Raw genomic sequence first — 243,793 nt, forward strand, 5'->3', positions numbered from 1 at the left:
TAGAATCAGTAGACTTTAATGACTGATTCGTTTTTCAAGGGTGGGGACTGTTGGGGTAACACCCAGATTTCCAGCTTAAGCTAGTGCTTGGTAGTGTTACTTCCTAAACAGGGAAACCCAGGTTTAGGTGTAGGTGATGAAGTTCTAAGGGGCACAGGTTGAGTTTCGGGAGAGCACAGGGCGCTCAAGTCAGCATTTGGATTATTCTGTGAGTTTCTCAAGGGCAAAAGCCCTTATTTATCTGCGTGTTCCCAAACCCAGTAGGCTCTGGCCCACAGAACACCAAAGTGTACACAGAACCACAGAAAACAGACAGCAGAACAGCTTTGATCACTGTCTGGAAAACAGGTTTCAGGTAGACCCCACAGGACAGAGAAAAATTTAGGAGCCTCAGCGTCTCACTCAAGATGGGCGAAGTTACGCTGTTATGATAAACCACACCCAAACTCAGATTTCTCACCCACTCTACCTGCCCATCTTGAGTCAATGGAAGCTTTTCTCCAGGTGGGGACCCAGACCGATGGAGCCTCCACCACCCGGAATGTCACTCGTCACCTTGAAGGAAAGGAACTTGGCAGATAGTGCTTGGGTCCTTGAAGGCTTCCGCCTGAGGGGGCTACTTCCACTCACATTTCATCAGCCCAAGCATGTCAACATGCCATGCTTCGCTTCAAGAGGACAGGGAAGTACAAACCTACCACATGCCAGGAAGGGGAAGAACTGGACATGTTGGTGCCCAGTAATGGGCATCAAGGATCTTAACTTATGGGACCTCCCAGGTGGTCCAGGTGTTAAGACTCTGTATTCCAGTGCAGGAGGCATGGGTTCTATCCCTGGTCAGGGAGCTAAAAATCCCACGTGCCTCACAGCCCCAAACACATAAAACAGAAGCGATATTGTAACAATTAAAAAAAAAAAAAACGAATCTTAACTTCTGATCCTGGGTCTCCTCTGCAAACTTGTACAAGTTATTTCCCCACTCTGAGCCTCAGTTGTCCCAGTCTGTAAAAAGGGATGTTAATACCTCCCTTTAGTTGAGCATCGATGAAAGCACTTTGTTTAGATGGGGAAGGGGAGTCCGGGGGTGGGAAGCCTTGACACCTCTCAAGACAATGGAGAGGCACACTCGAGTGTGGGTGTGGCTGGCGTGGCAATGACCACAGGCTAAGCAGAATCTGAGTGTGCTGCACTGAGGTCTAGGGGCTGAGAGCAGCTACAGCATCCCTGTCCCTCAGCCCCGACTCCCTGAATACTGAAGCATTTTCATTCCTTTCACTCCTCCAGCCCTCATCCCTCTGATGACACAGTGGGCCACAGAATGCTCCCTGACAAATGGAGACAAAACCAATACTGCCAAGAGCTGATGGAGTTTGGAGCTTAAGTGTCTGCCTCACTCTTTGGCTGGCAGCCAGGACTTGGGTTTGGAGCCTGTGGGAGGCAGAATAATTCCTGCCCCCCCCACCGCCAAGAGGTCCAAGTCCTAATCCCTGGAGCTGGTGAAACTGCTCCTTTACGTAGCTAAAAAGATTTTGCAGACACGGTTAAATTAAGGACCCTGAGACGGGGAGATTATCCTGGATTATCCAGGTGGGGCTAATATAATAACAAAGGGCCTTCGAGGATGGAAGAGGGAGGCGGAAGAATCAGAAAAAGAGATGAGATGATGGACTCTGGGGTCAGAGTGATGCAATGCTGGCTGGAAGGAGGTTGTGAGCAGGCGTGGAATGCAGGCAGCCTCTAGAAGCTGGAAAAGGTAAGGAAAAGGATTCCCCACTGGATCCTCTAGAAAAAATATTGCCCTGCCAACGCCTTGAATTGAGCCCAGGGAAACCCATTTCAGACTTTTGACCTCGTGAACTGTAAGGTAATAAAGTTGTTTTAAGCCACTAAATTTATCGTAATTTGTTACAGCAGGCATAGGAAACTCATACAGAGCCTGCAGGCTGATGTGGAGGATGGGGGTTTGGCGTCTGACAGTTGCTACTGGCAAGTCAGCCACCGTGGGGCTGAGAGAGGCTCTGGCAGGATCTCTCACTTCTCTCTGGCCCTGGGGCGCCAGGTGAGGTACCTCAAGAGCAGCCCCTGGGGAAGCCCCAATGCTGCTTTACTCTCCTCCATCATCCTTTCTGCCTCCTCTCAATTTTTTCTCTTCTAGTGACTCTTGTTATGTGCCTTTGAGCAGACCCATTCCTTTAGGAAAATGGGGATGGGCTAGGGGACCCTCTAGGGGCCTTCCTGGCCTGACACTGTGAGTCAGCATTTCCAGGATGTGATGGTCCTGCTGAAAGCTGAGGATGCTCTTGAACTGCCCTCCACCCCCAGGCAGGTTTCCTCCAGAGAGTCCTAACCAGAGTCTTCCCTGCTGCCACAAACAACGCACTTATGCCCAAACACTGACCTCGGTTAAAAGACACAGGGGACAATGCTTTATTGACTTGGCACCTATGAACGGGTGGCTACAGGCCCCCAGGGTTCTTTGCTTCTGCAAAGTGGAGGCTCTGTGGTGGGAGCAGCATAAATCGAGTTGCTGGTTCCAGCTGCAGGGAGGGGCCACTGTCCCTGCTTTGGCCCCTCCAGTCCCCTTGTCCAGCCAAGCACCATCTGAGTCCAGGCCCTCACAGAGCACGCCAGGGCAACGACCCAGGTTCTTCTGCAGCCCCAGGCCAGTCTAAGGTAAGAGCTGTAGGCCTCTCCTGCCTTCCCCTCTTCTTGAGGATTCCAAGATGGGTGGGGGGAAAGGAGATACCCCATTTACAGAGAGCACCTGAACCTCCTGGACCAGGGTTAAGAAAGGCTAGGTTAAGGGTATTGTAACAGGAGTCTCACCAAAGAGGAAAGTTAGGAGTCCACCATTTTCTGTTTTAGCTGAGCAGAAAGTAGTTTTCATTGAACTGGGCCCCCAGTCGGTGATGACAGGTGAGGTCACACACTAAGTTCATGGGATAGAGCCAGGCTCCCTCAGGCAGGACTACACCATCTGTGCAGGCTCTCTCCCAGGCAAGGGGAGGGAAGGGCAGAGTGAACTGCGGTTGTCACAGGAGGAGGACTTCCTGGAGGAGGCGGACTTCCTGGAGGAGGAGGGGCAGGCCACAGTAGGCTCCCAGAAGAGGTGGTCTGCAGAGTGGGTTGGGTCACGACGGCTGGCACAGGACACTGGCATCCTCACTGTGGTCACAGTTGTGGGCATCCCAGCGGATGTGAGAGCAGAGCAGCAGGGCACTCTCGTCCCCACGGCACTTGACATTGTCCAGGAGGATAGGGCCTCGGCCTGGGCCAAAGTGGGCCTCACCAGGCGCTGCCACGGCCTGGCCACAGCCCAGCTGGCCACACAGGACGCCGGCTGCCCGCATGTCCCAAGCATCATCGCAAACAGTGCCCCACTGCTGCCCTAGGAAGAGCTCTACACGGCCCTCGCATCGGTGGGCTCCGTTGGCTAGACGTAAGTGCCCTGTGGGGAGACAAGGTCTCGGGCTGGAAGGGGCTGGCCCAGGCCGGGCCACTCCCAAGCTAGGCCAGGTAAGGGGTAGTTAGAGGAGGCAAAGGGTGGTGGTTTGGGACACAGCACCGCCCTGGGAACGACTGGACGAAGGCAGACAAATGAGATTAAAATAAGATGGGCATCGGTCCAGACTGCATCTCAAGATCAGAAGAATGTGTACAAGCCTTTGTGGGGCGCTCTTTGCATGCTGGGAGCTTCATGTCTGCTCTCTCCTTAGTTCTCTGTTCACAATCCCAATACCTCAGACCCAGGGCTGCCCTCTATCAACATCATCTCCCCTCCTCCCTGGACTCCCCAGACTAAAGCCTGAATTCTTTCACTGATCTCCTGAGGACAGGAGCCCATCCCTTTATTTTGGTCCCAACTCTAGAAATCTCTAGATAACTCTAGCTTAAAACCCACCTCCCTCTTTCTGGACATTATGCCTCTATTAATGAGGCCTGAGACTCTCGCAGAAGGACAAAGGCTCCAGGACCTCTGCTGTGTAACCCCGGGCTGTGACCTCCTTCCAAATCTGGTCCTTCGTATCCTGATGCCTCCACTTCATTCTTAGGGACGGTGGACACCTACCGTCCCTGGGCCGAGGAGTGGGCACCTGGGTGGTCTCAGCACCATCCTGCTGGACTAGCTCCTCTGGGCCTGGCTCAGCAAGGACAAAGAAACAGGTGGCTGTCACATTGGGGAACAAGCCCCTTGAGGCCAGGTCACCTCTAACCCTCCAGGGGAGGACTGATTTAGGGTCAGAAAGGACTTCATAGGTCCCCGCTCCTTGGTACAGAAACGTGGGTTGTGCTTCTTTCATCCTGGGGCCGAAAGCAGAACCCTCTGTGGCCAAGGCTACCAGGACACCAAACAAGGGCGAAAACATCAATTCCCAAAGCAATCAATAGAGATGCATTTTTAAATGTGTCAGACTCTGCAAACACCCCTTTTCCATTGACTCCCACCAAGGGTCAAACGCTTGCTCCCCGAAAGCTGATCAACTCTCCCTGCTATCTAGAGTTTTTCGGGTCCTTGACGCAGCAGAACAAAACCTCCCCGGCCACGTCTGCTCCAGGTTCCTCCACACTTTACCACTGGACTTCGGCCTCTCAGCTCGGGCCCCCCCTCACTGCCGCAGAGGGCGCTCCCTTCCCGGCCCTGCTCATGCCGCGCAGCCGCAGAGCGCGCCGATGGTGGGCTCCGCCTCTGTCTGCGGAGCGTGAGTCCTCTCCCGCTGCGCTCACGCCGCAGTGCCTCGGCAAGCTCTGACGCGCGGCCCCGCCCATTTCCCAACAGACCCCGCCCCTCCCGCGCCGCAGAGCGTGCCTGAGCGAGGCCCCGCCCGTGTCGCAGCAAGCGCCTGCGCGCGGCACCCCCCACCCCACCCCATCCCTCAGATGCCGCTCTTCCCCGCCTGTGCCGCCGTGCATACGTGGTCCTGCAGCGGCCTCACCTGAGCAGAGCGCGCCTGCATCCTCGTGGTGGCCGCAGTTGTGCTGCCCCCAGCCCAGGTGGAAGCAGTCGCTCAGGCGGGCTTCCGTTCCGGCGCAACCCACGTTGTCCAGCAGCACGGGGCCGCGGCCGTAGCCGAAGTGGCCGAGGCCCGTGGCACCCAGCGCCGGCCCGCAACCCGCCTCGCGGCAGGCCACGCGCGCGTCCGCGAAGTCCCAGTCATCGTCGCACACGGTGCCCCAGCCCCCGGCGTACAGCACCTCCACGCGGCCGCGGCACGGGCTCGGGCCGCCCACCAGCCGCAGCCGCCCGCCTGCGGGGCGCACAGGCCCGCGGCCAGAGGGGCTGGGCTGGGGCCACCGGCTCCCGGGCAGACCCCCGGCCCCACCCTCTTCCACCCACAACGCAACCCCGGCCCTGCCACTTACTTTTCTTCCCCGCCGCCCAGGCCGCTGTGGTGAACAGTGCCGTCTCCCTGGAAGGCAGGGCACCAACTCCTGTAGCTGCAGAGACAGGGTATCTAGAGCATTTGAAGGGGACAAAGAGGGCTTCTGGCCTGCAGCAGGGCACAAGGCGCGTCTATTGAGATGCCCCAACTCTTACCACACCTGCACCCCACTCAGCCTCAATCCTAGAGTCACCATGTTGTATGCTGTGGTGGGGTCCTCAGGAAGCTTGAAGGGAATGAACCAAATCCTACTTCCAGGCATTATCCTAATTTCAATCCCAATGATAGGTCCAGCCCTAATTGCAAATGTACCTCTACCCTTCATTCAAGTTATATCTCACTTCTCACAAGGCCTCTCAATTTCCAACCTCAGCCCCAAGCCGAATTTTACTTCAGAGCTTTGAAGCAGTGCCTCCTGCCACCTTGCTGAACTTCTCAGAGCTCTGGATTTCACCCTGGCTCCACCTGCTCATCTGTTCCCTCACCCACCTCTTTACGTCTGCCCCACAGCCCTGGCCTGCTAGCTCGGGCCCCTCCCTCCCCCTGGGTCCAGAGCAGTCTTCCCAATTCCCAGCCCTAGCCACCTACCATTGCCCCTACCATTCCAGCCTGGTGGGCTGGGCTCCTTACCCTCTGGCTCTGTGTGCCAGGCCCAGTCCGCTCTTGTGCCCGACGGTGGCAGTGCTGTGAGAGTCAGGTGCCCCAGGACTAGAGTAGGAGTCAGAGAAGAGAGTAGGGTCAGAGGCCAAGGTTCTGGTTCCTGGTAAGCCCTGGGCTCTCGGACAGGATGGGAGGGTCTCCCTGGAGAAGACAACAGATTTTACTTTCAGAGCTGGGGGCTCAGTCCCAACTGGGTTGCTGTGAGGCATGGGCAAGCACTTTATATCTGGTAGAATGGAGTCCATTTGTGAAATGCCATTAACAGCCCTATTATTCCTAGTTCAGAAAACCTCTTACCATGGGAGAGGGACCAGGTGAAAGGAACTACTATTATAAGAGAATCAGGATTACAGATGGCTAGGGAATTCTGGGGACATACCTGGGTTTCAATGAGAGAATTCTGGAGTATCTGGAGCGATCCTAGAGGACTATTACTTTACTCTGAAGTATTCCATAAAGAGTACTTAGTGGTGGAAAATTCCGAAGGCATTTTTGGAGTACTGTTAGACTATTTTGGAGTATTGGTGGGGTAATACTGCAGTATTACATACCTGTGGAGTCTGCTAGGATTTTCTGAGGCACTTCTAGGGCAGTACTGAGAAATTAAAACTAATTCGGGGGCCTTCTTGAAAGAGCTCAGGTTAACACCAAGACAGTCAACATCCCGGTCCCCTCCCAGGCCCCACTCCACCTCCTCCAGCTCCAGGACTCGGCCCCGCCCCGCCCACCGGCCCGGCCCCGCCCCGCCTCCGAAGTACGCACCTGCGCAGAGCGCGCCGGCGTCCTCGTGGTGGCCGCAGTTGTGCACCCCCCAGCCTAGGCTCAGGCAGGCTGCCAGACGGGGCTCGCCTCCTTCACAGTGCACGTTGTCCAGCAAGATGTGCCCCGTGCCGTAGCCGAAGAAGGCGTTGGTGGTGGCTGCCAGGGCCGCCCCGCAGCCTAGCTGGCGGCAGACCACGGTGGCGTCCGGCAGCCCCCAGTCATCGTCACACACGGTGCCCCACAGGCCACCGTGCAGGATCTCCACTCGGCCCTGACACGGGCCCGCGCCCCCCACCAGGCGCACGCTGCCCTCACCTGGTAATGGGGGTGGGGGGACAAGGAGCATCTCCCACATGGCTTTGCTGCCCATCCCAACCCAAAGTTCTTCCTTATTGCCCCAGGCCCTCCGCATACCCACACTGCATGGTGTCCCAGGACCTAAAACCTAGGAGGAGCTGCTCACCCACTTACCCCCAAGGCACTGCTTCCTCAGAGTCTAGATTGGGGGTGCTTTGTGGGATCTGAGGACAGAACCCTAAGCCTGTGTCATTTCCTGCCTAAAAGCAACCCTCCCTGCCCTTGTCCATCCATGCTCTGCTAACCATCTAGGATGTGCTGATTCCTCATTTATAACACTACTGCCATGAAAGCCTTCTCATCTTTCCAGGTACAGCACCAGCAACTCTTCCTCCGGGAAACCCTCCCTGATTTCTGATGAATGGGATCCTCTTCCTCCCCTGGATTTTCTTGCCTTTTTATCTGTCTTTCTTTAAGGGAACTTTTCATTTTGTTGTTCTACATCATTATCAGCATTTCTGTGAATATCGGACTCTCCCATTAGATTAAGCTTCAGCCCCCACCTCTCTTATTTTCTCCAACCTTGTGCTGACTATTTTTTGTTTTTGTTTTTGTTTTTTTGTTTTTTTTTTTTTTGCTTTTTTGCGGTATGCGGGCCTCTCACTGTTGTGGCCTCTCCCGTTGCAGAGCACAGGCTCCGGACGCGCAGGCCTAGCGGCCATGGCTCACGGGCTTAGTTGCTCCGCGGCATGTGGGATCTTCCCGGACCAGGGCACGAACCCGTGTCTCCTGCATCGGCAGGCGGATTCTCAACCACTGCGCCACCAGGGAAGCCCCCTGTGCTGACTATTTTTATCATCCCACTAGAATGAATCTTCTTTCCCTGTCCAGATGGTGAGTGGCCTGGGGGGGTGCAGGGGCAGGGCAGGATGAAGGAATAACTAAACTCACCCATCAGTAATCCCTCACTTCCCACTGCCTGGGGTAGGGTTTGGGATATTCCTCCCTGGATCCCTCTCCTAAGACCCAGGTGGTCCCCCACATTGCCTTTACTTACCTTTTCCATTCTGGGGAGTTGTAAGGGGTGCCCTACTGGTTAACACTTTCCTTGTTGGGGGCTGCGTGGGCAAGAATTCTGGGAAAGAAGCAGGGTGGAAAGGAGGAGGATATGGAGTTTTCCGTTCTCCATCCTCACAAACACAGGTATGCGAGGGGCAGGGCATGGACCCCTAAGGTACCTGCCCTCAGTGCCTCTGGCCACACGAAGGGTCAAAACTAGGAAATCTGGGCTATGAGAGGAGAAAGGGCCACCTGAGTCCTGAAAGCAGTAGCTTTAGAAGATTTCGGTTTAGTTCTCAGTTCTTTTTTTTTTTTTTTTTTTTTTTTTTTTTTTTTTGTGGTATGCGGGCCTCTCACTGCTGTGGCCTCTCCCGTTGCGGAGCACAGGCTCCGGACGCGCAGGCCCAGCGGCCATGGCTCACGGGCCTAGTCGCTCCGCGGCACGTGGGATCTTCCCGGACCAGGGCACGAACCCGTGACCCCTGCATCGGCAGGCGGATTCTCAACCACTGCGCCACCAGGGAAGCCCTAGTTCTCAGTTCTTTTAGTTCTTAAAGCAGCATCACATCACTTGAGAACTTGTTAGAAATGCAGATTCTAAGGCTCCACCCCAGACCTGCAGGATCAGAAACTCTGGCATGGGGCCAGCATCTGTGTTTTAATGAGCCCTCCAGCTGGTTTTCTTGAAAACCAGAACTACTGCTCTCAAGGTCAAAGCCTCTCAGAGATTTGTTGCAGCTCTACACCGAGCGGGCCTTACCACCAGCGTTGACCCCAATTGTCTGGTTTTAAAAATGGGAGGAGGGCTCTGCTGGGATACTCAAGGCCCTCCATGGAAGCAGTAATGCTGGTTTTCAGCAGAGGTCATACAATGAGCCAGAGCACTGCTGGGGCCCAGGCTCCTGACAGCCAGGCTGGGGCCCTTCCCCAGCACCATGCACTGCAGCTGCTGGCTTGGTCTTCTTCATTGGAACATTCTTACCGCCAGGAAGCCCTGCTGCCTGCCAGCCCGTCTCCCCTTCCGGATCACAGACTGTCCTGCTCACCGTCACACAGGACCGCCACGTCCTCGTAGTGAAAGCAGTTGTGGACGCCCCAGCCTCGGCTGCCACACTCGCTCAGCGCAGCTTCCTGCCCGCGGCACTCCACGTTGTCCAGCAGGATGGGGCCGCGGCCGTGGCCGAAGGCGAGGGGCCGCGGCACGGGTAGAGCCAGGCCGCAGCCCAGCTGACGACACACCACACTGGCGTCCACCACGTCCCAGTCGTCGTCGCAGACGCTGCCCCAGGAGCCGCCATGCAGGACCTCCAGGCGTCCCCGGCAGCGGCTCGGGCCCCCCACCAGCCTCAGCTCTGTGGACAGGGTTAAGCTGGCACGGGGGGATCAGCGGGCCCAACCTAGAGGATGCCTCCGCCTTGCCCTGAAGCTGTGGGGGCCTTGGGAATCAGGCCCTCCTGGGACTTATTTCTCCCTTTCTGTAAAATGGGGAGACTAGAGCAATCCCTTTGGGGGCCTCTAGAATAATGGAGGGCTGGTTAGTCATTATTCCCTGGGTGTTCTGTCTGAGCATCTGAGTACCTCGGGAGCAGGGGGGAGGGCGGGGGGCAGGGGCAGGGGCACCTACCTGGAAAGGGCAGTGAGGTGGGCTGTAGGGCGCTGGCTGGAACAAAGTGAGGAAGAGCATTGGCCCCCTCAGCCCCCTCCCTTGGCTGCCTGGCCCTGGGAACACAGCCTCCCCTCCTCCCCCCATGGTCCTCACTATCACCCCCCTCCTCTTCACTACCCCTGCTTTTCCAAAGCTCCTGACTGCCCCAGTTGGTCTCCTTGCTTTATCCCTTGCCCATTGGTCCACGGGCCGCCCCAGAGAGGTCTGCCTGAGACACAGATCAGCTCAGCTTATCCCACTCCCCTGCTGAATTCCTCAAGGACGCCCCTTTTCCTGCAGGAGTCCCAGAACCTAAGCTTTCTCTACGAAGTCTTCTAAGATCTTCTGATCAGCTTCTCCTTACTTCTTAATCTGCCATCAGTCTTGTCTCCAGGTCTTTAACCCTGCAGTCTCCTCTGCTAGCCCTGCTCATTACAGCCCTGCAGATCGAGCCCCCTCCTACAGGAAGCCTTCCTGGAGCTCTCAGCTAGAAGTGCTCTCCTTTTCCTCTGAATACCTGGGCGCCGTATACATACCCTTTTCCAGGCCTTCTGCCCGGTGATGTGGCCATGTCTGTCTCATCTCGGTCTCCCCCAGAGCCCCCTGCCCAGCGCCTGTTACTCCCCAGGTGCTCAGTAGCTCTGCCTTAAGTGTGTAAATTACCTTTGGGATTCATTCTGATTTTCCCCCAAAGGTTTACCTGTCTAAGTCCTCCTGCTTCGGCTCTCACATATGTGTATGTCAGGCACTGTGCTCATTGCTTTATGTGGCCTGACTCACTCACTCATTAGGACAACTTATGAGGCAGCTTGGATTTTGCAGAAGGGGAGACTTCAAGTTTCGTGACGTTAGGTAACTTGCTCAAGGCCATTCGCAAATAAAAGGTAGAGCTGGAATTCTAACCCGGACAGCCACACTCTTCTTCACCATACAGTTCTGAGCACGTGGACTGACAGGGAAACTGGCCTAGCATGGGAAACTGAATACCCATAATAGCCCCTCATTTGTGCACAGAGTTCTCAGACATATCCACATACCTTAGCTCAGAGAAAGAATCCTTACAACCTCTGGGGCATGTACTAGTGTACCCATTTCACAGATGAAGCAACTAAGCGTCAGTTTCTTCTTTCCTAAGTTAGGATAGTCCCTAGGCTGTTTGATTGCATCTGTTCCACCAGTTGGCTTTCCAACAGCCATTGGTGAGCCCATGCCCTTTCCCTCCTTGCCTGTTTCCAATATCCTAACTGCCCATACTCTGTGTACATTGAGCCCTCACCTTTAGTACTGAGCCTTCCACGCCCCCAACTCAGACCTCAGCTCTCGTCAAACCTGGGCAAATGTCAGAGCTGGAGGGAATGTTGGAAACCACCTCCTTTACAGGCCACCTCCCACCGTAATTTCACAACTGGGAAAACTCAGAGCCAGAAAGGGGAAATGGGGGGAGGGGAGCACTCACCCAGTGGCAAGAAGAGGAGGAAGGACAGGACAGGGGTGAGGGGGGAAGGGGCAGCGTTCCTGTCTCCAGGCCTCCATCCCCTGCTCTTCTCATCAGGCTGGGGACCAACTTGCATCTCTGTGTCCTTATGCGTCCAGCCAGTGGATGGCCTTTCCAAGGGTCCCATTAAGGGGTGGTGGAGAAGTCACAGCTGGAACTTCTGGAATTAAAGGTTCCCCTTCACTTCTTCCAGCTGGAAGGGCCCAGGTAGAGCTTCGGTGAGGGGTGGGGACGTGACATTTCCACTTGGGTTTCGTATTCTGAGTGGAGGCAGCAGCTGGAGGAGGAGGACAGAAACACAGATGGAAACGCCTCATGAGGAGTTAGGTCTGGCTGGAGCAGAGGGTGTATGAAAGCAAGTGGTGGGAGGTGAGGCTGGAGGGTTGTCTGATCCCAAACCGAGACAGGTCTGCCTGGCTGTGCCAAAGGCTCAGAGTTTTTCCTCCAGGGCAGCACATCCCAAAGCAGAGTGTTTGTGCCACTGGGGGCAACCCACATCATTTTGGGGGGAGATGGATGACATTTACTGTTTCATTTTCATTTATTTTTTTCTTTTACACTGCCTTCTATTTATGGCAAAGGATTTTGGCTTTTCATCTATCTGGAACAACATAAAGTTTCCCTTTAAAGTTTATTTAATTTATTTAATTTTATTTTTTGGCTGCACCGCAGCTTGTGGGATCTTAGTTCCCCGACCACGGATTGAACCCAGGCCCATGGCAGTGAAAGCGCTGAGTCCTAACCACCGCACTGCCAGGGAATTCCCTGAAGTTAATTGAAATCAGAAGAAAAAAAAAAAAAAAGTTAATTTAAAGAAAAAACATCAGGGACTTTCCTGGTGGTCCAGTGGGTAAGACCCTGCGCTCCCAATGCAGGGAACCCGGGTTCGATCCCTGGTCAAGGAACTAGATCCCGCATGCATGCCACAATGAAGATCCCGTGTGCCGCAACTAAGACCCCGCACAGCTAAAATAAATAAAAAATTTTAAAAAAGAAAAAACATCAAGGAAATATGGTTCCCACGAGTCACAAATATGCAAACATGGTATAGGGCTGGGAGAGTAAATGCAATTTGGGATTTTTTAAAAAATTTTGGATTGAGGTTTACAAACCAAAAAGTGCATAAATCATAAGTGCAGAGCTCTTAGGATAAACATCTTATGGTAAACATTCATACCATGTAACCAGCATCCCAGTGTGTGCACTATGGTTGGATGGTTGGCGGCTGGTTTAGAAGATAATGTTGTTTGGGATATAATGCGACCCAGGTTCCCGGGGGACGTGGGTGGCGCTCTCAGCAGGAAGGCACCCGCCCCCCCCCCCAATCTTTCCCTGGCTTTGCTTCCATCCTGGCATACAGTCTGGTTGGGAAGAGGATGAAAACCTATCTGGATGCGGACACAAGGTTTTCAATACTCCATTCATGGGGCCCCGTACAGCCCCCAGTGGAATAATCAGCTTTTGTCCTCTTGGGGACAGCTGGGAGATGGGAGTCGAGAGCTGTGAGGAGGGGGGAACCATGGTCCAATCTTTGCTGAGGGGAATCCACTGTGACCTGGCCTTCCCCTGCCTCCCAGGCCTTGGGGCCACCCACCTCTCAGGCTGTTGGAACACTGGCCCCCGCAGGTCAGGGAAGGCCCTGCTCTGTGAGTATGGGGACGCACAGCTCCCAGGGAACCCGGCTGGGAATCCTGAAGACCCCCGGCTCTATCCCCTGCCACCCTGGCCCAGGAGTGAGGGAGGAGGACCCCTGGTCCTGACCGCCACTGATCTCAAGTCCTGGCTGACCCAAGAGCTCTCAGTGGGCCTTGTGGAGCCTGCCTTATCTCTAGCCCCTAGCTTGGTCCCCAGAACCGCTCCTGCCTTACACCCTGGGAACCTTGGTCAAAACGAGGCTTAACCGTTTGCTGCCCTCGTGGATTGTGGCTCCCTCCCCACCCTGTAGCAGTGCACCTGTCGCCCTGAACTGTTTCTTCCCTGTTCAGGGCAGGCAACATACACAGTGGTTACAGGCATCGGCTCCACCATCCACTTACTGGCTGTGTGAGCTCATCTGGCCACGCCTCGCTGTCCTCATCTGTAAAATGGGCCTAGTAATACACTTACCTCTTACCGTTCTTGCTAGGATACATGAGATAAAGTTTGTAAAAAGTTTAGCCCAGAGCCTGGCCCACCGTAAGTGCGGTAGCTGTTATTATGATTACTGTCTCCCCATTTAGACGGGGGACCCTCGAGAGCAGGGACCAGGTCTTACCCAACGGTGGCACCTGGCACAGGGTGGGTACTAAGGAGACTGAATGAAGGTTAGGGCTGCAGAATCACAGCACTGAAGCAGTCAGAAGGGGCCCCGGAGATCATTAAGGACAACTCCACATCTGTCCAGTGGAAAACCAGTCACACATACTCACACTCACACACGCCAGCAAAAGGGAAGAATTCATACCTGGGGGAAAGTTCTAGGCTCTTTCTGTTCCTCCTTCTATAGTCAGTCCGAGGTCAAATCACTTCTTCTGACTCCAGAAGTTTAGGACTGGGAAGGATCCCCCAGATGCAAAGCAACACAGACCTTTCTTCTTTTCTTTCCAAAGCTGGGAGGTGAGCAGAGGCAAAGTTCCCCGTCCATGGAGCTGGCTGGTGGTCCCAGCCTGTCCCCACCCGGCCTCAGGGGCAGAGGAAGGCAAAGGGAGAGCGAAGGTGGCCTGCAGTGTCTGCAGCAGCCCCCAGAAGGGGCACCGGGCAGAGGAGGAACTCTGGGGTTGGGGGGCAGGCGTGGACTCTCAGGGCCAGGCAGCCCCTCCTCCCCCTTCCCCCACCCCAGGGTTCAGGTTTCAGAAAGGCCTGGATAGGTCTCCACCCCTTGGCAGGGCAGCCAAAAGCATCCCTGTCTCTCCTGCGACAGCCCTGATTCAACCCTTAGTTCCGTTGCCTGGGACTCCCCTTGACCATGTCCAAACCCATCCCACCTGGGGGTTTGGAAACCTGGTAGCAGCAGCCAGAGTGCGTGAGGTAGGCTTCCCATGTAGGCAGGACCTCTGATTTTGCTGCTGATTTTTTGCCTTATTGTGGTTCCTCTTAAGTTCCGGTACCTTTGGGACTTAGGCGCTTTTGTAGTTATAGGTGACAGGTAGCGGCGTGTGGTTTACTCTGTAGTTTATAGCTTCAGTCAAATGCTGTGCTGGAATTCTGCACCTTCTGGCTGGAACCACAAACTCTCAGAGCTGAAGGCGTCCTTAGAGCCTCCACAAGGTGGTTCCCAAACCTAGGTGTGCATTCACATCACCCCTGGGTGCACTTAAAAATATAAACAGATTCCTGCCCCTACCACTTTCGCCCCAGAGATTCCGATCCAGCAGTTGAGGGATGGGATTCCCCCCCAAAAGTGTGTTTTTGAAAATCTACTGAGGCTTAAACAAGTTTGGGGATCAGGGGTCTAACCCAAGCTGCTTATCGTGCAGATGGGAAAACTGAGGCCAAGAGAGGAAAATGGAGACACAGCCTGTACAACCTCAAAGGACTTAGTTCGCTGACTCTGGAGCCTGACCTTGCCTCCTACTTCTCAGAAAAAGAAAATTCTCTGACGGGAGGTCTGCCATCACCTCTCTCCCAAACCTACACCCCCTCACATGTCGGCACTCAGCCCTCCTCTCCTCCCCGGGCCTGAGGAGCTGCTCGCCCGCAGTCCAGACCCCATCTCCTTCTGCCTTCTCGGGGACCTCCCTCTCTCCATCCGTGGGTCTTCTCTCTCCCGTGTTCAGCTACTCTTTCCCACCTGGATTCTTCCCATGGGGCTTCTAAGCAAACTGGTTTCTGTCATTTAAAGCAAACAACAGAAAACCCTTTCAACCTATGTTGGTTGGGTCTTCAGGGTAGAAATGGCCCAGCCCTAGTATCCCCACCATGCTTTTTTTTTGTTTTTTTTTTTTTGGCCACGCTGCACGGCATGTGGGATCTTAGTTTCCTGACCAGGGATCGAACCCACACCTGCTGCAGTGGAAGTGGGGAGTCTTAACCGCTGGGCCATCAGGGAAGTCCCTCCCTACTATGCTTTGTCACTGGCTGGGGATGCCCTGGAAGAGTGTGCCCTTGGCTCAAAGGCTGCAGTAGATCCCGAAGCTGCTACAAATGGAGGCTGTCAGCTGACTACATTCCTCACAACTCATCAGCTCCTTTCTCGGAGGGAGATCTGAGCAGACCATCTGCATGGCTGCCACTGGCCTCCACGCCCCACTCCGGCTGCTGCCCTACCCCTCTCTTCCCTATCACAGCCAAACTTCCCCAAAGAGCTGTCTGCTCACCCACCTTTATTTCCTTTCCTCTCACTCACTACTCAAATGGCTCCAATCTGCTTTTGGTCCTTAGCACGTCACTGAGAAAACTCTTCCTCAGGTCCTGCACATCATGAGATTCAAGGGACAAGTTTTTCATTCCTTGTTTTAGTTATAATATGAGCTCTGAAACTGTATTCGTCAGTTTTTGCTGGGATAGAGTGCATAACAAACAACCCCCCCAATTGCAATGGCTTACAACAAACATTTGCTTTTCTCCCATGGTTCTGCACGTTGGCTCTGAAGGCTCTATTTCAGGCTGTGGGTTGGGTTCAGTTCAGCACTGTGTGTGCCTCATCCCAGGACCCAAGCTAAAGGAGCAGTGGTTACCTGGGGCATGTTCCTCGTGGAGATGAAGGCAGAAACCCCAAAGACCAAGCGAACACATTTAAAGCTTGTGCCGGGTCACGACACACATCCCATCTGCTCATGCATGTTCCATTGTCTACAGCAAGTCATATGGCCAAGCCTGTTATCTATCAATGAGGCAGGGGAAGTATGCCTCTCCCAAAAATGGGGAGGAGGAGAGAGTGAACATATGCTGAACAGTAGTATAACCTACCAGAAAATAACAGAGGCTTAAACAATATCCAAATTTATTTTTATCTCTCACCTGTAAGTGCTGGCAGGAGATCTAGAGCTCACGATTCTGAAGGATCCAGATTTCTTCTTTCTTCTTCCTCTGCCACCCTCAACAGGGCTTCCTTCTCAGGGTCCAAATGGCTTCTCCTTCTTCCGCCATCATGATTTTATTTCAGCCAATGTATCAGTCAGCTTGGATGCCGTAACAAAATACCACAGACTGTGTGGCTCAAACAATAGAAATTTATTTTCTCACAGTTCTGGAGGCTGGAAAGTCCAAGATCAAGGTTCGGTTCCTGGTGAGAGCCCTCCTTCTGGCTTGCAGACAGTTGCCTTCTCACTGTGTCCTCACATGGATCTCAGAGAGCTCTCTGGTATCTCTTCTTATAAGAACACTAATTCTATCAGATCAGGGCCCCACTCTTATGACCTCATTTAATCTTTACTCCTAAAGGCCCTATTTTCATATATACTCACATTGGGGGTTAGGGCTCTAACAAGAATTTTGGAGGGACACATTCAGTCCATAACAGCCAAGGAAAAGTGAAAGAAAAGACACACGGAAGGCATGTTCCTTCCCTTAAGGGGCACAACCACATCCCTTCTGCTCTCTTATGGCTGGAACATCTTCTCACAGCCATAGCCCAGCTAAGAATTCTATTACTATGTAAGAAGGGACAGAAAGTACCAGGGAACAATTACAGTTTCTGCCATAGTCCTTGTGTTACTTGATATCTCAGAAAAGTTGGGTTTTTATTTTTAATTGAAGTATAGTTGATTTACAATGTTATGTTAGTTTCAGGTGTACAGAAAAGTGATTCAGATATATATATGAATATATATATAAATATATATATAATTTTTTTTCACATTCTTTTCCCATATAGGTTATTACAAAATATTGAGTAGAGTTCCCTCAAAAGTGTTTGATACTCTATCAGTTACAGTGTTTTTGGCTGCAAGTAACAGAAAATGCAAATCAAAGTCACTCATAAAGAGGAGTTTTTATCTCACTTAATAAGAAGTCCAGGGACTTCCCTGGTGGTCCAGTGGCTAGGACTCTGCTTTCCCGATGCAGCGGGCCCAGGTTCGATCCCTGGTCAGGGAACTGTATCCCACATGTTGTGGGATACAACACTAAGAGTTCGCATGCCACAACTAAAACATCCTGCACACCGCAGTGAAGATCCTGCGTGCCACAACTGAGACCCAGTGCAGCCAAATAAATAAATATTTAAAAAAAAAAGAAGTCCAGAGGTAAGGCCATTTCAGGATTGGTTAATTCAGTGGAGTGACATCATCAGGGACCCAGGTCTACTCTGCTATCTTCAGCAAGTTGGCTCCTTCTTTTGGCTGGTTTCCCTCATGACTCAACATGGTGGCCTCAATTCTGAGTAGCTCATGCATATGACAATGTTCAGAGCCAGAAAAGAGGAAACACCCCCACCTTGTGTCCTATTTTAAAAGCTAAGAAGACTTTCCCAGAAAACCCAGAAGAGAAATCCCCCTCAAGTCTCAGTGGCCAGATCCAGTGACTTGCCCATTGCAAAGCATGACTGGCAAGTGGACCGGAGCCCTAGGCTCAGTCTTAGCCTTTATCTCCATCCATTCTACCTCTCTAGGAGACTTTGAACAAGCTCTGGGTATACAATTTTTTGGTTTTGAGTATATTCACCGAGTTATACATCCATCACCATTACTTAATTCCAGAACATATTCACTATCCCCAACAAAACCTTCACCCATTAGCAGTCAGTTCCTTCTCCCCCTCTCTCCAGCCCTTGGCAACCACTAATCTACTTTCTGTCCCTATGGATTTGCCCATTCTGGACATTTCCTATAAGTGGAATCCTACAATATGTGGCCTTTTGTGTCCTGCTCCTTTCACTTAGAATAGTTTTCAGAGTTCATCCATATTGTAGCATGTATCTGTACTTTATTCCTTTTTATAGCTCAGTAATATTCCACTGTATGGATATACCACCTATATGAGTAGATATTGATATATTCCTATCTAGAATATATAAAGAACTCTCAAAAACCAAACACTCCAACTGGACAGTGGGCAAGCCACGAAGAGACATTTCACCAGAGAGGATATACGGATGGCAATGAGGATGTGAAAAAATGCTCAACATCACTAGCCATTAGGGAGATGAAAACTAAGCCCAGGATAAGCTACCACCACACAACGATCAGAATGGCTAAAATAAAAATAGTGACAGTACCAAATGCTAACAAGGATGTGGAGAAACTGGATCCCTCATACATTGCTGGTGGGAATATAAAATGATCCGGCCACTCTGGAAAATAGTTTAACAGTTTCTTTAAAAACTCAACAGGTGGACTTCCCTGGTGGCACAATGGTTAAGAATCCGCCTGCCAAGGCATGAGACACGGGTTTGAGCCCTGGTCCAGGAAGATTCCACGTGCCATGGAACAACTAAGCCCGTGCGCCGCGACTACTGAGCCCTCGCGCCCCAACTACTGAAGCCTGCATGCCTAGAGCCCGCAGACCACACGAAGAGTAGCCCCCACTGGCCGCAACTAGAGAAAGCCCACGTGCAGCAATGAACACCCAATGCAGCCAAAACAAACAGACAACCAAACAAAACTAAACAGGGAATTCCTTGGAGGTTCCGGGGTTAGGACTCCACACTTTCACTGCTGAGGGCGCGGGTTCAATCCCTGCTCTGGGAACTAAGATCCTGCAAGCTGTGTGGTGCAGCATAAAAACAACAACAAAAAGACAACAAACAAACACACAAAACCCCCCCTAAACATCCACTTACCATACAACTCAGCAATTATATTCCTGGGCATTTATTCCAGAGAAATGAAAACCTATGTCTGCACAAAAACCTACACAAGAATGTTCACAGCAGCTTTATTTGTAATAGCCTGAAATTGGAGACAATCAGAATGTCCTGCATTAGGTAAAGGGTTAAACAAACCATAGTACAGTCACTGCATGGAAACTTCTCAGCAATAAAAAGGAACAAACTATTGATACATGCAAGAACTTCAGTGAATTTCAAAGGCATTATGCTGTGTGAAAAAAAAAGACGATCTGAAAAGGTCACGCACCCTATGATTCCATTTATATAATATCCTTGAAATGACAAAATTATAGAGGTGGAAAACAGATTAGTGATGCCCAGAGTTTAGGGATTGTGTAGGGGAGAGGAGTGGGTGTGAAGGAATAGCTCGAGAGAGATCTTTGTGATGACAGAATTGTTCTGTATCTTGATGGCCACCATGGTAACAGACGTCTACACATATGATAAAACGACAGAACTATACACACACATGGTATAAATGTCACATTCATGGCTTTGATATTGTACTACAGTTATGTAAGATGTAATCATCAGGGGAAACTGAGCTAAGGGTACAAGGGACCTCCTTATACATTTCTTTGCAACTTCCTGTGAATCTATAATTAGTATTTCAAAATAAAATATTTTTAAAAAGTCTTAGCTGACTTAAAAAGCAAAACAGACTAACATTGCAAAATAAAAGCAAAAAAATGTTAGTACTTCTTGAAATCATCAGCTTGGGGTATGACAATGGATTCTGACAAGTGGTTTTCCCTGGTGTGAGAAACTGCAGGTGTCCAGGGGGTTGATTCACTGTTTTATCTTCTCAAAGATCCTTCGGAAGCAGCCGAGCTTGGCTGGATAGTAGGAAAATCGGGTGTGCGGGTGTGAGTGTAATCCCACTGGGTCTCCACATTCTGGAATGTCTTTCCCGAGTGGAGGACTTTTCTTCTCTTCAGGGCCCTGGGAGGATGGTGACACCCCAAAGTTTTGATGACTCCATTTAGGTTACTTATGAAAAGATATCCTAGTGTACTTTTTTTTTTTTTTTTTTGGCTGTGCAGCTTGTGGGATCTTAGTTTCTTGACCAGGGATTGAACCCAAAGCCCTCTGCAGTGAAAGCAGAGTCTTAACCACTGGACTGTCAGGGAATTCCCCTAATGCATTTCTAACAGTGCCCACTATTCGCAGGAAATCTGTTACACTAAGTCTGACTAGTGCCCACATCACTATTCTTTCTTGGTGTGTGTGTTTTGTTTTGGGGTTTTTTTTTCTTTCTTTTCTTTTTTAAAAGTTTTTATTGGAGTATAGTTGATTTACAATGTTGTATTAGTTTCAGGTGTACAGCAAAGTGATTCAGTTATACATATACATGTATCCACTCTTTTTTTAGATTCTTTTCCCATATAGGCCATGACAGAGTATTCAGTAGAGTTCCCTGTGCTATACAGTAGGTCCTTATTAGTTATCTATTTTATATATGGTAATGTATATATCCCACTCTCCCAATCCCAATCTCCCAGTTTATCCCTTCCCCCTCTTACCCCTTGGTAAGCATAAATTTGTTTTCTACATCTGTGACTCTATTTCTGTTTTGTAAATAGGTTCATTTGTACCCTTTTTTTTAGATTCCACATATAAGCAATATCATATGATATTTGTCTCTCTCTGTCTGACTTACTTCACTCAGTATGCCATTCTCTAAGTCCATCCATGTTGCTGCAAATGGCATTATTTTGTTCTTTTTTATGGCTGAGTAATATTCCATTATATATGTACCACAACTTCTTTATCCATTCCTCTGCTGATGGACAGTTAGGTTGCTTTTGGTGTGTTTATCTAGGCAAGACGGCTGAAGTGGGAATCCATTGCAACCCATTGTTGGGAAATGAAAGTCTCATTGTGAGATACATTTGCGCTATGACAAAATGCAGTTCCCACAGAACATGCAAAAGTGAAATTAGAGCATAGAAGAGAAGTGCCCGATATTTCCCCCTAGAGTCACTGAAACGTCATTCTTTGATCTTCCCGTAGACAACGGCAGGGAGCATGTTTGGGGAAGCACTGGTGTTGAGGGACCGTTTGACCAGAACTGGGGACCATTATGTTCGTCCAGCACTTTCTTTCAGAAGCAGCCTAAGGCCTAAGGGCTGCCAAGGCAGACGTCTCCCAAGGTATGTGCCTTGTATTGGGAAACCAATGGCCCAGAGGAAACTTCTGGCAGCAGCTGCCACATTCTGAAAATCAAGCGGACCCTCTTGGACAAAAACTGCATTCTTTTTTTTTTTTTTTTTTTTTTGTGGTATGCGGGCCTCACTGTTGTGGCCTCTCCCGTTGCAGAGCACAGGCTCCGGACGCGCAGGCTCAGCGGCCATGGCTCACGGGCCCAGCCGCTCCGCGGCATGTGGGATCTTCCCGGACCAGGGCACGAACCCGTGACCCCTGCATCGGCAGGCGGATTCTCAACCACTGCGCCACCAGGGAAGCCCCTTGCATTCTTTTTTTTATGCAGTATTTAAAATTATTTTATTGTGACTTCCCTGGTGGTCCAGTAGCACGTTCCCAATGCAGGAGGCCCGGTTTCGATACCTGGTCAGGGAACTAGATCCCACATGTCGCAACTAAGACCTGGCACAGCCAAATACATAAATAAATATTTTTAAAAATTATCTTATTTTATATTTAAGTGGCAAAATACATTTAACAGAAAATTGACCATCTTAACTAGTTCTTAAGTATACTGTTCAGCCGTGTTAAGTATATTAACATTACTGTGAAACAGATCTCCAGAACTTTTTATCTCCCCAAAGTAAAACTCTGTCCCCATTAAATAATAACTCCCCATTCCCCCTCCTCCAGCCCCTGGTACCCACCATTTAACTTTTTTAGGGCCTGTGAATGTGACTACTCTAGGTGCCTCGTATAAGTGGAATCATACAGTAGTTGTCTTTCTGTGACTGGCTTATTTCACTCAGCATCATGTCCTCAAGGTTCCTCCATGTTGTAGCCTGTGTCAGAACTGCCTTTCTTTTTCATGCTTTTTTTTTTTGGCCACACCACGTGGCATATGGGATCTTAGTTCCCTGACCAGGGATCAAACCCCCTGCATTGGAAACAAGGAGTCTTAACCACTGGACCGCCAGGGAAGTCCCAACACAGATACTTTTTGATCCACAAATCCACTTCTAAGAATTGATCCTACAGAAATATCGAAGCAGGCATGGAAAGATAGATGGACAAGGAAGTTCTAGTTTGTAGCAGTGAAAATAAAATGGCAGTCATCTACATGTTCAGCACGAGGACTGTAGCTGGATAAATTGTGGTACCTCCATATATGGTTCTAGTCAGCCACCAGAAAGAATGCAGTGATTTTCAGCATTAAAGATGTCCTCTGCTTCTTATGAGAAAAAGCAGGTTGCAGAACATTGTAGAATATGATCCCCATTTTAAGCACTTTTTTTTTTTTTTTTTTTTTTTTTGCGGTACGCGGGCCTCTCACTGTTGCGGCCTCTCCCCTTGCGGAGCACAGGCTCCGGACGCGCAGGCTCAGCGGCCATGGCTCACGGGCCCAGCCGCTCCGCGGCATGTGAGATCCTCCCGGACCGGGGCAGGAAGCCGTGTCCCCCGCATTGGCAGGCGGACTCTTAACCACTGCACCACCAGGGAAGCCCAAGCGCATTTTTAAAATAACCTTTTTCTTTTGGAATAATTTTAGGTTTACAGAAAAATTGCCCAAATAGTACACAGAGTTCCTATGAATTCTTCACCTAGTTTTCCCCCAACAGCCACAAGAATCTCATATAACCACAATACATTTGTCAAAACTGAGAAATTAACACTGATACCTTAATATTAACCAAACTCCAGACTTTATTTGGATACTACCAGTTTTCCCACTAATGTCTTTTTTTCTGTTCCAGGATCCAATCCAGGATACCACATTGCATTTAGTAAGTGTATTTTTAAGTGATTTTATATGCATATAAAAATTGTCTGGAAGGCTTCACCACAAACTGTTAACAATAGTTGGGGCTGGCAGGGAGTGGATTTCATTTTCCCTTTAGACACCTTTTTTTTTTTTTTTTTTTTTGGCTGTGCCACACAGCTTGTGGGGTCTTAGTTCCCCGACCAGGGATCGAGCCTGGGCCCTGGCAGTGAGAGCGCGGAGTCCTAACCACTGGACGGCCAGGGAATTCCCGACACTTTATTTTTTAAGGTAATTTTTAACACTCTGTAAGTGAAAGCCAGAAACATTGTACAAAATATTCATTTTCCTCAGCTGTAATCAAAGTCACGTACTAAATCAAGTGGGCTGTAAATTTTGTATACCATTTGACATTTAATAATGAAATAGTGAAAAGTTTCCCAGAGCTGCTTTCCTTTTATACCCCTAAATCTCTTTTCATCTCTTTCACTGCACAAAAAACGTGCCAAATCTCACTCCATCGCGGTCCCTCCAGCTAAAGTCTGGCTACAGAATTAATGCCATGGCTGTAGTGTCAGTGGCTTGTTTGTGGGTGTGTCTTGGCAAATTCCATCTGTCCCTCAATTTTGGTTTCTTATTCTTAATCACACACCATCTATTTTGTCTTCCCAGAGTGATAGGAAGAAAGTCCTATTTTTTAAGCATCTATTGAATATCTGATATGAATAGCTGGGGGAGAGGCATGTAAATCCTAACACTTGTTCGTGTTAGAGTTATATAGATGGGTCTATCTCGTCGCCAACACACCCAACTGGTATTATTAACTTACTATAACGTGTCAGAGCGACAGTGAGGGTTAGAGACAAAAGACCAGGAGCTAAAGTGTGATAGATCTGGGATTGAACTTGGTTTGGGTGTTCACTGGTACATCGTGACCTTGGGTACATCTTCTCTGAGTTTGCACATCTGTAAAATGCGGTCAATGACACTTCCCTAGGGGGTTATAAAGATTAGGGTACTCAACCTAGTCCCTGTGTATTGTGAGTAAATGATGAAAGGTAATTATTATTATTATAGCTATTTTATCATTATTTATGAAAGTGCCCTAAAAAGTCAACTTTCTTTTACGATTTGTGCTTTTTTTGTGGGGGGAGGGCATGGGGGTCAGATTTAGCAAATACCCTTCACCTCGCTCTGCCCTGGGAGGTTGTATTTCCTTGTAAAAGTTTTAAAGTTTTGTTCTTTCACATTCAGCTCTTTAATCTCTCAAAAATTCATTTTTATGTATGAAGTAGAAATCCAGGTTTTTTTCCCATATGGATAATACTTGTCACAGCTTCTCTTACTGAATTGTCCATCTGTTCTTTCTGTCATGTATCATATTTCCCCTTATGCAAGCGGCTGTTTTGGGGCTCTCTCGTCTATTCCACTGTATTTTTTTTTTGTCCTACCAGCACCCTGCTTTCACTACCATGGCTCTGTAATATGTCTTAGTATCTGTTAGGGTGTGTCTCTCACATTGTTCTTTTTCTTCAAAAGTCTTGGTTTCCTTGGCCCTTAGCCCCTCCATATAAATTTTAGAATCATTTTGTCACGTTCCACACACACACACACACACACACACACACACACACATAACCTGTTGAGATTTTGATAGAACTTATAAATTAATTTTGGGAGAATTGATATCTTTGAGGTTGCATTTCCCATCCATGAATATGGAATCTCTCTCTGTTTAGGTATTCTCTGATGACTTTCAGTAAAGTTTCATAAATTATTTCTCAAAGATCTTACACATCTTTTTGTTTTCTACCTAGTAACCTCATACTTTGTTTCAGCCATTGCTTTTGGAAAGTGGTTAATAGCCTTCTTCTGAAAACGAATCTCTTTGTCCTCTCTTTCACTTGAATCTGACCTAGAAAGGGTTTATTTTTAACCTTTTATTTTGAAATCCTCTTTACCCTTTACCCAGTTATAGCAAATATGAACATTTTGCTACATATGCTTTTTCTATCTCTGTATGTATGTAATATGTATATACAAGTAATTTTGTGTATATGTACATATATACCCATACATATACATATATGTATGTGCCACCAGGAAAGCCCTCCTGTGTTCTTTTGACACGTTCTCATCATTTTGCGAGCATTTAAAAATTTTTATTTATTTATTTATTTTATTTTTGGCTGCGTTGGGTCTTCGTTGCTCCACGCGGGCTTTCTCTAAGTTACAGCAAGCGAGGGTTACCCTTCGTTGCGGTGCGAGGGCTTCTCATTGCGGTGGCTTCTCTTGTTGCGGAGCACGGGCTCTAGGCATGCGGGCTTCAGTAGCTGTGGCGCACAGGCTCAGTAGCTGTGGCTCGCGGCGGGGGCTTAGTTGCTCCGAGACATGTGGGATCTTCCCAGGCCAGGAATCGAACAGGTGTCCCCTGCATTGGCAGGCAGATCCTTAACCACTTTGTGGGCATTTTCTGGCATGACAAGATGTTCCAGATTCACCCTGTCTTTCCTGGACCTAGCCCTGGAATTAGCCATTTCTCCCAGGAAAGGTGGGTCCTGCTTTTAAAGAGGAATAGTATTTAGAAACCACTATCTGGGCTTTCAAGAATTTTAAGGAAAATGCTCTGAGCTGGTGGCCCTGCTTTGGTGCATTCTGGCCACCAGGGGGCAGCACTTCTCAGAAAAATGTAAAAGACCCAGAATCCGGTCTGGGTTGGGTTCCTGGGGGCTGGACTGGCCGTGCTCGCTGATGGAGGTGTCTCTAGTCCTCCTACTGGACAAGGGGAACACACATGCTCACCACCATCCGTGTGCGTCCAGACTCCCCCCAGCAGTACATGACTCACCCCCGCCCCCCCCCCCCCACAAATTTCTTCCTGTCTTGTTTTTCTTGAAGCCCTCTAAGGGGGGTTAACGCCAAGGCAGAGGGGCTGACGGATGTGAGGCTTCAGGGAGGCTCACCCCCAGCCCACCACAACCAACCCGCGGCTGTGGGTAACAAGTTCGGAGGGGCCCCTTCCCCTCTCTCTGGCTGGCTGTCCCTCGGGGGCCTCAGGCCACAGCTGGCTCCCTCCCTCTGGGCTTGCTGGGCAGGAAACTCAGTGCCGTGAATTTTTTTGTATTCTTTCTCCCCTCCTGAAGGAGTCTCACCCAGGCCTGGCACAGAGTAGGCCATGAGTACGGGCTGACCCTGTCTGTCAGTCCTTCTCTACGTCCTCCACCAGGACTGGTGCAGTAGCCCCCGGACCCTTGTCTCCAGTCCTACCCCTCCCCAGCCAGAGCTCGCCAGATGGCGCATCTGCTTCAGTGGCCTTCCCCGCCCCCCCCACCCCCCCAGCAAAGTCCAGAATCTCAGCCCAGCACCTTCGCGATCCTGCCCCACCCACCTCCCCAGGCCCCTAAGCTACCACTCTTGCCCCCTGGGGACCTGAGGCTCCAGCATCTCTGAGTTCCTGGGGTTTTCCCCCAAGCCCACCCAGTGCCCCGTCTACACCTTTGTTCACACAGCTGCCTCTGCCTGAACCGCCCTTCCCTCCTACCTCCCAAAGTTAAGCAGTGGCTCACAACATACCCTGGTCTCCTAATGATGCCTCCGGTTCTCTCCTCTGAAAGAGCTCCCATCTCTGATAAAACTCTCCTCATCCTTCAATCAGGGCCTTTCTCCTGGTCCCCCCCAGCAATCCAGGATGGCTCTGAGCTCCCCCCCTAGGCAATGAAGGCAAGGCCTTTCTCCTGGTTCCCCCCAGCAATCCAGGGTGGCTCTGAGCTCCCTCTCTAGGCAATGAAGGCAAGGCCTTTCTCCTGGTCCCCCCAGCAATCCAGGATGGCTCTGAGCTCCCTCTCTAGGCAATGAGGGCAAGGCCTTTCTCCTGGTCCCCCCAGCAATCCAGGATGGCTCTGAGCTCCCTCTCTAGGCAGTGAGGGCAAGGCCTTTCTCCTGGTTCCCCCCAGCAATCCAGGATGGCTCTGAGCTCCCTCTCTAGGCAGTGAAGGCAAGGCCTTTCTCCTGGTCCCCCCAGCAATCCAGGATGGCTCTGAGCTCCCTCTCTAGGCAATGAGGGCAAGGCCTTTCTCCTGGTCCCCCCAGCAATCCAGGATGGCTCTTAGCTCCCTCTCTAGGCAGTGAGGGCAAGGCCTTTCTCCTGGTCCCCTCCAGCAATCCAGGGTGGCTCTGAGCTCCCTCCCTAGGCAATGAGGGGTAGGAGTAGGGAGGGGTGAGACGTTATGACTGACCAGGCTGCCAAACCTTAATGTGAACGCAGATCACCTGGGGAGATAGCAAACAATCAGATCCTGACTCAGTCAACCCGGGCTGTGGCTGAGAGTCTGCATCTCTTTTTTGGGGGAGGGGCCGTGCCACGCGACTTGCCGCATCTTTGTTCCCCAGGTAGGGATCGAACCTGGTCCCCCTGCAGTGGAAGCGTGGGGTCCTAACCACTGGACAGCCGGGGAAGTCCCAGAGTCTGCATTTCTAACAAACTCCCAGGTGCAGCCAATGCCGCAGGACTGGGAGCCACTTTGAGCAGCAGAGGCCTGGCCCGCTGGATTGGCTGGGGGAAGGGAGGCAACTGGGAACCCAGGTGTGAGTAACCATCATCCGGGGTATAAGATGGCGGGGTGGTGCCTGCCCAGGAGTCACCAGTGGGAGTGGCTTCGTGGGCACCATGGGGCTGAGCTATAGGCTCTTTGTCTGCTTTCTGCTCTGGGGGGGTCCGGAGCTGTGTGCCCCCCAGCACGTCGGGCATGATGAACCCCAACGTCTCACGCCGTCGAAGCCGCCCGCCGTGACGGTGGAGTGTCAGGAGGACCAGCTGGTGGTTACTGTCAGCAAAGATCTTTTTGGCACCGGGAAGCTCATCAGGCCTGCAGACCTTACCCTGGGCCCTGACGACTGTGAGCCGCTGTCCTCTGTGGACTCGGATACCGTGGTCAGGTTTGAGGTTGGGCTGCACGCCTGTGGCAACAGTGTGCAGGTGAGGCTTGGGCCCCCTCGCAGCCCCGGCCTCGGAGGGGCGACGTGGGAGGGGGCCGGTGACGGGGAGTGTGGATGCAGAGCCGGTGGCAGGTGGGGCTGGGGTGAATTCCTTTCGTTTGTGGGGTAGGGTGGGTGGAGCCGTTGAGGCCTGAAGCTGGGCCTCAGTGGCATGGGGATGTGGGGGGGTTCCCGCCTCTAGTTGCCTGAGCTGGGGAGGTGGGGTGCAGTCCAGAGGTGGCAGTGCATTTGGGGCCAGGCTGGGCACCCCCTGCTCCGATTCCTGAGGATTTATGAACCCCTGGGGGGCATCCAGGAGAGACGGAGCGGATATGTAGGGGAGGAGGGTGTGATAGGATCCCCTGCGTGTAGCCCAGCACTTGTGAGGGGCCCTAGAAATTTGTATGGAAGAGATGAACTTTGACACCTCAGAAAGCTCAGAACTCATCACAGAAAAAAAAAAAACACAGCAGAATTTTGGCATCCCTCATTCATGTTTAATGGCTTTGCAGCCTTGAACTAAAAGTGATGTTGAGGGAGGGGGCAAAGGGCATCGCGTTCATGTGTGTTGAAGAGGCTCAAAGCGGGTCCCATAGGAGCGGTCTCAAGTAGGGGGTGTGTACAGGAAGAGAGCTGAGGCCGGACGCCTCCCAAGGAGAGGGGGGAGGGGCAGAGCCTCAGACCAGAGGAGGGGCCTTTCAGCACGGCAGGGCCGGAGAGAGCCTGTCCTCCCCTCTGTCATGCCCCCCTGCCCACCTGGCCTTGGAGCACCGTCAGCCCGCGGAGGCCTCCTCTGGGGCTCTGGTCTCGGTGTGGTGCCCCTGGCTGTCCTTAAAGCCTCCTGGGCCTTGTTTCCCTGGGGAGAGCTGTGGGGAGGCCGGAGCTGCAGGAGTTAAGGAATGATCCTAATTTAGTAACTCCCAGCCTTGGGGCATTAGAATCACCTGGGGAGTGGTTAAAACTCCCGATTCCCACAGCCCACGTTAAATCGGAATGGAGGTGGGGACAGACATCATCGGTAGCTTTAAGATCCCCAGCTGCCTCCACCGGCAGAGCGCAGCCTGATGACACCTCTCCCCAGGACAGCGTTGCCCGGTCTCGCCAGATGAGAATCCCGCGGGGCCCGGGCGGCTTCCTGGGAACGTCACCTGTGCCGGTTCTCCGGGCCCACGCGCGGTTTAGTGATGCTCTGCTGTCCTGAAATTCTTTCCTTGGGAACAAGGCGCCCCGAGTTTTCCCTTTGCACTGGGCCCCAGGTATACGCAGCCGCTCCAGCTGGGGCCCTCGCGGATGGATGGTTAAGATTCCCCCCTGAAGTTTGAGCGGGCCGAGGGCAGGGCCAGGCAGCCGTTCACTGGGGGGGCTGGGGTTCGGGGCGGGGGGGCAGGTGCTGCAAACGGCCCCAGCAGCACCTGCCGTGCTCTTCCGGCCTCAGGCAACCACGACAACCCAGCTTCCCCTTCTGTGAAATGGGCTTGAGAATAAGTCAGAAGAGGGAGGGCGAGTTAGGTAGTAACTGCTGTGGCGGTGAGTTAAAATGCCTGGAAGTTTCTCGCCTCTTCCTGGAGGCTTTCTTGGCCTCAGGCCTCTCCTGGAAAAGGAAGTGGGGTGTGTGTGTGTGGGGGGGGGTGGTTAGGGTGGGGTGAGGGCAGCCGACGCGGAGCTGATCCAGACTCCCCTGCGGCGGTGTCACCACTTTGGGGTGAAAAGAGGTGTGAATGGGGTGCCTGTCCAGGCTCTCCCACGGGTCAGCGGCGGAGCAGGCTTTGAGCCCCAGGGCCTGTGTTCTCTGCACCTCCAGCGGCCGGGCCTCCTGCCCCTGGCCGGGCACATCAGGGCAGGTGAAACTGGGAGGGTTAACCCCTCCCCTTTCCCTCAGGTGACCGACGACGCCCTGGTGTACAGCACCTTCCTGTTGCATAACCCCCGCCCTGTGGGAAACCTGTCCATCGTGAGGACTAACCGCGCGGAGGTTCCCATCGAGTGCCGCTACCCCAGGTCCGTGTGGGATGGGCCTGTCGCTGCCCCTGGAGCAGAGGTCCCTCGGCAAGTGCGTCAGCCTCCTGGCAGCATCTAGCTGTGAGGAGGGGGAGGTGCTCGGGCTGTGGTCGCTGCCCTCAGTCCTGGTGGGAATGGAGGGCCTGCAGCCTCTGCTCTGAGCCTCTGCGTTTGGTCCGGGCCACAGCTGCCTCCTGGTGGAAGCTGCGAGGCTGCCCGGCCCCTGGCCCCCTCAGAGTTCAGAAGCGGTCTTTCCACAGCGCAGGGGTGGGTTGGGTTCCAGGCTCTGACCTCGGCCATCACAACCTGCTGTCTCCCTCTGGCTTTCCCGCAGTGGCTGAGCGAGGGTGGGGAGGCCCCGGCAGGAAGCACGTGCCTGTGAACTGGGGCATCGAGGTGGGAGGACAGGGCGACTGGTTTATAACTAGGACACCTGGCCCTGTGCTGGGCGGAGTGCGATAGGCCTTGAACCCTGCCCTCCCATCTTGGGGGGTGGGGAGATGGTATTGACACCCCGAGGAAACAAGGGATGAGGCATGTGTGGAAGGGCTTCCCAGAACAAGATCCTGGAGAGGGGGGCCTCGGACAGTGGGCGGGCACACCTGGGCAGAGCCGTATGTACCCCAGAGGAGGGCAGTGTGTCACTAGTAGGGGCTGCGGCCCAGGGACCTGGCGCCCCGGGCCAGGTGTGGACAGCTGCTGTTCTCTTCCCAGGCAGGGCAACGTGAGCAGCTGGGCCATCCTGCCCACCTGGGTGCCCTTCAGGACCACGATGTTCTCGGAGGAGAAGTTGGTTTTCTCTCTGCGCCTGATGGAGGGTGAGCAAGGAGAGCTGGGAGGGGGGCAGCCGGCAGGGGGCGCTCTGGCAGGCCCTCACCCTGGCCGTGCGTTGCAGAGAACTGGAGCGCCGAGAAGACGACGCCCACCTTCCAGCTGGGAGACAGAGCCCACCTCCAGGCCCAAGTCCACACCGGCAGCCACGTGCCCCTGCGAGTGTTCGTGGACCACTGTGTGGCCACGCTGACACCGGACTGGAACACCTCCCCTTATCACACCATCGTGGACTTCCACGGGTAAGGCTGGGCTACCTCTCTAGGGAACCCTTGTGCAACTCGACCTGTGTCCCCCTCCTCGATCTATAACTGTGTTTCACTTGTTCTCTTTAAAGTTGTCTCGTAGACGGTCTCACCGATGCCTCATCTGCTTTCAAAGCACCCAGACCCAGACCAGAGACCCTCCAGTTCACAGTGGATGTGTTCCATTTTGCTAATGACTCCAGAAACACGGTAATGGCTTAAGAGCCTGGAATGAGGCTGAACTCGTAGGGTCAGGCTGACCAGGCTTACTAGCCAGTGTGGTCACTCACTAGCTGCCCCCTTAAGCAGTGATTTGATAGTTCTGCCCCATTCTAGTAACTTATCAAGTAGCTAAAGCCATGAGCTCTAGTGAGATCTTTGGGAAGGCACAAGGCCCTAAGAGACGGGTAGAAAATCCACGAAGGGTGGAGAAATGCAGGGGTCCTGGAAACAGAACAAGCTAGGAGAATAGGAACGCAGGAGACCTAGCTGACAGCTCACATCGGTTGAGCACCAGCAATGCAGTGTCTGATGACCAAGTCACTGACCTCGTCCTCACCAAGGTCAGCGGGGCCAGAACCCAGATGGGTTGAGTAAAGGACTTAGTAAGAGCACGTGTCAGCCTTCCTGGAGGCTTTCTAGAAGGGCAAGGGAAGCAGGTATGAACTTTTCATGCTAGGTAGCCTCTTGAACTTGATCATAGGCTAGACCTGTGCCTTTTTGAAACCTGAGTGCATCAGCAGCACCTGGAGGGCTTGTTGAAAGAGACCACTGGGTCCCCCACCCAGGGTTTGGTTCAGAAGGTTTGGAGTGGGGCCTGAAATCTGCATTCCTAACAAGTTTCCAGGTTCTGGTGATGCTGCTCTGGGGTCCACCCCTTGAGAACCACTAAGCTAGGAAGCTCACCTTGACCCCTAAGGGCAGCGGAAGGGGGAGGGAGCTAAAATGTGGACCACTGGTGATGGCCGGGCAGGAAGCACAGGTAGGACTGGCCTCCAGCCAGAGAGTGCTGGTAGAATCTTACAAACCAAGATCAAGAAGTTTTAAGGCAAGTTTCCTGAGATAGGATTGGGAGGATGTGAAATTTGGAATAGCTGGTCAGGAAGGATTAGTGACTAAAGCAAGGGTTTTTCAGCTCTGGCTCTGTACTAACCACCTCAGGATCATCAAAATACTGATACATCCCACATATTTTCATTTAACTGAGGTGGGGCCTGGCATCCACTTTTCCAGTTTCTTAAAATCTTCAAAAGTGAAGCCCAAAAGAATTTCACAGCAAACAGCTATGTACCTACCATCTAGGTTCTACCATTAGTATCTCACCATACCTAGCCACTAGTCTCTTTAGAAATGCATCAAAAGCCATTTAAGCTCCCTGGCGCATCTAATAAGCAGCTAGGTTTACACACCGCCAAACCAGAGAGGCTCACGTGGCTGGCTGGCATTGAGGGACGAGCGGTGTGAATTTTTAGACTTCGCGGACGCTACCCCACCTCACCCAGAAGTTCTGGTCGGAGAACAGAAGTCATCTGCTACAGGTGGTAGACAGATAGAAGGAAGGGCAAAACTGAAGCTCCTGGGAGATGTCCTGGAGCTTTCTGATGGCAGGTCTCGGTTGAATGGAGCTGGGGATAAAAGAAAGTAGACTCGGGAAGGGTGCCGGTGCCCGGATCGGTGACCCTGGGGGTCCTGGGGTAGAAGATCCTGGTTGGGGTAGGGAGCCGACATCAGAGGTGGTCCAGGGGTGAGGAAGGAGGCGACGAGGCTTCACAAAGGTGGTGGCCATCAGCACGGGTGACTCTTGAGCTGGCATCTGCCTCTCCAGGGATGGGGTGGGGGTGACTAAGATCAGAGGGTTATCCTGATCAGTGGAAGGCAGCCTTGAGCTCTCGGAGGGCTCTCCCTCAAAGGTGGGCGGGTGGCTTGGCTGATGGCGGCTATGGAACAAGGGAGGAAAGCTAACGAGGAACCACCCTGGGATCTGAGGCCCCAGTTAGCATCAGCAATAGCTTCTGGGAAGAAGCTGAGGGTCAAAGCAGTTCCCTTCCTGGTATAAGAACACTAAGGGACCCGGAAGCCCTTCTTTGGGGGGGGGGGTGTGCCAACGGAAGGCAGGCAGCCAGAAGTGCAAGCCGGCCGGTTCAAGTTTCCGAAACGGTTACCCTGCAGGCACACTTGGCCACTAGGTGGCGGCCGAGGTTTGTGGTTCTGCAGAAGGCTTTAGGAAAGGTGGTGGCGCCTCGGTTTCTTTGCAGGATTTGGTGGGGGGTGTGCATATGTGCGTTGAGACCCTGAAGTATGAAGGGGGACCTCTTCCAAGAGGGCGCAGGCTGACCTGAGCTCTGGTTTTGTCAAAACTCCCCCCCACTCCAGCTGATCAGGTGGGATTTTGGCCCGTTTGGATTTGCTTTCCTGTCCCTGAGGTTCTGACTTAATGGGCCCCGGGGCTTAGGCATGCTAAGTGATTGGGAAAATATGGGAAAGACTAGAGGAATAGAGATGATGGTTCCGATTTAGAATCCAATTTGTGACTTGCTCTGAAGTTTGAGGCAAGTTAACCTCTGAGCCTGCACTCTCCCATCTCTAAAGTGGGCCTCCCCTCCCCCTCAAGGGCTAAGGGTTCTAGAACTGGCTTACTAGTCACTGCACTGCCTAGAACGCCACCTCGTAACACCTGCTCTTCTTTCCAGATATATATCACTTGCCACCTGAAGGTCACTCCGGTTGACCGAGTCCCGGACCAAATAAGCAAGGCCTGTTCCTTCAGCAAGTCCTCCAACAGGTGAGGAGACCAGATTGGACATAACCGGGGTAGCAAACTGGCCACGCTCCTGTTGACTCCCCCAAGGTGCCTCCTATCAGCAAACCGCTTCCTGCAGACCGCACAGCCGTCTGACCCTTGTGTCTTTCCCTCTCAGATGGTCCCCGGTAGAAGGCCCTGTTGATATCTGTCAATGCTGTAACAAGGGGCGCTGTGGTGTATCGGGCCGTTCCAGGAGGCTGTCCCACCCGGAGGGACAGTCTGTTCCCCGCAGCCGCAGGCACGGTAGGTCTCCAGAGAGGCCCAGGTCTATTGCCCTCCCCTCGGTCTAGGGCACCGGATGTCGCTCTAGGGTGACACTTGTTCCCCATTTAAGGCTGCTTACCCCTAGGGGGGTGCCATTTTGGGGCTAAGTGTGAGAGGCCCCAAGCCCTCACCCTGCTGTCGGCTGGGGGGCCATTCTGCAGTCATCCTGGAGTCATGACGCATAATCAGGGGTGTGGGAGAATAATGCAACTGTTAGAACTAAACCTACTGGTCTAGAACCCACTGAGCAACCCCAAACCCCCTAACCGGACTCCTGTGTAGGGACTAGGGTGACCCTCGGATGTCTTGCTTTTCAGTGACAGAAGAAGCAGATGTCACAGTGGGGCCACTGATCTTCCTGGGGAAGACTAGAGACCACGGTGTGGAAGGGTCCACCTCCTCTCCCCCCTCGGTGATGCTGGGCTTAGGCCTGGCCACTGTGGTGTCCCTGACTCTGGCCGCCGTCATCCTGGGTTTCACGGGGAGGCGCCGGGCTGCTTCCCACCCTGTGTGCCCTGCGTCCCCTGCGTCCGCTTCCCAATAAAAGACGAAAGTGACCTCTGGGGTGTGGCCCAGTAACTAGATGGGGGTGAATTGGGAGGGGCTGTGTAGGGGCGGAGGGTGGACTGGAACAGGGTCGTGGGTTCAAGCAGCAAAATCGAAGTACCGTTGTGTCTTGAGCAAGTCTGTATATCAGAGAGGGTAGGGCTTTCTCAGACCAGGGCTTGTCTACCCAGGGCAAGTGTAACCCCACATCTCCAAGGAGGCCAAGATGAGAGGTGTTGGGGGCTAAGGTAGGGTGGGCCCTGCCAGCCCCGCTTCTAGGGGGGCAGAGGGTCCTGGCTCTTGGGCCCTATGGATCTGATGCCAGGGCTGGGGGCAGGGAGGACAGGACTTCTAGTCACCTTCCCTAATGGCAGCAGGCACGAAGCTACATGTCCACGTGCTGGAAGCCCAAAGGCCAGAGGTGATGGTCTAGGGCAGTGGTCACCTGGGACCTGAAGTTGCTGTAGGGGAGCCCTTCTGGGGGGTGAGTATCATGGCCAAGTCACCAGCTGTGGGTGCTTCGGGGCTTCCTGTGACCGAGGGGAGCTGCCTCTCGGCCTCCCCCACTTTCATCACTGCCCCCCAGAAGCTGCCGTGCTCCCCCAGGCCCTGGCCACAGCCGCTAGGAGTGCTCAGCAAGGGAATGGTGCCCCGGTGGTGCCCGGGAAGCCTGTGGCCCCTCTCCGGGGGAGGTGGCCGTGCTGCCGCTGTTGAGGGCTGTGACGTCCCCCACCATCGGCTGGCCCTTAGCTGCCCACCTCGCCACCAGCCGTGACTCACTCTCCCTGGGTGAAGATCTCCTTCACCGTGGAATCCCAGATTTGCCAGTCACCTGCTGTGAGCCTGGGCAGCCCTGGGGGCAAAAGGGGGCAGGTACCTGCTGGGCAGGGCTGTTAGGCATAAGCTGATTGGAGTCAAATGGCACTTAAATACATTCAGAGCAAGATCTGTGTGATTCTGGGCCTCAGAAGTACAGGAAGGCCTAGGTCCTTCTTCCCCTCCAAGCATGGTTTTGTGAACACCGTTGGGCATCACCTGGGGACTTGTGGGATAGGCAAAGTTTGGGGCCCCACCCCAGACCTAAGAATCTGCATCTCAGCAAAATCCCCAAATGATTCAGGTGTGTGAAGTACTCTGGGCCGGGTGAGTTCCATCAAGAAGGAATCCTGTCCCCCGCCCCCATCAGGTGTGCTGTACTGGAGTAAAAGACTTGAGGGTAGAAGGGGTGGGCTTCCTGGAGGTGGTGATCCTGGAGCAAATCCTCAAAGAATGAGCAGGTCCTAGCTGGGCAAAATGGGGGATGTGGGTGTGGAGGGAGGAGAGGATGGTGAGAACCTGTGGCTGTAGGAATGGAGGGCCTGGATGTCCAGTAAGGGGGAGAGTGGAGAGGCTGGCCACATAGAACTGATAACATGAAAAAGAGCCACTGGAGGGCTGAGTGCCATGGATGGGCCGTCCCTGTCAGGGAGATCGACCGAGCAGCAGAGTAAATCCTAGAGGCTGACGGAAAGCCAGCCTGGCTCCCTGCCATGGCTGGGCTGGCAGGTCACTTCATCTGTAAGATGGGACTGTCTGAAGACAGTAACAGAGCATTTGGTGGAATTCTGGGTCATGCAGCAGGACCCCTGGGCCAGATGGCCTGTCTCATATCCCACCCAGCTCCACCCCTGCCTGAGCCCGTTTCCTCCTGCTAAGAATCATTCTGTTTCAGATGGGGGAGTTCTCGACTTCAGGATTATGGTGAGGATTTATGTGACACTTGGAATGCAGCATGTGTTCAGAGCTGATCTCCAAGAAAAGGCTACTCCCAGGACCCCCTGGGAGACGGTCCTCGCTACGACCCACCCACCCGTTACTTGCCCTCATGGTCCTGGGTGTTGCAACATCTTGGGAACTCATTTCACATTCAACTTCTGCTGTCCTCAGAGGAAGTGGCTGCGTCTGGTGTGGGGAGGAGGTGTGGGGAGGATGTGTGCCGAGGACGTAACCTCAAGTGTCAGCCCCAGCTAGTTCCGGGAGGTGGGTGCCCTCAGCTCGGGCGGAGAGGCCACCTCCAGCAGTAATGTCAGAGGGCCCTGCCTTCCCACCTAAAGGTGGAGCTTCCGTGGGAAAGGGAGGAAGATGGCAGGTCCATTGTCAGGCCACCTCTTTCCCGGGCAAATGCCCGGGAAAATAGGGGAAAGTCCCTATTATATCCTGGGAAACTCGGGTGAATCAACACTTTGAGTGTTTAAAACTGCACCCAGAGTCACATAGCACATCCTGTGGGCTCCAAGTGCACCTGTTTACTCCCTTGGGAGACCCCACACTCCACCCACCTGGACCAGGTTGCAGCTCCAGCCTATGGGTGTGCCCCCATGGTAAAAAGTTTAAAAAATAAGACAATCAAAATTTGGCCTTCCTGATAGCCAGGGGTAAAAAGGGAGAGATGAGGTATGTTAAAGAACAATGAAAAAAAAAAAAATCATGATCCTACAAATATAAAATTAAAACATGTCAGAGATCTTGTTTGAACTCATTCATTGAGGGAAACCGCAAGATGGAAAAAACTGGTTCAAAGGAGAATCCAAAACACAGATTTACAAAGGTGATCAGGAATGCAGACATGAATTTGCTGATAGAGGCCAAAATGGCTTTCACAGACAGAAATCAATTGCATCTCTATGGGTAAGAGTTATTTGCATTACTATTGGTTTTGTAAAATACCTTAGTCAAAGACTAGGAAAGGCACAGACTCATAGAATCAGATACCTAGGTGTTCTCTAACACCCTTCCAGATTAACTTTTTGCCCATTTCAAGGTCTTTTACAATTTTTCCTGACAAGTGTGAGACTTATCAGGGTTTTTTTTTTTTTTTTTTTTTTTTTTTTTTTTTTTTTTTGCGGTATGCGGGCCTCTCACTGTTGTGGCCTCTCCCGTTGTGGAGCACAGGCTCCGGACGCACAGGCTCAGCAGCCATGGCTCACGGGCTTAGATGCTCCACGGCATGTGGGATCTTCCCGGACCAGGGCACGAACCCATGTCTCCTGCATCGGCAGGCGGATTCTCAACCACTGCGCCACCAGGGAAGCCCTTATCAGGTATTTTTATCAATGGATTCTGAGCAGTTCCTAGGGGCTAATGGAAGTTTCCAGGAGGAGGTTGGATATCACCAGAAAGATAACACTGTGTCTCCCAAGGGACCACCTGCCCTCAGCCTTCAGGTTAGGACACCTTGCTTGTCCACCCACTACAACTGATCCCTTCTCTTGAGCAGCTCAAGATTCCAAATGAATGTTAAAAATAAAGTTCAACTGAGTAAATTTAAAGATCTTATTGGCTTCATTCCACGATTCATGAGTTCGGCAGCATTCCATCTAGCAAATATAAAGGGGCTCCAACGAGCTGTACAAAGTGAAAGCCTTTTATAGGCAGAAGGGGGCAGGAAAAGGAAGTTTCTAGCTAAGAGTGGATTGTTTCAGGCAAAGTCACCTATGGGGGACAGAAAGGGTCTATGGGGAGAATTACTTCACTAGTGCTGGCCAGGTAATTCCAGATTGACTGGTTAAAGGTTACTTTCCTGGGAGAGGCGGAAACTGCAATTAGGTGATAAGTCTTGGTTTGCTGACATGCGGCTTAGCACAACTGACTCCATTTTGGGCCTGATCTCCGGTGGCCTCGGCCTTGCAGCGGCTTGAAGCAGGGTTTCAGTTCCTGGCCAGTGATTGAGGTCGGGTCACGGCAGTGAGAGCACCAAATCCTAGCCACTAGACCAGTGGTCAGTGACAAGGCCCTGGCTCGTCAGCTGTGTAGAAATGAACTTCCACACAGAGATGGAAAGTAGTGAAGCAAGTAAAGTGTTTATTAGGAGAAAAACGTGTACACGTGGATAGACACACGGGTGGGCTCAAAGAGAGAGTCACACGCTCCTGGCAGTTTGAATCACTCTTATGGGGCATTTCTTCCGGGTTTCCTTTGACCAATCATGTTGCTTTACCTGGTTCTGAGTCCGTATTTGGTATATCTCAGGGTCCTCCCCTGTGTGCGTGCGTATCTCTTAGCCAAGACGGATTCCAGCGAAGAGGCCTATGGGTAGTTGACATCACTTACTATGAGGTGGCGCCCCCTCCCTTTTTGACCTCCAAGGAACCTTTCTGTGCGTGTGTAGTCGGGGAGGTCTCCTTGACTTCAAGAATAAGGAATTTGTGGTCCATTATCTCTTATCTGGGCAGGGCCCAGCCTCCTCCATCATCCTGCTTTTATGGAGTTTCTGTCCACAGGGGAGAAACTGTTCAGCTTGGGGCCCATCTATCTCCCACCTCAGGCTTGTTGTCTTTTTTTTTTTTTTTTTAAACAGCAGGGCGCCAGAGCATTCATTTACAATAAGAACAATAACTGTGGGGTGGAGGCTAGAGGTCAAGTGGGATTGCTTAGATTTAAAACAAACTTCTCCAATGAATTAACTGTGAGTTCACATTAGTTATTTCAGACTGGCAGCAAGGGAACTAGCAAGAAGGACAAACCAGTTCATCAAATTGTGCTCCCAGGGACTGGGAATTACATAAGATGGTGCTCTCAGGTGAGACTGCTTCCCTCCTCAGGGCTGCAAAACCACTGCTCTCTTGTTGGCTGTGTAGGTCACACCTGGGTCCTGAGCGAGGCCATGCCCAGAGATGCCAGGTGCTGTCAATTAATCAGAAATAATGAGCAAGGCAGCTGTGGCTTCTAATCAGACAAGCCCTCCAGGGTGTCAGATGGAGGCCCATTAGCTGAGGTACCAAGCAGTAAAATTCTGCCTTTCCAAGCAAAACATCAGAAAGTGCTCGAGCCCCTCAGTGGTAAGGCTGGGCTCCAATGTCTCGCGTTTTCCCAAGTTTTAAGTTGATCTTTTCTTGCTCCAGCGTGAGCCAGGGGCTGGTTCCAAGATTGGAACCTTTGCAAGCAGTAAACCCTGACACCTAGAGTGGAGTTGAAGAACTTTGTTTTTTAATCTAAGTTCCTTTGGCCACCACCACTCCACCTTCTATGGCCACTTCTTTCCTGGGCCACATCATTCATTCTCAGTTGCTTGGGAGCCCTCAAGGCCCGTGGGTGGCACAAATGCTAGCCTGTGAGACCTTAAAAAATAAAAGTCTTCCTGGGACTTTCCTGGTGGCACAGTGGCTAGGACTCTGTGCTCCCAATACAGGGGGCCTGGGTTCAATCCCTGGTCAGGGAACTAGATCCCACATGCATGCCGCAACTAAGAGTTCACATGCCACAACTAAGGAAACTGCCTGCTGCAACTAGGACCCAGTGCAACCAAATAAATAATTTTTTTTTTTTTTAAAAAAGAGTTCTCAGCACAAGAAAAAAAAAAAAAAAAAGTCTTCCCTTCTGGGCAGACGGCTTAGGACAGAGCCTCCGCCTGGAATGTTTCAGCTCCCACAAGGCATACCTAACCTACTCTACTGTGTGTATGTGTTGGGGGGCATTCTCATATTTTTGTGATAGAAAAAATTAGCATGAACGCATACTAAATAAAATAAAAATCCTCAGCTCATCCCTTACCTTCTTGGAGCATCTTAGGTTTCCTCTCAGAAAATATCTATGCCTCCAAGCCTGTGTGTGCATTTAAAACACACACGTACCCCAGTGTTCACTGTAGCACTATTTACAATAGCCAGGACATGGACGCAACCTAAATGTCCATTGATTGAGGAATGAATAAAGAAGATGTGGTACATATACACAATGGAATATTACTGAGCCATAACAAAGGATGAATTAATGCCATTTGCAGCAACATGGATGGACCTAGAGATTGTCATACTGAGTGAAGTAAGTCAGACAGAGAAAGACAAATATCATATGATATCTCTTATATGTGGAATCTAAAAAAAATGGTACAAATGGACTTATTTACAAAACGCAGAGTCACAGATGTAGAAAACAAACTTACGGTTACCAAGGGGGAAGTGGGGGGAGGGATAAACTGGGAGATTGGGATTGGGAGAGTGGGATATATACACTACCATATATAAAATAGGTAACTAATAAGGACCTACTGTATAGCACAGGGAACTCTACTCAATAATCGGTAATGATCTACATGGGAAAAGAATCTAAAAAAAGTGGATATATGTATATATATAACTGATTCACTTTGCTGTACACCTGAAACTAACACAACATTGTAAATCAACTATAGTCCAATAAAAATTAAAATGAACACACGCACACGCGCACACACACGCACACAAGTGCCCATTTTACTCTAACCTTCTGCTCTGAAAGTTCCTTTTGTACTTAACAATAGATCTTGGCTACCAGTTCCATCAGCACCTGTGAGTCTTCCTCATTCTTTCCACCTAGCATTCCAGGGTTATTTAACCAGCCCCGTTCTGCTATGTGTATTGGCTTAAAGTTCAGTTTGTAAGTGGCCAATCCAGTTTCCCTCATTTGCAGCTTCCTCAGGGATATCCTGCTGCAGCCTCAGAACACAGCACGCTCACTCTCTCCTGCCTAAAACTTCAAAGTCCCTGTCCCCCGTTCTCCTTCTTGCTGTTGTCCTATTTCGCTTCTTTTCACGACCGGAACTCTTTACTTTTCCCCAAATAAAAATAGTCTTTCTTTTCAGGTTATAAAAAATGGAAAGTATTCATTGGGACACAGTGAAATGCTACAGGAAAAGTACAAAGAAAGCGAGTATCACCTGTTACTCCCGCCCTTTGGGTGTCACCGTGTTGGCTAGCGTCTTCTCAAGCGCACACGGCCACGGGCATCCGTACGCAAGTGGCATCATTCCACACGTGTGGATCTATCCTCTGCCCCCCCCCCTTCAATCTCCTCCTCCCATGTGTGGAACACAAAGATTGCTCTTGGAACAGCTGCCTATGCTTCCAGACTGCATTCCTAACCTCCATGACCTCAGCTCCTGCCTCTCAATGGAAGCCACTGTGTGATCACCAACGGCCTTCCTGTCCCTAGGTCAGAAGTTTGGGACCTTTCTGGATGTCAGCCGGTTGACTGAAAGATGAGGGAGCCCAAGACTGGGAGGCAGGAGTCCTGGGTTCTGGGATGGGCTCCCCACCAGGGGACCAGCTGGTTGGGCCTCTCAGAGTGTCCGTCACCACTGAGCTCCCCTTTCGTGGAACCCTCCCTTTGGTTCTCTGCCATCATGCTCACCTGGTGTCCCCCAGTCCAACCTGTTCCCCAGACACTTCTGCTTCTCATCTGTCCTTCAAAAGTCAGCATTCCTCAGCCCTGGACTGACCTTTGCCCCTCTTCTGCGGTCTTCCCAGGTGATCTCCGTTTCCTCGCCTGTGACTCCAAAATCCCCATCTCTAGCCCAGATCTCTCCAGAGCCTCCTACCCGGCTGTTCGACGCCTCCCCCTACCGCACACTCAATGCGTGAGGTTGACTGACTGACCTCCCCACTTTTCTAGCATGCTCTACCTCATGGGAGGACACTCCCATGCACCCAATCTTCCAGACCGTGTCCTACTTCCTGCCCCTGTGGAACTTCTCCGCCTCAGCCCTCCCCCTGGCCTACCACACTGGTTCTCAACCTTGAGCCCCTGAGACTTCACCAGAGCTCCAACAGTCTGGGTTTAGAGGTCCTCCCCTCTCTAGAGTCTAGGTTCCAGAACCTTCCCAGCCAGCCTCTCACCATCGTTCTATCCATCTGAGTGTCTACATGTGTGTGCAGTGGGGTTTTGGACAAACACTCCAGTGTTTCACTGAGGAAAAAGGAAACACTTAAGAACATATCTTTTGGGTGTTGAAAGGCTTTTCTAATGCTTCAGACCATTTCATCTGCATCCCCACCTTTCCTGCAGTGAGGCCAGCCATATGGGGGTGCTCAAGTCTGGAGTCAGACACTACCTCGATAGTAGTGGGGACATGGGTTCAAGCCCTGGTCCAGGAAGATTCCACGTGCTGCAGAGCAACTAAGCCTGTGCGCCACAACTACTGAGCCTGTGCTCTAGAGTCCATGAGCCACAACTACTGAGCCCTCGTGCCACAACTACTGAAGCCTGAGCGCCTAGAGCCCGTGCTCTGCCACAAGAGAAGCCACCGCAATGAGAAGCCTGCGCACCGCAATGAAGAGTAGCCCCCGCTCGCCGCAACTAGAGAAAGCCCGTGTGCAGCAATGAAGACCCAACGCAGCCAAAAATAAATAAATAAATAAATTTATTTCAAAAAGAAAAGACCAGCTGTCAGCTGTCAACTATGTGACCTTGGACACATTGCTTAAGCTCTGTGCCTCAGTGTCCTCACCTTTTTATTTTTATTTTATTTATTTATTTTTTTTGGCTGTGCTGCATGGCACGTGGGATCTTGGTTCCCAGACCAGGACTCAAACCCGGGCCCCCTGCAGTGAAAGCTCGGAGTCTTAACTACTGGACTTCCAGGGAAGTCCTCTTTAAAATGGGAGTAATGAGGGAAGCACCTACTAGGTGATTTCGACATGTTGTTAATGATTATGGCTGAGAAAACTGAGGCTCTGAGAGGGGAAGGGAAGTGGTCCCATCCTAATCTGTAGCCATGGCAGGCATCTAGTATAAATCACAGGTAAAACGCTACTCTTCATTTCTCAATGGAGAGGTGGCTCTGGGCATAATAAAAGAACCTGACTTTGATGCCTCCCCAGACTCAAAGCCTATGTCCACTAAGTCAGCTCTGGGTGGTAAGGGGTCCCAGCCTAGGGTACAAGAAACTGGGCCTGCTACAGTTGTTCCTTCTCTTCCTTCACTAGCTTTTGGTGGGTTACTCCCCCTCTCTCCTCCTCTATAAAATGAAGTGTTTGGGGCTTCCCTGGTGGCGCAGTGGTTGAGAGTCTGCCCGCCGATGCAGGGGACATGGGTTCATGCCCCAGTCCGGGAGGATCCCACATGCTGCAGAGCGGCTGGGTCCTTGAGCCACGGCTGCTGAGCCTGCGCGTCCGGAGCCTGTGCTCCGCAACGGGAGAGACCAGCAGTGAGAGGCCCGCGTACAGACAAAAAAAAAAAAATGAAGTGTTTGAACTGAATGTTGGGGGAGGGCTCTTTCCCCATCTCCAGCAATCTGAATCTTCCTCAAATCCCTGATAAAGTATAAGTGACATTAGATTATGTAAGGATATTCAACTAGAGTGTGTGTATACACATGTGTGAACACATCTGAGCATTTTTCTGGGAATAGCTTTCTTTAGCTTTCTACAGGAGGTCTATGATCCCAAAAGATTAGTCACCAGTCTGGTTTAGGCCTCATCACCTTCGACCTGCACAACAACCTCCAGACTGGCCTCCCCACTCCTTTCTCTATCCTCCAGCCGCCGCCACAAGGGTATCCTTCGAAAATGCAATGCCTACTCTCATTCCCCTGCTTAATCTTCAATTGACTCCAGTGGCCTAAATTTCTTGCATGACATATAGAGTCCATCATAATCTTACCCAGACATTTCCCCATATCCTGCCACACCCTAATCCATTTTCTCTGTCCTCACCCCATCCATGTACCCTCTGCCTTGGCCACACAGAACATTTCCCTGCTTCCTGAATGCGTCAGGCACTTTCACATCTCTCATCCTTTGCAAGGGATTCCCTGTATTCCATCTGGCAAACCCCTATACAGGCTTCAAAATCCAATTCAGATGTCACCTCCTTTGCGATGTCTTCCTGACCTCCACCCCACGCATTAGGCACCCCCTTCTATGCTCTCACTCCTTTATCACATTTATCCTACTAGGTTGTAGGTGTGTGTTTTTTTAAATTTAATTTTTTTATTATCTACCTATCTATGGCTGCGTTGGGTCTTCGTTGCTGCACGCGGGCTTTCTCTAGTTGCGGTGAGCGGGGGCTACTCTTCATTGTGGTGCACGGGCTTCTCATTGTGGTGGCTTCTCTTGCTGTGGAGCATGGGCTCTAGGCATGCGGGCTTCAGTAGTTGTGGCACGCAGGCTCAGTAGCTGTGGCTCCCGGCCTCTGGAGCACAGGCTTAGTAGTTGTAGCGACAGCTTAGTTGCTCAGTGGCATGTGGGATCTTCCTGCACCAGGGCTCGTACCCGTGTCCCCTGCATTGGCAGGCGAATTCTTAACAACTGCGCCATCAGGGGAGTCCTGTCGTTGTGTGTTTAAGTGTCTGTCTCCCCAACGAGACACGAAGCTCTCTTGGGATATATACCCCTAAACAGGTGCACGTCGAGTTCGGCCCCGCCCCACGCTGTTCCGCTGGAACTACGTTTCCCAGAAGGCCCAGCGCCCTGGGCATGCGCACTGGGACGCAAGGAAGCGACGCTGTTTCACTCTGGCTGCCTCTTCGTTAGACTGGGAGGCAGAGCCGGAGTCGTGCCCAGGCCCAGCGGGGGCTGTACCCTGAGCCCGGTGGTGTCCTCCGCCTGCCCCCTCGCTCTCCTCAGCCTCGGTGAGAGGGGCGGACAGGCCACCTGCTCGCGTCGCCAGGGCTGGGGTCCCGGGGACGCGGGGGAGACCGAGCCGATCTGGGACCGGAAGGGGGCGGGCGTGGGCGTGAGGGAAGGTTGGGCCGGGCCTGAGAAGAGCCCTGGAGTGACGGGGGAGGGGGGGAATTGTGGGGACCGGCCTTCGGATAGATGTCCCGGAGGAGGGAGTTGGGGGAATTGGGAGGCGCTGGGAGCTTAGGACTGGACCTGGTGGGAGGGTGAACGCCGGGCTGGAAGCCGAAGGGCTAGCAGGGGGAGGGCCGCAGGCACAGAGTTTGGTCCGTATGTGGGAGTGTAGCTTTTCCCACAGGACTTGGAGGAGGCAGTGGTGATAATGCCACCGGCTGCCCTAGTTAGCGTTTGGGTTCTGCTGGGGTCTGCCTCCCGCTGGACAGCTCACTGGAGCCAGGGGCTGTACTTTAGGGGAGTTTGCCTCCTTAGTCTAACTCCTAACTCGCCTCATGTAGGGTCTGCCTTCCAGGAAGTGCCTATTTCCTGGGACCCTGGGTCACTTTCGTGGGGAGGGCATAATGTATATGCTGTGAAGAGGATTTAGGAGACGTTTTTTCCCCCCTGAAACTACCCTTTCTCAGCCAGCTGCTGTCCCCCACACTGGTTCCTCTTCCCTAAGTGCCAGTAGCAGTGGAAATAGTTTGTGCAGAGACGCGTGGACCCTTAAGAAACTCAAAATATTTCTGCATGCTCTCCTAGCTCCTCTAGAGTTGTGGTCTTTCGGGTGGCCCAAATCAGGCTTTACTTAAACCATCAGTATGACTATAACTAGGCTTCTTGTTCATTTGCCATGTGACCTTGGCCAAACTTTTTCCCTCTCTGGTGTGTTGATTTCCTGGATACCTACACTGCAGACTGGCTTACGAAGTCCTTTCAGGCCTTTCTGTGGAAGGGCTTAGTGTGTGTTTGTTTGTTTTGTGGGGTTTTTTTGTTGTTGTTTTTAGCCATCCCCTTGGTTATTGAGTAAGCAGAGGGAAACTACTGTACCTTCTGCTATGCCCAGGCTGTTGGAAAATAAATCTGGTGGTTTCCAGTCCCCAGCCACAGCACACAGACCCGACATCTGTGTATTCGTTTTCACTAACTGCTGTTTCTCAATTTAAAACCTGATCATCTTCTTCCTTGTTGGCAAAGGTGCCTTGGAATTTGTGTTGCTGAGTCAGCAAGCCTTTCAGATTTGCCCGGTTTTTGTTGTTTGCATTTTATATCAAGATGGGAACTCAAACAAGTCATTCCTCCTAAGGATCTGGTATCTCCATCAAGAAGGCACAGTTTGTGCCAGCTCTCCAGAGAGAAAAGGTGAGAGCTATGGGGACTTTACCTTGCTGCCTTCCCGATCTGGTTTTCAGTAGAGAAAGTGGGCACTGGGGAGGGTGGAATTTGAGGTCCCCAGGATGAACGTGAGCCCTGGGAGTTGATTGTTAATTGCCAACTGTCTCAGGTAAATTCAGGTGGCTTCCTGCCAGCAGCTTCTCCTGTTTAACTAGTCTTAGAAGATGCTTTCCGCCTTCAGACGTGCTTTATGGGATGAAGGACACGAGTCACGGTTTCTGCATTTGAACTGGAAATTTTAGTTCTTTTGTTACTTGAACCTTTACTGGGTGCCTCCTTTTTGTCAAGCCCCATGCTCAGTGCTGGGGGTACAGTGACCAGGCACGAAAGCTCTGTCTTCCAGGAGTTCATTGTTTGGTGGAAAAGATAAACCATAGACAGTGACAAGGTGTTGTCAGTGTGATACATATAGTGGAGTGATAATCACAGGGCGGAGCCCACCCCACCCTTGCCCAGGAGGCAAGGTCGGTCCGGAAGCCTCCAGAAGATGATAGCTAAGGTTGTGAAGGAGTAGGACCAAGGAAGTAGGGGGCGGAGCCTGACAACCGAGTCAGTATATGCAAAGTCGTGAAGAAACCTGGCCTGTCTGGGTCACTGTAAGCAGCTCAGTGTGGCAGAAGCGACAGCGTGTGAATTCGGGGGGGGCCGAGAAGCCTGGAAAGGTAGGCAGGGGTCTGAGCGGGGGCTTTTGTGGGTCATGCCAAGGCTCAGGGGAACAGAAGGATTTTAGTAGAATTCCAGGTAGGGCTTTTTTTGTTTGTTTGTTTGTTTGCTGTGCCACGCGGCATGTGGGATCTTAGTTCCCCGAACAGGGATCGAACCTGAGCCCCCTGCATTGGAAGCTCGGAGTCTTAACCACTGGATCACCAGGGAAGTCCTAGGATGGGCTTTTTTTTTTTTTTTTTTTTCTTTTTAAAACCCCACATTTGTTTATTTATTTATTTTTGGCTGTGTTGGGTCTTCGTTTCTGTGCGAGGGCTTTCTCTAGTTGTGGCACGCGGGGGCCACTCTTCATCACGGTGCGCGGGCCTCTCTCTATCGCGGCTTCCCTTGTTGCGGAGCACAGGCTCCAGACGCGCAGGCTCAGTAGTTGTGGCTCACGGGCCTAGCTGCTCTGCGGCATGTGGCATCTTCCCAGAGCAGGGCTCGAACCCGCGTCCCCTGCATTAGCAGGCAGATTCTCAACCACTGCGCCGCCAGCGAAGCCCTAGGATGGGCATTTTATGAGCCGTGACTAGAAATGAGCCAAATGAGCACCCTGGGTAGAAAGCGTGGAATGGATTATATTATTCTCTTTGTGACTGTTTCCGTACACCACTGCCAGCTTCTGAGTTTGCCCTCCTCTCAGGGGAGTTTGCCCTCTGGCTGCTCCTGGCCTTGTGAAAGAGAGAGAACTATAGAGGACAGACAGAATGCCGTGGAAGTTGGTAAGAGGGGATTTTTCTGTCAAGTGGGCACATCCCAGCATCCTGGAGGTGTTTAAATGGGGCCTTGAAAGTGTGGGTCAGCTGAAGATGGGTGGCCAAGTGGGTGAGATTCTGGGTAAAGGCGAGGCACGGAGTTGGGGAAACTGGCGGTATGCGGGGTAGCAGCTCATCACTTACACTCTTTAGGAGGGATCGGGGAGGGGAAGGTGTAGATGGAAGAAGGTACTGAAGAGAGATGCGCTGGCAGCTACTGTTGATAGGAAGGGACCAGACTGTGATGGGCTTTCAGCGTCAGCCCAGGGAACGTGCACATTATTCCTAGAGCTCTAGGCGAGGCGCGAAAGAGAGAGGGTCAGAGCTGTATCGGGAAGCTCAACCTCGCACCTGTCTCCGGGGTGGACGAGGAGAGACAGGAGCTGGAGAAGCCAGTCAGCAGAGAGTGCTTGTCAAGGTGAGAGACAGAAAGGTCCCAACCAGATGCTAGCAGTGGGGTCTGAGGAGGGGCGAGGAGAGGGCAAGCCAGGGCAGCTGCTGGGCTGTGGGGGAGAAGGCGCAGGAGGGCCAGCGCAGAGCCAGGGAATCCAGGAGGAGAGGGGCATTAGCAGGGAAGGTGAGTTTGGCTTCAGACCCGTTGAAGGTCCTGAAGAGGCCGGTGGGAATGGGGCCACAGGCGAGGGAGGAGCGTCCCTCATTCATTGCACACATGCTTAGGAAGTCGTGTGCCCTGGCTTGTGCTTGGCACTTGGAGTACAGAAAATTAAGCAGTTCCTTCTGTGTGTTTGTTTTAATTTTCAGCTCAGGTAAACAGAGAAGTAGATTAATACACACTAATTACCGTTCACGCCCGGCTTGCTTTCACTTGTTTCCAAGTTTTGTTTTGTTTGCTGTACGCGGGCATCTCACTGTTGTGGCCTCTCCCGTTGCGGAGCCTCTGGACGGACGTGCAGGCTCAGCGGCCATAGCTCACAGGCGCAGCCGCTCCGCGGCATGTGGGATCTTCCTGGACCGGGGCATGAACCCACGTCGCCTGCATTGGCAGGCGGACTCTCAACCACTGCGCCACCAGGGAACCCCCGAAGTTATTTTTAATGTGTCGTAAGTTCCTGCATTTCAACCATCCACAACAAAAGCCAGGATCTTGAAACAAAATACACATCCAATCATTTGATCTTTCTTCACATTCCCATCCTGAGATAACCATTATCCCCTCACTTTCATTTTTATGTAGTTTTATGGTACCTGTGTATTCCTAAGGCACTTAAAAAATATCGCTACAGTTTGTCCATAGTATTGCATGTCATCTGGTTCATTTGTCTTGAATATTGAATAATATTCCATGGTGTGGACAAATCTCAGTTTATGTGTCTGATCTTCCATTGATGGGTACCTGCTCGTTTCTAGTTTTGCTGTCACGAGTGGACTGCTCTGAACATTTCCGTACATGTTTCCTGTTGCACATATGCAAGAGGTTTTCTTGGGTGTGAGCTGAGGGGTGGTATTTTGCTGAGTCATAGGGTGAATAAATGTCCAACTCTTGTAGTTGTTACTAGACTTTTTTTGAGGTGGTTGTACAAGTTTTCACTCCACCAGCAGCAGAATGTAGGCCTTCCACTTGCTCCACACTCTTGTCAACACTTGATATAGGCTGGCTTTTTAAAATTTCTGCCAATGGAGTGGGTATAAAATGGGATCTTTGGGATCTTGATTTCTGTGTCCCTGAGCCCTGATGTCGAACATCTCTTCATAAGTTTATTGGCATGTGTGTTTCCTGTAAATTATATGTTCACTCTTTTGCAATTTTTCTGTGGGCTTCTTGGTGCTTTAAAAAGAAAATTGACTTGTAGGAGTTCTTTATATATCCTTGATTTTAATCCTTCTTGCTTATTGTGAATATCGTTTTCCAGCTTTTAACTTTCTGCTTTCTTTGAGGCGTGTTTTGCTGAACAACCATTCTTAATTTTAACACAGTGAAATGTATCTTTTCATGTATAGCCAGTGTTCTGTGCCTCGTTTGGAAAATCTTTTCCTGACCATAATCCTTGCCTTTTAGGAGTCCGTGCCCTAGTGGAGGGGACAAGTAGATAATTGCACTCAGATGTCACATGGACATTGGTGGTTAGAAGAGGCCACTTCTCCGTGCAAGGCAGGAGTGGATGTAGGAAAGATTTCACTGGGCAGAGAGTCTCAGGCTGGGAATTAAGGATTGAGTAAGTGGACAGGTGGGATGCGTACTCTTGGTGGGGGGCGAGGGGCAGGAAACAGCCTGGCCGGTTCTGGGCTCTCACTGGAGTTACTGATGGCTGGAGCAGAGGGCTTAGGGACTCAGGCAGGTCATCTGAAGAAAGATCTGGATGCTCTGCATGCATGGGATTATTAAAGCCATGGGAGCAGATGAGAGGGTCACGGGGGAGGGTGGAGAGAAGAGAGGTAGGCCAGGGCCCAGTTGCCTGATGCAAGGAAAGGTGTGGCTCTGGGAAGCAGGTTGGGCTTCCCTGGGGGTGCCCCTCACCACATGCCGCCTGCCGTGCTGTTGGATGCTGCATTTCACCCTCAGGTGCTGGGCAAAGACTGACATGTCTACAGAGGGCAGGCATGTCATAGGGGAGGCTGGCCAGAGGCATAAGCACTCTCCCACTTTTCAATAGAGAAATGGGTTCAAAGACGTATTTCTCAACTATGGGTCAGTGGGACCACAGTGAGGTCAGCAAACTGTGGGTCGTGGGCCAAATCCAGCTCATGGGCCAAATCCAGCCCACAGCCTCTTTTTGTTAATAAACTTTTATTGGGACACAACCACTCCAGTTAGTTTATGTGTGGCCTATGGCTCTTTTCACACTACAGTGGTGGAGTTGTGTAGTTGCAGGAGACACCCAGTGTCCTACAAAGCCTAAAATATATACCTTCCAGCCCTTTATAGGAAAAGTTTGCCGGCTCTGCCCTGGGGAGTTGTGGTAACCGTGGTAACCTTTAGAGTAGTACCAGCTGCCACAGTGGTGCAGCTCCGTGCTGCTGGCTACATAATGAATCTGGGTCAGGCCTGCAAATGTTGCCAGGTTTTCTGGTTTTCAAGAGAAGCTAGAAATCTGGATTTTTTTTAAAAAATGGTGGATAGTCCAGTTTTTAAACATTGGCTCAGTTTGTAAAATCTAAAAACTGTGTAGTAGGTCAAGCAGACACATCTGGCAGGCCGATTTGTCCTCATCAGTTTATCCCTCTGCAAACTGATTTGGGTTTGCTTATACCTGTGGCTTCTCAGGCAAGTTGTTTATCTTTTGCCTCACTTTTCTCGTCTATAAAATGGAGATGATACCCTTTGCTCAGGAATGTGAGGATTAAATGAGAACACTTATAAGATACTTAGCACGGTGCCTGGTATATAGTAAGCTCTTTGGTTGGTGGTCACTGGTGTGCTTATGGCCAGTGGTGTGCTTGGTGGCCACTGGTGTGCTTATGGCCTCTGGTGTGCTTGGTGGCCACTGGTGTGCTTATGGCCACTGGTGTGATTGGTGGCCACTGGTGTGATTATGGCCACTGGTGTGATTGGTGGCCACTGGTGTACTTATGGCCATGGTGCTTGCTGCTGCCTCCGCTGCTCCCCCGTTCTGGCCGCAGGGTAGGCTCTGATGACCTGTGGGTGGTCAGGTTGCTCCTGGCAAAGCAGGAGCAGCAGGTTCTTGGTGCTGGCGGAGGAGGTTGCCCACTGGGGAATTGTTAGTCGCTGGGGCCTGCCCCCTGGCTACTGTGTGGCTTTCTGAACCCTATTTGGAGCATTCTGCTCTGACCTGCCCCTGGAGGGCCCTAGTCAGGCACCAGCCAGGACAGGTGTTGTCACTTCCCTTCTAGCAGCCCCACGTGCAAGGGACAAGTCATGTGTAGTTCCGTCCGTCTCTCAGAAGCCTAGTCAGGTCTGGGTGGCACCAACTTAAGCCATCTCTTTTCTAGACAAAAGCCCTACCTTGCAGCGCTCCCCTGCTGTAATAGTTTGGGCACCTGGATGGTGTGTTATTTGCACTTTCTTAGAACTCAGGGGTGGGACATGTGTCTCTTGGCAAGGAGGTGCCATGGTGCTTTGACAGGCCTGTTAGTGAAACTCCACTGGGACGGGAGCAGCTGTCTGAAGTAATGATGGTAAGTAACAGTGGTGGGGTTTGTTTCATATTTACGATCTTTTGAAAGTGGTGGGCATTGTAGAGGTTTGTTTCTGAAAACAAAAGTAATAGTTTACCCTTTAGAAAATGTGAAAAGTTCAGATATATAAGGAAGTTGAACAAAAGGTCTCCAATAGTTTCTGCACTCAAAGGCAGCCGTTGTTAGCGTTTTGGTACATTTCTGCTGAGTTTTGTCTCTGCTTCTCTTTTACCGAGTTAAAATAGTGCTGTGGGGAATATCTTTATGTTGAAGTTTTTCGTTCATCTCCTTTGATAGATTTTTTTAATGATTGTGTCAAAGCAAGTGAACATTTTTTTTAAATTTATTTTTATTTTATTTATTTTATTTTTGGCTGCATTGGGTCTTCATTGCTGCACACGGGCTTTCTCTAGTTGCGGCGACTGGGGGCTACTCTTCGTTGCGGTGCACGGGCTTCTCATTGTGGTGGCTTCTCTTGTTGCGGAGCACAGGCTCTAGGCGCGCAGGCTTCAGTATTTGTGGCACGTGGGCTCAGTAGTTGTGGCTCGCGGGCTCTAGAGCGCAGGCTCAGTAGTTGTGGCGCACGGGCTTAGTTGCTCCGTGGCATGTGGGATCTTCCCGGACCAGGGCTTGAACCCATGTCCCCTGCATTGGCAGGCGGATTCTTAACCACTGCGCCACCAGGGAAGCCCAGGTGAACATTTTTAAACCTCTTGATACGTATTACCAAACTGTTTTCTGGAAAGGGTTTATCTGTCCCAGAGGTATGACATCTCAGTGTACTCTCGCCAGCACTGAGTATTGAAATTATGTTTACTGCTTTGACAGGCAAAAAAATAATAGGCCATTGTTTTAAATTTGTATTAAAAACAACATGTCTAGCAAAATAGAACATTTCTTTGGTGTGTTTGTGTGCAGTATTCGACTTTCCCATCTCCGTGAGAAGGCTTTCTGACAGTGCCCCGGTGGCCGGCTGCCCCGTAACAAGTCTTTGAAGGTTATGCTCTGCTTACAGGTCATGCGCACTGTGTCAGCTGGTGGGGTGTGGAGTTGCAGGCCCATGCTTCTTAGGAAGCACCTGAAAGAGACGGAAATAGGGTTTGAAGTCCACCCGGTCTCACTGGTCTCCAATCCGTGCCCCTCAGAATGCCTCTGTCCCACACAACAGCTTCCTGGACCTCTCAGGAAGTAGGAATGGAGGGCAGCGCCTGTGTCAATAAGAGCACCCCTCTTTTCTGCGTTTTACATATCGATGGGCAGCGTACGGTCACATTTGGAAAAGGGTTCTGCTGCTTATAAGAGGCTGGAAAACCCATCCAACTGCCTGAGCAGTGGAGCCGACTGTCCCAAGGTCACCGAGCATGGAGCCAAGGGTGAACTGTCCAGCTCAGGCTTGGGCCAGGCCACTCTGTATTTCGGTGGGCTCTGGGGGGAGGAAACGGGTCCTCACATATTGGCAAATTGACAGTCTCCCAGTCTGGGCACCAGTTTAAAAACCACGCTCGGGGCCTTCTTTCTGGAGGCCGCAACTGTAAGGGGATCCATTTGTGTGGTTTCCCCTACCCGGAGGCCCACAATCGGGCAGGATGAGTTTCACTCAGATTCCTGCATCAGCTTAGGTCTTGTTCTAAAGCTTTTGTAAATCCTCTGGGAATAGAAAGACTCTTGGACACATGCAACTTTTCTCCTTTGTGTGAAACCCCTCTCTGGTAGGACAGCAGTGTCCCTCTGTGCCTCGGAGCCATGGGGCTGTGCACAGGCGTTTGTGGCTAAATCTGACAAGAGAATGCAAGAGAAGGCAGGATGGTTTTTCTCGTGGTCGAAGTTGTTGATACATTTAAAAAATTTTTATTTATTTATTTATTTTGGCTGTGTTGGGTCTTCGTTGCTGTGCGCGGGCTTCTCATTGCGGTGGCTTCTCTTGTTGCAGAGCACGGGCCCTAGGCGCACGGGCTTTAGTAGTGGCATGCGGGCTCAGTAATTGTGGCTCACAGGCTCTAGAGCGCAGGCTCAGTAGTTGTGGTGCACAGGCTTAGTTGCTCTGTGGCATGTGGGATCTTCCCGGGCCAGGGCTTGAACCCATGTCCCCTGCATTCACAGGCAGATTCTTAATCACTGTGCCACCAGGGAAGCCCCTGATACATTTTTTTTAGAGATAACTTCGGTCCGATCATAATAAGTAATATGATCATTGTAGAACATTTGCCAGTACAGAAAGAGGTAAAGAATACATATCCCATAACTCCATCACTCCTAGTAAAATGTCAGAGTTGTTCCTTCCCACCTTTTAAAAATTAGCTTATATAAGAACCTGGTGTCAGACTGGCCATCTGACGTTGAGTAAATTCTTAATTGCTTTTGGCCTCGGTTCTCAGGTCTGTAAAATGGGGATAATCTTTACCTTCAAGGGCAGTTGAGGGTTGAGAGAGCTGGATGGCAAGAGCACTGGACAGAGTGCGTGCCACATAGTAGGTGCTCAGTAAATGGCACACCCGCCCGCTTGAGAGCCTATAGTGTATATGGTTACATATCCGGTATTTTTAACTTGTCAACAACATCATCCTAGGTCTGAAAGCGCGCGTGTGTGTGTGTGTGTGTGTGTGTGTGTGTGTGTGTGTGTGTGTGTGTGGTATGCGGGCCTCTCACTGTTGTGGCCTCTCCCGCTGTGGAGCACAGGCTCCGGACGCGCAGGCTCAGCGGCCATGGCTCACGGGCCCAGCCGCTCCGCGGCATGTGGGATCTTCCCGGACCGGGGCACGAACCCGTGTCCCCTGCATCGGCAGGCGGACTCTCAACCACTGCGCCCCCAGGGAAGCCCTGAAAGCCTTTTAAAAACATTTTTCAAGGCTCATATTCCATCATTGGGGTGTACCCATAATTTATTTAAGAATTCCCTTATTCCATTATCATAAAGTATTTAGGTTGCCCCCAGACTAAGGCTGTTTCCCCATGGCCAATTAGAATAATAACAGTTTTCATAATTAAGAACACCCTAAATAGCCCCATCATTAGGAGCCGAAACAAATTAGGTTTTTGAACTGCAGCTTGGGGAGGGCTGAGGCTATAACAGAGACTGGATGCATTGGCGCGGCCGCTCGGCGTGCGTGATTGCTGCGCTCGAGCGGAACATCAGTGGGTGTTCTGGGCATCGTGCCAAATGTGCCCCAGGCCCCTGGAGCAGAAGGTGCTCCTCCCTTTCGGCGTGTGTGTTTTAGAGCCTCTGGGATATTGGGCATTTGAAGAGCTGCAGCCCCAGCTTTGGGTCAGCCCCAGCTCTGCCCTCAGGGAGTTCCTGTTCTGGGGGGTGGTGAGAGGGGGGACAGATACTGACACCAATAAATGCAGTGTGTTTGGATAAATGGAGAATGCAGTGAGGACGCACAGGAAGACGGGGTCGGCACTTTCTGTTAAAGGTGTGGCTCAGAGCGGGGTGTGTGGCTGAGTCTGGAAAGATGGGCGTGTTCGCTGGGGGCTTAGGCGCAGAGAGGATGGAAGTCTGGACATGGGACCAGCAGGATCAATGTCTGGGAGGTGGGAAGTGGCTCCGAATGTCCGGCACTTGCTAGAATTTGATGCAGGTGGGCAAAAGGTGGAGGACTTTGTATCAGTGGGGACAGTGGCCGGTCATGGAGGGGCCGTGTGCTGTGTCTTTCTCATCTCTGGGTCTCTAGTGCCCTGACAGAGCCTGGACTGTCATGTGCCTGCGGTCTGTAGGCCGAACACGTTCATGAAGAGCTTAGCTGAAGTTCTCGAGTGTAGTTCTCAGGCTGTTTGGCAGAGTTCTCCTAGTTGGTTCATCTGGGGGTGTGTGGACATGCTGGAACATACCACGTGTGCTGGTACGTGGGAGGCCCCTGCTGCCCCAGAGATGAGTGATGCCTGCCAGGAGGTACCAGGGGGAAAGTCTGGGCTCAGGAGTAATTGGCCCTGCAACCAGTCCTGTGATCTGTAGCTGGATGTGGGTCCAGAGACCTCTAATTGCAGGCGCTGAGCTAATAAGATCGCCAGCCATCTCGAGGGCGTCCAGGTCTAATCCTCCAGGGCGGGATGCGTGCTTCTGTTGGAGTGGTTGGCAGCTCAGGGGCGGCCCTGGCCCCCCGTATGTGCTCAGAGTTATTGCAGGCGTGACTCATCGCCCGTGTTCTCAGGCCGGGTAGCTCAGTGCCGCCCTGGGCCGCCACTCCTCACCCAGACGTGAGGGGTGGGAGGTGCTGTGTTGGAGGGGGGCAGGGAAAGGGAGGGAGGCCAAGATTTGCTGATGTGGGCTGTGTGCCTGACGCTGTTCTGGGTGCTTTATACGCACCTATCCATCCGATTCCCCTAGAAAAGCAGTTAGAATAGAGGTTGATATGCCCACTTCCAAGTGAAATCGGGCTTGGAGGGCTTAGGTCCCTTCACCAGGTGACACAGTGAGTAGAGTGCGGCGAGTACGCGGTGTGTGGATGCCAGGACCCGTGCCTCTTCCCCGTCACGTGCTGCTCCAGCTCTGCCTTCCTTGTTGGGCAGGTGGTCTCAGCCTTCTCACTGAAACCCCGCTGGAGTGCAGTCTCAGGGGCAGCAGCACAAGCCCAGGGTCGCAGCCTCATTAGTGGCCATGGAAGTGAGTCACCAAAACCACCGGGGCCTCGGTTTTCTCGTCTGCAAAATGGAGAAAATTCGATGTCTGTACTTAAGGGTACTGTGTGGGGATCGTAGCAGATGATGTGACTGGGAACGCTGTTGGCACCAGGGCCCTTTGTGGACGTAACAGCTGAGGGTGCTCACAGCTTGAGACGCAGGCTCCTCTCTCCCTTCCTCCCCTCCCCGCCACTTTCCCTTTTCTCCCTCCCCCCTCTCTAAGCAAGTGGGGCGCAGAGAGGCTGAGAGGCTAGAGAGGGCTTAAGCATCTATAGGATTTTAATGTTTATCTAGGGCGGAGCCCAAGGTAGAGCTCATGCTGAGCTTTCCTCGCTAAGAAAATGGGCATTAGAGCCAGTTGATCTGGGTTTGCACTCTGTGCTACCACTTACCAGTGTATGTGTGACCTTCAGTAAGACCTTGACTTCTTTGTTTTCCTGTCCATAAAGTGGGAGAAATACCGCCTTGTCAGTCTGTTTGGCCCCGTTCTTCTCTCACCCTAGGAGCTTCCACAGACCCCCTTTCTTCTTCAAACAGCTACAAGCACATAGACTCTTCATCTGCCTCCATTCAGTCGTGCTTTGAGCTAATCCGTGTATAACACGTGTTACATGACACGGCCTGTGCTGGGGCTGGCGAGGTGGCTGTGGACAAGGCCGGCTTGCTGGGTGTCTGCCTTCTGAGGGCGTAGAAAGACAGGGCCTGCCGTATGTGCACGTGGGCGCTAGCGTTCTGGTCGGGGCCGTGGAGGAGAAGTTCATGTGATGGATGGCCTGGGAAAACCCTGAGTGATGCAACTGGGCGGGAGTGACTGGGAGAAGAATGTCTTGGGAGAGGGGTGTAAAGTCTTTGGACCTGACCGCTGGTCAGCAAGGCCCAGGCCCAGGGAGTGGGGTGCAGAGAGGCCAGAGAGGGAGGGCTTCAGCATCCATAGGATTTTAATGTCTATCTAGGGTCTGCCCTCTGTGGTTAATGGTGCAGGAAACCAGGGCAGCCTGGAGACCTGGACAGAGCTAGGACTCACCTATGCTTAGAGTCGCAGCTCTGGCTGTCCTTGAGCCCCTGGTCCTTTCTGAGACATAGTGTTTTTTTTCATCTGTAGTACAGCAGGTGTTAATATGTGTCTTACAAACAAACCTGCTTTGGAAACCTGTGTGGCGTCCTCACAAAGGTATAAGGGGTCACGATGGCCTCAGTCCACAAAGGATTGGGGTGCCTCATGAAAATACATATAGTATAAAAGGATACACTTAGTAGTTGGGCCAGAGGGAAATTGTTGGTGAAAGGACAGAAGCAGGGCTGATGATTAGCACCAGAATTCACCCACTGTGTCTTCTGTACATTTGCAGAGGTAAGGAGGCTGCTTGATTGACTCCGAATTCTTCCTGGCTGCCTGAGCAGAGACAGAATTAGGTACTTGGTTCACGATGCCCTTAAGGTATTAGGGAAAAAAGTGACTGCGGAAAAGCATGATCTTTTTTCCCACACTGAGACTGACTCTGGCAGGGCCACCATGTGTGTCGGTAACTGTGTGTCTGTCTTGTTTCAGGTGTCCTGTAAGCGCTGGGCAATGAACCTGAGACTGCAGCCCAGAGTGGTCTGAAGCCGCTGGGGAGAACAGAGGGAGTCCTGGAGAAGATGGCCATGGCCCCAAGCCCTTCCCTGGCTCAGGTGTACACCAGCCCCGTGGCAGTGGCCGTGTGGGAATGGCAGGACGGGCTGGGCACCTGGCACCCCTACAGTGCCACTGTTTGCAACTACATCGAGCAGCAGTTTGTGCAGCAGAAGGGCCAGCGCTTCGGGCTGGGGAGCCTGGCCCACAGCATCCCCTTAGGCCAGGCTGACCCCTCACTGGCTCCTTATATCATCGACCTCCCCAGCTGGACGCAGTTCCGCCAGGACACTGGTAAGGCACTTCCTGCCTCGAGTATGTGTCCAAGTGCCTGTTTCGGGCTGGGCGTCGTGCTAGGTGTTGGGGATCACAGAATTGACCCTCAGCGTTATCCTGCCCCTGAAATGCACACGGTCAGAAGGCGGGTGCTGGGAGTGATAGCAGTGTGAGATGTTCCTTAGTGGTCCAGGGTGCCTCGGGAACACAGTGCAGAGGCCGTTTCAGCCCCTTTCCCCCTTGTCTCCCAAACGAGAAATGCCTGCTTCCGCCCACAGAGATTCAAGGGTCTCGCTGGCAGTAGGCAGGCAAGCAGGCTGGCCGGCATGGGGGTGGCCACACCATGCTAGTTAAGAGGGCCTGGTGATGGGTTCCAGCTCCTATATGATAGCTGTGTCACATGGGCAAGTTACTTCACTCTCCTGTGCACTCATGTTTCTCTGTGTGTGTGTGTGTGGTGTGTCTGTTGCTCAGTATTACTGAGAATGGGGCCACCAGCTTCTTCCCAGAGCTGTGCACTATCCCTATAAATCAGTGGTTCTCAGCTGGGGGCAATGTTTGGAGACTTTTTTTTTTTTTTTTCTTCTTTGCGGTACGCGGGCCTCTCACTGTAGTGGCCTCTCCCGTTGCGGAGCACAGGCTCCGGACGCGCAGGCTCAGCGGCCATGGCTCACGGGCCTAGCTGCTGCGCGGCATGTGGGATCTTCTCGGACCGGGGCACGAACCCGTGTCCCCTGCATCGGCAAGCGGATTCTCAACCACTGCGCCACCAGGGAAGCCCCGGAGACATTTTTGATGGTCAGGACTGGGGCGGGGTGCTGCCAGCATCTAGTGGGTAGAGGCCAGGGATGCTGCTAAACATCCTACAATGTACAGGACAGCCCACAACAAAGAATGATTAGCCCAGAATGTCACTAGTGCCGAACCTGAAGACTCCTGCTCTAATCCCTGTAGCAGCCTCCTCGAGGGTGTGAGGACTCAGGCTTCCGGGCAGTGGATGCAGATAAAAGTCCCTGCCTTCATGATGTTTGCAGTCACTGAGAAAGGCAGCGCACAAGATAAATGATTCGTGAACTGTGTATGAGTTAGGTAGCAATGAGTGTTTATCAGGGAATGGATGTGTAAAGCGCCAGGAGAGGTTGTTTTGAGGTTTGAGCTTGGGTGGCCTGGTCACCAGGAAGGGCTGGGGACAGATCAGGAGGGAGGGGCAGGTCGTGCAGGGCTTTTCCATCCCTTGAGGGACTTCGACTTTTCTTCTGAAAGGAGGAACCCTGGGAAGATTTGGGCAGAGGAGTGACGTAATCTGATTTGGGGGTTAAGAGTATCCCACTGGCTGCTGAGGTCGGGAGACCAGCTAGAAGGCAATCGCAGTGATCACCTTTTGACAAATACTGTTGGAAGCATGGCCCAAATTGATTTTTTTCTTTCTCTCCTGAATCCTCAGGTTTGGTTTATTAATTTAAGCTAACCACAGGCGTTTCCTAATAGTTGCAACCTGGGAAGTCCAAGGGAGTCTAAGTACATCCATGTGAGAGAACTGTGTAACAGTTAATAAAGAGTTTTACAAAGTTTTAGAGACATAAGAAATACTTACGGCATAATACATGGAAACAGGACAATTTTTCAGTATGATTGTCAGCTACACCTAAACATACATGCCTAGGAGACTAGACGGGAAGGAATATGTTACGATATACAATATACATCATGTGCTTTCTTTTCCTCTTGGTGGTTGGATTATGGATGATTTAATTTTCTTCAGACATTTTGTTTTCAGTTTTTTTTTAAGTCAGGCTACATAGGTTTCATTTTAGGAATATTTTGAGCCACAGCTGGTCTTTGACCTAAGTGTCCAGCATCCCTCACTCCTGCTGAGAAGCACTGGTCCCTCTCTGCCACTTGATCCCTTTGGTCCACAGTTTCTTTGCATAGAGAGAGCTCTCTACCCTTCACCCCAAATGTAGAGAGAATAATCAATGCCAGCCTTTAGGTCAGACGGCAACATAACCGTATGTACACCGTGATCATGTTGTTTTATTTTGGTTGTAGAAAAAAAAAGAATTTTTTTTTTTTTTTTTTTTTTTGCGTTATGCGGGCCTCTCACTGTTGTGGCCTCTCCCGTTGCGGAGCACAGGCTCCGGACGCGCAGGCCCAGCGGCCATGGCTCACGGGCTTAGTTGCTCCGCGGCATGTGGGATCCTCCCGGACCAGGGCATGAACCCGTGTCTCCTGCATCGGCAGGCGGACTCTCAACCACTGCGCCACCAGGGAAGCCCGAAAAAAAAAAAGAATTTTTAAACTCCCTTTTTTGGGGAGGTGGTGAGTGGCTAGCAGATGAGCTTTATATGTGCAACGCTCCTTTTACAACAGGCACCATGCGGGCTGTGCGGAGGCACCTGTTTCCCCAGCACTCGGCCCCGGGCCGGGGCGTCGTCTGGGAGTGGCTGAGTGACGACGGCTCCTGGACAGCGTACGAAGCCAGCGTCTGCGACTACCTGGAGCAGCAGGTGGCCAGGGGCACCCAGCTCGTGGACTTGGCTCCCCTGGGGTACAACTACACTGTCAACTACGCCGCCCACACGCAGACCAACAAGACTTCCAGCTTCTGCCGGAGCGTGCGGCGCCGGGCAGGGCCCCCGTACCCAGTGACCACTGTCATCGCTCCACCGGGCCACATGGGAGTGGCCTGCTCTTGCCATCAGTGCCTCGGCGGCGGCACAGCCGGCCCCATGTCAGGCCGCTACCGCCACTCCATGACCAACCTCCCCGCCTACCCAGTCCCCCAGCCACCCCACAGGACCACCGTTGTTTTGGGGGCCCACCAGGCCTTTTCTCCGTACAACAAGCCCTCACTCTCTGGGGCCAGGTCTGCACCCAGGCTGAGCACCGCCAACCTCTGGGCTGGGGCGCTGCCCTCCCTGGGGAACCAGCCCCTCTACCGCTCCAGCCTCTCCCACCTGGGACCTCAGCACCAGCCCCCAGGACTGTCCGCTGCCGGCGCAGCCAGGTATCTTGTGTTACACGGACGGTCGTTTTGTCCGCCCGCATGCCTTGTCAGCGGGCTTGGGTTTCTGCTCTTCTTTAGCTGGGAAGACTCCCCCCAAATGCCTGCAGACTCGGCACCTGCCTCCTCGGCTGTCCCTGCTACGTCATCCCCTTTGCATGTGTCACGTGGTGCCGAGGTGCCACGCTGTCCACAGCCTTGTGTCCCGGGGAGCCTACCTGACTTCTGGCACTTGAGTGCTGGTAGTTGCCACATGGGTTAAAACCGGTGATCCTTTCATTGACTCAGGAGAATCGGGCTCTCTGAGCAGTTAAAGATTTTTTTTGGCTGTGCCTGTGTGCCACGTAGCTGGGGCCGGGTACCTGAGGACATTTCTCTGACTCAGTCTATGTGCCCGGCCCTGAAGTCACAGACATGGAAGGTTCAGCCCTCTCCCTAAGCCCACGGTCTCATCCAGGGAAGGCTGTGACCCCAGTTTTGGTGCTTAAAAGTTGGCTGAGGAGAGAGCAAAGTGCTGAGCGTGTTGGGGGTGGCAGCAGGTGACATAGGGCAGCTGCTGTGCTGGTACAGTCCATGTCTCATAGGGCACCCTGAGAAAGATGATGAAATGGGCCCCATCCAGACCAGGTGGCACTTTAAAGTGGGGAAACCCCTGAGTGGCCAGTGGTTGGGTGCATCTGGGATGCTCAGAGACCTATCACTGACCAGGGGCCTCATCATTGATGATTATTGAGGGTCTGGGGCCTGGAGAACATTTTGAGAACTCAGAGTGTTAGCCGGGATGGGGCTGATTTCTGGGAGGGGGTGACCTGGGCGGGTGGTGACTGGATGTGTAGGCCTGTGGCCGCCCTGTTTCCCAGGGAGTCAGCCTCTTGGTGCCACGTCACTCACCCAAGCCCACCCACCGGCCTGCCTGACCACGGGGAGGGCTGAAGCTTCCCAATGTGGCCAAGAAGTCCTTGGCAGCTTCTCAGGCCTTTAGTATTTCTTCTAGTTAGGTTTCAGAGGACCCTTCCAGCTTCGATAAGACAGTGACAGCTGTCACTCACCAAGCACATGTTATAGCCGGGCCCTGTTCAGCAGGCTGTGTGGGTGATTTCATGAATCCTCCCAATGGCCGGATGGTAGGGGGTGTCCCCAGCTTACAGGGGAGAACATTGAGGCTGACGAGGTTGGCAGCACAGCAGGGAAGGGGCAGAGCTGGGATCAAACCCAGGCCCCTTGTGGGGCATGTGGAGTATTTTTTTTTTTTGAAAAAAAATTTTTTTAAATAATTATTCTTTTGTATTTTGGCCACGCTGCGTGGCATGTGGGATGGTTCCCCAACCGGGGATCAAACCCGGGCTTCCACGAGGAAAGCTCTAAATCCTGACCGTTAGGCCACCAGGGAACTCCCCATACGGAGTGCTTGAAGCTGTCTAAAAGGCAGAGTGAGAGGAAGGCAGAGGGCGTCCTGAGGGGTGCGTGCAGAAGCCGCCAGTACACAGAGGAGGGGATGGGCCCCCTGGGTCCGGGTGTCTTCCTGCGTGTCCTCCAGGAGTTGGGGCACGTGGATGTGAGATCTCTCTGGGAATTGGGAGCACAGGGAGGTATGGCCGGGACCCTCTCTGTGGGCTTGCACAGAGACAAGCAAGCTGGGCTCCGTGCCGACCCAGTCCCTCCCAGTGCTCTGTGAGGCCCTTTCCAGTATGTGAGTCAGTCTCTCTTAGAGAGAAACATGTCACGTTTGCCAGCCCAGAAGGGTTATCAGCAAGGCTGGAGCTGCTTTTATGACTAGGTCGGCTTTGCCTAGCCTCCTGGGGCTTATGTTCTTACAAATTAACTGCGGCAAGTTTCTAGATGGTTCTAGAGCTGGGATTCTGGGATTGAGCCAGGCAACTTCATGGGCTTTGTTGCCTTCTTCTGGTATGGGGCGCCCATCAGTCTCCCCTGATATTTCTCTGGGGTCTCCCCTTCCCAGCCTGAGGGCCCAAGAGGCTAATGAGGTGGGTCCCACCAGTACCGTCCAGGCCAATTACAGAATGGAAGGCTGCCGGGCCAGATGGCCTTACCTTTGCTGCTGAGTTGTGCATGTTGCTGCTTACCCTGCTGCCCTGCGTTGTAAACCAGAAGGGAGCGGGGCTGGCAGGTGAAACAGCCTCAGAGGGGCCTGCTGCCTGAAGGGGGTGTTCACCTTGATCTCCTGCAGCTCTTCAGGAGCTGGGAGGGGTGACATTCACTCGCAGGGGCCGGTGTTTTCCTGTCTCGTTTGTAGTGTGGTTCTCTGCAGTTAACCCTTCTCTAATGGCTGTTGTAGAGCCAGAGGGGGTTTAATAAATCCCTGACCTCTTAACCCAGCAGAGCCAGAAGGATTTGAAAACACCTGGCACCTTAGTCTTCTAGCGGCTGTGGTGCAGATCTCAAAGCCAGGTGAATGTCAGCAGCATCAGGTGAAGGTTACCGCGTGGGTGGAGGAGAAAGTGTTTACTGGTAGCTGCTGGGAAGGACATGTGAGTCAGTGAAATCAAAATTTGTGGAACCCATGTGTTTTTTTTTTGTTGTTGTTGTTTTTTTTTTTTTTTTTTTTTTTTGTAACCCACATAGTTTCAAATCACTTCTTGCTCAATCTGGGTAAAACCTTGGCTGACTGATTTGCCTGGTGCCCCAAGGGCCTTTCTGAGTAGGCAGTAATCCATCGAAAAGATACATGATTTGTCACTGAGCCGCTGGGTTTAAGTAAATTTCCTAATAGCTGAAGTTTATCCCTTTAAGCACCAAAACTTGTGTTTCAGTGATGTTGGATGGAAAACTTTCCAAAATGTGTCATGCACACATTCTTTAATAGAGGGTGTGCCAGCTGGTTTAGCATTCTGATGACTTGGGGTGGTGATTAGGACCAGCTCTCTATTGCAGCTTTGGTGTGGCTAGGCCTTGGGGTGCTTTGTCCCTGCACTAACGCGGCCTAGGAAAACGGCTCTCAGTTTGCTTTCATCAGCTGTGTTCTTGCTGCTGCTGTTCTCCCAGCCTCTGAAAGCACCCTGCTCCCTCCCAGTATCGGCCAGGCTCTTCAGACTTGTGGGATTGGGGTCCTGGGTTCCAGTGGGTCCTTGCCCCTGACTCGCTGTAGGCCCTCGGCTCCACTCCATTTTCTTTCTGCGACTCTTTTCCTCTCTGAAGGTTACGGAATTGGGCGGGTCAGTTTCTAAAGTTTCCTCTTGCTCTGATAGGGCTGTGGTTTTCAGGATTTGGTGAGGGCCCTGCAGCTCTCCCGGAGCCACCTGGCTCCGCTGAGACCTGGGAAACAGTGGGCATTTGGATCGTGCTGCAGATTGAGCCTGGCAGACACCCTGGAGGCCTTTGGGAATTATTCGCATTTTACAGAGAGAAAATAAAGCTCAGAAAGGGGACTCGCCATGTACCAAGGCACCCAGCTTTTAAGCGCTGCGGGGGCTGGAAGGGGGTCGCCAGGCTCCACGTCATATGCTTCCTGTACTGCGCATGCTCCCATGAGGTTCCCCGGTGGGTGGCAGCCCGCGGGGAGCTGGAGGAAGGCTTGTGTGCCTCACTGTCCAGCCTTCTAGCTCTGCCCGCTGTTTGGGACTGTCCGATCCTGTGTGCGGAGAAGACTAGAAATCTTCCTGTCTTGTGTTCCCAGCTCCACTTGGAAGCTCCTGGAGATGGTCCCAGACAGGCAAGGCAGGGAGGGCCTAGTAGGTAGAGCCAGGAACCCCGCAGGCGGGAGGGGTGCATGAGGCAGGTGGGAGGGAACTCTCGGAAGGGCACTTCATGGGCATATGGTGCCCCTACATCGGGGAACATTCTGCCAGTCTGAGCCCTTTAGGGGACGGTGCAGGGAGATCAGCGACCTCTGAGGTTCTGACCCCAGAGAGTCCCCATCTTGAGACCCACTGGATCCTTTTACTGCTCTGTTCCTTCTGATCAAAGCAGAGAAATGTATGGGAGAGGAGCTGCAGGAAGTCACAGGGGAAGTGACAACATCCTGAGACCCCTAAACAGATTGAACTTAGTCGTGGTTCCTGGTCCCAGTTCCAGGGTGAGCTGCTCATTGGAAGCCTTACTGCCTATCTGCTTTCTGCTCTAGAACCTAGGCCTTCTCCCTCAGATACGTGCCTCTCAGCAGCAAGGGAGGATCCGCTTCTCAGACCCCTGCTGGGCCAGTGATGCCCAGCCCACTGAGTAGCCCAGTGCAGTGGCAAAGCCAGGCTTTGGCTTTCCAGCTTCCTGGTTATGGGCTCAAGCTTAGTGCTCCCGGTCGGGTTGGCTTGGGAGACGAAGGATGCCTGCAAGGGCTGTATCTTCGCAAATTCTTTACTTCTAGAACCTGAGAATTGAAGAAACAGGCTCAGGAAGGGGGTGGGGCGTGGCTTCAAATTAAACAGAGTTTAGCGGGGCCAAAACCTTAGCCCTAGTGTCCTGCACACCTAACACCTCCCCCGCCCCCCGCATTATCAGAGCGCCCTGATCCAGTTCCATCGTCCTCTTGGGGCTGAGGGTAGATAAGCGTGGCAGGAAGCGTGGCCACACAAGTTATTCTGTTTGGGGAGAATAGTCCAGAAATGAAAACCAGTACCAGCCAGTGTGAAATTTTCTGCTTTGGATCAGAACCAGCAGCTCCTTATCGTGTCCACCAGTGGGCAGTGGGACCCGTGACCCCAGGCCGGCAGTAGGGAAGGATCTGGGCAGCTTCCAGAAGCATTTGCCGTAACCAGGTGGTTGCTGGTTTGCCGACTGTTGTAAGGGTGGCACAGCAGACTGGAGGTGTCCATCGTTTCCTGAGCACCTTCCCAGCCCCTGGATCCAGGCTGGGCCCAGTGGAACACAGAGGAACATGCCAGGACCTGTCCTTGGGGAGCTCCAGTGGAGGGACTGCGTGGAAGGGTTTCAAAACCCTTCCCATTGCGTCACCTTGAACATGGGCAGTGCTGGATTGGAGGACGGAGTCACGGGGAGGGGGAGGAGGTAGCAGGCATGTCGGGCCATCTGCGCCAACTGTCCCCAGGGCAGAGCTCCCTGAAACCATAATGGCATGGATTTATTACCATTTAAAAATATATAATGGCTTAAAACCAAGTGAGAGACCTGTAATTAGTCACTGTGGGAAGCAAGACCTTCATTGAAAAAAAAATTCCCTGTATTTTGAACTAATTTGGGATTTATAGAAAAGTCACAGAAAGAGTACAGTTTCCCCACGCCCCTTACTTGACTTCTCGCCTTAACGTCTTTTGTAAACATGGTGCGGTTCTCAGAACCAGAGAGAGGCTCACCACTGGTGCAGGACTGTTAGCTAAAGGCTTTTCCCACTTGCATTGGTTTTTCCTCTGCTGTTCTCTTTCTGTCCCACGATCCCACTTTGCATCCAGTTGTCATTTCTCCTCCTCCTCTTGTGGGTAAAACAGTTCCCCAGTCTTTCTTCATCTTCCATAACCTTGACCCATTGGAAGAGTTACTTTTGTCGAATGGCCCTTAATTTGGGTTTGTCAGACGTTTTCTCATGATTGGACTGAGGTTATGCCGTTTTGGCAGGAACCACAAAAGGGGTGTTATTTTCTTCTCGGAGCGTCTTCTCTTGGGGTTCCTGATGTTGGTTGGTCCTATTACTGGTGGTATTGGTCTGGACCACTCTGAGTGGTTTCTGCTGGACTTCCACTCTGGGGGGAACCACAGAGCCCTCCTTTTGATGAAGCTGGTGAGTTCATAATTCTTTCACGTTTGTCTTCAGAGTCTCTGATTGTCCAGGAGAACGTTTTTTGACAGCCAAAGCTTCGTTCTCGATACCGTGTAAAAAGATGAGGCTCATCCCCAGCACTGTTCTTTCGTGTCGCTGCCCCGTGCCTGCCTACCGTTCCTTCCCCTTCCCAAGGCCCAACTTGGAGTTTGACTTTTGTCGCTTGATTTTCACAGGGGAAGTGATGGCGGGCCAGCCTCTGGCTTAATATCTTTTGTGTGTGTGTGTGTGTGTGTGTGGTATGCGGGCCTCACCGTTGTGGCCTCTCCCGTTGCGGAGCACAGGCTCCGGACGCTCAGGCTCAGCGGCCATGGCTCACGGGCCCAGCCGCTCTGCAGCATGTGGGATCCTCCCAGACCGGGGCACGAACCCGCGTCCCCTGCATCGACAGGCGGACTCCCAACCACTGCACCACCAGGGAAGCCCATGGCTTAATATCTTAAGTATTCAGATTCTCTTTCTTGGTTAGTTTGGGTCTGAGAGTAGTGAACATCAGATCTCTTTGCTCCTCCTTCCAGATACTCTTCATCGGGATCTTTTCTTTAAAAAAAGAAAAAACCAGAAGCCCTCACTGCACAGAGGCAGCTGCGGGAAGTGAAACCACAAAGGGGCCTCGGCAGCACCCGTGTCTTCCTCACTCGGTGTTTCTCCGGCTCCTGTTTCTGCTAAGTCGGCTGCGCACATTAAGCTCTGCCCTCTCTTCTCCCCAAGTGCCTCCCTGCCCAGCGGTCCAGTGAGCAGCCCCAGGAGCGCCCCCACCACGGTGCCCATACAGATGCCGAAGCCCAGCAGGGTCCAGCAAGCTCTCGCAGGTAGGCAGCCTGCTCCCCGCTCCAGGTTCCAGAGCAGACTGTGTCTGGCAGGGCCAGGACTTGGGGGAGGGGAGAATGCGTGGGGTAGGGGGAGGAGATTGTGGGGCAGGGGTCTTGTTACCCTGTGTGTTCTCATGGAAACCCAGAGAGGCTCCTTGGGGGGCAGTGCCTTTTTTCAGTGATGGTGTATCCCCCAGCGGGTTAGCCTGGGTGCCTGTTCGTTTGTGTCAGTGTTGGGGCGGGGGGGGTCGGGTCATGCTTGATGATGGTGGGTGCCCTGGTGTGGCCTTTCCCCATCTTTTACGTTTTCACATCACCTGGAATTATGGTTCAGGAGTCACTTTTCTGTCCCAAAATGCTTTAGGCATTTCCCTAAAGGGGCCCCCAGGGGAACTCATAGAACTATTTTGTCTGGAGTTAACATTTTGAGTAAGTGCTTTTGTGTCTCACTAGATCTTTTGTTAACCTTACACCTTTGAACTGCTTTTTAAAAGAAATTGATTAATTAATTAATTAATTTTGGCTGCGTTGGGTCTTCGTTGCCGCGCGCGGGCTTTCTCTAGATGTGGTGAGCAGGGGCTACTCTTCGTTGCAGTGCGCGGGCTTCTCACTGCAGTGGCTTCTCTTGTTGCAGAGCATGGGCTCTAGGTGCAGGTTTCAGTAGTTCTGGCTCATGGGTTCTAGAGCACAGGCTCAGTAGTTGTGGCACACGGGCTTAGTTGCTCCGTGGCATGTGGGATCTTCCCGGACCAGAGCTCGAACCCGTGTCCCCTGCATCGGCAGGCAGACTCTCAACCACTGCACCACCCAGGAAGCCCCAAACTATTTTTAAAATTTCTCTTGCTGGTATTAGGAAGCCACTGAAAGTTATTTTTTAACTTACGGGAAATGTAAAATCGTACATGAAGATACACTGAGGAGTCTGGTGAACCTCCATCATTTAAAGATGGAGGCAGAGGAGTGAGCTAACTAGACTGTGTGGCACAGGGGGACTGGAGGGGACCAGGCCTAGAGGCAGGGAGACACTGCGGACCTGGACTTCATGCCTCAGGTGGGCCAGCCACTGACGAGGGCCGTGGCAGTAGATGGAGGTAAGGGCTTCTGACTTGGTGGTTGGATTGGTTGTGAGAGGGAAGGAAGAGAATGAGGCCTGGTGTACAGCTGCCGACAGAGATAATAAATCATCATAATTAAGGAGGAAGGACTAGGGGTTTTGCATGTGTGGTAACTCATTTCATCCCAGTAGCAGCTCTGTGGGGAAGGAACTTTGATTCCCATTTTATGTTTAAGGAAACTGAGGCTCAGAGAACTCCGAAAACCTCCCAGGGCCAGCCAGCCGGCCCTTGGCAGAGCTGGGATTCAGCCCCAGGCATTCTTGGCCTCCGAGTCTGGGCTCTTCGCTGTGAGGCGACGGGGCGGTGGGTGGGGTGATGGCTGTGGCTGTAGACAGGCAGAACTGTCCCAGAGGCAGGGAGGTTTGGACGAGCAGTTCAGAAGAGCAGCATGGGGTGGAGTGGGGCGGCCTGTGCCCCCCCGGGAGTGAGCTTACGGAGACCCGGTTGGATGCCGGGAAGAAGAGCCCTTGAAGGACGTGGAAGGACCAGTCAGAGAGGCGGTGAGGACAGGAGAGTGGGGCCAGGAAAGCCCCAGGAGGGGAGGCTTTCAGTCTCTCAGCTGCTCAGCCATCAGCCCTTTGCTGGGGCAGAGAGAACAGTAAGCAAGAATGTGACTGGAAAGCCCCTGCCCAGTTCAGGTCTTCTCGTGGCATCCAGTGCCACAGGTGATTCAGGCCTGTGTGTGTGTGCGTGTGTGTGTGTGTGCGTGTGGTGCTGGTCTTGTTGGAGAGAGGTTGTGGGGGAATGGGCCCCACCTGCATGCGCCCAGCTCCGTTCAGCTCTGCGGTCACTGAGGCTTTAATACCAATGCCGTGATCACCTCTGCACACAGCTCAGAAGTGGTCTGGGTGCTGAGGAGCTCTCGAGGCTGGACCCTCCGCAGGCCACATCCTCTGTGTCCCCTGCAGCCTGGGCTCTCACAGTGATCCTGGAGGCAGGCAGGTATTTTAATCGCCATTTACTTGTCAGGGAAACAGACCCCAAAGGTTCAGGAACTGGGACCCAGTGAGCAAAGAGTAGATGAGCCGGTGGCCAGACGCCACCCCGCCTGAACACGTGGCTCTGGCTCATACCTGAAGCTGGGGCCGCTGTGTAGGGCACCAGGGAACCAGGGATCCTGCGCCCATCCCCAAGAAGCAGGGTCTGGAGAGACCTCTCAGCTAGGCTGCAGTTATGGATTTGATTATGGGTTTGGGAACACGCTGGCCGCATCGCGGTGAGCACCTGGGCACAGGGTCTGCAGGTAGGTCTCCAGCCACGAATGTACTGCAGAAGGGCTGCGCGCCCCTCTCGCTGGTGGAGGATATACCTCCGTGTCAGGCAGGCGCCTCAGGTGATGGCTTTGCTGCCTGCGGCCTGGCCAGGGCCTCTCCTTCAGGGGGGTGGGGAGGAGTGGGCCTCCGAGGCTGGGGCCAGGCTCCCACCCTGCAAGGGAGGAGGAGTATCTGCATTTTATGCTACCAAGACCTGCCCAAGACCGGTCAGCCAGTGGAGAGTGGTACTGGCCTTGAGCCCAGCTTGGTACGGCCAGGGCCAGCGGAGGGTAGGCTTGGACCTGAGCCCTGGTCACTAGACGAAAGGCCAACGCTGGACATCAGAAAGGGGGTGTCTGCACATCTGCCCATGTGCAGGACCTGCCAGGGGCTCTGGCAGATCAAGACGAGAGCGGGAAAAGCCGTGGCTATCCGAGCTGTTACGGCGATTTGGGGAATTTGGAGGGGCTGTCCCTGAGCCCTTGCTATTGGGGAAGATGTGATGGCCCCTCTTGGTCCGTCCCCCCCACCCCACCCAATCATGTCCACTGGACGCCGCTTTTGTGAAGTGTTAGCTCTGGGGTGATTTTCACACTTTTTCACAAGAAGGCAGACCTGCAGGGCATGGGCTGCTTGTCTGTGGGCGTCTAAGTTAAGACTTCGCTGTCTGTGGCTTGAATTCGGAGGAGCAGGTCCTGCATTGAAAAGGGCGGGAGCGTTGTTCACGCTGGCCTCTTGCGGGGCTGAAGTGGTGGCCTCAGGGATGTCTGCTCCCCAGCAGGCAGGGACCGGGCACCTCTTGGAGCAGAGTGAAGGAGACGGAGTAGGAGGGGGACGTGGCTGTTTCACATGGGCAGCCAGGGAGGGGCTGCCAGTCAGGGAGGGGTCTGCTTGATGGGTGGGAGCTGGTGCATGTTGGGGCAAGTACAAAGCTCCAGGGTTCTCCTAAGGAATTGCTCTCTTTTTTTCTATCTGTCTGCCCCCTGTGCCTGCTTGTCATTTGGCCCACCCGATGTTTAGTTCCAAGGGAACCCACAATTTGAGCCCAGGAACAACCTTGGGATGCTGGTGATATCGAATTACCTGATGAGCGGGCACCCAGGGTCCAGCCTCGGTCTTCTGATGTGCACTTCGGTGTCCCCTGCGGAGTGACCACCACAACGCACCCTGTGCTGCTCAGGCTGCCGGCCTCGGCTTCTGCCCCTAACTGGGCGCATTTGCCCCACTGAGAGCCTTAGTTCTCTGGTGGAGGCCACGGTGGGGCCCAGTGGATCCCGAGGCCAGGTCTCTCCTCACCGCTCTGGATCGCCTCTCGAGTGGGCAGCAGGTCCACCTGGCTTGTCCGCTGTGCCCAGACTCCTTGCCAGATTCTGAGCACCTAGAAAGCCCCGCTAAGGGAAGTGCCCGAGGGGAAGCCCAGAGCTCCCTTCCCTGGGGGAGGATTAGGTAGAGGGTGCTGTGGACGGCAGGGTGGCTGAGGGTGTGGCAGCAACGGGGACTCCAGCGGGAGGACGTGCTGTGTTCCAGGTCCTTGGGGAGCGCGGGTGAGGGTCCGGCTAGGATGCGTGCGGAGTGCCAGGCTGAGGAGTGAGGCATTCCTCCTGTAGGCATCAGGAAGGAGTGACAAGGTAGGACAGTCCACTCGGCACGGCTGCCCGCTGCGGCTCCCTCCCGCCGTGGGCTGCCCCTGTGCTCCCACCCAGGACAAAGGGGACCAGAGAAGGAAGCCACGGCTTGGGACCTTAACTGCTCCAGAGGAGCGGTCACAGGGGCCATGGGGACGCCTCGGTGGTGGGGGGCAGGCCCGGGGCAGCATTCCCGATTGCCTCCCCAGCGATGGCGATGGCGCTGAAGGCACCTAGGCGGGCCAGGTGCAAACCAGGCAGCGCCCCACTGGGGGCGAGGTGAGCAGGAGCCGAGGGGGTGTGGCCGAGGGGGCACAGAGGGAGGACCGTGAGCTCCCGCCCATCTGCGTTTCCATAGCTTGGCTGCGCCCTTCTGTGTCGCCCTTCTGCTCTCCTTCCTCATGCCTGGCACGGAGAGGCGCCCACCAGAAATGCTCAGGAGGCTTCCTGGGGTGGCGTTCTGTTCTGTGCCCTCCCGAAGCAACAGACTCGCCCCCTGCATGCTACAGGCACGGGCTGATGGGTTGCTTGTACAGACCCTTTTGGAGCTTGGGGCCAGGGCTCCCGCCAGCCAGGCATTTCACTGGTTCCCGACCCAGAGCTGTGAGGGGGCGGGTAGGCCCGGGTAGGCCCTGGCAGCCTCGAGCAGCCGGATTCCCCGGGGACATCGGCAGCCCCTGATGGCCGTTGACAGTGCTAGCTGGACACAGCCGGGGTGTGTGGAGGTCACGTGCTGAACGACTCCTTCTAACGTTTCTCCCCTCTCTGCATGTCTGATCTCGCACCCCGTGTAGGCATGACGAGTATTCTGATGTCAGCCATTGGACTCCCTGTGTGTCTTAGCTGCGCACCCCAGCCCGCCAGCCCTCCCGCCTCCTGTCTGGCCTCTAAAAGTCACAGCTCAGTTAAGAGATTGAGGAAAATGTCCATGAAAGGTAGTTCCTGCTCACGAATACTCTCTGGCCTCTGCTAAGCCTCCTCCGAGTCTTGCTGCCTCTGACTCTCCTGCACCGATCGCTCTTCTCTGACCACCACGGCCCTCCGCCGCTTCCTTCGAAGGGCCAGCCCGTGTGGGGCTACTTCAGAGGGGTCCCCCGATGACCACTGCCCTGGCCGTCACACGGCCAGGGAGGAAGGGGTTTCAGAACCGTTGGAAGGTGCTATGAGTTTTAACAAAACTCAAGTGGAGGGGCCTGTGGGTAGTAAGTTCTAAACCTGCCATTTCTAAAGCTGATGGTGGCTCTGCTTCCATCGTTGGGCCAGAGAGGTGTGACCGCTCCGGTGACCTTCAGAATGGTGTGAGAGGGGGCACGGCTCTGCCTCCGCCGGTCCTGGGTTTCCGGTCCTGGGTTTCCAGCGCTCACGGGCTTTGTGAGCTCACACAAGCGTCCTGTTCATGAGCGGAGCGCCTCCGACACGGCAGGTTGGTTGTGGGAGGAATAGGAGTAAACACGCGCTCTCGGGAAGCGCCTGGCACGTAGTACTAGTAACTACGGTGGCTGGTGGTTGCTCTGATCCTGTTCACTGCCTGCCTGACCCCGTCCACCGGGGGAGGAGGGAGGCCGGGGGGGCGGGGCTCACCCTGTCCAGCCCCACCGCACCCCTAGCAGCCGCTCCTTCCCTGCTGCCCCTTCTTACTCTGCCTCAGAGGCCGGCAGCTTCCTGAGGCCCTCGGGTTTGCCCCGGGAAAACAAGGCTCTCAGCAGACGCTCTGGCCTTCCTGGGCTCGGATGTCCCTTTCGTTGGGTAGGCGGTCACCTGACTGGCCCCCTTTGAGAAAAGTGGCTCCTGGAGAGTCACCTCCAGTTCTGAAAGGCTGCCTGGGCACGGGAAGGCAGGAGAGGAAGGGGTGCTGAGCCAGACCTCACCGGAGGGATCCCAGGGTCCAGCTGGAGGCTGGCCTGTCCCTAGTCGACGTGGCCTTCTAGACCAGGCTTTTCTAGAAGACCTCCCCCCTCAATCTGAATAGAGTCCCAGCCAGCAGGATGGCCAGCCGGTGCCGGTGGGGACTGTGCTTTTGCCTGGCTTTCTCCCCAGTGACCAGAGTCAGGGTCCTAGAAGTCTGTGTGTATGGGGGTGCGTGTGCGTGTGTATGGGGTGCGTGGTCTTCCTCTGCCTCTAGCTGTTTTTCAGGTCATAGCAGCTAATGCCTTTACAGTGATCACGGCTTTGGTTGGTATTAGGTCCACTTTTTAGATGAGAGAACTGAGACTCAGAGGTGACTTGATTTGGTCCCAGCCCAAGAGCCAGAATCCAACCTGACATCACCAGGTCCCCGCCCCTCTGTTCCCCTCATAACTATCACCTGGCCCTCTCTGGTCTAGAGGGAGCTCAGGCTTGTAAGTCTTTGCAGCCCCAGGCTGATGGCCGTGAGCTTAGGTTCACACCCAAGCCCCTCTGGTCTCGGGGTCTAGGACCAGGAGCTCCCCCTGACCTGAGACAGGATGACAAGCCCTGCCGGGGTCACTCCTCCCAGGCCGTGCTGGTCTCCCTGGTCCCTCCCCTCACCTCTGCTTTGCCAACCCTCTGATTCTGCGGCTGCCTCTGCCTGCAGAGCCCCTGCCATGCCGATTCTTTCTCTAGCTGGGGGCGTTTCTTCTCCTTGGGTGGGGCCTCTTTGGTGCAGAGCCTCCCCTCCAGGCTTCCTGCACAGGTGCACAGAGAGAAATGGGAGGTTTCGAGAGGAGGGGGCGGGGACAGAACTGTGGGCAGCTTAGGAATCGAGGAGGCGTGTCACTGTGCGGTGTCACTGTGACACCTCACAGTCCAGGGACAAGCCCAAGAAGACTGTGGTTTGCTGTGGCCGTGTGGCCGTCATCTGCAGTTGGTGTGCACACAGGTGCCCCCATGGGGTAGGCATGCACTACACACTTGACTCAGAAAACTTACTTCTCTTACCGAGACCTTCTTACAAGAATGATGAAAGCTGAGTAAAATAACATGGCCAGAATATGCTCCAGAGTATCTGTTTTAGAAGCTGCTGTTTGACTCTTCCGCGTGTCCTCTGAAGCCTGGGACAGGTTTCCTGAGTGAAGGTGTGAAGGGCCGTGGCCGAGGCCCCGTCGTGGCTCCTGAGGGCTGTGGCCAGCTACTGTCTCTGCCCCTCTTCCGTCTCCTCCAGGGCTCCTGGGGCCGGGCCCCCAGTGGGTGGGCCGGGAAGGGCTCAGCCAGCAGAGCTCTGGAGCGTTCTGCGCCTGGCCCAAGTCTCTCCTCTCCTGCACGCTAACCTTCCCACCTGAGCCGCCCTAACATCCCTCCCAGCAACTTGGACCGCTCCCTGTCGTCCTTTCTCTCTCATTCCAGCATCTCCAGTTCATTCTCCTCGGGACACCACTTATGTTCTTCTCTCTTCTAGGAGGGCCTCCAAAGCCAGAGCCAGAGCAGGTGATAAAAAACTACACAGAAGAGCTGAAGACGGCCCTGGATGAGGTGTGTGTCATGGGAACCCCGCTGCTTTTGGTTTTGTTTGGAAACGAGGGGTGGCTTAGACGAGGACGCCAGCCTGTCTCCTGCTGGAAGGTGCTTCCTGAGGAGCCTCTGGCCTTGTCCGGAGAGCCATCCTGCCCCCCTGGCTGTTGGGAGGGCCGGTCGGGGTTCCTGTGGTTAACCCAGCCTGCCAAACCCCCATAACAGCTGCACCTGGACCTCCCTCTGCTGAGCCTCGCTTCGGGGCTATGGCACCGCTTTTCTCCGATTTGAATGGAGAGTCCTGGAGAATCTGGAGGGGTGGGGTCAAAGTCATTCGTGCCAGTCCAGAGCCGAGGACTCTCTTGCCTCTTTCTCCTACAAACTGAGTGCACAGGAAGCATCTGGTTGCTAAAGGTTTGGACAGAAACCTGAAAGTCATCCTCACGTCGGCCCCTCCCTCCATCCTGCTCTGCCCTCCCCCTTCACAGCTGTCTGTCTGTCTCTGCCCTTGTGCTCACCCAGCACAGCTGGGCTGCTTTGCCCCCCGCCGCACCCCCTCCAAGCTGCCGCCTACACAGTCGACACGTGGCCATGATGATTTAGTACCCGCTGCTCACAGCCCTCAGCTGGGCCCCCGACGTGTAAGACGAAGCCCCAACCCCGAACGTGGCCGTCAGGGCCTCCCGGGATCTGGTCCTCGCCCCACCTCGTCTTGTGCGTCTGACAAGTTCCCTTTCCCTTGTAAAGCCCAGCGCTGAGGGCCCCTCCCGTACTTACCTCTCTGCCTGGCTGTCCGGCCGCCGTCTCCACCTGTGCTTCAGTTGTTACACCGGCCCCCATGCTTGGTGCTGCCTGCCGTCCCCCTGCTGTGGTGACGGTGAGCCTCTGTGCTCCCAGCCTCCGGAACAAACAGCTGTCAGATTGAGTTAGGCTGGGGTCAGGCACTTCAGCAGATGAAGGCCGGTCCTACGGGACTTGTCCCCTGTGGGACAGGGGCCGTGGGTGAGCGTTCCCCGGGTTGGGTCTCCCTCCAGGACTGCATCATCTGTATGGAGAAGCTGTCCATGGCGTCCGGCTACAGCGACGCGACCGACAGCAAGACCTTCGGGCCGGTGGCTGTGGGCCGCTTGGCCAAGTGCAGCCACGCCTTCCACCTGCTCTGCCTGCTGGCCATGTACTGCAACGGGAACAAGGTACCCATGGCCCACCGGGACCAGGGGTGGGGGTCGGGGTCCCCTTCCCGCAGCCCGTCCCTGTCGTGTTGCTGCACTTAAGCAGGTGACTGGGGCTGCCGTGTGAGGGGCCCAGGGCCCGCTCGGAGGCAGCCTTGAGATGTCTGCAGCCCTGACCCTGCAGCAGGATGGGACTGGGGTTGGCAGGTGATGCCTGGCTGCCCTTCCTTTGTTGTAGTTTAGCCGGAGTGGACAGGTCGGGGGGACGGAGAGAACGAAGGCCCGTGGCCGGCCTTGGGGCCTGGCCTTTGCGCAGTGTCCCCGTGCCATCGTGTACCAGCCAAGGTGCCAGCTCATCAGTCCATCGTTCACAGGGTTTTCCTTTTCATCTTAAACATGACTCGGCTGTGCAAGCTTTTGCTCATAAACCTCATTTTCTTTTTTCAAAATAATTTAATTAATTTATTTATTTATTTATTTGGCTGTGTTGGGTCCTCGTTTCTGTGCGAGGGCTTTCTCTAGTTGCAGCAAACTGGGGCCACTCTTCATCGCGGTGCGCGGGCCTCTCGCTGTCGTGGCCTCTTGTTGCGGAGCACAGGCTCCAGGTGCGCAGGCTCAGTAGTTGTGGCTCACGGGCCCAGTTGCTCCACGGCATGTAGGATCTTCCCAGACCAGGGCTCGAACCCGTGTCCCCTGCATTGTCAGGCAGATTCTCAACCACTGCGCCACCAGGGAAGCCCCAAACCTCATTTTCTTACTTGATGCCAGTCTCTGGGTACCTTGTCCCTTTAATGAAAATGGCATGAGTTTCTGGGGTAAAACTTATCTTTCCAAGGAAGCTTCTGGAATCAAGTTTCTTTGCGAGGAGGCTGCCTGGGAGTTGGGCAATGCACCTGGGACCCACTGTGTGACTCGGGGCCAAACCCGTGTCTCTGTGGGCCTCTTTCCCATCTAGCCAGCGGGGTGGCTGGCCTGGGTGCCCCTCTCAGGGGCCCGGCTCAGTCCACGGCATTCTGCCTTGTCCCAGGATGGAAGCTTGCAGTGTCCTTCCTGCAAAACCATCTATGGGGAGAAAACTGGAACCCAGCCCCGGGGGAAGATGGAGGTGTTCACGTTCCAGGTGTCCCTCCCCGGCCACGAGGACTGTGGGACAATCCTCATAGTCTACAACATTCCTCATGGCATTCAGGTAAGGGGCCCCGGCACAAGAGGAGCCTCCTCGGATCTTTCTGGAATCAGCCCTTCTCGGGTGCTGTCCTTCCTCTCCTGCCCCCTTCTAGCAGTCTGTGCACCCCGGGTCACTGTGAAGGTGCCTAGGCTGCCAAGTCAGGTTACCAGCAACCAGGAGGCACAGGTGCTAGGGGCTAGAGCCAGCTTCTAGGGTTGTGGAAGCAAAGAGGTGGCCCTAGCCCTTTCCTGAGCCAGGGAGGGCTTCCTGGAGGCAGAAGCATCTTCGCTGGACTTGTACTGGGTGGAAGGCCAGCAAGCGTCTAAGCAGGAGGAGCGCTTTTATTGGGTGGGCTGGCTGGCCTGACTGCTCTTGAGGAAGCCGCTTGCATGGGGCGTGTGGGGACAGGAACCCAAGCTCAGTGGGGACCCAGACGGGAGCCCTGGCCCCTGAGGTCTCTCCCTTGGACCAGGGGGTGGATCTCAGAGCCTGGGCAGGTTGGGAAGATACTGGGTAGTGGGGGCCAGGAGTCTGACGGGATGTCACTTGGTTTTGTCTAATTATGTGCTTCCCCTGGTTTCCCTCCAGTTCTCCGTGGCTCAAAGTGAAATTTAGAAACACTCCAGACAGCAGTAGAGCCACAGAGCAGGAGGGGACTTTGGAGTTGTACACGGCGTGTCACCGTGTGGCTGAGGGCAGAGCAAGGGCTGTGTGCGGTTCCAGCCGCCAGCCTCTGTCCAGCTGGCCGCCACTGTCTTGGGCCCCACTCCGGCCACTTCTAGAGCGAGAGTGGAGGGGCTGTGTGCCTGAGTGAGGGTGTCAGGCGGTGGGCCCTGCCATCCGGTGCAGAGAGCCCCGTGCCCAGAGGGCCGCCAGCGAAGCACGCGCTTCTGTCCCAGCCTCTAAGGGCTCTTCGGGGAAGTGGAGGGAGTTAGCCGGAGTGTCTGACGCCAGGCTGAGCGGCCCAGGTTCAGGGAGGGTAGTCGTGGGTGGGTGCCGTGTTCACGGTGGGTCTTCAGAGCGAGATGTGAGATGGCAGTTCATTTGGTCACTTGAGCGCAGCAGTAGCCCCACCTGGAAGGCGAAGGGGTGAGGCTGGGCACCCGTGTCCGAGCACCTCTGCAGCCAGAGGGCCCCTCGGCTCCCACTCCTGGCGTCTGTGTGCCTCCTGCAGGGCCCAGAACACCCCAACCCTGGAAAGCCGTTCACCGCCAGAGGGTTTCCCCGCCAGTGCTACCTTCCGGACAACGCCCAGGGCCGCAAGGTGAAGGCCCGGCCCACGCCCCTGGGAGTGGCCCCCCCTTCCTGCCGGCTGGCAGCTCTGGGCCCAGCTGTCTGTGTGCAGTGGGAGGCGGTGGGCTGGGGAGGGCCCAGCTCGGCGGCCACACCAGATCTGCCTCCGCTCACCTTCTTACTGCGACAGGCGGAGGGGCACGAAGCCTGGGGGCCGGCTGGGGTGTGGACCACCCCTTCCCGGGGACCTGCTGTGCATTAAGCGTCCCAGGTGCCCGGGGTCCAGGGAGAGACGAGCTGACCTCACAGGTGGACCCGTGGAGGACGGGATGGGGAGCCGCTGGGGCCCCTCTACCTGGGTGTCGGGGGGGCGGCCTGCAGAGCCACCTCTGCACTGAGACCTGAGTTGGGACTTCCCAGCTCTCCGAAGGCCGAAGGCCGGGGAAGAGTGTGCCAGGCAGACAGAAGAGCCAGTGTGGTGGCTTTGGGGTGGGGACAACTCCGAGGGTGTGAAGAGGCTTAGGGAGGTGAGGGAGTGTCGGGGTGGGTGTCTGCTCTCCAGGCCAGCCCCGGGAGCTGGGGTTTGTTCTAAGTGCTTGTTCACGGCCACCTTTCTTCCCCGCTCCCCGCCATGCCCTCCCCCTTGGGCAGGTCCTGGAGCTGCTGAAGGTGGCCTGGAAGAGGCGACTTATCTTCACAGTAGGGACGTCCAGCACCACGGGGGAGACCGACACGGTGGTGTGGAACGAGATTCACCACAAGACAGAGATGGACCGCAACGTGACAGGCCACGGCTACCCCGACCCCAACTACCTGCAGAACGTGCTGGCCGAGCTGGCCGCCCAGGGGGTGACCGAGGACTGCCTGGAGCTGCAGTGACCTGGGGGCACAGGCGTGCTCCGCCCAGAGCCCAGGCTCCTCCTGCCTGCCTGCCCCCGTCCCCATCCCCACCAGGCCCGGGTCTGCGTGGGAACTGGGCGAGCCTGGGAGTCATGCTTGTGAGGGCTTCGGATGCAGCTACCTCAGTGCGTGGGCCCCTCCGTCCTCGGTGGGCCGCGTTGGGCCCTCGGTGCTGGGGGCCCTGCGGGGGGTAAGGAGAGACTGCCTGCTGCGTCCCCAGCCAGGGGCAGGGCTGGGTCTAGGTCAGCTTCTCATACCTCAGATGTTCTATTTGCAATAAATGCCCTATAGCCAAAGTCAGCGGGCCTGGTGGGTTTGTCAGTGGAGAGGCTGCGTGTGTGTGTGTGTAAAATCTGATGCGTGAGGCCAGCACACACATGTCCTGCTGTGTCAGAACAGGAAGGGGCCTTATAGGCTGCCCATCCAACCCCCTAAATGAAGAAACCAAGGCTGCAGTGAGGCCAGGAGCTGGGCACTGACCTGAGCTGCTCCCCGGGCCCCGCCCCAGTTCTTGCAGTGCGCAGTCCAGCAGCTCTGCCAGGGCCCCTCCCGTTTCCTTCCCCAGGGTTCCGGCTTTCTAAGCACTGCTTGCATGGGGCAGGTGCTGCTGTCTTCATTCTACAGGTGAGGAAACAGGTTCAAGGGTACAGTGACAGCGGTAGAGCCAGGACTGGAATCCCGGACAGGATTGATCTGACCCCATCCTCAAAGTTCTCATCCTTCCCAACCTTCTTAGAAGGAGGATCCAATACTCGCAGGCTTGCCGTCTGCCTGGCGGGGGTGAGTGTGGCCTGGGGCTGAAGAGACACACACCCCGAGTAAACGTAACTTAACGGATGTGGTGGGGGAGGGGGTTTGCTTCCACAAGCCCTTCTCATCAGAAGAAAAGGACTGAAATTCTATGTTAGGACGCGCTGGTACAAAGATGAATATATGTTAGAGCATTTTCTTTCATCTAGAAGTTCCTTTTCTTTTTTCTTTCTGATTTTAAAAGAAATTAAAGCATTTTTGTGGACCCATAGCAGTATCGTGGGCCCTGGGCACTGTGCCCACTGCCTCGTGGAGAAGTTGGCTGGAGAGGGCAGGGAGGCCTCCATAGAGAAGCTGGACCCCAGTCCTGTTTGGTTCCACGGTGAGACTCGCGCCACTGCTCACAGGGCACAGGAGTTGGGGGGGCACCCAAGTGCCGCCACCATGCCCGGCTCCCACCATTACAGCCCCGTGAGAGTCAGAATCGGAGAAAATGCTCGCAGATCTTATGCCTGATAGGGGTCTCGTATCCAAAAAATACCAAGAACTCCTACGACTCAACAATAAAAAGACAGATCCCCAATTTTTAAAAAATGGGCAAAGGACTTGAAAACATTTCTCTGAAAAAGATACACAGGTGGCTGACAAGCACGTGGAAACTGCTCAACGTCATTAGGGAAACACAAGTCAAAACCACAAAGTGGGGCTTCCCTGGTGGCGCAGTGGTTGAGAGTCCGCCTGCCGATGCAGGAGACGCGGGTTCGTGCCCCGGTCCGGGAAGATCCCACAGGCCGCGGGGAGGCTGGGCCCGTGAGCCGTGGCCGCTGAGCCTGCGCGTCCGGAGCCTGTGCTCCACAGTGGGAGAGGCCACAACAGTGAGAGGCCCGCGTACTGCAAAAAAACAAAACAAAACAAAACAAAAACCCATAAAGTGATACCACTTCATACCCGTTAGGGTGGTTATTATAAAAAAAAGGGAATAAATATTGGTGAGGATGTGGAGCAATTGGAACCCTCATCCACAGCCGGTGGGAATGTAAAATGTAGCCACTTTGGAAAACAGCTGGGCAGTGCCTCAAAAAGCGGTTACCATATGACTCTGCAATTAAAACTACCAAGTAAACATCCAAGAACTGAAAACATGTCCACGGTAACACTCATAATAGCCAAAAAGTGGGGGCAACCCAAATGTCCATCAGCTGATGCACGGATAAACAAAATGTGATGTATCCATGCAACGGAATGCTATTCGGGCAGAAAAAAAGAATGAACTATTAACACATACAACATGGATGAGCCTTGAAAATATTATGCCAAGTGAAAGAAGCCAGACAGAAAAGGATGCACTGTGTGATTCACTTTCTATGAAATATCCAGAAGAGACAAATCCAGAGAGACAGAAAGTAACTTAGTGGTTGTCAGGGGGAGGGGGAATTGGGAATGACTGTTTTAATGGGTACAGTGTTTCCCTTTTGGGGTGGTGAAAAGGTTCTGGAATCTGGTGATTTATGGCCAGTGAAATTTAAGAGGAAGTCTACAGGGGCTTCTAGGAAAGCTTATGTTTTTCTGATAAAAGAGATAGATTGGATAACACCTCCCTGCTCCTCCCTCCTTCCTACTTTGAGGATATGATGGCTGGAGCTACAGCAGCCATCTTGCTACACTGAGAAAAAGGCCCAGAGAATCTCAGAGACATTGACCCTGTCATCATTTGACCAAGCCCATGCCAGCAGCTGTCCTCCAGGATTCTTGTAAATAAAAATAAATCCCTCCTTGTTTAAGCAAAACAAAAACAAACAACCCCCCCCCAAAAAAACCAAAACCCCCAGAAAACAAAAACCACTGAACTGTACATTTTAAAGTGACATCTTATGGTGTGTGAATTATATCTCAATTCTTAAAACACATATAGGGAATTCCCTGGCAGTCCAGTGGTTAGGACTCCACACTTTCACTGCTGAGGGCCTGGGTTCAGTACCTGGTCCATCAGGGAACTAAGATCCCACAGGCTGTGTGGCACAGCCAAAAAAAATAAAAATTTAAATATTTTAAAAATAATTAAAATTTTAAAAATACATATATAGTGAAAACCCATGGGAGTAATGTAAGTAGGGGAGGGGTCCCCAACCCCGAGGCCGAAGACGGTACCCGTCTGTGGAAAAATCGTCTTCCACGCAACCGGTCCCTGGTGCCAAAAAGGTTGGGGACTGCTGAAGTAGGGGACTTGCCAGCTGTCAAGGGCTCTACAATCCTTTCTCTGTGTCCATGTGATTCCTTTGGACGAAGGAACTGGGGAGTGAGGGAGGATGTGGCCTCATGGAGGAAGGGCAGGGTGCAGAGATGGGGGCAGGGTGCAGAGATGGCGGCAGGGCCAGGGGCGGTGATGGGGCTGGAGCCAGACAGGTTGGGGCTGCCCACTTCCTTCCCTGGGTGGGGATGGAAGGCCAGAGGGAGACTCCTGGCACCTGGGGTGCAGGAATCTCTGGCATGTGGCCCTGAGCCCATGTTTCCAGAGATCAGCCCTCCTCCCCAGGGCTGGGAGGCTGGATGGGACCCAAATTCAGACATGGGCCTCTGGGGTGACCTGGCCTGCATCTTGGGGGTCCAACGACCTCTCGCTCAGCTCCAAGGGCTCTGCTCTTGCCCTCCTAACTGGCCCTGGCCTGCCCCACACCGGAGCGCTGCCCAGCTCCCTCCCCATAGTGGGCTGGGCTGGGAGGAGGAGTGAGGGTGCACTTACATTTTCAGGTCTTTCAAGCCCTCGGCCAGCCTGACTAACCAGCTCCTCCAGGCCCACGGTGTTGGGGGAGGGGTGAGGCCGGAGCCCCAGGCTGTGGATGCGTGGGTGCTCTGCAGGCCATCATGGGGCTCCCCTGGAGGCAGCTGTGCCCTTGGCTGCTGTTCCTCGTACTGGTGTGGCCCCAGCCCTGCATGAGCCTGGGTGAGTGGGGGTCCCGGGGTGGGTGCTCCTGGCCAGATCCAAGGGGCTGGGGCACCTGCTGGGACCCTGGGAGCCTGCCCCCTCCGATTGGGAGAGGCAGCCCCAGGGGCAGTGGGCCCTGGACCCTCAACCCCATCTCCACGGCTGCAGAGCTCATCCCCTATACGCCGCGGATAACAGCATGGGACCTGGAGGGGAAGGTCACAGCCACCACGTTTTCCCTGGAGCAGCCGCGCTGTGTCCTGGAAGGGCATGCCAGTGCTGCCAGCACCGTCTGGCTGGTGGTGGCCTTCAGCAACGGTATGTCCTGGTGCAGGTCTGGGGCTGAGGAGAGCTGCAGGGGCCCTGGGAGCCCCTCACAACTGGGTGTGGATTGGGAGTTTGGGTTTTATCCAGAGGGCGCTCTGAGACGTGACAAAGTCTCATGTGAGGCATGGAGGGCCAGGGCTGGAGGCCTTGGACCCAGCCAGGGGCTATGGCGAGGTCCCGTGTGCTCCTCCCCTCCAGCCGCAGTCTGTCTGTCCCTCACTCCTGCAGCCTCCAGGGACTTCCAGAACCCCCAGACACTGGCTGAGATCCCAGCCTCCCCGAGGCTGCTGACAGATGGCCACTACATGACGCTGCCCCTGACCCTGGACCAGCTGCCCTGTGAGGACCCAGTGGGTGGCAGGGGGCGCGCCCCGGTGCTTAGGGTGGGCAATGACGCCGGCTGCCTTGCTGACCTCCAGCAGCCACGCTACTGCAACGCCCCCCTCCCCGGCTCTGGACCTTACAGGTGGGTCACCCAACCTGGACCTTGGAAGAGGGCTGTGCTGGGAGAGGAGAGGTTTTGGGGACCAGGGCTGCCCCCCCACCGCAGCCTCTCCCCAGGCCTCTGTCCTGGCCCGGCCCCTTCCTGGCTGCAGGCGGGGCAAGCCCCTCCCCTTCACAAGCCTGGGTTTCTTCCTCTGTGGGGTCCGACCAGCTGGGGGGGCAGACAGAACGTGGCCCTTCCAGGAGGCCCACTAGGAGGAGGTGGGCATCGCAGAGCCGGTGGGGTGGGGGGGGGCGGGGAGGAGTCTTCTGGCCCCACATCGGGGGAGGGGAATGCTGCAGGGCCCACCGTCCCACAGGTAGATCTGGCAGGAAACTAAGCCTGGGGCTGAGGGTAGAGCCGGGGTGGGAGAGCAGGTGTCAGACGAGGGGACACGGCCAGAGGTCCTCAGGGAGACCGAGTACGGCTGGGAGAACCGGCAGGGGGCCCAGGCAAGGCGGGGCGGGGCGTAGGCTCCACCCACGCCTCCCTCGCCCTCTCACCCAGCGCGGCCAGGTCCCCTCCCCCTCCCCGCGGCCACTCCCTGGCGCGGCCTCCAGTTATACCTGCCGCCGCATCCCTAGCGGCCCCCGGAGCCGTCACGTCAGTGCCAGCCTGCCTGCGTTCCTCGCGGCTCGGAAACCTTCCAGAGCTCTGCTCCCACCCGCGGACAAAGATACAACCGAGGCTTCGCACGGCTCCCGGTGCCCCCGAGCTCAGCCTGCCCCCTCCCGTGACCCTGGGCTCCGAGTGCGCCCTGATCCCAGCCCTCCCTCCCTGGCCTCTGCTTGGGGTGCCCGCTCTGACAGGGGGGCCTTCCAAGGCCTCACAGACTCCTCACAGGCAGAGTTCTCTGGGAGGCCGGGCCCCCCGGCCCCATGCGCCCCGCTGAGCCACCCTGAGGCACCCTGCATGTGACACTTAGTAATCGGGGCCACCCAAACCAGATAGGGTGTCTGGAGAGCGACGGTTCAGATGGTTTGGGGCTGCTGGCAGAGGTCACTGTGGCCAGAGAGGTCTCCGGGGTCCTTAGAGCAGGGCCAGGCTTCAGCCGGTGCTGATGGGCCCCACCTTCCCCTATACATGGAAAGGCCCACAGCCTGGCCAGCCAGCAACGGCTGCCTGGGGCCTGGCCGAGGTGGGTGCCTCGCCCAGGGCAGTCGAGGCTCGGAGCGTCACCCTTCCTCCTCTCCCCAGGGTGAAGTTCCTCCTGATGGACTCCAAGGGCTCACCCCAGGCCCAGACGAGGTGGTCCGACCCCATCACTCTCCGCCAAGGTAGCGCTGGGGGAGGGACGCTCCGGCTCCAGTCTGCCCCTTGTGGACTGGCCGCCCTCTCCACCATGGTCGTGCTCAGCCGGCCCCTCCCCCTGCTGCTGTGGGACTGGGGGCTCAGAGGCAGCCCCCCCCCCATACAGAACCTCGTGCTGGAGGCTGGGGCACCGGGTCGACCCCATCAACGGAGACACCGGCTCTGTCCACCCCGAGGTGTTTGCCAACCCTCGGGTGCCCCGGGCCCCCAGCCCCGTCATAGACAGAAGCAGTCTTCCCCTCCTTCAGGGAGCCAACCCTGTGCCCAGCACTGCCAGGTGGAGGAGAAGGGCCAGGGCAAGAAGGCGGCTGGAGTCGGTCAGGGCTGTGGGTCCCAGGGTAAGGAAACTGCACGTGAAAGGCTGGAGTGTCCCACGTGTGGGCGCCTGGGAGATGGGCTGAGAGGCCCCAGGGCAGAGTCCTGAGCTCTGCTGCCACTCTTCCTGCCACAGGCGGGGCAGTGGGCAGGCACATTGGTGGGAAGAGCCCAGAAGGTGAGACCAAGGCAGAGGCTAGAGCGATGGCTGGTGGCCCAGGCTGGCAGAGCACAGATGCCCAGCTGAGAGGGACAGATGGATGGGCTCAGGAGGATGGCTGGGGACGTAAGGCAGTCAGCCTTGGGTGTGAGCATGGTGGGGAGGTGACCGCCCTGGGGTCCAGGGGCAGCCTCTGAGAACCACTGTGTGTGCAGGGAAGTCCCCAGGCTCCATCGACACGTGGCCAGGCCGGCGAAGCGGTGACATGATTGTCATCACCTCCATCCTCTCTTCTCTGGCCGGTCTCCTGCTCCTGGCCTTCCTGGCAGCCTCCAGCATGCGCTTGTGAGTGGTGACACCCCCGAGGGCCCCTCTCTCACCCCGAACCTCTTCCCTCTCACTGGTCCCAGCACCCGGAAGCCCTCCATGAGCCCTGTGGTTCTGAGGTGGGCGGTGCCCCTTCCAGGGATGTGCAGGGAATTCCCTGCCGCCCCAATATCTCTCACCTGGGAGGTCAGGGAGGTGGTCCAGCAGCTCCTCTGACGACAGGTTCAGAGCAGGGGCCACCTTGTTCTGCCCGTGCCTTTCTCCTCCCTGACCTTGTTTTCTCTCCAATGAGCCCTCTTATCATTTCAGCGAACTGACACCCAGGTAGTCAGGGTGGCCACGTGGAGGAGGCAGACCTCCAGCTGGTTCTACAAGGGAGGAAAGGGAGCTCAGAGGCTGCAGGGGGAGGGCTCTGGGAGTGGGGAGCTCGGCAGCCCACTCCACCCCACAGGGAGACAGCTGCGCCTCTTCCTCTCCCCATCCAGCTCCAGTCTGTGGTGGCCGGAGGAGGCCCCAGAGCAGCTGCGAATCGGCTCCTTCATGGGGACGTGCTATATGACCCACCGCATCCCACCCAGAGAGGCAGCCACACTGCCCATGGGCTGCGAGCCTGGCCTGGAACCCCTCCCCAGCCTCAGCCCCTAGCCTGGCCCATACGGCTAACGGCTACGGCTGGGGCTGGGGCTGTGGGGGACCTGCATCCACGTGCCCCTCCCCCATCGCACCTCCCCACCCTGCCTGAAATCCATCCCACCGCTAGCAGCCCTGCCTTGGGCTTTCCCAGTTGCCCCGCTCCAGGCAGTGAAGTTGCACTCGGGGGAGGGCTGTGGTCAGGCTGAGCATCCGGCCCCCGCCGCCATCTGCCTCTGTTCTGCCTCCAACGAGGCTGGAAGGTGATGTGGAGAGACTGCCCTGACAGGAAGCTTCCAGGCCCCAGGAGGAGGCCTGCAGGGGGCCTTGTCTGCCCTGTGCAGGGGGCTGGGCTGGGCCCATCCTGGGGTATATGAGGCCTCCCTCTGTCCCTCTGTCCCTCTGTCCCATCCACCAGCGGCTGGGGCTGCCGTGGAGCCTTTAGAGGTTCTTCCATTGTCCCTGGACGGGGGGCCCTTTCTGAGGGTGGCACTCAACCAGCTGTGAGGTCTGACAGTGTAGACACTCGTTATGACTTTCCGGCCACCACTCCTAACCCCCTTGCACACAGTGGGTTACACACTTATCCACAGCCATCTGTGAGCAGATGGCTCACACACTTATCCACTCACTCTCACGCCACAAACATTTATTGAGCTCCTGCTGCATGCCCTGCACAGTGTCAGACACGGGCGCTCACGCAGAGCCCGGTGCTGTTCTTGGGAGCTCACTCACTGCCTCTGAGCCTCAGATGACCGCGTGTCCTGATGTGACCTGTTACTATTGGGAGGCTATCACTCCCTCACATTGTCACATACCCTTGGGCTCACACACCGCAGACGATCACCCCAATGGACTCTCTGGGGTCCGCGAGCCCCCATCACCCAGGAGGATACGCTTAACTCAGCAGCGTGAAGTCCTCCCGCCCGCAAGGCCGGGGGTTCCCACTGTGGCCACAAGGGGGCGCCAGTTCACCGCAGCCGCAGGGTCCCGCGCGTGCGCACTCCTATGAACTGCTGCCAGTCCCGCCGGGTGACCCGATGTCGTAGAGCTACCGCCGCTCAGGGGGGTCTCTGGAGGTCAGGGCTCCAGGTCCCACCTCGGCCAAGCCAGAGGAATGAGCAGTCACGCTCTCGCTTGAGGATCTACGATGTGTCGTCCAATCCGCACAGCCGCCACCGTTTTCTGGTCGGAAAAACTGAGGCTCAGTACCCTCCCCGCCGCGCACTGTCCACTGTCACCTCCCCCGCCCCCCGTGTACCTGGACCCAATCCCGGCCCCTCTAGTCTGACCGCGGCTCCCAGCAGGCAGGCCCCCCGAGGAGGGTGCCCAGTGGTGGCCAGCGGGAAGCCCCTGCTTTTTGGAGATGAATAAATGCAGTCTGGCTCCTCCATCCTAGCAGTGCCTGTGCTGGTTCTGGAAGAGGAGAATTTACACGCAGGGCCCAGCCTGGCCCTGACACCAGACCCGGGGCTGCCCTGAGCCTATGCCCTTGATTGCCAGCCCTAACTATACATTGAGGGTGCCCCATCTCCTGACGGGCCCAGGGAAACCCACCCACAGTGGGGCAGGGCCAGGAAGCCTCCCACTAACGCAGGTGGATTTAGCAGTGCTCCCTCCCAGGCAAACACTTTAGGGGGGTCTACTTTGAAAACCCGTGCACCCCTGGTCCCTTGTGGTCTCTCTCCCACCCTGCCTGCATCCCCACCGGCCACAAGACCTGCTCTGGGTGCAGACAGAGGCAGATTCAGATGCAGTCAGGAGCTCAGGCCCTGGTGTCCTCAGTGGCACCTGGCCATGGGAACCAGCCCCCTCAGGCAGCCACTTTTGAAATTCTGCTACTGTAGAGCCCAGGACCCTCTTGGATTCTTGGAATGGGAGGACGGTTAAAAAGTGCCGTCCCCTGCACCAGCTACCCCCAGAGGAGCCAGTCACACTGTCCTGCCCAGGCCTGGCTCCAACACCAGACAGGGGGGCCCTTGAGGCCCGGGATGCCCAGCTTGGGGCCTGCCCAGGAGGGATGTGGTGGGGAGGAAGAGGGGTCCACTGGTGTTTGCTGAGTAAAAAAAGTGAACAAAAATGCCCAAAGCTGGAGGATGAGCCAGGGGCAGGAATTGCCCCAGGCTCTTTCATGTCCCAGGGTCCTTTTGTGGCTTGTTCTTGGTGCCAGAATCTGTGCGGGTCCCAGGAGCTGCGACATCCTGTGCATGCCTGGGGCTGCCCCTCACTTCTGAACAGCATCTTCGAACCCTCTGAGGAGCTGCTGTCACCCCATCGGGGCCACTGGGGCTTAACCGTGGAGACAGGCTCTGAAGAGACATTGCAACATGGTGAGTGAAGACTGGGAAGGGGAGCCCAGGGGAGGCAACTGACCCCACCTGATGGTCCAGGGGACTTTCTAGGGCTGAGATGAGTCTCAGGAGGCAAATGCAAGTCAGTCAAGTCAGAGGAAAGGAGGAGAGAGGAAGAGAGGGTGCGGCTCAGGGAGATCAGGTGTAAATGGTCTTGCCCTGCGGTGGCACGGTTGGTGCCCGGGGCCGTGGCAGCAGGGACTGGGGGCCAGGAGGCCAGTAAGAGGGAGGGTGACCTCCAGGCAGATGGAATCAGCCCTGACCCAGGGCAGACGAAGCAGGTTGGAGGGGAAGAGTTGGATTCTAGAAATATTCAGGAGGTGGCTGGAGGAATCAGGCACTTCTTAGACTTGGGGGATAAGCCAAAAGGAGGGGCTGCGCTCAGGTTTTTGTTTTTGTTTTTTTTTTAAATAAATTTATTATGTATTTATTTTTGGCTGAGTTGAGTCTTCGTTGCTGTGCCTAGGCTTTCTCTAGTCGTGACAAGCAGGGGCTACTCTTCGTTGCGGTGCGCGGGCTTCTCATTGCGGTGTCTTCTCTGGCTGCAGAGCACGGGCTTTAGGTGCGCAGGCTTCAGTAGTTGTGGCACTCGGGCTCAGTAGTTGTGGCGCACGGGCTTAGTTGCTCCGCGGCATGTGGGATCTTCCCGGACCAGGGCTCGAACCTGTGTCCCTGGTGTTGGCAGGTGGATTCTTAACCACTGTGCCACCAAGGAAGTCCCTGTGCTTGGATTTCTGATGTGGGGATGGGTATGAATGCAAAATGGGGCCCTTTATGTTCTGAAAGTGGTTCTATCACCCCAGCTTTAGAGCGGATCCCCAGAAAAGGGGGTTCTGGGAACCTCATCTTAGGTCGGTGAATCCACAAATACACTAACAAATTGGCTTTTTGTTTGTTTTTAAATTAATTTATTTTATTTGTTTATTTGTGTGTTGTTCTGCGGCATGTGGGACCATTCCCAGACCCATTCCCAGACCAGGGCTCGAACCCGGGTCCCTGCGTTGGCAGGAGGATTCTTAACCACTGCGCCACCAGGGAAGTCCACAGATGGTTAATATTTTACAAAGATGGAAGCCAGCCCTGGTCAGCGGGAGGCCACCCTGTGAGCGTGCCCATGCCGCCCCCGGGCTGTGCTGACAGGCGTGCCCGGGAGCCACAGAGTCCACACGGAGAAGGGGTGGCCGGCGGGACTGGTCATCGCCAGCACAGGCACCGTCACGCTGGAGCCCGGGGAGCCGGGCCAGGCAGCGCCCCTGCCTCAGAGAGGGTCATGAGCCAGACGCCAGCCTGGCAAGGGTCACCTCGTGACAGCCTTGAGCAGGGCGCGTGGTGAGAACTACATTGTGGAGAATTTTTCATTAAATCATGTTTTAAATTTTCTCCAGGGCTGTATTTGGGGAAGTGCCTCCAAACCCATTGGCCAGTCACACAATGGCTCAGTGGTTAAAAACAAGTTCATTGTTAAAAAGGAAAAAACAGCAATGGTGGTAGGGGCGATGACTCGCAAATGACCCATCAGGCCAGAAGTCGAAGGAATCAGGATGACAGCAGGTAGGAAACCAGGCAACCAGGCAGCATCCCTCCCTCCCTCTCACCCTCTGGGTTCACTTTATTCCTCTGTTTCTCTGAACCACCAGTTTCACTCCGTCATCGCTGCAGGCCCCAGGCCGGCCGCCCAGGTCTCTTGCCGGGGTGTCAGCAGCTGCCCCTTTGCTGGTCTCCTGGTACCGGCATTCCTGATCCCCACCCTCATTTTCCTCCCAGCATCCAGAGGGACCGGATTATACACCTAGTGGTGTCACACCCTTGCTCACAACTCTCGGGGAGATTTGCTGCTGCAAGAACAGAATCCAGATCCATCACCTCAGTCCTGAGGCCCCTGATCCATCCCTAGCCGCCCGAATTCATGCCACTCACACCCTCCCTTAGCCCCCATGCCACAGGGCCTTTTCACTTGCTTTTCCCTCAACGTAGACCATTCCTCCACTTCGCTCCCCTTCCTCTAGATCATTCCTCAGCTTCACTGTCGCTTCTTCAACGAAGCCCTTCCTGACTCTCTCAGCTCCCTAGACCTGTGTTCTTTCCTTTCTCAGCACATTTTCTTTCCACTTTGTAATTAGACATTTAAAACGGTGAGCTTTTGCATCTCCTCCACATCACATATGTGATCCCAGGAGGGCAGGGATCACGTCTGCTTTGCTCACCAGGGTCCTCCTACAGCTAGCACGGTGCCCGGCTCCCAGCAGTTGCTTAATAAATATTTGTTGCCTGAATGCTTTATAAAAGGCGTCTTCACACCGACCGCAATCGGCTGGCCAGGTCACCTGCTTCTTTGTCTGGTGCGGGTGCATGACCGGTGGGTACCCTGGCTGCCCAGGAGCCTGGCACGTCCCACCCTCTGGCCGCTACAGTGGGAGGTGCAGACTCAGGCTTCGCCACAGGTGGGGTTCCTGGGTGGGGTGAGGGGGCCGAGTCCGTGCAGATAAGAGACACCTTTCTGTGATTCTTACAAAGACATCATATGGCTAGCGCTGGCCGGGGGGCATGGCAGCAAGAAAGCCATGTCCCCGACATCGTACGGGTGTTGCAGGAGCTGGGCAGTCAGAATGGCAATCATCTATCATGCCCAGGAAGGTGGCCAGGCCCCGGGCACTGGGGAAGCACGAGGAGCACGATTTCATTTCGTGCTGGGAGTTTTTCAGAGTCTTGCTGGGGTTTGTGATGATCTGCCTTCTAGGAAGGGCCCCAGGGCCGGTGCCACAGCCTTAGGGACTGTTCATTGCTGCCTCTTCAGGATGGCGACTCAAGAACCCTCTGCAGAGCTCGGCCTCTCCCTACTGTCCGCAGGAGGAAGCTGGAGGGCGTAGAGGGCACGTCCAGCTCCTGGCCAGCCAGCCCAGGAAGCCGCCAGGCCAGTGGTAGAGCGCAGGACGGGCACCACCTTCTCGGGAGGGACCAGCGTGAAGACAGGAGCATAGGGACACAGCCACACCTCACCGCTCACGCTGCAGCCTGGCCGCCCCACCGTGTCCCCACGGAGGTGGGGAGGGGAGGGGAAGAGAGGTGTCAGAGTGGAAGAGGGGAGGGGGCGGCTGCTGGGCAGGACAACAGACCCAGGGACCCAGCCCAGAGACCCTCCGGGCCCCACAGAGGGCTCCAATCCAGTCCCTGTCCTTAGAGAGTGTCCCACTCACGGAGGGGCCGGGGCTGCTGGGAGGGGGGAGGCACACACGCTGTTATAGACAGACCCATGTTCCTCACAATTCCTGTGTTGAAGCCCTAACCCCCGGTGCCTCAGAATGTGACTGTATTTGGAGAGAGGGTCTTTAAAGAGGTAACGAAGTTAAGAGGTAATTAAGTAAGTTCTTGAGGGTGGGGTGTAATCCAGTCTGACTGGTGTCCTTATAAGAAGAGATTGGGACACAGAGACACCAGAGATGCTGCAGAGGACAGCCCGTGTGAAGAGGCAGCAAGAGGGCGGCCTTCTGCCAGCCAAGGAGAGAGGCCCCGGAAGAAAGCAACACCGCTGATGTGATCTTGGCCTTCCAGCCTCCAGAACTGTGAGGAAGTGTTGCTTGAGCAGCCCTGGTCTGGGGCACTTTGCCCTGGCGGCTGGAGCAGGCCAACCGACCCACCCACCATCGGGATGGGGTGGACGTGAGCGGTGACGGAGGCGGAGAGTGCAGGGCAGGGGTCAGTGATGAGAGCTGACAGGCAGCAGGAACAGCGAGTGCAGAGGCTTGGAGGCAGGAAGGGCCATCTCGCTGACTCCTTGACCCAGCTTTACGGGCCTCCTCCTTCCCTCCCTGTGGAGAAGCCGGAGGCCACTGCAGCGGCGCCCCGGCCCTCCCTTTTCGGCCTCCACCACTGGTCCCAGCCTGGACACCCCTGACTCCTAGGGACAGAGCCGGGGAGTGAGACAGGAGCCCAGGGCTACCCCCACCCTTTATGCCTCATCTGCTGGATGAGCCTCGCAGGCAGCCCTGCCCCCCTCCGCTGGCCTCAGTTTCCCCTCCCCTGTAAGATGAGTGACAGCTCTCTAAGCAGTTTGGGCTCAGACACTCCAGTCCCCACCTCCCTGAAACCCCACTCCCTGTGGGTGACGAAAGCTGGAGTAATACGCGGGAAGAATGTGTTGCCCTTGACAACCGTTCTTCCTCCCCTGAGGGACAGAGAGGAATGTCCCATTAATCATCCTGGCCTCTCCGTCCCTGTCTTCAGCCCTCCACCCCTGCTCCCCAGTAGAGGTGGCCCAAAGTCTCCTCGAGTGTTTCATGGAAGCTCCAGGCTCAGCTTTGCCCTCAGATCCCTGTGCCTGGAGCCCTGTCCTTGTCTGAGCCCCGACTCCATGGGGCCAGGGCAATGGGAGAGCCCCCAGGACAGGGGTGGGATGGGGCTGGGGTAGGGGGATGGGCAGGAGGGTTGGGGCGCTGAGTGTGGGCTCAGGTCATCAGACATCTCTGAGTGCCTCTTCTGCATAGGGTCCTCTGCAGGGCGGAGTTGGGGGCGCAGACAAAACCAGGCACAGAAAGTACAGGGTAGGGAACAGGATCTGTGATGGGGAAAAAGGCAGTGGTGGGACCCAAGGGCAGCATCCGGCCCAGCCTGGGGAGGTGTGGAGGCACCAGGGGGACTTCCTGGAGGAGGTGGCATCTGAGCTGGCGACTTCATTGAGGATGGAAGGGAGGAAGGCAGGCAATCGGGGAGGGGAGGAGGAGGCCTGGAAAGCTGGGTCAAGGCATCACAGTGGGGCTCAGCTGGCTGGAATGAGGTGGGTGTGGAGCCAGGGGGTTGAGAGGGAGGAGGGGAGGCCTGGGTATGCGTGGAGGGCCCTAAACACCACCTGAGGAGCTGGTCCAAGGGAGGGGGAGCAGACGGGGTTTGGGGGAGGCCTTCAGTGGTAGGAATGGAGTGAACGACAGGAAGAGGTGAGCCCTGGAGGACAGTGTCTCCATGAACAGCCCCTCACTGCTCCCAAGCTCAGGTGGGGGCACACTGGGGGCGCCTGCTAGGACTTGGCTCCCACCCTCTGTCCCCCAGTAGTACGCTGCGGGCAGCATGCAGCCCTGGCTGGCCTCAGCCACCTGGGCTCCAGGGCAGAGGGCTTCCAAGCTTCAGAGAAACTAAAGCGTGGAGGCTTCTTCTTGAGGGAGGCTTCTGTGCACCCGGGGTTGGGGGCAGGGGTAATGAATTTAGAGAGGGGCCTCCTGCCACCACTCTTGTCTCTCCCCTGCGCGACTGCAGCAGCTTCCTCGCTGGGCGCTCCACAGCCCTTGCCCCCATGTATTGGGTTGAATAGAGTCCCCCCAAACTCATATCTATCCGGAACCCATGAATGTACCTTTTTGGAAATAGAGTCTTTGCAGTTAAGGTGAGATCATCCCGGGGTAGGGTGAGCCCTCAACCCAATACGACCGGGGCCCCTCTAAGAAGAGGGAGATCTGGCCACGGAGACAGACACACAGAGAGGAGAACAGTGTGTGAAAGTGGAGGCAGAGACTGGAGTCAATGCCAGGGGCATCAAGGAAGGCCACGGCTGTGAGAAACTAGAAGATGAAAGGGAGGGTTCTTCCCCAGAGACGTCAGAGGGAGCGTGGCCCTGTGACACCTTGATTTCAGACTTCTGGCCTCCAGAACCATGCGAGAATAATGTTGTTCTAAGTTACCAGTTTGTGGCCCCTTATTACAGCAGCCCCAGGAGACAAGTACACCCCTTCCCCCCTCCCCCACCTCAGTCTGTTCTCCCCACAGCAGCCCGAGGCCTCCTAGCAACACCCTTCCTCTGTGCTAACCCTGCAGAGACTCGCATCTCTCTGAAGGTCAAAGCCAGAGTCTGGACAGCGACCTGCACAGCCCCACACCATCCGTGCTGCCCCCGGACCTTGAGGACCTCACCTCCTACCCCTTCCCTCTCTCCCTAGTTAATCCCCCAACCACACTGACCCCAGCTAACCCACCGCCATCGAGATGCTCCCTCCTCGGGGCCTACGTGGATTGTTCCAAGGATGGGCACTGGCATTTGCACCCTTCCCTGTACGGACGCTGCACCTCCCATCAGGTGGCATCCCCTCCCGTCCCCTTGAACCTGGGCTGTCCTGGGGCTTGCTCTGGTCATAGACTGCGGCTGCGGTAACGCTGTGTGATGTTCGGGCCTTGCCCTCGAGAGGCCTGCCAGCTTCCATGTTTGCCTTCTTGGGATTCTTGCTGCCGTGTAAAGAAACTTAGGGTGGACCACTGAATGATGAGGGGCCTCATGGAGAGGAAAAGGGTGGGGGCAGAGGATGAGAGGAGGGGGAGGCCCAGCCAGCTCTCAGCTGCTCCAGCCGCCCCAGACACGTGAGTGAAGCTAAGCTCCCAGCTGGATGTAGCCACGTGAGCGACTCCGTCCATACCGTATGGAGCAGAAGAGCCACACAGCAGAGCCCGGTCTCCACCTACGGGATTCTGAGAGATGCTCAAGTGGTCACTGTTTTCATCCCCAGAGCTCTGGGGACAGTTGTTACAGAGCGTAGACAACTGTCCTGCTAGTCCCTCTGCCAGGAGAGCGCTTGCTCAGGCTCTCCCATGGTTCTCCCTCTCCCGGTTCATTCAGGCTCTGTTCATATGTCACCTCGTCAGGGTTCTGTGCTCTCCCTCCCTAAAATAGCCCCCACCTTCCATAATTCTCACCTCCCAGCTTTTGCTTCCTTGAAGCCTGTATCACTACCAAACCCTCCCTTATACTTTTTTTTTTTTTTTTTTTTTTTTTGCTGTAACACGGGCCTCTCACTGCTGTGGCCTCTCCCGTTGCGGAGCACAGGCTCCGGACGCGCAGGCTCAGCGGCCACGGCTCACGGGCCCGGCCGCTCCGCGGCATGTGGGATCCTCCCGGAGCGGGGCACGAACCCGCGTCCCCTGCATCGGCAGGCGGACTCTCAACCACTGCGCCTCCAGGGAAGCCCCCTCCCTTATACTTGAATGTGTATATTTACTCTCTGTCCCTCCCAACCAGGATGTCAGATTGGTTTTTGTTCCCTGAGGTCCCCCAGAGCCTGGCACAGAGCAGGGGATCTATCGTGGCCTGTTGGAGGAGTGCACAGATAAAGTGCCTACCCTTTACCCAGCCCTCGCTTCTCCTCCGGAGCTTCTGCCCGCAGCCCGTGTCCACAGTGGTCCTGGCACATAGCAGACCCTCAATAAACAGTGTGTCAGTCGCACTGAACGCAACAACCAAAAAGGACTCGGCGATCTGATCTTCGGCCACCCAGCATCCAGAGCAGGAAGGAACTGGTCCCAGGCTTGCCGGAATCAAGGAAGAGCCACGGTGGCTGCCTCTTGGCCCTAAATTGTGAGATTTCACTGCAAGGAGGCATTCTACCAAAAGAGCTTTCTGGTTTATGATTCTGGGTTTACGATGCTTTAACTAAACAGGAGAGGTGGTGAGCTGCCTGTCACGAGGGGTATATAAGCAGACCTGGAAGGGGCTGGACCACTGTGCAGTAGAAAGATTCGGGGCAGGGTGGGGTCAGTGAACTGTAGGGTCTTTCCCCCTTGAAATTAGCACAGATGGGTGTCTGTTAGGGTCTGGTGAGTGGTCCTGAGGTCAAGCTGGTGGCAGGGGAAGGGACTAGGTCACCTGCACTCTCCCTCTCTGCCTGAAACCCCAGGCTGCAGATCTGGTGTCTCGCTGCCGGGGAGGGGGAGCCCAGAGCTTCTCCCTGTGTGCCTCCTCGGGACAAGGTGTGATGGTTGCCATGGAGCTGGGGCCCTGTTTGGTAACACAGTGCTGGGTGGGCCTTTGGGAGCATTACCTGGCTGCCCTGTGTGTGTGGGGGGGAGGGGGGGTTGTTTGGAGCCCCACCCTGTCCCATGAGTCACCCCAAAGGTACACAGCCAGGTAGGTCCTTGGGAATAGACTATTCCCCAGGGCTTGGTATGTCCCACTCACCACCACCCCCAGCCCTCCTGGCCCCTCTGGGCATCCCGGTCCCACTCTCTTCACACTAGGCCACCTGCAGCAGCCCTGGTTGAATGCAGGACCAGGAGGGACTCCTCAAGCCCTGTGGGTCTGGGAAGGAGCCCTCATACCTGGGCCTGGGGGGACAAACGGAGCCAGCTGGGGCCCCAAGTGGGCTGTGGGTATGGACACCCCTGGTACCCGTGGGAACTTGTCCCAGATTGAGCTGAGAGGGGCCACTGAGGATTGCCTACATCTGTGGTGTGTGATTAAAAGTAGCATTTCACATCAGTAGGGAAAGGACTGATTTTTCAGTATTTTAGGTTTTTTTCAGTATTGGGGTTTGTTTTGGAGGCTTCCTTATGTAGGCATTATTGATTAACCCATTGGCCGTTGATGATTAATCTAACCTCCAGCCTCTCTCCCCTTCCCGGAGGTGGGGGGGTGCGGCTGAAAGTTCTAACCCTCTAATCACGTGCAGGTTCCCCTGGCAACCAGCCGCCCCCTTTCCTGTGGTTATCTAGGGGAGTTCCAAAATCACCACATCAACATAAACTCAGGTGTGGTTGAAAGGGGCTTGTTATAAAAAACAAAAAAACAGGCATTTCACCTTTATCACTCTGGGGCTATTTCAGGGAACAAAGGATGCTCCTTTAGGAGCTGTGGGCTGTGTACCACAGACAAAGACTATAATATATATCAGAGTAGCCGTAGGTAACTGATATAAGGACGCATACCAAACTAAGGAGACTGGATGCCTGGATGGGGAGGGCAGGAGTGGGACAGAGACCGGCACGAAGAGAAAAAATTGAGAAATAAAAGCAGGACCTTGTGCAGAGTAGTAACGAAGGGTTCCACAAAAGCTGAGAAGGAAACGTAATCCTTCGCTCCTGCAGGGCCTCCCAATTAAATGCAGATGGAAAGGGGAAAGAGAGAGAGTCCTGCCTGGGTATTAGAAGACTGAGGGTTGATGTCCAGCCCTGCCACTGACCATCCACGGGGCTGAGAAAGTTCCTCTCCCTGTGGGGGCCTGGTTTTCGCATCTGTATTAATGAGATTAATAATTGTGCCTGTCCTGCCCGCTTCTGGGGGTCTGAGATGAGTCGATGGGCAAGAATGTACTTTCAAAAGGATGAAGCTCTTCCCATGTTATGATGTCTGCTTTCAACTGCCTTTCAAAAGACAAAAAGAGGGGAAAAAAGTGAATCTATATATTATCAATATACATTATATTTAAAAATATATGTGTATTACAAGTATATATTATATATACACATGTTTTGTAAGTATACATATATTTACAAATAAGTATATGTATTATATATGTATATATTATATATACATATAAGTATATAGTGATATATAGAGAGTAACATAGTATGTGTGTGAGTATATATAGTAAATATATATATATATGGGAGGGAGAGGCTTGAGAGCAAATATAGCAAAATGTTTATAGTTGTTGAATCTGGGTGGAGGCTATATGTATGGGTATTCTTTGTACTATATATTTTCAACTTTCCTAGGTGTGACCATTTCTGTAATACCAGGCTGGCGAGATAAAGAAGCCTTTTCAGGGCTGGGTCTGACTGGGATTTGCCGCCTGGGCCCCAGCTGGACCTGCTCGTGTCCCCCTCTCTTCCACAGCTGGGTCCAGGAGCAGTGGTCCCGCTCTCTCAGAGGCCCACACACCTGCTTGAAGTTCTACCTGTGCGACCTCCGTGTCCCATGACTAAACGTTGATCACAGGATGGCCTGCATCTCAAGCCCATCCACGTAGCCGCCAGCACGCTGAAGGGGCTGCTTTGTGGCGGCCCTGTGCCAGCCCCGGTGAGCCCACCCCGTCCTCCCTGCCACCCCGTGAGGAAGGAGGGGCTGTTCCTGCCTTGAGGAGCTTCCAGTGGGAGGAGGGCCAGGTATGCACAAGGATGCACTTGATATAACAATACATTTTATTGCAATGATTGTAAGATGGAGGCACATGCCAGCTGCTGGGAGGCACCAAAGCCAACCGGGGGACAGTTTCTAGTGGCGCCAGACCCTGGGGTAGGTAGGACTGAAGGACAAGAGTTCGCGGGGTACTTACTGCAAGGCAGCGAGGGCCCTCCGGGAAGAGCCTGGCCTGAGCCACCTGAGAGGTGAGAAGCCTTAGAAGAGGGGTCCCAGCGGCCTTTGGTTTTATTGTTTTTTTGTTTGTTTGTGTTTAAATAGTTATTTATTTTGTGGTTGCATTGGGCACGTAGGATCTTTTTTTGTTGCGGTGTGCGGGCTCTTCGATGCGGTGCACGTGGGATCTTAGTTCCCCTGCATTGCAAGGCGGATTCTTAACCACTGGACCACCAGGGAAGTCCCTCGGTGGCCTTTTGGTTGAGGCTCTCCAGGCACACACCCGAACTCCCCCGACCTCGTCTGCCTTCCCGAGTTTTTCACTCTGCTTTTGGCCCCCAGTTCCTCTGGGGCTGAGTCAGTCACTGGTGAAATACAGTCATGTTCAATCTTGAAAAGTCTGGAACTAGCTCCTCCGAGTAAAGAGTAGGTCACAAAAAACCTACTAGGGGCTTCCCTGGTGGCACAGTGATTGGGAGTCTGCCTGCTAATGCAGGAGACACGGGTTCGATCCCTGGTCCGGGAGGATCCCGCGTGCCGCAGAGCGACTAAGCCTGTGTGCGACAACTGCTGATCCTGTGCTCTAGAGCCTGCGAGCCACAACTACTGAAGCCTGCACACCTAGAGCTGGTGCTCTGCCACGAGGGAAGCCACCACAGTGAGAAGCCCGCACACAGCAACGAAGACAAATGCAGCCAAAAATAAATAAATTAATTAAAAAAAAAAAAAAAAACCTACTAGGTGATAACATAGTGTGGGTAGGAATATTTTCCTTTTTCAAAGTTCACTGCAATAAACAATTTGCACAGTTTAAGTATATTGAGAAAGGAAGATAATGTAGGTGGGCTGGTAATCAAATAGATTATATATTTGATTATTTAGAGAGATAAATTAAATGCATTTTAATAACTAAAGAATATTTATTATTAATTGTTTAAAAAACATTTTAAGTGCTCCCCAAAGGAGTTTGAGTTTTAGGAGGGTGGCTCCAGTCAGGTATGGAGCTGGGCTGGCGGGGGTGGGGGCTGGTGCCTGGCGCAGGGGACCCCCCTGAGGGGCTGCTGTTCCGGTCCAGGTGAGAGGTGGTCGGTACACGCTCTGCCCGCCGGCCCTGGGCCCCATCCGGGCACCTTCTGTCTCGAGGAGGGATTGCCCTGCCCTGGCAGTGGCCAGAGATGGAGGAAGGAGAGAGGGCAGGTCACCTGGATAAGGAGAGGAGGGAGGGTGATGTTGGGGAGCCCCCTTCTGGGGCCAGGTGGTAGGGGGACAGCAGGGAGGGAGTGCCCCTAGGCTTGCCTTGGGGCGGTGATCCTCCAATTCTGGGTCTGGCCCGGCTGGCTGGGTGATCTTGGACAAGCTCCCTTCCCCACTCTATGCCTCTGAGAAATGAGGATAACTCCCTTCTGCAGAGGGGGCCCGTGGGGAGCCGTGGTTGCCAGGTTGGGGGACTGTTTGCACGAGGAGATTCCACAAGGCAGGACTGTCCCTGGGGCTGCCTGGGCCCCAGAGCTGGCTCCTCTTTCCGGGGCCCCTCCCTAGCCAGGCCCTCCCGGAGCGGGGGTGGGGTGCAGTTTTCCTCTTCAGACCCCTCCCGTGCAATGCCAAAGCCTCGGGGGCCAGCAGATTCAGCTCCTAAGCCTGTCCAACCAGTTGTTTGGGAGAAAGGGGGCGCGTGGGAGGGGCAGCAGGAGGTGCCAGAAGCAGCCTCCCCCGGCCCAGCACACACAACGGAGCCTCTGGGGCTCTGGATGCTGCAGACAGATCCTCGGACAGACAGACAGTTGGACGCTTGGCCTGGCCATGAGGCTCAGCGGGGGACAGGCTTCTCTTCTGATGGCACTGTTGCTGCTGCTGAACTGCCTCCATCCGGGACGAGTCTGGGTGAGTGAGGGTCGGGCAGGGCAGGCTTCAGGCTTCAGGCTTCAGGAAGACAGACCCCACCTCCCCTGGCCGCCTCCTGAGCCCCGAGTCTGGGGACTGGGTCCCAGGTGGATCAGGTGAGACAGCCCACCAGAAGCGGTCACAGGACAGACACCTGTCCCCCTACCACCCGCCCCAAGATTGGGAGCAAGGAATGCTCCCTCTCTTGGGGCTTCTCATCTCCGTGCCTCCTGATCCTGATTCTCACCAAATGGCTCCCTCCTTCCCCTCTTTCCCCTCCTTCCCCGCCTCGCCGTCCCGAGGAGAGGTTTAAAGAAGTCTTCAAGGGTAACACTTACCCCAAAAGAAGCTCTCCAAGGGGATCTTCAGGTATTGTTCACTGTCAGGCTCTCAAACTGGAGGGACTTAGAGATGCAGCCCCCATGACCCCATCTCTGCTTCTCCACGTCTTTCCTCTCTTTTAAGCAAATATTAAGTACCTGCTGTATGCCACGTGCCCTGGGCCTCAGCGTTAGAGCCAGGAGCTCTGAGAGAGGAGGGTTCTAGCCCTGAACCCTTGGGGTTGAGCTGAATTAAGTGGAAATGAATTGCATTGAACTGAACTGAAAGAGGGAGAGGGTTCTGGAGACTTCCATAAAGCCCACCTCATCTTTCTTCTGCTTTCCAGTATCTGGGGCTGAGGGACACCTCAGGGGGCCTGGAGAGGAGTTAAGGGTTCTGAGCCCTCCAAGCAGAGAAGCGAGACTAGACAGGGCTGTGAGGGGCTGAGAGGGGGACAAGTTCTCTAAGGGGAGGGAGCCTTGTGGGGGGGGTGGGAGGTGCAGAGCACTGGGTGGGGAGGAGAGGCCGCCCTAGGATCTGAGCCAGGACACTTCCTCGAGGCCCACCTCTGGGCCTAGGGTCTTCCTGTGTCACCCCCGCACCCCCCCAAGCCATTCATTCCTCTCATCAAGCAAACCAACCTGGACCGTGTGGATGGAGCTGGGGGGGGGGGGGACTTGAGAGGTGGGTAAACTGAGGCCTGGAGAGTGTCAGAGCTCAAGGTCACTGGGCTCTGTCAAGAGCCCAGCCTAGGGTTTGGGCTTGGGCTCAGGCTCCCCCAAATCTGAGTGTCACCCCAGCAGGACCTAAGACGCCTCCCCCAGAAGAACTGTGCACACAGCTGGGGAAGGGTCTCCTGTGCCTCCACCTGTCCTCCTTCCCCAGGCCCTGCCCAGCACTGAGACCCCGGTGACGCAGGGGGCCAAGGCCTCCCCCCGACCTCCCACGGTGCCCGCCCCTAATAGGCTCCCAAGGCAGGGGCCAGGGGCTGGACACGGAAGTGCCAGGGAGAACTCCTGATTAACGCCTGACCAGAGCTCCCAGGAAAAGCCCTAACTCCTCCCACTGACCGGGGCTTTCGGGGGCCATGAGCCCATCCCCCCCAGACTAGGCTCTGGGGACCCGATCATCCCGTTGAGCCTCTTCTCTCTGCCCGCACTGGCCCCAGGGCGCATCAGCTACGCCCCCAGCTCTCAAGTGCCACCCTGGCAGGGAGACTTACCCAGTCCACCTTCACACCGCAGCAGCCGCGGGGCCAGTTCAGTCACCCTAACATCGCCGACTTGGACGCCATCTGGCTGCTGTTGGCCCACAGCGATGGTGGGTGCTGCCAGGGCAGGCCTCGCTTTCCCCTCTGTGAAATGGGCAGGCGGGCCTGAAGGGAGCAGGGCTAGGTGCTGCCGGGGAGGTGGCCAGAGGCTGTCTGGCCTGGCGGGATGGGGTAGAGCCCGTGCATCCACCACCTTCTGACCCTCGGTGCCACCCTCAGCCACCCAGAGCTTCACTGCCCCACAGAGGATGGAGGACACCCCGGTCCCTGCCAACTTGCCCCAGAGGGGCTGCTACGTCACGCTGAGGGCCAACAGAGCGCTCTACGATGGCCGCTACTCCCCGATGACAAGGGGCTGCCACCACCCCCTGCCGGGCCCGGGCCCCTACCGGTGAGCGGCCAGCCCCGCGCTGGGGTGGGAGGGCACCTCCCTGTGTCCAGACCTGAGCCTGGGTGGCTCCCAGCTGAGTGCCTGGGTTCCTGGCTCCAGTTCTGCCATTAGGAGGAGGGGGCGGGGGCCCAGGAGTCCGCGGTGAATTCTACCGTCTTCTTGAGCAGAGGGCCCCCAACTTGAGCCCCCGGCCCCATGGGCCGTGTGGACCATGTGGGTGGAATCTCCCCATCCAGGCAGAGTGGTGGGCCCTGGCCCCATCTCTCCTCATTCAGGGCTCGATTCACTGACGTTCTGTGCTGAGGCATCTAGTCCGCTCCACGCACATTTCCCAAGAGAGAGGACCCTAGGGGTCCCAGAGAAGGCAAGGGATGCACCCGAGGCCACACGGCTGAGACATGTCACAGCTGGGATGGAGCCCCTTCCGGTGGACTCTAAGACTGTGCCTTTGGCTCTAGGCTGTTCCCCCCAGGCCCTGGGAGTCAGGGGGACAGACTGACAGGCGCCAGGGTTGGAGGGTTTCAGGTCCTGGGGACCCCCCGCCCCCAGTGCTGCGTCTCCTGTTCAGAGTGAAGTTTCTGGTGGTGAGAGACAGGGGACCCGCGGCTGAGACTGAGTGGTCCAATGAGACCCGCCTGCAGCAAGGTACGGGGCCAGGCGTGCAGGTCAAACTCTAGGGCTGGAGGCCCAGGGACCTGGGGGCTCCTGAGGACTGGGGGTGGGTGGGGAGGAGTGGGCCAGCCCCCAGTCAGTCAGAGCCACCACGCCGCCTGCATGCCCCGCCCCCCTTGGGCTGCGGTGAGAGGTGGTTGGTCTGGAGGCTGTTCCAGGTCGCCCTTCTCAGGTCAGATCTCTTTCCTCCCTTCTCACCCCACCTGCCTGTGGGCCCCCTCACACCCTCAGCCGAGGCGCTCCAGGCTGCCCCAGGGCCCCAGAGCGCGGGCCCCGTGGTCATCGCTGCCATCCTGTCCGTCCTGCTGGCTGCCCTCCTCACCGCCCTCCTGACCCTGCTCAGCTACGCCTGGCAAGTGGACAGGGTCGGGGCTGCCCGGGGAGGGGTGCAGTGCCTCTCCTGGGCCACCTCTATCCCTTCCCCACGCCCCAGCCCAGGCCCCCAGCCCAGCTTATTCTGCCGGAAGGGTTTTCCCTGAAGGCCGAGCAGGGCTAACAATGATTGATCAAGGGATCCCCAAGGTTCTAGAACCTCTAGGTGGGGTGTGTGTGTGCATTAACCCCTCCCTCTCTTGTCCCTCTGCCTGACACCTGCTGAGGGGTTGGGGGGCCACATTTTCTGAGTGCGCACCATCTGCCCTCTGGTGGCAAGAGCTGGAATTGCGAGTGGGAGCGCAGAGCAGATGCTCCAGGTGGAACACGTCCAGGTGGAGATGAATTGCTTTTTTTTTTGCGGTATGCGGGCCTCTCACTGTTGTGGCCTCTCCCGTTGCGGAGCACAGGCTCCGGACGCACAGGCTCAGCGGCCATGGCTCACGGGCTTAGTTGCTCCGCGGCATGTGGGATCTTCCCGGACCAGGGCACGAACCCGTGTTTCCTGCATTGGCAGGCGGATTCTCAACCACTGCGCCACCAGGGAAGCCCTGAATTGCTTTTAATCTAAGCGCTGATCTTTGACTTGAGCGCTCAAGGCCTCATCTGGGGCCTGGTGGGGAGGGGGTGTCCCCCAGGCTTCCTGGAGGAAAGGGGCATCTGGTCCCCGACGAGGATTTGGAGAGGAGGGAGAGGGAAGCAGGCTGGGAGGGTCCGGGGGCGGAAGAGTTGCCAGGAAGGCCCGGGCCTTGTTTCCCAGCTGAGGAAATGGTCTGTATGCTGAAGGCAAGAGAGAGCCAGTGGCCAGCTGTGATCAGGGGAAAGAGGCAGATGATGTTTTCGAGGCATCGTGGGTGTGGGGAGCGGAGGAGGGGGGCGCCACGGTGGGGTGATGACAGAGGGCAGGGAGACAGAGCTGGATTTGTGAGGTTTAGAGGAACAGCGCTCCAACCTCTAGGCAACAGCCATCGGGTTGCCACGAGGCCCTGTATTCTTCATTCTCCCGTCTCTCCTCTCCTCCCCCCTCCCCCCCCAGCTACGACACCTGTGGGAGCACGGCCATCTCTGGCCCAGGGGAGCTGGCATGCATGAGAAGATATAACACCCACCACATGTTCAGCCCTTCAGCCGAGGGGGGCTCCTGAGAGGCTCCAGGGGGCCCCCATCTGCCCCTCTGCCTCGCCCCTGGTCCAGGCTGCAGAGCATGGGCTGGGGGCGCGCCCTGCTGCTTCAGAGCCCTGGGAGAGAGTGTTTCCAAAGAAGGAAGCGGGGGAGGGTGTCCTTAGTCCAAAGCTTGGGCCTGTCCCTGTCAGAAATAAATGTCCCCATTATTGGGGACAGCCCCCTGAATGGCTGTGTCATGGTGCACCTGGGCAGTCTCCCTGCATCCCTTTCCCCAGCTCCTCCTGGGAGGATACAGCAACCGGGGGTGAAGCCCAGGGTGCTAGGCCAGTTGAGCCATCGGGGCAGGGCAAGCCTCTCTTCTGGCCTCAATGGCCTTGTCTGTAAAGTGAGGATGATTCCAGTGGTCCCACTGGGCCCGCTGAGGCTAAACCAAGGAGGTGATCGTGCTCACCTGCCCTACGTGTCTGGCACTTGCTGCCATCCCCCCCCCACCTCCTCTTCTTCTTTTTTAAAATATTTATTTGGCTGCACCAGGTCTCAGTTGCGGCACACGGGATCTTCGTTGCCGCCTGCAGGCTTAGTTGCTGCATGCGGGATCTAGTTCCCTGACCCAGGATCGAACCAGGGCTCCCTGCATTGGGAGCATGGAGTCTTAACCACCAGACCACCAGGAAGTCCCCCCGCCTCCCCTTTGTGGTCTCCCTCCATCTGGCCTCTCCTCCTGGCTGGAGGACTTAGAGCTTCTAGGCTTCACCCTGACCTCTGTGCTCACTCCGGGGTGGGGGCGTAGAAAGGCGTGAGAAGCTGCAGCTCCTGGAGATGTCTGGGCTCAGACTCGGGCCCCAAACCTAATGCAGGGCACCAAGCACCTGTCATCATCCACTCGGCTCCAGGCCAGGCTCCCCAGGGGCCAAGATGACCCGGCAAGGTTCTGTCCTCCAGTCACCCACCGCTGCGTGGGAGAGGAGGGGAAACCAGCCAGCACATGGGATGGAGGGAGTGCAGAGGTTTGAGAGCCGGAGGAGGCTTCCTGAGCAGGCGTGGCCTTGAAGGAGGGGCCGCACTGTGACAGGTGGACCCCGGGAAGGGGACCCAGGCAGAAGCAGCAGCGTGTACCGAGGCCTGGAAACCGCGGTGACTGCTGGGTGGGCAGGCTGGGGACAGCTAGAGGGTGGGGTGAGGGACCGCGAGGAGGCCAGGGGATACCCCTTGCTAGGTGAAGGGACTCACCCTCTGGGGCATGGGGCAGGGAAGGAGGGCTCTGGCTGCGTGCCCAGGTGCCTGTGTCTGGGTGGTGCAAATGGCCCTAATGGGTTTATTAAGCCGGTGCACACACATCTGGCTCTTGCTGTGGAGGAAATGGTCACATGACCAGCTTGGGAGGGGCAGGGAGGGGAGGGGGACACACAGAATTCCAGCCTCTGCCCAGCCAAACCTTGATCTCTCCACAGCCTTTCCAGAGCAGCCATGAGCCCCGACCCTGGGGCTGGGTGACCTTGGACAGATCACTTACCCTCTCTGGGCCTGTTTTCCCCTTAATGTAAAAACGAAGGTTGAACTGGGTAACTCTAAGGCCCTGCACTCTACCAGCACCCAGTATGGGTCGGACACCGGCAGGAAACAGATGGCACGCTGTCTAATGGGGCAATTGAAAGCATTGACAAAGGTGTGGGCAGCATACGAAGGGGACCCAGGGCACCGATGGGGCCATAAGCACTCCTCTCCCTGAAGGGCTGGTGGTGTTTCCAGAGCCAGTCTGCCTGGCAGGAGCAGGGGGCTGTAGGTAGAAGGAGCCGGGGGACTAAATACCCCGGCCTTTCTCCTCTGGCCTTCTGATCGCGTGCTGACCACACCTAACCAGAAGCAAGAGGGCAGGGGGTCTGGACGGTGTGGTCCATGTGCCAGTTGGACCTGGGTCCAGAGCAGGACAGAGAGGGGCCAAGAATGGCCTTAGAGGGTACTATGATCTGTTTTTTACTCACAGCACTTCTGACACCAAATGTGTGGGGTTTTTCTGTTTTTTATTTTTATTTTGGCCATGCCAAGTGGCTTTCAGGGTCTCAGTTCCCTGACCAGGGATTGAACCCGGGCCACAGCAGTGACAGCGCCGAATCCTAACCACTAGGCCGCCAGGGAACTCCTCGAATGGGTGGGTTTTTCCTCACACCAACCAATTCTCCAACTCTCTGGACACCAGCTGGATGTTCTACAATTGAATTCAATTCTGACACTACGTCCCTGGAGTTAGTGCACACCCCACAGATAAAGGGCTCAGTCCCACAAGATCGCCCCCACCTAGATGCCAGGAATAAGTATGGGGTGCCCACACATCTATTCAACTTGGTTACAAATAGCTTATTCCCATGACCCCCTCCTCAGATTCCATAATTTACTAGAACGGCTCACAAAACTCAGGAAAACAGTTCACTTACTATTACTAGATTATTATAAAGGATACAACTCAGGAACAGCCAACTAGAAGAGATGTATAGGGCGAGGTATGGGGGGAGGGGTGCTGAGCTTCCATGCCTTCTCTGGGTGCACCACCTCTGTGTGTTCATCCACCCGGAAGTTCTCCAAACCCCATTGTCTAGGGTCTTTATGGAGGTTCCATGACATAGGCACAATTGATTAAATCATTGGCCATTGATGACTGAACCAGCCCCAGTGCCCTCCCCGGAGGTTGCTTAGGAGGAGTCGGGGGGATAGGGCTGAAAGTTCCAGCCCTTTAGTCACATGGTTGGTTCCATCCTAAAGCTATCTAGGGAGAATTCCCTGGTGGTCCAGTGGTGAGGACGCCACGCTTTCACTGCCGAGGGCTCGGGTTCGATCCCTAGTCAGGGAACTAAGATCCTGCAAGCTGCGTGGTGCGACCAAAATAATTAAAAAAAAAAAAAAAAAAGCTATCTAGGGGCCCACCCAGAGTCACCTTATTAGCATAAACTCAGGCATGGTTGAAAGGGGCTCCTTATGGATAACAAAAGATGCTCCTCTCACACCAGCACTCAGAAAATTCCAAGGGTTTTAAGAGCTCTGTGCCAGAAAACGGGACAAAGACTGAATGTGTATTACTTATTATATCACAACATCACAGAGGGGGCACAGGCCGCCTTTGTGCTGATCCTGTGGAATCAGTTCTTTCCCCACCTTTGTGGGCTCCAGACTGGAGAAAGGGGCCACAGAGTCCTGTCCCAGACGGAGGGCTGCCTGAGGCCAGGGTTGGGCGTGCAGAGGGGACTCTGCAGGAGCTGACCCCTGAGTCGTGGAGGACAGCGATCCTGGCTGCCTCTGACCGGATATCCCAGAGGGCCTTCAGGCCACCACGTTACCCCACGGCCAAACCTAGAGCTGCCCCCAGCCCCAAACCCCCTCCTGGTTCCCTGGTCCTTCAGCCCCCAAGTTGAGTTCTGGAGAAGACCCAGATCAACCCCTGTCCCGGACCACAGGCCCCCACAGGGGACATGCGCCACTTTCTGTGACAGGCACAGCCTGGCCACGAAGTTTAAGCCAGCCCCCTGAGACATGCCCAGTGCTGATCTCAGAGCCCAGCCCGGGGCTGGTGGGACGCCCCACCCCCAACCAACCCAGGCTCCCCGTGGAACCTCAGCTGTGCCCGGGCTTGCTTCTCTGGGCTCTTCTGGGGCCCGGGAGTCCAGGACTGGCTGGAAGGGAAGGCCCGAGCCAGGGTGGCTGGCCCCATAGAGCCGCTGTGGTGATCCCTATGGAGCAGAGAGGGAGCCTCGGCTCCGGAGCCGTGTCGTGGGACCCGCTCTCAGGAAGAGCTGTGCGGGGCAGCGCCCCGGAGCTGCCAGGGCACTAGGAGGGTCCATATCCGGGCCCCAGGCCTGGCATCCTGTCTGACCCTCCTCGATTTTCTCATCCATGAAAAGGATGGAAGAGATGAGCTGTAGGGTCCTCAGGTCACTCAGTCCCTCCGTGTTCATTCATTCATTCACTCATTCGTTCATTCCCACACTCAGGGGACAGTCACTGACTTCAGTGCTGGCCCTCAAGGGCTGCATCAGTGAGAGGCAGACTTGCACAGAGATAACAAGGGGGCCGTGGTGGGACGGAGAGCGCTGGCGCTGCTGCCGGGAGAAGGGGCTGGTGGGGTGACACTGACCACAGGATGCGGCAAACCAACCCACTCAGCCCTCCAGCTCTCAGGCGCACAAACCTCAGGAAAACAGACTCGGGGGCAAAGGCCTTGAGACATGAAGTGGCACCACGTGTCACCTGATGTCAACCTGATAAATGGACAAACAGGTCAGGGCAGAGGACCTGCCGTATCCCGCCGCCTTTCTGCCCGTTTTTCTGGCTCTCTCTCTCTCTCTCTCTCTCTCTCTGTATCCTCGCCTGAGCCATGAAGTGGCACCACGTGTCACCTGATGTCAACCTGATAAATGGACAAACAGGTCAGGGCAGAGGACCCGCCGTATCCCGCCGCCTTTCTGCCCGTTTTTCTGGCTCTCTCTCTCTCTCTCTCTCTCTCTCTCTCTCTCTCTCTCTCTCTCTCTCTCTCTCTCTGTATCCTCGCCTCTTATGTTTCTCTGTCTCTGACTACATCTTTTGTCTCTATTTTTAACTCTGACAAGCCATGGGAACCCCCTCACTCCCTGGGGGGAAGCCGTCTGAGCTGAGCGGTGAACACAGCCATTTCCCAGTAAACACAAGATAAAATCAGAACACTGGCTCCTGTTCCAGGTTTGGGCTCAGTAGGGGAAAAGGGCAAAAGTGAAGCAGAAGGACGAGGGAGACCATGTGTGTCAGGGCTGGGGACCGTTCACAGCTCATCGCCCACACCGGCAGGTACAGAGGGGCCACCCCGGGCCCCTCCCCCAGTGCCCTTTGCAGCCTCCCGGCTCCCCATCTCCATGCTCCGGCTCCTCTCCAGACACCCGGTCGTCCCCTGCGGCAGGAGCCCAGGTGGCCCCAGTGGAACTGGCCTGAACAATTCACATACGTGAACCCCCAAATCTTTGGGGCAATCCCATGGTCAGCCTCATTTTACAGACGAAGAAATGGGGGTTGTGGTAGGTGCCACCAGGGTAGAAGACACAGGATGGGAATCCAGCTGGGGTGGACAGGGAGGGGTCTCAGAGCTCTGCTGGAGGGGAGGAGAGGGGGCTGCAGGGCCCCTGCGGGGAAGGCAGGGCTGGGCAGCTCCCCAGGCCTGCCTCTGATCTGGGCAGCAGCCAGGGTGGTCCCCCGTCCTCCTCCCCGCGCCACCCCCAGCTTCCTCGGTGGGAGGATGAGGCCGGGCATTTCCACTTCTTTCTGGAAGGTTCCGGAGGTTAATGAGGGCAAAGCACGTAACACCACTCGGGATGAAGTTCTGGGAAGAGAGGAACCTGGATCTGGGCTGAGGGCCAGGGGCAGGGCGGGAGACAGCACCTCTGCTCACGGAGCCTGACCGCCCGCTGTCCCAGGGCCACAGCTTGGCCCCTCTGCCCAGCCACCAGGCCCCTGAGGGGTCTCTGAGAACGGCAGAGACATTGACCGGAGGACTCCTCTGCCTTGACAGGGCAGGAGACCCCTTCTCTCCCCACCGTGGACCTGCTCCGGCCTGGGCTCTTTGGGAGCTGGACTCCTGGGGCCTGGGGAGTGTGGCCGGTATGGCTGTGGTTGTCCCCAGCTGGGCTGCGTTACGTCTAAGGTGCAGTTGGCTGGGTGAAGGGAAGAGCGGGTTCTCAATGCCACCTGCACCCCGGAGGGACGCCAAGCCCACAGCAAAGCCCCAAGGAGTTAAGAGCTGCAGGCAGACTGGACCTCGAGCCTATATCTCCAGGCTCAGTCCCCAAGGTGGGGACGTTTATCTCGGGCTGACCTCTCCCATTCCACCTTTCCGTGCGTCCCCGGCTGCCTGTCCTCCTGCCCGGGCTGCGTGCTGGGTACCAGCGACAGGGACAGCCTGACCACAGCCCCCTGTCCTACGGGAACAAGGGGGCCAAAACAGAGGGACAGACCCCAAGTAGGCAGTCCTGAAGTGCCATGGGAAGCATTCCCAGCCTGCAGGAAGGAAGTTCTGCGCCCTCTTAGGGGAGAGTTTCTTCTGTTGGGCGGTGCAACACGGTGGGTCCACTGCAGAGAGGGTGGGGACGCATGTGACATGCCCACAGAGGGACAGCAAGAACTTACCTGCTTAGGACTCAGTGTTCTCGTATCCCCCTAGGACCCAGCACTTCTGCTCATGGTATTTCCTCTCTAGAGAGAAACGTGTGCTCTTGTCCAGCAGAAGCCATATCCAAGAATGCTCATGGCAGCCATATTCATAACAGGCCCAAACTGGACACAGTACAGAGGTCGTCCATGGGTGAAGGGCATTGTGGGGGCTCCATCCGCACTGTGGAATGCTATTCAGCAACGATGAAGTGTGGAGAGTTGACCCAGGCAACCACGTGAGTGACTGTCCTGGACTTGATTGCACTGAGAGAAGCCTGACGCAGAGGAATCTGCACTGTGTGATCCCATCCGTAGGGAGATCAGAACCAGGCAAGACTAACCAGGGGTGGTCAAGCTGGGGTAGAGGTTGTCCCTGGACTGGGGCACGAGAAAGTCTGCTGGAGGCTGCAAATGTTCTAAATCTCCATCTGGGTGATGGTTACCCAGGTGTATACCTGTGTAAAAATCCATCAAGCTGTTCACTTAAGACGTGTGCGTTTGGGCTTCCCTGGTGGCACAGTGGTTAAGAATCCTCCTGCCAATGCAGGGGACACGGGTTCAAGCCCTGGTCCGGGAAGATCCCACACGCCTTGGAGAAACTAAGCCCGTGCGCCACAACTACTGAGCCTGCGCTCTGGAGCCCGCGAACCACAACTACTGAAGCCCGTGCGCCTAGAGCCCATGCTCCGCAACAAGAGAAGCCACTGCAATGAGAAGCCTGTGCACTGCGACAAAGAGTAGCCCCTGCTCGCCGCAACCGGAGAAAGCCCTCACGCGCAGCAACGAAGACCCAACGCAGCCAAAAATAATTTTTTTTAAAAAATATGCGTTTTACTGTAAGAAAAGAAGTCCATGTTTATTCAGTAAGTATCTGTCACTGTGTGCCACTGTGGCCACAGCAGGGAACAGACAGGCCTCTGGCCCTGGGGAGCTTGGGGGGTGGGGAGCCGTCTGCTGCCCTGGGAGGCCTGGGCCTTCTGTACTGAGCACACCATCAGGCGGGCTGCCCCTCACTCAGGCACAGGCCAGAAAGACATGGGTGGGAACCAGCAGGGGAGGGAGGGGACAGAAGTCACACAGAAGGTCCCAGGGATGCTAGGAGGGACAGTGGAGGTCCTGCTGAGGGCGGGTAGGGCAGGGGGACCCCGGTGAGCTGAGGGCTAAAGGGCGCCCGGAGGCCAGGGTCCCAAGTGCCCAGGTAATAGGAAAGGACCTTTGTATTCTATTACAAGTTAATCAAGAGGTGTTGCCTAGGGCTTCCCTGGTGGCGCAGTGGTTGAGAGTCCGCCTGCCGATGCAGGGAACACGGGTTTGTGCCCCGGTCCGGGAAGATCCCACATGCCGCGGAGCAGCTGGGCCCGTGGGCCATGGCCGCTGAGCCTGTGCGTCCGGAGCCTGTGCTCCGCAATGGGAGAGGCCACAGCAGTGAGAGGCCCGTATACGACAAAAAAAAAAAAAAAAAAAAAGAAGTGTTGCCTATATGCTTATATTAAACATAATGGCCCATCTCTGGGAACCCTGCCTCCCAGGTAATGACTGTTAAGCTAAAATACCTTTGATTAGCTCACGGGGCACATCCTGAGCAGGCCCACCTGTGGATGACTGCGGGAAGGAAGAAATTAACACCTCCCCTCCGGAGTCTGGCAGGAACCAGGACTTCACCTCCTTCCCTTTTAGTATAAAAGAAGCCTGGGGCTTCCCTGGTGGCGCAGTGGTTGAGAGTCCGCCTGCCGATGCAGGGGACACGGGTTCGTGGCCCGGTCCGGGAGGATCCCACGTGCCGTGGAGCGGCTGGACCCGTGAGCCGTGGCCGCTGAGCCTGCGCGTCCGGAGCCTGCGTGTCCGGAGCCTGTGCTCCGCAACGGGAGAGGCCACAATGGTGAGAGGCCCGCGTACCGCAAAAAAAAAAAAAAAAAAAAAGCCTGATTTCTAACTTGGGACAGATGGTTCTTTGGGATTCGCGTCTACCATCTTCTCAGTCTGCTGGCTTTTGGAATAAAGTCGCTATTCCTTTGCCCCAGCAGCTCATCTGCTGATTTAGTGGCCTGCCGGGCAGCGAACAGTACAAGCTCGGACTCAGTAACACCCACAGAGCACCGAAAGCTGTGGAAGTGGAGAGCCCTTTGAGCAGGGGTGAAGGGTGCGCTGGAGCCCTCCCGGGAGCGCCTCCCCATCCTGTCCCACCCCCCTCCGCCAGCAGTCCGCCCCCCCACCTCACCGTGGCTCCAAGGCTCCTGGTGTCTGTCGGCCCAGCCAGGGCCTGTCCAGAGCTGGAGCGGGGAGGCTGTGGCGCCAGAAGCCACGACAAGTTTATGTTCTGGCTCCTGCCGTGCTGGCCCCACGCCGAGTCCCCTGTCCTGCCTACAGCCATGCTTCTCGCCTGGGAGCTGGCAGAGGCTCAGCCAGGGTTCTGGAGTTCAGGGTCTCCTCAGAATCACGCCGTGCCCCCCAGCCCTGGGCCATCTCTGCTCAGGGGTTGACTTGAGAGCTGTGCCTGGCTCCTTTGCCCTCACCTCCCAGCCCCAGCCCTGCTCCTTCAAGTCCAGCCTGGTGCCACCTCTTCCAGGAAGTCCACTCGGAACATGTCTACCCTCCATGGAAAGGGGGTGCCCTTGGTTGCTCCGAGAGGCTGGGGCAGAGATCTGGGCCCAAGACTCTGGATTCCCAACCTTTATCTTTCAAAACCCAAGACTCTTGGTTTTCCACTTGCCTTGCCTCATTTTTCCGCTTTGGGAAGGGGCAGTTTTCACCCACAGGGGCTGGGGCTGAGGGACTTCAGTGACCGCAGTTCTGGGGAGGCCTCAGAGAAAGGGGACCTCTGAGCTCCTCCTGGCAGCCCTGCTCGGCCACTGTTGGGACCCCCATGCCCACAGGGCACCTCAGGGACACCGGTCAGCAGCCGTGTGCCTGCCCCCGCCCACCTAGGCTTCGGCCCAAGACCACTCTGGGCCACCTTGGGTTGCCCCGAGAGACCTGCAGTCTCTCCCCGTCCCCGCACAACGGGTCCCTGGGGAGAACTGGCAGGGAGCAACATTCCACTTCACACTGCCCCCAGCTCAGTCAGGGTCTAGAACGTTCCCTCTGTCTCTGTATTTTCTCTTTCTGACTTCCTGTCTGTCTGTCTCTCTGCTTCTGTTTTTCTCCACTTGTTTCTCTGTCTTTTTCTCTGTCCTCCCAGGGAGATTGGGGGCCATGCTAGGAGTGGGTGACTTTGTCAAAATGCCTTTGCAGCAGCTTGTCTGCAAAGCAGACATAAGACCAGCCCTTTGTCCCGGAGTTGCGGTGAGGATCAAGGAGGATGAGGCATGGCCTGCACATAGTAGGGGCTCGGTCTGTGGCTTCCTCGTCCATAAAAGGAGGGTGATGGGAACGGCCCCTGGCTCCTGTGAGGACGAGTGAGAGGGTGCTCCCGAAGTTCTCAGCACTGAAAAGTGCCTCCTGAGCTCTGCTGACATCAGCGAGCTCTACTCATAGCCATTCTCTGAGGTGCCCCACTACCATTGCCCCACTTTACAGATTAGGCAAATGAGGCTCAGGAAGGCCGAGTGACTTGCCCGCAGTCACACAGCAGGTCTTATTGTAGTAGTGTAGCCAGGATTTGAACTCGGTGGTCTGGCTCCAGGGCCCACGTGCTTTGCTTTAGGCCTCGGTTTTAAACTTGGCTTTAATGCTCTCTGACTAAATGGGGCAGGCGGGGGGTGTCGAGATTGGCCTGGCAGGGGGAAGCTGGGAACAGAACCTGACCCCGCCTGTGAATGACTCTCAGCCGGCCCCCTCCAGGCATCTCACAACTGGCCGGTCCAGACCTCTTGGCACACCGCTGTCAACTCGGCCTGGAGCCTGCCAGGCAGGGCTCCCCGTGGCCCCGGGCTCAGTCTAGAGCTCTGCACTCAGCCTCTGTGGGTCCATAGCTGGGCCTCTCTGACCCCTGTGGGGGGGGGTGTGCCCTTGCCCCCCCTCAGCACCTGCACCCAGCTCCCTCCCCCGGCCTGCTCCTCCCTCTAATCCACTTTCTCTGGCTTCCTCTGTTCTCCTAGGTCCTGTCTCCTCCCAGAAGTCCTCTCTTGGGTCCCGGCCGAGACCTGGCATTGGGAGGGGGGAGGACAGAAGGGTGGCATGAGAAGGCCTTTCCTCTGGGCAGGGACAGCTTCCCCGGGAGACCCTGTGGGCAAGGGGCCTCCAGCTCATTACAATCCTTGAAGTCTGGGGAAGGGGAAGGGCCTGGCTCCAAAATACAAAAAAAAAAACCCCAAATTTTAAAATAGTAAATGTTTACTTAAATTTCTTCTAAATGTCAGTTTCATCCATTGTTAAATTTAGCATTTTAAGACATGTCCCTGTGCTTGAAAACAATTTGTAGGTCACATTACATTCTCTCACTTTGGAAGAATCCCCAAGATTCCTAAGAATGCACGATGTTTGTAGAGAAATCAAGGCCAGCAGCAAATCAAATGAGTGCCTGGAATCCAAAGAGCTTCCAAAGCTAAACTATAAAATTATTTTCAAATATTTTTACAGCCACAGAAATGCATATAAAGTTGGGGCATATGTGCATTTTTTGGATTGTGGTGCAAAAGCAAACAAAAAACTTGTAACATAAAATGTATCACCTTAACCATTTCGAGGGGCACAGCTCAGTACTGCTAAATACGTTCATACTGCTGTGCAACCAGTCTTCTGAAGTTTATCATCTTGCAAAACAGAAACTCCATACCCATTAAACGACAAGCCCCCATTCTCCCTCCCTGAGGCTCGAACCCTGGCAACCACCGTTCTACTTTCTATTTCTGAGTCTGACTGCACTAGACATCACATATCAGTAAAATTGTATAGCATTTGTCTTTTTGTGACTGGTTTATTTCACTTAGCATAATGTCCCCAAGGTTCATCCCTGTTGTAGCAGGTGTGCGGATTTCTTCCTTTTTAAAGGCTGAATCATATTCTGCTGTATGTGTATAGACCACATTATCTTTATCCATTTATCCATCAGTGGACACTTAGATGGTTTCTACCTCTTGACTACTGTGAAAAAAAGCTGCAGTGAACAAGGGTGTGAAAACCCCTGTTTTCATTTCTTTGGGAAATATACCCAGAAGTAGGATTGCTGGATTATACGATAATCCTATTTTTAATCTTTTGAGGAACATGGTATGGGTGCCTTTTTAAAAATTTATTTTCCAGTTTTACTGAGATATCATTGACACTCAACATTTGTTGTAGGTTAATGATTTGACATAGGTATGGACTGGGAAATGATCGCCACAATAGCTTACATCGTCACCACATATAGTTGCAAGTTTTTTCTTGTGAGGAGAACTTTTAAGATCTACTCTCTTTGCAACTTTCAAACATACAATACAGCATAGTCACTGTACATGACCTCCCCAGGACTTATTTATCTTATAACTGGAAGTTTGTACCTTTGGACCACCCCTCATTTCCCCCCCCGCCCCGCACACCCCACTGGGTGCATTTTTAAATGTTTATTGGGGTGGAGTGGAGCCCTGGCTGATGCAGCTCCAAAAATAGTCCTGTGTGATAGGCAAGGCACGCGGTACACAAGCTCAGGAGATCCAGAAATAAAATTTTAATTTCCTATCACTCAATGTAATCTTGATCAGACCCTCACTTCTCATCTCAGCCAATTCGGATGCGACCCCCTCCCTGGGGTGGCACCCAGGGGGCTCACCTTTGTCTAAACCTCTTTCCCCATCCCTGGCAGAGGCTGGAGGGGTAGCTGGTCCTCCTGGCCCTTCCAAGTCTCCTCTGATGCTCAAAGACCCAGACTCTGCAATTCAAGCACTTTTTTCTTTCTACGCTACTGATTTGCCGTGAATTTCATAGACATGCTTTGAAACTCAAGAGCGGCCTCCTGTCCTGTGCCAGGAGTCCTGAGACTTCCCACGAGGCTTAGGCGCTTTTGCTAGTGTGGGTCCAGATCTTAAAACTTATATTTCACGACCACTTTGCTATAGAGGTGGATGCAATCCAGGCTGGATTCATTGTTACATATTCATTCCTATTCGTTCTTCCTTCTGATTCTAAAAGAAATCGAAACATTTTGTAGGTCCCTAAAAATATGTGGGCAGGGATATTCGATTCCAAGGACACGGGTTAGGGGCACAGGAAGTTCAGGGTGGGAAGGAGACCCACACGCTAACATTTCAAAATGTCAACCCACTGAATCTCCAGCACCCAAGTCCATCCACGTCCCTCTTTTGCTCCAGACCCTGCCCAGGAGAACATCCGAGCTCCCTCCCAGCGGTCAAGACCCTTCGTTGGCTGGTTCTCATCTGCCCTTGCAGGCTCAGGTACCAGAGGCCTCTGACACCTCCCTCTTGGATGTTTCCAGAACACCCCAGCCTTCATCACTCCCCATACCTTTGCCCAGGCTGCCCCCTCCCCTGGGAGCATCCCCTTCGCACCTGGACCACACCGTGCACACCTGTGCATCCTTTGAAAGCCAGCTCAAATGTCACTTCCTCTTTGAAGATCCTGGGCCCCCTCCCTCCTCTCTATTCCTCATTCGTTTCTCTGCCGTAGCACTTACCTGCCCTTCGACATCCATCTCTTCCCTTTGACTGTGAACCTCTTGAGGGCAGTTGGTTTTCCCATGGATCCCCAGCACCCAGCACCAGTCCTTGAATGCTGACTACATAAGCAGATGACTGACTCTCGCTGAATGAATGAATGAGGGAAATAGGAAATGAGAGCAGTGGTCTGCTTAGGAAAGGGATCCCCTCTGTAGCCCCCCCCCATAGATGGAGGGTCTGGACTGATGGTGGAGCCAGGCTGAGCTCCCCTCCCCGTCCCGGTCTCTGACTCACCCCCTCCCCAGAGACTGGTTTCTGGGCAAGTGCTGGAAGCTCGGCTTGCCTCCCTGGCTGAATCCTCTGGGTAGACCCCATTCTGCCCCAGGATTCCCTGTGCTCTGAGGGTACTGGGCCAGGGGCCGGGCGGCGCAGAGGAAAGGGCCTCGCATGTCAGTGGGGGTGGGGTCAGGGCGAGCAGCAGCCTGAGGCCCTCCCGGCAGCCCCCACGGAGCCCCCTCCCTTTCTTCTGAAGCGGAGTGATGCAGGGTGCCGGGCACCCCGGGAACCACCGGGAAAAAGGGATGATGGCACCTACTCATAGGCTGTCATGAGAACCGAATGAGAAAACCAGAGTCCAGGTGGCATCTAGTGGGTGCTAAAGGGATGTCATCTGGGGTGCAGCACGGAGAAGTTCAAGACCCTGCAGCGACTACTGTCTCCCTTTGGGATGCCCAGCACCTGAACTCCCTTCCTCTGTCCAGGGCCTTCCTACCTCCCCCCACCCCATCTTCGGAGGCAGGCCCCTCCCTGCACAGAGGCTGACAATGCTGCCTCAGCTTTCCCAGCTTCGTGGGGATGCAGGGGGTGCGGCTGGGTAACAGTTGTGGTGGCAGCACCTGGTGTCCAGAGTCGGCATGAGATGAGGGGTCTGGCCAGGGCGTCAGTGGGGGTGTCCGCACCAAGCCGCTTCTGGCGTGTGATTTGGGGCGTTGTCCCTGGCTGGGTGTGGCCTTTGGGCCTGGTTCTCTGGCTCTCCGGGAGAATCCATGGCACACTCGATAGCCTCTAATGATCCCCTTTCTATTTAAATTAGTCAGAACTGGTTTCTGTTGTTTCGAACCAGAAATCTGGGAAGTGTGGCCTCCAAAAGCTAAGGGGATTGTGGGTAGCATCATTAACGATCTAGTGCCCAGAAGAAGGGAGGGTTTGATCTGTTCATGTCCGCTCTGTGGAGCAAGAACACAGAAGGGAGGCCCAGCTCCACTCTGGAAGCTGTACTCCAGAAGGGCTCGTGACAAAGTGGAGGTTTCTGGGGGACCATGACCAGGTCAGCGTGGGTCTAGAATTCATAGTGGGATAGGGGAGCCTGGCTTGGAGCTGACTAGGCTGAAGGCTCTGGGGAGAACAGCCCACGGTGGTGGGGAGTGAGCCCCAAATTTACCAAGAAGCCAACAAACGTCTTCTCACTCCCCAGGGGGCTTCGCCCAAACCCAGGGATGGGGGTACATGCCTGAAGGATGAACAGGCAGAGGGGGCAAATCTCAGTAGCTAAGGATGACTGATAAGGGCCTTGATAAACAACCTGAAAAAAATAACCCTAAGTACGCTGAGAAACCATTGTTTTCCTACCGATCACTTAGCCAAAGATCACAGATTGATAATTAGCGTGCTAGCGAGGACACAGGGGAGCTGGCACTCTCCTGCATGTTGATGTCTGTGTACACTGAAACCACTGCAGCAGGAAATTTGGCACATCCTACGGAAGTCCTGCCCACACATCTTCTGACCTAGGGATTCCATTTCTAGGAATTTATCTTTGGTTACATTTGCTCACGTGCAAAATGACGTGTGAGCCATGCTATTGTTCGGTGAAAGCAAATGATGGCGGCCACCTGCTCATCCACTAACAGGGGACATCAAAGAGATGACGGATGGTACCTCCACACCACAGAAAACTGAGTAAGCGGCAAAGAGAACAAGGGTGTTTTTTGCATACATATGTGCACGGCTCTCCAAGATAAAATAAGTGAAACTCTCAGTGTAACCACTAAGCTACTATTTGTGTATGAAAGAAAAAAAAAAAACAACAACCCCACATGTCTGCTGATGCACTGTAGGCAGAGCCTGTGTCCAGAAGGGTGCACAGGGATCAGGAATAGTGGCTGCCTCAGGGCAGCAGAAGTGGCTGGGAGAGAAGAGAGACTGACTTTTCACTGAAGGCATTGTAAACCTTCAATACCTTCTGAATTTGGCAAAGCATGCATGTAGTGTATAAATAACAAAACAGTAAAAGAAAACAAAATGTGACAGGAAATAGAACCTGCTAGGCACCCCGACATGAAGTGTGTCCTGGGTGTTTGGGGCAGGTGTCACTGCTCCCTCTTTGCAGGTGATGAAATGGAACCAGCTCGGAGAGGTTCAGGGAGCCACCCAGCGTCACCCAGCAAGGGAGTAGTGGGGCTGGGGCTGGGACCCAAGTCTGCAGTCATGCTTGGGGCAATACCTTCACCAGGATCCGGCTGTCCAGGGCCAGTTGCTGCTGTGTCAGCCCCGGACTGTGACCGCTAGATCTGGGAAGAGGGACATTTCTAGAAACTCGGCTCTAGACACCCAGTCTGGGAGAAAGCTCGTGCCCCCTGTGGAAAGGCCCTCAGTCACGGAGTTCTGGGGAAGCCAGGCCTAGCCCTGCCAGGGGACAGCTGTGTGACCTCCAGCAAGTAATTTCCCCTCTGTGAACCTGAGCGCCTCATCCAGGTTCCCACTGAGGGGATGTAAAAGCCGTAAATGAGGTGACGACTGCGAAAGCTCCCTCCTCGCAAACAGGTTCACCCAAATCATCCAGGTCTTTCAGACTGGCCCCCGCACCTCTGGATCCCCCAAATCTGAGCTGTCCTGCTTCACCTCCTTCTGGGTCCACGCAACTCTAACACAAACACTCCTATTGTTTACTACGTTCATCCGATTATTCATCCATTCAGTTTACACCTTTGCAGGGCCTCCAAGCGTCGGCCTCGGGTGGCCAGGGCTATCCTCCTCTCACGACCCCACCCGCGCATCCCCGCACTTGCTCACGCCTCCCAGAGCACACTCGGGCCCACAGCCCTTGAGCGCCTGGGTACAGGCACTCGGACCACGCCCGCCGCCCACAAGGACCCGTGGCGCAAGTCACCGGGGGCCCTACGGCTCCACTAGACTAGACGGGAGCCCATCGCCCCTCAGCTCCAGCCTGCGCTCCCCAACCCCTCAGCGCAGGCCCCTCCCCTAAACCGCCCCAGGTGCCCAATGAGCGCCTTGGCTCGGGCAGGCCCCGCCCACCCCGGGGAGATCCGGCTTCCGATTGGTCCGCCTGGGCGCTGTGTCCCTCCTCACATAGGGCGGTGGCGGGGTGAATGAAGTGGGAACGAGTCCTCCGCCCCCGCGCTTACCTACCAGGCCCAGCAGGGCCCGCCCCGCCTGCGCCCAGTCCAGCGCCCGCCCGACAGCCGGCGCTGCCCAGGACCCTGGCGTCCGGCTCCTCCACTCGGGCCAGGACCCCGCGTCGCGCACCCACGATGGCCAAGCGCAGCTCGCTGTTCATCCGCATCGTGGAGGGGAAGAACCTGCCCGCCAAGGACATGTGAGCACGGCCGGAGGAGGGAACCCCAACTTTCCGGGGAGGGGCGCTGCCCCTTATGCCTGCCTGACCTTTCTGGGGTCCACACGGCCCGCCCACAAGTAGAGCAGTGGTGAGGGTGTGGCGAGTGTGGCTGCAGTGGGAGACTGGCAGGGAAATGGGGACAGTGCACCGGACAGGGGGTGACAGGGAAGGGCCGGGGTCTGGGGAGGGGGCGGGGATCTGTAAGGGACCTTAGTGAATAGGGAGGGAGAGAACGGCCGCTCGAGAGAAGGGGCTTTGATAGGACAGGAGCTGGGCGTGGGGGAGACATCGAAAAGGAGTTGTCTCCATGCACTGCCGGCGCGGGGGGGGGGGCGGGGTGTGGCTGGAGGGTGTGAGGTGCCCCCCTAGAAACGAGGGTTCTTCCTCAGTAGTTCTGGAACCCTTAGTACCTGGGAGTGCACGGGAAACACCATGTGGCCCAGGGGCTGTCCTGGGGCTTCCTGCTGTGCATTTGGGAAGGGAGAGGCTGGCCTGAGGAGTGGACCTTAGGTCAGGAGGCTGGGACCGGTGCAGGATGGGGTGGCTGTGTAGTAGCTGCTCTTGTACCCTCGGCTTTACCTGAGCCATTGCCTTTAATCCTCACAACCACCCAGCAAGGTCGTTCTCACCATTCCATTTTACAGATGTGGAAACCGAGGCTCAGAGACGTGAAACGCTGGCTCCAAGTGGCGGAGCAAGGTCTTGAGTCTAGGGCTCCTAACAAGCACTGACACCTAGGACCTTCCCTGGCCCCTGGCCAGATTTGAGGAGGTTTCCGAAGCCCCTGTCCCACCCTCCTCAATAGGTGCCAGAGCTGAGCAGTCCGATGCCATCACTGGCTCCCTTGTATGAGCCTTAGGCAGCTCACTGTCCCCAAAGCCTCACTTTCCCTGCTGTAAACTGGAGGTGGGAATCCCTGTCAGATAAGAGTGGGCCTGGCTGCCTAGAGGAGGGGGCGGGGGCGGGGGAGCCCGGAGGCAGCATATGGTCCAAAGTCTGGCAGCCTCCCCACCCCCGGGCTCCTCAGAGGGCTCCCAGATGCAGAGAGGTGGTGGACTGGGGATGGGGTGCAGGAGGACAGGGCAAGGGCATCTCCCTCACGCGCACAGTGGCCCCCGTGAGTTTCCCAGCACGCTCAGCGCCATGAGCAGTTCCAGTTCAAGGCCCCCTGGGCCTGGCGAGGCCAGGCTCAGCGGTTGCCATGGCAATGGATGAGGGAGGGTGCTGGGCGGGCCGGGTCAAGGTGGGTTTCTCTGCGTGGGGGGGAGCTGGGGTGGGAGCTGGGAATGTGGTCTCTCAGGTGGGAAGGCAGATGAGCTCTGAGAAGGGTCTCAGCCTCCAGGCCCAGCCTCTAAGCACGCCCCATGCGGGCACTGGTATCTAGGTCAGCTTGGCCTCCTCTGGCTGGTGGCGGCTGGGAGGAGCAGCCCCTCCATCTGTTGTCTCCCTCCCCATCCCTGCAGCGCTGGCCCTAGTGCCTGACTCTAGGCTTTCACCAGCCTAGGGCGGTGAAACTGTGGACTCAGCCTACCTGGGAGCCATGGTGCCCGGTTCCCTGCCCAGCCCTGCCTCTGCACAGCTGAGGGACTCCACCAGGCGCCTCCATCCCCAGGGGAGGGGCCACCAAGTTCTGAGGGTTCTGCCTCCAGAATCTTTCCTTGCCCTGCCCTCCGGCCTCCTCACCTCCCCCAACCTCCTTCCCGCTGCCTTCCGCATAGAGGCTGGTGTGCGCAGCTCTGACCCGTCAACCATCTCTTAAATCCAGCTGCGAACCTCCGCCACCTCGGCCCCTCACATTTAGGCTACTGGCTTTCACAGCCCTGCTTTTGCACATGCGTGAGTCTTCTGCCTTGCCCCTGTTCCACGCCTTCCGGCACTTTGGGTCAGCTGGAGTTAAGACGAAGCCCTTGGTAGCAATTGCTCCTTCGTGGGCTGCCTGCACCACGTGACCCTGGGGGCAGGAACCGTGACTCATTCGTCTTGGCAGGCCGGGTCCCTTAAGAGATGCCTGGTCCACGGTAGGGGAGATTCAGATGTGTCCAGGACCCCCCCATTTAATTCTCTTATTAACCCTATAATGTAGATATGCTCCATTTGTAGATGGGGAAACCGAGGCTCAGGATGGGGAAGTCCTTTTCCAAGGCCACACAGCCAGTAGAGGGAGAAGTCAGGGTTCAAACCCAGTCTGCTGCTGACAGGCCAACCTAGCTGGACCCAGGTTGCAAGCTTGCCGGGGGGGGCGGTGCTCAGCGGGGACCGAGCCTCGCAAATGCCACGCAGAGCGTTTGGCTCAGGCATGGTGGGGGTTTGGAGATCACAGGAGACCCTCCCCAAGTGCTGGAGGCACGGGGGGTGGTGAGCCTGCCCCACTGGGCCTCATCGGCCCCAGCTTGGCTCTCGAGCAGCATCCCTTCCAGCTGGGACTTGCATGCTTCTGAGGACGGGGAGTTCACTTTCATTCATGGTGACCCATCTTGACTGAGACAGTTCTGAAGAAGGACGTCATCACACAGTGACCACCTGCCTCCTGGCCACTTCCACCCATGGGATTTTAGTCCCCTTAAGGGCACAGAGCACAGCTGTGCACCCTATCACCAACAGCTTCCAGAGCCCACCTGTTTCTGCCCACCCATCCTTGGGTGCCTGCGTCAGCCATACAGGAGCTGAGTCTCATGGTGACCAGTGACCCACTGGCTCCCACGCCCAGTGGCCCTGGGGACGGGCCCCGGACTATTTCAGGGTTTGCCCTGATCCTCCCCGTTCCACAGCCTGGAAACTGCCAAGGCCCTAAATATAGAGGCCCCACAAGGATCCAGCCTGGGCCAGCAGTGGCGGTGAGTGGCTTGGAGAAAGAGAAGTGGGAGAGGGGCCCAGCCCAAGGGCAGAAGGCCCAAGTCCCAACAGCTGGCCAGGGGCCACAGCTGGGCTCAGGTCCTTAAATCTGGCCTCAGCCCACTCTTGACACTGCTCCCTTCCGGCCCTCTGATCCAGCCACCCAGCTCATGGCCGCCCTGCACACTAGGTCTGTTCCTGCCCGCAGGCCTTTACCCACCCCAGTGACCTCGCCTGCAACAGGAGCCCCAAACCTCACTGTTCAGTAGGGATTCATTCGTTGAGCTGAGCAGTGAGCGGTGCTGGGCCTACAGGGAAAAGCAAGAGATTCCTCGGCCCCGGGGCTGCCAGGAGGCCCCAGACCAGGAGGCAGAGGAGGCCTTGTGGTGGGGGACAGCCACTGAGGTCTCAGCCCACCCTGACCTCTCCCTCCTTGCTCCAGGTTACACATGCAGCTCCTGGGCCTGGCCACCCAGCCCAGCTCCCGCGGTGCATGGGGCCCTGATTGCTTGAGGCCCGGAGTCCCCTGGCTTGGAGGCGTTGGGATGCAAGCTGGGATGTTCCCAAGGGGCTCTCTGGAGGACAGGGCTCTTGAATGATGGAGGACAGGGTTACAGACGGAAGGAGGAGGAGTCCAGGGCAGTGCTAACATTTACTAAACACCTCCCACGGGCTGGGCCTCACATCATGCCAGGGACCCAGGGAACCTACCCTGTGAGCTGGCATTACAGGTCCCACTCTACGGGGAGGCGGGGACCAAGTCTTAGGAAACATTTCCCATCAGTGTCAGGAGAACCTTTGGAGATGTTTGTCTCCAGTAGCTTCCTCTGCTGGAAGATCCCCTTTTGAGAAGGGAAGCTAGGCTTGGAATTCCCCCATCTCCAACATGCAAATACACTTCCTTTTTAAGGATGCCAGGCCTGAAGGGCACTTCTGAAGACAGGCCGCCCCCGCTTCTTGCCCGGTAGTGGCCCTGGGCCTGGCCGGGGCTGCCCTCAACCCCGGGAATCAATTCCCCACCAACAGTGACAGGAGGAACCAAGCCGTCCTGGGTTGCCTGGCCCATTCGGTCTTTTCCAGATGGCTGGGAGCTTGAGGCCGATGGTTTTATTCATTCGTTCATTCATTCATCCATTCATCCAACAAACACTCACGGGACCCCAACTTGTGCCCTGTCAACACAGAAGCGGTCCCCACTCTCAGGTAGCTCATAGACAGGTAGGGGAGGCAGCTGATGACAGTACGTCCCTAGCAGTGCTGGGTTGGAGGGAAATGTGCCAGGGAGGGGGCTGGCGGTGGGATGGCAGGGGAGCCCTTACTCCGGGCCTCTGGGACAGGAGAGGGCTCTTAGTGAAGGGGACCGAGGAGGGGTCTTAGGAGGAGTGGGAAGGCAGTCCAGGCGGGAGGCACAGGAGGAACCGAGTCGGAGTGGAGAGAGTGAGGGGCTGACTTGTTTGAGGGTAGGCCTTTGTGACTGTTGTTTCTGTCTTCCCTGGCTGGGGTGGGGCAGGGGTGGGGGGCCTGTGGGAGGCGGCAGGAAGGAGAAGCACCCTTTCCGGAGCTGGAGAAGCAGCGGGCAGGGGCGCCTTGGTGCACGATCCTGCCTTTGCGCCACCAGCCCCCTCCCAGACCGAGGGTGGAGGCATACTTTCCTGCCTGAGGAATCTTTGGGTCCCAGCCCGGGACCTGGTGCCTCAGCCTTGACTGTCCTTTTCCTGGGGTCACTGGGAGCCCCTGGAGGAGGGAGGAGGGGTGCCCACGGCCGGCCACCCCATCAGTCAGCCCCTCCCGCCCGTCTCTTGCAGCACGGGCAGCAGTGACCCCTACTGCATCGTGAAGGTGGACAACCAGCCCATCATAAGGTACCTCCCTCACCCCGCCCCCACCCGAGGGTGAGTGAGATGGGCTGCCCCCCCCCGCCCCGCCCGTTCTGACTCACACATCTGGCGGGTGTGTGTGTGTGTGTGTGTGTGTGTGTGTGTGTGTGTGTGTGAAATTTGTGTGGCGAGGGCTTGGAGCATCTGATTCCCTGGAGCCCATCAGGCCCTAACAGCCTGCTAGGAGGTGAGAAAGACCCACTAGTCTTGCTAATTACTGCCCTTAACGCCCATGGAGGGATTATTAACCGTGGGCTGAGTGCTCAGCCAAGGGCCTCTCACCGACTCTGTTGCTCTTTACAACCCACAGAAGGGACAGCTGATGATGACTAGTAACAACAGCTGTCACTTAGGGAATGTGGTCTGTGCCAGGCCCCGTGAGAAACCTTTTCCAGCCCGTTTAGTACTTCCAGTGAGCTCCGTACAATAGCGTCACATCCCGTTTACAGAAGAACTAACTTGCCCAGAAGGGCCACTTCCCCTGGGCATCCCTTTCTCCATGGGCTCCATGATTCTGGGCAGGGTCTTTGCTGTTTGGTCCCCTCTCTCACCCGGGCCTTTGCCTCAAAGTTCATGGCCAAAGCCGCTCAGCTCTTCTGCCCATCTGGGTGTCCACTGCTGACTGACAGCCAAGGCTGCCAGGCTCAGTTCTTCTCAGTGCAAACGCCTTTTTTCCAGATTCTCTGCTGAGCATGGACACCGTGACGGGGGGAGACATGCATGCTCTGATTGTCTCAGTAGCAGACAGGGAAACCACGGCCCCAGAGGTCAAGTGACCTGTCCAGGAACTGGCTGGGCTGAAGGTGGTCCCCTGAGCCTCATCTGGGTCTTTGGGGGAGTTTCAGCTTCCCCACATGCACATACCCTGCCTAACCCTATGTGTTGAAGGTTCTGTCCTGGGTGGTTCGGCCAGAACTGGGTGAGGCTTTGCCCATACAGGACCTCTGTGGGTCAGGACCCAGAGCTTGGCTCTCAGGGCCCCCAGGAGGACTCTCTGTCTCCAGAGTCGGCTTGGCCATCCCCCTGCCCCTACCCTCAGTAAGTCTGTTCAGCATCAGGAGCCAGGGGGAGGCTTTGGTCCTGGCTCTGCCACTGTCCTGCTGTGTGACCTGAGGCCAGCTACTGCCAACTCGGGTCTCAGTTTCCCCAAATGGAAAATGGCCTGATAGACGCAGCCTGTGCCCCAGCCGGGGCAGAGAGGAAGGTCAGGAGGGGATGATTGGTGATGGACGGTGGGTCCGGGACAGGAAGAATCATCACCTAGCAGAGCAGTTTTTCCCGGGAATGGAGGCAGATGTGGGGAAAGGTGGGCTCAAGCCACACAGCCCCGCCTCGTCCCAGCCCGGGGCCTGCGGGCTGCCCAGGCAAGCGCTGAGGGTCCTCTCTTGCAGGACAGCCACTGTGTGGAAGAGCCTGTGCCCCTTCTGGGGCGAGGAGTATCAGGTGCACCTGCTGCCCACCTTCCACTCGGTGGCCTTCTACGTCATGGACGAGGATGCCCTCAGGTGGGTGGGACCCCGGTCCTCAGCTGGGGCCCAGACCCCACCACTCGTCCCCCTCTGGCCCGTTGCCCTGCTGGGACTGCTGCTCACGGCATCCTCTTTACAGCCTGGAGGGCGGGGGAGCCCGGGGGGATCTGGAAGGGGCAGGGTTTGGATGTGCGGTGTCTGTGTATGTGGGTGTGGGTTCACTGTGCTCCCGCCACATCACGCGTGTGCACGTGCACTGGGCTGTGTGTGCACGGGGATGCAAGCTAGGAAACAGGCCCCCGGAGAGAAGAGCCTGGCGTGTTTCTGGGCACGCGTGTCAGTCCACGGGCGGAAACATATCCCGTGCCCGTGAGAGGGCCTACAGAAGGGTCATGGGTCCGGCTCCGTGGGCTCCCGTAAGTGACTGGAGTGTTAGTCTCCCTTGCTCCCGCCAGGGGCCCTGAACTGCCTGGGAGGGGGTCCTGGGCTCCGCACCGAGCCCCGCCCAGCTCTGGCTCCCTCTCCACCCTCCAGCCGGGACGACGTCATCGGGAAGGTCTGCCTGACCAGGGACACCCTGGCTACTCACCCTAAGGGTAAGATCCCGGGAGGGAGCCCACTCCTGCTTCTCCTCCCCTGGCCTCCCTCCCCTGTCCCCCCACTGGCCTGCCCAGTCCCCGGCCCATCCTCCATTCTGAGACCCTTCTTCTGGGCTCCTTCAGGCCCCCCTGCTCAGGAAAAGCCATTCCTACCCTCCCCAGAAGGGCCTGTGGCCCTCTCCAACTCCTGCACCCCCGCCTCTGCGCTCCCTTCTGCCCCCGCCCTCAGCTGGGACCACATCCCCCCAGGGCAAAGAGGGGCTGCTAGTGGTGCGATCTGAGGCCTCTGCAGGCAGAGGAAGGGGCCTCTTTATGCTGCATGGGCAAGGTGTGGGAACCCCTCCTCCCAATCTGGCTGGCTCTGTACCCCACGGGGTCCCCTCAGCCTGGGTCCTAGTGTCCTAAGTCTGAGGGGTCGGCCTGGATCGGGGCTAGGCTGGGGAGCGCCTTGGAGGATTCTGGGGATGCTGACATTGTTTGGAGGGGTCAGCCCTGCCCTAGCCTCACCGTGTGACCTGGTGCTGCCTCCTCTGGACTGACTCCCTACCTGCCAATGAAGGTTCAGACCAGGAGCTCTGAGATGCTTCAGGCTCTGCTGGCCGGAGCCCCTGTGACTCTCAAGGGGCCTTCCTGGCACACACCTGCTCCTGTCTGTGAGGCTGGGGCAGGCCTGGGGGCAGGGGCGTCTGCTGACTCCCGGAGCCTCTTGGCCCCTGCCGGGCCTGAGGCCTGTCCTGCCTGTGGCCCCAGCCAGACCGTTGGGGGCCAGTGGCCCTAATGATGCCATCCCCTCGTCGCACCCCCATCTGGGCTTAGGCCTTCCTCCCAGCACTCCTGGGCGAGAGCCACTCTCCCCCTGTTTTAAGATGAGGAAACGGAGGCAGAGAGGCCGGTCCCAGGATGGGTCAGGGTCAGGGCCACCGAATGCAGCATGGCCCAGTAGTGAGGACTTGCCCTTTGACCTCTTTTAACCACGGCTGTTCAGCTTCTGAACCTCAGTTTCCCCATCTGTCACTGGGGACAGCAGCCCCTGCCTCGCGGGAGCTTGAGAGGCTTCCGAGGGGACTGTGCAGAGGCCCGTGGTGCCTGGAGGGGCTGAGAGAGAAGGGCCAGGGCCCTGGCTGAGCCGTGGCCCCTCAGGTTTCAGTGGATGGGCCCATCTGACGGAGGTCGACCCTGATGAGGAGGTGCAGGGCGAGATCCACCTGCGGCTGGAAGTGGTGCAGGGGACCCGGGCCTGCCGGCTGCGCTGCTCTGTGCTGGAGGCCAGGTGAGCCCTGGGAGACTAGGCAGTGGGCCCCACACAACTAGAAAAACCCACTGTGGATGCTGGGCCTCCTCTCCCCCGACCCCACCTCCTGACCCCACGCCTCCTCCCTGGACAGCGGGCTCTTGGGCACACGGGGGCGGCTTCTCTGACCTGAAGACGTTTCCCAGGTGACCCTGCCCAGGAGGCTGTGTCTCTTAGGGGAAGGCACGATGTTCTAATGATGGAAATTCAGGCGTCCTAGAGCAGCGGGGCTGATGGATGACGGGGGACCCTGAACCCTGATCATACAGCCCCAGTGCCAAGACGGGGCTTCCCCTGGCTTTAACTTCAATATGAACTTGGCCCGACTTGGGAGGTGGGCGGGGGTCCCCGGTGGGGTGGGGGGCGGGGGAAGAGTTGCTGAAAACCTCCAGATGGGAGGAGCGGGGTTCTCCCCAGTAGCAACAGCGACTTGGATGGGAAGATGGGCCTGTCACCTGTGACAGGGGACCCCCCACCCCTACCAGGGTATTTTTAGCTGCAGGCCCCACTCCCACCTGGGCCTGAGCGTGGGTCACACACACTCCAGGAGAAGCACCTTCCTGTCTGGCTCCAACTCACCTCCTCCGGCTCCTTGCCTGGCTCTGGGCTGGGAGCAGGCGGTGGCCCCCAGTCTCGCCTGCCGTCCCTCGGAGGACCATGCCGGCGGGCCGGCGCCTGTGGAGGAGCCGCGGGGTGTCTGGCCACTCTGGGAGGAAGACCTCCCTCCTGAACCTGAGGCCTGTGGCTCCCCCGGCTTTATTTTCTGTCCTGGGGCCGGGATGTGGAAGAGGCATAGCCAGCTGGAAAAGGGCTGGCCTTGGGCAGAATCCGTCACATCCCTGACGCTCTGTCATCCTCGCGGGCCATCCACGCCTCTGCTCACCCACTCCCTCCTTCCTCGGCCTCGCCCGGGCCGGGCTCTCTGTAACCCGCACGCTCGCACGCTCACGCGCACACACACACACACACACGTGCACACACGCTGCCCAGACTGTCGGGGACATGACGGCTGGGCCAGCCCGGCCTCCTCTCAGCAAGTGCCTGGGTGGGAGTGGGGGACAGTGGTCGGTCAGCCCTCTGTCTGGCGTGTGAGGGGACTCGTCCCCCAGGCTCCTTGGCTCCAACCCCTGTAAGGAGCTGCCTTTGTGGCAGAAACAGACAGAACATTTCCTCCTCATCTTTCTGGGCAGATTCTCAAGGCCAAACTCTGGAATTTTATTAGACAGTTCTGAGGAGGAGAGAGAAGCAGTCACGAGAGGCATAAAATGGAAAAGACGGAAAAGAGCAGAAAATAATATTTCCAGGGAAGGGAACGGGGCTGGGCTTTGTGGTTCTTCCAGAGGGTTCTAAGCTGGGGGCACTGCAGCCAGCCTTGGGCTTCATAAAGGACCGTCTGTGGAGAGAGGGCAGGATGGTGGTCGGGGCCGCTCACCAAGGCCTCCCTCAAGTAGGGAGGATATTGCGGGGACAGGCCTTCTAGAAGCCCATCATCTCAATTCAAGGGATTATCGTCTCCATTTTACTGATGCGGAAACCGAGGCTCAGGGAGGTGGCCCTTGCCCTGGAAAGGGGGAGGGGGAGGGGGGCGCCCCTGGCCCGGGCTTTCCCACGGCTGAGCCCCGCCCACCAGAGGAGGTGCAGAGGAGCCTTGGAGGACGCCCCCACCCCAGGGGTCCATGGGGTTACCACCGTGGGAATGGCTGGAAAGCTGACAGCCACCCAGCTGGCCAGGCCCAGGATGAGCCCAGCCTTTCCACCCCAGCGTGGGGTTACCCCACAGTGGTGGGGTGTTAGCCCAGGGGACGCTTGGTGACAAGTGGATGCTCTCCTCCCTCGCAGGGACCTAGCCCCCAAGGACCGGAATGGTGCATCTGACCCCTTTGTCCGAGTGCGCTACAAGGGCCAGACACAGGAGACCTCGGTGAGGAGGCTGGGGGACCGGGAGGGGGCAGGGGGTTTTTCACCATCACCTGGGAGGTCAGGTTGGGCCTGCAGTCTTACAGAGGAGACTCAGAAAAGTGGGGCCACCTCTCCGAAAGTGCACAGTGGGTCCAAGCCCTTCTGGTGCCAGCTTCTGTGGCCTCAGTCGCCTTTCACTCCTGGCCCAGATGGGCTGAGACAGCCCACCTGCGGTTAATCTGCAAAGTCCAACAGCTGCCCACGCGACTTTTCTCACCTCTGGGGAACAGCCAGGGTGGTGAGCTCAGTCCTGGCGGGGAGGGCGTCGAGACCTGGGTTCTCAGTCTGCTACCTGGGTTCTCAGCAACCTGCTACCATTTTGCTGTGTGGCCTTGGACAAGTGCCTTACCCACTCTGGGCCTCAATTTCCCCACTTGAGAACCAAGTAGGGGTTTGGACAGGAAGTTTTTACCTCTGCTATTTCGGGGCCTCTGCCCACACCAAGGAGAGGAAGCTTCATCAGGGCCCCTGCGGGGAAGGTGCGGTGTGGGGGGGGTCTGTCCTTGGCTGGGCCTGGGGAGCTGCATGGCGTCAGCCCCCCCCCCCCACTGACACCTTTCTGGGCAGATCGTGAAGAAGTCACGCTACCCACGCTGGAACGAGACATTTGAATTCGAGCTGGAGGAGGGGGTGGCGGAGGCGCTGTGCGTGGAGGCCTGGGACTGGGACCTTGTCAGCCGCAATGACTTCCTGGGCAAGGTGAGCACGCTGCCCCTTCAGGCCGCAGCCGCCCGGCCTCCATCCCGGCCGTCCCGCCCGGCCTCCATCCCGGCCATCCTGTCCGGCCATCCCCAGGAGCCCTGGCACTCCCCAGAGCAGCCACTGGGGCTCAGGGACCCTCGGAAGGTACCCCCTCTTCAAAGCACAGTAGTTGGCAAGGAAGAGACCTGAGGATCCCAGCCCCAGGTTGCCCCCCGACCCATAACGCCTCTGCCCCACCCCCCCAGGTGGTGTTCAATGTCCAGAGACTCCGGGCGGCCCAGCAGGAGGAGGGCTGGTTCCGGCTGCAGCCCGACCAGTCCAAGAGTCTGCGGGAAGAGTGAGTGCCTGTGGCTCGGTGGCAGGGTTGACAGGGCTGGCGCGCTCTGGGCCCCGGGAGGCAGAGCGTTGGCGCCAGCAGGGAGACAGGTGTGCTGCTCAGGGCTGGGTGGTGCCGCCCCAGGTTTCTCGTGGCCCTCGCGCACCAGGCCAGCATCCTCCTCCATCTGGCCGGATCCTGCCTCTCGCCCCTTCTTACAGTTCTGGACTCAGCCCTGTCCTCAGAGCTCCAAGGCAATACACATCTCCTGCGTTCTGTCTTCTGGCAGATTCTAGAACAAGCCTTCAGATACTTTCCCTTTAAGGGTTTCTCTGCAGACCTTAGACCAGTGTTCAAGTCCCCAGAGCTCTGAGTCAGTGTCCCTGAGCCATAGCTCCTCCCAATTTTCCAGGAATCGGATTACCAGAAAAAATACAGGATATTCAGTAAAACTGAATTTCAGATACACCTTGAATAATTTTTCAGTGTATGTCCATCCAATATCTGAGACAAACTTATATTAAAAATACTCAATTTATCTGAGTGTCTTGTATTTTTATTTTGGTAAATCTGGCAGCCCTATCAAGGAAGCCCTCTGGCCTCTTTGCCCACTGCTTAGCCCGGAAGTGGAGGACCAGCAGTGTCCCCCACCTCGGATGCTTCAGCTCTGTCTCTCCAGAGACAGCTCAGGAGGCCCCAGACGCCCCCATCCCCACCCTCAACAGGGCAGGGGCTGGGCACATGCCTGTGTCCAGCTCCAAGGCATTTCCACAGAACCAGCCACGGCGGACTTGATGGCTTCTAGAAGCCACGTGTCACTTAGCCGTGCTGTGCTGCGGGCAGCGGGGGGCCGTAGAGACTGTCAAGCCTTGGTCATCGGCCTCCCCTAGAAGGGTCAGAGCAAGGGAGCTTGGAAGTTAGGTCTAATGTGGCAAGGTGCTTACCCTGTTTGAGCCTCAGTTTCCCCTGGCAGGTTGTTTTGAAGCTTGGGGATTTGATTTGCTTCCAATGTAAAATATATACACGCGGGAGCTATTCTCTGGCAGTTGACAGGCTCAAGGCTGGGGAGTCCACATGGGTGAAGCCTGGAGTCCACAGGAGTATAGAGGTGGCGGGGAGCCAGGCCTTGAAGACGGATGGAGTTCCCCTGAGGACGGAGGCAGGAAAAGCTTTCCAAACAGAGAGAACAGCCCGGGCAAAAATGGGAGGGGAGGCGGTGCAGGGAACCAAGGTGGAGGGCACGCGCGGAGAGACCGCAGGGAAAAGGGGGGAGGAGGCGGTGGGAAAGTGGGCATGGCCCCGGGCAGCCTGGGTCCCTGCTGGAGAGGTCACAGGCTGCCCGTTCCAGGGGCAACCTGGGCACCTTGCAGCTGGAGGTGCGGCTGCGGGACGAGATGGTGCTGCCCTCCGGCTGCTACCAGCCCCTGGTGCAGCTGCTCTGCCGTGAGGTGAAGCTGGGCACCCAGGTGAGGGGGCCCCTGGGGGAAGGTGGGAGGGTCCAGGGACAGTAGGTGTGTCCTCCCTGTCCTAAACCCACTCTGAAGAGCAGAGATCTGAGTTGTCAGGATGGTAAGGAACCAGCCAGTGCCTGAGGCCCCTCCGTCCCTTGGGAAAGTTCCCCCACCCTTCCCCATGGTCCTCTGCGGTCCTCAGAGTGAAGGGTTTGGCTTCCCCTGTGCGTCCTGCAGCCCCACCTCTCCTTGCCGCCTCCCGCAGAGCCCAGGGCAGCTGATCCTACTCATCGAGGAGACGACAAGCACGGAGTGCCGCCAGGACGTGGCCACCACTCTGCTCAAGCTCTTCCTGGGGCAGGGGCTGGCCAAAGACTTCCTGGACCTGCTCTTTCAGCTGGAGCTGGGTCGCACCAGTGAGGCCTGGGAGGGAGTGGCCCGTCTGAGGGCATGGTGGCGGACGAGAGCCCAGGACTCCAGGGATGCTGGGGGGAGAGAAACCTCAGCGTCCTCCTGTAGGAGGCTGATGGGTCCGATTAAGGAGGGAGAAGGGTCAGATGAGTAGGCAAAGGAAAGAGCAAAAGGCAGAGGTGGGGTGCTGGGTTGGGAGGTGGCCAGGAGGCGCTTTACTGAGCGTCCAGCACAGAGCCCCCAGCCCCAAGGTCCTCCATCCTCCTCCCCAAAGCCTTGTCCATCTGCCAAAGCCCTACCCACGGGAACCTCTGCTCGTAGGTGAGGCCAACACCCTGTTTCGGAGCAATTCTCTGGCCTCCAAGTCCATGGAGTCTTTTCTGAAGGTGAGTTTGCATAGTATGTTGTCTTTGTTTTATAGATGAGGAGACTGAGGTTCAGAGAGGCTAAGAGACAGAGCTGAAACTTAAACTTGACTCTTCTGTCTCCCGTCCAAGGCCCTTTAAGGATAAGAATTTCATTCACTCACTCAACTCACTCACTCATTCATTCACATAGCTGCAGTTTGTTGAGCCTCCTTCCCCTGTGTGCCTGGCCCTGTCCTGGGTGGATAGACGCCGGAGGTGGCGGGGAGGCCAGCTGCGAGGAAGACAGCGGGCAGCTGCAGGTGGGAGACGGGACCAATGCGGCTCGCGGTGGCCCCCAGGTGGCTGGAATGCGGTATCTGCACGGCGTCCTGGGCCCCATCATTGACAGGGTGTTTGAGGAGAAGAAGTACGTGGAGCTGGACCCCAGCAAGGTGGAGGTCAAGGGTGTAGGGTGAGGCCGGGGTGATCCCTGAAGGCGCGGTGGGGGGCGGGGGGTCAGGTCCTTTCTTCAAGTGTGTGTTTAGTGCTTTTTCTGCCTGTTCTACCTTTCGTCTGCACTGCCCACCTGGGCGTGGTCTCTGTGTCCCTGTCTTGGCGGATGTCTTTCTACTCCTGTTGTCTCCGGGTGCCCCTGTCCGAGTCATGAGTGCAAGCGCTGACCTCCACCTTTCTGCGGGTCTGCCCTGGGCTCACTCAGGTGCTCCGGGCTGCACCGCCCGCAGACCGAAGCTGAGGTGCTGGAGCAGAGCGCCCAGACGCTGCGTGCCCACTTGAGGGCGCTGTTGAGCTCGCTCAGTCGCTCGGTTCGCGCATGCCCCGCCGTAGTCCGCGCCACCTTCCGCCAGCTCTTCCGGCGCGTGCGCGAGCGCTTCCCCGGCGCTGAGGACGAGGTGCGCCCTCTGCCGGTGGGGCTGGGCGGAGGGGAGAAAGTGGGGGGAAAAGAAGTGGTGGAGCCCCAAGATGTGGTAGGAAGGGCCTGATGGTTAGAAGCCGAGGACGGGGCCGGGGCCGGGGGTGGGAAGGTGACGCGGAGAGGTGGGGACAGCGCCAAAGGGAAGGGAGCTGTCAGAGCCCAGGCCTAGGGGAGTCCAGCCCCCAACGCTCGCGCACCCCTCCAGAACGTGCCCTTCATCGCCGTCACCAGCTTCCTGTGCCTGCGCTTCATCTCTCCTGCCATCATGGCGCCCAAGCTCTTCCACCTGCGGGAGCGGCACGCGGACGCCCGCACCAGCCGCACCCTGCTCCTGCTGGCCAAGGTCCGGGACTCTGGACACTGGCGGGAGGTGCCCAGCTGGCTGCTGAATAGGAGTCCTTGCCTGGACTGCCGTGTGTTCCCCACTGGCTCCAGGAAAGCCTTGTGGCAGGCCACTGGGACCCTCATGTGGGACTGCACTTCACAGTTTACAGAGCTTTCTCATGGTCACCCAGTGCCATGGATGAGGGAACAGGTCCACAGCAGGAGGTCGCCCAAGGCCTCACAGCCTGTCAGGGGTGAATTGGAGTCTTCTAACCCCCAGATCTACTCACTCCCAGGCTGCACTTTATGTGTTTGGCACCAGGTTGGGGCCAGGGTACCCAGTGGAGCAGAATCTGTTGTTAAATCTGCAGAGGAAGGTTGGGCCCAAGCAGTCTCAACTCTAAGTCCCCGAAAGGTCTCAAGCTGTGATCCGTTTACCCCTGACCCCCAGTGGCGATAGAGTAGGCCCGTGAGCAGAGCCTGTGCCATCTCAACCTTCATGTCTACAATGGGAGTAGTACAGACTGGGTGGGGGTGGGGGGAGAGGCAGTGGCCCGGCCTCTGACCCAGCAGAGCCTGGCCTTTCTTGCTGTCAACCCCCAGGCGGTCCAGAACGTGGGCAACATGGACACACCAGCTTCCAGGGCTAAGGAGGCTTGGATGGAACCGCTGCAGCCCACGGTGCGCCAGGGCGTGGCCCAGCTGAAGGACTTCATCACCAAGTTGGTAGACATCCAGGAGAAAGAGGGTGAGCGCTTCCCCCTCACCCGCCCATCACGTTTGCCCCGCCCCCGCCCCATGGCCTCGCCCCTGCCCCATGGCCTCGCCCCCGCCCCATGGCCTCGCCCCATTCAGTGCCTCTCAGTTCCACCCACAGCCTGCTGTTGAAGCTTGCTCCGCCCCCGGCCCCGCCCTCGGCCCGCCCCTCCTTCCCCTCCAGGGGGCTCACTTGTCGCCTTCCCTCCCTGGCCTATAGAGCTGGACCTGCAGCGGGCCCTGAGCTTGCAGGCGCCGCTGGTGAAGGAGGGGCCACTCTTCATACACAGGACCAGGGGCAAGGGCCCCCTCATGTCCTCCTCCTTTAAGAAGCTCCACTTCTCCCTCACCACGGAGGCCCTCAGCTTTGCCAAGACACCCAGCTCCAAGGTGGGTAAGGAAGGATGAGGGCAAGTAGGGCTCTGAGGGGCCCTGTAACACCCTGGAGGCAACTATTGCTTCCTCGGAGCCCATCCCAGGGTCCACCGGGGTCAGAGAAGAAAGCCAGACAGATGCAGGCTCCTGGTGTCAGCCACAAGGTCACTTAAGACCCATGAGAAAGAAGGTCCTCTGTTCAGGGGGTCCTGGTGTGGGCAGCGGCTACTGTGCCTAGCCCTGGCTTCTAGGTCAGGTGCATGAGGAAGATGGGGCACTGGTTGCTCAGGGAAACAGAGAGCGGCTGAGAGGCATCCTGGCTTCCTGCCCTGTGCACCTAGGGGAAGTATGTCAACCTCTCTGAGCCTTGGTGTTTTGGCCTGTAAATTGGAGATAATGGCCCCTACTTACCAGGTTGATGAGAATTAGATGAGATGAGCTCTCTAAGGGTCCAGAGCCTGGCACAGAGCAGGATCTAGACCAATGGTATTACTGAAGACACTACGTCCCCTGAGCTGGCCTCTCCTGGGCACTTTTCTCCCCAAAAGGGCGGAGCACATACTTCCTGGATGGACCTGTTGACCCCCTAGCAGGGCCAACCTAACCCCCAGTCAGCCAGGGTCTCCAGGGATGCCCAACCTGCCCTGTGCAGTTTGGGGTGCAGGCAGAGGGCGTGAAGGAGCTCAGGTGACCCCTCAGCCCAGGCCTCCCACTTTCCAGCTTCTTTCACTCTGGGCAGCTGCCTGGCCCTCGGGTTCCCTGGGCAAAGCCTGGCTACCCACCCTGCTCTGGGCCGCTTTCCGCTCCTTGGCACAGAGCCGTGCCATCCTCTGGGCACCCCCGTGTATCCCCCTGTGCAGCACCGCCCGCACCACTGCCTCCTTTCTGCCTCTTCTCCAGCAGACACCCCGGTACGCGCCTCACATCCTCCTCTGGGCTGTCCCTTCTATCCTTTGGGAAGCCCCGCCCAGAGACGGCTCAGACATGGGTCCTCAGGGCTCCCCTCCAGGGCTCCCCACTCCTCCCAAGACATGGCACTGCCCCTCTCTGCTTGTCCCTGAGGCCAGCAGGGGTGGTGAGCTTGGATGCCTGAGGGCCGCGGGGACTGGTCATTCGGATGCTGAAGGGCCCTGGTGAGTTCCAGAAGCAAGGAGAACAGCGTCTGGGCGCTGGCAGCGTAGATTCAGCTTTAGCAGGTTGGGGGTCCCTCAGGGTCATGGATGTTTTAGGTCCAGAGCTTCTGTCTGTCCCATTTGTATCTCATCAAGTTCGATGATGGCAGGAGTGCGGCAGGGTCCGGGAGGTGGGATGTGACTTTTAGGGCCTGGAAGAACGAAGGTGAGTTGGGAAAATAACTGCGAAGGCACAGGGCCTGGTCCACAGCAGGCAGTGCTTTCCAGGCCCGGAAAGCTGAGTTTCCTGGCACTTTGCTAAAGCTCAGACCTCCCGGGACTGCTGGGAGCCCACAGAGGCCAGGCACATCTGTCTGCGCTCTGTCCTGGCTGAGGTCACCCTCAGAGTAGCTCCTGGGAGGGTAGGCGCTCTGGATCCCCAACACCAACCCCTGATGCTGCAGAAGGGGAGACTGAGGCCCAGAGATAGGAAGTGGAGTGACCCTGGATAGGACCCTGAGCCTCCTTTCCCCTGTTCCCCGTCTCCCCCAGAAAAGCACCCTCATCAAGCTTGCCCACATCCGGGCAGCAGAAAAGGTGGAGGAGAAGAGCTTCGGCAGCTCCCATGTCATGCAGGTCATCTACACGGACGACGCGGGCAGGTCCCAGACCGCCTACCTGCAGTGCAAGGTGTGCGCCATGCTGAGGGGGGCACCTGCAAATAGGGGTACTGTGGGAGAATGCATCGGTGGGCTGCAGTGAGGATCGAGTGAGCCTCCCACCTGCTTGTCGCCGCATCAGGCACAGCAGGGGTGTGAAATCTGATATGAGTGCGGCATGTGTGTCTCCTGGGGTCTGGGTGCCTGGGAGGCCACGCCCATGTCTCTGCGTGGCCCTGCTTTGGCCCCCACACGTAGGTCTGGGCGTGGTCCGGTGCGTGGACTGGTGTGTCCCCATGTCTTGAAGCTTCACATTGTGCATGTTTTTGGAAACTGTATTTCCAAGTATCTGAGTTGCTGCGCGTGTGCGCGTGTGTATCCACACATCACAGTCACACACTTGTGCGAGTGTGTGACTCTGGGTGCAGACTCTGAAGTCCTTTTCTTCTCTGTTCATGTATTAATCCATTCATTCACTCATTCATTCATTCATCTAAAAAATATTTATTGAGCACCTTCTGGGTTCCAGGCACTATTCTAAGTGGTGGGGTTACAGTGGCAGACAAAACAGCGTCCTTGCCCTCGTGGAGCTTCCATCCCAGGGGAGAAGATGGACCCATAAATAAATATGTTAAACGTCCAACGGGAACCAGTGGAGACTGAGAGAGACAGGGAGGGTACAAAGTGGGGGTGCAGCAGGAGCGGTGCTCAGGGAGGGTCTCTGATAGGCAGCGTTTGAGCAGGGGCATTGAGCAAGGAGGAAGGTGAAGTGGGAGGGGGCGTGCTTTGTTCCCCGGAGTGACTGTCCTGGGCGCAGGGGTGGGAGGTCACAGACCCATCCCACGGGCCCCACCTCTAAGGACTCCCTATTGGGTCAGAGTCTAGAGCCACAGGGAAAAAATGGTGACAGCAGAGCCACCACATATAGTTGGCAGGTTGTGGACTGCGCAAGGGCATGGCCGAGGGGGCAGCGGTGGCTGAAATCCAGCCCACGCTCTGCTCACCAGGCCATGTGCTGGGTGCGGGCTGCATCCGTCTGGCGAAAGGGCAGCCTTTCCTAATTCACCCAAAGCTGCCGAGCAGGCTAGCAGGGACTGTGTAGTCCTGAGAGATAGGGCAGCTTCAAGGATGGAGAGCTTCCCGGAGGAGGTGACCTCTCATCAGTGCCCATGCCCCCTGTAGTGTGTGAACGAGCTGAACCAATGGCTGTCTGCACTGCGGAAGGTCAGCATCAACAACACCGGCCTGCTAGGCTCCTACCACCCTGGAGTCTTCCGCGGGGACAAGTGGAGCTGCTGCCACCAGAGGGACAAGACAGGTGGGATGGAGGCCAGGGCCCCATGGCACTGCGTCTGTCCCCGACAGGCCCCTGGAGCCCTGCCTCGCTGGCCTGGCGGGGAGCTACCTGGGCACCTGTGGGCACTCACCTGAGGCCAGCCAGGCCCCGCAGGTGCTCTGGGCAGAAAGGGTCCCGTGACCAGGTGGTTTGGGGAATACCACTTGATGTGTGTGATGCATGTGGGTACCGCAGAGGCCCTGGAGGAGGCCTGAAAACGAGTTAGAATCCCATATCTGACACCATTTAGCCCAGCACTTCCCAAATTCCTTTGCCAGGGACCACTTTTCTGGCCCAGTGAATGAGCTTCTTGCAGAACCCGTGTTCCAAGGAACACACTTTAGGAATTCCTTGCTAATGAGGGCTGAAGACAGCCCCCTAATTGGCATATTTCCACACTGGCAGCCCGATACTGGAGCTGTGAGTTGGGGGCACCCTGGGCCTTGGGCACTGGAGGGATGGCAGAGAGAAGCTTCTTCTAGAACTTTCAGTGATGATGGAAATGGTGTGTATCTGTACTGGCCAATACTGTGCATGTGCCAGCCCTGAACGTGTGGTTATTGAGCGCTTGTGATGTAGCTAGTGCAGCCGAGGAACTGAGTTTTGAATTTATTTTAATTTCTATTAATTTTAACATGAATGGCCTCATGTGGCTAGTGGCTACCTCTTGGACAGTAAAGTTCTAGAATGCTCAAGATCTTCCTTCCTTATCCCTACCTGCTTTACAAAATTTTTTTAAAGATAAATTTATTTATTTTTGGCTGCGTCGGGTCTTCGTTGCTGCATGCAGGCTTTCTCTAGCTGCGGCGAGCTCTTCGTCGCGTTGCTCGGGCTTCTCACTGTGGTGGCTCCTCTTGTCGTGGAGCACGGGCTCTAGGTGCGTGGGCTTCTGTAGTTGTGGCACATGGGCTCAGCAGTTGTGGCGCACGGGCTTTGTCGCCCCACGGCATGTGGGATCTTCCCGGACCAGGGCTCGAAGCCGTGTCCCCTGCATTGGCAGGCGGGTTCTTAACCACTGCGCCACCAGGGAAGCCCCCTCTGCTTTACAAAATTCTTGCTCCCCAGTCACAGAGGAGACTCAGCACTTGGAGCTCCTGGCCTGCGGGCCAGGCCGACCCTCGCGCCCGGTGGGATCCAGGCCCTCGGAAGCTGGCCCGCCTGCTGTAGCCCAGCCCTGGCTCTGAGGTTGAGCAGCGGCAGCCTGTTATGAGGGCGTGCCTGGCTGGTTGGCCTGCCCTGCGGCCTCTGGCTGTAACCTTGTGACAGGAACCCTGGTCATTGGTGCAGTGGGGCTCCCCAGGGCGCTACGAGGCAGGGCTGGGCAGCCGTATTTTGTGGAGCAGGAAACCGAGGCTTCGCAAATGCAGGTGTCTCTGCCAAGGTTGTAAAGCAGCACGTGGCAGGGCTGGCTCATTCCAAGGCACAGAACCCCGGTTCCCCTCACCATGATCTTACACTTCCAGGCTGCTCCCTGCTTCCTTCCAGCCAGGAATCTTCCAGAAAGTGGCCCAGCTCCCTAAGTTGTATTCTGCACAACTCCCACGTCCTGCAGTCACGGCTCGGGACCTGAACCCGAGAGAGATGAGGGGCTGCCCCCTGGAAGTGTGGGGAGCCACGGGCAGGCCCTGGGCCAGACTTCCCGGCTGTGCCCCCAGCCCAGCTCCGCCCTGGGGGCCCCTGAGTGCATCCCTTGCCCTCTCTAGGCCTCGGTTTCCCCATCTGCATTCCAGGAAGTTGGACATAAGTGCTCACGGTGCCTGCCTGTAACTCTGTCCTCTCTCTGCCCCCAGATCTGGGTTGCGACAAGACGCGGTCCCGGGTGACCCTGCAGGAGTGGAATGACCCTCTTGACCATGACCTGGAGGCTCAGCTCATCTACCGGCACCTGCTGGGTGTAGAGGCCACACTGCGGTGAGGAGGCCTGTGCAGGGGCGGCGAGTCCCAGGCAGCAGAGCCTGGGCAGCCCCGCGGGATGTGCCAGGCGGGGGCTGGAGCCAGGATTCGGGCTCAGGGCCCCTCCACAGTGGCTGGTCTCTTCCCTCGTAATCAGGCTCTGCACCTTCCTGCCTATGGCAGCCGCACCTGGGAGGGCACCTGGATCTCTGCAGCATGAGGCTGGCTCATCTTCGGATGAAGGTCCCAAGGGCTGTGGAAGCCCAGGGTCAGGCTGTAGCTGCTCCGTGGCCCCCGGCTGCCCGGCCCTCCCTTCGTGCCCTCAGAGCGCCACGATCGCCCTGATTAAGCAGCCAACTTGCTTGATTCAGTGGTTCTCAGCCCTGGCTCCAGCTTAGAAAACACAGAACGCTTTTTAAAAACAGGGTGCCTGGGCCCTACCCCACCGACTCAGAATCTCTGGTGGGGGGCGTCCAGCATGGGGATATTTTAAAGCAATCCATCGCTTCCTAAGAGCACTGCTTCCCTGAGTCTGTTCGAATGGGGGCAGTTTTCTCTCCCACACCCCTGTCCCCGGGGCCTGGAGGGGTCCTCCTTGCTCCCTCACCAGCTCTTCTAGGGTTTATCTCCTGTGGCTACTGTAGCACATTACCATACGCTTGGTGGCTTAAACAACACAGGTTTATCCTCTTACAGTAGAAGTGGAATAAGCACAAGAGCAGAGGTGTGAGGGATCAGACCAACCGCCTAGGGCCTGGAAGGCGACTGAGGAGGAGGAGTTTGATCTATTTTATCCGAAATAGGTCAGGGAGATGGTCAAAGGGCTGAGCCAGTAGCATTCCTAAATAAGGAGCTTCAAGCACAGGGTCTGCAAGGCTGCTCACCATCCCCCCGTGTAAGCGCAGAGGATTGGGTCTGAGCGACCGGGGACCTTTGGTGAACCCCGGGGAGGAGCCGTGCTTAAAATGTCCCTGTCTCCTGTTCCCATGAGAATGAAACTCATTCCGTGGCCCGGTAACACTAGGGGATTTTCAAGCCCTGCTTGAGTCTCTCCCCAAGGGCCCTCTGAAACAGAAGTGACACAGTTCAAGCTTGGTTTCCAAAGTGCCTTCCGTTGATCCACCCTTGCCGAGGTGGAGGATGCGGGGGGACCGGAGGAGGAGGCTGGACCGGGGGTAGCGAGAGGTGACCAGGGGCCGACACCTGGCTCCACATTTCTTCCTGTACATTGAAACAGCCCCTGCCCCCAGGAGCCCCCTCCAGCTCCGGAGGCCCACCCTGGGTCACCCAGCCTTCTGGGCGAGGGCACCAGAAGCCCTCACATCCTGTCCTCACCCACAGGGAGAAGCACCGACAGCTGAGTGCGGGCCCAGAGGCAGGCCCTGTGCTCACGGGCCCCGGAGGAGGTAGGTGCTTCCCACCTGAGCCCCCTTTCAGGGATGGTGGGTGGGTGGGGCCTCCCTCCCAGGGGCCCTCCGGCCTTCCAGACAGGCGCGGCCCTGCCTGCTCTGCCCTCATCCCGCATCTGCCTCCAGCCCCCGAGGACCCACTGGCCCAGCTGCTGCAGGTACTGCAGGACCTCCGTGAGGCCCATAGGTCCAGCCCAGCTGACTCCCCACCCTTGGAGCCCAGCCGCGTCCTGGAGCTGCAGACGTGAGGCCGCCCCACACTCCGCGCTGAGCCCCGCCAGGTGCTGGGAGACCCCCATGCACTCTCAGCTTGTCACCTCGGTCCCTCTCGTTGGGGTGCGCGGCCTGGGTCTCTCCTGGGCTGAGTGAGCTGGGGGAGCCAGGGTCCCAGGGGGTCCGGAAATGCAGAGCTGATACGGCTTTGGCCCGTCGTCACCCGCCTGACAGCTCCAGGCGACTTCGGGGGCCCCTGCTCCCTGCCAGCCACACAGGCCTCACGGCCACTAGCCCAGACTCCGCAGGGTCCCTCCTCTCCTGCCCAGGGCAGACCCAGCCAGAAACGCCCCCTAGGGTGGCCCACACCCAGATGGACTGATACTTCTTGGACCCAGAGGCGCAGGAGGGAACACGGGGCCAGGAGACCAGGCCTGGACCTCAGCACCCCCTTTGCTCCCGGCCACCACCCCACCTGCTCCCCTCCTGCCCCAGCTGTGCCCCCTGGGAGAGCATCGCGATGCTCTGTGGCCCACAATAAACCTGCCGTGACTGTGGAGGCTCTAGGATCTCGTGATGGGGGTCAGCCGCTGGCGGGGGCGGCCGAGCACCAGGCCACCAGCACAGTCTCTGTGCACCCCCACTGCCCCTCTCTGCTTCCCCCGTCCTGGGGACTTCCCTTCTCCTCCCGCCTGCCTGCTGTCCCTGCCACACCCCTGGGTCCCACTCCTCCATCTCCCACAGGCTACAGAGCCTGATGGGTCTCACCAGCTGGCCCCTCCTGGCAGCCCCCAAACAGGCCCTTCCTCCACGTGTTCTGAAGACTGCAAGTGGGGGCAGGTTCAGAACCTCAAACCACGTGGCCTGGCCCTGGCAGTGGCCCTTATGCCACGCCCCCCATCCCAAGCAAGGCTTCCTCTGGGCATCGCCTCCCCGCCCTCCTCCCAATCCATCCCTAGGTACACAGTAACTTTCAACCTAATGAACAAAACAGGGGAGGGACAGGGTCTTCCAGCATGTTCTTAAAACTCTCATTCAACAAAGCTCAGAACCTCACCTGTGAATCCCAGACCTGGGACAGTCCCCAAGGGCCCAGGTCACAGGCAGGACCCTTGACCCAGCTCACTAGCCAGAGTCTGGGGCAGGACCATCTGGGCAGGCCGCATGCTAGATTCTTTGAGGGATAGCATAGAAACGCAAAGGGGGCTGCAGATGCAAGGGGCTGCCCCGCTCCCCTATACCCCATGGCTGTGGGGGCCATATTGGCCTTTTCTCCCGGTCACAGCCTTGACGGCCCACCAACCCAACCCCTTGGACGTTCATCACTTCTTGGTCATGATGCTACCATCCTCTGGGCCTCATGAGCCTCTTCGCAGGGCTAGGCATCCCCTCACCCTTCCTGGCCCCGGGTTCAGGTCCAGGGTCACTGAGCCTGCTCCCGCCTGCCCCCGTCACCAACCCCTGCTTCTCTGGCTACTTCCTTAGGGCCTCACACCAATCCTCCTGCCTGTTGGATCTTCTTGGGTTTCGGGGACCTCGTGGTCAGGAAGTATGGACCCTGGGTCTCCTGACCCCCAAGGCAGGGAGGGAAGGGGAAAGGAAGGTGTACACTTGGGTGTGCCCTTAACAGGGGCTGCAGCAAGTAGAACTGTGGATTTTAACTGCACACATGCAGCCGCCCACTGGCAGCACCCACCACCCTTTCCTCCAGTGGATCTCGATGTGGGCACGGCCACTGCGGCCCGACGGGCATTCAAACGAGTAAGTGCCTGGGTCTGCCCCCCGCCTCTCCCGTGGGTACCAACACCCCTAGGTTCTCCTCGCAGGTTCTGGGCAGAGCTACCTACAACCCAGGATGCCACATTCTTTCTGGAAGCCACCTGGAAAAAGGAGAGGGACAGAGGAGACTCCTGCCTGCCCTCAGTACAGGCAGGTACTGGAGGTCACCCCCTCCACCGGCCCAGGGATTCCACACCACCACTCCCCCAGGATCGCCAGGCCTGTTATTCATCCGGGGCTGGGGCAGATGCCCCAGATGTCTTGAGGGTCTGATTGGGCCCTCAGAGGCCTACAGCCCAGGTGGCTGGCATTCAGTACAGGGCAGGCACCCCAGGAAGCCGTGAGCGGGCCCAGCTCACATAGTATGTGCCTTTTTCACCCTTTGGGCCCATCTCATAGGAAATCTGGGCAAGTTCCCGCCAACCTTCTCTTTGGAGAATTCTTGTCAAAGTAGAATTTTCAAATACGTTTGTTTTTTTTGTTTTTTTTTTTTTTTGCGGTACGCGGGCCTCTCAGTGCTGTGGCCTCTCCCGTTGCGGAGCACAGGCTCCGGACGCGCAGGCTCAGCGGCCATGGCTCACAGGCCTAGCCGCTCCACGGCATGTGGGATCTTCCCGGACCGGGGCACGAACCCGCGTCCCCTGCATCGGCAGGCGGACTCTCAACCACTGCGCCACCAGGGAAGCCCTCAAATACGTTTTTTAAAATGACTCATAAAAATGAAACTGTGCACCTCAGATTGGGACTTGAACCCACACGGCTGGGACTTTGACCCTGCCAAGACCCACAGTCTTCCAACTGAGAGCACACACCTGGTTTCAGGACTTAATGATGCTCAGGTCAGAAAGAATTCAGTGAGAGACAAAGTGATAGGTAAGAAGTGGATTTATTTAGAGAGAAACACACTCCACAGACAGAGTGTGGGCCATCTCAGAAGGTGAGAAAAGCACCAGGGTATGGGGTTGTCAGTTTTTATAGCAGTGGGTAATTTCATAGGCTAATGAGTGGGAGGAGCATTCCAGCTATTTTAGGAAGGGGCGGGGATTTCCAGGCGTTGGGCCACTGCCCACATTTTGATCTTTATGGTTGGTCTTGGAACTGTCATGGTGCCTGTGGGTGTGTCATTTAGCTTGCTGATGTGAGCATATACTGAGGTTCAAGGTCTAGTGGAAAAAGTTGACTCGTCCGCCATCTTGGGCCCATTGGGTTCTAATCAGTTTATATCATGTCCTTGGGCTATGTCATTCTTTCAAAGGTTGTGCCCTGCCTCCTTCCCTACTGTTTCAAAAATATAGAATGGGGCTTCCCTGGTGGCACAGTGGTTAAGAATCTGCCTGCCAATGCAGGGGACACAGGTTCGAGCCCTGGTCCAGGAAGATCCCACATGCCGTGGAGCAACAAAGCCCGTGTGCCACAACTACTGAGCCTGCGCTCTACCGCGAGCCACAACTACTGAGCCCATGTGCCACAACTACTGAAGCCCACATGCCTAGAGCCCGTGCTCCGCAACAAGAGAAGCCACCGCAATGAGAAGCCCTTGCACCGCAATGAGGAGCAGCCCCCGCTCGCCACAACTAGAGAAAGCCCACGTGCAGGAACAAAGACCCAACACAGCCAAAAGTAATAAATAAATAAATAATAAATTTATTTTTTAAAATGTATAGGGTATGAACATGTATCAGAGATGTATTACACTCCAAGGAGGAAACGAATGTTTGGAAAAGCTGGTTCATAGACTATTTTGAGAGTCTGGGTAATGTTGGAATAAGATTGTGATATTAGATACAAAACTGGTTGATGGAATTATCTTTTCTATGGGATGGAAACCTACAAGTTAATAAGTAACTTCAATGTCTGGGCTCTAATGGAATAATAAATATCAAAGTCAAACACAGGGGGCTTCCCTGGTGGCACAGTGGTTAAGAATCTGCCTGCCAATGCAGGGGACATGGGTTCGAGCCCTGGTCCGGGAAGATCCCACATGCCGCGGAGCAACTAAGCCCGTGCACCACAACTACTGAGCCTGAGCTCTAGAGCCGGTGAGCCACAACTACTGAAGCCCACGCTCCTAGAGCCTGTGCTGCACAACGAGAGGCCACTGCAGTGAGAGGCCCGTGCATCGCAATGAAGAGTAGCCCCCACTCGCCACAACCAGAGAAAGCCCGCGCAGCAACAAAGACCCAATGCAGCCAAAAAGAAATAAATTAAAAATTAAAAATTAAAAAAGATAAATTCTTTTTAAAAAAAAAGTCAAACACAGGTCCATTCCCCAAGATTAGGGATTGGCAAACTTTTGGCAAAGGCCCAGGCATGCAGGTTTTGGTTACCATTCCTCTTGTAGCACAAAAGCAGCCACAGGCAATGAGGAAACCAATTGGCATGGCATATTCCAATGCAACTTTAAGTACAAAAACATGTGTCAGGCTTGATTTGGTCCCGGAGCCCTCACATTTTGACTATCTCTGCTCTAGATATTTATTTATTTATTTGTTTTTTTCCTAAAACCCTTGCTTTTTTTTTTTTGAGGTACGCGGGCATCTCACTGTTGTGGCCTCTCCCGTTGCGGAGCACAGGCTCCGGACGCGCAGGCTCAGCGGCCATGGCTCACGGGCCCAGCCACTCCATGGCACGTGGGATCTTCCCAGACCGGGGCAGGAACCCACGTCCCCTGCATCGGCAGGCTGACTCTCAACCACTGTGCCACCAGGAAAGACCTCTTTTTTTTTTTTTACATGTATGCTTTAAAAAAAAATTTTTACTTACTCATTTTTGGCTGCATTGGGTCTTCCTTGCGGTGTGTGGACATTTTTCTAGTTGCCGTGAGCCGGCGGGGCGGGGGGGGGTACTCTTCGTTGTGGTGCACTGGCTTCTCTTGTTGTGGAGCACAGGCTCTAGGAACGTGGGTTTCAGAAGTTGCGGCACGCAGGCTTAGTTGCCCCACAGCATGTGGGATCTTCCCGGACTAGGGCTCGAACCCACGTTCCCTGCATTGGCAGGCGGATTCTTAACCACTGCGCCACCAGGGAAGCCCTGCCCTAGATGTTTAAATAACCCCTGGTCAGGTCTGTTCAACAGTGCTCCAGTATGGCACTGTTGGGATATGCCACACAATCCCCCTTCCCCTTATTTCCAAGGTTGGAAAATGTTTCTTAGCACCCCGTGTTCTAGCCTCCCCTTCCACAGTGGTGCCAGGCAGGCCTGTCTCCCCTAGACTAAGGAGAAGATGGGAATGGTCATTTGGACTCCTGTCGGGGCACACCAAAATTGAGCTGCTGAAAACTCTTTGGCGGGCTGACAAGTTCTGGAGCTCAGGATCTCATGTTGGTCAGAGAATCAAAGGGCAAGTGTGACCAGAACTCCCTACAGAAGACAGACTTCCCCAGTGGCAGGGAAGGAAACCCCTTCAGAGTTCAAATCCTCTCCGCCGCATCCTGTCCCGTAGCCCAGTTAAGGGCAGGCCAGCCTCATCACCGCTAGGCCCCTGCAGTCCTGGCAATGGTAGTGCTGCAAGAAGAGGTGGGGCACAAGGGAGAGGCTGGTCAGGTCCCAGGTCTCAGGTGAGTCCCTGGGACGGGTCGCTTCTGGCAGGAAAGAATTCAGGAGCGAGCCACAGTAAACTGAAAGCAGGTTTATTCAGGGAGATACACATCCCATAGACTGAGTGGGGGCCAACTCAGAAGGCAAGAGGCCCCAGGGTATGGGGTTGTTAGCTTTTAGGGGGAGGGGAATTTCATAGGCTAATGAGTCGGAGGATTATTCCAACTCTTTTGGGGAAGGGGCGGAGATTTCCAAGGAGTTGTGACCCACTTTTTGGCCTTTTATGATCAGCCTTAGAGCTGTCATGGTGCCTGTGGGTGTGTCATTTAGCATATGCTGATATATCGCAATGAGCGTATAATGAGGCTCAAGTTCTACTGGAAGCAGATTCTTCGCCATCTTGGACCTATTTAGTTCTAACCACTTTATGTCCTCAGAGGCTATGTCATTCTTTTAAAGTTTGTGCCCTGACCCCTTCTTTCTCAGTGGTGTCAACTGAGAAAAGAAATGCACAGCCTAAAGGTTGAGAGTTATGTTTTATTCGGTGGACATACTGAGGACTTCAAGCCGGGGAGGCAGCATCTTAAGTAACCCCAAGAAAACTGCTCTGAGGAGGTGAGGGGGAGCCAGGATATATAGGAGTTTTGCAACAAAGGGCAGGTAGTCTGAACATCAAGAGATTACTGTTAATTAAAGAAAACCAGGTATCTCAAGTTAAGGAATTTAGCACTTTTCTTTGTATGGGAAGATGTAAGAGTCTGGGCTCACTGAAATTCCTTTGATATGTACCTCAGCTATCTGGGGCCAGTATCCCGTGTTTTCACATCCTGAGTTTCATCAAGCTGCACCCTTGGGGGTGGCCGCAGTCTGATGATGGCTAGCGGGCGGATATTCTTTGTTTCCTTCCTGAGTTCCCTCAGGGCTCACCGTGGGGGGCAGGGCTGCAATGGCTGATGGCTGCCACATCTTTTGTTTACTGACACGGCAGGCAGTATTTTATTTCTCAGTAGCATCCTTGGCCCGAACTTTCCCAGGATGACTCAGATGGGTGAAGGGGCATCTTTACTGTCAGTGCCTTCTATTCCTCCGCAGCTAAATCACCCACTTGGCCTGGAGAGTCAAGGTTGGTGTGGGCCTCCAGCAAATGACATTTTCTCACCCCAGGTCTCAAAGCTTAAGTAGGAAAGAGTCCTTCCCGGGAAGTGGAGGGGGGGAGCTCCAGATTTCCTTGGGGACTCCTCAGCTGTTCCCCAACCTTAAAGAAACAGCTGGAAAGCTGTTAGGGCTTCAGTAGCTAATCTGAGACCCCAGCCCCTGTTGCTTCAAACCGCTCAGGTGGGATTTTTATGCTAAACTGTAGTCTACAAAATATCAACCAACCAAAACCGGCTCATACACTTATCCCTTCAAGTTCCTCTCATACCTGTGTTGACTGAAAACAAAACAAAAACAAAAAATGCACAACCTAAAAGTTGCGAGTTATGTGGGATTTTTTTTTTTTTAATTTTAATTTTTATTTATTTATTTTTGGCTGTGTTGGGTCTTCGTTGCTGCGCGCGGGCTTTCCCTAGTTGCGGCGAGCAGGGGCTACTCCTCGTTGCGGTGCGCGGGCTTCTCATTGCGGTGGCTTCTCTTGTTGCGGAGCACGGGCTCTAGGCGCGCGGGCTTCAGTAGCTGTGGCTCGTGGGCTCTAGAGCACAGGTTCAGTAGTTGTGGCGCACGGGCTTAGCTGCTCCGCGGCATGTGGGATCTTCCCGGACCAGGGCTCGAACCCGTGTCCCCTGCACTGGCAGGTGGATTCTTATCCACTATGCCACGAGGGAAGCGCCTTATGCGTGATTTTTTGGGTTTTTGGCCGTGCCACATGGCTTGTGGGATTCTAGTTTCCCGACCAGGGATCGAACCTGGGTCCCAGCAATGAAAGCGCCGAATCCTAACCACTGGACCGCCAGGGAATTCCTGCGAGTTGTGGGGGTGGTTTTTTGTTTATTTTCTGGTTGTTTTTTTTTTTTTTTTTGCCACACCGAGCAGCAAGCAGAACTTTCCCGACCAGGGATCAAACCTTTGCCCCCTGTGGAAGCTCAGAGTCTTAACCACTGGACCACCAGGGAAGTTCCTGAGAGTTGTTTTATCGGCGACCTTACTGAGGACAATAGCCTGGGAGACAGCCTCTCAGATTGCTCTGAGGAACTGTTCCAAAGAGGTAAGGGAGGAGCCAGGATACATAGGAGTTTTTTGCTGAAAAACAAACAAAACACATGTAGTCAAACATGAAAAGATCACCGCTAATCACAAAAGACAGACATCTCAAGTTAATGATTTCAGCAGTTTTCTTCGGAAGATGAAAGAATCTGGGCATTGAAATGATTCCTAGATATGCATCTTAACTATCCAGGGCCAGTATCCTGTTTTTCTCCATCCTTTAATTCCCCTCAGGGCACACCGTCATGGGCTAATGGCTTGATGGCGGCAACATTCTTTGTTTACTGAAATGGCAGGCAACATTTTTTTTGTCCCCACCATCTTACACTTGCCGCCTCCCCGGCCCTCACCCAACTGCTCCTCTAACAAGAACCTCACTAGGCTACAAGCCCACCTAGTAAACCAGTAACAACCCAGCCAGGAGTCTTGTAGCAGCTTGCTTTAGCAGGTGGATTATCCATACACAACAGTCTACAGGGGAGGCTTTTCCGCCACGGCTGGTCACACCTGCCCGCCCACTAACCCAAGGCTCCATTCTCCATTCAAGAGCCTCTTGCCATGTATTCCAAGAGCACATTTCCAAAGAGGGATCAAGGGGCAAAGGGAGCAGAGAGAAGAGCTCAGGGTTCCGGCTTAGCCTGGACAGAGATGTCTCAGAACAAAGAGCTGCCCCCAGCGTTAGGAGCATGCGTCAAAATATGCCCGCAGGTGAGCCGAGGAGGGGAACCTTCCCGACTCACGCATGCGCAGAGCCACCAGCCTGCCTCCCTCCGGCAGGCTTTTCTCGCGCCTGCGCAAGATCCTCCAGACCGATAGAGGGCAACGAGCCGATCTTCACATGGGTTTGGCACTGCAGGCATAATCCGGAAGCAGCCGCTAACCCGGAAGTAGTCGAGTTATATAGGTCCAGTTCTGGAAGTGGTGGCGGCTGCACCTGAGGCTGCTGTGACGTTAGGATGAACGCGCCTCCCGCCTTCGAGTCGTTCTTGCTCTTCGAGGGCGAGAAGAAGTAAGTGGAATCGGCCTGGGTGAGAGAGGGTCGCGGACCCTCGACGGTCAGCGCCCGCAGGTTCTGGGGCGTCTCTGCCCGTCCTCTGCCGGGGGAACAGAAGCAGGTTTTGCTCCAGCTCCACAGAGCGCTTCACACTTGAGTCTGCCAAACTTAAGACAGTCCTAGGTGTTGGTGAGTCTCCCCATTTTGCAGATGAGGAAACTGAGCTTCAGAGAGGTTAAGTAACTTTCCCAGGCGCACAGAAAGTGGCCGGTATGTATTCGAACCCAGTGTGTCTGGTTCCAGAGTCCTTTGGGATCTGGTAGCCCCCCTCACTCGTCTTCCCGCTCCCCACCTTTATCCTCCTTGCTGCAGCCACAATGATGGCTCTGAGACTCACACCGGATCTTCATTCGCCGGTGTAAAACCTCCAGTGACTCCTCATTGCCTGCAGGTGAAGGGATATGTAATCCAGTGCTCAGATAGCCTGGGCTTGGCTCCTGGATCCCCCACTTAAGAACTCTGTGCCTTTGGGCAAGTGACAATCTGCCTGAGGCCCACTTTCCTCATCTGGAAAATGGGCTTATTACTGTATTAAATCACAAAATTTTCTCTAAGGGGAGATTAAATTAGGTAATTTATGTAACGCGCTTAGTCCAGGGCTCAGCACAAAGAAGACCATCTTAAACGCTGGCTTTTCCTTCTCTTAACTGCCTGGTATCCAGGGCTCTGCTCTTGCGGTCTAGCCCCTACCAGGCACTTCAGTCTCCCTTGAGAGCGGTGCTTCTCAACCGGGGGCCATTTTGCCCCCCAGAGGACTTCAGCAGTGTCTGCAAACATTTTTGGTTGTCATAAAGGGGGATGCTCCTGGCGTCTAGTGGTAGAGGTACTGCTAATACCCCACAGTGTACCAGACGGCCCCCCTACAGAAAAGAGTTTTCTGGCCTAAAATGTCAGTGGTGCCAAGGTTGAGAAGCTCTGCTTTAGGAAGAAGGAGTAATCCAGAGGTGAGATGAGGGTCCCACAGAGCCAGGCATGGTTGAGTTTGGGGTATAGCCACGGTGCTACTCTGAGTCACAGAGGACGTTATGGGATGAAGAGATGGGAGAGTCTTCCAGGAGGAGGTGGGACCTGAGCCTGCCTTGAAGGGCAGGGTTTAGACTCCGGGGAGGAGGGAAGCCCCGGCCCTCCCCACCAACCTGTTGCCTCTGCCTCTCCCTTAGGATCACCATTAACAAGGACACCAAGGTACCCAATGCCTGTCTGTTCACCATCAACAAGGAAGACCATACGCTAGGAAACATCATTAAATCGTAAGTTCCAAGTCAAAGGCTTTTGGGGGTTATGTTGCTCTTTGAGAGGCCAAGCTCAAGTTCCAGGAGATGTTCTCAAGTCTCTCTGAGCTCCAGGAAGTCCTTCTGGGTGCTGGCTCTAGGAGTTCACACATCCCAGTACCTTTTCTTCAAAATAACAGTGACCGGTATGTGTTCACGTAGCCACTTTCCTGTGTTGGCTCAGTTACCTGACTAAAGGAGGTGCATGTGCAGCGAGCCACAGGAAAGAAGGCCCGCTTGGGGCTCTGTGCTCACAAGCATGGAGACGCATTCAGCTTTGGCCACCCACCCCGCCCCCATTTGTGACAGTGACCTCAGTGACACCTGGCATTCTAAGATGTATGTGCCAGAGATTGTAACTTAGTAGAATAAGGGAAGGAGGTGGGAGAGGGCCTCTGTGGTCATCCGGTGCCCTGGTGGGTTCCTGAGATTGGATGGTGGGTGTTTGCCCCAGTGAAGTCCCGGCCTGGTAGGTGGCCAGCAATGGGATTGGCCAGACTTGCCATTTTGCCGCTGAAAAGTGCCATCAGTGAAGCCATGCCTTTCTCAGGTTTGCATGTTTGAGACTGTGGGCAGGAGCCTGTCTGGTCTTCCGGTGTAAGTAGGGGGCGGAGTTGCCCATCTTCTGTGTGGATGCCTCCTGCCCAGTGCCAAGCCAGTGGTGCACCCAGGCTTCCCTGGGGCCTTGCTGCCCCCCACCCTCCCCCACTGCGTGAGCCCAGTGTTCCCACCTGTGCCAGCCCCCCACACCCCCGCCCAGTGCTCACACTTCAGGGAGCTGATCTGGAGAAAACCCCCACGCACCCAGGGCACAGCTCACGATTCAGGCTTTGCTTCCCCATAGCCTCGCGGACCAGAACCCCATGCGTGTCGACGGCAGCTGCCGGCCTGCATTGCCCAGAGGATTTCTGTTTCCACTTCCTGTTTAAGTGCTCAGAGCCTGGGGCTTTCTCCCCCTGCTGCCTTCATTTTCTGTGCCAGATGCTGTTTGGGGGCTGGGAATGGGGCTTTTTTTCCCTGAACACTAGCTGGTTTTTACTGCCTAGGGAGGTTTCTTTGGGGCCGCCGGGGGTCCTTGACGTCTCCTGAGGGAAGAGGCTGCTGGAAACCGTGTTTATTAGGTAGGGTCGTTGATCCTCACGGATGTAGGTGTATGTATGGGACGAGTCCCCACGTGCTGTATCTTCTTCACATGTCTGTCTTACTTGGACATTTTTGCAGGGGCTGTGGGGTGGTGACAGCGACATCACACAACACAAACAACTAAAGATCCAGAGCAGCTGCATTTGCTTACAGGCCCCAACCCAATGGGAAGACCCTTGGTTAGAAGGCCTGGAAGGCCACAAGGGGCCAGAGCCCCAAGGGCCCTAGGCTCACCACCCACCCCCACCCCACCCCACCCCACCGCACCCATCCCTGTGTCTCAGGCAGCTGCTGAAGGACCCACAGGTGCTGTTTGCTGGCTACAAAGTCCCCCACCCCTTGGAACACAAGATCATCATCCGCGTGCAGACCACACCAGACTACAGCCCCCAGGAGGCCTTCACCAATGCCATCACAGACCTCATCAGCGAGCTCTCCCTGCTGGAAGAGCGATTCCGGGTGAGGAGCTGGGGGGCTGGGGGGGCTGGGGTCAGTCTGGACGCCAGCCTGTACGGCCACAGCTGCAGCGTGTTCATGCCCACGCCTAGGACGACCCCCGGGTTGTTTCCTCTGATTTATTTGGTGGGGGAAATGGGGGCTGGGCGGAGGTGATGACAGAACAGGGGTGTACACCACAGCGTCCGGGAAGTGTGGACTGGGGGGTCGTGGAGGTGAGGCCTGGGGCCTGCTGCCTGCACCCGGGGGTGGGACCTCACCCAAGTGCCCAGGGTCTCCCTTTGCGCTCTCATGGTCCCCGTGGAAGCAAGGGGCCTGCTGCCTGGGGCTGTCCCTCCAAGCCTTTTCCCTGTGGTGCCGGCTGCCCTGTGGTTTGTCTGTCTAGGGGGCAGCTCATCTTATCGTGGGGTACCACCATCAAGAAGGCCAGACGGCTGTGGTCACATCTGCTTACGCAGGGGGCGTAGACACAGTTTAGAGTGGGAAAGATGCACGGCTTGTCAGATTGTCAGTCTGTCGGTCGTAGGCTCGCCAGGAAGCACCTCTGCTCCCCGACTCCCTCCCACCCCCGGCAGCAGGACCTGTGCTGCAGAGAAGTGGTGGGGTGGTTAGGGCTGGCTAGAGGGTCCCTGGGGTGCTGGCTACCCAGTGCCCCGAACCATTTGGGGCCCCTGGCCAAGGTCCTGGCAGCCCTTGGTCAGGGAGGCTGGGGCTGCATTTCCAACATCCTCACCCGGCCACTGCAGCTCAGGGTGCCGCCTCCTTCCTCTCCCTCAGGTGGCCATCAAAGACAAGCAAGAAGGAATCGAGTAGTGGGCTGCACCCCGCCCTTCCCCAGGCACCAGGTGGACAAAAGCACTTCCTCCAGCCGTGGGCCTCCTTGTAGCAAGTCCCTCACCCCTGACACCGATGTGTCCTGTACATAGAGTCTGTTCTACCTTCCTAATAAAGTGCGGCAGGAAAAGACCCAGCTGCGGGCTGAAGCAGAGGTGACTTCACAGCCTTGGGTCAGTCCAGTGGAGGTGGAGGACCTGTGCCGGAGCCACTTGGGGGCCTCATTTCAGGACTGCCCGCCCCAGGGAGCCAGATTTCTGTCTGAGAGGGTGGCACGAACAATCTCATTCTGGACAAAACCCGGGAAGCTGGGGCTGCCCGGCGGCGTCTCAAGCAGAAGGAGCTGGAAGCGCATGTGCTTCCAGGCGTCCCTGCCCTAGGAGCCTCAGCTGCCGGGCCTGCCTGCCTCACGCAGCGGGGGACACCTGACGGGGCCCACAAACAGCTCCCCCCAGGCTTCTCTTACATAGTAGACTTTAATTAAAAAAATAGTCGCCCATAAGAAGGTCCGCCTCACGACCCCAAAAGCTGAGTAAGTTGCGCCCCGCAGTCAAGGCCGGTTTCTCCTCCAGATGGCGACAATGTTGGAGTCCGTCAGTGCAGTGAGGTAGGTGAAGGTGGGGTCGGCCACCACCATGTTCACCATGGTCCTGTTCACCGTCTGGCCCAGGGCCCGGGGCTGGGGCCACTTAAGGATCTGGATGGGGGAGAGAGGGCGCTGGGCTCCTGCTTCCTGACGCGGGCCCCCGGGCAGCCCCAACCCCGGCGGGGACAGTAGTGCGTGGGCTTACCTGCGTGGGGGCCTGCGGGGCGGCCGGCGGCGGGGGCTGCTGCGCCACGAGGGGCCTGACGTCGTAGATCCACACGTTGCCCTCCTCGTCCCCGCAGAGCACCATCCCCTCACCTGCCAGCACAAGAGATGGGAATCTGAGGTGGGGCGGAGCTCCCAGAGGTACAGGGTTGGGGGTGGCCGGCAGGCGACTCACCAGGACAGGTGCTGAGCGAGAAGTAGGCGAGCTCGGTGGGCGACCACTGCAGCCGGGCCAGGACCACGACGGCCACTGTGGACCTGCTGCCCCGGCCCTGCCACGTCTGGCTCCAGCTCCACAGGCAGATGGTGCCCCGGCTACTCCCCTTGGAGGCTGTCGGGGAGGATGAAGAACTGTGCCCGGGCTCCCACAGTGGGGACCCCTCCACAGCCCTCGGACCTAAACCCCAGCCCAGGGAGAAGTGACCCCAGAAGGCCTGACCAGGGCCCACCCGGGTCCCAGGAAGCCAGCCTGTCCCGAGCTAAGCTCACTCACCCACGACGTCCTCGTTCACGAACGCCAGCCCGTCCACTCTCCGTCCAGTTGCCTCGGAGCCCTCGGAGAAGACGAACTCCGCTTCACACACCCTGTGGGGCAGCGCAGGTGCCGGTCGGCCAGGCAAAGGGCTGCTCGCTCGTTCAGACGCCTGCTGGGCACTTACCCTGGGCCCTCCCTGGGTTCCGGGCCCTGGAAGGGGGAGCCGGCACCCGAGTGTGCTGACTCACAGGCAGTGGCGACTTAGGGGGCACGGGGGCGTGGCCAGGAAGGGCTCCGGAGGGAGGCGGCGCCTCTGAGCCTGAGGGAGGTGAGCAGTTTACTCGCCGAGTGGGCGCGTCGAGACCCAGAGACCGGGGAGGGGTTTGCTCTGACCCCGAGGACACTGGGGGGTGGCTGCTGAACGTTTCCGAGCCGAGAGTGGGTGCGGTCACACTGCTTGGAGAGGCCACCCGGCAGCTGCCCGGAGTCCTGGAGCCAGGAAGGCAGCCGAGTACCAGCCATAAGTAGCTGACACATCTGAGACGTGGGGGAGATGCCACAGGACTTTGGGGACCAGGCAGGGAGGGAGGAGGCAGGCCCAGGGCTTGACTCCCAGGTGTGGCAGGGGGACGCCACCAACACCTGGCTGGATAACCGCCACGGTCTGTGCTACGGTGTCACTACAGTTCCCTCCTGCCACCTGTCCTAAAATTCTTCCCACGCTATTCCCCGCGCTCAGGATACAATTCAAGATCTCACCAGGGCCCACGGGGCCAGTATCCCCTGGCCCAGGCAACCCTGCCACCTCACCGCGTGCCATCCCCTCCAGTTCTCCAAGCTGTGGCCAGCTCTCCCTGGTCAGCCAGCTGTCCCTGCCACCGGCCCTTTGCACTTCCCCCGCGTGAGCACCCTTCCTGCTCCTGCCCACCTGACTCCCTTGGGACTCATGGAGAGCATGAGCCTGGCGACTTGTCCATCGCCACTGTCACCTCAGAGTCCCCTCGGGCTCCTCTCGGAGCACCTTATTCTCCTTCCGCTGTAGCTGACATCAAGCAAACTTTGTGGGGTTTTAGTGCACGTCTCCCCCACCAGGCTCTGGGCCCCACAAGGCCAGGGGACCCCTGCCGAGCACTGTCTCCGGCCTTCCAGGTGATACAGAGGAGCCACAAGCCTCCACCTGGCCCTTCTGGCCCGTCTGGTGGCCCAGACACCATCCCGTTGTCCTCCACGAGCCCTGGGATGTGAGTTACTGTCCCCACTTTGTGGATGACACGATCATGCTGGACAGAGGAAGGTCACACTGTAGTGTGTCCTGAGTGGCAGGACCTGGGCAGTGATGAGGTGACCAAGCCTAGCGAGGGAATGGACCTCTCCTCGGGAGACGGGCAGGAGGTGGGGACAGGACAGCTCTGTGAGGAGGCCCGTGAAAACAGCCTCCGGCTGCCCAAGACGGGCACAGTGCGGGCATCACTGCAGCAGGCGTGCCTGGGGTCAGACACCTGTACTGGGGGCTGCCCGGCTCCGGGGACTGGCTTTCAGGGCACCCCCGCCCGTTCTCACCTCCTCTTCTGAGGCTGGTCCAGCCGCACGTCCCAGCAATGGCAGCCACCCTCGCAGCCGGCCAGCAGGTAGGCATCCGGGCAGGAGGCGACGGGGCAGAGGCGCAGGGCGATGGAGGTGGTGTCGAGTGTGAGCAGCTGGCTGCCGGCAGGTGAGAGGGAGGGCGTGAGGCCACAGACTCAGGTGTGTGCCCGCGCCCACCCCCAAAGTCCTGCCGCAAAGCATCACCTGGCCTGGAATTCGTAATCGTGGTTGGGCACCCCGATGTCCCAGAGGATGATCCGCTTGTCGTAGGAGGCCGCTGAGAAGGGGATGGGAAGGAGAGAGGTGGCCCTGAGGAGGCCCTGCTCCCTCCTGCGGGCTGCATCCCAGGCTGAGACCGCGGTCCCAAGGCAGGGAGGGCGGGCCATGGCTGGGAGAAAGACTCCAGGGCCTACCATCCTATCTTGCTCTAACCTACGTGCCCCACGCCAGGCAGCCACGGCCCGCAGTCTCTGCTCAGCTATCACCCTCATCACACGCAGACGGCCAGGGGATCCACCCGGGTCACAGACGTGGCCCAGGTTGTCAGAAACCTCCAAAGCCACAGAGCAGGCTGGGGAAGAGACAGAATCTGAAGAGACAGAATCGGCAGCCAGCACGAGGCCTGCCAGCCACAGGAGCTCCCTGCCATCCCGGGAAAGAATCCCGAGGCATCAGGCTGCAGGACAGGTGCTGAGGGAGCCCCAGAGGTTCGGGGAGGGGGTCTTACTGAAGAGGTGGGTCTCGTGTGTGGGGCTGAAACAGAGAGTCGCAATGGCCTTCTTGTGGGCCCGGATGAGCCCGCAGCAGAAGCCGGCCTGCACGTGCAGCAGCCGGACCAGGCCCCGCAGGCCTGCAGCTGCCAGCACGCTCCAGCGCTTCTTGTGGCCTGCCTGTGTGACCACTGTCAGGGCTGTCCAGGCCACTGAGAAGAACTCCTGGGGAGGGAACGGGAGGGGTCACCGAGGGGCGGAGCTACACATGTGCACACGCGTGCAGGATCAGGCCCAGGAACAGGAGCCAAGCATCAAAGGAAAAGGTCACCTGGTGAGTACGTGGCGAGTCTGGCCCCCCGACCCCAGCGCTCCCAGCCCCAGGAGCCAAGGCTCTGCCTGCCACCCTGCAGGAGCAGGGCCCCGGCGCTCACCTCGCTGGGCGCCTTGTACTTGTGCAGGACGATGCCCGTCTGGCAGTCGATCACACACACGGCCTCCCCGCCACACGTGGCCACGGTCTGGGACGTGGCCCCTGCCTGCCCTGTTTGAGAGGTCGGCCTGGTGAAAACGTTCTCCGTAAAGTCCCCCACTGCAGCCCCTCCTCCTGACCCTGAGGGCACGTTAAGCTCTCTGTCCCTCCCGATTCCCCCGTCCACCCAGGCAGCCCCTTGCAGGTGGTATTCCCAGGCCCCGTGCCCAGAAAGCTTGCTCTGCTTGTTCCCTGTGGCCCTCGCCCTGCCCGCCCCCCAAGGATGTACCCTCGTCCCAGGCTGGCTCGAAGGCGCAGGCCCAGAGCTGGGTCTCCAGGTCACGAGGGCTGTTGTTCTTGCTGTGGCATTGCAGGAAGTGCAGGGGCTCCAGCTGCAGGGCGGTCTGTGGGAGCAGAGGCGGGTCATGGCTGCCCCCAGGCCTTGCTCCCATCACACGCCCCTTGCCACCTTACCTTGCTAGCTCACCTGGCTGCCAGCAGAGCCCACGGGGCTGCCCTCCACGTGGGCCAACGGGGAGGTGCACACCCGCTTGTTGGGAGACAGATTGACTGGGAAATCACCTGGCCGCTTCGAGGCCACTGGCCTGGCCTGTGGAGGAGGGGGCGGGGGCAACTCGAGGGCCTGGTGACCATGCACCCATCTGCCCAGGGCTTCCTTCCTCCCCATCAGAGGCTGGACTGCACCCTCCCATGGGTACGGGAGGCCAGGGGTACCAGGGTGAGAGGGAACCAGCTCCAGCATAGGAGGCCATCTCCTGGGCACACTGCCAGGACACCCCGCTTCCCTAATGCCTCCCTAGGCAGGAAGGGCCAGGCTAGGCCCCTGAGAGCCCGGGAGCCCCATGGAACCACTCACCCTAGGCTCCTGGGTAGCGGTGGCTTTCGGGGGCCTCTCTGAGATGTTTGCCTCATGCACCTGTGTCCCACCAGAGGCCACCAGCTCCTCAGAGATCATCCGCACCTAGGTGGGGCCAGGTCATCAGCAAGCTGAGCACATCCTGGGGGCCTCCAGCCCCTCCCCAGACGCCCAGTCAGAGGGTGCTTCCCGAGCTGGGGAAAAGTCCTTCCAGCCCATAGGGCTTCCTTCCCTGACCTGCCCACTCCCCACATCCCCTCATGGCCACAGACCTCCAGGGCGGCTCAGGCTGTGGCAGCCAGGGAGGAGCTGGGAGAAGCGACTCCCAGCACAGTGGGGTGAGGACATACCCTCCACTGGGTGAAGTCGCTGAGGGACTCGGGCCCATAGCGGACATCTCTGACGGCAGACCTCACAAAGTCCGCCTGGGCCTTCTCAGCCTCCTCCTCTGGGCTCAGTGCGGCCATGAACTTCTCCCAGTGAGCTGTGACCTGGCACGAGAAGCGCCAGAGTCAGGCTCAGCCCACCCCGGCTCTCCGGGACCTTCTGTGGCACCTTTGCCTCTAATCTCAGGGCCAGAGCTCTCTCAACCTCACCGCCTCTGGGACGCCTCCCCAAATCACAGCTTTCTCAACCACAGGTTGCACAAACCCAAGCAACACAGAGGGAGAAACAGCCCCTGAAGGGAGGAGCTGGCCCAGGGTAAAGTCACGGTGAAAGTGTCCCAGCCTCCCCTGCCAGGCCCTGCCTGCAAGGCGGAGGGCAGGACCTCCAAGGACAAGAGGCCAAGCGCCACAGCCAAGCTCAAAGCAACAGGTCAGGCTACGGGCTCAGGGCCACTTGGAGTTGGGACAGAGAGCCCCCGTAACCCCCCTTGGTGTCCTCCAAATGTCCAGTTCCGTCACTCACTCCTCAAGGTCCCCGACTGCTCCCAAGCACCAGAGACACCGCCCCGCCCCTTACCCTGCTGGTCAGCTCCCGGTTCAGGCTCTCCACCTGAGAGCAAGTGGAGGAAGCATCCTTGCCGTTGACCTTACGGAGCTTGGGCAGGAGGAAGGAAACTTTCAGGTTGTCACTGACCTGGGGGATGAGGGAAGAGTGGCTCGGGGTCACCCCAGCCTGTGGCTGAGCCCGAGCCCACAGGGTGCTGGCCCGGGATGCGGGGCCGCCCACTTACTGTCAGAAAGGGGTTGCCCTCCAGGCTGAGCTCCTCGAGCTGTGGGAACTGGCAGAGGACAGTGACATCGCCCAACTGGTTGTTGGCGCAGCGGAGTATGCGCAGGTGGGACAGGCCCAGGTTGGCGGGCAGCGTCTCCAGTTGGTTGTTGGAGAGGTCCAGCTCCTGCAGCTGCTTCAGGCGGCTCAGGAGCTTGGGGTCCAAGTGCTCTGAGAGCAGATTCAGCCCTGACAGGCTGGGGAGAGGGGCAGACAGGGCGGGCTCAGGGGGCAGGCAGTCCTCCCACCCCGCACCCATGGCAGCCCAGGTTGCCTCCGACGGCTTTTGCACCTGACATTTCTCCTACGTGCATAGCCGATCCGCAACACTCCCCCACTTACTTTAATCTTGTCCCTACTTTATAACTTGGGGCAGCTGGCCCCCTCCAGGATGCTTTTCCTGATCCTCTAGGGGAGTTTTCTGTGCTCCCCAGTCCTCTGTAATTCTCTCAACAGGTTGCTCCATATTCTTCCTGCAAGACTGTCTCCCTAGCAGCCCGGACCCTCTGAGATAACGCCGCTCCGGGCCTACCCGACCCATCTCATAACGAGAGAACGGCGTTTGTCCCGAATGATTAAAGACTCTGTCGAACCGACAGGGTGATAACGGGGCCGGGCAGGGAGAGAGGTAGGGTCCCAGGCTTTCTCCCCGACCGTCCGCCGACCAAGGCCCTAGTGGAGGGCGGTGTGGCCCCGGCCCTTACTCCAGGCTCCGGATCTTCCCCAGCCGGTCGCTCTTGGGTCGCCCCCGCTGGATCAGCAGTCGCGGCGAGAGGGGGCCCATGGCGAGGAGGCGCGGCCCGCGGGGACCAGATCGGCGGCACACGAATCCGGTGCTGGCGCCAGCGGCTGTCCGATTCCAGGAGGTGGCGCCGCGCGAATCCGTCGGTGGCGACTACCGGAAGGAAGCTGCCGCGCGGACCTCGTGCCCTGCGCGCGCACTACAACTCCCAGAGGCGCCCTCGGCCCCGCGCCTGCGCCTTGGTTGCCGGGACGCGGCAATGGCGGCTGCGGCGGTGGCGGCCCCTGAGGTCCTTCGGGAATGCGGCTGCAAGGGTATCCGGACCTGTCTGATCTGCGAGCGGCAGCGCGGAGGTGACCCGCCCTGGCAGCACCCCCCGCAGGTGAGGGCTGGGAGAGGGGCCGCGCCCACAACTCCATTCTTCATCCGGGGAAACTGAGGCCCGGGTTGACCGTGAAGACGGGCCCCGGATCAAACCGTGTCAGCGGCCATGGCGATGGGGGCGTTGCGGGGTGAGGAGATGAGGGCTTTGAGCAGTGGGCCTGGAGTGGGAAAGGGGTGGGACGTGGGTGCAGTCCGACCACAGCTCACCTCTGGAACGTGGGGGGAGTCTGACAGCAAACGTGGCCCCCCCGGGTCTGTGGCTGGGACACGGGCCGGTGGTCAGACGACACGGAGAGAGTAGGGGGTGCTGAAAACCAGGGCAGAAGGCCCCAGAAGGCCTTGAACGGAAACGGGCAAGGAGGAAACTCATTCCAACGAATTAACAAAAAAGGACTCAGAGGCTTTGAGCGGGGCAAGGGCCTTCCAGCTGGGCCAAGGCCTGGGGAAGGTGGGTGATGCTTCAGGTGAGGGAGATGAGGCCGGTGGGGCCTGACCACGGAAGGCAGGCGGGACTTGTTCTGAGGGCTATGGCGAGCTCTTGAGGGTTTTAAAGGAAGTTACCTGTGAACTTTAGAAAGATCCTGGGAAGGGGAGGGGTGGATAGGAAGGAAAGAAGGCTGGGAAGCCAGTGAAGAAACTGTCACAGTGTCCGTGATAAAAGCTTAGAAGGTCCTGTGAAAATGAGTGGCGGTTCCTCAGAAAATTAAATGTAGAGCTACCATGTGACCCAGCAATCCCACTGCTGGATATGGTCCCCAAAGAATTGAAAGCAGGGTCATGAAGAGATATCTGTACACCCACGTTCATAGCAGAGTTACTCACAATAGCTAAAAGGTGGAAGCAACCCAAGTGTCCACGGACAGATGAAAGGAAGAACCAAATGTGGTCCATCCGTAAAGTGGAATATTTTTCAGTCCTAAAAAAAGAAGAAAGGAAAGTCTGGCACGTGCTGCCACACAGATGAACCCTGAGGACGTTATGCTGAGCGAAATAAGCCAGTCAGAAGACATGCTGTATGATTCCACTTATGTAAAGCATCCAAAGTAGTCAAATTCACAGAGACAGAAAAGAATGGTGGGTGCCAGCGGCTGGGGGGAAGGGAGGGGGAGAGGTGTTAATGGGTAGATTTAGTTTTGCAAGGTGAGAAAGTTCTGGAGATTGGTTGTACAACAATGTGATACACTTAACACATTGAAATGTACACTTAAAACGTGGCTGAGGATCAATTTGAAATGTGTAACGTATGTGTGGTTGTATATATTTGACCACAGTTAAAAACTTTATTAAAAAAGAGTTTTTCAGACCTTGCCAAAGGTCTGAACTGTGCCCATGGCCGTTGGTGTGGAGGCTCAGGGCACCGCGGGGGTAGCATCTTCCCAAACTGATGGCTGAGGGACGGGTGAAATGTACGGTATGACTCCTTAACTTTCCGTGTGTCCCATGCGAGGTGCCAGGAGACAGAGACGTGGTGCTTCAGGGTTGGGGCGTGGGTGCTGGCGATGCCTGTAGAACAGAAAGCGAGAGGATGCAGAATTCACTGGGCAGGGAACACCTCAGACTGCCCTGTAGATCTGACAGAGTCCTGGCCAACCCAGCCGGCAGCTCCGGCGCAAAGACGGCCTGGCAGGCAGTCCCACGTTGGGCAGAAATGGCCAGACTTGTGCTGGGTCCCTGGCTGGAGGCCCAGGAGAAGGGTGGTCTCTGCTCAGAACCAGAGGCAGATCCTGAAGGCCCTGCCACAGGAGGTTGTCAGCCTGGCACTCCTCTGTGTGACTGGCAAGTTCTGCTCTGTTGTTTGTGGGGGTTTTTCCCCCCCATTTTTGTTTGTTTGTTTGTTTGGTTTTTTGCGGTACGCGGGCCTCTCACTGCTGTGGCCCCTCCCGCCGCGGAGCACAGGCTCCGGACGCGCAGGCTCAGCGGCCACGGCTCACGGGCCCAGCCGCTCCGCGGCACGTGGGATCCTCCCGGACCGGGGCACGAACCCGCTTCCCCTGCATCGGCAGGCGGACTCTCAACCACTGCACCACCAGGGAAGCCCTCCCCAAGTTTTATGTACATATGTATGTATGGGGCCATGCCATTCGGCTTGCGTGCCACTCCGTTCCCCGACCAAGGATTGAACCGAGGCCATGATGGTGAAAGCATCTAATCCTAACCACTAGACCACCAGGGAACTCCCAGTTTTGCTCTTATTTGATGGGAAATTCAGGCAGCGCCAGTGGCTGCCACAGTGTAGGGCAGGCCCCAGAGACACCCACACCGCGGCCAGAGAGGGCTTCTCCCTCTGGCCTCCCAGCATATGCTGCTCACCTCCTGGGCAGGCCCGTGGCCTCAGCTTTAGGGGAGCAGAGTTCTCCAGCTCCTGGTCAGGGCTGGCTGCCATCACACAGTCCTCCCCTTTAACCCTCACCAGCCTGGGGAGGGCAGACAGTGCCCCACAGTGACACAGGAACAGTGTGGCCTCGGAGGCTGCGCCCCAGTTGTGCAGCCTCGGGCTGGTTCCTTAACTTTGCTGAGCCTCAGTCACCTCATCTGTAAAATGGAGGTCGAAAGAATGGTTTTGCGTACTCTCTTCCCTATTACAGACGGGAAAATGAGAAAGGCAGGGGCTGAGGGCCTTTCCCAGGAGGCAGCCCTGGGCAGGGGTCCCGCCTCCCTCTAGACTCCAGCTGCCTCCCAAAGTGCTGCAGGGGAGGGTGCCCTGCTGGGTGGGGCTGCTTCTCGGGGCTTGTGTGTGTGGTGTGCGGAAGGCCTCCAGTGGCTCCAGGACCCCTGTCCCCTTTTTTTTTTTTTTTTTTTTTTTTTGCGCCGCACCAAGTGGCATGCGGGATATTAGTTCCCTGACCAGGGATCGATCCCGGGTCCCTCGCAGTGAAAGCGCCGAATCCTAACCACTGGACCGCCAGGGAATTCCCACCCCTGTCTTTCTTTTGCAGAAAACACACCGGTTCATTTACTACGCCGACACTGGCTGGGCTGTTGGGGCCGAGGAGTCTGACTTTGAGGGCTGGGCCTTCCCCTTCCCAGGCGTGACGCTGATCGAGGACTTTGTGACCCCGGCGGAAGAAGCTGAGATGGTACGGCTGATGGACTGTGACCCCTGGAAGCCCTCACAGTCCGGGCGGAGGAAGCAGGTAGGCTGGGCCAGAGAGGGCGGTCACACCACGGGGCCCTGCTGGGCTCCTGACCCCAGAGCCCCTTTGCTCACCTCCCTCTCAGGGCCTTCCTCTGCAGCCACCTCCCACCACTCCCCAGAGCCATTAGGCCACAAGCTCCCCGACCGGGGCGGGTGGTGGGGACGGCGGGCAGGGCTGCTGAATGGTGTGCGTTGGGAAGGGTCAGGGCCAGGGGCCTGGGCATGGCCTGCTCACCTTCCCGTGAGGCGGGGCTCAAAGGCAGACGGCCACTCAGCTCTCTCTGCCCTCTCCCCAGCTGGCCTCGTGCTGGTGACCCTCACAGAGGGTTTCTCGAAGGCTGCCAGTTGCCCCCCATCCCCTTACCCCCCTGTCCAAAGTTCTCCCTGTCAGTTTCTGATCTCCCCACCCCTCTTCCCACTGATACCTGGGCCTCCAGATCCTGAACCTTCCCTCTGCCGGGGATCACAGTGCCCTCCTCCTTGGGTCCGCTTCTCTCCTTTTCTGTTCCTCATCCCCAGCAATCCTCGCCCCTCCAGGACCTGCGGACCAGCCATCGGCCACCTTTCCACACTCCCTCCCCTTCTTGTCACGTGTCCTCACCCATCTTCAGTCCTGTGACTGGTTAGTACAGGCACTTGCTCAGGTGCCCCTCGCCCTTTCTCCTCTCACTTGGGCAGGCTCTTTCCGCTCACCCACAGCCCTGGTCGGGTCCAGCACCCGCTCCCGCTGCTGGCGGCCGCCCTGGCTGTGGCGCTCCATCCCGAGCCGGGCCCTTCCCGCTCGGCAGGTCGTTCACTTTGCTGCCCTCCTTCCAAACCTCTCCTTCCCCTCCTCACTCCCCACTGACGACCGGGCCTGTCTCAGGGAACAGGTGCATCTACAGATGTTCCCTTCTCGCCTGGGCCCGGCTTCTTCCCAAGCCCTATTCCAGCTGCGCACTGGATGCTGCCCCTCTCCTCAGAACTCCCTGTCCCGCATTGCCCCCTTCTCTCCTCAAGGCTGGCTCTTTCCCACCGGCCTCCCAGTAAGCTCTGTCTCTCTCGTCTCTGCAGCAGAACTTCTCAGAAGAGTTCTTCATTCTCTTCAGGTCCTCTCTTCTTGCTCCCGCTGAACCCACTCAAAAACTGCCTCCATTTCCCACTCCCTGCCTGAAGCCAGTGGCTGGTTCTCGGGCTCAGTCCTCAGCCCTCTTCTTTTCCTTCTCCAGACACTCCTTACCGATCTCAGCGAGGCCCGGCCCCGCACGTCGGTGAGTTTGGGGCTCCTGCGCTCGTATCTGCAGCCCTGGCATCCCTAAGCTGAGCCGTGGCTCCATCTTGGCAAATTCCATCTTTCACCTGCTCCGGCTAGAAACCCTGGATCTTTCCACATTCCTCTCTTTCATCGGTAATTCCTGTCAGCTCTGTATTCCTTCCAAACATATCCTGAATCTGAGAACACACACCCCCTGCCGCTGCCACCACCTGCCTCTGGCACTTCCTGGGCAGCCCTCAGCCCTCCTCAGCTGGTTTCAGTAGGGAGGAAATGATCCCACCGACATCTGGTCGGATCGAGTCACTGCTCTGTTACAGGCCCTCCCGGCCTCCCACCTCAACGTAAACACAGAGGCCTTACCACGCCTCAGAAGGCCCTGCACTGGCCGCCAGCCCGACCTTTGTCTCCACTGCTGCTGTCTGCTGTCCCCACGGCAGTCACCCCCACCTCCTGGGTTCCTCGGAGTCTCCTGGCCGTGGCCCGCCTGTCCCCGCCTTTCTGCCTGCTGCTGCCGAGGAGTTGGGGGGCCCGCAGGAGCCGGCTGGCCCTGGCACTGAGCCATGCGGAACAGGGAAGGAGAAAGAGTCTGTCAGCACATGGAGCCACCCTCCCCTAGACGGGGACCCGAGGGAGCCGGAGTGCGGATAGGTGCTCCCCTCTCATCCCTCAGGCCACAGATCTGAGTTGTATTCTGCAAGGCTCCTGCCTAGGGTATTTTTGTTTTGTTTTTTAAATAGAAGCCACCTACCATAACATCCACCCATTTCAAGCGTTATAATTCACTGGTTTGGTTTTAACGTATTCACAGTGTTGTGCAACCATCGCCACTGTCTAGTTCTGGAACATTCTCATCACCCCAGAGGAAATGCGTACCCATTAGCAGTCACTCTGCATTCCGTCATTCCCCTGCAAGCACTAATCTACTTTCTGTCTCTGGGGATTTTCTTCTTCTGGACGTTAGTATAACTAGGATTATGTAATATGTGACCCTCTGTATTAGGCATCTTTCACTGAGCATAATGTTCTCAGGGTTCATCCCTTTGCAGCCTGTATCAATGCTGCATTGCTTTTCGTGGCTGAATATTATCCCTTTGGATGGATGGACCACTCTTTGTTCATCATTCATCCGTTGGTGGACACTCGGGTTGTTTCTACGTTTTGGCTGTCGTGAATAGTGCTGCTGTGACTATTCTAGTACAGACTTCGGTGTGGGCGTGCGTCTCCAGTTCTCTTGGGTGTGAGGCTCGGAGTGCAACTGCTGCTGGGTCCTGTGGAGACTCTTCTCCCTTGTGGTCCTGAAGCCCAGTTGTACCCAGTGTCGACCGGATGGGTAACGCTGCCGTGGGCTGGCCTGCCCTGCCGCGCTCGGCCCCTTCCCGACTCCCCAGCACCACGTCCCGGGGACGCCACCTGTGCGTGGGCCTCTTGTCTCTAGCTCTGCTTCCCGGGGTACCTGGGCTGAGACGTGCCCCCGATGCTTCACCTCCCCCTCCCCGCTGCTGTGTGTTCCCCTCAGCATCTACCGCCATCTGACGTTGGCTGTTGATATTTATCTCCTCGGTGTCGGCCTCCTCCTGCCAGAATGTCAGCTCCGTGAAGTCCGAAAGCTTTGCTGGTCTTGGTCACTGTGATTGGGTTCTTCAGCCCTGGCGTGTGATGCCGTTTCTGTAAACTTAGACAATTTCCTACTTCCTTTTTGTCCTCATCCTTCAGGACTACGGCCCCAAAGTCAACTTTCGGAAACAGAAGCTAAAGACCGCTGGCTTCCGGGGCCTGCCCAGCTTCAGCCGGGAGGTGGTGCGGAGGATGGGCCTCTACCCGGGCCTGGAGGACTTCCAGCCCGTGGAGCAGTGTAACCTGGACTACTGCCCGGAGCGGGGCTCGGCCATCGACCCGCACCTGGACGACACCTGGCTGTGGGGGGAGCGGCTGGTGAGCCTCAACCTGCTGTCCCCCACCGTGCTGTCCATGTCCCGGGAGGCGCCCGGCAGCCTGCTGCTGTGCCTGGCCCCGTCCGGCTTCCCGCAGGCCCCGGCGGAAGGCGCGACGGCCCCCGGCAGGTCTGTCCCGTGCCGGGCGGTGGAGGTGGCTGTCCCCTTGCCCCGCCGCGCTCTGCTGGTGCTCGCGCGAGCCGCCCGGCGCCAGTGGAAGCACGCCATCCACCGCGGGCACATCGGGGCCCGCCGCGTGAGCGCCACCTTCAGGGAGCTCTCGGCCGAGTTTGGCCCCAGCGGGAGGCAGCGGGAACTGGGGCAGGAGCTCCTGCAAACCTCGCTCTCCTTTCAGGGGAGACCCACGTGAGCCGCCTCCCCGGGGGCGGGAGCTGGCGCTGGGCCTGGCCGGGGGTGCCGGCTCCAGGGTGGACCATTAGCCGGCATTGAAGGGGGCGCCCAGCCCGAGGGTCTTTCTCAGGTCTTAAGAGGAGACCGCTTGACACCCTGGTGCCCGGCAGTACGAGCCCTGTCCGCGAGCTGGCTCGACGGGAACGGGCCTCAAGTCGGTCCCCTTTGACCCGCGCCGCGGCCACTTGCCTGGGTTGTTTAATTTGTCACAGCTTGAGGGCAGTGGCATACTTTGAGCTTAAAAATCGTTGGTACCACTTAAGGTCATTTTCTCCTTTATCTGCCTCTCTTAACAAGGTTGCCCGATGTCCCAGCCTGCAGGCCCTTCATTTATTTATTATTTTTTATTTTATTTGTTTACTTTTGGCCATGCCACGCAGCTTGTGGGATCTTAGTTCTCTGACCAGGGACGGAACCCAGGCCCACGGCAGTGAAAGCACCGAGTCCTAACCACGGAACCGCCAGGGAACTCCCAGGCCCTTCATTTAGGGAGCGTGTTGGATTGGAGAACAGGATGGGCAGAAGATGTGAGGTTGTTACCGTTTCGGACTTCAGGGCTGCTGGCAGCGTCTGAGTTACACTCTGCCCGCGTCATGCTTGACCCCATGGGGTGTGGGATATGGAACACTGGTGACCAGTGGTTGGCAGGGAGGCACTTCCAAGCATCACCTCTCTCCACGGCGTTCCACCAAGAGCAGAGAGCAATTCATAACTTAAGTACTTATTTATTTAGTTCAGTCCAGGGCAACTGTTTTAAAAATCCATACGCAGGACGGGGTGTGCACACCGCATGTGGTCTCCACAGCGTCATGCATAATGAATTAATCGGCACAAGACAGGTGAGCAGTGCAGATGAGCCTCGATCTCTGCTCAGGCTTAGGCAATTTTATCCTCAACAGACCTTCCTAGAAGACACGGAAATACATTCTGCCCTGGCAGTTTGTCTAAAATAGAAATGCTTGAGTTTTGAAACTTCTGGTCAGGTACTAAACGGAGACCGTGCTCCACTTTGGAAAGGGCCTCAGCGTATCTGCGGGCACTTGTTTCTATGAGCACCAGGAAGGTTCTGCTCAGAGGAAAACGGCAAGCTCACGCTGGCTCCGGGGTGGCCTGTGGCGCCTCTCACTCACCACAGAAAGGCCACTGCACTTGGAACCCCCTTCACAGTCAGGTTAAGCCTCCAGAAACCAAATTTCTAGCCTGCAATTTGCTTCCCTCCCCTCCCCTCCCCAGACTGCCCTGCTGCAGCTCCAAATGGCAGCTTACTCTCCAGTCCTGGGGGCGCCCCCTGATCGTCAGTCCCCAGGCCCACAGGCATGTCTGTTCTCACAGAAACTCAGTTTGCCCCATGCCTCTGGGAACTAGAGAGGCTGGAGCTGGGAGAGCTCACTGGAAGAAAGAACAAGAAATTATTCTCCTAATCAGTGTCGAAAACGTGATTATGTGGCATCTTTCCTACCCATGTGGCACTGTCACTGGGCACCTAGTGTCTGACCCTGATGTGGCCAGGCTAGAAAATCTTCCCACGAGCCAAGTGTAACAGCTGGTCCCTGGCCGACGCCCAGAGTGTGCTCGCCGCAGTCTGGGGAGCTCGGCCCTCCGTGGGTCCGGCACACGGGGCAGGGGCACCGGCTGGCCCAGGAAGGTAGCCGAAGTGAGCCCAACAAGGCCCCTCTCAAAAGGCTGAGGCCAGAGGAAGGGGCTACCGTCCCCTCCCAGCAGTGGGGAGGAGCCAGCCTGTCTAGTCCCTGCCAGGACACCAAGTGGCCATCTTGCAGTGACGCTGACATTCTTTTGCAAAGCAAACACATTGCACCAGACAAGCCTTTTCATTCAGCAGGGCTCTGGGAGAGGAGACATGCGCTAGGGGGCAAGCAAGTCGCAACAGATGTCTGCAGAGGATGCGAGGGACACGCCCTTTGGAAGGCGCTAGGGCTCTCCTCCGGCCCAGCAAGACACGATGTCCAGGCTCCCCGGAAACGCCACGACTTGCACTGGTGATTCTCTGCATTCAGACTTACGTGTTAAGGTTCAGCTTCTCCACAGGATGTCACAGTCCCAGAAACCTCAGCCAGGCCTGCCCGCACTTCTTGGCACAGGCAACCCAGACCCCACAGAGATGTCAGGCTGTGGACAGAAATGCCGTCAGAGCATCAAGTCCAGTGACTGGGAAACAAAAGAAAAGGCACCACTCTCTGGCGGCTGCCGGCCAGTGTGGCAAATGTAGTTCTTAAAAGCGGCCCAGGGCGCAGCAGGCTCCCACATAAGCTGAGCTGTAGCATGTATGTGTTCGGTCCAAGAACATGGGCTCAGGTCTACCAGACGCTCTTCTCAAAAACACCAGAAGCTGTGCTGCGCATGGCTGCACAGAAGTGTGAGCTGGGCCTGTGCTTGCAGCCAAGAGGCCCAGGAGGGGAGCACTACACAGGGTCTCGCCTTCCCTGCCATCATTATAAGCAGGACCCACGTCTGGCCAGGGCTGGCCCCTGATGCTACCACCCACAGACCAGGCCTGGCCATGGCCTCGTCTAGACAGGAAGTCCCCCGGCTGTCCCCTCCCGCTGCCGGGGACCACAGACAGCAGGGAGGTGGGCGGGCTCGGGTGCCTGGGCGAGTGCGCCCCTGCCTTCTGCAGCCGTAGCCCAGAGGGTCAGCTGACGGCTCGGGACAGTCTGTGGCCGAGAGACGGAGGCCTCTGGACTTGGGGCCCTTTCCCCAGGCTGGTGGCCTCGCTGGGTCAATGTGGCCGGGGATCCAGCTGGCAGGGAAGAGAGAATCTGAGCCCAGTGTGCCTCAGAGCACCCCTCAGTTAACAGCCACCTCCGTGGGCGCCCACAGACCAGCCTCCGCCTTGGACGGCTCCCCCAGGGCCTGACAAGTCTGACGCCTGCTGAGCACCCACCACACCTGCTGGGCCATGTGCCCTGGGCTCCTGCCTTCCTTCCCCACCCCCACAAGCCAGGCCGCCCAGCTCCCTCCAGGGCAGGGAGGGAAGCACCTGGCCAAGCTGTAAGCCTGTGCCCCGTCTAATCTAGCAGGGTGGTACCATCAGACGTGCCACCAGCCCAGCTCAGGAGTCACGGGGCAATCCCTTGCCTGAACCCATGGTGCTACCCCGACTCTCCAGGTCCCTCCCAGGCTCCCGGCCCCCACTGGCCGCTGGCTCCAGGTCTCCGAGGCGGCCCATGGCCGCCCGGTGCTACTCGGAGCCTGGCCTCCAGCCTCAGGAGGTGCCCAGGGCCAAGGACTCGTCCTTTCTTTGCCCTGAGCTCTTAGCATCAGTCTCTCGTTTAACTGAAGATTTCCATCTTCTGAAGGAAAAACGATCCAGGTCTTACAGCATGAAGACAGGAGTAGAACTTTGGTCTCGAACTGCCTGGCAGTGTCTCAGCAGCCTCGTTGGCAATTTGCATTTCTGAAATTCCCCATATCTTAAGCGAGTTCTGTTCCCTCCCGACGCGAGGCCGACGGGGATGCGGCCGCGGACACGGCATCGGCCCCGCCCAGGAGCGCGCACGCTCACACCACCTGCAGGCTGCGCTCGTGCCCATCCAGCTGCACTTTGAGCTTGTGCAGCTCCTCGATCTCGCGATTGTGCCGCTCGGTTTTGTGGCGCACCAGCGAGCGGTAGAAGTGGATGGTGAAGACCACGAAGATGAGGCCCACGGGCACCATGATGATGGTGGACACCAGGGCGGCCTGCCAGCCCGTGTGGCCCCCGGGGCCAGGTGGGGGGCCGGGCTGGTGGCGCGCGTCCACGGGCAGGAACTTGATCCAGCAGAGCAGTACCACCTCGGCCAGGAAGAGCAGGATGCCCAGCACGGTGGAGAAGCCCCAGGCCAGCTCGATGTAGGGGTGCATGCGCTCGTGCGGAGACTCGCTGATGGAGTTGAGGTTGTGGATGTTGCTCACGGCCTCCACGTTGGGCAGGATGCACGTGCTGATGAGCAGCGCGAACAGGTGCACGGCCACCAGCACCGTGGTGCACGCGCTGAAGGCGATGAGCAGCGGCCGCGGGTATTGGTACTGAGTCTCCAGCTGCACCTCCACCATGGCCACCTGCGAGGCAGAGGGGGGCGCTGAGCAGAGGGCACCCTCCTCGCTGAGCAAAGAGTGTGCACTTTACTTTTTTTTTTTTTTTTTTTTTGCTGATTTGCTAAAGAAGATCTCATTAAGGGAAAATCTAAAAAGTACAGAAGAGGCCAGAGAAGCACTGGGCAGGGCTGTGATCGCACCCTGGATGCCAAGAACGTAGGTATACTGGGGTGCCGGGCTCCGGCCCAGGGCAGAGGCCATACTTCCCTGGGAACATGCGATGTTGCTGTTGATATCAGAGCCAGGGGAGCTTAGCTGCAAAACAACTGATGTTTTTCACAAAAACAAACCTGACCTTTCAAGAGGTAAAAAGAAGTAATGATGGAGGCTCCTGATGGTCCCTAGACTCAGAGCTGCGCATTGGACGGCCTCACACAAGCCGTAGCGCGCCTCTCTCAGCTGAGACCAAAAGCGGGAGGGAGCAGCCACCTCTCCAAAGGCCAGGAATGGTCACATAAATGAGAACAGCGGTGAGGAGGGGAAGCTGGGAAGGGGGCTGGGCTGGGAGCACTGAGCTGAATCAGCAGCAGCGGTCAGTCGGAGCAGGAGGCCAGCAGGTAACATCTGAAAAGGTAAGTCAAGAAACAGCAATTCCCAAATGTCACTAGAAACGTGGAGGCGGAGGGGCTGCAGGAGGCTGCCTCCAGGGGTGGGAATGCGGGGCTGCTGGGGTTTGTTACAAGCCGTTTGCAGTACTTAATTTTAAACTGCGCATGTGCTAACTTTGAAAAAAATAAAAGCGACTTTAAAAGGAAAGGGAATAAAAGGCTCACAGAGGGACCAGAAGCGCCAGCTTATCTCTGTAGCAGTGAGTGTCTGTTTAGGCTGGGACCTGCTCACAAGCCCTAAGGGGCTTTCAAAGTCCAGACTGGGCACCAGGCTCCTGCCAAGCTTCCCCAGGTCACACCCAGCCCACTCCCCTGCAGCCCACATCCCACCCCAGCTCTGTGCACCAACCCCAGTGGAGGGTTTAGTCCAGGCTCAGCAAGGGCCTTCTCACAGGCACCCAAAGGTAAGAAACCACACCTGTCAAGGAAGGGGAAGCAGGGAGGGAGAGAGAAGCCAGAAGGCTTTTCCACTCACTCTGTTTGTCTCCTACAGCTGAGTCATCCCTTTGCGGTGGTGGTTGGTTTGTTTCGTTTTGGGCCGCGCTGCATGGCTTGCGGGGATCTTAGTTCCCCGACCTGCCACCAGCCCAGCTCAGGAGTCACGGGGGCAATCCCGTGGGAACCCTGGGGCCACAGCAGCGAAAGCGCCAAGTCCCAACCACTGACCATTGGACCACCAGGGAACTCCCAGAGCCATCCCTGTTTTAAAAAATTTACAAAAAAGATTTCATAACTTCTAGCAGCTACTGCCTCTTAGAGTGAGAACCTCATCCTCTCACTCCGTCTTCAGTGAAGATGGAACATTTGGTAGGTAAAAAGAAGATATGCCAGTCCTAGTGGACCACAGCTGACCAGAAACTCCGCAGTGATTATTGCTCCAAAGAGACACTAGCCACACTACTGAGAGGAGGGGTGGTCCTTTCTCAGTGCCCTTTTAGCCTGGGTAGGCTCTTGTGACCACAAAGGATATGGCCCAACAAAAAATGATGTTGTAAACCTCAGAGGGTGCAGAGATGAGAAACAAAGATGATTAAAAGGCCTATGAGGAAAGCAGTTTTGTTCCACCTCAAGAGGAGAAAAGGCCAAAGGCCATTTTTCAGTGTATTTATGCAAAGATTTTTAGGAAGGGGTCCTGGATCACTGGTTCTCTGTGTTAGGGGCAGGATAAACATGAAGAAATAAGCTTAAGGTCAGGCATAAGCACTTGCTGGAAAAAGGAACAGCTTTGCAATTCTAATTAGGGAATACATAATGTGGAGAGGGAACTCTGCCTACAGAACGGCCTGTTCATTTTTCCAAGTCCCTGCCCTTATTCAGCTATGGTTTCCACAGTGGAAATGTTGATACTAGCTGACGATCTGCATTCATCACTTCTTTCTCCTGGGCTGCTCTGCAGTCTGAATAATTATCTGATTTACTGGGGTCTGTGTGGCTTCTGAAATGTATCCCCAACGGCTTACGGAAGCACTTGCTACAGAGGAGATACTCCATAAATGCTGAAGAAATGAATTATTATAATAATTCGTTGTTATTGAATGCATAATGCTATTGAATGAATAATAATTATTATTATTATTCAACAGTCACTGTCCTCATTCTAAGACCACTTCACACCCCTGAAGGCTGCCATTAGGTCTCAGACTACTCCAGAATTCACTCTGATTTACAGCTTTACTCACAGGGCTTGTTTGCAAATTGTAATGAGGGGTTTTGTAGCCTTCAAACTTGGGTGAGCAGACGCTTCCCTAAATTTGGAAGTCCAAATGTTTGGAAGACCGGTGTCTCAAGGGACAGCTGCAGACGGGAAGTGATTTCCGAGACCCAGGCCCCGCACAGAAAGAAAACCATCCTACTTCATTACATCGTGCAGTACTTCTCAGTTAGTTTTCCAAAGTTAAAAAATATATAATAATAAATATTTTAGGCCAGAAAAATTTAATGCAGTACATGCATAGTATTACTACGCATTATACCCTACTGTGAGGGTAGAAAACAAGATCTCATTTTAATGGTGACGTCTAAACTTCTCTTGCTTTTTCTTAAAGTTAAGCTTGAGAAAATATTCCTCTTTTAATGTGATGGAAGAAAGTCATTTTGAGCCAAAGTTATGTCCCATATGATTGTACACTTCTGTAATTATGTTTTAAACAATAAAATGCAAGACCTAAATAAGGCTTTGCTTTGAACTACAGACCTAAACCCAAACTGACTGCCCTGTATGAAGTCACGCCCCGACTACACGAGGTCTCATTTTTTCACGGGCGACCACTGCCGATGACGGGCGGGCCCTTGTCATGGGAGAGGCCGCACTGGCTCTCTCGGACAGCTTTTTATTGTCTGCGGATCCACTTGACAGCTGAGGCTCTGGGATATGGAAAAACAATTGTTTTTACATTTAAAAAAACATGGCTTCCAGCCCAATAGGAACTCTGAGCAGACAACAGAGAAAGAAAAGGAGGGGCGGCCGCAGTTCTCGCTGGGAATCCGGAATCCTGACATCCCCGCTCTCTGGGATGATCCCCTGAAGGGATGAAGGTCTGCAGGCTTTGAAGTCAACAGGGGATGTGGCCCTTTTTCAGGGCCCGCGATTTTTCCCAAGACAGACTCTTGTCCTGGGGGATGACTCAGAAGGAAAGCACAGCCGGGCAGGCGGGTGTCAGGCCAGAGGCTCTGCTTCGTCACCCCAGAGACCACATTCAGGGAGCAGCTGCGTCCCCAGCTGGGCTAAACTGAGCAAACGCAACCCATGCCACAGTTTCTGCTCAAATTCCCAAACTCTTGGGTGGCGCCTGAGATGTGCAGATGTGGGGACTTTTCCCCAGGAAACCTTGTACCCTGAAGCCATTTTAATTACCACACTAACTTCCTTGCCAAGTGAATAGTGTATGTGAACGTGAGAGTGGGCTTTCTGAGGGCTCTGGGGCTTGGGGACTCCCCTGGATGCCCCAGGCCACCCCTCCAGTTGCCAGAGCAGTCCCCTTGGAGGAGGTGGGACCTGGGCAGAGACTTACTAACGGTCCATCCTGGCTGTCAGCAGGGCCCGGAGGCAGTGCTTTGCTCCCTGAAGCATCACAGGATTTCAATTAGCAAAAGCCCACTTCACAGGCTGTTTCCACTCACCATGGCAAAGCCCGAGAGGAGGGCGGAAGTCCGGCTGGAGGCCTTCAGCTTGGCCCTGCTCAGGTAGAGCTTCCTCCAGGAGAGGGCCTGCACAGAGTGGTGGTTGGAGGTGACCAGTTCCAGGTAGCTGCGGCGGACCCAGTCCCGGTAATCCATGCCCTTGTGGCCGGGCTCCGAGCAGGCGGGAGTGGAGGGGTCCACAGGTACGTTGAGCTCGGCGCTCATGATGGGAGCCAGGCTGCGGGCGGCAGAGACACACTCAGGCATCCCAGAGGGTTCCCGGGGCCTGGAAAAGCCAGAATCCAAGTCCCTCTAACCTTCCCTGGGGGCCCACTGTATACACCCTGTGCCAGGGCCATGGGATCCAGGGGTGCACGAGTATGGGGCCCTGGCCTCTGAGGCAGTCCTCACACAGGAATGTGGGGACCACCTGCAGGAAAGGAGGGGCAGGGGTGCATCTCCAGGAACCATCGCAGCATCCAGTGTTCCTCCACAAAGCAGGAATCTGGCCTCCCACCCCGAGCTCAGAAAGGCTCCAACTGAGTGTGGCTCCTGGGTGAACGGAATTCCAAGGTTGTCCAAAAGCACCTAAGGAGCTCCTCAGAGGTGCACCTATCTTCAGGGAGTAGGGAGCTGTAGTATTTAGGAAGCTTTTAGGACCTAAACTTCTGGATTTGACCCTGCCATGTGAGCGTGACACCTGACCTTTCCAACCTGCTCATCTTCACCTGGGGACATCCCCACCCTACCAGGCTCTTAGACAAGAGAGTGGAACCAAAACTGCTTTCCAATGGCCAGGTGCCAACCATGAAATCAACATTTCCAAGCAGCCGCTAATTTCTCAAATCCAACTTAGATTTTAATCAGCACGGTTTGCCCTGAAAATACCTGGTTTGTATAACTAAGGCCACATCCAGGCTGCACTGGAAAACTTTAGCAAAATGAAAAACTGAATTGGCCCCTTGACGTGAGCATGGTTTTTTTGTGGGGTATTTTTGTTTTTGTTCCGAGAAATGGAGGCTGAGACCCCTCGAGTATCCCAGCAGACATCTGGTTTGACAGTAACACACGATGAAGATCAGAAGGGCTGATCTGTTGAGATTTCTGAATTCAAACCCAAATCTCCACTAATCCAAGTAGGGGATTGGCGGTCTTGTGTGGCCCAAGGGGCCGGCCCACGCAGCAGCCCACGGGATCAGCTCGAATTAATCTGCAGGGCGGCCTTCAAGGGCACAGGCACCTCACAGCTCACTTGGCATCAGATATTAACTTGTACCTTCAAGCCCGCATAGGCCCCGTGAAAAGCCTTCTTAAGGCTACTACAAAACAAATCAGTGTTCCCAGGTTCCAGGGAGCCTGGCTGGGCGTGGGTGGGCGGAGTAGGGGGTGTTCACCAGGGTCAGCGGCTGAGGAAATGCCCCACACTTGATCTGTCCATGCCAATCCCTAAAAGGATTCTCTGGGAAGGTCCTAGAGGCGGGGAAGGCCTCTCTCTTTTGGGGTGCCTTCCTCTTTGTCTTCCACCAGGCTTCGGAGGCTCGGCTTTTACCGGCCAATAGGGCCCCGGGAAACAGTTCTGTGCTCTTCTATTTCTGCCTGGGATGCCAATTACTAGGTCATTTACAGGAAGGCCGACTTGGGAACCTTGGTCCCCCCCACCCCCCAACCCTGTCCACATCTGCAGCCAGCAGCACTGCTTGCAAGCGCTTCAATCACAGGAATGTTCCTTCCCTTGGGGAGAATTCAGAGAAATGTTGTTCACTAACCAATCCATTGGCTGGCTCCAAATAATTTAGAATGGTGTCATTTGGAAACACATTTTTTTCTCTTTTTCTCCCCCTACGTATCAGAAGTGAGCCCACAGGTATGATGAAGACACTGTCCAGTGTGTGGTGGGGTGAAATGCACAAGCTTTGCCCCCTCAGAGGATCCGTCTCTCCATCCTGCATCCAATAAATGCTTCCTGAGCCCGAAGGTAAGACTGCATTTGGTACTTAAGGATCAAAGATGAAAGGTGAGGCTGTCCAGTGGGGGAGTGAGATAAGGGCGGGGGGATTCTCATCCAGTGAGTTAAATGCTGCTTTAGTGGAGGGGGTGTGAGGGCTGAGGGAGTGCAGGAGGGGCTGGCTGCCTCTACTCTTGACCCGGGAGAGGGGTCCTGCGAGGGAGCCAGGATAGGGACAAGGGCATAGGTAGTAAAGGTAGCACTGGCAAAGAAGGACCCTTCTCAAAGAAAAGACGCTGCCCACATGGGAGCTTCGGAGAGGCAGGGCAGAAAAGCTAGCCGCAGAGGGGGTCAGGGAAACGGGGGTGGAAGGCAGGATGCAGGGAGTACATGGAGCCTGGAAAGTATGACTGTACTGGACTTGCTCTGGAGGTGCCCGGATGCAGGGGCTTGGAAGGAGCTGGTGAGGGAACAATGCAGGCTCAGTCTGGTCTGTGTGCTCAAAGGCTTGGCCTACTGGGAGGGGCAGGAGGGCCTGGTGGCCTCCAGAGGGATGTATGGGGTGAAGAAGAGGGAAGCACAGGGACCATCAATGAACGAAAGCTGAGCTCAAATTGGAAAGTGGAGAGCTTCATGGGCAGTGAGGTCTGACGGTGGCCTCTGGGCCATGGTGGCCTCTGGGCAATAGGCAGGCCAGCCTCAGCCCCGCAGATGTCCTTCAAGTGGCAGGGTTTGGGAAGGAAGGGCTGTCTGTCTGCTTGGAGCCTGGGTCTTGAGGCAGGCCTGCGGGTCCTGAAGACAGAGAAGCCACTTCCTGAAGAGGGAGCAGCGCAGGCTGGATTCAGATCCATCCTCACCCTTCCAGCCCCAGCGTCCTACCCTGGGCCAGGCCTCCTCCCCCTGCCTCCCCCACTCCAGCGGCAGAGTCTGGTCCTCACACTCCAGGGCTGGGCTCAGGCAGGGGGTGGGGTGGGTCAAGATGGAGCCCTGCATTTCTGTCAGGTGGCAGAGGCTCCAAAGGATGCTCTCCTGGCTGAACCTTGTGGGTTTTTTGGTTTTGTTTTCATATAAGGGGCAGTCAGCGAAGAGAGGTCTTGTAGCATAACAGTGATGCTCTCTCTAAAGATAAGCTATTCTCCTTGGCAGGGCTGTTGGAAACATTTCCGGGCGGTAGGTTTTGGGGTTTGCCTGTCTTAACTTCCTTTAAACATCTGGGGCACGAACAATGGCGAGTGCCACGCAGAAACGCCTATTTCTGACTCTCTTTTTGTCACACCCGTGCAGGGCGGGGGCCCAGCCCCTCCTGCTCCCCTGGGTCTCCTAGAGGAGTCCGCCTGCATCCCTGTCCCTTCCCCTCAGGAAGCCCCAGCAGCCGCAGGACCCGCATTCAGCCCGCACCCGCGACCCGAGTCCTTTCGGCGCCGCACCCTGCCCGGGGAGCCCGCGGGGTTGGGGTCACCTGGCCGCCTCCCAACCCCGCAGACGTCGCGTCCCAGGCCTGCCCAGGAGGAAGCCGGTCCCCTCCCCCGTCGAGTCTCCTGGTGTAATTCCAGTCCCCCGCCAGACCCCCCGCGGCGAGCACTCACCGAGCTGCTCTGCCCGCCCGGCCCGGCTCCGGCTCGGGCTCGCGGCAGGCGGCGCTGGCGGCGCCGGCGTGGCCGTGTGGCCCTGTGGCCCAGTGGCCCTGTGGCCCGGCCGGGGCGCCGAGCGCGGCCCCCACCCTCCTTCCGCCCGTCCCTCGGGGTCCCCCGGCCCCGCCCCCGCCAGCTGCCCCGCCCCCCCGCCGGCCCGCCGCAGCCGCTGCCTGGGCAACAGTGCGCCGCCGTCACGTGACTTGCCCGCGGGGGCGCTGTGGGCCACGTGACGCTGCGGGCCGGCAGGGGAGGGGCTCGAGGCTCCTCCGGTGGGGGGCGGGGGCCCGGGGGTCCTAGTTGTGTGGATGCTGCTCCCGCCAGGGTGCCAAAGACCGGCGAAAGGTTGCTCATGTCTCGTGCTTCGTGGGCGCGCCGCGGGTAGCAGTGAGCAGGGATCCGCGCCGCGGCGGCGAGGAGAGCCGGAAGCGTGGGCATCCCTCGCTCTCCCGCCCCGCCGGCCGCACGAGCGCCCTGGGCCCTGGCGACAGGACGGGGAGGCTGCGCTTTCTCTTCCCCCTGGGTCTGGCCGGCAAGTCCAGGTCAGGGTGAACCCTGCTTGGCCCGAGGTGTGGGGGTCTGAGCGCCGAGTGGGAGCATGGGGTTCCAGGGTGAGCCCCGGAGAACGCCCGGGACCGGTCGCTGACCCGGTGGTGGGGTGGGATCCCGTTATCAGACTGCAGGGTGTGCGGGGTGGGGCGGCGGGGGGCGTGGGGAGAAAGGGTGTAAGGGAGGCTCTGTTCGGGGAGATGTGGGCGGCCACGCCCGAGTTTGCCGGGCGGACGGTGGCACCAGGCAGAGGTGAACCCGGAGCTGGTCGCCCAGACTGCACCCTCACCGAAAGGCCCAGCGAGACCTGCCGGGTCCTAACCCGGGTGCAGCATGCTTGACGCGCCGAGAGCTGTTCTCAGTGGGCAGAGCGCTGGGGGAGAAAGTGTTTCTGCGGTGCCTCTGGCTCCTTCCGTCCGAGACTGCAGGGAACCTCTCCCCGGGAATGGTGAACCCTCCGGTTTTACAACCGAGACCTTCAAACAGGAACGGTCTTTTAGGGAAGTACGCGTGAATAATTCACTAAGAGGAGAGATGGGTTCCTATCAACCCACCGTGCCACACGGGCCCTCAGAGTACTTCCTCCGTGCCCTACATAGGATTTTTCCATCTGTCACAACATTGGACCGTGACACATTTATCCAAACGAAAGAAAAAAAGAAAAATTCCACTCGTGCCATCCAGTCCAAGTTTTCTGACAGTTGGAAGAGTAAACGTTAGCAGATGCCAGGCCCAATCCATTTATACTGCAAGACGCATTTTAGGGGCCAGTGCTGATACCTTTTAATCCAGGAGGACACTTAAGAGCAGAGTAAGCCACTTTCCCCCTGGTTCCTGCCCTAACGAAGGGCGGAGGAAAATCCCAGGGTCTGATTACAGCCCTGCTCCCATGGCTACAGGAGAGAGATCACTGGCTTTCAGGGAGCAAAGTCCTCAGCTTCCACACCTCAAGTAGCTGGAAATGTGGACTGGAAAACGGGAAGAAAACACTTTGTAAACGGCAGTCGACTCATAGATGAACATTCTTTCAGCAGGGGAGTCATTCACTTGCGTTCTCACCCTTGCACCCCGACTGCACATCCTTTAGAAAGCTTCCTAGGCCAGTGAGCCATGCCCCCACCCTCAAGCACAGTTACCCGCAGGTCTGCACAGACGCAGAGGGTAAGCCACAGTTACCAGGGCTTTTCAGAGCTCATTTCCTAACCAAACCCAGAAAATGGCTTTCCCCACCCTGGAAGATTAAGGGTGGTGACTGTGTTGAAAGGAGAGAGATTTAATGATCACAATACAAGTAGTTGCAGGCCCCCCTCAGGCGCCCAGGCAGTTGAGTAGGGGCTACACAGAGGCGAGGAGGTTCAGGTGCAGGTCCACGGTACCAGCCCCTCAGCCGGGATGTCTGGGCTCCAGTTTCTGCTGTCGTTCTCGGCAAGTCGCTTCCTCTGCCGAGGCCTCGGCTGCCCCCCATTTGAAAAAGACCAGCTCTGGGAGGCATATCCCGGGGGTCTGCCATCTTCTAGTTGCCTCATCCACCAGTGCCCCCTCGTTCAGTGAAATGCCATGGTCCTTGCTGTTTTCCTCTCTCCCCCACGATGGCCTCACACCTGGTATGGACAATGTACCCAGTCCCCTGACACGGCAGTTCTGTCCCCTTGGCCATTCGCTCCTATGGCCTAGCCCTTATTATCATCACCTTCTGTGAACTCCCCCGACCCGGGATCGAACCCAGGCCTCGGCAGTGAAAACTCTTGAGTCCTAATCACTGGACCGCCGGGGAATTCCCAGCGTGAACGCTGAAATTCAAATATCCCGCTTTCTGACGCTTCTTCCTCGCTCAGTCCCCCACGACTTCCCTGACTCTGACACCTATTTTTCTCCCTCTCAGCCTCCTTTCGGCTTCTCCTACTGACACCTCTCCGCACTTCTCAGAGAGCTGTCATCACCTCCTTTCCTCCTCAGTCATCTGCAGTCTGCTGCCCTTTGTGCTGCTAAGTCCAGATGTCTCGGCCACCGCCCTGTCACCGGGTCCCCCTCGTTCCATCTGGAGGCACTCCTTCCTTCTCTGGTGAGGCCACCGGACAGTCCCCGGTGCAGGCCTCTCCTCTGCCATCTGTCCACGAGATACGGCTGTTTCTCAGGGTCCTGTCTGGGTCCCTCTCTCCACATTTCTCTCTGAGTGGTCTCACCCACTCCCGTTTTGCCCGAGAGCTCCCAGATCATCACCTACAACCCGGGTCTCTTCCCAGCCTGGCAGGGCGTGTCCCAAGGCCAGCGAGCTTCACCAGGCCCTCAGCTGAATTCCTCATCTTTCCCTCACATACCTGCTCCACCTCCTGGTCACCTGTCTCTGGGAGAGTTCCACCGCACGCCCAACTGGTGACTCTAGATCTGGTGTCATTCCTGACTCCCCTCCTCCCCATCAAGTCCTGTGAATTCTCCCACCTACATGTCTCTGAAATACCCCCTCCCACCCCGGCGTCCCCCTCCTCCACATACTTCTTCCTCCCCCACCCCCTCTATTCTTTTTGTTTGTTTGTTTGTTTTTGCCTTACGGGGCCTCTCACCGCTGTGGCCTCTCCCGTTGCGGAGCACAGGCTCCGGACGCACAGGCCCAGCGGCCACGGCTCACGGGCCCAGCCGCTCAGCGGCATGTGGCATCTTCCCGGACCGGGGCTCGAACCCACGTCCCCTGCATTGGCAGGCGGATTCTTAACCACTGCGCCACCTGGTCTCTATTCTAACTCAGGCGGTGGTCGTCATCCCAGGTCTGCGTTGCTGAGCTCCCCTCCCCTCGTCCCGAAGTCCTGGGTCCCATGCCCACGCAGCACCCTGTGCAACACGGCACTGCCCTTTCTCTGGTCTGTGTCCCTGCCCGGATCTGGAGCTCCTTGAAGGTGAGGACTGTGTTGCCTAGCAACGTGCACTTAGGAACCCTTTGGATTTAGCCCTTAGTTCTGCTTAATAAGCGTTTACTACATCCTAGGGAATAAGAAACTGCCTGAGGGCTTGCCCCGGGTTAATTTCTGAGCGCGTTCTCCTTACTGAACTAGGTTAATATATAGTTATTGTAGCTCACTTTAGTCAAGTATGCCAAACAGTAAACATAAACTTCCAAAAGGGGAGGAGAAGAAAACATACCTATTTCCAGTGATGACGCCAAAAGAAATGGTTCCCACACAGCTCTGCTTCCACGCAGCGTGGAGACCAGGTTTAGTTACATTCCTATTTCCAAAAGTCAATAGAACGTCACTCCTCTAACACAATTTATTTATTTTTTCCCCAAAAGATAAATGTTGAAAACAGAGAATTCAAAATAGTGATGGTACTTTGTATGCTCCAAACCAGTGTTTCTCAAGGTATGGAGGGGGAGGGGATCCATAGTGGAATCCCCTGAGGTGCCTGCTTAAAATGCCTAATTAGGGCCTGAACTGTAATGAATGACTCTCGGGGGGTGTGTCCAGGGTCTGGAGTTTTTAAAAATATTTATTTAATTATTTATTTGGCTGCCCCGGGTCTTGAGTTGTACCATACAGGATCTTTGTTGCAGCACGTGGGATCTTTAGTTGTGGCATGTGGGATCTAGTTCCCCATGCAGGGACCTAACCCCAGCCCCCTGCATTGGGAGCGCGGAGTCTTACCCGCTGGACCGCCAGGGAATTCCCCGGGGTCTGGATTTTTTTTAGGTAGGCTCCTCCCCTGCTGCTGCACTGCGGGCATTAAGGCAGCGAAGGTGATTAACTGTCTACTCGTAGGTCCTTCCTGCTGTAGGAGCAGTTTTTCAGGTGTGAACGACTTACCTGCCTGCTCTCAGTCACTGAGATTTGCTCAGTGACATTTATTGAGCACCTATTACGGCCCAAGCACTGTGCTGGCACTGGGGGTCACCAAGGGATGGGACTAGCAGGTCCTCACTGTCACGAGCTCAGCTGAGTCTGGGGGCGTGTGGGCTGCTAGTATGGCGACGCAACGAGTGATGGGGCCGTGGAGGAAATGAAACGGGGTGGGTGGAAAGCTGAGCCCCACGGGGGAGGAAGAGGCAGAGCCAGTGTTCCTGAGGCGGGAACTGCTTCCCGGGGTGGGGCCATTGGGAGCAAGAGGGAGGGAGGAGACCCGGCACGAGAGAGAGGGCTGGATTGAGGCCTTCAGCTCCTATGGTAAGTGTGAGGGAAGCCCTTGGGGACTTAACCCAGAGGGATGGCAAGATCTGGTTTGCTTTTTTGTTTTTTCTTTTTTGGCCACGCCACAAGGCATGTGGGATCTTAGTTCCCCGAGCAGGGATCGAACCCGTGTCCCCTGCACTGGAAGCCTTAACCACTAGACTGCCAGGGAAGTTCCTGGTTTCTGCTTTTAAAAGACCACCCCGGCTGCTTTGTGGAGAACAAAGTTGGGGAGTGGGGTGTTGTCAAATTCAAGTTGTTGTGCCTGACACACAGTGAGGCCCAAACGAACCGAAATGTCAGAGTTTGGAGCAGAGAAAGGTTAACGAGTCCAGGAGGTGTCAACCTGGCAGATGAGAGACCTATTGTCTCAGATCCATCTTGCTGGCTGGCTGGGGTGCAGGGTTTTTAAAGGCAAAAAAAAAAAAAAAAAAGGTAAAGAGCGTCTTTGTGATTTCAGCTTCCTGATAAGACCTTAGCTGCAACCTCCTGGCCCTCATACGTCTTGTGACCCCCATATTGTCACTGGTGATCAACCTGTGTGTTCCTGCAAAGCAAACTAGTAAATCATGGTCTTGTGATCCCTTCATTTCTTTCTCAGAGAGAGCAAAAGTAATGCTTGAGGCGTTTTATCATTTACTTAGAGCCTATGTGACTGGTTAAGACTTTCAGTTCCCGCTCAGACCCTGCTGTTTTCTTTAAGACTTTTTGGGCCAGCTCTTTCCTTTGTTTCTGTGTTCCCTCACTTCCCTAATTAATAACTACTTAAATCTGCTCTTTGGAACTCAGGGAAAGTCTGGGAGGCTAAAGCCTTTTTCTACAAACAAGAAACAGGAGACATGGAAAGGCTTTTGTATCCAGGAGGGCCCCGTAGGGTCGTGATTGACTTCAATCCCCCCTTTTTCTTTGATTCTCCTCCATCTCGAGAGGAACAGGAGCAGAGCAGAAAGGGGATAAAGTTTTGGGTAGAGAGGTTAATCATAAACTCGGCAGAAGAACTTGGTTTGGGGGGGACATGAGTAGAAAGCAGCTACGGCATCCATCCAAGCTAGAGATGCTGGTGGTGCGGACTAGGGTGAACGGGGCAGAGACCATGGCAGTGAGCAGGTCCAGTGGGATGGACGGACGTGGGGAAGGGGTGGGCAAAACAGGAACCGACGATGACCCTGACTCCTAGGTTAGGGGCTCAAGCAACTGGGTGGAAAGTGGTGCAATTCACCAAGGTGGGAAGATAGAGGAGGAACGTGCCTAGGGCGTGAAATCAAGGTTTCCTTATGCTGAGCTCACGGCGCTCATTAGATATCCAAGGGGAGACATCGGGTGGGTGGGTGGCCACGAGTCTGGGCTCCCAAAGGAAGTTGAAGCCACAAACTCAGAAGACATCAGTGAAGCTAGTATTTAAAGCCACCTACTAGAAATGATCTCCCGGGGCCTGAGTATTGACAATAGAAGGCTGTGCTCCGGTCACCCCAATATTCAGAGTTTTAGCGGCAGGACTCAAGGCAGGCGGCGGTGCTGTCAGGAATGCTAACAGAAGGGCGCGGAACGGAAGGGGCTGGATTGGGCAGAGCAGGACTTCAGTGGGGTTACGGGGAGGAAAGCTCGCAGCAAGATGAGAGCGAAGAGGTGGAAGCGAACGCAGAGAACCCTGGGGGAGTTCAGCCGAGAAGGGGAGGAGGTGAGGGGGGTGACAGTGGCAGGAGAGCACGGGGACAAGGGCTCCTCTTCTGTTGCTTCACAATGGGAGGCACCGGGCTGCTTGCTGCCGGGGAGGGGCCAGGAGACCCGGGATGAAGTGCTTCTGTGAAACAGTCACCGCAGGGGGCGGGGAAAGGGAGAGGCCTGGGGAGGGAGGACACGAGAAAATGCCTTTGAGAACGTGGGAGGGTGACTCTACGAGGGTAGTATAAGATCTCAGGAGAGGAGGGGGGTGCTGGGTTCCTGTGCGACCCCCGTGACCCCACATTCACCTGGGACTGGTCAGTCCAGCTGCCTGGTTGGGTGAGATAAAGGATTGATAGCCCCAGGGACCGTAGCTGTAAATTTGCAATTCCTTGCTTTAGGGAACGTCTGTCCGCGTCACTGCAAAGCTGCACACCCACGTCCACTCATTCTCCGAACACACACACAGTTAACTCTCATTCGTGGTAGTTAATTAGATTCCATAAAGCGGCCACAGACGCTGGATTAGCAGACACTGAACCATCCCTGCCCGGGGGAAACACAGGGGGAGGTTTCTGTGAGCCTCGGGCCACATCAACCAATCAACATACAGCCTTGTTTTATGTGTGTTTTTTGTTTCAAGACCCTTTCATTAGTATACATTACTGATTCACTAGTGTGGAACTCACAGCATCTGTGACTCAGGCCTGAGGGAGGGTGCTCGAAGACACACCCCGCCCTCCTTGTGCTTAGAAACACTAGCTGGCGCTTCGGCTCGATGCCTGGGGGCCCTTTTGTTTAAATGGCCAAATCATCAAGGAAAAGCACAAAAATGCAAAAAAGGCCTGCGATTAAGTAGGTTTGAGCTAAAACCAGAAGGCCCAGTGTCGCCTCGTTTGGCCTCAGCAGGGAACACGTGCATCGGGGCAACTCGAAATTTTGCTACTTTGCGCGCAAACGACAGCAAAAGCAGCAGGAGTGTTGATTTGGGGGTTACGAATAAAACGGAGTGAATAGAGGCCAATTCACAGGAATAGAACCGGTGGGCCATGAGGAGCGACTGTATTTAATACTGTTAGATATTACGATGCACTATTATATTATTATGTGAACACACATGGGGTCATGAAAGGAACGGCCTTCTGCCTGGCACCCTCCCTGCCAGGTTGGGCTCCGCATGGCTCTCCCTGAAGCGGCTGTGGGGCTGGGACCGGGGGGATGGACTCTGCAGCCATACTGCCTGGGTTCATGTGGCAGCTCTAACACTTCTTTGCTGGGTGATTATTGGTCAAACCCATTTCACCTGCCTTCACTAATCAAGGTCGTTTAAGACTTGCAGTCCTCCAAGCAGCACAATAAGATGCTGAGCATTGACAACAGAAGCCCACGCAATAAGATGTCTCCCGGAGTTGTCTTCCAGGAGCTTGGAGTCAGCTGTGTCTAGTTTATGAGCTGAGCTGGTTAAGACTGGATAGGACCTCTGACCCTCCACATGGGTGACCTTTTGACGTCAGAGAGCCACCCTCAGATCGTGCTAAGCGCCTCTTTTTTTTTTTTTTTTTTTTCTTTGGCCACGCCACGCGGCTCTCCGACCCGGGATGGAACCCGTGCCCCCTGCAGAGGAAGCGCGGGGTGCTAACCGCTGGACCGCCAGGGAAGCCCCACGCCTCCAGTTCTGAAGGCGCCGAGGCCTGTAGCTGAGCCACAGCTGCTCAGGAGGACCATGACCCCGCCTTTTCCCAATCACCTATCGGCACTCTCCCCACGCCTCGGACCACCCTGCTGCTTTATTGGTCATCCCATAATATACCCCGAGCATCCCGCCTTCTGGGAGGCGGGTCTGAGCCTCGCTCTTCTGTCTCCCCGCGTGGCTGCCTCGTGAGCTGAACCCTCTCTGCTGCAAACCTCGGCGTCTCAGCGATTTGGCCTGCTGCACGTCCGGCAAAAGGTTCGGTGACGGATATGGTGAGCCGGCCAGGGGTGAGTCCAGACGGACCTTTTGCCCGTGGCTGGTCGGCCCCTTGCTGGTATTCTGAGTCCAAGCAGCTGCCTCGCCCTTTTGTTCCGGGGACTGTGCCCCGGGTTTCCTCAGTGCGAGGCTGTGGGCCTTCGGGGCCTAGTTTTGTTTTGCAGCAAAGAGACGGTTTGGGGTTTGGAAGCCGTCTTTGGGGTGAGTGACGCACCTGGGCCTAGGAGTTTTGTCATTCCCGACCAGGTTGGGGGGTGGGCAGGGGGCGGAGGGCGGAGGCCCACCTGGCAGCAGTTTGGTAGAAAATATAAAAGGTTCTAGCTGCTCAGGTGCTCCGTATCTGGGCTGGAGGCCCGGGGCGCTGGGTTCGGTCTTGGTTTTAGTCTGGTTTGTTTGTGCCACGATATCCTTTAGACTCTGGAGCATAATGGCCTAAAAATGGATCCTTAGGTTACGTGATTGTATCAGAATAAACCATGTGCAGAGAAGATGACGGCCCCACAGGAAGGGGAGGCAAAGAAGGCCGCTTTGCTTGAAACAGGAGGGGGGGGCCTTGCTGTGGGCTCAGTTGGACCCTCTGACTGCCCCGCCCCCGCCCCCATATGATGGCGCCGCTGCCCCTTCGTTGCTGGTGCCTGAGCCACAGCCTCCGGCTTGCGGTGGGGGGCGCCCTCCCGGTCTCTGAGGATGGAGACATAGGCATGGTCTCCCCGCTCATACTCTCCCCGGCACTGGATTTGGCCAGGGAGCTACCCGTTCTCAGGCAGGGCAGTATCCATTCAGGTAAGTCCCCGGTGGGGTGTGGCCACTGAGACTGGGCAGCTAGCTGATGGGGTGGATCTGGGTCCATCCCCCCCTTTGCAGCTTCGGATTTATTTCCTTGGAAGAACAGTATGCCGCCCTCCAGAGATGACCCAAAGAGAATGGAAAATCTTTTTTCATCGGTATTTGTTTGCAACCCACAGCCCAACTTGGGCAGATGTTCAACATTGAATAAATACCCTCCTCACTTCAGAAGAATGTCGAGAGGTGCTGAGGAGGCAGATTGGCTTCGTACAGAAACCTCTGGCAACCGTTACGGGCTGCTGCAAGCGTAGCTGTACCAACAGTGGAAGCTCATTGGACTGTGAATGCTGGAGATGGGCTAAAACTTAAGCATCACGGAGACTGCATTCCCGCAGGCTTACGAAGAGGGGCGCCAAGGTAGTGAAGCCTCAGTAAAGTACAGGAGGTAAGACAGAAACTGAATGAGCGTCCTTCAGAATTTCTAGAAAGGGTCTTTAAAGCTTCTAGGCAATATACAGATAGAGACCCCGAGGCTCCAAAGAATTTAAGGATGGTTAATATGACTTACTGATCGGAGCGCTCCAGCATGCAGAAGCAACTGCAGAGGTGGGAGGGGCTTTAGGGCTGTGTTTGTCTCAACTTGTTGACATTGACTTTCAAGTTTCTAATGGCAGGGAGCAGGTTCAGGAGAAAAGCGAACCCTGGAGGATGAGACGGCAGACTGCTCTGCTGGCGGCTGCCTTAGCAGAGGGAAGAGCTGGACCGAATGGAGGGCCCCCACGAGGAGCTCGGCCAAAGGTAACGGGGCATCTGATAGTGGGATCTCGCCAGCGTGCGTGTTGCAAACAGGAGGGACACCCTAAGTAAGTCTCCTGAAGAAGTGAACAGGTGACACGTCAGCCGCCAGAGTTAACTGAGAAAGACAGTGACCAAGAAAGACAGGGCCCAGAGGCTCCTCTAAATCCCGAGTGTCTCAATATCTCCCATATGGAGCCCTGGGTGATGATGGCAGGAGGCCACTTACTCGGTTTAAAATACAAGACTTGCTAAATTTTCTTCTGAGTCTTATGTTAGCAACGGGGGTGTCCGGAGAAACCTTGAAGAAGCCTTTTCTCCAGCTGCTAGACTCTCGGGTGGAGGAGGACCCATCGGAAGCATAGCTTTCTGTACGAGCCTGCATGCCCCAGTCCCCTTCTGGGATGAGATTTACTAACTAAAGTAAATGCCAAGGCTCTTTGCACCTGGAGGAGTGGACACCAAAGTTCCACCAGAGCAGGCTTGTACATCGCAGGCGCTTTTGCTCCGACCTCAAAGAGAACAGCCGGCAGCCATTCTGGAAGAGGTACTGCAGAAGGTGAGTCCAGAGGTATGGGTAGCTGGGAGGCCGGGAAAAGCAAAGACAGCTACACCTGTACAGGTGAGGCTCTGCCCTCGTGCAAAAATTCCAAACTTAATGCAGTACCCAGTAAAGGAGCAGGCAAAGCATGGAATTCATCCCCTGCTAACAGCCTTCCTCGAATAAGATTTAATGCGTCCCTGCCAGTCACCTTATACTCCAGTTTTACCAGTCTAGAACCAGGTAGAGATGAATATTGGTTTGTGCATTACTTAAAAACAATTAATCGAATTGTGGAAGATACTCATCCAGTCGTCCCTAATCCATACACTCTCCTCACTACTGCTCACCAGAGATTTTTGTTGGTTTACTGTACTGGATTTGAAGGATGTTTGGGGGTTGGTTTGTTTGTTTTGCATACCCTTGAGATTTGAACCCCAAGAATTGTTTGCTTTTAATGGGAAGATCTAGATACAAGACTTAAACAACAGTATTGCTGGACAGGAAGTCCTCAGGGACTTAAAAACTCCCCCATGATGTTTGTAGAAATCCTGGCAAAATATTGGAAGGCCCTTCAACTAAACGAGGGAGCCCTGTTCCAGCATGTGGATGGTATCATTCTGATTGCCAGTAAAACAAAGGTCACCTGAGACCAGAATACAGTTTTGATTTTGAACTTTATGGCTGAAGGAAGCTATAGGGAGTCCATGAAAAAGGCATAGTTCTCTGCCCTCTGTTAAATACTTGGGTTTTGAACGCTCATAAGGACAGAGAGAATCGCTCCCTGACAGAAGGGAAGCTCTAGCCGGGCTTGCAGTTCCCACTCTCAGGAGACAATTGCGGGGAGTCCGGGGAAGAGCTGGGTTCTGCTGCATGTGGATCCCCAACTTTGGATTCATGGCAAAACCACTTTAGGAAGCTCTTAGAGGAGGAGGAGATGAACCTCTAGACTGAAATCTTGGAAGAGTAAACAGAAGACCACCTTCATTCTCCCTAGACTGGACCTTGTGTGGAACGTGATGGGAAATGGAAACCATACAGCAGAGAACTGTCGACCGAGATCATCCAAGCCTTGGCCGGTTCCAGGACCCCTACACTGACTTCTCCCGGTGGGCAACTGAACCCCTAACAGATCTTAAGCAGCTTTTCAGAAAGAAGCCACAAGAAAGAAATTAAGGCTTGCAAGGACAAGTCAATGATTAGGACTTCTCATGCTTGGGCAAAAGCAGGTACTCTCTCCAACTGTTGGATATTTCAGCCAAAACCTTTTTCTGTATTTGATCACGCCGACCCCTTGATCCTGCCTGTCATTAATTTTTAAAAAAAAATTATTTGTTTTGGCCGCACCACGAGGCATGTGGGATCTTAGTTTCCCAACCAGGGATTGAAACTGCGCCCCCTGTATGGGAAGCGTGAAGTCTTAACCACTGGACCACCAGGGAAGTCCCTGTCATTAATTTTTTGACTGTCCCTAACTTCACTGTAACATATCAGATTAGGCTAATCAACAGAATTTCCTGTCCTGTTTTTCCTTGTCTAAGATGAAATTTGGTCCTTGTGACCTCAGATTAAAAAAAAAAAAAGAAAAAAGAAAAGACTGCAGTCTACCCGTGTCAAGGTTATATTAGGTGAGGATAGAAAACATACTTATTCTCCCCCAGCCTGTGTTCCTTCCATATTTAAGTGTTTCAGCCAAACTGATAATGATTGGGACTCTCCAGTATGTAAAAAGTTAAGACACTGATCCCTGGCTTGACTGTGTCCTAGATAAAATCCCTAAAAAAAAAAAAAAAAAAAAAAAGCCTAAATTTTAACAATGTGTACCCCCTCGGGGTACATCTTTGTCTGCCGTTTCAATTATCAATCTTGGGCCTATGACAGCTGGCACGCAGGTGGTATCTGTTTATTGGGATCAAAGTGCTAACTTAAACTGGGAACAAGGGAATGTTTTCAAGTGAGCACTAAACAGTTGCATTCCTGAAGCTTTTGTTAGCCCTATGCTTTTTTTTTTAAATTGGAGTATAGTTGATTCATGGAATACAGTGCTCTGTTAGCCCTATGCCTCTTATTGGCAGGAAACAGACACGTCATTGCCCCCTCTTCCCTCGAGATTGAGGAATAATCAAAAATGGGCTGGTGGTGGTAAAACTGGGTAATTATCAGTCAAATCCATTTCATCTGCCTTCACTCATCAAGGTCATCCATTTTGAGACTTGCACGTCCTCCACGCTGCATGCAGCCTAAACAATGTTTGTCCCAGGTGTTTTCTAGGAGCTTGGAGTCAGCTGTGTCTAGTTTGAGCTGATCTGGTTAAGACTGGATAGGACCTCTGACCCTCCAGCTGGGCCTGCCCACGTGTCCACTTGGTGACCTTTTGACATCAAAGGGTAACCCTCAGATCATGCTGAGCACCTCCATTTTTGCACGTGCAGAGGCCTGCGGCTTAGTTACGCCTGGTAGAATCACCCATCTTCACTGCCCCCACGCCTCAGATTGCCTTGCTGCTTTATTCCATGAACACCGGGAGTCCCTTGCCTTCCAGGAGGTGAACCTGAGACTTGTCGCGTCTCCTCGCTCGGCTGCCTTGTGAATAAACCCTCTCTTTGCTGCAAACCCTGGCATCTCGGCGTTTTGGCTTGCTGCATGTTGGGCAAAATGATCCTCGTTTGGTAACAGTCACAAGGGCAGTACTTACATTCTCCCCCAATCATTTTTTTTTCTTTTTTTTTTTTTTTTAAGGGGTGAGTGTCTCTCCCTTCTCACTGACATTTAATTGTTCCCTTTTCCCAGACAAACAATACCCTGAAGAAATGAAACTGAGCAGGACCCTGGGTGGGGGGGGTCTTCCTGGGGACAGACACACCCCGGTCTCCCACCTCTTGTGTGTAGAAAAGCTTTAGTCTCCTAGGCCTTCCCTGAGTTCCAAAGAGCAAGTATATTTTTTTGTCTCCAAAATTGTATTTTTTAATTTTTAAAATTATTTTTCAAATTTTATTGTAGTTGATTTACAATGTGTTAATTACTGCTGGACAGCAAAATGATTCACTTACGTATATACATTCTTTTAATCTCTTCCATTCTGGTTTATCATAGGATATTGAACATAGTTCCCTGTGCTCTACAGTAGGACCTTGGTGTTTATCCATCCTGTATATAATACACCCGCTAACCCCAACCTCCCACTCCATCCCTCCCCCAACCCCCCGCCTAGCCCAACCACCAGTCTGTTTTCTGTGTCCGTGATTCTGTTTCATAGATAGGTTTCTTGGTGTCATATTTTAGATTCCAGATATAAGTGGTATCATATTGTATTCGGCTTTCTGACTTACTTCACTTAGTATGATAATCTCTAGGTCCATCCAAGTTGCTGCAAATGGCATTATTTCCTTCTTTTTTATGGCTGAATAGTATTCCATCGTATGTATATGTGTGTGTGTGTGTGTGTGTATACACACCACATCATCTTTATCCATTCCTCTGTTGATGGGCATTTAGGTCGTTTCATTGTCTTGCCTATTATGCATAGTGCTGCCATGAACACAGGGGTGCGTGTATCTTTTAAAATTAGAGTTTTGTCTGTATAGATGCCCGGGAGTAGGATTGCTGGATCATATGGTAATTCGTTCTTTTTTTTTGGCTGCACCACGTGGCATTTGGGATCTTAGTTCCCCGACCAGGGATTGAACCTGTGCCCCCTACAGTGGAAGTACAGAGTCTTAGCCACTGGACCGCCAGGGAAGTGCCTCATATATGTGGTAGTTCTATTTTTAGTTTTCTGAGGAACCTCCACACAGTTTTCCACAGTGGCTGCACCAACTTACATTCCCACCAACAGTGCAGGAGCGTTCGCTTTTCCAAAGAGCAAATTCAATCAGATTGAGAAAATGCAGAAACAAAGGAAAGCAGTCAAGCAAGACAAAATAATAGTTTAGCCATAAAACAAAATCAAGAACATTTAGTTCCTTCTGCAGGGATACAGATAATATCCTGAGCCATACCCTTGAGCTGTTTTGCAGAAACTAAACCCCCACCGGGTGGAGGAAGTTAACTGCATGCTGACCACCAGCACGTAGACCCCAGGCCAGCTGGAACCAGAAGGGTGAGAACTGAGATTCTCGACACATTATCCTGTTATCTCATCATCAACCAGAGAATTGTACAGGAGCTGATTTACCCACCTGTGACCCCTTCCCTCACACTGTTCTTAAAAAACCTTCTCGGAAAGCCGTCAGGGAGTTTGCATCTTTTGGGCATGAGCTTCCCTTTCTCCTTGCTTGGTGCCCTCAGTAAACACTGTACTTTCCTTCACCACAACTAGGTATCAGTAGACTGGCTCAGTTCAGTAACAATTTTGGTGACTCAGATGGAATTCCCATCCAGAGTGGGTGTGTCTTGCCGGTGGCACACAGGCCCCTGGCTGGTTGCAGCTCTCAGATCCTGTCCAGCAGCTGTCTGAGCACCTTTGTCTCAGGGACAGTTCTGAGCGCTTACTGCTGACTTGGTATCACTGGCCCATGGCACTTTCAATTCCATGGTGAAGGAAACGAGGCTCTAGTTCTGGTCTGTGAGATGTCTGGTAAGTAGTGGAACCTTGCAGGAGACCACACCAGGATATTCTTCCCTACTGGGTTGCCTTGAATGGAATTTTTCCGTTAGGGGGTGGGGGTAGGAGAAAGCATAGGACTTGGTGGTCTGGTTTTGAGCAAAATGCTTTAAAAAAATTTTATTTATTTTGGCTGCGTCAGGTCTTTGTTGTGGCATGTGGGATCTTTTAGTTGTGGCACACAGACTCTTAGTTGCAGCAGGCATGTGGGATCTAGTTCCCCGACCAGGGATCGAACCCAGGGCCCCAGCACTGGGCGCACGGAGTCTTACCCACTGGACCACCAGGGAAGCCCCCGAAATGCTGCTTTAATTGGAGTTTTCTCTTCTAGGTGGAGGAATCCTTCAGCCACCCCACACTGCCCTTGCGGTGATTGGGAAACTCCCTGTTAAACCAAGGTCCGTTGCTACCCCTATCTGGAACAGCAGGTAGGAAACCTTCCATTCTTGTGCTAGGGAACTGGGATCCTGAGAGGCCTCTCAGCACTGGCTTGCCCGGTTCTGATCTGTTTCAGGTAATACCAGCGGTACGAAAAAAAGGGAAATCGGAGCTCTGTGGTATCTTGTAGTTCCCAGGGGTGTATTTTACAAAACTGGGAAGTCTTCAGCTATGTTTCTATGAAAAGAAAGATGACTTTGTTATAATACCACGTGGCCAGAATGTTTAGACTGGTGAAAAATGGCCAAGATAAAACTCTTGACATTTCAAACTTCTTAAAAAAAATTATTTTATTTTTGGCTGCATTGGGTCTTCATTGCTGCACGTGGGCTTTTCTCTGGTTGTGGTGAGCGGGGGTTACTCTTCATTGTGGTGTGCAGGCTTTGCATTGTGGCGGCCTCTCTCGTTGGGAGCACGGGCTCTAGGCGCGTAGGCTTCAGTAGTTGTGGCTCATGGGCTCCAGAACGCAGGCTCAGTAGTTGTGGTGCACAGGCTTAGTTGTTCTGTGGCATGTGGGATCTTCCCGGACCAGCGCTTGAACCCGTATCTCCTGTGTCGGCAGGTGGATTCTTAATCACTGTGCCACCAGGGAAGCCCCAAAACTTTTTTTTTTTTTTTTTTGCATATGCAGTTAGAGAAGTCTGGCTTGATTTTTTTAAAAAAATTCTGTTTCTGGGGGGGATGGTGGTGGGAAGAATTGGGAGATTGGGATTGCCGTATATACACTAATATGTATACAATCAATAACTAATAACCTGCTGTATATAAAAAACTTCTTTTCAAAATTCTGGCCCTGAGAGAGCGAACGTACTCCTAGGTAAAAGGTTAAGTTATAACTCTTATTTCCTTGAAATGCAAATACAGCTCACATTGTCTGAGACTATGGTCTTAGCTTACTTGGTAGAACCTGAAACTGAGAGGAAATGGGAAAAGAAGCGTTTTAAAACTCAAGTAAACTTATTCCAACTGTTATAAATTAATGTGTTTTAGACGTTTAATTCATGACTGTTTTAAAATGAAACTGTGAGATCTCTAGTTCTTTTTTAAAAAAATGAATTAATTTATTTATTTTTGGCTGCATTGGGTCTTTGTTGCTGCATGCGGGCTTTCTCTAGTTGTGGCCAGAGGGTTTTCTACTCTTTGTTGCGGTGTGCAGGTTTCTCATTGCGGTGGCTTCGCTTTTTGCAGAGCACGGGCTCTAGGCGCACAGGCTTCAGTAGTTGTGGCTCGCCGGCTCTAGAGCGCAGGCTCAGTAGTTGTGGCTCACGGGCTTAGTTGCCCCATGGCATGTGGGATCTTCCCGGACCAGGGCTCAAACCCGTGTCCCTTGCATTGGCAGGCGGACTCCCAACCACTGCGACACCATGGAAGCCCTCTAGTTCTGTCTTTAAAAATTAATTTGTAAATGAGCTCTAATTGATTGGTTCAAAGGAAATTAAGTGCTTATATAAATTCTCAGGAATACAACAGAAATTAACCCAAATGTATTTCAAGTTCATGTGATCTGGGGGAATATTCAGTATTAAACTAACTTTAATACCAGATAATAAGTTTGGTTTAATACAGACCTGTCTTTAGAGTCATGAATGTTAAGTATAATACTTTTATTGTACTTAGGTTTACTGAAAATCAAGAAATTCTCATTATCCCTGTTGCAAAATTTGTCAGCAAGAAAAGATTAACTTGGTATGATATTGTCATAAGTAATAGAGATAAATGGGATAAAAGCTTTTAGGTGTGGGCTTCCCTGGTGGCGCAGTGGTTGAGAATCCGCCTGCGATGCAGGGGACGCGGGTTCGTGCCCCGGTCTGGGAGGATCCCACATGCCGCGGAGCGGCTGGGCCCGTGAGCCATGGCCGCTGAGCCTGCGCGTCCGGAGCCTGTGCCCTGCAACGGGAGAGGCCACAACAGTGAGAGCCCCACGTACCAAAGCTTTTAGGTGAACTCTTTAGGAGTAATTGTTTGATTTTCCAGATTTTTGGTAACTTGAGTTCTCCTAAATGAAGGTAAAATGATGAAAATTAATTGAATGTCTAAATCATTTTTAAATAAGATGAAATACTGGAGCACTTGCTAAACAAGTCTGTTTACCTAATTTAGCTTTTCTCTAACAAAAGGCAAAAGATATGTCTAATAAACCCAAACATGTCTTGTACCACACTGAAGAAATTGTGCTATGAAAAAATGTTTTTAAGGTTATAGAAGATGTTCCTAAGTTTGCTAATCAGAAAATGCTGGTATGATAAACATTTCACAGTTGCTTGCTTCTTGGTTTCTGCTAGAGAGTGAAGTTTTTAAGGGTTAAAAATTGTGATAGGTTGGCTTCCCTGGTGGCGCAGTGGTTGAGAGTCCGCCTGCCGATGCAGGGGAAGCGGGTTCGTGCCCCGGTCCGGGAGGATCCCACGTGCCGCGGAGCGGCTGGGCCCGTGAGCCGTGGCCGCTGCGCCTGCGCGTCCGGAGCCTGTGCTCCGCAACGGGAGAGGCCACAGCAGTGAGAGGCCCGCGTACCACAGGAAAAAAAAAAAAAAAAAAAAATTGTGATAGGTAATTAAAAAGTACTAGAAATAAGGGAAACATTTCAGTATGTAAAGAAAGTAGGATATATGTTGTTGGCAAGAAGGTATGAAAAATGGAGATATTTTTGTTAAAATGTAGATTTGTCCTAGAGCTGGTTGTTTCTGGATGGGGAAAGAATAAGGCACAAACTCATGATATAGGAAGTTGTGGAAGAGGAACCTTGAGAAAAGAGTTTTGTTCATGGTCAGAACTCGATAAGATTAGACTGAATTCAATCTAAGTAAATTAGTTTTGTTATTAAAAGTAAGCTGAGGGCTTCCCTGGTGGCGCAGTGGTTGAGAGTCCGCCTGCCGATGCAGGGGACGCGGGTTCGTGCCCCGGTCCAGGAAGATCCCACATGCCGCGGAGCAGCTGGGCCCGTGAGCCATGGCCACTGAGCCTGCGCGTCCGGAGCCTGTGCTCTGCAATGGGAGGGGCCACAGCAGTGAGAGGCCCGCGTACCACAAAAAAAAAAAAAAAAAAGTAAGCTGATAGAGTTTCCCTGGTGGCGTGGTGGTTAAGAATCCACCTGCCAATGAAGGGGACACAGGTTTGAGCCCTGGTCCAGGAAGATCCCACATGCTGTGGAGCAACTAAGCCTGTGAGCCACAACTACTGAAGCCCATGTGCCTAGAGCCTGTGCTCTGCAATGAGAAGCCCATGCACCGCAACGAAGAGTAGTGCCCCCATTGCCGCAACTAGAGAAAGCCTGCACGCAGCAACGAAGACCCAATGCAGCCAAAAGTAAATTTATTTTAAAGTATTTATTTAAGCTGATACAAGACTGGAGTTTGGTTTTTTTGTTATGAGAAAGTTTTCTTGGAATATTGAGCTGCTTTAATTAAGACTTATTATGTTTTAATATTTTGTCCACACCATGCGGCTTATGGCATCAGTTTCCTGACCAGGGATTGAGCCTGGACCACAGCAGAGACAGTGCTGAATCCTAACCACTAGAACACCATGGAACTCCCAATAAGTCTTGTTTCTTAAGTGATCTGTTGTAACCTTCTGTACTTGCCTTTGAAATCTTCACTGTCACTTTAGTTAATACTTTCACAGTACTTACGATTCTACTTGACCAAGTGTTTTAAAACTTAAAAAAAAACTATTGAAATATAGTTGATTTACAGTGCTTAGTTTCAGGTGTACAGCAAAGTGATTCAGTTATACAGGTGTGTGTATATATACAAATATATGTATGAATACATGTGTATTTTTTTAGACTCTTTTCCATTAGTTATTACAAGGTATTTGTTTAAAGTTAATTATATTTGGCTGCGTTGGGTCTTCATTGTGGTGAGCGGGGGCTACTCTTCATTGCGGTGCGTAGGCTTTTCATTGCGGTGGCTTCTCATTATGGAACATGGGCTCTTGGCGCGTGGACTTCAGTAGCTGTGGCTCGCGGGCTCTAGAGCGCAGGCTCAGTAGTTGTGGCGCACGGGCTTAGTTGCTCTGTGGCATGTGGGATCTTCTCGGACCAGGGCTTGAACCCGTGTCCCCTTCATTGGCAGGCGGATTCTTAACCACTGTGCCACTAGGGAAGCCCCATTACAAGATATTGAATATAGTTCCCTGTAGTATACAGTAGGTCCTTGTTGGTTATCTATTTTATATTATAGATAGTAGTGTATATATATTAATCCCAAACTCCTAATGTATCCCCCCACTCCATTTCCCCTTTGGTAACCATAAGTTTTTTTTATGTTTGTGAGTGTTTGTAAAGTAAGTTCATTTGTAGGATTTTCTTAGATTCCACATATAAGCAATATCATTTATTGTCTTTCTCTGATTTCATTTAGTATAATAATCTCTAGGTCCATCCATGTTGCTGCAAATGGCGTCTCACTCTTTTTTACGGCTAATATTCCACTGTGTATATATCACATCTTTATCCATTCGTCTGTCCACGGACACTTAGGTTATTTCCACGTCTTGGCTATTGTGAACAGTGCTGCTATGAACATCAGTGTATATCTTTTTGAATTACTTTCTCCAGGTCACTGGATCATATGGTAACTCTATTTAGTCTCTTTTAAGGAACCTCCATAGTGTTCTCCATAGTGGCTGCACCAATTTACATTCCTACCAACAGTGTAAGGGGGGTTCCTTTTTCTCCACACCCTCTCTAGCATTTATTATTTGTAGACTTTTAAAAATTAAATTATGGCTCTGCTGGCTCTTCATTGTGGCACACTGGCTTCTCTAGTTGTGGCACACGGGCTTTAGCGGGCATGGGCTCCAGAGCGCGTGGGCTCAGCAGTTGCAGCACATGGGCTTAGTTGTGGTATGTGGGATCTTCGTTCCCTGACCAGGGATGGAATCTGGGCCCCCTGCATTGGGCACGTGGAGTCTTAACCCTGGACCACCAGGGAAATCCCTGTAGACTTCTTGATAGCCAATCTGGCTGGTGTGAGGTGACACCTCACTATAGTTTTGGTTTGCATTTCTCTAATAATTAGTGATGTTGAGCAACTTTTCATGTGCCTGTTGGCCATCTGTAGGTCTTCTTTGGAGAGGTGTCTATTTAAATCTGCCCGTTTTTGGGGGGAGGGGATATTGAGTTGTTTGTATAGTTTGGAAATCAAGCCCTTGCCAGCCTCATCATTTGCAAATATTTTTTCCCATTCTGTAGGTTGTCTTTTCGTAAAACTTTATTTTTAAAATATTATTTATTTTCCTTATTTTTTTGGCTGCATTGGGTCTTAGTTGTGGCACATGGGATCTTTGCTGAGGAATATGGGATCTTTTTCGTTATGGCCCACGGTCTGCTTGGGTTTCTCTCTAGTTGTGGCACGCGGGCTCCAGAGTGCGTGGGCTCTGTAGTATGCGGCACGCGGGTTCTCTCGTTGAGGTGCACGAGCTCAATAGTTGCAGCACGCGGGATCTTAGTTCCCCAACCAGGGATGGAACCTGCGTCCCCTGCATTGGAAGGCAGATTCTTTACCACTGGAACACCAGGTGAGTCCCAGTAAAACTTTATTTTTGACAAACTTCCACAAATCACATTCTAAACTGAAGTTCTTTTGACCTCTAATTTGGGACCTTTCAAAGGCCCCTGAGGCATCTCAGAGAGAAAAATATTAAACTAATTCAGATTATTTGGTATGTTAAATTACACGAGCAGCACTATCAAATGAGTGGTGATAAAACATTCTTAGGTTAACACTGTACGGGTAAACATCAAGTGTTCTAAAAATTATACGAAGTTCCTAAAATTTGGATATGTCCTGGTATTGTTATCAGTCTTAATTCTAGTTATCTTTAAAATACTGTATGTCACAGCAACTTGGTTAAGCTTCTTTGTCAATTGCATTCTAATCAGATCCTTAACTGTGCCTTTTCAAGTCTGTCATTCAGATGATATTTCACTCACGCTTTTGCAAAATCTTAAGACTCATAGAAAGGACTTTTTGGCAAGTAAAAGACTGATAACGTCCAGATCGAACTGCTGAACTAGTTAAGAAATTCTAATGGAAACCTTGATTGTTTCATAAAACTGTTAATAAGATTAAGATCAAATTAGTTACATAGTACTGAGTGAACTAATGAATGTGGTTATGTTTCTGTCTGAAACACTGCTGGCTTTTAGTCTGTGTTTTCCAGACATAAGGAAAGCTTTCCCTTTATGACAACTTGGTAAGTTTTACCTTTGAAGTGGAATTGAAACATTTATCTTTTCTCTTGACCTGATCCCTCCAGGAGCTGGAGACGCAGACTCCCAACAGCTTTATCAGCTGAATAAGGAAGGTCACCTCCTGCCAGGAGCAGGAGTATTGAGCTAGTTTAGGAACCTTGAGAGGGAGGAATTCTCTCATATCCACACATACTGCAGGCAAAATCTGAAGGCAAGTCGTTGATATGATTTTCCTGGCCTCAGGAGGTTTTTAAAAAATTCAATTGATATTCCTTAAGAAAAGGTCTAGCACAGCCCTAGCACAGCCAACTGAAAAGAGCCTATACAACCAGTTACACTTAGGTAAATCAGGCTGTTTACTGAAACTAGACTTAATTTGGCCCAATTTGGAAGAAATGAGGATAAATTAGAGAGAGGTTATGTTTTGATAATATACCTTTGTGGATATTGAGGTTATGTATATACTGAGGGTTTTTGTATTATCTACATCCAAGATGACCTTGCTGCTATATTATAAAGTGTTTTAATTAAGATACTAAAGGAATATTCTAAGCTTGTTTCTGCAACTGCTCACAGTAATCTACCCCTGGGTGAAGATCAGACGCCCCATGGTCCACAGCCAGGAGATTATACATACGGGAAAGGACATCACTTATAAGACTCTCTCCAACCTAAATGAAAGAGCCCTTATCAGGTCTTAAGTAGCTCATGCACAGTGAAACTGAAAGAAACTGACTCTTGAATTAATATTTCCCACTCAAGGGCTTCTGTCCTGGACTGGTCGATAGAAAGGACTGCTGACCTCAGACAACACCCACGTGAGAAAAAGACAACAGCAGTGATAGACAGCTGACCCAAGAATCTGGACCAGGTCTGTTAAGATCCATCCTAATTCAATGGACTGTTCACCAAATGTGTTTCCCTATCAAAATGGAGAGTTTTTATTTCTAATATACTTCTGACTCCAATGTTCAGGATAGAAAGGCAACGCTCCAGTGACGCTGAATAACTACTCACGATGTGCGTCACCGCGTGCTACTGAAAGATCTGCACACAAAAGAGGGAAAATGATGGAGGAGACTTTCACGTAGTGAGGTATGGAGAAGTCACTCTGGCTTATAAGGTAAGGCTGTTCTAGTTTATCAAACATACATTGTACATCTGCTTTGACCATTAAAGAATGCATTTAAAAAATCAAAATGAAGTAACTGTGGTTCAGGCATCCAAAATGGATCTGGGTGCCTATTATGGACACGGTTTCAGACACATTCCTATATAGCTGAGAACCTGAACTTTCTGAACTGGTAGCAGACTCAAGGACACTATCAGCTGCTATGAAACCTTTCTCTTTAGGAATGGTAACAAGCAAGACAGCTCAAGCTATGGCCTCCTAGCAGAAGGCACTAGATTCTTTAGGCGGAATAGTACTAGATACTAAAATTGCTTTAAGTTATATCTGGACAACAAAAAAGACATGTAGTAGCCAATAACTCCTGTTATGTATATGTATGCTAAGCAACTTGAGAATTCTTTAAAAATGAAAAGTCAGGGACTCGGGACTTCCCTGGTAGTCCAGTGGCTAAGACTCCGTGCTCCCAATGCAGGGAACTAGATCACACATGCTGTGACTAAGACCAGGTGCAGATAAATAAAAAATAAACATATTAAAAAGTCAGTGACTCTCTCCTCTAATCCTGAAAAAGGTTGTTGCCTCTCTTCCCCTCAGGCTTGAGGTGTATCAAAGAAAAAGGCTGACTAAAACCAAGCAGGACCCTGTGGGCCTTCCCTGAGTTCCAAAGAGCAAATTTAATTAGAAGTAAGAAAATGCAGAAACTAAGGAAAGCAGTCAACTAAGGCAAAATAATAATTTAGCCATAAAACAAAGTCAAGGACCTTTAGTGCCTCAAGGGCTATAAATAGTATCCAGAGCCGTTCCCTTGAGCTGTTTTGCAGAAATCAAGACCCCGCCAGGTGAAGACGTTAACTGCACGCTGACCACCAGCATGTAGACCCTAGACTGGCTGGACCCAAAGGGCTGAGATTCCCAAAACATCACCCAACTATCACCATTAACCAATCAGAGTTGTACGATCGCCCGTCCTGTGACCTCTCTCCCTCAGCCTTCAAAAGCCCTCCTCTGAAAGCCGCTGGGCAGTTCGGGTCTTTTGAGCGCAAGCTGTCCGTTCTCCTTCCTTGGCACCCTGCAATAAACTGGGCTGTGATAACAGAAAGTACAATGTTAGTTGCCGAGTGTTGGGTGGCCTGATCCAAGTTTCTGGTTGGTAACAGAAATACTGAGAGTCATTCAACTTAAGGTACCCCTTAAGATAACCCCCTAACTATCATCAGAAACCACTGGAGGACATTTTCTTCCTGAACAGCATCTTCTGACATCAAGTAAAGGTAAAAACAACTATCCAGTCTGGCACCCTCCCGTCTGTCTAGTCATTTGCCCACATCTCCACATATGTGCTTTGGTACCTCATTGAGCCCTTGGCCAGGGGCACTGGGCAGAGGCAGGGAGCGCCTCCAGTGTGAGAGACTCACTAAAGTGTGTGTCATAACTCTTACTTTGAATCTGGGGAGAGAGAAAGAAACCAACAGTTCAAAGGTAGACAGGAGGACACAAAACTAACCAGCCAGTCCCCGATGAAAGAGAAACATGGCTTTCAAGATGTACAGTCAGGGCTTCCCTGGTGGCGCAGTGGTTGAGAGTCCGCCTGCCGATGCAGGGGACGCGGGTTCGTGCCCCGGTCCGGGAAGATCCCACATGCCGCGGAGCGGCTGGGCCCGTGAGCCATGGCCGCTGAGCCTGCGCGTCCGGAGCCTGTGCTCCGCAATGGGAGAGGCCACAGCAGTGAGAGGCCCGCGTACGGGGGGAAAAAAAAAAAAAAAAAAAAAAAAAAAAAAAAAAAAAAAAAGATGTACAGTCAGAGTGTGTGCTAATTTATTATGGCTGACTTGCCATTTCAGCTTCCTGGGAAAGAAAAATTCCTGTGACTTGAACTGTGGAAAGACAGAAGTTATCACAGATGTCACAGGGCTCAGGGTGGAGCCAGGGAAATCAAGAAAGGTAAGATGTTTCTTAGTTTCCCTTCACTCAAAACCACTATTTCCCTAATTCTATCAAACTCCATAAAAGGCACAAAATAGAGCTAGAAACTTGGAAATATCCAAAAAGTGAGCAAAGGCTCTAAAATTAGAGACCATCCCTGTTCCTCCTGTTGGCCTGAAAAGACACCTTCGATCACCTCCCATTTTCCGTTTAGATCCCCTCTTTGGGCCAACGCGTTTGCTTCCCCGCAGCGCAGCTAGGATTCCCCAGGGCATCTCCTCTGGTCCAACCCAGGCTGGATTCTCTACCTGCTTATTTTCTACTCACCAGTTGTTTTTCCAAAGGTCCTCTCTTCTGGCTCAGCCCCACTTAGGTCCCACATCTCCCTCTGCACACGTGTGCTGGGAGGGAGCACGTGTTCTGGGGTGCAGTCTGCACTCTCTGTTGAAGGAAATGGAGGTCACATGCCCTGCAGTGAGAGTTAGCTCCACGGCCAAGGCCATTTCCTTCAACGAGTCTGGGAACAGGCCCCATCCCTCTCATGTCGTTTCACAGCCTTCTCTACAGTTTCTGTAATTAACATTTAAAGGTCCGAACAAAACCTGGAGTTTTTCTGTTCTTTACTAAATAAACATTCGTTTCACAGAAACCAGCCCCGAACTCATCAGTGTCCAATCGTGTGAGAACAGGCGCCAGGGGGACCAGGTGACACACTTCCCGCCTTTGCAGCGAGCACATTAACGAAGCCTGCCTGGCAGTGCCCTCGAGCGTCCAGGAGACGGTCCTCTCTCCCACAGGCCCAGTCCTGCCAACAGGGGGGCTGTGAGCCCTTAGGGTGGACTCCTACTTGCTTGTATCCAGTGAGGCTGTGGGAGGGAAACTGAGCTGAAACAGAGGTTGCTCCCTTCCCCTTGAGGCCTGTGGAGGATTTTCTGGGTCCCGGTCACAGAGCGGGCCAGGCTCCAGACGGCTGCCGCGGCCACATCGTCACCGCCCCATGACGAAACTGGGCTCATCCTCCTCTGTGCCAGATGCCGCCTCGGAGCCACTGGATGGCTGCTCCTGGGACTGACTGGATCCTGTAATCACACGACATTTGGATTAGAGAGATACAAATCTTAGAGTATCCCCTGATCAGCGAATCAAGGGGTACTCCGAGAAAGCACTGCTGAGGACACCCCAGGAACCAGCTGTTCCTGGACTGTACAGGGTGGAGCCAGGGAGGTCCTCACGTCCGTCAGTCCCCACTGCCACTCCTGGGTATAAAGGGCCAGTCACAGAACCGACCTACCACTGCTGGAGGGTGGGCCTCATCCTCACGAAAAGGTCCAGCACACATGAGAACCTGACACCCCATACATCAGGCCTCGCCGCTTTTTATATGATCCCCCCTCAAGTCTGTCACCTTGGCAGGGCGACATCCACGGCAGCCCTTTAACATTCAGCGCGAGGCTGGCAACTCTCGTGCTGACATCTCCAGCTCTCACCCCAGTCTGCAAAAGGGGCCTCAAAAGCCGTGGAGCAGAGGGCTCTGCCACAACAGATACGTCGGCTCCCCGGCTCTTCCAACGGATGCAGAAGCCTCTCTCTGACACCCCGCGTGCAGCTCTGAATCCCAGCGCCTTCCCCGGCGCTCTGCCAGCCCACCCTCAGCGCGGCTGAGCTGGCCAAGAGCCGAACGTGGCCAACTCCTCCTCCCCTCTTCCTGGGAGCAGGGCAGCAGGCGGGAGCTGGGACGGGGCAGAGCCCAAGCCCACACCAGTCCTCCAGCTCCCCACCCACGCTAGAAGGCCACTTGCAGGCGCCGTGGGCCTCCTCCCGCAGCCGTGCAGAAACTCACTGCAGCAGCCCAGGGCCTACAGGCACCCAGAGCTTCGCCACCGCTGTTGTCACAGGGCCGAGGAGCTTCAAGGCCTGGGGGCGCCCAGGGCACAGCACAGTCACCCGCATACCCGAGGATGGGACACTAAAGAGCCCTCATGGCAGGGGGCTGACATCATCTCTATGACCTAATTACTTAGGCTTTTCCTCCATCTCACCCTCATGCCAAAAAGAACAAGAAATGTTGAGCGTACGAATGAGGAGCGCGTCTCGGTAGCTAAGCCTTGCTGAGCACCTGTTATGTGCCAGGCACTGTGCTGACTGTCTTTGCATTTACATACCGTCTGAGCGCTAAACAACAGTCTGTGAGAGAAGTAACACTCCTCTGTATACACTTTACAGAGGAGGAATAAAGCTCAGAGAGGTTAAGTAATTTGTTAACCAAGGTCTCATAATCAGTAAAACCAGGACCTAGGATTCAAACCTGGACAATTTGACTTTCAAGCCTCTGGTACATTGCCTGCAGAAATGCATAAGGAAACGGAGGCAAAAGAAAATGACACGAAAGCCATAAAAAAGAATGAAATAATGCCATCTACAGCAACATGGATGGACCTAGAGATTATCATACTAAGTGAAGTAAGTCAGACAGAGAAGGACAAGTACCATGTGATATCACTTATACCCGGAATCTTAAAAAAATGATACAAATGAACTTATTTACAAAACAGAAACAGACTTCGAAAACAAACTTATGGTTACCAAAAGGGAAGGGGGGGAGGGATAAACTAGGAGGTTGGGATTAACATATACACACCACTATATATAAAATGGCTAACCAACAAGAACCTACTGTGCAGCACAGGGAACTCTACTCAATGCTCTGTAATAACCTATATGGGAAACAAATCTGAGAAAGAACAGATATATATGTATGTATAACTGAATCTCTGTGCTGTACACCTGAAGCTAACACAACATCGTAAATCACCTCGACTCCAATATAAAATAAAAAAGAAAAATGCGGTGAAAACAGGAATGAGGTGAGCCTACCGAGTGGATAAGGAAAATGCGGTCTATTCACACAGCGCAACGATTCAGCCGTAAAAAGGAAAGTTCTGACACAGGCTACGACATGCATGAACCCTGAGAACGTTATGCTGAGTAAAACAGGCCAGTCACAGAATATGACAAATACTATACGATCTCTCGTGGAGGAGGCACTGAGAGTAGCCAAATTCAGAGACAGAGTAGAAGGGGTGGTTGCTGGTGCTGGGAGGAGCAGGAGACGGGGAGTTGTTGTTTAAAAGATATAGTTTTTGTTTTACAAGGTGAAAAGAGTTATGGGAATAGATGATGATGGTGATAATGGTTGCACAATTTGAATGTATTTAGTGCCACTGAACTAACTGTACACTTAAAAATGGTTACGATGGTGAATTCTGTGTTATGTGTGTTTTACCAAAATTAAAAAAAAAAGGAGGGGAAGAAAGAAAAAAAGAAAGGAAGGGAGAGAGGGAGGGGAGGGAGGAAGGAGGGAAGGGAGGGAGGGAGGAAGGAAGGGAGGGAGGGAGGGAAGGAGGGAGGGAGGGAATGCTATGCAGAGACTGAGTGAAAAACTATAGATGGATCAAAAACATAGCTCTGAACTCCTAGGGCAGAACTCCCTAAGTGCTCTCATGTCATGGCACTCATGGAAAAGGACAGTATTTCTATGGCATGTGGGGCAACTGGTCCAAGGCCATGGGCGCTCAGTCTCCACCCTGAAGGCAAGGGGATCAGGGTCTCTGCCATGTGTAGTCCATTCCCCACATACCAGCGGGGGGAGCTCTGCTCTAGAACCTGGGCTCCAAGGCTGAAACTGCTGATTACTTGTTTTGTTCCATAACTTAGTCATACTTGGTCAGCCTCAAGCCTCTCTAAGAACCACCAACCATATCCATAGAGATCCGAACACAGCAGGACAAGAGCATAGGCTTTGATCTTTCATTCTGATCTTAAAGAGACAGCAAAACAGGAGGCATCTCTGAGCTCACCGAGTAGACATCATGAGCAAGCCTCACCCTCCTGAATGGAAGACATTTATGGAGAAGTTATCACTAAAATTAAATGGTGGCAGACACGTCCAAGGAATAGTGTGGGGCTCTGATCCCTTTATGAATCCTGTGATAGATGAATGTGTGGAGATGGCAACAGAACAGAACTGGAGTGGTGGTAATACGAGGAAACGGTACCATGTTAGAAACCCTGGAACCAGTATGAACAATGGCTGTGTTTGCCAGAGAAATCAACTGCTTCCTCATGTCCCCTCCACAGTTTACTATGATAAAAACTGGCTCGTGTACATTACTGAACACTTTTATTAAATAAACTTTTGTAATAGTGGAAAAAAAAGAAACAGTAAAATACTCAGTAACCTGGATGTTTGTGGAATGGGGTGTTCCGGACGCCTGAGTGCTGACCGACAGAGAAGGACCCAAAGCTCTCCTTGTGACCGGAAAGCTCCTGAAAATGTAATACCTCAATTAATAGTAAACGCAATTGTTTCCTGTATGTCGGAGACAGGCTGTGGGGGCCTGGAAGTCTCTCTCTCAAAGAGGAGAAACCTAGGAATCTGCTGCACATTCAAGTCATTTGGTAATTCAACAAAATCATTTCATTCTCCAATGAAAAGAAATAGGACTCAGAGAAAAAGCTGATTCTCGGTTAGGGACAGGAAATGCACAAGACAAGTCTGGACTATCTTGTAGTACCAGAAACTAAGGAAGTGCTGTTAAAAACACAACAAAAACCCTCAAAACTCCACCAGTAATGGGAGTATGTAAAAGGGACACGGGCCGTCTGAAAGAGCTCCCAATGGCCAAAGCTGCAAGAGTTTGGGCAAGGAAATGAAGTAGTACTGGATTAAACCTAAAGTATAAAATAAATAGCCCAGAGTCCATACTGATATAAAGAAATGAGGGAGAAGACAAATCCATGCAGAACAATTTCAAATAGCTTATGTAGCTACTCTGCCTCATGGAGGGGCTATATAACCCGCCACTCCTTAAGTATGGGCTACGCACAGTGAATTCTTTCCAAAGAGCACAGCGTGGGAAGGGGAAGAAAAGAGTCACTTTACACGGAGAGCCCTGAAGAGCACTGCCTGAGCAGGTGATCAAGGGCAACATCAACTGTGACAAGCCATCTTGACAAGCACCCAGCCCTGACATAAGAATGGTACTTTGTCTCTGTGATCTTCCTCCCCAGAACAAATAACTCATGAGAAAAACGTCAGACAAATCCCAACTGAGGGACATTCTACAGAACATCTGACCCTCAAAATTCTCAAGGTCATCAAAACAAAGTCTGAGAAACTGTCAGAACTAACAGGAGCCTAAGGCTACATGATGACTAAATGTAATGTGATATCCTACATGGGATTCTGGAACAAGAAAAAGGCATTAGTTAAAAATTAAGGAAATATAAAGTATGGACTTTAGCTACTACATGTATCAACACTGGTTCATTAGTTGTGACAAATGAACCACATTAACTTAAAATGTTAAGAACACAGAAAAAAAAAAGAACACAGGAAACTGGGTATATGGGAATTCTTTGTACCATACTATCTTCGTAATATTTCTGTAAATCTAAAATCATTCTAAAACAAAGTTTATTTAAAAAAAAAAAAAGACACTGCCTACCCGCATGGAACTGAGATTGCAACTGAATAGATAAGCACCCTTACGTGATTCAGCAGATTCCATCACCAAGTCTGCGAAACCCGTGGAGCAAGGTGGAGGCTGGGTGGGGAGGGAGGTCAGGAAAGGCTTCACAAAGAGAGGAAGGTGCAAGGTGAGAAGTTTTCCAAGCAGATGGGGAGTCGGGTAGCATGAAAACGGAAAGAGCTCAGAGGCCTGAGGCTCGAGGAGAGGTGGGAGAACAGAGATGTTAAGCTTGGTGAGAGTAGAGGACACGTGGAAGGGAGTGGCCAGAACAAAATGGTGGAGAGACCAGAAAGGGCAAGAATGCAGGAGCTACTGACTAGGCTTCAAGCAGGATCACCTCACGGGTAAGCACAAGGCCCGTGGAGACACATTATCTGAGATCAAATCCCGGCCTGTCACTCACTGCCGCTAGCTCTACGGGTGCCATTACCACTTGGTCCCTAAGGTCAGCTGTAAAATGGGGATAACGTCACTGCCTGTCTCACAGGGCCGCTGTGAGGATTATGTTAGTTAATACCTGCAAAGCAGCTGAGAACTGGGGCTACACAATAAATGTTCAATAAATGCTAAGTATTGTTATTGTACAAGCAGAAGAATGAATGACAATCCAACCTTTTTTTTTTTTTTTTTTTTTTTTTTTTTTTTTTTGCGGTACGCGGGCCTCTCACTGTTGTGGCCTCTCCCGCTGCGGAGCACAGGCTCCGGACGCGCAGGCTCAGCGGCCATGGCTCACGGGCCCAGCCACTCCGCGGCATGTGGGATCTTCCCGGACCGGGGCACGAACCCGTGTCTCCTGCATTGGCAGGTGGACTCTCAACCACTGCGCCACCAGGGAAGCCCCAACCTGTTTTAAAAAGAGCTCTGGAGGCTGTTCAAGGTGGGTGGCGTCGGGGGTGGGGTGGGAAGAGAGTGGAGGCTGCTACCATAGTCCTGCCACATCTGGAGATACAGATATATATTGACTGATTGGCTGTGCCAGGTCTTAGTTGCAGCATGCGGGCTCTTCGTTGCAGCATGCGGACTTCTTAGCTGCGGCATGCATGTGGGATCTAGTTCCCCGACCAGGGATCGAACCTGGGCCCCTGCACTGGGAGCACGGAGTCTTACCAACTGGACCACCAGGGAAGTCCCCTGGATCTATATTTTTGTAAGGTTTTTTTTACTAAATCCTCAATGAGACCTTGACTTCCTCTGAAATCACATTTTTATCCACGTGGAGGAATCTGGCAAGGATATGGTAAAAGTGTACACCACTGCACACTGTTGATGGCAGTAAAAACTGGTACTACTCCTTTGGAAAGAAACTGGCAATACATTTCTAGAGCCATGAACTCTTTTTACACTCTGTGATCTAATTATTCCCGCTGCTGGAAATTTATCTCAAGGAAATGACCCAGAAAGGGGGAAGGGAGACAGGTGCATAAATTCACTAAAATATCTTCTAAAGAGAAAAACTGGAATCCATCTAATTAATGTCTAACAAAATGGAAAATGTTAGGTGTATCATGGCATGTCAATTGCTGGATATTATCAGTCACTGAAAAAATTATGAAGGACCAGAAATGCTTATAATGTTAAATAAAAACAAGCAAAGGGGAAACTGTTCATACACTACAATTATCATCACATACAAATGACATGTGCATATGGAGAGATTAAAATACAATGGACAGAAAGAAAGGTGATCTATGAGGATAATATCTGAGCTTTTTCCATTACTCTTACGCTATTGTTTACATAAAATTTTAAAATCTAAGAATCTGAGATTTTATTTAGACTATAGCAATACTAGGTAAAATGCCACTGAGTATAATTGAAACTGATGTTAACTTTAAAAAAAAAACAACAGATGAATGGGGACTTCCCTGGTGGTCCAGTGGTAAAGAAGCTGCTTTCCAATGCAGGGGACGCGGGTTCAATCCCTGGTCGGGGAACTAGGTTCCTATATGCTGTGGGGCAGCTAAGCTCGCACGCTGCAACTATTGAGCTCACGCGCCTCAGCTAGAGAGCCTGCGTGCTACAAACTACAGAGCCCATGTGCTCTGGTGCCCGCACGCCACAACTATAGAGCCTATGCATCCTGGAGCCTGTGCACTACAACTAGAGAAGAGAAAACCTACACGCTACAACTAGAGAAGGCTTCACGCCGCAATGAAGAGGCCACACCACACGAAAGATCCCGCATGCCGCAAATGAGACTTAACTCAGACAAAAAAATAAAAAACAAACAAACAGATGAATGAATACGCTAGGGAAAAAAATCCTTTTGTACTATGGAATTGCAAGGACATGGGAAAATATTTGTGATACAATGTTATATGAAAAAACAGGACAACTGTAAATATAATTATATAAATAGGTTTATATAATAAATATTAAAATTGAAATTAAAAACATGAAAATGTTAAAGTGATTATTTTTAGTAAGAATTATGGATAATTTTTATTTTTGACTTTATTTTCTGCATATTCTAAAAATTTCTAAAATGATCATATATTACCTTTGTTCTCAAAAGACACAAAGGCTATGGATAGTTTTCCAACATAATATGTATAAGAGTTTTGGCACTGAAACAAATAGTTCAATCCAAAACATAAATTGAGGGGCTTCCCTGGTGGCACAGTGGGTAAGAATCCACCCGCCAGTGCAGGGGACACGGGTTTGAGCCCTGGTCTGGGAAGATCCCACATGCCATGGAGCAATGGAGCACGTGCACCACAACTACTGAGCCTGCGCTCTAGAGCCCGCGAGCCACAAATACTGAGCCTGCACGTCATAGCTACTGAAGCCCGCGTGCCTAGAGCTCGTGCTCCACAAGAGAAGCCACCGCAACAAGAAGCCCGCGCACTGCAACGAACAGTAGCCCCCGCTCGCTGCAACTAGAGAAATCCTGCGTGCTGCAACTAGAGAAATCCTGCGTGCAGCAACAAAGACCCAGCGCAGCCATAAATAAATAAATAAATTTATTTATTAAAAAAAAAAAAACCCACATAAATTGAGTGCCTTCCAAACACCAGATAGCAGCTGAGATATGAATTTTATTAGCTAGGGACAATTTTGCCCCCCTCCCCCACGAGGGAACACTTGGCAATGTCTGGAGACATTTTTGATTGTCAATGACTGAGGGGAGGGTGGGTGCTGCTGGCATCTAGTGGGTAGAAGCCATGATGCCCTTAAACATCCTACAATGAACAGGATATAGTCCCTTACAGCAAAGAATTATCTGGCCCCAAGTGTCAACAGTGCTGAGGCTGAGAAACTGCTTCCCCCCACCCCCAGTTTTGAAATGATTACAACAGGTTTAGTGAACATCCATCATCTCATATAGATACAGCATTGAAGAAAACAGAAAAAAAATTCTTGCTTCTGATGAGAAGTCTCTTAACAACTTTCATTCATGATGTACAGCAGTATTGTCTTTATCACGTTGTACATCTCCAGTACTTATTTATCTTGTAACCATAAGTTCGTACCTTTTGACTACCTTCATCTAATTCCCCTTCCTCCCATTCACCCACCTCTGTAGCCACAAATCTGAACTCTTCCTATGAGTGTTTGTTTGCTTGTGTTTGAAGTATCATCGACCTGCAACACTATACTAGTTCCTGGTACTCAACGCGGTGATTCAATATTTCCATACATTTCAAAATGATCACCACGATAAACCTCGTTGTCATCTGACACCATACAAGGACATGACACGGTTACTGACGACATTCCCCACACTCACACACTTCACAGCTGTGACGCGTTTACTTTGTAACTGAACGTTTGTACCCCAGTCTCCCTCACCTATTTCTCTCCTCCCTGCCACTGTCAAGGAACTGCCCTTGACGTACTTAGTAACAAGTCACCTTAAGGTCACCCTGGGTTTCTCTGGTAGGTGAGCCTGTGTCAGGGTAAGTAACACCGGTATCAGAATACACGGTTTTGGGAGTTCAAGGTGTCACAATAATCCAAACTGGCTTAACGGCATCCTGTGGTATCATTCAGACAAGCCTACGCTGCAGGGTGTCTTCACTGAACTGCTGGACCAGCACGGACAAGTGGGGATATTTCCTCTCCAACAAGAGAACGGAACTCCTAGCCAGCTGCCCCTTACCACTTTATAGCAGAAGAGCCAAAAAGCGCGAGTAATTTATCTCCAAGTCCCTCAAGAACCCTGAAGCGCACAGAAGCCACCTTGTGGCACAACTGATTATCACCACATTAAGTTTCTGTTCACTTCAACCACCTAGAAAACCTACTTTCCCTTTCACAAAATGAAAAATAAGGAAGGGAACAGAGGGTGAGGTAAGAGGCACACAAACCATCCTTATGAAGTTACCCCTATAGCACTCTCTATCCGGGCCATTTGGTGTGAAGCATATATACCCATGTGTTATTACTAATCATTTTTTAAATAGGTACAGGTGCTAACTTCACAAGTAGAAGAGCAGGGCTCATGTATCATAACAATGATTTTCAAATCTGTTTGACTGCAGCCCACAGCCCACATAGAAACTGAAAGAAAATTTCACAAAACAGTTATTCAGGGTGTGATGCATTCTGATATTTTCTAGTCTACTTTATGCATGTTTGAAAAAGCCATGAAAAAACCAACATCTGTAACCTCTAAGCTGATTTCATGACCCAGTGAGTAAAGGATCACATCCCTCAGTTTGAAAAAAACACTGTGCTACTATGATGCAACACGGGCACAAACATCTATCTTTCTGATAGAACTGAAGCTCAGGATGGGGGAGGCCCAGTGAGAGAGCACAAGGCCGTTTTAAACAGGTTAGAGGTTCTGGATGAAATCTACCATCTCATATACTCTTCACAGCCTTGGCCAAATTAAAGAAAAGTGGCTGAAAACTGCACGATCACATGCATCTAATGTGTAAAAGTGGCTAGAAAAGGGGGATTTAAGAAACCTCAGCTCTGGGGACTTCCCTGGTGGCGCAGTGGTTAAGACTCTGTGCTCCCAGTTGCAGGGGGCCTGGGTTTGATCCCTGGTCAGGGAACTAGATCCCACATGCATGTCGCAACTAAGGAGCCTGCCTGCCACAACCAAAAGACGCAGCGCAACCAAATAAATAAATAAATATTAAAAGAAAAAAAAAAGAAACCTCAGCTCTGGGATGTTGCCTCCTGTCTCCTTCAATTCTAGAGCTGATTACTAAAAAGTTATTAAGTGATTCCAAAGACCCACTACAGGTTCATTAAGTACAAACTCAGAGCAAACTAACCTGTTTCTTGTTTTGAAAGGGTTCTTAGATTTACTGGTGAGGGAACCGCCCCTCCTGCTGCCCCAATATGCTATATCTTCATTACAGCAAGGCGTTTGGCAAAGTTATCAAGCTGTGGAATTTTAGATCTAGAAAGAGCTTATCATTTTACAGCCTAAAAAAAAAAACCACATCTGCTCAAACAGGAGATGCTAAGGTCAGGATGAGCCAGAGTGAGACCCTAGAAGTGAGAGCCTAGAATCTATGCCTACTGTACTTACTCCCTGACCTCAAATGATCTTAGTTTAGAATGACACCTCTGTGGGTAAGAGGAAAGAAGAGTGAGTCTAGCTGATTCTTAGCTGGAGAATAACTCCACCCAGAGTTTTAGTGAACAGGTCCATGTTGGCCTAGATGGAGCTCGCTAGTGGATGCTGGAGGGCTCTGGCCCTGGCCCAGTCTGGCTCAGCATTTTTACCAATGACAAAAGGAGGTATGTTTATCAAACCTGCCCCTGACATGGTAACATGCTTAATTCGAGAATCAGAATTCAAAAGGATTTTGGAAACCTGAATTAACGGAGCCAATAACACCAAGCTGAAATGCACAAGAGCTAAATATCAAGTCCTGTAACTGGATTCAAAAAATCAAAGAGGGTGGGTTCCAGGTAAGACAGAGCAAGCACATTTGACCCCGTTTCTCCACTGAACACAGCTACAGAACCTGGACAGAATGCATGGACTCTGAAAAGCAGACAGACTGGGGTTAAAGACCAGAATACAAAGTACCACTGGAACAATATTGTGTTTCCTGTTTTTTTTTTCTTTCTTCTCTCCTGTATCCCCCAGCCTGGACTCAGGGCAATCCAATACGCAGAAGTGGAAACTGGGTACAGACACAGTTGCAAGAGAAACCTTCTACTTCTGATTCAAGGAGTAAGAAAGTGGACTCCTAATGCTCAGAGGAAGGGAAATTCTCGTGTTTCTCCTTTTCTCTCCATTCTCTCACACCCTAGCTCCCAGGCAATCCTGCCGGTGTCAGGATGGCCGCAGCGACTGCAGTGAAATAGGGGCTTGCATGTGCAAAAACTCTGACGCAGGGGAACCTTCCTCTCTGATCAGAGGAGCTGTGGTCCTAAGATGGCCGAGCAAACTCTGTTGCTTTTCTTCTCTGTCCTCCCAGCACTCAGCCCTGGATGCAGGGGCAGCTGTACAAAGCACGGGGCAGAGTAGGTAACTAAAGCCCCAACTTTCTTTCTTCAATATTTATTTATGTATTTGGCTGTGCCGGGTCTTAGTTGCGGCATGTGGGACCTTTAGTTGTGGCATGTGGGACCTTTAGTTGCGGCATGTGGGAACTAGTTTCCTGACCAGGGATCAAACCCGGGCCCCCTGCATTGGGAGGCTGGAGTCTTAACCACTGGACCACCAGGAAAGTCGCAAGCCCCAACTTTCTGGCTGGAGGTCTGAAAAGGGGAGCCCCAAGAAACCAGAAACTACAGGGGAGATCACGGAGAGAGGATTAGAAGAGACATCGTGAAGTTGTCTGTAAATTCCTGGGCCGCCCTGACAGCACACACGGATCTGGCCCTAACCGTCATGCCAAACACTTTGAGAACTGAGCTCAAAGAACTAAACCCTGACTGGCCACTGGGTGGCACACACAGGACACATCTGAGAGCAGAGCAAAAGCTTTAAAAACCAAACTGACATCGGAACCACAATCTACAGAAGGCTGGTCAGAACCCGTGTTCCGAACACAACCAGGTTGACTGTCTGCTACAACAAACATCAGCAAGACCAGAGCCTCACGCTATAATGTTCAGAATGTCCAGGATCCACAGAAAATTATTTGGCATGTGAAGAATCAGGGAAATCTCCACTTGCATGGGGAAAGACAATCAACAAATGCCAATGTCAACATGCCCCAGATCTGGAACTACCAAATACTGGAAAGTAGCTATTTAAATAGTTTTCCAGGAAGTAAGAGTGAAGACTCTTGAAACAAATGGAAAGATAGAAGACTGCAGCAAAGAAACCGAAGGTATAAAGAAGAATCGAATGGAAATTGGAAAACTTTTCTGAAAAACATAATTCACTGGATAGAATCGATAAGCAGCATGGAGATGACACAGGGAAGAGACAGCTCGAAGTCAGATCAATAGGACTTATCCAATATGAACAACAGAAACAAAAAAAGATTGAAAAAAAAAAAACACCCCAATTTAACAAAGATACATGCTTACAGATTCAACTAGCTCAGTGAACTCCAAACCCAACTCCAGGATACACCCAAGGAAATCCATGTGCAGACATATCAATCAGATTCTCAAATCCCTGACAGCTAAGGATCTTGAAAGCAGCCAGAGAAAAACAATGATAGGAGAACAATTTGAATAACTACATATTTTTTTAAAATCAGAAATCGTGGAGGCCAGAGGAAATGAAACAGCATTTCAAAAGTGCTGAAATAAAAACTGCCAACCCAGAATTCTAAACCTAGTGAGAATGTCCTATAGGAATGAAGGTGAAATAAAGGTAGCCTCATATGAAGAAAAGCTAAGATAATTTATAGCCAGCAGACCTGTTCTAACTGAATGACTAAAGGAAGTTCTTCAGACATGGGAAACAATACCAGAGAGGAGTCTGGAACATCAGGAACAAAGAAAAAGCAACAGCAATGATAACTCTCTGGTTACTATTCAAGACTATTCTCTTGAGATTTCTGAAATATATTTGATGACTGAAAACAAAAACAGTAACATCATAAAAACAGAACTACCATATGATCCAGCAATTCCACTTCTGGGTATTGATCTGAAGAAAATGAAACACTAATTCAAAAAGGTATGTGCATACCAATGTTCACTGCAGCATTATTTACAATAGCCAAGACATGGAAGCAACCTAAGTGTTCACTGACAGATGAATGGATAAAGATGTACACACACACAAATATTTATTACTCAGCCATAAAAAAGAATGAAGTCTTGCCATTTGCAAGAACATGGATGAACCTAGAGGGTATTCTGCTAAGTGAAATAAGTCAGACAGAGAAAGACAAATACTGCATGATTTCACTTATATGTGGAATCTAAAAAACAAACCAGAAACAGACTCCACTGACAGAGAAAAAACTAGTGGTTGCCAGAGGGGAGGAGGATGGGGGAATGGGCAAAATAGGTGAAAGGGGATTAAGAGGTACAAACTCAGTTATATAGTAAATAAGTCACAGGGATGTAATGTATTGGGTTGGCTAAAAAGTTCGTTCGTTTCCCCCGTGTTATGGAAAACCCCGAACAAACTTTTTGGCCAACCCCCACAGCATCAGGAATATAGCCAAAAATATTGTAACAACTGTACAGTGCACAATCTATGAAAATATCAAGTCATTATGTTGTATACCTGAAACTGAAATAATATTGTAAGTCAACTATAGGTCAATTAAAAAAAAGTAACATTATCTGAAGGGGTTTTTAATGTATGGAGATGTAATACCTGAGACAACTATAACATACAGAGTAAAGAAATCTATGTGATGAAAAGTTCTACATTCTACTTAAAGTGGTGAAATGCTGATTCCCAGTAGACTGTGAAAGTAGTATAAATATAGTAATCTCTAGAGGAACAACTAAAAGACTATAAAAAAGGAAACAGTTAAAAACACAGTAGATAAATTAAAACAGGATAATAATGTTCAAATAAATCCAAAAGAAGACAGGAAAGGAGAAACAGAAACAAAAAACCAGAGAGAACAGGACTTCCCTGGTGGCACAGTGGTTAAGAATCCACCCGCCAGTGCAGAGGACATGGGTTCGAGCCCTGGTCCCGGAGGATCCCACATGCCGCGGAGCAACTAAGCCCGTGTGCCGCAACTACTGAGCCTGTGCTCTAGAGCCCATGCTCTGCAACAAGAGAGGCCACCGCAACGAGAAGCCCACACACTGCAACGAAGAGTAGCTCCTGCTCGCCACAACTAGAGAAAGCCCGCGCGCAGCAAAGAAGATCCAACACAGCCAAAAATAAATAAATAAAATAAATTTGTTAAAAAAAAAATTTGCCCTATTTCCTACTCCCTGTCCGCAGATCCAAGGTAGCCTCCCAAATCAACAGCCTCCTACTCACACTAGCTGTGAAAACCAGCAGCCTAGCAGCCACTGGAGGAAGTAAACTGCCCTGGGAGTTCCTCAGAAGTCCCATACCCAGAGCACTGTCCCTATCTGGCCTGTCTGGCAGCTCCCTGGTAACTTCCACCCGAGAGGCTGGTCTTGTCTTTATTCAGCCTGACTCAGTGAGAGCAACCTTTTCCTCAAGGGTTTGTCAAAAACAATCAATGGCAACTGTTCAACATCACAGCTGCCTGAGGCAGTGACAACAGTGGAAGCAAACAAGAAACTGACCAACAGTTTAAGAGGAAAGGCTGGGAATCTAGAAGGCCACGTGCATGTGCAGAGCTGTGCACATGTCTAAGATGGACAAGAGATGGCCCTAACCTCACCTCTGGCTAACCTTGAGGCTCTGTGCAAGGAGGAAGCGAAGGCTAAGGCAAAACTGTAAACTGCCTGCCAGAATGGTGAAGGCATGCTCCACCACACACAGAAAGCCCTTGGCAAAGATCAGGAGACTTACTGGTTCAAAGCATTTCAGGAAATCTCTCATCTTCAGCTGACCGCTAAGCTAACCAAGCAAAGACTCCAGCTGCCCCACACACACCACAAAGAATATACACTGTACAGAGTTAGTTCAGGAAAGTCACTAAACACATAAACAGCAACAAAGACAACAAGCAGCAAAAACAACAAACTCTGGGCAGGGACGGTCAAATTACCAAGAGCCAAGGAGACCTTTCTATTTCCCAATATAATGGGGTCCAAGCCACAGTACCTCCTTCAACAGAACGTGAGACTGGTGGGGTGCCCAATCCTCCTGCCCTTGGACCAAGTACTTCCACATTCCTGTGTGTGTGGCATGGGGGAAGGGCAGGGAACGTGTTGAGGTGGCTTATTTGAGGGATGATGTCCTAGCAATCACATTTTGGTACTGTAAAATAATTTCTTCTCGAAAATGGTAGGGAACAGGCTAAAACCATACCATATATAGTGTGTCACACAGTACATTTACAACTCATAAACTAACTGGTCCTGGAAGGGGCCAATCGTATTTCCGTATGTCAGTGCAGGTCTGATTTTATCTTAAGAACAAAAATCACAATTAGGAACCATGTCAAGTCAATCAGGGAACAGCCACCAATTCAGAGATGTGGTGACGAGTTGTCACTGTTTCGTCTCTTAGCATCCTTGGTCCTTTCCATCTGGGACCTCTCTCCCCCTGGTTCGCAGCCCAGGGGTTCCCAAAGGAGTGGCTGGCACCACTGGCCTTGTGATGGGTTCGGAAGTGGGCAGCACTGGCAGCGCTGTGGGAAGCTGACACGTTACTCACCCCCTGTTCCTCCTCCTAACAAATCTCAATTCTGTCTAGGGTGACAATGTACCCAGCATCTAGCGATGGATCATGATATGTTAAAGATTCATGACAATTCTGTTTTCTTTTCATCTAGCCTGATGACAGCAAGGGACAGCAAACTGACCTAGTACTGACCAATGAGATACAAGGTAATACGTGATGGGGGCTAGTTTGCTCTTCAGTTTAAAAAAAAAAAACAACACAACAGACAAGTACCACTTCTTTCCCCTCTTCTTCCTGCTTTAAACGTAAGTATGATGCCAGGAGCTGCAGCAGCCATCTCATGCCCACAGGATAAAGGCCAAAAGAACCGCAGGGGTACTGGGCCTGACACTACTGAGCTACTCAACCACACTGGGCTGCCACCTACCACCAGATTTCTCGTTATGTGAGAAAAATAATTCCTCTTTGCTTAACTACTGCTAGTTTTCTATTTCTTGTAGCCAAAGGCATTCTTAACTGATTTGCCAAGTGACTCAATAAGAGCCAAAGAGACACAAAAACTCTTTTGCTAGGGACACCTCCTCAGTCTTTCCTATTAGGCAAGAATGAGCCAGGGTGTGGCCTGGAGCAGCTACTGGTACCTCACAAGCACAAGGAGGAAACGAGCTTCCCTGAGGACAGGAAGCCAGGGGACAGAAGGAGACAGTGAATGCCAACCTCAGAGCTCCTTTACCAGCCGTGCGCGAGAGGAGGTCTGCCCTGGACTAAACGCGAGGCAGTGTCTTTCGTTTTTGCTTAAACCAGTTTGGCTTCCTGGCACTTGCAATTAAACGAGTCGAAACTAACAGAAACAAGCCTTCATTTCTTCAGAGGCCAGCCAACCTACTCCAAACTCTAAATCTCATTCTTGACAGGTCAACCACCGTGATCAGCACTAAGAAAGGTCATGAAAGAGAAGCGGGTACCACTTACCTTCTTCCTGTTTCTTCTGTTCAAGTTTCATCTTCTTTGCCAATAATTTCTTCTCTTTTAACTTCTGGCTGCAAATGCAAAATAATTAATTCCTTAACTACCTATTTTATATTTTAGAAAATAAACATCTACTTACAGACCCTTTAGCAATTTAGTAATTACACGAATACTACGATACAATGAAAGAAATACTTCCTCATGACTCTGCTACTCCAACACCATCAACATTATCAACCTGCTTCCTTCATGAATCAAGATCAGATTCTCGGGAACCCTGAGGTGATTAGCGCAATCCAGAAATACTGGAGATACTTTCTCATTCAAAGATATTTAGGGACTGTTTTTTAGAATCCTGCTCAGCTCTCTACAAGTTGAGGGAGCATTTATTAAAACACACACGTGCACGGGTGCAGTCTGTATACTCATGTAGTCACTTAGGGAGGTTACAGACCCTCCTTTAAGGGGGAAGCTAACCGGGAAGTTTGCTCATAGCAACTTATTAAACCTGATGTTAAAATATCGACATGAAGGAGACACAGAAATCCACACGCTCATCACCAAAGTGCTGACCAGCAAGCTTTGGAGAATCTGTAGCAAGCTGGGGGCAGGGGCAGGGGGCAATAAGTGACTTGATCTCTCCCCAGGTACTGGAAGAAAAGCCATTCCTCTACTGGGATGCTCCACTGTGGGTTTTTTTTTTTGTTTTTTAGCTGCACTGCACAGCATATGGGATCTTAGCTCCCCGGTCAGGGATCAAACCCATGCCCGCTGCATTGGAAGCATGGAGTCTTAACCACTGGACCGCCAGGGAAGTCCCCACTGTGTATCTCTACACCCAAGACCTATACAGGCCATACAGGTAAACTTTTGACTACAAGAAGGACTCGTTCACCAACTATTTACTTTGACATTTCCCGCCCTAAGTCTCAGTAGTTATGGGATGCCACAAAGCCCTCACCGCTTTTTCCGACGCTTTGCAGTCTGCTCCTCTGCAGCAATTTTATTCTTTTCTAGTCTTTTCTGAAATTCTGCATCCAATTTTTGCTGCAAAAAACCACATCAGTTAGACAAACTCTGACCTGCCTGGGTATGAGAACCCTAGAAGTCACACCACTGGGGGTGCTACATCCAGGTCTCCAGGGCCACTTTAAGAAGCTGCCTCACAGGTGAGGCAGGAAATCAATATATGGATCTCTGATGGTGAAATAACTCAGGTCATTAGGATACCGTTCGTACACAAGTAAGTGTAAGAGAGCGGAAGCGTGAGAGGGAGCTCGCTGAGCACTCCCTGAAGGCAGAGGCGGCACTACTGGCTCTGCTTCGCCAGGGCCTTGGAAAATGTGATGTCGTGACTTGTAATATATATACATATTTGGTCTTCATCTACTGTTTTTGGCACATTAAAACCCTTACACATTTCCTATATGAGAGCCACAGGGGGATCTTCTATTATAATATTTAGTTTTGTTCCCAGTTCCTGAAGTAACTCCAGAAACAAACATGAAATGGGTATCTTTGCTATTCATAACCAGCCCCTTTCCACCAGAGGAGTTTATGAGTGACTTTGGGAAAGCACCTAAGGAACGGGGCTGGTTGCCAAGGGAACTTTCTGCCCCACCTCCCTGACCTCCAGGGAGGGGAGAGTGGCTGAGGGTTGAACTAATCACCAACAGTCAGTGATTTAATCATGTCCACATAAGGAAGCCTTCAAAAACCCCAAAAGGCTGCGTTTGGATAGCTCCTGGGTTGGTGAACACTGGAGATGCTGGGAGAAGGAATGGAAGCTCTGCATCCCTTCTTCCATGCAGCTGTTCCTGAGTTATATCCTTTTATACTACACTGGAAAACTAGTAAGCTGTTTTCCTGAGTTCTGTAAGCCCCTCTAAGCAAATTACTTGAACCTGAGGAGGGGGTCACGGGAAACCTCTGATTTATAACCAGTGGATCAGAAGCACAGGTGACAACAGGGACTTGTGGTTGGCCTCTGAAGTTGGGGGTGGGGCTCAGTCTTGCAGGACTGGGCCTTAACCTTCGAGATATGGCGCTATCTCCACGTAGACAGGGTCACAATTGAGTTGAATTGTAGGATACTCACCTGGTGCCACAGAACTGCTTGGCGTGGGGAAAATCCCCACATCCGGTGCCCAGAAATGTCAGAAACGCAGTAGAGTACCGACAGTAAGGAGACACACAGGAGTGTTGCTTCTTCAGAGACGGTGATGGGGGTTCACTGGGTGGAGTGGCCAGAGGGCTGCGACCATGGAATTTTCAAGTCCTAACTCGCTACGGTTATCAAATGACCGATTCTAAGGCAGCATAACATGCATTGCCATCACCTGCTACTAAACACACCCACACGTGTACATGCGTATATGTGAGTATGTACATACATACAAATAAATATATATCCATCCCTTGTATTATTTCTTCCTAGCAGCTCCCTGTTTCTAAGCCTCAGCTTCCTCATCTATAAGATAGGGGAAACAATAATTTCTCTTTCCCTGAGCCTTTAGGAAGACTAATGAACTGCAATAACCTACAGGAAAGCTCTTGTAAACTATAAAGACATCTACTGATAAAAAACAAGTGCCATCTCTACTTCTTCTAGTTACAGCCATAAAGGTCGATGGAGCAAAAAGGAGCTGGCAGAGGAGAAAGAGGTGGCTTCAACACCTCTGCCAGTCTGCACTGCCAGGCTCTGTGGATCTGTTCAGACGGATGCAGAAACTCTGAGAGCAGAATTATGAAATTAAAAAGAAGGGTCTCCTTTCAAGAAAGGAATCAGCTTTAATTAGAGTTCAGCTAGAAAGCAATGACTTCAAACTAAAAGCACCTGATATGTTTAGAAGCTAAGCTGGAAATGTCCGAAGCGCGACCAAGACAGAGCCCCCTGCTGGCTGCTGACCCCGGCAAGGGCTCAAGCAGGAGTCAGATGTGCTCTGTCAGTGGTGACAACCTATCAGTCGCTGTGGAAGGTAAGGATTCCCTTGCATCTCTATTTTTCTTCTAACCTCAGAGCCTCTCTTTCACCATGTGAAATAAAACCTTTGCATCTGTGTGGTTTCAAGGTTTGTGAAACATTTTTCTGTATTTTCTCTGGGTTGTTAATCAATACATAAAAGCTTCAGACTAACTGATGGCATTTGAGACAACCATCTGCTCTATTTCCTCCCCTCTAAAGTAGTTTTAAAAAGTGCTTGTTAGTTTCTACAGAGTTCTGTTTATTCCTAACAGTGCAAATCCTTCAGTGACCTGGTATAGCTGTGTGACAAGTCACCTGAAACTCCTCACTGGAATTGAGAAGTAGCTGGAGAAGAACCACCGACACCTGGGGGCCGAGTAAGGGCTGCAGGACAAGCAAATACCAGGTGAAAACCACCATGGCAATGATCCCATTCTGTTCAAACATCATACAGGTATTTTTCAAACTCAATTTTGGCCATTCAAATAAACTTTTAAGGGACCACTCACCACTGCAATCAAAAAACTTAAAATATCTTTGAACAAACATGGTGAGACATATGTAAAATCTCTATATATGATCACTGAGAGATACAAAAAGACTACACAAATAAAAGAAGACAAAGTTTTTAGAGGGGATGACTAAACACTATGACATCCATTCTCATTCAAGTTAAGTTACAGATTCAATTTAAATCTAGTAAAAAAAATCAAACAAAACTTTTGGAGTGGATAAAATAACTCCAAACTCAATTCCAGAAAGACAAGTGAAATGTCCAAAAGAATATTTCTTAAGAGCAATAAGAGAGGTTTCTGGCCTTTCCCATCAAGCAATGGAGAGCTTAACAGTTCTTACAGTACAATTTCAAAAGCAATTCTCAATTCTTTAAAAAAATTTTTTTAATTTTAATTTTTATCTTTATTTATTTATTTTTGCCACACCGCATGGCTTGCAAGATCTCAGTTCCCTGACCAGGGACTGAACCCGGGCCATAGCAGTGACAGCACTGAATCCTAACCACTAGACCGCCAGGAAACTGCCAGCAATTCTCCATTCTTAATCAATTATTATTTGACACCTGTCATGAAGAAATGCCAGTCTCAAAGCTAGAAAACTCAAAGAGGCAAAAAAAACACTTGAAAGCACACCACTGCTAGCACCAAACACACAGCTAACTGGGATTACAAGCATTCAGCCAAAAAAAGAGAAACTATAAAGAAATAATAACTCAAGTGGTGTGAGATCCTGCTTCTATTCTATGGCAAATGGCCTGGAGGGGAAAGGGGACTCTGCTGGGCTCTCCAGCACCTGGAAGACTCCGTCCCCTCATTCATTTCCTAGTGTGCGCATCCTGCCGTGCTGGGTCTGACCTAGAAGTGCCCTGCACTCTACCTGACATCTGTCTCTCCGGCTGACTTTACAAGGCAGCCCTCACGCAAGGCACAACCAGGGGTATCTGGTCTTCTTCAGGTGCTTTTTTCTAAGGTTTAGGTGCACACTGCCTAAAGCCAAGGGCTCAGCCGGCCTCCTGGCTCACTAACCTTCTCGGCCATGGCATCCATGTAGTCCTGTCGCTGGTACTCTCTCCGGCGCAGGTGTCTGTACACATGGAACTCTCCGCTGCCGGCCCCAGCGCTTGAGCCTAAAGCCAAGACAGTCCAGAGCTTTTGATGATAGCCAGTTACCAACACAGGCTACTCTTAATCACAGGGGACCAAAGAAAGATACTAGAAGTGATGGAAGGGACCAAGCCTGCCCTATTCCCCATTGTACCCCAGAAACTAGCACACTGGCTGGCATGTTGTAGGTATCATTAAATATCTGTTGTGTGAATGCTGAATGGGAAGTCACCAAAAATTCCACTCTAGCACAGTATTAAGAGGACAAGCAGACTACCGTTCAGAGATCAGACACCTAAAAGAGAGCCTGTGACCTTTCCCTCCCCCACCAGATGATTTCACATTTGACATGCTAGGTTTCTACTTAGTTGAGAAGATGTCCATGATATATGAAGTGAAAAAAAGTAGGTTATCAAATAGTGTGTGTAGAACAACCACATTTTTGTAAACATTTTTTCTTAAGCATGAGTGGTTTTGACTATAAAGAGGTTTGGAGGACTCTATCAAAACGTTACAAATAGAATGATAGATTACAGGTGGTTCTAATTTTTTTACACCTGTTATTTATTCTCTTTATAGTTAGCTATGTTAACTTACAACCCAACAAAATAAAAACTATTTCCATTTTGAAAAAACAAGGTGTTAAAAACAATGCAGAAGAAAGTTGTCTAATGCCAAACCACAAGCAACGATACCCGTTCATTGTAAGAGCAAAATACTGGATCAGTGAACTTTTTTTCCCCTCCTATCAGGGATGTAATTAACAAATACGAACTGCAGAGTTTTAAATACCTACACTTTATAAAAACTGTATTTAAACACACACCCACATCCAAAAGACATTACCCATTACATCTCGGACAAATTCTGGGGGAGGTCGAGGTGCCCATTCACTCATTTTTTCTGGAATTGGAACTGCTTTGTCCTGCAACATTTAAACACGAAAGCATTTGTATGTATAAACCGGCTGACAAAGTGACATCTTTTTCAACCAAAAAACTTTAACTGAAGTAGTGACGTAAGGCTGCTCTCCTTCTTGGACCCAAAGCTGAGTTTGTTTGCTTCCCTCTGCCTTTACTTCATCCTGTATACTCTGGGTCCTATCAGAGCCCACAGCCTTGCCAGGGCCACACTCAACTTTTCAGGGCAGAACTCAGAAACGCGACTCATCGTTTATGGCTGGAAACCTCCAACCCCAGGTGTCTTGGCCAATGCCTCTCTAACAATTAGTCCTGTTTAGAAGAAAATAAACCCTTGTGCTAACCCATGGATTGTATCTTTCCAGTCTAAGGCTTCTGTTCAAAGTTAAAGGGTCTTAGAGCACGAGAAGTCGCTTCGCAGCGCCCTCCTCCAGGCTTGGCTCTAACATGAGAGGAGAAAATAGCTCACTATCTCCGGGGCCGCCTACTCCTTCCTAAGGTCTGACCCTGGGGTTTGGGTACTGAGTTCCAGAGTTCGGAAGCGGGGAAAGAGGGCCCGCTAGCGCCCAGAGACGCCGGAAGGGAAAGGGGTAGGACTCGGAAGGGCCGTCAGCCCGCGCCTCGTCTCACCGGGTTCTTCATTAGCCGTTCCAGCTTGAGCTTCTGCTCCTCCGCCGCATTCTTGGGGATGACGAGCGCCTGCGGCTCTTTCTTGGGCCTCGGCGGTCGCACTGAGGATGCGGCCGAGCTCGCCATGAGAGCTCCGCGGCTGTCCCGGCGAGCAGTTGTCCCGGCGAGCGGCTGCGCGCTCGCGCGCGCGCGCGTATGACGACAGAGCCGCGCGCCAGCGACGCAAGCGCAGTCTCCTAGCTGGGCGGGGCTGGAGCGCAGTTGCCAGCCGGAAGCAGGGTGCTGAATATTCATGAGCTTGAAAGCCCGATGGGTTATTTTGATTAAAGCTGCTTGATTTCTTTTCATGTTTCTCAGCGAATCAGCGCAGCGAATGCCCACGTCCCTGGGGGAGAGGTTGGCCCTGCGTGCCCGAGGGTCCGGCCCCAGTCGACCTCTCCGACCCCAGCCGACCTCTCCAGCCCCCGACCCCGACCTCTCAGCATCCCCCACCCCCGCCCCCGGGCCTTTGTCCTGGCGATTCCTTGGGTCTGGTCCACTCCCCTTGCCATTTCTGACAATGTGTTTAAGACGGCACAAACGTCACTGCGACCTCCCTGAGGACTGGGGCCGTGTCCCTTTTGTCCACCTCGAATTACTCTGCACCTGGCTCCCATCAACTATACCTCGGTCGAGTGAATGGGCCTTTCTTATGAGAAAAACAGTGGCTCCTCGCATCTGGGAACTAGCCTGGCACTGACAGCTAGGCCTTGGTATTCTCCTGTTGGACATAAACAATTTCCCAGAACACCACGGTAGTGCAAGGCCATTCTGAGACCATGATGGAGCAAGGCATAAACAAGACTGCTCCGTAATCATATTTAAAGCCAGATGAAAACAAGAATATTGTTGGAACCAGAAGAAGACCAACCGTTTCCCCATTCTAATATAACTGCTGCTTCTTTACAGCATTAGCCCTCCACTTTAAAGATTTAAGACTTCCAGTCGTAGAATTGTCCCCGCTTCCTGACGTCTATTCCAGAGTAAAAGCCCACTTAATTGAACCCTCCCCCAAATCACCTAACGCAGGCCCAAATTCTATAATAAGCCTTTTTCCCCCCCAAATTAATTAATTAATTAATTTTTGGCTGTGTTGGGTATTCATTGATGCACATGGGCTTTCTCTAGTTGCAGAGAGCGGGCACTACTCTTTGTTGTGGTGGGCAAGCTTCTCATTGCGGTGGCTTCTCTTGTTGCAGAGCACGGGCTCTAGGCATGTGGGCTAAGTAGTTGTGGCTCTCGGGCCCTAGAGTGGAGGCTCAGTAGTTGTGGCACATGGGCTTAGATGCTCCGTGGCATGTGGGATCTTCCTGCACCAGGGCTCGAACCCGTGTCCTCTGCATTGGCAAGTCCCTATAATAAGCCTTTTTAAACACTTTTTTTTTTTTTTTTGGCCACGCAGTGGGGTTTGCAGGATCTTAGTTCCCTGACCAGGTATCGAACCTGGACCCTAGGCAGTGAAAGCTCCGAGACCCAACCGCTAGACTGCCAGGGAATCCCCTAAACACCCTCTTACTGAGGTAAATGCTGTCTTCCTTCTCAAAAGAGGCAATAAACCCGATTCGTTCAACTACAGGTGTGTTCCTGGTGGTCTTCATAATTGTTTTTCTTGTTTATCATTTGTCAGCCCCTAGAGAGTGGGAGTTGTCTTGTTCATTGCTGCATTTCCAGTATCTGGGGCAAGGCCTGGCCCACAGCAAGACACTCATGTTGCTAGATGAACATGGGATCTTGGGAGCCAGGCACCTCAGATACTACTGCTGCTGTTGCCTGCTCAGCCCGCCCAGCCCAGGACCGCTCTCCCACTGAGTCCCCAGAGGATGGACAGGTGGTTGCTTGGAGGGTGTTCTATTAATGCCCTAAGGCCATTCCTGGCCACTTGATAGTGGATGGTTTTCCAGGGGCCAAGGTTGCTGAATTAGGGGAAGTCCTTGAGTGACCCATGTCTGTCACTGGAACCCAGGGAGGGATTAGTCTGGGTTGGATCTTGCACACATGACCCTACATCACAAACCCCAGGCACCTCACTTTTCCCCAAACACACCACGAAACAAAAACTTGGAGTGTCTTTTCCTCCCTGGAGAACTCCCATATACCCTCCTTTGCCTGGTTTAAATGCTACTTCCTCTATGAAGCCTTCTCTGATTGCCCCCACCCAGCCTCCTCCACCAGGCAGTCAGTTGCTCCCTTCTTGGTGCTCCCCCTGCTCTGAGTCCCAGTGGCTGGCATGTGGTAGTTACAGGGTGTCTTCACCATCTGCCTACCCACATGTCTGGGGAGAGGGTTGTGCCAGAATCCCAGCATCTAATTCTGGCTTAGAGTGGTGCTTCCAGAATGTTTGCAGAACAGAGGATTGAGGGAGGGAGGAAGGCAAAGAGTCTGAAAAAATAAAGAATGAGTGAATGTGCAAATGAGATAACCTAGTGATGGATGAATGAGTGAGGAAGTCAGTGCGTACAAGAAAGAATGAATGAACAAAGAATGAATGAACACTCCATAAAGAAACGGATACTCCAAGAATGAAAGAGCACACAAGACAGTGGATGAGCAGACAGTTACGGAGCTAGAAGGGCAACCATCTCCATGATACCTCCAGCTCAGGGTCTGGCCCAGAGCTGGTACTTGGCAGACAGCTGCTGGATGGAAGTTAAATGAATGAATGAAATGAATGCATGCACCAAGATGGGGGGGAGTTAAGGCATGTAGTTGTGAAGGAGCTGATAATAGCAACCTCAATGTCTAAGCCTAGTATAAGAGTGTTGACATGTTTGTCATCCTGTTAAGGAACTGAGAGCCCCAGAGGGGTGAGTGACTGGCTCAGGGTCACCCAGACTCCAACCCAGCAGGCTGGGGCTGTGAGGGCCTGAGTGATCACATGACTCACAGATAGATGGACCAAGGCCCCCCACAGACCATGGTGGGGCCATCCAGGTGGCACCCTCCTAGGGCTGAAGCCAGACTTGAGGTCCTGCTCCCTGGGAGGAAAGGGTGCCTACCCACCCCCACTCCTCACCAAGTGTCCCACAAGAGGGGACTCAGACTCTGAGCGACATCCTGTCTGCCACCAGAGGGCAGCAGAGCTCCACCCAGGCCCACGTGCCAGCAGCTGGTGCCCCCGAGGCACCAAAACTGGGCCCTTAGGGAATGATGTCTACTGACCTGAAAGACACCAGTGCTTTGGAGTCTCGCAGATCTGATGCCAAAGTTTGGCTCCACCCGCTCTGAAGAAGCATGGGCTGGGCAAGCAACCTAACCTCTCAAAGGCTGTCGCCTTATGTGCAGGTTGGGGACAAGCAAACCTACCCTTGACACTGGCCAGTGGATAAGATGATGTGACAGATGTGCAGTGCCCAGCACAGCACCTGACACTCAAGAACAGGGTGGTCACCTGTCCCAGTTTGGTTCCAAGACTGAGAGATTTCCCAGGATGCAAGACTTCCAGTGCTAAAATGGGGAGAGTCTCGGGCAAAGCAGCACAATTGGTCACCCAGGGGTGGGAACTCCCACCTCAATCCTTTGAGTTGCGATCGATACTTAAAGAACTAAAACAGCAAACATGTTCACAACTATTCCATAGTTTGAGTTTCTCACTGAACTAGTGAGTCAATGGTCTTTCCACAATGGTCTCTGTCAGTGACTAGAGAACAGTTCCACCAATGGAGATAAAAACAAAGAATACACCCACTTCAGAAAAGAGTTTGTCAGTTTCCTATAAAGATAAGTATACATGTACCACACAACCCAGCAATCTCATTCCTAGAGAAATGAAGATATACGTCCACCAAGACCTGTATGGGAATACATACAGCAGCTTGATTCAAAACTGCCCCCAAACTGGAGACAACCCAAGTGTCATCAAACTGTGATGTATCCATTCGGTGACACACACCTCAGCAATAAAAAGGAAGGAACCGTTGGTACTTGCAACAGCATGGATGGATTTCAAAAGCATTATGCTTAGGGACTTGCCTGGCAATAAAGGGGGTGTGGGTTCGATCCCTGGTTGGGGAGCTAAGATCCCACATGCCTTGTGGCCCAAAAACCCAAAACATAAGACAGAAGCAATATTGTAACAAATTCAATAGAGACTTTAAAAGCGGTCCACATGAAAAAAAAATCTTAAAAACAAAAAGCATTATGCTTAGTGAATGAAGCCTGATCCATAAGACTACAACCTGAATGGTTCCGTTACTTGACATTCTGGAAAGGCCAAAATGATAGAACACAGATCAGCAGTCACCACAGGCCAAGGATACGGGAAGGGAATAGACTGTAAAGGGCCCGAAGGAACTTTCTGGGGTGATGGACATGCTGTGTATTTGGACCGTGGTGGCAGGTACACAAACACACACATCTGTCAAACTCACTGAACTCTATACTTAGAAAGGGTGAATTTAACTGTATGGAAATGATACCTCAGTAAACTAGATTTAGTTTATGTGCAACGATGACACTTGAAAGGCATGGGGGCAATGGAAAGTGTAAGTGTTGTGCTGTTGGCTGCTTTTGTTAACTGCTTTATAAGACTTGAAAGGAGAACATGCCAGTTCAGGTTAACCAACCATCAGCTCAAGGCATGAGGGTCAGAAGGCATCCAGATCGGCAACCTGCACAGAGGCGGCGTTCATCACCGTGTAGACGAGATGGCGTGTTTAGTGGAGGTCATCCAGCCCTGTCCTAAGCCACTCCAGTGATTGTGCAATTAGCCCACGAACAGAGTAGCCATATGAAGGGTATGCACGGCCACAGCAGATGGGCTCCCTCTCACCATGGCTGATATATGACTGCTGCTGCTGAATGCCTGAGTTGAATGATCCTTCGTGTAGCATTATCCTTTAAGGAACCCAGTCAGCCTCTTGATGGCAGTTTTGTTACACTGACCACCCTTCACCCTAGAGGCATTTGTCTTACTGTAATTTATTCTGTGCCATATAAGGGTTTGCCTCCCCTACCTGCAGTACCTCTGCCAGCACCATCATTCAAGGGCTTGCAGAATGTATTGCATTTGCCAGCAAGGGAGCCGGCACAATAGCTCTTTAGACCAGGGGATCATTTTATGGTAAAGGAGATGCAATATGGTGGTGGGATTGTACACACCACGATACCCGGAAGCAGCTGACCTAATAGAACATAGAGCAGACTGTTATATTCTTAGATGAGGTGCCCTGCCAACACTGTGAGAGGTCGGAGGGATATCCACCAGGACGTGGAGTGTGCGAGGAACCTACAGCTGATACATGGCCCTGCATGCCCTATAGTTAGAATTCATGGGTTAGGGAAGCAAAAGGTGGAAGAAGTAAGTGGTTCCTTTCACTACCACCCCTGAAATCTGCTTGTGAACCTGTACTTCTCATTTTTTCAAACTTAGTCTCGACTGGATGAGAAATTCCAATTGCTACTAAATTTTTGGTACTGAGAACGCTGTAGGGTACATAGAAGTAGAAATACAATGTTGGGACTTCCCTGGTGGCGCAGTGGTTAAGAATTGCCCGCCAATGTAGGGGACATGGGTTCGAGCCCTGGTCCAGGAAGATCCCACGTGCCACGGAGCAACTAAGCCTGTGCGACACAGCTACTGAGCCTGTGCTCTACAGCCCACAAGCCACAACTACTGAGCCTGCGTGCCACAACTACTGAAGCCCACATGCCTAGAACCTGTGCTCCGCAACAAAGAGAAACCACCACAATGAGAAGCTTGTGCACTGCAATGAAGAGTAGCCCCTGCTCACTGCAACTAGAGAAAGCCCGCGTGCAGAAATGAAGACCCAACGCAGCCAAAAATAAATACACTAATTTTAAAAAAAGAAATAGAATGTTGTACACATGAAACTTATATAATGCTATAAACCAATGTTACCTCAATACAAAAGTAAATCTAAAATAAAAAAGTAAAGAAATTCTGATTCCTGGGGGTCATGAAACACTGGGGGACACAGTAAGGGTTCCAGTGGAGTTGAAGCTCTGATTACCACCTGTTCATTTGGGGCTTTTTGGGCTGGGGAAATAGCAGCAAAGGAAGCGGTGGGAATAAATAACCTTAATTATCATGAGGAGCTAGGCGGCTACCGCATGATGGGGCTGTGGAGGAGTATGTCTAGAACTTGAGGGATTTATTAGGGACCATTTCTTTCTTTTTTTTTGCACCCATGTTCCTTGAAGCTGCAGCAGAGTGGGAAGGGGCCACGACAGGGACCTGATAATTCTCCCTGCTGAATTTCCTTGTGGGGATACCTCTGTCTCACTGGTGGGCCCAGATCGTCTTGGAACCGGAATGTGACTCACTCCTCTTCAGCTCCTTGGCGGCCCCAGAATGATGAGTAGGGCCTGCACCCTTGTCCTTATGTGTCTCCCACCCAGCTTCAAGGAGCAGAGGCCACCAGCCACCAGCCATAAGGTTGAATCTGTTGCTCCCCCTTTCCCCTCCAATGGTTGAAATGTCACCCCCCCAACTTTCAGCCTGTCTCACAGCGATAAAGACCAGAAGATTTGGAGTATAGAAACTTTGTTTTAAATCCTGGATCTGCTATTTACTGATTATTTGACCCTAAGTGAGTCATCAATCTTTATAAGTCTTAATTCCTTATCTCTAAAATGGGAATAATTACACTCATTTCATGGAATAGTTGTAAGGGCCAATGAAGATGAAATTTGTGAACAGGACACAAGCTGGAATTCAGCTGATGGAGGCTGGAATATAATGTTACCCTTGACAAGGAAAAGCCTGCCACCTGGGTCCAGCATCCTATTTCCGAGGACTTTCCAGAACTGGCTCCATCGGTGATTTCATCTTTTTCCAGTGTTCTCACTCTCTCCTTCAGCATATAAACATGCTCCATCTCCCCAGACTCTACGTCCTTCTCCACATACTCTCCTTCCCTCTCCCATCAAACCGCTTTTCAAAAATTTTAATTATGAAGATAAAAAATAGCCCTAAGAAGAGCAAATACAAAGTAATTCCCATGTACCCATTACCTAACTTCAACAATTATCAACATTTTCCATTGTGCCCTTTCCCCCTTCCTGCTGGTAAAGCAAATTCCAGAGATCATCTTATTTCATCTGTAAATGATTCTGGATGTATCCGTAACAAATAAAAACCTTTAAAAATCCAGGATATTACTATCACACCTAAAAATATTAACAATAATTCCTTAGTATCAACTAATAGCCAATTTAAAAAATTTCCCAATTGTCTCAAAAAGTTTTCTTTTACAGTTGGATTGTCATCTTTAGTTCCCGTGTCTTATCTTACCTATATCATTTCCCCTCCTTCTTTCTTTTTCATGACAATTATTTGTTGAAGAAGCAGAATATTTTTTCCTATAGAATTTCTCAGTTTGGGATTTGGACAAATGCTTTTTGGGGGCATACTTTCATATGTCCTTCTATCCCCTTGTTATTATTTATTTTTGGGGTAAACTCGTAATTAGATCTAGAGGCTTGATTAAATTCAGGTTCAATTTTTGTTTGTTTGTGTGCTTCATAAGAGGTGCTGTGTTCTTTCCATCATCTGACCTCAGGATCCCCACTGTGACTGTTTGTCCTGCTTTTAGTCATGTTAGGATTGATTGGTGGTTAGAAGTTGGCAGTCTAATCTATCCATTATAAAGCTCCAAAAATCTTACCTAATGGTTTTTGCAGCCTGTGATGCTTGTTCCTGGATCCATTATTTCACTGAGTGCTACAAAACGTTGGACTTCTAATTTCAGCATTCCTTATGCATTTTTTAAGCTGGTATTTTTCTCTAAAGAACTGTCCTCATTGCCCATTATCCTGTATAGAAGATGCTATTTTTCTTTTTTTTGGCTGCGTTGGGTCTTCATTGCTGCGCGCGGGCTTTCTCTAGTTGCTGCGAGCGGGGGCTACTCTTCGTTGGGGCGCATGGTCTTCTCATTGCGGTGTTTTCTCTTGTTGCGGAGCATGGGCTCTAGGTGTGCGGGCTTCAGTAGTTGCAGCACACGGGCTCAGTAGTTGTGGCTCTAGGGCTCTAGAGCGCAGGCTCAGTAGTTGTGGCACATAGGCTTAGTTGCTCCGTGGCATGTAGGATCTTCCCAGACTAGGGCTCAACCCGTGTCCGTGGCATTGGCAGGCGGATTCTTAACCACTGCGCCACTAGGGAAGCCCCTAGAAGATGCTATTGATGCCACAACCCACGTCTCTTTGGCTTCCCTTTGAGTTTACTATATACACGGACAGCTGCCCACCTCAAGTACCCATGTCCTTCTGCTTCTCTGGATAGAGCATCACAGTTGCTAAGAATCTCACCTGAGGTGGATCACTTATGTTGTAGCCTTAGATCTTGAAGGATATAAAGGAAATGGCAATTATATGAGTTGTGGAGTTGCCTGGTTTTTCTTTACTGCCCTAGAATATTTGAAAAAAGAGAATAACAGACTCAGGGCAGCCAATGAAACCCAGCACCAAAAGACTGCCTACATGGCAACACCTAGAGAGACTCTCATCTCCAGTATCTGGAGGAAAGTCTATGCTGAAGATCAGACCCTGCAGGAGAGGATAGAGAGGATAGAAAGAAGGCAACAAAGTAATATTTGAAGAGATAATGGGACTTCCCTGGTGGCACAGTGATTAAGAATCCACCTGCCAATGCAGGGGACACAGGTTCGAGCCCTGGTCCCGGAAGATCCCACATTGCATGGAGCAGCTAAGCCCATGAGCCACAACTACTGAGCCCGTGCACTGCAAATACTGAAGGCTGCTCACCTAGAGCCTGTGCTCCACAACAAGAGAAGCCACTGCAATGAGAAGCCCGCGCATCGCAATGAAGAGTAGCCCCCACTGGCTGCAACTAGAGAAAGCCCGCGTGCAGCAACAAAGACCCAACACAGCCAAAAATAAAAATAAATAAATAAAATTTTTAAAAAGAGATGATGGCTGAGAAATTTCTAAAATTAACGAAAGACATGAATCCACATATTCCAAGAAACTCAGTAAACCCTAAGCAGGATAAATACCAAAAAACCATACTTAGGCATCCCAGAGTCAAACTTCTGAAAGCCAAAGACATAAAGAGAAAATTCTAAAATAGCCAGAGGGACTTCCCTGGTGGTCCACTGGCTAAGACTCTGTGCTCCCAATGCAGGGGGCCCAGATTCGATCCCTGGTCAGGGAACTAGATCCCGCATGCTGCAACTAAGACCCAGAGCAGCCAAATAAATAAATATTTAAAAATAAATAAATAAAATAATATAGCCAGAGGAAAAAAGACACATTAAATTCAGGTGAACAGGGCTTCCCTGGTGGCGCAGTGGTTGGGAGTCCGCCTGCCGATGCAGGAGACACGGGTTCGTGCCCTGGTCCGGGAAGATCCCACATGCCGCGGAGCGACTAAGCCCGTGAGCCATGGCCGCTAGGCCTGCGCGTCCGGAGCCTGTGCCCTGCAACGGGAGAGGCCACAACAGTGAGAGGCCCGCATACCGCAAAAAAAAAAAAAAAAAAAAAAAAAAAAAAAATTCAGGTGAACAATAACAACAATGGCTTACTCCTTAAGAGTAATTATAGAAATCAGAAGAAATGGAATGACATCTTTAAAGTGCTGAAAGGAGAACACCCTGCTAACCTAGCCATCTATGCCCAGTGAAAACATTCTTCAAAAACTAAGGCAAAATTTCTTAGACAAACAAAAGCTGAGAGTCTTTGTTTCTAGCAGACCTGCACTATGAGACCCCCAGCTAGCTTGGATCTTCAGGAAGAAAAGAAGAAACCTGCAATGGGTAAGTAAATGGAAAAAATTTTCAAGATATGGAAAATAGCATGGCAGTTCCTCAAAAAATTAAACACAGAATTCCCATATGATCCAGCAATTCAACTTCTGGTTATATACTTAAAAGAATTGAAGGGCTTCCCTGGTGGCGCAGTGGTTGAGAGTCCGCCTGCCAATGCAGGGGCATGTGTTTGTGCCCTGGTCCGGGAGGATCCCATAAGCCGCGGAGCGGCTGGGCCCGTGAGCCATGGCCGCTGAGCCTGTGCTTCCAGAGCCTGTGCTCCGCAACTGGAGAGGCCACAGCAGTGAGAGGCCCGCATACTGCAAAAAAAAAAAAAAAAAGAATTGAAAGCAGGGACTTGGACAGATAACTTGAACCACAATATTCATAGCAGGTATTATTCACAACAGCCCAAAACCAAAAAAACGAGAAACAGGCAAACCCACAATCATATTTGGACTTTTTTTGTGTGTGTGTGGTACACGGGCCTCTCACTGCTGTGGCCTCTCCCGTTGTGGAGCGCAGGCTCAGTGGACGCTCAGGCTCAGAGGCCATGGCTCACGGGCCCAGCCGCTCCGTGGCACGTGGGATCCTCCCGGACCGGGGCACGAACCCGCGTCCCCTGCATCGGCAGGCGGACTCTCAACCACTGCACCACCAGGGAAGCCCCTCGGTGGAAATTTTTAACATCACGTTACTGACCTCCAAAAGTATTTGTCTCTTTTGAGTATCACAGACTCATGGTCTGTCACAAACTCAACTTACTCCCATTGACCATAATTTTATTTTTGCTTTTTGCTTTTGGCCAGTGGATATCCCTTGAAGCTGACTCTTTGTTCTATGTAGTGATGGATCCCCAGTTAGCCTTAAAAGAATTCTTGCTTTCTGACAGCAAGACGTTTTAGCCCAGTTCGAGGTTTTCTGTCTCATACATGGAATCAGCTACTCTTTCCAAGGAGCCTTGGTCTTGTATATTCAAACATGGTATTAGAGACCAAAACTTGGGCCTTAGGAATACAGACTTTTATGGTGTCACAGGAGTACTGGGGCCAATGCAGGATGACAGAACAGAAAAATTATCTTTTATTAAAAAAAAAAGATCCTCAATTTATGTAAATATTTTAAACTTAATTATAATTTTACTAAGCCCTTTTTTGTACTGATATCAAAGTCTTTTAGTTTATTTTCTCCTCTTTTCTGAGATAGAATATTTTCTCCTCTCTGTGACATATAACATCTTTTTACCAAATTTTGTACTTTGCTTTAATATATTATACCAAATCATGTGTTTAAATAATAATGTTATTTAAAGCTTTAGAAGGTTTTACTTTTCTAAAACAAAATTGGATCTTATCCAAGAGCATTATAAAAGAATACCTGTAATCTCTTAGCTCTTTTGCTATTTCATTTTTTAACAGCTTTATTGAGGTAAAATTGATACACAATAAACTGCATGTTTATAGTGTATAATTTGATAAGTTTTGACATATGTATACAGTGGGAAAGCATTAGCACATTCCAGATAACGAACATGTGCATTACCCATAATAGTTTGTTTATACCCTTTTGTAATCTCTCCTTTTTGTTCCCCTCCCTGCCCACCCCCCATCTCCAGGCAACCACCGATCTGCTTTCTGTCATTATAGATGGCATTTTCTAGAATTTTATAGAAACGAAGCCATACAGTATGTACTCTCTTTTTGTCTGGCTACTTTCTTTTTAAAAAAATTTATTTATTTTATCTTTGGCTGCGTTGGGTCTTCGTTGCTGTACACGGGCTTTCTTTAGTTGCGGAGAGCGGAGGTTACACTTCCTTTCGCTGCGCGGGCTTCTCACTGCGGTGGCTTCTCTTTGTTGCGGAGCACGGGCTCTAGGCGCGCGGGCTTCAGTAGTTGTGGCACGTGGGCTCTAGAGTGAAGGCTCAGTAGTTGTGGCGCATGGGTTAGTTGCTCCGCGGCATGTGGGATCCTCCCGGACCAGGGCTCGAACCCGTGTCTCCTGCACTGGCAGATGGATTCTTAACCACTGCGCCGCCAGGGAAGCCCCTGGCTGCTTCCATTTATAACAATTATTATGAGATTCATCCAAGTTGCCATGTATATTAATTGTTCATTCCCTTTTATTGATGAATAGTATTCCACTGAATAGTTATAGCATAATTTATTCATCTACTCGACTATTGATATACCTTGGAGCCGTTTTCAGTTTCTGGTCACTACAAATAAAGCTGCTATGAACATTCACGTGCAAGTCTTTCTATGGACAAACGCTTTCATTTATTTTGGTTGACTACTTTGGAGTGGAATGGCTGGGTCGTATGGTACTTATATTTTTAACTTTTTAAGAAGCTACTGAACTGTTTTCCAAAGCATTTTAAACACTTTACATTCCCACCAGCTGATGATGAGAATTCCAGCTGTTCCAGTCCTCACCAACACTTAGTAGGTCAGTCTTTTTAATTTTAGACCTTATAATGGGTGTTTCAATTTGCATTTCGCTAATGACTGATGATGTTGAGTATCCTCTCATGTGCTTATTTGCCATCCATACATCTTGGATGAAGTGTCATTAAATGTTGGGTAGAATTCAGGAGTGAAACCATCTGGGTCTGGAGTCTTCTTTGTGGGGAGGTTTTAAACCACATTTTCAAACTCCTTAATAGATATAGGACTACTGGTGTTATCTAGTTTTTCTCGAATGAGCTTTGGTAGTTTGCATCTTTCAAGGAATTTGTCCATTTCACTTAAGCTGTCGAATTTATTGGCATAAAGTTGTTCATAATATTCCTTTATTATCCTTTAATTATCTGTAGAGTCTATAGTAATGTCACCTCTCTCATTCCTGATGATGTTAATCTACTGTCTTTTTGCTTGCGTTATTTCCAGTGAGAAAACTATTGTCATCCTAATACGTAATGTGTCCTTTTTCTCTGATTGCTTTTAAGATTTTCTCTTTATCACTGACTTTAAGCAATTTGAGTATGAGATGTCTTGATATAATTTTCTTCATGTTTCTCGCACTTAGGATTTGTTGAGTTTCTTGGATCTGTAGGTTTCCAGTTTGCATCAATTTTTGAAAAATTTTAGCCATTATTTCTTTAATTTGGGTGGGTCCTCTTATCTCTTTCCTCTTCCCTCCTTTGGGGACTCCAATTACATGTATCAATATATTTAGCTGCTTGAAGTTGTCCCACATTTCACTGATGCTCTGGTCATTTTGAAACAGCTGATCTTACTTAATTTTATTTATTTTTATTGTGAATACATATATATATTTCTCATAAAAGTTGCCACTTCAAGCCATTTAAAAAATTGTATATGACACCATTCTTTATAGATTGGAAAAAGTAACCCTTTTTGTGAGTACATGATGAAAATTAATAAATTGTTCTCCTTATTAGGGCAAAATGAAAGCAATACTTTGCTGCTATTGTGAGGTTAAAACATTTCAACTTTTTAAACAGTGGAGCAGCATTCCCCTTCTAGATATAAGATCAATGTCTGATTATTGCTTTCTTTTTTTTTGATGTTAGCAGTTGTTGAAGCTTAATGCCTAGGTTCATTTATTTATTGGGAGTTGCAAAATAATATTCAAGTTATATCCTTTTTTCTTATTTATTAGCTGGAATAGATTTATAAAGAGATGCTTCCTCTCACCTACTAAAAAATATGGAACGCTTCACAAATTTGCATGTCATCCTTGCGCAGGGGCCATGATAATCTTCTCTGTATCGTTATAATTTTAGTATATGTGCTGCCGAAGCGAAGCACCATTTTAGCCATTTTTAAGCGTACAATTCGGTGGCATTAATTACATTCACAATGTTGTGTAACCATCACCATAGCTATTTCCAGAACTTTTTCAACACCCCACACAGAAATTCTGTACCCATTAAGCAATAACTCTCTGCTTCCCTTTCCCCCAGACCCTGGTAACCTCTAATCTACTTTCTGTCTCTATGAATTTGATGGTGTTGTTTAAAGCTCCTGAGCACCAAATATTAGTCTCAGTTAGTTTCCAAGACATTTGTCCAACTTAAAAAACTCCAAGTTGAAAATTATAATACATAAACTACATGGGCATAAAACCTTTAATTTTGGGACTTCCCTGGTGGTTCAGTGGGTAAGACTCCGTGCTCCTAAGGCAGGGGGCCTGGGGTTCGATCGCCGGTCGGAGAACTAGATCCTACATGCATGCTGCAACTTTGAAAGCTGCATGCCGCAACTAAGAAGTCTGCATGTCGCAACTAAAAGATCCCGCATGCCGCAACTAAAGAAA

At 53.7% G+C, this 243,793-nt stretch overlaps 11 protein-coding genes, 2 non-coding genes and 1 pseudogene across 38 annotated transcripts; 9 read left to right on the plus strand and 5 right to left on the minus strand.

Moving 5' to 3' along the window:
• Nucleotides 1–2,444: 2,444 nt before the first annotated feature.
• SSC4D (scavenger receptor cysteine rich family member with 4 domains) lies at nucleotides 2,445–11,426 on the minus strand. Its single transcript, XM_059038150.2, has 10 exons — nucleotides 11,261–11,426; nucleotides 9,784–9,819; nucleotides 9,206–9,511; nucleotides 8,158–8,235; nucleotides 6,804–7,118; nucleotides 6,012–6,089; nucleotides 5,362–5,436; nucleotides 4,935–5,246; nucleotides 4,070–4,138; nucleotides 2,445–3,448 (listed from the first exon to the last, which is right to left on the minus strand). The coding sequence occupies exons 1-10, from the start codon at nucleotides 11,424–11,426 to the stop codon at nucleotides 3,132–3,134; spliced, it is 1,752 nt and encodes a 583-aa protein (XP_058894133.1). The 3' UTR covers nucleotides 2,445–3,131.
• A 5,815-nt stretch (nucleotides 11,427–17,241) lies between these two features.
• On the plus strand, nucleotides 17,242–17,314 carry TRNAG-CCC (transfer RNA glycine (anticodon CCC)). The gene has a single exon. It is a non-coding gene; the product is annotated as a tRNA-Gly (tRNA).
• A 10,302-nt stretch (nucleotides 17,315–27,616) lies between these two features.
• ZP3 (zona pellucida glycoprotein 3) lies at nucleotides 27,617–34,609 on the plus strand. The gene is made up of 8 exons (XM_059038160.2): nucleotides 27,617–27,925; nucleotides 29,804–29,922; nucleotides 30,637–30,740; nucleotides 30,818–30,995; nucleotides 31,091–31,208; nucleotides 33,689–33,780; nucleotides 33,917–34,044; nucleotides 34,383–34,609. Exons 1-8 carry the CDS (start codon nucleotides 27,617–27,619, stop codon nucleotides 34,607–34,609), a joined length of 1,275 nt encoding a protein of 424 aa, XP_058894143.1.
• A 10,209-nt stretch (nucleotides 34,610–44,818) lies between these two features.
• On the plus strand, nucleotides 44,819–80,129 carry DTX2 (deltex E3 ubiquitin ligase 2). Of its 8 annotated transcripts, XM_059038145.2 has the most exons (11): nucleotides 44,827–44,977; nucleotides 46,161–46,325; nucleotides 58,080–58,436; nucleotides 60,789–61,425; nucleotides 67,859–67,959; nucleotides 72,747–72,887; nucleotides 75,308–75,381; nucleotides 76,395–76,553; nucleotides 77,560–77,721; nucleotides 78,875–78,964; nucleotides 79,585–80,129. In XM_059038145.2, the coding sequence occupies exons 3-11, from the start codon at nucleotides 58,169–58,171 to the stop codon at nucleotides 79,810–79,812; spliced, it is 1,860 nt and encodes a 619-aa protein (XP_058894128.1). In that variant the 5' UTR covers nucleotides 44,827–44,977; nucleotides 46,161–46,325; nucleotides 58,080–58,168; the 3' UTR covers nucleotides 79,813–80,129. The 8 variants fall into 8 exon arrangements, with proteins under 8 accessions (XP_058894132.1, XP_058894129.1, XP_066868098.1 ...); XM_059038146.2 differs by lacking the exon at nucleotides 46,161–46,325 and having other exon boundaries at nucleotides 44,821–44,977; XM_059038148.2 differs by lacking the exon at nucleotides 72,747–72,887.
• Nucleotides 80,130–83,321: 3,192 nt separating this feature from the next.
• Nucleotides 83,322–88,451, plus strand: UPK3B (uroplakin 3B). The gene is made up of 6 exons (XM_067011998.1): nucleotides 83,322–83,524; nucleotides 83,675–83,824; nucleotides 84,062–84,299; nucleotides 85,515–85,594; nucleotides 86,319–86,448; nucleotides 86,916–88,451. The coding sequence occupies exons 1-6, from the start codon at nucleotides 83,446–83,448 to the stop codon at nucleotides 87,073–87,075; spliced, it is 837 nt and encodes a 278-aa protein (XP_066868099.1). The 5' UTR covers nucleotides 83,322–83,445; the 3' UTR covers nucleotides 87,076–88,451.
• A 12,674-nt stretch (nucleotides 88,452–101,125) lies between these two features.
• LOC131741338 (uroplakin-3b-like protein 1) lies at nucleotides 101,126–105,598 on the plus strand. Its single transcript, XM_067014072.1, has 6 exons — nucleotides 101,126–101,334; nucleotides 102,900–102,975; nucleotides 103,145–103,316; nucleotides 103,885–103,961; nucleotides 104,220–104,340; nucleotides 105,397–105,598. Exons 1-6 carry the CDS (start codon nucleotides 101,254–101,256, stop codon nucleotides 105,503–105,505), a joined length of 636 nt encoding a protein of 211 aa, XP_066870173.1. The 5' UTR covers nucleotides 101,126–101,253; the 3' UTR covers nucleotides 105,506–105,598.
• Nucleotides 105,599–121,538: 15,940 nt separating this feature from the next.
• RASA4B (RAS p21 protein activator 4B) lies at nucleotides 121,539–152,538 on the plus strand. Of its 15 annotated transcripts, none has more exons than XR_010836650.1 (23): nucleotides 121,569–121,796; nucleotides 126,455–126,511; nucleotides 127,918–128,031; nucleotides 128,530–128,591; nucleotides 129,735–129,864; nucleotides 131,725–131,806; nucleotides 132,412–132,543; nucleotides 132,792–132,883; nucleotides 134,211–134,328; nucleotides 134,579–134,729; nucleotides 135,046–135,110; nucleotides 135,431–135,543; nucleotides 135,790–135,982; nucleotides 136,211–136,348; nucleotides 136,933–137,077; nucleotides 137,306–137,475; nucleotides 139,125–139,262; nucleotides 140,414–140,549; nucleotides 142,358–142,478; nucleotides 143,802–143,866; nucleotides 143,996–144,150; nucleotides 145,909–146,015; nucleotides 148,388–148,625. XR_010836650.1 is itself a non-coding variant. In XM_067014058.1 (23 exons), exons 1-23 carry the CDS (start codon nucleotides 121,570–121,572, stop codon nucleotides 152,536–152,538), a joined length of 2,889 nt encoding a protein of 962 aa, XP_066870159.1. In that variant the 5' UTR covers nucleotide 121,569. The 15 variants fall into 15 exon arrangements, 9 of the variants coding, with proteins under 9 accessions (XP_066870162.1, XP_058894122.2, XP_066870159.1 ...); XR_010836648.1 differs by lacking the exon at nucleotides 148,388–148,625 and adding an exon at nucleotides 147,208–147,651; XR_010836649.1 differs by lacking the exon at nucleotides 148,388–148,625 and adding an exon at nucleotides 147,157–147,651 and having other exon boundaries at nucleotides 145,909–146,011.
• Nucleotides 152,490–156,494, plus strand: POLR2J (RNA polymerase II subunit J). Its single transcript, XM_059038159.2, has 4 exons — nucleotides 152,490–152,609; nucleotides 153,815–153,904; nucleotides 155,353–155,527; nucleotides 156,302–156,494. The coding sequence occupies exons 1-4, from the start codon at nucleotides 152,557–152,559 to the stop codon at nucleotides 156,335–156,337; spliced, it is 354 nt and encodes a 117-aa protein (XP_058894142.1). The 5' UTR covers nucleotides 152,490–152,556; the 3' UTR covers nucleotides 156,338–156,494.
• A 321-nt stretch (nucleotides 156,495–156,815) lies between these two features.
• On the minus strand, nucleotides 156,816–163,426 carry LRWD1 (leucine rich repeats and WD repeat domain containing 1). 2 transcript variants are annotated; one of them, XM_059038140.2, is made up of 15 exons: nucleotides 163,207–163,426; nucleotides 162,465–162,699; nucleotides 162,251–162,367; nucleotides 161,638–161,778; nucleotides 161,288–161,392; nucleotides 160,898–161,020; nucleotides 160,700–160,814; nucleotides 160,373–160,482; nucleotides 159,956–160,163; nucleotides 159,433–159,505; nucleotides 159,205–159,345; nucleotides 157,663–157,754; nucleotides 157,345–157,500; nucleotides 157,150–157,262; nucleotides 156,816–157,055 (listed from the first exon to the last, which is right to left on the minus strand). In XM_059038140.2, the coding sequence occupies exons 1-15, from the start codon at nucleotides 163,284–163,286 to the stop codon at nucleotides 156,909–156,911; spliced, it is 1,956 nt and encodes a 651-aa protein (XP_058894123.1). In that variant the 5' UTR covers nucleotides 163,287–163,426; the 3' UTR covers nucleotides 156,816–156,908. The 2 variants fall into 2 exon arrangements, with proteins under 2 accessions (XP_058894123.1, XP_066870167.1); XM_067014066.1 differs by lacking the exon at nucleotides 161,638–161,778 and having other exon boundaries at nucleotides 163,207–163,424.
• On the plus strand, nucleotides 162,959–170,623 carry ALKBH4 (alkB homolog 4, lysine demethylase). 2 transcript variants are annotated; one of them, XM_067014069.1, is made up of 4 exons: nucleotides 163,457–163,626; nucleotides 166,565–166,762; nucleotides 167,973–168,014; nucleotides 169,733–170,623. In XM_067014069.1, the coding sequence occupies exons 1-4, from the start codon at nucleotides 163,504–163,506 to the stop codon at nucleotides 170,318–170,320; spliced, it is 951 nt and encodes a 316-aa protein (XP_066870170.1). In that variant the 5' UTR covers nucleotides 163,457–163,503; the 3' UTR covers nucleotides 170,321–170,623. The 2 variants fall into 2 exon arrangements, with proteins under 2 accessions (XP_058894135.1, XP_066870170.1); XM_059038152.2 differs by lacking the exon at nucleotides 167,973–168,014 and having other exon boundaries at nucleotides 162,959–163,626.
• Nucleotides 170,624–171,066: 443 nt separating this feature from the next.
• Nucleotides 171,067–181,822, minus strand: ORAI2 (ORAI calcium release-activated calcium modulator 2). 2 transcript variants are annotated; one of them, XM_067014071.1, is made up of 4 exons: nucleotides 181,716–181,822; nucleotides 178,185–178,422; nucleotides 174,752–175,020; nucleotides 171,067–174,420 (listed from the first exon to the last, which is right to left on the minus strand). In XM_067014071.1, exon 4 carries the CDS (start codon nucleotides 174,412–174,414, stop codon nucleotides 173,881–173,883), a length of 534 nt encoding a protein of 177 aa, XP_066870172.1. In that variant the 5' UTR covers nucleotides 174,415–174,420; nucleotides 174,752–175,020; nucleotides 178,185–178,422; nucleotides 181,716–181,822; the 3' UTR covers nucleotides 171,067–173,880. The 2 variants fall into 2 exon arrangements, with proteins under 2 accessions (XP_066870172.1, XP_058894140.1); XM_059038157.2 differs by lacking the exon at nucleotides 174,752–175,020 and having other exon boundaries at nucleotides 181,716–181,800.
• Nucleotides 181,823–207,108: 25,286 nt separating this feature from the next.
• PRKRIP1 (PRKR interacting protein 1) lies at nucleotides 207,109–229,957 on the minus strand. 2 transcript variants are annotated; one of them, XM_059038158.2, is made up of 6 exons: nucleotides 229,755–229,957; nucleotides 229,051–229,129; nucleotides 228,127–228,227; nucleotides 224,582–224,667; nucleotides 223,624–223,691; nucleotides 207,109–207,584 (listed from the first exon to the last, which is right to left on the minus strand). In XM_059038158.2, the coding sequence occupies exons 1-6, from the start codon at nucleotides 229,878–229,880 to the stop codon at nucleotides 207,493–207,495; spliced, it is 552 nt and encodes a 183-aa protein (XP_058894141.1). In that variant the 5' UTR covers nucleotides 229,881–229,957; the 3' UTR covers nucleotides 207,109–207,492. The 2 variants fall into 2 exon arrangements, with proteins under 2 accessions (XP_058894141.1, XP_066870171.1); XM_067014070.1 differs by lacking the exons at nucleotides 207,109–207,584; nucleotides 223,624–223,691; nucleotides 224,582–224,667 and adding exons at nucleotides 225,732–225,929; nucleotides 226,901–226,969 and having other exon boundaries at nucleotides 229,755–229,948.
• Nucleotides 209,945–210,701, plus strand: LOC131741336 (small nuclear ribonucleoprotein G pseudogene; annotated as a pseudogene).
• Nucleotides 229,958–243,177: 13,220 nt separating the features above from the next.
• On the minus strand, nucleotides 243,178–243,285 carry LOC131741923 (U6 spliceosomal RNA). The gene has a single exon (XR_009331276.1). It is a non-coding gene; the product is annotated as a U6 spliceosomal RNA (small nuclear RNA).
• Between the last annotated feature and the right edge of the window lie 508 nt (nucleotides 243,286–243,793).

Source organism: Kogia breviceps, chromosome 14, assembly GCF_026419965.1.
Source record: "Kogia breviceps isolate mKogBre1 chromosome 14, mKogBre1 haplotype 1, whole genome shotgun sequence".
NCBI classification, from domain to species: domain Eukaryota; kingdom Metazoa; phylum Chordata; class Mammalia; order Artiodactyla; family Physeteridae; genus Kogia; species Kogia breviceps.

Bases quoted from the DNA above. Each gene is read 5' to 3' on its own strand.
- ORAI2 (XM_059038157.2), bottom strand. From the start codon at position 178,409: ATGAGCGCCGAGCTCAACGTACCTGTGGACCCCTCCACTCCCGCCTGC. The intron at 174,421-178,184 runs GTGAGTGGAAAC...TCTGCCTCGCAG, and splicing joins TCCTCTCGGGCTTTGCCATG to GTGGCCATGGTGGAGGTGCA.
- ALKBH4 (XM_059038152.2), top strand. From the start codon at position 163,285: ATGGCGAGGAGGCGCGGCCCGCGGGGACCAGATCGGCGGCACACGAAT. The intron at 163,627-166,564 runs GTGAGGGCTGGG...TTTCTTTTGCAG, and splicing joins CCTGGCAGCACCCCCCGCAG to AAAACACACCGGTTCATTTA. The intron at 166,763-169,732 runs GTAGGCTGGGCC...CTCATCCTTCAG, and splicing joins AGTCCGGGCGGAGGAAGCAG to GACTACGGCCCCAAAGTCAA.
- ZP3 (XM_059038160.2), top strand. From the start codon at position 27,617: ATGGGGCTGAGCTATAGGCTCTTTGTCTGCTTTCTGCTCTGGGGGGGT. The intron at 27,926-29,803 runs GTGAGGCTTGGG...CCTTTCCCTCAG, and splicing joins CCTGTGGCAACAGTGTGCAG to GTGACCGACGACGCCCTGGT. The intron at 33,781-33,916 runs GTGAGGAGACCA...TTTCCCTCTCAG, and splicing joins TTCAGCAAGTCCTCCAACAG to ATGGTCCCCGGTAGAAGGCC.
- LRWD1 (XM_059038140.2), bottom strand. From the start codon at position 163,286: ATGGGCCCCCTCTCGCCGCGACTGCTGATCCAGCGGGGGCGACCCAAG. The intron at 161,021-161,287 runs GTGAGTGGTTCC...CCTCCTCCACAG, and splicing joins CCGCTACCCAGGAGCCTAGG to GCCAGGCCAGTGGCCTCGAA. The intron at 160,164-160,372 runs GTGAGCGCCGGG...TTCCCTCCCCAG, and splicing joins AGTACAAGGCGCCCAGCGAG to GAGTTCTTCTCAGTGGCCTG.
- RASA4B (XM_067014058.1), top strand. From the start codon at position 121,570: ATGAAGTGGGAACGAGTCCTCCGCCCCCGCGCTTACCTACCAGGCCCA. The intron at 134,329-134,578 runs GTGAGGGGGCCC...CGCCTCCCGCAG, and splicing joins AGGTGAAGCTGGGCACCCAG to AGCCCAGGGCAGCTGATCCT. The intron at 136,349-136,932 runs GTCCGGGACTCT...GTCAACCCCCAG, and splicing joins CCCTGCTCCTGCTGGCCAAG to GCGGTCCAGAACGTGGGCAA.
- SSC4D (XM_059038150.2), bottom strand. From the start codon at position 11,426: ATGGGACCCTTGGAAAGGCCATCCACTGGCTGGACGCATAAGGACACA. The intron at 9,820-11,260 runs GTGAGTGCTCCC...ACTTTGTTCCAG, and splicing joins CCTCCTCTTCTTGCCACTGG to CCAGCGCCCTACAGCCCACC. The intron at 8,236-9,205 runs GTGAGCAGGACA...CTTCTTTCCCAG, and splicing joins CGTGGCGGTCCTGTGTGACG to AATTCTTGCCCACGCAGCCC.
- UPK3B (XM_067011998.1), top strand. From the start codon at position 83,446: ATGGGGCTCCCCTGGAGGCAGCTGTGCCCTTGGCTGCTGTTCCTCGTA. The intron at 83,825-84,061 runs GTATGTCCTGGT...TCACTCCTGCAG, and splicing joins GGTGGTGGCCTTCAGCAACG to CCTCCAGGGACTTCCAGAAC. The intron at 85,595-86,318 runs GTAGCGCTGGGG...CTGTGTGTGCAG, and splicing joins CCCCATCACTCTCCGCCAAG to GGAAGTCCCCAGGCTCCATC.
- PRKRIP1 (XM_059038158.2), bottom strand. From the start codon at position 229,880: ATGGCGAGCTCGGCCGCATCCTCAGTGCGACCGCCGAGGCCCAAGAAA. The intron at 228,228-229,050 runs GTAATGTCTTTT...TCTTGGCTTTAG, and splicing joins ATTTGTCCGAGATGTAATGG to GCTCAAGCGCTGGGGCCGGC. The intron at 207,585-223,623 runs GTAAGTGGTACC...GTGTGATTACAG, and splicing joins ACAGAAGAAACAGGAAGAAG to GATCCAGTCAGTCCCAGGAG.
- LOC131741338 (XM_067014072.1), top strand. From the start codon at position 101,254: ATGAGGCTCAGCGGGGGACAGGCTTCTCTTCTGATGGCACTGTTGCTG. The intron at 103,317-103,884 runs GTGAGCGGCCAG...TCTCCTGTTCAG, and splicing joins CCGGGCCCGGGCCCCTACCG to AGTGAAGTTTCTGGTGGTGA. The intron at 103,962-104,219 runs GTACGGGGCCAG...TCACACCCTCAG, and splicing joins TGAGACCCGCCTGCAGCAAG to CCGAGGCGCTCCAGGCTGCC.
- POLR2J (XM_059038159.2), top strand. From the start codon at position 152,557: ATGAACGCGCCTCCCGCCTTCGAGTCGTTCTTGCTCTTCGAGGGCGAG. The intron at 153,905-155,352 runs GTAAGTTCCAAG...CCTGTGTCTCAG, and splicing joins CTAGGAAACATCATTAAATC to GCAGCTGCTGAAGGACCCAC. The intron at 155,528-156,301 runs GTGAGGAGCTGG...CCTCTCCCTCAG, and splicing joins TGCTGGAAGAGCGATTCCGG to GTGGCCATCAAAGACAAGCA.
- DTX2 (XM_059038146.2), top strand. From the start codon at position 58,169: ATGGCCATGGCCCCAAGCCCTTCCCTGGCTCAGGTGTACACCAGCCCC. The intron at 67,960-72,746 runs GTAGGCAGCCTG...CACCCCGTGTAG, and splicing joins GGTCCAGCAAGCTCTCGCAG to GCATGACGAGTATTCTGATG. The intron at 72,888-75,307 runs GTAGTTCCTGCT...TCTCTCTTCTAG, and splicing joins GAGGAAAATGTCCATGAAAG to GAGGGCCTCCAAAGCCAGAG.